Here is a 288,358-nt window from a genome sequence, read left to right as displayed (position 1 = left end):
CAGGCTCACGGTCTAGAAGGGGGAGACAGAGAACAAAACAAAACATATTAACAAAATAAAATAAATAGAATAAACATGTATGTCAAGCGCTTACAGCAAGCAGAGCACTCTACTAAAATAGAGCAGATCACTCTACTAGGGAAACAGCGTGGCTCAGTGGAAAAGAGCACGGGCTTTGGAGTCAGAGGTCATGGGTTCAAATCCTGGCTCGGCCATTTGTCAGCTGTGTGACTTTAGGCAAGTCACTTCACTTCTCTGGGCCTCAGTTCCCTCATCTGTAAAATGGGGATTAAGACTGTGAGCCCCAGCCGTGGAACAACCTGATCACCTTGTAACCTCCCCAGTGCTTAGAACAGTGCTTTGCACATAGTAAGGGCTTAATAAATTTATTTATTTATTTATTTATTTTACTTGTACATAGCTATTCTATTTATTTTATTTTGTTAGTATGTTTGGTTTCGTTCTCTGTCTCCCCCTTTTAGACTGTGAGCCCACTGTTGGGTAGGGACTGTCTCTATATGTTGCAAATTTGTACTTCCCAAGCGCTTAGTACAGTGCTCTGCACATAGTAAGCGCTCAATAAATACGATTGATGATGATGATAATAAATGCCATCATCATTATTATCATTACTAAGCACTTGGGAGAGTACAATATAACAAGGTTGGTGGACACATTCCCTACTAACAGCTTACAGTCTAGAGAGGGAGACAGACATTAAAATAAATAATGATTATGGTATTTGTTAAGCACTTTCTACCTGTCAGGCACTGTTCTAAGCACTGCTTCTCTTCTTTATTATTTTAATAAATAAATTATGGCTATTTGCAGATTTACATCTTTGTCCTAACCAGTCCAAAGCCCCAAATATCCACCTAGCCCGTTTCCTTTTCTCCCACTCCCTTCTGCGTCACCCTGACTTGCTCTCTTTATCCGTTGCCCTCCCCCCCAGCCCCACAGCATTTATAATAATAACGATGGCATTTGTTAAGCGCTTACTATGTGCAAAGCACTGTTCTAAGCGCTGGGGAGGATACAAGGTGATCAGGTTGTCCCACTTGGGGCTCACAGTCTTCATCCCCATTTTCCAGATGAGGTCACTGAAGGCCAGAGAAGTGAAGTGACTTGCCCAAAGTCACACAGCTGACAATTGGCGGAGCAGGGATTCGAACCCATGACCTCTGACTCCAAAGCCGGGGCTCTTTCCAATGAACCACGCTGCTTCTCTTATATCCATATCTGTCATTTATTTACTCATATTAATGTCTTTTAGACTGTGAGCCCACTGTTGGGTAGGGACTGTCTCTATATGTTGCCAATTTGTACTTCCCAAGCGCTTAGTACAGTGCTCTGCACATAGTAAGCGCTCAATAAATATGATTGATGATGATGATGATGATGTCTGTCTCCCTCCTCTAGACTGAAAGCTTGTCGTGGGCAGGGAATGTGTCTGCTTCTTGTACCCTCCCAAGCACTTAGTACAGTGCTTGGCACACAGTAAGTGCTCAATAAATACTAGTCAATGAATGAATAGCAACAGTCTTTCTGGTTCCACAACGTGGGTATCATCAGCCTATTATGTCATTGTTTCCCTTCGGCACTTAGATCGTCAGAAAAATTACAGGGGCAGGAAATTTCTTCAAGTAGATGAAGCGGGACCTTGGTCTGAAAAGGAGATTATTTTGTTTGGGAGTGGGAAAGAGCACAGCTCTCTTTTTTGAGTACACACAAGTTGTCAGATAGTTGTATATATTGAATTCTTAACGTGTGCAGAGCGCTGTACTAAGCGCTTGGGAGAATACAATGCAACAATAAGCAGGCACGTTCGCTGCCCACGGTGACCTTACAGTCTAGACAACTCACACAACTCACTGTAGAAAGCACGTTGGGGGAAGAGCTTGCCGCATCGCCAGTGGAAACAGAGTTAGAGGGATTGTTTCCGATCTCCACTGAGCAGTAGCCCCGCTCTTTCATTGGGTCTCGATTTCCCTCCTCCCCGGTGCGCTAGCCGAAATCTGCCCCGGTTTTTCCTTTCCAAGACATTCAAATTGCACTAATCAGTGCAGAAACATCCACTCAGCTGACATCTATTGGCAGACCTATCCCCTCCAAAGTGCTGTGGCCATGCGGTGAACTTGAAAATCTATGTGCGGTGGACACGGGAGGCTAAAAATACACCCTTATTCCCTTAAAATTCATTCCGGTGCACGAAATGGAAAATAATCGAAACGGGAGCTGGGACTCCGTGGTAGTATTGTGGATTGGAGTGAATCGAAGGTCCAGGAAAGGGTTTCGGGACTTTTAGTCCTTGGAGGGAGCACCTGGAGAAAAAAAAAAATCACAGCGCTGTGTGGAGCCTGCTGGACTCAGGTAGGTCAAACACTTGGCTTTGAGTCTGCCTACAGGAAATGTTTTTCTTAAAGAAAGCCTTGTGACACACTCCTGGTCCTAAAACAGCTTTATGATGGAAAAGAACTGCCCGTGTTTATGATGCCGTGTTTACTCTTTTGGCTACACAGCTGAGACGAACGGATTTCAATCCACTTAAAAGAGCCCTCAGACGGTGTCTGAGGGAGAGGAAGCAGGGACAGAGGCTCCGGGCTGCGTCCCAAAATACAACAGGGTAATAATAATAATAATAATGATGATGGTATTTGTTAAGCGCTTACTCTGTGAAAAGCACTGCTCTAAGCGCTGGGGAGGTTATAAGGTGATCAGGTTGTCCCACGGGGGGTTCACAGTTTGAATCCCCATTTTATAGATGAGGTAGCTGATGGATGAGGGCAGGAAACATGACTATCGGCTCTGTCGTACTGTACTCTCCCAAGCGCATAGGGAAGCAGTGTGGCCTGGTGGAAAGAATACAGGCCTGAGAGTCAGAGGACCTGGGTTTCAAAGCCGGCTATGCCAGTTTAAAAAAAAAATGGCATTTGTTAAGCTCTCACTGTGTGTCAGGCACTGTATCAAGCCCGGATGGGCGCAGTCCGTGTCTCACATGGGGCTCACCGTCTTAATCTCCATTTTGCAGATGAGGTAACTGAGGCCCAGAGAAGTGAAGTGACTTTCCCAAAGTCATACAGCTGACAAGTGGCAGAGCCGGGATTAGAACCCAGGTCCTTCTGATTCCCAGGCCTGTGTTGTTTCCACTAGGCCACACCGCTCTATGATCTTATGATCTTTTTGATCATATGATCAAATGATCTTTATGATCTGTGTGCTCTGCACACAGTAAGCGCTCAATAAATACAATTGAATGAATGAATCTTAGGCAGTCAATCACCTTGCCCCCTCCTACCTCACTTCGCTACTCTCATCATCAATCATATTTGTTGAGCGCTTACTATGTGCAGAGCACTGTACTCTCCTACTACAACCCAGCCCGCACACTTTGCTCCTCCAATACTAATCTCCTCACTGTATCTCAGTCTCATCTATCTCACCGCAGACCTCTCACCCACATCCTTTCATTCATTCATTCATTCAATCGTATTTACTGAGCGCTTGCTGTGTGCAGAGCACTGTACTAAGCGCATGGGAAGTCCAAGTTGGCAACATATAGAGACGGTCCCTACCCAACAGCGGGCTCACAGTCTAGAAGGGGGAGGCAGAGAACAAAACATATTAACAAAATAAAATAAGTAGAATAAATATGTACAAGTAAAATAAATAGAGTAATAAATACGTACAAATATATATACATATATACAGGTGCTGTGGGGAAGGGAAGGAGGTAAGGCAGGGAGATGGAGAGGGGAAGGATGGGGAGAGGAAGGAGGGGGCTCAGTCTGGGAAGGCCTTCTGGAGGAGGTGAGCTTTCAGTAGGGCCTTGAAGGGAGGAAGAGAGCTAGCTTGATGGATGTGGGGAGGGAGGCCATTCCAGGCCAGGGGGAGGACGTGGGCCGGGGGTCGATGGCTGGACAGGCGAGAACAAGGCCCGGTGAGGAGATTAGCGGTGGCAGAGGAGCGGAGGGTGCGGGCTGGGCTGGAGAAGGACAGAAGGGAGGGGAGGGAGGAGGGGGCGAGGGGATGGACAGCCTGGAAGCCCAGGGTGAGGAGTTTCTGCCTGATGCGTAGATTGATTGGTAGCCACTGGAGATTTTTGAGGATTTCTGCCTCTGGCCTGTAACATGCTCCCTCCTCATATCAGTCGGATCATTGCTCTCCTCCACTTCAAAGCCTTATTGAAGGCACATCACCTCCAAGAAGCCTTCCCTGACTAAGCCCCCCATTTCCTCTTCTCCCAGCCCCTTCTGCGTCGCCCTGACTAGCTCCCTTCATTCGTCCTCCCTCCCAGCCCCAAAGCACATATGCTTGTATCTGCAATTTTGTTGGGTAGGGACCGTCTCTATATGTTCATTCTTTCATTCAGTCATATTTATTGAGCGCTTACTGTGTGCAGAGCACTGTACTAAGTGCTTGGGAAGTACAAGTTGGCAACATATAGAGACGGCCCCTACCCAACAATGGGCCCACAGTCTAGTGCTTAGTAATAATAATAATGGCATTTATTAAGCTCTTACTATGTGCAAAGCACTGTTCTAAGCGCTGGGGAGGTTACAAGGTGATCAGGCTGTCCCACGGGTGGCTCACAGTCTTAATCCCCATTTTACAGATGAGGTAACTGAGGCACAGAGAAGTTAAGTGACTTGCCCAAAGTCACACAGCTGACAATTGGCAGAGCCGGGATTTGAACCCATGACCTCCGACTCCAAAGCCTGAGCTCTTCCCACTGTTGGGTAGGGACTGTCTCTATATGTTGCCAACTTGTACTTCCCAAGCGCTTAGTACAGTACTCTGCACACAGTAAGCGCTCAATAAATACGATTGATTGATTTCCACTGAGCCATGCAGAGTGCTCTGCACACAGTAAGCACTCAATAAATACGACTGAATGAATGAATTTATGTATATTAACTTCTGTCTCCCCCCTCTAGACGGTGAGCTCATTGTGGGCAGGGAATGTGTCTGATGTTATATTGTACTCTCCCAAGTGCTTAGTACAGTACTTTGCACACAGTGAGTGCTCAGTAAATATGACTGAATGAATAAATGAATCTTGGGCAAGTCACCTAACTTCTTTGTGCCTCTGTTTCTTCATCTGTAAAATGGGGATTCAATCCTGCTCCCTCTTACTTAGACCGTGAGCCCCTAACAATGCAGGGACTGTGCCCAACCCAATTAGCTTGTATCTCCCATGCGGGGCTTAGTACAGTGCTGGGCACAAAGCAAGTGCTTAACAAATAATGCAATTATTTACTTACGGTTATTTTACCTCTCATATGTGTGTAAATTGTGTCCAGTAGATTGTATACACTCCTTAAGGGCAGGGAAGTTGTATAATCCCAATGCCTAATACAGTAGATAATCACGATGATGATGATGATGATGAGGCGGCATGGCATAGTGACTAGAGCACAGGCCTGAGAGTCAGAAGGTCCTGGGTTCTAATCCCGCGCCGCCACCTGTCCGCTGTTTGACCTTGTACAAGTCACTTTACTTCTCTGTGCCTCAGTGACCTCATCTGGAAAATGGGGATTAAGACTGTGAGCCCCACATGGGACAGGGACTGTGTCCAACCCGATTTTCTGGTTTCCACCCCAGCGCTCTACATCAATCAATCAATCGCATTTATTGAGCGCTTACTGTGTGCAGAGCACTGGACTAAGCGCTTGGGAAGTACAAGCTGGCAACATATAGAGACAGTCCCTGCCCAACAGTGGGCTCACAGTCTAGAAGGGGGAGACAGAGAACAAAACCAAACATACTAACAAAATAAAATAAATAGAATAGATAGGTACAAGTAAAATAAATAGAGTAATAAATATGTACAAACATATATACAGGTGTTGTTTTGTCATCTGTCTCCCCCTTCTAGACTGTGAGCCCATTGTTGGGTCGCTATATGTTGCCGACTTGTACTTCCCAAGTGCTTAGTACAGTGCTTTGCACACAGTAAGCACTCAATAAATACGATTGAAGGAATGAATGAATGAATGAATGGCACATAGTAAGTGCTTAACAAATACCATTATTATGATGATGATGAAGACGAAAGTAAACCACAGAGTGGAAAGCTTGCACTAAAGTTTTGGATATACCTGTTGGGGGTATAAACCAAGCACTTCCGTTTCCATCTGGCATCTTTCACTGGCCCTGAATTCACAGGAAAAAAAAAATAGAGAGAGAAGAAGGAGGATGAAAAACAAATTTGGCTTCACAGCCTTAAATTCTAATGCGGTCTCTCTGAGTCAGAGGAGGGACAGAAGCATTTCCGACAGCTATTTTGACCAAAAAGGAAGTTAGTCCTTGTTAACAATTGGGTTGGGGAGCAGAGTGACCTAGAAGAAAGAATGCAGGGAGTCAAAAGACCTGGGTTCCAATCCTCTAGTCTGTAAGCCTAGACTGAAAGCTCATTGTGGGCAGGGAATATCAATCAATCAATCAATCAATTGTATTTATTGAGCTCTCAGTAGGATATCCAACCAGTCCTCTATTTCCTGTCCCGTCATCAACCCCCGGCCCACGTCCTCCCCCGGGCCTGGAATGCCCTCCCTCTGCCCATCCGCCAAGCTAGTTCTCTTCCTCCCTTCAAGGCCCTACTGAGAGCTCACCTCCTCCAGGAGGCCTTCCCACACTGAGCCCCTTCCTTCCTCTCCCCCTCCTCCCCCTCTCCATCCCCCCCATCTTACCTCCTTCCCTTCCCCACAGCACCTGTATATATGTAGATATGTTTGTACATATTTATTACTCTATTCAATTATTTTACCTGTACATATCTATTCTATTTATTTTATTTTGTTAGTATGTTTGGTTTTGTTCTCTGTCTCCCCCTTTTAGACTGTGAGCCCACTGTTGGGTAGGGACTGTCTCTATATGTTGCCAATCTGTACTTCCCAATCGCTTAGTACAGTGCTCTGCACATAGTAAGCGCTCAATAAATGCGATTGATGATGATGATGGGAGGTTATTTCATTGCAGCCCAGATTTGCTTTGTGAGAAAGCAGACTATTAAAGATCGATTGATGCCTCAAATCCACTTTTTCATTCTTCTGAAGAGCTGTATTCCCCCTAATCGATCAATCAATGCTATTTATTGAGCACTCACTCTGTGCAGATCAATATTAATACAAAACACAATTGTCTATCAACTCTGTGTTTCTACACCCTCCCTAGCACTTAGTACAGTGCTCTGCACAAGCAGCGTGGCTCAGTGGAAAGAGCCTGGACTTTGGAGTCAGAGGTCAGGGGTTCAAATCCCGGCTCCACCAAATGTCAGCTGTGTGACAGCTGTGTGTGGGCAAGTCACTTCACTTCTCTGGGCCTCAGTGACCTCATCTGCAAAATGGGGATTAAGACTGTGGGCCTCCCGTGGGACAACCTGATCGCCTTGTAACCTCCCCAGCGCTTAGGACAGTGCTTTGCACATAGTAAGCGCTTAATAAATGCCATCATCAGCAGCAGCAACACAACTTATAGTTGTATTTATTGTATTGATTGTAGTTTTTGTTAAGCACTTGTTACGTGTCAAACACTGGGGTAGATCGAAGATAATCAGGTCCCACAGGGGGCTCACAGGGAGAGCAGGAGGGAGAAGAGGGACTGAATGCCCATTTTGCAGATAAGGATCCCTGAGGCACCGAAAAGTTAAGTGACTTGTCCAAGGTCACATAGTAGAGTGACATCGTGGACAGAGCACTGGGAGTCAGAAGGACCTGGGTTCTACTCCCCGCTCGGCCACTTCATCATCATTATCAATCATATTTATTGAGCGCTTACTGTGTGCAGAGCACTGGACTAAGCGCTTGGGAAGTCCAAGTTGGCAACATATAGAGACAGTCCCTACCCAACAGTGGGCTCACAGTGCTGTGTGATCTTGGGCAAGTCATTTCACTTCCCTGTGCCTCAGTCACCTCATCTGTCAAATGGGGGTTGAGACTGTGAGCCCTGTGTGGGACAGGGACTGTGTCCAACCTGATTAGCTCGTATCTACCCCACCACTTAGCACAGTTATAGACAGAGGATACATCTATTAATTCTGTTGCCTTGTAGTCAGTCAGTCAATCGCATTCATTGAGCGCTTACTGTGTGCAAAGCACTGTACTAAGCACTTGGGAAGTACAAGTTGGCAACATATAGAGACAGTCCCTACCCAACAACGGGCTCACAGTCTAGTTGTACTCTCCCAAACACTTAGTACAGCATTAGAAGCAGCGTGGCTCAGTGGAAAGAGCACAGGCTTTGAAGTCAGAGGTCATGGGTTCAAATCCCGGCTCCGCCAATTGTCAGCTGTGTGACTTTGGACAAGTCACTTCACTTCTCTGGGCCTCAGTTACCTCGTCTGTAAAATAGGGATCAAGACGGTGAGCCCCCCGTGGGACAACCTGATCACTTTGCAATCTCCCCAGCGCGCTTAGAACAGTGCTTTGCACATAGTAAGCGCTTAATAAATGCCATCATCATCATCATCATCAATAACCACAATTTATAGTTGTATTTATTGTATTAATTGTAGTGTCTGTTAAGCACTTGCTAGGTGTCAAACACTGGGGTAGATCGAAGATAATCAGGTCCCACAGGGGGCTCACAGGGAGAGCAGGAGGGAGAAGAGGGACTGAATGCCCATTTTGCAGATAAGCGTCCCTGAGGCACTGAAAAGTTAAGTGACTTGTCCAAGGTCACACAGTAGAGTGGATTCGTGGACAGAGCACTGGGAGTCAGAAGGACCTGGGTTCTACTCCCCGCTCTGCCACTTCATCATCATCATCAATCGTATTTATTGAGCGCTTACTGTGTGCAGAGCACTGGACTAAGCGCTTGGGAAGTACAAGTTGGCAACATATAGAGACAGTCCCTACCCAACAGTGGGCTCACAGTGCTGTGTGACCTTGGGCAAGTCATTTCACTTCTCTGTGCCTCAGTCACCTCATCTGTCAAGTGGGGGTTGAGACTGTGAGCCCTGTGTGGGACAGGGACTGTGTCCAACCTGATTAGCTCGTATCTACCCCACCTATTAGCACAGTTATAGACAGAGAATACATCTATTAATTCTGTTGCCTTGTAGTCAGTCAGTCAGTCGGTCAATCGTATTTATTGAGCGCTTACTGTGTGCAAAGCACTGTACTAAGTGCTTGGGAAGGACAAGTTGACAACATATAGAGACGGTTCCTACCCAACAACGGGCTCACAGTCTAGTTGTACTCTCCCAAACACTTAGTACAGCGTTAGAAGCAGCGTGGCTCAGTGGAAAGAGCACAGGCTTTGGAGTCAGAGGTCATGGGTTCAAATCCTGGCTCCGCCAATTGTCAACTGTGTGACTTTGGACAAGTCACTTCACTTCTCTGGGCCTCAGTTACCTTGTCTGTAAAATGGGGATCAAGCCTGTGAGCCCCCCGTGGGACAACCTGATCACCTTGCAACCTCCCCAGCACTTAGAACAGTGCTTTGCACATAGTAAGCGCTTAATAAATGTCATCATCATTATTATTATTACAGTAGCACTCAATAAACCTGATCAATATTTGATCAAAATCTGATCTTTTAGACTGTGAGCCCACGGTTGGGTAGGGACTGTCTCTATATGTTGCCAACTTGGACTTCCCAAGCGCTTAGTACAGTACTCTGCACACAGTAAGTGCTCAATAAATACGATTGATTGATTGATTGATCAATATAGCAATAAATATATCAAATATCAATAAATGATTGATGAAAAATATCATGTAAAATACAAAGTATATAAAAGATATTTTAAATATAGTGAGCCCACTGTTGGGTAGGGACTGTCTCTATAAGTTGCCAATTTGTACTTCCCAAGCGCTTAGTACAGTGCTCTGCACATAGTAAGCGCTCAATAAATACGATTGATGATGATGATGATTATTTATAATATTTTATAAAACATAAAATTGTGAGCCTGTTGTTGGGTAGGGATTGTCTCTGTTGCTAAATTTACTTTCCAAGCGCTGAGTACAGTGCTCTGTACATACTAAGCTCTCAATAAATATGATTGAATGAATCGTATTTACTGAGCCCTTACTGTGCGCAAAGCACTGTACTAAGGGCTTACCATCTTAAATGGCATTTAATTGAGGGTGCAGTGAGTGGGGAGACTCGCACTAGGAACTTGGAAAACTATTACAGAAACGAAACACACAATCACCACCCTTCAGGATTTTACAAGCTAACGGATTTGGCAGACTGGCAAAATTATTACAAGTAGCAGGAGTGGAAGGAATAAGCAGGAGGTGACAATAACAATAATAATAATAATAATAATAATAACAATAATAATAATAATAATAATAATAATAACATTTGTTAAGCCCTTTCTATATATTAAACATTGTTCTAAGAGCCGCACAGATACAAGCTTATCAGGTTGGACACAATCCCTGTCCCACATCGGGCTCACAGTTTTAATTTTACAGTCCCCATTTTACAGATGAGATAGTTGTGGCATATAGAAGTGAAATGACTTGGACAAGGTTACACAGCAGACGAGTGGCGGGGTCGGAATTAGAACCCAGGTCCTTCTGACTCCCAAAGCCGTACTTTATCCACTAGGCCACGCTGCTTCCCTACAGATAGATCAGGGTGAAAGAGCTGAATAAACTGCATACACAAATATAAAAACAAAAATACACAAAAGTGCCGAGGATAGAAATGGTATATATAAGTGATAAAGGTGGTAAAAGGTTGTTATAACTGGGGTCTGTTGTGAATTAATCAGGGAAGGCTTTGCCAAGGAGTAAAGGACCCGGATTCTAATCCCGGTTCCACCGCCTGTCTGCTGTGTGGCCTTGGGCAAGTCACCTAACTTCTCTGTGCCTCAGTCACCTCATCTGTAAAATGGGGATTAAGACTGTGAACTCCATGTGGGACAGGGGCGGTGTCCCAACCCGATTATTTTGTATCTACCTCAGCGCTTAGTACAATAATAATAATAATGTTGGCATTTGTTAAGCGCTTACTATGTGCAAAGCACTGTTCTAAGCGCTGGGGGGGATACAAAGTGATCAGGTTGTCCCATGTGGGGTTCACAGTCTTAATCCCCATTTTGCAGATGAGGTAACTGAGGCTCAGAGAAGTTAAGTAACTTGCCCAAGGTCACACAGCAGACATGTGGCGGAGCGGAATTCGAACCCATGACCTCAGACTCCAAAGCCCGTGCTCTTTGCACTGAGCCACGCTGCTTCTCAATGCCTGGCACATAGTAAGTGCGTAGCAAATTCATTCATTCATTCATTCATTCAATCGTATTTATTGAGCGCTTACTGTGTGCAGAGCACTCGACTAAGCGCTTGGGAAGTACAAGTTGGCAACATAATCTCATATAAAAATAAAAAACAAATCTCATATAAAAAGGAGGCAGGGTTTTAGGGGGGCTTTGAGCCTCAGTTCCCTCATCTGTAAAATGGGGATTGACACTGTGAGCCCCATGTGGGACAGAGACTGAGTCCAATCCGATTTGCTTGTATCTACTCCAGCACTTAGTACAGTGTCCGGCACATAGTAAGCGCTTGACAAATACCACGGTTATTATTATTATTTGAGGACGAGTGTTAGGTTTTAGGGTTTCATGCAACTCCTCGGGATATGCTGAAAACTATGTGACTTTGGACAAGTCACTTAATAATAATAATAATAATGGCATTTGTTAAGCACTTACTATGTGCAAAGCACTGTTCTAAGCACTGGGGGGATACAGTGTGATCAAGTTGTCCCACATGGGGCTCACAGTCTTAATCCCCATTTTTACAGATGAGGTAACTGAGGCTCAGAGAAGTTAAGTGACTCGCCCAAGGTCACACAGCAGACTTGTGGTGGAGCCGGGATTCGAACCCATGACCTCTGACTCCAAAGCCCGGGCTCTTTCCACGGAGCCACGCCGCTTCTCTAACTTCTCTGTGCCTCAGTTACCTCATCTGTAAAATGAGGATGAAGACTGTGAGCCCCCCGTGGGACCACCTGATCACCTTGCAACCTCCCCAGTGCTTAGAACAGTGCTCGGCACGTAGTAAGTGCTTAATAAATGGCATCATCATTATTAGTATTACAGTAGCACTCAATAAATATGACAATATAGCAATAAATATATCAAATATCAATAAATGGTTGATGAACAATATCATGTAAAATACAAAGTATATACAAGATATATTTTAAATATATTATATATTTATAATATGTTATAAAATATAAAATTGTGAGCCTGTTGTTGGGTAGGGATTACCTCAGAAGTAGGGCAGGTAGAAAGGAAGGGAGGGAGACAAAACAGTGACTGGAAGAAGGAACGAGCCCCAAAGCTGAGAGGAAATATGACCACGGAGAGTTTAAAAAACTAAGAAAATCTCCAACCTGGAGCTTTCTCCTTAGATGAGCCAACTTTCCTTCGCTTTTCACTCCTGATTCTCTGCAAGAGTATCCCTTTGGTGTCCTTTGACCAGGGCTTTGTTCTATTTTAGGTTTTTTGTTTGTTGTTTTTGTTTTTTAAGGGTATTTAATGGTATTTGTTATTGCGCCCCTCCCCACCCCACAGCACTTGTGTACATATTGTACGTATTTATTATTCTATGATGTGTACATATCTATAATTCTATTTATATTGATTCTATTGATGCCTTTCTACTTGTTTTGTTGTCCATCTCCCCCTTTCTAGACTGTGAGCCGGTTGTTGGGTAGGGATGGTCTCTATTTGTTGCCAAATTGTACTTTCCAAGCGCTTAGTACAGTGCTCTGCACACACTAAGCACTCAATAAATACGACAATGAATGAATGAATAATCTACATCGCTGTTCTGGCCATCCAACCCCTGCCTCCAACATAACGCCCTAATAATAATAATAATTGTGGTAATTGTTAAGCACGTACTATGTGCCAGATAATAATAATAATAATAATAATGGCATTTGTTAAGCACTTACTAAAATACTGTTCTAAGCGCTGGGGTAGATAAAAGATAATCGGACACGGCCCCAAACAATAAATAACAGAACCAGGCCTAATTGGAAGCCTCAGTGGAAACAGAGAGGTGATTGTGCCAGAAATCACCCAGCTCCTCGGAGGCACAGAGAAATGCCCAGGCTTGGGAAATATTTTTAAGGCAGCACGTGAAATCAATAAGGCCGAGGTATTAAAAACCCATTTTGTAAAAGCAGCCTCTAATGTTGGGTGAGTTTAAGACCCATAATAAAGTAGAGAAGTGGTTCAAAGTCAACAATGAGTGGTCCTGAAGGAAATTTCTGCTAGAAAACACCAATTCACACCTTGTTAGCTCCCGTGTCTGGCTTGTAGGAAATCTTGCTTGGATCCAGTTGTGAGAAGGTCATCATCAAGCGTATTTATTGAGCACTTACTGTGTGCAGAGCACTGTACTAAGCGCTCGGGAAGTACAAGGTGGCAACATACAGAGACAGTCCCTACCCAACAGTGGGCTCACAGTCTAAAAGAAGGTATCGGCATGGGGGATCATGATTTTGATGGCGATTATGATTACGCTGTTTGTTGCGGTTATTATGTTGGTTAAGCACTTACAGATAGACCGCAATCTCGTCACAGGCCGGGAATGCGTCTGTTATAGTGTTCGACTGGGCTCTCTCAAGGGCTTAGCACAGTGCTCTGCACAAAGTAAGTGCTCAGTAAATACATCTGACTGACTAAGCGCTGGGGTGGAGATAAGTTAATCAGATCAGATCAGCCCGGGCTTTGGAGTCAGAGGTCATGGGTTCATATCCCAGCTCTGCCAATTGTCAGCCGTGTGACTTTGGGCAAGTCACTTCACTTCTCTGGGCCTCAGTTCCCTCATCTGGAAAATGGGGATTAAGACTGTGAGCCCCCAGCGGGACAACCTGATCACCTTGTAACCTCCCCAGTGCTTAGAACAGTGCTTTGCACATAGTAAGTGCTTAATAAATGCCATTATTATTATTATTATTGTTATTATTATTATCAGATACAGTCCCTGTCCCACATGGGGCTCACGGCCCAAGTAGGGGAGAGACATGAGCCCACCGTCTTCTAGACTGTGAGCCCACTGTTGGGTATATACGTTGCCAACTTGTACTTCCCAAGCGCTTAGTACAGTGCTCTGCATACAGTAAGCGTTCAATAAATACGATTGAATGAATGAATGAATGAATGAATGAATGAATGAGCACAGGACTGGAAGATAGAGGACCTGAGTTCTAATCCCAGCTCTGCCAGTTCCTTGCTGTGTGACTTTGGGTAAGTCACTTAACTTTCCTCAACTGTAAAAGGGGGATTAAATCCTACCCCTCCTAATTAGACTGGGGACCCTATGTTGGACAGGGACTGCATCCAACCTGTCAAGCTTGTATCTACCCCAGGGCTTAGAACAGTACTTGACAATCAATCAATCGTATTTATTGAGCGCTTACTGTGTGCAGAGCACTGTACTAAATGCTTGGGAAGTACAAGTTGGCAACATATAGAGATGGTCCCTACCCAACAGTGGGCTCACAGTCTAGAAGGGGGAGACAGAGAACAAAACCAAACATATTAACAAAATAAAATAAATAAAATAGATATCATTCAATTGTATTTATTGAGCACTTACTGTGTGCAGAGCACTGTACTAAGAGCTTGGGAAGTACAAGGTGGCAACATATAGAGACAGTCCCTATCCAGATATGTACAAGTAAAATAAATAGAGTAAGAAATATGTACAAACATATATACATATATACAGGACATTATTGACACGTAGTAAGTGCTTAACAAATACCATTAAAAAACCAAACAAAATTCCCAACTGCTTTAGGGGACATGCAAAAGACACACTCTCTACCACGCCTTTCCCAGAACCCCTCAGAGTGTGTCTTGTCTTATGCCATCAAGTCTTATGCCATGGGGGGCTATTACTCTATTTATTTATTATTACTCTATTTATTTATTTATTTTACTTGTACATATCTATTCTATTTATTTTATTTTGTTAGTATGTTTGGTTTTGTTCTCTGTCTCCCCCTTTTAGATTGTGAGCCCACGGTTCGGTAGGGAACGTCTCTATATGTTGCCAACTTGTGCTTCCCAAGCGCTTAGTCCAGTGCTCTGCACACAGTAAGCGCTCAATAAATATGACTGATTGATTGATTGATTGATATTAAAAAAAAAACAGAATTCCCAACTGCTTTAGGGGACATGCAAAAGACACACTCTCTACCATGCCTTTCCCAAAACCCCTCAGAGTGCGTCTTGTCTTATGCCATAGAGTCTTATGCCATGGGGGGTTATTACTCTATTTATTTATTATTACTCTCTTTATTTATTTATTTATTTATTTTACTTGTACATATCTATTCTATTTATTTTATTTTGTTAGTATGTTTGGTTTTGTTCTCTGTCTCCCCCTTTTAGACTGTGAGCCCACGGTTGGGTAGGGACCATCTCTATATGTTGCCAGCTTGTACTTCCCAAGCACTTAGTATAGTGCTCTGCACACAGTAAGCGCTCAATAAATACGAATGATTGATTGATTGATAGATATTACAAAAACAAAAAGAATTCCCAACTGCTTTAGGGGACAGGCAAAAGACACACTCTCTACCATGCCTTTCCCAGAACCCCTCAGAGTGCGTCTTGTCTTATGCCATCGAGTCTTATGCCATGGGGGGTTATTACTCTATTTATTTATTATTTCTCTATTTATTCATTTATTTTACTTGTACATATCTATTCTATTTATTTTATTTTGTTAGTATGTTTGATTTTGTTCTCTGTCTCCCCCTTTTAGACTGTGAGCCCACTGTTGGGTAGGGACCGTCTCTATATGTTGCCAGCTTGTACTTCCCAAGCGTTAGTCCAGTGCTCTGCACACAGTAAGCGCTCCATAAATATGACTGATTGATTGATTGATATTAAAAAAAAACAGAATTCCCAACTGCTTTAGGGGCAGGCAAAAGACACACTCTCTACCACGCCTTTCCCAGAACCCCTCAGAGTGTGTCTTGTCTTGTTTTATGCCATGGACACATCTCTCCCAGCGTGACCCACCTCCGTCTGCGGTCGTTCTGGGAGCGGGTCCGGTTTTCTTGGACAAAATCCCGAAGCGGTTGACCATTGCCTCCTTCTGCGCGGTAAACCTGAGTCTCCGTCCTCGACTCTCTCCCACGCCGCCGATGCCCGGCACGGGGGAGTTTTGACATGGAGCAGATTTCCTGCCACTCGCTAATCACCAGCCAAGGTCGGAATGGAACCGGTAGGCCTCTGCTCGACTCCCCCTCCCGTAGCCGAGACCGGTAGAGGACCGGAAAATCTCCAGGTGCCGTCCTGAGAGAGGATCAATCAATCAATCGTATTTATTGAGCGCTTACTGTGTGCAGAGCACTGTACTAAGCGCTTGGGAAGTCCAAGTTGGCAACATATAGAGACGGTCCCTACCCAACTGTGGGCTCACAGTCTAAAAGGGATCAAAATTGAGTACCCACCTATTAAATAACAATAAGCATCTTGGTGTTCAGTAGAGAAGGTGGTTAAGTAGGAATGGACTATGACACCTTAAAGCGCGCGCCTTCTTGGGGAAGCGGCGTGGCTCGGCGGAAAGAGCACGGGCTTTGGAGTCAGAGGTCATGGGTTCGAATCCCGACTCCGCCAACTGTCAGCTGTGTGACTTTGGGCAAGTCACTTCACTTCTCTGGGCCTCTGTTCCCTCATCTGGAAAATGGGGATTAAGACTGTGAGCCCCCCGTGGGACAACCTGATCACCTTGTAACCTCCCCAGCGCTCTGCACACAGTAAGCGCTCAATAAATAAGACTGATTGATTCTCTGGGCCTCAGTGACCTCAGCTGTAAAATGGGGATTAAAACTGTGAGCCCACTGTAGGACAACCTGATCACCTCATAACCTCCCCAGCGCTTAGAACAGTGCTTTGTACATAGTAAGTGCTTAATAAATGACATTATTATTATTATTATTATTATTATTATTATTATTATTTTATTATTCTGGCACATCCATGACACACATTATTATTATTATTATTCTGGCACATCCATGACACAAGTGTTGTTGCCAACTTGTCCTTCCCAAGCACTTAGTCCAGTGCTCTGCACACAGTAAGCACTCAATAAATACGATTGAATGAATAAATGAATCCCAGCAGAATAATTAGACCGTAAAAGCATTTTCCTGATAAGCTTTCAGCCTGACTCCAGTCTGGATTATCTGAAACTGTTGGGGGATGCAAATATTGATAATAATAACAATAATGACAGCAGCAGAAGCAGCATGGCTCAGTGGAAAGAGTCAGAGGTCATGGGTTCGAATCCCGGCTCCGCCACTTGTCTGCTGTGTGACCTTGGGCAAGTCACTTCACTTCTCTGAGCCTCAGTTCCCTCATCTGTAAAATGGGGATTAAGACTGCGAGCCCCACGTGGGACAACCTGATCATCTTGTATCCCCCCCGCAGCGTATACAACAGTGCTTTGCACATAGTAAGTGCTTAACAAATGCCATCATTATTATTATTATTATTGGTTAAGGACTTATTATATGCCAAGCAATGTACTAAGCGCTAGGGTAGGCCAATCAATCAATCAATGATATTTATTGAGCACTTACTGTGTACGGAGCGCTGTTCTAAACTCTTGGGAAAGTACCCAGGTCATTCTTTTTCCACTAGACGATGTTGCTTCTCTAGAGTTCTCCCAAGAAACAGCATGGCCTAATGGATAGAGCACAGGCCTGGGAATCAGAAAGACCTGAGTTCTAATCCCGCCTCTGCCGTTCATCTGCTGTGTGACCTTGGGCAAGTCGCTTCACTGTGCTCCTCTAGAAAGTGGGAGATTGCGAGCCCTATGTGGGGCAGAGATTATATCCAACCTGATTACCTTGTATCTATCTCGGTGCTTAGAACAGTGCTAGACACATAATAAACACTTAATTATTATTATTATTATTATTGCCTGATGTGCCATGAAGACCTACTGCTCTGACTGAAGTCTGTGTGGGATTTTTTTTTTTTTTTTTTTTAGTGAACATATGGCAACCCTAAAGCCACCTGGAGAAAACACCAATTTCCTGGCTCCCTTCAGCTGCAACTCTTTGATTCTTCTGGCGTGCACAATTATCATCTATACGGAAAAGTGGCTCTGTAAACTACAGGTGGGACGCAGATCTAGTTTTCACTCGAAAGCAATAAATCAAAACGGGTAGCCAAGGCCGTGGAGAGGCAGAATTAAAGTCCCTCTGCTCCTAAAAGCCGCCTTCTAAGTGCTTCGGTAAGAGGTGTGGAAGGATTGCAAAATAGGCCCCATTTAATAAATTGTGGCCCATATAAATAAACAAGGCTACTCCACACATGCTATCCTAGGGCTCTTTAATTATAAAAGGCCTTCTGAAACAAGTTTCATTCATTGTCGTATTTATTGAGCGCTTACTGTGTGCAGAGCACTGTACTAAGCGCTTGGGAAGTACATATAGAGATGGTCAGTGCCCCTTCGATGAAAACATATTTTTCAGCTTCCAAAATAATTGCTTTGCAGAGTGTATAATAATAACAGTAGTACTTGTTAAGCACTTACTATGTGCCAGGCACTGTACTAAGTGCTGGGGTTGATATAAACAGATTGGGTTGGACACAGTCCCTGTCCCACGTAGGACCCAACTTGTACTTCCCAAGCGCTTAGTACAGTGCTCTGCACACGGTAAATGCTCAATAAATATGATTGAATGAATGAATGAACGACTCACAGTCTTAATCCCCATTTTACAGATGAGGTAGCCGAGGCACAGAGAAAGTAAAGTGACTTGCCCAAGGCCATGAAGCAGACAAATGGTGGAGCTGGGATTAATAATAATAATGGCATTTGTTAAGCACTTACTATGTGCAAAGCACTGTTCTAAGCGCTGGAGGGGGTTACAAGGTGATCAGGTTGTCCCACTGGGACTCACAGTCTTAATCCATATTTTACAGATGAGGGAACTGAGGTGCAGAGAAGAGAAGTGACTTGCCCAAGGTCACGCAGCTGACAATTGGTAGAGTCGGGATTTGAACCCATGACCTCTGACTCCTAATCCCGTGCTCTTTCCACTGAGCCACACTACCTCTCTAGATTAGAATTCATGAATTTCTTACTCCCAGACCTATGCTCTCCCTACTATTCCATCCTGCTCCAGGCAGGAAAGAGCCCGGGCTTTGGAGCCAGAGGTCATGGATTCAAATCCCGGCTCCGCCAACTGTCAGCTGGGTGACTTTGGGCAAGTCACTTCACTTCTCTGGGCCTCAGTTACCTCATCTGTCAAATGGGGATTAAGACTGTGAGCCCCCCGTGGGACAACCTGATCACCTTGTAATCTCCCCAGTGCTTAGAATAGTGCTTTGCACATAGTAAGTGCTTAATAATGCCATTATTATTATTATTAAAGCCACATCCAAATGGGACAAAAGGAAATTTTGTTGCCAAATTATCCTTTTCAAGGGCTTAGTACAGTGCTCTGCACACAGTAAGCACTCAATAAATACAATTGAATGAATGAATCATCATCATCATCATCAATCGTATTTATTGAGTGCTTACTGTGTGCAGAGCACTGTACTAAGCGCTTGGGAAGTACAAGTTGGCAACATATAGAGACAGTCCCTACCCAACAGTGGGCTCACAGTCTAAAAGGGGGAGACGGAGAACAAAACCAAACATACTAACAAAATAAAATAAATAGAATAGATATGTACAAGTAAAATAAATAAATAAATAGAGTAATAAATCTGTACAAACATATATACATATATACAGGTGCTGTGGGGAAGGGAAGGAGGTAAGATAGGGGGATGGAGAGGGGGACGAGGGGGAGAGGAAGGAAGGGGCTCAGTGTGGGAAGGCCTCCTGGAGGAGGTGAGCTCTCAGTAGGGTCTTGAAGGGAGGAAGAGAGCTAGCTTGGCAGATGGGCAGAGGGAGGGCATTCCAGGCCCGGGGGATGAAGTGGGCTGGGGGTCGATGGTGGGACAGGCGAGAACGAGGCCCGGGGAGGAGATTAGCGGCGGAGGAGCGGAGGGTGCGGGCTGGGCTGCAGAAGGAGAGAAGGGAGGTGAGGGAGGAGGGGGCCAGGGGATGGACAGCCTGGAAGCCCAGGGTGAGGAGTTTCTGCCTGATGCGCAGATTGATTGGTAGCCACTGGAGATTTTTGAGGAGGGGAGTGACATGCCCAGAGCGCTTCTGGACAAAGACAATCCGGGCAGCAGCGTGAAGTATGGATTGAAGTGGAGAGAGACACGAGGATGGGAGATCAGAGAGAAGGCTGATGCAGTAGTCCAGACGGGATAGGATGAGAGCTTGAATGAGCAGGCTAGCAGTATGGATGGAGAGGAAAGGGCGGATCTTGGCAATGTTGCGGAGCTGAGACCGGCAGGTTTTGGTCACGGCTTGGATGTGAGGGGTGAATGAGAGAGCGGAGTCGAGGATGACGCCAAGGTTGCGGGCCTGTGAGACGGGAAGGATGGTAGTGCCGTCAACAGAGATGGGAAAGTCAGGGAGAGGGCCAGGTTTGGGAGGGAAGACAAGGAGTTCAGTCTTGGACATGTTGAGCTTTAGGTGGCGGGCAGACATCCAGATGGAGATGTCCTGAAGGCAGGAGGAGATGCGAGCCTGGAGGGAGGGGGAGAGAGCAGGGGCAGAGATGGAGATCTGGGGGTCATCAGCGTAGAGATGATAGTTGAAGCCGTGGGAGCGAATGAGGTCACCAAGGGAGTGCGTGTAGATCGAGAACAGAAGGGGACCAAGCACTGAACCTTGGGGAACCCCCACAGTGAGAGAATGGGAGGGGGAGGAGGAGCCTGCAAAAGAGACTGAGAATGAACGACCGGAAAGGTAAGAGGAGAACCAGGAGAGAATGGAGTCTGTGAAGCCAAGGTCAGATAGTGTGTTGAGGAGAACGGGGTGGTCCACAGTGTGAAAGGCAGCTGAGAGGTCGAGGAGGATTAGGACAGAGTAGGAGCCGTTGGATCTGGCAAGCAGGAGGTCATTGGTGACCTTTGAGAGGGCAGTTTCCGTGGAATGTAGGGGATGGAAGCCAGACTGGAGGGGGTCGAGGAGAGAGTTGGTGTTGAGGAATTCGAGGCAGCGCGTGTAGACAACTCATTCAATCAATCAATCGTATTTTTTGAGCGCCTACTGTGTGCAGAGCACTGTACTAAGCGCTTGGGAAGTACAAGTTGGCAAAATATAGAGACAGTCCCTACCCAACTGTGGGCTCACAGTCTAAAATGAATGAAATGCATTCACTGAGAGCGACACCAGGCAAACTGGATGTTGTAGCCACAGGATTTACAGTGCTCCTCCCCAGATAACACTTCTCCACTGGCAGAGAGATTTCTAGTCAGTACAAACTCCGGAAGACATCCCACCCTCATTCAGCGCTTAAAACAGTGCTTTGCACATAGTAAGCGCTTAACAAATGCCATTATTATTATTATTATTATTATTATTATTATTATTATCCCTACGGTACTTATGCACATATCCGCACTTTCTTCATTTATATCCATGACCGCCTCTAGAACGGAAGCTCATCGTGGGCAGGAAGTGCGTCTGTTTATTGTTGGATCGTACTCTCCCCAGCGCTTAGTACAGTGCTCTGCTCCAGTTCCTCTAGGAGAAGATCAGTCAGTGACTCAATCGTACCGACTTGTACTTCCCAAGCGCTTAGTAGAGTGCTCCGCACCCAGTAAGCGCTCAATCAATATGATTGAATGAATTGTATTGATCAAGTGCGTGCTGGGTGCAGAGCACTGTACTAAGCACTTGAGAGAATAGAAAACAACGATATATAATAGACACAATCCCTGACCACAGAGTTTACAGTCTGGAGGGGGAGGAAAATATTAATATAAATAAATACATGACAGATCTGTACATAAGGGGCTTGGACGGGGGAGAGAAAAGGGAGCAAGTCACGGCAACGCAGAAGGGAGCGGGAGGAGAGGAAAGGAGTACAGTGCTCAAGCGCTTATTACAGTGCTCTGCACATAGTAAGCGCTCAATAAATACGATTGATGATGAAAGGAGGGCTTAGTCAGGGAAGGCTTCCTGGAGGAGATGGGCCTTCAGTTAGACTTTGAGGTGGGGGAGAGTCATTGTCTGTAGGATAGGAGGAGAGAGGGCTTTCCGGGCAGGACTTGGGCGAGCAGTGGGCGATGAGACAGGTGAGATGGAGGTCCAGTGAGAAGGTTAACATTAGAGGAGCGAAGTATTCATTCAATCGTATTTATTGAGCGCTTACTGTGTGCAGAGCACTGTACTAAGCGCTTGGCAAGTCCAAGTCGGCAACATATAGAGACGGTCCTTACCCAACAGCGGGCTCACAGTCTAGAGGGGGGAGACAGACAAAAAAAAACAACCAAAAGATATGAACAAAATAAAATAAATAGAATAGTAAATATGTAGAAGTAAAATGGAGTAATAAATCTGTACAAACATATATACAGGTGCTGTGGGGAGGGGAAGGAGGGAGGGCGGGGGGGATGGGGAAGGCGAGTACACAGGTTGGGTTGTAATAGCAACTAAGGTTGCCAACTTGTGCTTCCCAAGCACTTAGTACAGTGCTCTGCACACAGTGAGCGCTCAATAAATACGACTGAATGAATGAATGAAAAGCAGAGCAGCGAGGCTAGGTAGGAGGGGGCAAGATGATGGAATGATTTAAAGTCAATGGTGAGGAGTTTTTGTTGGATGCGGAGGTGGGTGGGCAACCCCTGGAGTTTCTTGAGGACTGGGGAAACGCGGCCTGAAAGTTTTTACAGAAAAATGATCCGGGCAGCAGAGTGAAGTAGGAGTGCTTAGAAGAGTGCCTGGCCCTTAAAAAATACCATTAAAAAACCCCTCCATTTGGGAGGAAACTAATCTTGAAGACATGAGGCCTTACAACATTTCTTCAGAATGGAGATTTCTGACCATCACCTATTCCACCATATCATTCAATCAATCAATGGTATTCATTGAGCACTTAATAATATTAATAATAATAATAATAATAATAATGGCATTTATTAAGCGCTTACTATGTGCATAGCACTGTTCTAAGCGCTGGGGAGGTTACAAGGAGATCAGGCTGTCCACGGGGGGGCTCACAGTCTTAATCCCCATTTTACAGATGAGGGAACTGAGGCACAGAGAAGTGACTTGCCCAAAGTCACCCAGCTGGCAATTGGCAGAGCAGGGATTTGAACCCATGACCCCTGACTCCAAAGTCCATGCTCTTTCTGCTGAGCCACGCTGCTTCTGCGGCACTTAGTGTTCATTCATTCATTTAATCGTATTTATTGAGCGCTTACTGTGTGCAAAGCACTGTACTAAACACTTGGGACGGTACAACAGAATTAGCCGACATTTCCTGCCTATAACAAGCTTCCAGTCTAGAGGGGGAGACAGACATTAATACGAATAAATAATTGATGATATATACTTTAAAAATATTTACCTAAGTGCTAGATCTTTCTTTTCCCTGCCTTTTTCTCTCCTGCGTTCCCTATGAGGCGGATTGTGTCACCCAAAATTAACGCTTTAGGTGTTGAAGAGAACAAAAGTGTGAATTTTAAAACAAATCAATTACTTTGTAGTAATGATATACGGAGGCAAGATGTGGGGAATTAAGTTTTTGAAGCAACTGTACGCTTGTTGTGGGCAGAGAATGTGTCTGTTTATTGTTGTAATAATAATAATAATGATTCATTCATACAATCATATTTATTGAGCGCTTACTGTGTGCAGAGCACTGGGAAGTACAACTTGGCAACATATAGAGACGGTCCCTACCTTGGCATTTGTTAAGCGCTTACTATGTACGAAGCGCTGGGGGGGATACGAGAAGCAGCGTGGCTCAGTGGAAAGATCCCGGGCTTTGGAGTCAGAGGTCATGGGTTCGAATCCTGCCTCCACCAATTGCTAGCTGTGTGACTTTGGGCAAGTCACTTAACTTCTCTGTGCCTCAGTTACCTCATCTGGAAAATGGGGATTAAGATTGTGAGCGCCCTGTGGGACAACCTGATCACCTTGTAACCTCCCCAGCGCTTAGAACAGTGCTTTGCACGTAGTAAGTGCTTAATGAATGCCATTATTATTATATTATGTTATATTATGTTATATTATATTATTATGCAAGGTCATCAGGTTGTCCCACGTGGGGCTCACAGTCTTAATCCCCGTTTTACAGATGAGGGAACTGAGGCTCAGAGAAGTCAAGTGACTTGCCTAAGGTCACACAGCAGACAGGTGGCGGAGTCGCGATTAGAACCCATGACCTCTGATTCCCAAGCCCGGGCTCTTTCCACTGAGCCATGCTCCCAAGCACTTAGTACAGGGCTTTACACACAGTAAGTGCTCAGTAAATAGGATTCAACGACTGGTGCAGCTTTTCTGAGTACGGGGTGAATAAAGAGGGAATTGGATAGGGTGGGAGAGGGAAGGACAGGAATTTTGTGAGGTGCCTGATGCATAGTAAGTGCTTAACAAAGAACGCCTCCAGTGAACCACACACAGTGAGCGTTCAACAAATACCATTAATTGATTGATTGATCAGTCCATTTTGTCAGTCGGTCGTATTTATTGAATGCTTACTGTGTGCAGAGCACTGTACTAAGCGCTTGGGAGAGTACAACGGAACAAGAAAACAGGCACATTCCCTGCCAACTACAAGCTTACAGAGGGGGATACAGGCACTAATCAGTCAGTCAATCATATTTATTGAGTGCTTACTGTGTGCAGAGCACTGGGTGCTTAGTACAGTGTAATTTATTTCTTTATATTAATGTCTTTCTCCCCCCTATTCATTGTCACTCATTCAATTGTATTTATGAAGCACTTAGAACAGTGCTTTGCACACAGTAAGCGCTTAATAAATGCCATCATCATTACAGAAGCAGCGTGGCTCAGTGGAAAGAGCCCAGGCTTTGGAGTCGGAGGTCATGGGTTCGAATCCTGCCTCCACCAATTGTCAGCTGTGTGACTTTGAGCAAGTCACTTAACTTCTCTGTGCCTCAGTTACCTCATCTGGAAAATGAGGATTAAGATTGTGAGCGCCCTGTGGGACAACCTGATCACCTTGTAACCTCCCCAGCGCTTAGAACAGTGCTTTGCACATAGTAAGTGCTTAATGAATGCCATCATTATTATTATTATTATTATACAAGGTCATCAGGTTGTCCCACGTGGGGCTCACAGTCTTAATCCCCGTTTTACAGATGAGGGAACTGAGGCTCAGAGAAGTCAAGTGACTTGCCTAAGGTCACACAGCAGACAGGTGGTGGAGTCGCGATTAGAACCCATGACCTCTGACTCCCAAGCCCGGGCTCTTTCCACTGAGCCACGCTCCCAAGCACTTAGTACAGGGCTTTACACACAGTAAGTGCTCAGTAAATAGGATTCAACGACTGGTGCGGCTTTTCTGAGTACGGGGTGAATAAAGAGGGAATTGGATAAGGTGGGAGAGGGAAAGACAGGATTTTTTGAGATGCCTGATGCATAGTAAGTGCTTAACAAAGAACGCCTCCAGTGAACCACACACAGTGAGCGTTCAACAAATACCATTAACTGATTGATTGATCAGCCCATTTTGTCAGTCGGTCGTATTTATTGAATGCTTACTGTGTGCAGAGCACTGTACTAAGCGCTTGGGAGAGTACAATGGAACAAGATAACAGGCACATTCCCTGCCAACTGCAAGCTTACAGAGGGGGAGACAGGCACTAATCAGTCAGTCAATCATATTTATTGAGTGCTTACTGTGTGCAGAGCACTGGGTGCTTAGTACGGTGTAATTTATTTCTTTATATTAATGTCTTTCTCCCCCCTATTCATTGTCATTCATTCAATTGTATTTATGAAGCACTTAGAACAGTGCTTTGCACACAGTGAGCGCTTAATAAATGCCATCATCGTTACAGAAGCAGAGTGTATATATGTATATATGTTTGTACATATTTATTACTCTATTTATTTATTTATTTATTTTACTTGTACATATCTATTCTATTTATTTTATTTTGTTAGTATGTTTGGTTTTGTTCTCTGTCTCCCCCCTTTTAGACTGTGAGCCCACTGTTGGGTAGGGACTGTCTCTATATGTTGCCAATTTGTACTTCCCAAACGCTTAGTACAGTGCTCTGCACATAGTAAGCGCTCAATAAATACGATTGATGATGATGATGATGATGATGATGAGTGGCTCAGTGGAAAGAGCCCCAGTTTTTCTGCACACAGTAAGCGCTCAATAAATACTATTGATTGATTGACTGATTAATAAATGCCAGCATCATTACAGAAGCAGAGGGGCTCAGTGGAAAGAGCCCCAGCTTTGGAGTCAGAGGCCATGGGTTCGAATCCCGACTCCACCAGTTGTCAGCTGTGTGACTTCGGGCAAGTCACTTCACTTCCCTGGGCCTCAGTTCCCTCATCTGGAAAATGGGGATGAAGACTGTGAGCCGCTGCCCGTGGGGCAACCTGATCACCTTGTAACCTCCCCGGCGCTTAGAGCAGTGCTTTGCACGTAGTAAGTGCTCAATAAATGCCATTATTGAGTGCTTACTGTGTGCAGAGCACTGGGTGCTTAGTACGGTGTAATCTATTTCTTTATATTAATGTCTTTCTCCCCCCTATTCATTGTCATTCATTCAATTGCATTTATTAAGCACTTAGAACAGTGCTTTGCACACAGTAAGCGTGTGCTCCCCCTTTTAGACTGCGAGCCCACTGTTGGGTAGGGACTGTCTCTATGTGTTGCCAATGTGTACTTCCCAAGCGCTTAGTACAGTGCTCTGCACATAGTAAGCGCTCAATAAATACGATTGAATATGATGATGATGATTATTATTGTTATTATATCTTGAGAATATCTGGAAACGTGTGCTATTCTTATAGATCCCCCAATTCTTCTTCTTAATCGTATTTATCGTATCCCCCAATTCTCCCTCAAGCCAGTCTGCTATATTTAACTTTCTGCTCGTCCCCCCATGTTTCATGTGTAACATTTAAATGCATTTAAAAGCCGGGCTCATCATCATCTGTATTTCGGTGAAAGGGCCTTTTTCTGCATCCTCCCTCCTCCGGGTAGAATTACCGAACAGGGCTCCAAGGGGACGGGCCCGAAACGATTTGCCAGGAACCAAAGAATCGGGACTAATAAATAATAACGAAAAGGATGGTGTCTTTGTCTCCTCTGCCCTTGGAGAACAGGGTTTTGGATCCCGAAAAATAAGTATTGGGAGCCACCCTTTGGTCATTGCCTTGAATGCTAAAATAAAAAATTGTCCCTCGTTCTTTTTAGTTGGCGTTCTCCATGAATCCTGCCTAGATTCCCGCATAGGGTTGGGGCCTGGAGCCTCTTTTCCCCACCTGAGGTTTGAGGTGAGTGGAAATCAATCAATCAATCGTATTTATTGAGCGCTTACTGTGTGCAGAGCACTGTGCTAAGCGCTTGGGAAGTACAAGTTGGCAACATCATCATCATCAACATCATCAATCGTATTTATTGAGGGCTTACTATGTGCACAGCACTGGACTAAGAGCTTGGGAAGTACAAGTTGGCAACATATAGAGACAGTCCCTACCCAACAATTAATCAATCAATCAATCGTATTTATTGAGCGCTTACTATGTGCAGAGCACTGTACTACGCGCTTGGGAAGTACAAATTGGCAACACATAGAGACAGTCCCTACCCAACAGTGGGCTCACAGTCTAAAAGAGTGGAAAGAGCCCGGGCTTTGGAGTCGGGGGTCATGGGTTCGAATCCCGGCTCCGCCAATTGTCAGCTGGGTGACTTTGGGCAAGTCACTTCACTTCTCTGGTCCTCAGTTCCCTTGTCTGTAAAATGGGGATGAGGACTGTGAGCCCCCCGTGGGACAACCTAATCTCCTTGTAACCTCCCCAGCGCTCAGAACAGTGCTTTGCACATAGTAAGCGTTTAATAAATGCCATCATTATTATTATGAGACTGTGAGCCCACTGTTGGGTAGGGGCCATCTCTGTACGTTGCTGATTTGTACTTCCCAAGCGCTTAGTACAGTGCTCTGCACACAGTAAGCGCTCAAAGCAGCGTGGCTCAGTGGAAAGAGCCCGGGCTTTGGAGTCGGGGGTCGTGGGTTTGAATCTCGGCTCCGCCCATTGTCAGCTGGGTGACTTTGGGCAAGGCACTTCACTTCTCTGGTCCTCAGTTCCCTCGTCTGTAAAATGGGGATGAAGACTGTGAGCCCCCCGTGGGACAACCTGATCTCCTTGTAACCTCCCCAGCGCTTAGAACAGTGCTTTGCACATAGTAAGCGTTTAATAAATGCCATCATTATTATTATGAGACTGTGAGCCCACTGTTGGGTAGGGGCCGTCTCTGTACGTTGCTGATTTGTACTTCCCAAGGGCTTAGTACAGTGCTTTGCACCCAGTAAGCGCTCAATAAATACGATTGAATGAATGAATCTCTGCCTCACTGTCTCGTCTTTGTCTCACAAGACCGCGCACACCATCCCACACACTGTCCTCATCGTGGGCAGGGAATGTGTCTGGTTATTGCTGTGTTACTCTCCAAAGCGCTCAGTACAGTGCTCTGCACACAGTAAGTGCTCAATAAATACGATTGAATGAATGAATCTCTGCCTCACTGTCTCATCCTTGTCTCACAAGACCGCACACACCGTCCTCATCGTGGGCAGGGAATGTGTCTGGTTATTGCTATATTACTCTCCAAAGCGCTCAGTACAGTGCTCTGCACACAGTAAGCACTCCATAAATATGAATGAATGAATTATACAACAGAAAGCCCCCGCTATAGATTGTAAACTCGTTGTGGACAGGGAATCATAATAATAATAAGTGTGGTATTCGTTAAGTGCTTACTATGGGCCGGGCACTGTATTAAGCGCTAGAGTAGATACAAGATAATAGGTTAGACAGAGTCCCTGTCCCCTACAGGGCTCATAGTCCCAATCTGTATTTCATGGATAATAATAATGATAATGATAATAATAATAATAATAATAATAGTGGTATTTGTTAAGTGCTTACTACGTGCCAGGCACTGTACTGAGCACTGGGGTGGATACAGCAAATCGGGTTGGACGCAGTTCCTGTCCCACCTGGATAGGAACTTCTCAGTCAATGAGAGAACGGAGGCCCAGAGAAGTGAAGTGACTGGCCCAAGGTCACACAGCGGTCACACAGTGGCAGGGGCAAGGGGGAGGAGGGCAAGAGGATGGAGCAGCGTGGCTCAGTGGAAAGAGCCCGGGCTTTGGAGTCAGTGGTCGTAGGTTCAAATCCTGGCTCCGCCACTTGTCAGCTGTGTGACCTTGGGCAAGTCACTTCACTTCTCTGGGCCTCAGTTACCTCATCTGTAAAATGGGGGTTGACTGTGAGCCCTCCGTGGGACAACCTGATCACCTTGTACCCCCCCCAACGCTTAGAACAGTGCTTTGCACATAGTAAGCGCTTAATAAATGCCATCATTATTATTATTATGATGATTATTATTATCCAGGATTAGAAACAAGGGCCTTCTGACTGCCAGGGCTCGTGCTCTATACACTAGGCCATGCTGCCAATTCTGTTTTACTGTAATAATAATAATAATGTTGGTATTTGTTAAACGCTTACGATGTGCCAAGCATTGTTCTAAACGCTGGGGGGATACAAGGTAATCAAGGTTGTCCCATGTGGGGCTCACAGTCTTAATCCCCATTTTACAGATGAGGTAACTGAGGCCCAGAGAAGTGAAGTGACTTGCCCAAAGTCACCCAGCTGACAAGTGGTGGGAGTCGGAATTAGAACCCACAACCTCTGATTCCCAAGCCTGGGCTCTGTCCACTGAGCCAAGCTGCTTCTCTGTATTCTCCCAAGCACTTACAGCACTCTGCATATAGTAAGTGCTCAATAAATACCATTGATTGATTGATTGAGCTGGGAATAATAATAATAATAATAATAATAATAATAATAATAGCATTTATTAAGTGCTTACTATGTGCCAAGCACTGTTCTAAGGGCTAGGGAGGTTACAAGGTGATCAGGTTGTCCCACGAGGGGCTCACGTTAATCCCCATTTCACAGATGAGGGAACTGAGGCCCAGAGAAGTTAAGTGACTTGCCCAAAGTCACACAGCTGACAATTGCCAACTTGTACTTCCCAAGCGCTTAGTCCAGTGCTCTGCACACAGTAAGCGCTCAATAAATATGATTGAATGAATTGGTGGAGCTGGGATTGGTGACTGCATCTTGTGGAAGGGCAAAGCCCAGAGAACTGACATTCGGTGGGAGAGTTTGCATCAGGAGCTTCAGGACCTACAGCCGTGACTTTAAAGCACTCAATCAGCCCTCTCCCTCCTAATGATGATAATAATAATAATAATAATAATAATAATAATAATAATAATAATAATAATAATAATAATAATAATAATTGTGGTATTTGTTAAGTGCTTATATGGGCCAGGCACTGTCCTGAACACTGGGGTGGATATCAGAAAATCAGGTGGGACATAGTCCCTGTTAACAATAATAATAATAATAATAATAATAATAATAATAATGGCATTTGTTAAGCACTTACTATGTGCAAAGCACTGTTCTAAGCGCTGGGGGGATACAAGGCGATTAAGTTGTCCCACGTGAGGCTCACAGTCTTCATCCCCATTTTACAGATGAGCTAACTGAGGCTCAGAGAAGTTAAGGTCACACAACAGACATGTGGTGGAGCCGGGATTCAAACCCATGACCTCTGACTCCAAAGCCCATGCTCTTTCCACTGAGCCACACTGCTTCTCAATCCCCGTTTTACAGATGAGGAAATTGAGGCCCAGAGAGGTGAAGTAACCCACCTAAGGTCACCCAGCAGCCAAGTGGGGGAGCAGGGATTAGAACTTGTGATCTTCTGGCTCCCAGGAGAAGCAGCACGGCTCAGTGGAAAGAGCCCGGGCTTGGGAGCCAGAGGTCATGGGTTCAAATCCCGACCCCACCAATTGTCAGCTGTGTGACTTTGGGCAAGTCACAAGCAGCGTGGCTCAGTGGAAAGAGCCCGGGCTTTGGAGTCAGAGGTCATGGGTTCAAATCCCGGCTCCGCCAACTGTCAGCTGTGTGACTTTGGGCAAGTCACTTCACTTCTCTGGGCCTCCGTTCCCTCATCTGTCAAATGGGGATGAAGACTGTGAGCCCCCCGCGGAACAACCTGATCACCTTGTAACCCCCCAGCACTTAGAACAGTGCTTGCACATAGTAAGCGCTTAATAAATGCTATCGTTATTATTATTCTCTGGGCCTCAGTTCCCTCATCTGTAAGGTGGGGATGAAGACTGTGAGCCCCACGTGGGACAACCTGATCACCTTGTAACCTCCCCAGCATTTAGAACAGTGCTTTGCACAAAGTAGGCGCTTAACAAATACTATCGTCGTCTATTCATTGCGCCATGCTGCTTCCCAATTACTTACCCACTCTCTTCTCCCTCCACACCCCAGCTCACACGCTTCATTTCGCTCACGCCAAGCCACTCGCCCTGCCTCACTTCTCGCTCGCGGCCTTCCCCGAGCCTCGAACTCTCTCCCCTTCATATCCGGCAGACCACTGCTCTCCCCACCTTCGAAGCCCTTCTGAAATCCTATCTCCTCCACTCAAACTTTCCCCATTAATTTCTCTACACCCAAACCCTCCACAGGTATTAATAATAATAATAATGACGGCATTTATTAAGCGCTTACTATGTGCAAAGCACTGTTCTAAGCGCTGGGGAGGTTACAAGGTGATCAGCGCTTAGAACAGTGCTTTGCACATAGTAAGCGCTTAATAAACGCCATCATTATTATTATTATTATCAGGGTGTCCCTCGGGATGCTCACAGTCTTATTAGTCCTCCCCTAACACTAATAATAATAATGTTGGTATTTGTTAAGCGCTTACTATGCACCAAGCACTATAAGGTAACTAAGGTTGTCCCACGTGGGGCTCACGGTCTTCATCCCCATTTTCCAGATGAGAGAACTGAGGCCCAGAGAAGTGAGGTGACTTGCCCAAAGTCACACAGCTGACAAGTGGCGGAGCCAGGATTAGAACCCACGACCCCCAAACCCGGGCTCTTTCCACTGAGCCACGCTGCTTCTCTAACGCTACTACTTCAGCACCGCGTATACGTGGCCAACTTGTACTTCCCAAGCGCTCAGTCCAGTGCTCTGCACACAGTAAGCGCTCAATAAATACGATTGATTGATTGACCGATTGATTAATTATGGTATTTGTAAAGTGCTTCTTATGTGCCAAGCACCGTTCTAGGTGCTGGGGTGGATACGAGTTCATCAGGTACTTTCCAAGCACTTAGTCCAGTGCTCTGCACACAGTAAGTGCTCAATAAATACTATTGAATGAATGAATGAATCAGGTTGAGGCAATCGATCAATCAGTCGTATTCATTGAACGCTTGCTGTGTGCAGAGAACTAATAATAATAATGATGATGATGATATTCATCGATTTAAATGCTAACTTATATACCTTATCTACTCCTTCCTCTTATCTGTTCATTATTTCAGTGTCTCTCTTCCCCTCTAGACTGCAAACTCTTTGAGGGGAGAAGATCGTGTCTATGAATTCCGATGGTGCTATGCTGAACACTTAGTATTATCAATCAATCAATCAATCGTATTTATTAGTGCTCCTCAGTGCTCAATCGAAACTATTTGATTCCTCTTTTCAGGCTGGGTGCCTTGGATTATAGGGAGCCTAGAAAATCTGCAGAATGGCACGGTGTGGTGGACGGAGCACGGCCCCGGGGGTCAGAGGGTCATGGGTTCAAATCCCGGCTCCGCCACCTGTCAGCTGTGTGACCCTGGGTAAGTCACTTCACTTCTCTGGGCCTCAGCTCCCTCATCTTTAGAATGGGGATGAAGACCGGGAGCCCCATGGGGGACAGAGACTGTAGAATATTAATATTGGTATTTGTTGTTAAGCGATTACTACGTGCAAAGCACTGCTCTGAGCGCTGGGGAGGATGCAAGGTGATCAGGTTGTCCCACGGGGAGCTCACAATCTTAATCCCCATTTTACAGATGAGGCAACTGAGGCACAGGGAAGTTAAGGGATTTGACCAAAGTCACACAGCTGACAAGCGGCGGAGCCGGGATTTGAACCTATGACCTCTGACTCCAAAGCCCGGGTTCTTTCCACTGAGCCACGCTGCTTCTCGGTCCAAATTTATTTGCTTGTACCCACCCCAGCGCTTAGAACAGTGCCCGGCGCATTTAAGCGCTTAACAAATACCATAATTATTATTATAATGGGGCAGTATTTCTTAAAAAAATAACTGTCAATTGTATTCTTTGAGTGCTTACTATGTGGCAAGCAATAGGCTAAGTAAGGGCCTGGGAATCAGAAGGTCGTGGGTTCTAATCCCACCTCTGCCATTTATCTGCTGCGTGACCCTGGGCAAGTCACGTCACATCTCCGTGACTTAGAGAAGCAGCGTGGCTCAGTGGAAAGAGCCCGGGCTTTGGAGTCAGAGGTCATGGGTTCAAATCCCAGCTCCACCGCTTGTCATCATCAATCGTATTTATTGAGCGCTTACTGTGTGCAGAGCACTGTACTAAGCGCTTGGGAAGTACAAGTTGGCAACATATAGAGACGGTCCCTACCCAATAGTGGGCTCACAGTCTAAAGTCAGCTGTGTGACTTTGGGCAAGTCACTTCACTTCTCTGGGCCTCAGTTCCCTCATCTGGAAAATGGGGATGAAGACTGTGAGCCCCATGTGGGACAATCTGATCACTCTGTAATCTCTCCAGCGCTTGGAACAGTGCTTTGCACATAGTAAGCGCTTAATAAGTGCCATTGTTATTATTATTATATTCCAGCTCTGCCAATTGTCAGCTGTGTGACTTTGGGCAAATCATTTAACTTCTCTGGGCCTCAGTTCCCTCATCTGTAAAATGGGGACTAAGACTGTGAGCCCCCCGTGGGACAACCTGATCACTCTGTAACCTCCCCAGTGCTTAGAACAGTGCTTTGCACATAGTAAGTGTTTAATAAATGTCATCATTATTTATTATTATTATTATTAGTATTATTTCTGGGCCTCAGTTACCTCATCTGGGAAATGGGGATTAAGACTGTGAGCCCCCCGTGGGACAACCTGATCACTCTGCAACCTCCCCAGTGCTTAGAACAGTGCTTTGCACATAGTAAATGCTTAATAAATGCCATCATTATTACTAGTATTATTATTATTATTATTTCTGGGCCTCAGCTACCTCATCTGGGAAATGGGGATTAAGACTGTGAGCACCATGTGAGACATGAACTGTGTCCAACCTGATTAACTTGAATCAACCCCAGTGCTTAGTACAGTGCTGGCACATAGTAAGTGCTTAACAAGTACCATTTAAAATAAAAAAAGAGACGATGCAATCAGATGAGACACAGTCCCTGTCCCACATGGGTTTCACAGTTAAAGGGAGGAGAGAGCCATTATGTTATCCCCATTTAAAAGATGAGGAAACCGAGGCACAGAGAAGTGACTTGCCCAAGGTCTCTCGGAAGGCAAGTGACAGAATTGGAATTAAAACCCGGGCCTCCTGATTCCCAGGCCCATCTTCTTTCCACTAGGACACACTTCAGAAGCAGCGTGGCTCAGTGGAAAAGAGCCCAGGCTTTGGAGTCAGAGGTCAAGGGTTCAAATCCCGACTCCACCAATTGTCAGCTGTGTGACTTTGCACTTCACTTCTCTGGGCCTCAGTTACCTCATCTGTAAAATGGGGATGAAGACTGTGCGCCCCCCCACCGTGGGACAACCTGATCACATTGTAACCTCCTCGGCGCTTAGAACAGTCCCCCTTCTAGACTGTGGGCCCGTTGTTGGGTAGGGGCCGTCTCTATATGTTGCCAACTTGGACTTCCCAAGCGCTTAGTCCAGTGCTCTGCACACAGTAAGCGCTCAATAAATACGATTGATTGATTGATTAGTACAGTGCTCTGCACACAGTAAGCGCTCAATAAATACAATTGAATGAATGAATTGCACGTAGTAAGCGCTTAGTAAATGACATCATCATTATTAGCAGTAGTAAGAGAAGCAGCGTGGCTCAGTGGAAAGAGCCCGGGCTTTGGAGTCAGAGGTCATGGGTTCAAACCCCGGATCTGCCAATTGTCAGCTGTGTGACTTCGGGCAAGTCACCTCACTTCTCTGTGCCTCAGTTACCCTATCTGTAAAATGGGGATTAAGACGGTGAGCCTCACGTGGGACAACCTGATCAACTTGTATCTACCCCAGCGCTTAGAACAGTGCTTTGCACATAGTAAGCGCTTAATAAATACCAACATTATTATTAGTAGTAGTAGTAATAGTATCTTTGGGGGTCTTTATGTGGGTGAGAAGGTGCCCCCTCAAGATGGCATGTGGAGAGTTTCCAGTCCTCTACCAGTCTCGATTATGGGAAGGAGAGTCAAGCAGAGGCCTGTCCATTACATTCCTAGCTTGGCCAGTGGCTAGCGAGTGGCAGGCAATTGACTACAAGTCAAAATTCCCCCGTCATGGCAGCGGCAACACGGGAGAGAGTCAAGGGTGGAAACTCAAGTTTACCGTGCGGAAAAAGGCAACGGTCAACCACTTCCGCATTTGGACCAGGAAAACTCTACGGATACGCTACCAGAACGATTGCAGGAGGAGAGCAGGCCATTCTAGACTGTGAGCCCACTTTGGGGCAGGAACTGTCTCCATATGTTGCCAACTTGTACTTCCCAAGCGCCTAGTACAGTGCTCTGCATGCAGTAAGCGCTCAATAAATATGATCGATTGATTGATTCCGGGAGAGATGTGTCCGTGGAGTCGCTATGGTTCAGGGGCGGCTCGACGGCATAAGGCAAGACAGCGTGGCTCAGTGGAAACAGCCCGGGCTTTGGAGTCAGAGGTCATGGGTTCAAATCCCGGCTCCGCCAACTGCCAGCTGTGTGACTTTGGGCAAGTCTCTGGGCCTCAGTTACCTCATCTGGAAAATGGGGATGAAGACTGTGAGTCCCCCGTGGGATAATCTGATCGCCTCGTAACCTTCCCAGAGCTTAGAACAGTGCTTTGCACATAATAAGTGCTTAATAAATGCCATTATTATTATTATTAAAATGAGAAGATGATCCTATTCAGGGTGCGGGCGGACTCACCCGAAAGTTGGCAGTTATGTGCCTCTCCCCACTCGCCTTGCTTCTTCCTGAACTGTGAGCCGTGAACTTCTTCCTTCTAGACTGCGAGCCCGCTGTTGGGTAGGGACCGTCTCTATACGTTGCCAACTTGGACTTCCCAAGCGCTTAGTCCAGTGCTCTGCACCCAGCAAGCGCTCAATAAATACGATTGATCGATTGATTGAACTGAGCTGGAGTTCACGGAGCATCTGAAAGCTCGGTAGCTCGCCGTGTTACCAGGCGTCCGTGGGGAAATCCCGCCAAGCGGATGATTAAAAAGCAAAACCCAGAGAATGCCAGTGGGGGGAAGAAAGAAAGGACGCAGGAAATACGGTGGAAAACAAAAGCAAGGCAGCATAATCATAAAAGAAAAATTGGAATTTGTTGAAAGAGGTGAATCACATGAGGGTCTGTGGGGACAGAGCCTCAGGAGACTCTGTACTGGCCCATTTTGCTAGAAAAGGAAGGGTGTTTGGGGGTGGGGAAGATGTGGGAAGAATTTGGGGGAACCCCCCTCCCCGAGCTGGCTGGGTGTGTACACTCATTCATTCAATCGTATTTATTGAGCACTTACTGTGTGCAGAGCACTGTACTAAGCGCTTGGGAAGTACAATTTGGCAACATCTAGAGACGGTCCCTACCCAACAGCGGGCTCACAGTCTAGAAGGGGGAGACAGAGAACAAAACCAAACATATTAACAGAATAAAATAAATAGAATAAATATGTACAAGTAAAATAAATAGAGTAATAAATATGTACAACCATATATACATCTATACAGGTGCTGTGGGGAAGGGAAGGAGGTAAGGCAGGGGGGATGGAGGGGGGGGGAGAGGAAGGAGGGGGCTCAGTCTGGGAATCTAATCGGATTAGCTAGATAGATCAATCAATCAATCAATCGTATTTATTGAGCGCTTACTGTGTGCAGAGCACTGTACTAAGCGCTTGGGAAGTCCAAGTTGGCAACATCTAGAGATGGTCCCTACTCCCTCTCAATCAATCAATCAATCAATCGTATTTATTGAGCACTTACTGTGTGCAGAGCACTGTACTAAGCGCTTGGGAAGTCCAAGCTGGCAACATATAGAGCCGGTCCCTACCCAACAGTGGGCTCACAGTCTAGAAGACAGTCTCTCCCCCCAAAACTTTGTGTATAGGTTTCCACTCTCATGGCTTGGCTTCCAGCCCCCATGGCGTATAGTGGATATTGAACGGGCCTGGGACTCAGAAAGGCGTGGGTTCTCATTCCAGCTCCACCACTTCTAAAAATAATAATAATTATTATAATAATTATGGTATTTGTTAAGTGCTGTGTGCCCAGCATTGTTCTAAGCACTGAGGTAGATCCAGGGTAATCAGGTTGTCCCACATGGAGCTCACAGTCTTAATCTCTATTTTCAGAGGAGGTAACTGAGGCACAGAGAAAAATAATAATATGATGGCATTTATTAAGTGCTTACTATGTGGAAAGCACTGTTCTAAGCGCTGGGGAGGATGCAAGGTGATCAGGTTGTCCCACGGGGGGCTCACAGTCTTTCCAGATGAGGTAACTGAGGCACAGAGAAGTGAAGTGGCTTGCCTAAGGTCACACAGCAGACAACAGGCGAAGCTGGGGTTAGAACTCACATCTTCTGACTCCCAAGTCCTTGATCTTTCCACTAAGCCACGCTGCTTCTCAGCTGTGTAAACTTGGGCAGGTCACTTCACTTCCCTGGGCCTCAGTTCCCTCATCTGGAAAATGGGGATTGAGACTGTGAGCCCCTTGTGGGACAAGGACTGTGTCCAACCCGATTTGCTTTTATCTACCCCAGTGCTTAGTACAGTGCCTGGCACATTGTGAGCCCTTAAAAAAATATCGCCATTATTATTACCATTATTGTATCTGTAATTTATTCAGATTAACATCTCTCTCCCACTCTAGACTCTAAGCTCACTGAGGGCAGAGAATGTGTCAATTTATCGTCTCCCATGTGTTACCTGTAATTAATTTATTCATGTTAACATCTCTCTCCCACTCTAGACTGTAAGCTCGTTGTGGGCAGAGAATGTGCCTGTTTATTGTTATATTAGCTCTCCCCAGTGCTTCCCCCTCTCCATCCCCCCCGTCTTACCTCCTTCCCTTCCCCACAGCACCTGTATATATGTATATATGTTTGTACATATTTATTACTCTATTTATTTATTTATTTTACTTGTACAAATCTATTCCATTTAGTTTATTTTGTTAATATGTTTGGTTTTGTTCTCTGTCTCCCCCTTCTAGACTGTGAGCCCACTGTTGGGTAGGGACTGTCTCTATATGTTGCCAACTTGTACTTCCCAAGCGCTTAGTACAGTGCTCTGCACACAGTAAGCGCTCAATAAATATGACTGATTGATTGATTGATGGATTGATTAGTACAGTGCCTGGCACATAGTGAGCCCTTAAAAAAATATCGCCATTATTATTACCATTATTGTATCTGTAATTTATTCATATTAACGTCTCTCTCCCACTCTAGACTCTAAGCTCATTGAGGGCAGAGAACGTGCCCATTTATCATCTCCCATGTGTTACCTGTAATTAGTTTATTCATGTTAACATCTCTCTCCCCCTCTAGACTGTAAGCTCATTGTGGGCAGAGAATGTGCCTGTTTATTGTTATATTAGCTCTCCCAAGTGCTCAGTACAATGCCTGGCACATAGTGAGCCCTTAAAAAAATATCGCCATTGTTATTACCATTATTGTATCTGTAATTTATTCATATTAACATCTCTCACTCTAGACTCTAAGATTGTTGAGGGCAGAGAATGTGCCGATTTATTGTCTCCCATGTGTTACCTGTAATTAATTTATTCATGTTAACATCTCTCTCCCCCTCTAGACTGTAAGCTCGCTGTGGGCAGAGAATGTGCCTGCTTATTGTTATATTAGCTCTCCCAAGTGCTTAGTACAGTGCCTGGCACATAGTGAGCCCTTAAAAAAATATCGCCATTGTTATTACCATTATTGTATCTGTAATTTATTCATATTAACATCTCTCACTCTAGACTCTAAGCTCGTTGAGGGCAGAGAACGTGCCAATTTATCGTCTTCCAAGTGTTACCTGTAATTAATTTATTCATGTTAACATCTCTCTCCCCCTCTAGACTGTAAGCTCGCTGTGGGCAGAGAATGTGCCTGTTTATTGTTATATTAGCTCTCCCAAGTGCTTAGTACAGTGCTTGGCACAAAGTAAGCGCTCAACAAGTACGACTGACTTGCTGAAGCCCTGGAGAGGAGGAATCAATCAATCAATCAATCAATCAATCATCAATCAATCATATTTATTGAGCGCTTACTGTGTGCAGAGCACCGTACTAAGCGCTTGGGAAGTACAAGTTGGTAGGAATGAACCCCACATCATCCAACTGGCCCAGGCCAAGTTGACCGAGGAATTGCCCAAGTCGTCACAGACTTGAGTCCCTCGGGGCCTAACTGAGCAATCATCATCATCATCAATCGTATTTATTGAGCGCTTACTTAGTACAGAGCACTGTACTAAGCGCTTGGGAAGCACAAGTCGGCAACACATAGAGACAGTCCCTACCCAACAGTGGGCTCACAGACTAAAAGGGGGAGACAGAGAACAAAACCAAACATACTAACAAAATAAAATAAGTAGAATAGATATGTACAAGTAAATTTGAGCAATGACTCTCAAACTCAACCTCTGACTGTTTGTCCCGGAGAAGTTCCAAGCCAGGCCTGCAGCCTTCAGAGAAAGGCCCTACAAGGCAGTCGGGCAGTCATACTTATTGAGCGCTTACTGTGTGAAGAGCTCTGTACTAAGCGCTTGGGAGAATACAGCAACCAACAGATACATTCCCTTCCTGAAAAGAGCTTATTCATTCATTCATTCATTCATTCAATCGTATCTATTGAGCGCTTACTGTGTGAAGAGCTCTGTACTAAGCGCTTGGGAGAATACAGCAACCAACAGATCCATTCCCTGCCTGAAAAGAGCTTATTCATTCATTCATTCATTCATTCATTCATTCATTCATTCAATCGTATCTATTGAGCGCTTACTGTGTGCAGAGCTTGGGAAGTACAAATCGGCAACATATGGAGGCGGTCCCTACCCAACAGTGGGCTCGCAGTCTAGACAGACAACAAATCAAGACAAGTAGACAGGCATCAATACCATCAGAATATAGAGAATTATAGCTGCATACACATCATTAATAAAATAGAGTAATAATAATGTACAAATATACACAAGTGCTGTGGGGAGGGGAAGAAGGTAGGGCAGGGGGGTGATGGGGAGGGGAGGAGGAGGAGAAAAAAAGGGGGTTCAGTCTGGGAAGGCTTCCTGGAGGAGGTGAGCTCTCAGTAATAATAATAATAATAATAATAATAATAATAATAATAATAATGGCATTTGTTAAGCACTTACTATGTGCAAAGCACTGTTCTAAGCACTGGGGGGGGATACAAGGTGATCAGTTTGTCCCAAGCGGGGCTCACAGTCTTAATCCCCATTTTACAGATGAGGGAACGGAGGCTAGGGCTTTGAAGGGAGGAAGAGAGCTAGTTTGAAGGGAGGAAGAGAGCTGGTAGAGCTTACAGTCTACAAGGGGAGAAATCCAGTAAGGTAAATAAATAAATGACAAATATGGACATAAGCGTTGTGGGGACGGGAGCGGGGATGAATTGAGGGAGCAAATCAAGGTGACGCAGAAGTAGAAGAGGAAAGGAGGGCTTCAGTCGGGGAAGGACGTGGGCGAGAGGTTGGTGGCGAGATCCGAGATCAAGGTACAGTGAGAAGGTTCATTCATTCATTCAATCGTATTTATTGAGCGCTTACTGTGTGGAGAGCACTGTACTAAGCGCTTGGGAAGTACAAGTTGGCAACATAGAGAGACGGTCCCTACCCAACATTATTAGCATCAGAGGCATAGCATTGTTCTTTAGAAGCATTTTAATGGTCTCACTGATTGAACTAACAGGAAAGAAGTAATGACATTGTTCTCCAGAACCAATTCATGGAATTTATTGAGTTCTGATTGAGTGCAGAGCACTGTACTAAGCGCTTGGGAGAGTAGAAGAGAGTTAGTAGACACGGGCCCTTGCCCTCAAGGAGCATACAGTCTAGGGGAGCATTCAATTGTACTTGTACTTCCCAAGCGCTTAGTACAGTGCTCTGCACACAGTAAGCGCTCAATAAATACGATTGATTGATTGAATCCCAAGCGCTTAGTACAGTGCTCTGCACACAGTAAACACTCAATAAATACGATTGATTGATTGAATCCCAAGCACTTAGTACAATGCTCTGCACACAGTAAGCGCTCAATAAATACGATTGATTGATTGATTGATCACCCATCTTACCTCCTTCCCTTCCCCACAGCACCTGTATATATGTACATATGTTTGTACATATTTATTACTCTATTTACTTTACTTGTGCATATCTATTCTATTTATTTTATTTTGTTAGTATGTTTGGTTTTGTTCTCTGTCTCCCCCTTTTAGACTGTGAGCCCACTGTCGGGTAGGGACCGTCTCTATATGTTGCCAACTTGTACTTCCCAAGTGCTTAGTCCAGTGCTCTGCACACAGTAAGCGCTCAATACGATTGATTGATTGATTCCCAAGCGCTTAGGACAGTGCTCTGCACACAGTAAGCGCTCAATAAATACGATTGATGGATTGATTGATTCAATTGTCTCAGAGATTTAACCAACATGGCCAAAACCAAAATAACTTGGAGAGTTCAAACCCAACACTCAAGGTGGGGATGGAGGGAGGGGAGAGGAAGAAGAAGGGATCATATCATGTGATCCGGGGGGGTGGCCACACAATGTACAGCATAGTAAACTCCACCTCAAACCATTCCCCTCCCTCCCCACCCCACCGATATTCAACAGGCCTCAGCCTCCACCACTTCCCTGAGGAAAATACAGTGGGGTTTCTTCTGGAAAGTGCTCCTGGCTACGATAATAGTGGAGTGGAACTAATCCCAGCTCTGTCACGTGTCTGCTGTGTGACCTTAAGCAAGTCACTTCACTTCTCTGGGCCTCAATCACCTCATCTGGAAAATGGGGATTGAGTCAGTGAGCCCCACACGGGACAGGAGCCGGGTTCACCTCGATTTGTTCGCATCTGCCCCAGATCTCAGTAGTGCCTGGCCCATAGTAAGCGTTTAACAAATACAATTATCAATATATCATCGAGGGGGATTCATTACCGGTCAGGTGGCCCCTAAAAAGAATCGTTAAAATCAGTCAATCGTATTTATTGAGCGCTTACTATGTGCAGAGCACTGTACTAAGCGCTTGGGAAGTACAAATTGGCAACATATAGAGACGGTCCCTACCCAACAGTGGGCTCACAGTCTAAAAGAGACAAGAAAACAACAGAACGGGGAGGGGGACAGGAAAGGCCTATTATTAGAAGTTCATTTTACAGAAAGCGTCGTTGAAAAGTGGATTTCAAGTCACCAGTATAAACGGTGGGGCCCCGCTAATAACTGTGGTATTTGTTAAGTGTTTACTATGTACCAGGCACTGTACTAAGCACTGGGGTGGATCTCTAGACTCTAAGCTGTTGTGGGCACTCCCAAGCGCTCTGCAAATAGTAAGCGCTCAAAGAATACAATTGAATGAATGAACAAGCAAAATGGGCTGGACACGGTCCCTGTCCCACTTGGTGCTCACAGTCTTAAACCCCATTTTCCAGATGAGGTAAAAGAGGCCCAGAGAAGTGAAGTGACCTCCCCAAGGCCACAGAGCAGACAAGTGGTATTTCTATTATATTTACTATTCTATTTATTTTATTTTGTTAATATGTCTTGTTTTGTTGTCCGTCTCCCCCTTCTAGACTGTGAGCCCACTGTTGAGTAGGGACCGTCTCTAGATGTTGCCAACTTGGACTTCCCAAGCGCTTGGTACAGTGCTCTACACACAGTAAGCGCTCAATAAATACGATTGAATAAATGAATAAATGTATGAATAATTTGCACGCCAACCCTAATTTAGCGGGTGGCTTCTAAAGGACACCTCTGGGCATGGAGGATCCATTTTGAAGGTAAAAAACTCAGTCGGTTAGATTTTTAAGAACCTTACACGTTACGGCCATCTAATAATAATAATAATAATGATGGCATTTATTAAGCGCTTACTATGTGCAAAGCACTGTTCTAAGCACTGGGGAGGTGACAAGGTGATCAGGTTGTCCCACGGGAGGCTCGCAGTTTTTAATCCCCATTTTACAGATGAGGGAACTGAGGCACAGGGAAGTTAAGTGACTTGCCCAAAGTCACACAGCTGACAATTGGCAGAGCCGGGATTTGAACCCCTGACCTCCGCTCATCTAATAAATTGGATGCTAAACTAATAGGCCGTTCTCTCTAATCAACTTGACAGAACAAGTAGCAGTTTGATTGCCATCAGCAATGACAACGATCCAACTGCACGTTCAAAGTCATTAAATATTTAAAAAAGGGACGGAATGCTTCAGTCCCAGCTTGGTTTTCACCACGATCAATCCATCCGTGGTATTTCCCGAGCTCTTACTATGTGCTGAGGTCTTTTCGCAAGGGACCACAGCATTCTAACTAATCATCATCATCGATCGTATTTATTGAGCGCTTACTATGTGCAGAGCACTGTACTAAGCGCTTGGGTAGTACAAATTGGCAACATATAGAGACAGTCCCTACGTGGGCTCTAATGAACGGAAGCAATTCTTACAAGCCCAAAAATGTATTTTCTCCTCAGAGTTTCCATTTCCCTCTTGCCCTAACGACTGCAGGCTCCGAGTTGTGTGCTACATTTAGAGACTCATAGTTGCTCACAGAGTAACGTGGCCTAGTGGAAAGGGCAATCAATCAATCAATCGTATTTATTGAGCGCTTACTGTGTGCAGAGCACTGTACTAAGCGCTTGGGAAGTACAAGTTGGCAACACAGAGAGACGGTCCCTACCCAACAGTGGGCTCACAGTCTAAAAGCACTAGGAATGCAGAGGACCTGGGTTCTAAGCCCCTCCCTGTCACTGACGTGCTGTGTGGCCTTGAGCAAGTCACTTACCTACTCTGTGCCTGTTTCCTCATCTTTAAAATGGGGATCCAAGATTTGTTCTCTATTCCTGTCCGAATGTGAGCCCCATGTAGGATAGAGACAGTGTCTGACCTGATTATCGGGGATGAAGACTGTGAGCCCCCCGTGGGACAACCTGATCATCTTGTAACCTCCCCAGCGCTTAGAACAGCGCTTTGTGCATAGTAAGTACTTAATAAATGCCATCATTATTATTATTATTATTACTTCAGAAACAAAAGCACTTTATAAGCACCACAATTAGTTATCTTGTGAATGATATTTTATTTTGTTAGTATGTTTGGTTTGGTTTTCTGTCTCCCCCTTCTAGACTGTGAGCCCGCTGTTGGATAGGGACTGTCTCTATGTGTTGTCGACTTGTACTTCCCAAGCACTTAGTACAGTGCTCTGCACACAGTAAGCGCTCAATAAATGCGATTGATTGATTGATTGATTGATTGGATGAGGCAACTTTTACAGTGGCAACTTTTTGATTATATTGTGAAACAGTGATGAAGTTTTATACAACTTATAAGAAGCAGCATGGTTTAGTAAATAAGAGCATGGGTCTGAAATTCAGAAGAATCTGGGTTCTAATCCTGTCTCCGTCACTTATCTGCTGTGTGACCTTGGGCACGTAACTTCACTTCTCTGTGCCTCAGTTCCCTCATCTGGAAAACGGGGATGAAGACTGCGATTCACAACGATCGTGTCCAATCCGATTAGCTTGATTAGCTGATTAGCGTGTGTCTACCCCAGGGCTTAATCCAGTGCCCGCCACAGAACGAGCGCTTAATAAACGCCATTAAAAAAATAGGTAGCACCTAGCCTCATCATCATCATCATCAATCGTTTTTATTGAGCGCTTATTATGTGCAGAGCACTGTACTAAGCGCTTGGGAAGTACAAATTGGCAACATATAGAGACAGTCCCTACCCAACAGTGGGCTCACAGTCTAAAAGGGGGAGACAGAGAACAAAACCACTCCTACATATAATGGTTTAATTCTCAACTTCAGGGAGAATTACCCTTTATATGCAGTCAGGAAGAAAGTTGGTCTCCACTGATGCAACTCTATTTTTATCCCTCATGTAGGGAAGTGTACGATTTGCAGATTTGGTGGTTCATGGTTTTTCAGTGCTATTTGATCAGCGTGGCTGGCGGCGTTACAAAGCAGAGTCCGCAGAATGCTATTTTCATCGGCTTGGGGCAATAGCTACATAGGAATCCGTGATTAAAAGAAGAACAAAACCAAGTAGCGGCGGCGTGAGAAGCAGCGTGGCCTAGAGGAAAGAGCTCGGGCTTGGTATTCGGTGGAGCTGGATTTTAATCCCAACTCTATCATCATCATCATCATCAATCGTATTTATTGAGCGCTTACTATGTGCAGAGCACTGTACTAAGCGCTTGGGAAGTACAAATTGGCAACATATAGAGACAGTCCCTACCCAACAGTGGGCTCACAGTCTATCACCTGTCTGTAGGTTGCCTTGAGCAAGTCACTTCCCTTTTCTGTGACTCTATTCCCTCATCTGGAAAATGGGGATTAAGTCTGCGAGCCCTGTGTGGGGCAGGGACTTTGTCCAACCCGATCATCTTGTATCCACCCCAGTGCTTAGTACAGCCCCTGGCACATAGTAAGGGCTTCACAAATACCAAAATTATTAGTATTAGTATTATTACTATTATTAAATATCCTGAAGGAAGGAATCTCTTGATCCAAGATATCTCAGTGTCTGCCTTCCCTGCCAGACTGTAAACTTCATAAGGGCGGGGATCTCACACTGAGAAGCAGCGTGGCTCAGTGGAAAGAGCCCGGGCTTTGGAATCAGAGGTCACGGGTTCGAATCCTGGCTCCGCCACATGTCTGCTGTGTGACCTTGGGCAAGTCACCTAACTTCTCTGAGCCTCAGTTACCTCATCTGTAAAATGGGGATTGAGACTGTGAACCCCACATGGGACAACCTGATCACTTTGTATTCCCCCCGGCGCTTAGAACAGTGCTTTGCACATAGTAAGCGCTTAACAAATGCCAACATTATTATTATTATTATTATTATCATGTCTATCAGCCCTACTGTACTTTTCCAAGGGCTTGCTACACTGTTCTGCAGAGAATAAGTGCTCAGTAAATATCTCTGATTGATTGACAAGACAGTTTTTCTCTCTCTCTATTTTTTCCCATTCTTTAGCATCTTTAAAATTGCAGTCAAGTTCAAACACATCAATCCTTCTGTCCCTCTCTCCAAAGGAAATAAAAATGCATTTGAGAACTCTAGACTGTAAGCTCACTGTGGGCAGGGAACGCGCCTACCAATACTGCTATATTGTACTCTCCCAGGCACTTAGTACAGTGCTCTGCACACAGTAAGCACTCAATACAACTGATTGATTGACCTATCATTTTTAGACTGTGAGCCCACTGTTGGGTAAGGACTGTCTCTATATGTTGCCAACTTGGACTTCCCAAGCGCTTAGTACAGTGCTCTGCACACAGTAAGCGCTCAATAAATACGATTGATTGATAACCACCTCCCGACCAGGGCTTTGTTAGCGCATGTTACTATAAGCCACCGCGTTAGAAAAGATGCAAAAGCCAGCAGATTAAAGATGTGGTTTGAAAGGGCTAGACGTTGAGGTAGGGAAAGGCATGAAGGGCATATTTATTTTTGTTTTATTCCGAGACCTTTATTTCCTTTTAAGAACCGCTTTTTTTCTTTAGCTCCTAATAGCCGGACTGGAAAGGATTCAAAGAATAGAATATGTTTTGAGTTTGGGCCTCGGCACCCCAGAAACAGTCCAGCTGAAGCCACTTACTGGTGTTCGTAACGGGTCAGGTTAGGGAATTACAAAGCACAGAAACGGCCCCCAAAATAAACATTTTCAATGGAATGCCAACATGCCTCCTTCATCCTTTTCTTTCGGAATCTCGGTGGGCCGTTCTTAGTTGATATTTGTCTAAGCGCTTACTGTGTGCCGAGCACTGTTCTGAGTGCTGGGGTAGATACAAGTTAATCAGGTTGTCCCACGTGGGGCTCACAATCTTCATCCCCATTTTACAGGTGAGGTAACTGAGGCCCAGAGAAGTGAAGCGACTTGCCCAAAGTCACACAGCTGACAAGTGGCAGAGCTGGGATTAGAACCCACGACCTCTGACTCCCAACCCCGGGCTTAATCAATCAATCAATCAATCAATTTTTCCACTAAGCCACGCTACACTGCTTGGCACTTAGCAAATGCCATAATAATTATTATTATTATTTTGGCACTTAGCAAATGCCATATTAATAATTATTATTATTTTGGCACTTAGCAAATGCCATAATAATTATTATTATTATTTTGGCACTTAGCAAATGCCATAATAATAATTATTATTATTTTGGCACTTAGCAAATGCCATAATAATAATAATTGTTATTAGTTCTCTGCACACAGCAAGCGTTCAATGAATATGATTGATTGATCGATTGCCTCAACCTGATTCATTCATTCATTCAATCATATTTATTGAGCACTTACTGTGTGCAGAGCACTGTACTAAGTGCTTGGAAAGTACCTGATGAACTCGTATCCACCCCAGCACTTAGAACAGTGCTTGGCACATAAGAAGCACTTTACAAATACCATAATTATAATTATTACTATCAGTTCTGTACACACGGCAAGTGTTCAATGAATATGATCAACTGATTGTATCGACCTGATGAACTTGTATCCACCCCAGTGCTTAGAACAGTTCTTGGCACTTAAGAAGCGCTTAACAAATACCATAGACTGTGAGCCCATTGTTGGGTAGGGACCATCTCTATATGTTGCCAACTTGGACTTCCCAAGCGCTCAGTACAGTGCTCTGCACACAGTAAGCGCTCAATAAATATGATTGATTGATTGATTGAATGAATGAATGATCATTATCAGTTCTGGGTACACAGTGAGCGTTCAATGAATACAATTGTGTCCAACCCACTAAACTTACATCTACTCCAGCACTTAGAACGGTGCTCAGCACACAGTAAGCGCTTAACAAGTACCCTTATTATTGTCATTATTTATTTCAGACAGGAACCTGAACATCTTGCAGTACTGCTGTCCATAGACTGCTCATTAAATGCCACAGAGAAGCAGCGTGGCTCAGCGGAAACCCGGGCTTTGGAGTCAGTGGTCATGGGTTCAAATCCCGGCTCCGCCACTTGTCACCTGTGTGACTTTGGGCAAGTCACTTCACTTCTCTGGGCCTCAGTCCCCTCATCTGTAAAATGGGGATGCAGACTGTGAGCCCCCCGTGGGACAACCTGATCACCTTGTATTGCCCCCAGCGCTTAGAACAGGGCTTTGCGCATAGTAAGCTCTTAACAAATGCCACCATTATTATTATTATTATTATTATTATTATTATTATTATTATTATTACTGCCCAGCCTTGGAATGCTGGACCGTTTTTGAAGTGTGCAGGCATCCGCATCTGCAAGTAGCAGATGCTGTCAGCGGAAGAGACCCATCTACCCATCTTTCGGCTTCAAGGCTGTCCATCCCCTGGCCCCCTCCTACCTCCCCTCCCTTCTCTCCTTCTCCAGCCCAGCCCGCACCCTCCGCTCCTCTGCCACCGCTAACCTCCTCACCGTTAGGTCTCGTTCTCGCCTGTCCCGCCATCGACCCCCGGCCCACGTCCTCCCCCTGGCCCGGAATGGCCTCCCTCTGCACATCCGCCAAACTAGCTCTCTTCCTCCCTTCAAGGCCCTGCTGAGAGCTCACCTCCTCCAGGAGGCCTTCCCACACTCAGCCCCCTTCTTCCTCTCATCCTCCCCATCCCCCCCGCCCTACCTCCTTCCCCTTCCCACAGCACCTGTATAGATCAATCAATCCTATTTATTGAGCGCTTACCGTGTGCAGAGCACTGTACTAAGCGCTTGGGAAGAACAAGTTGGCAACATATAGAGACAGTCCCTACCCAACAGTGGGCTCACGGTCTAGAAGACTGTGTGTATATATGTTTGTACATATTTATTACTCTATTTTACTTGTACATATTTACGATTCTATTTACTTTATTTTGTTAATATGTTTTGTTTTGTTGTCTGTCTCCCCCTTCTAGACTGTGAGCCCGCTGTTGGGTAGGGACCGTCTCTAGATGTTGCCAACTTGGACTTCCCAAGCGTTTAGTACTGTGCTCTGCACACAGTAAGCGTTCAATAAATCTGATTGAATGAATGTATATATGTTTGTACATATTTGTTACTCTATTTATTTATTTATTTATTTTACTTGTACATATCTATTCTATTTATTTTATTTTGTTAGTACGTTTGGTTTTGTTCTCTGTCTCCCCCTTTTAGACTGTGAGCCCACTGTTGGGTAGGGACTGTCTCTATATGTTGCCAACTTGTACTTCCCAAGCGCTTAGTCCAGTGCTCTGCACACAGTAAGCGCTCAATAAATACGATTGATGATGATGATGAATGAACGAATGAATAAATACGATTGAATGAATGATTGAATCTATCTGGTTGGAGGGGGCCTCCGGGAACTGGGACCCCAAAGGAGGACAGGCCAAAGCGACCGTCCAGTCGTGGAACACCATGACCCAGAAGTGGCTGTGCTTGAAGAAGAACCCCTCCAAGTCCGGCCTGAATCTGGCCGGCCCGCTCCACAACGACGGCATCTACATCACGAGCAGAGATATCACCCTGATCACCAGCCTGGACCATGGCGCCTTCCTCAAGTACATCTTCACCGAGAGCTGGAAGTCATTCCGACTATTCCCGGCCTTTAGGCAGAACCTGCTGATCTGTTCCCTCTACCCGCCATCCCCGACGGAGCCGTGACCGATTCGGGATGCCGCCATCTTCGATGGGGTGGGATTTGGGCCCGAAGAAATGGCATCCAAGTTCTAGGGGTAATAATAATGATAATAATAATGATAGCATTTATTAAGCACTTACTATGTGCAAAGCAGTGTTCTAAGCGCTGGGGAGGTTAACAAGGTGATCAGGTTGTCCCACGGGGGGCTCACAGTCTTCATCCCCATTTTACAGATGAGGGAACTGAGGCACAGAGAAGTGAAGTGACTTGCCCAAAGTCACACAGCTGATAAGTGGTGGAGCTGGCATTTGAACCCAGGATCTCTGACTCCAAAGCCCGGGCTCTTTCCACTGAGCCACGCTGCCGTAGACAAAGCAACCAGACTGATGATTTGAACTGCAGTGCTTCTAGACTGTGAGTCCACTATTGGGTAGGGACCGTTTCTAGATGTTGCCAACTTGTACTTCCCAAGCGCTTAGTACAGTGCTCTGCACACAGTAAGCACTCAATAAATACGATTGATTGATTGATCTATCCCAGCAAGTAGAGCAGTGCTTGGCACATAGTAAGTGCCTAACAATACCATCATTATTATTCTAAGCCCTGGGACGGATACAAGTTCAGCAGGTTGGATACAATCGATCAGTCAGTTGTATTCTTTGAATTCTTGCTGTGTGCAGAGAACTGATAATACTAATTATTATTATGGTATTGGTTAAATGCTTACTGTGTGCCAAGCACTGTTCTAAGCATTAGGGTGGACACAAGTTCATCTGGTTGGACCTGTTTGCTCGATCAGTCGTATTCATTGAGCACTTACTTTGTGCAGAGAACAAATAATAATAATAATGATGATATTTGCCAGGCAAAACTAAACTTGAGGTGACAGGAGGATATCCAAGTAGAAGTGTCTTAAAGGCAGGAGGAAATGGGAGACTGCAGAGAGGGAGAGAGATCAGGGCTGGAGAGGTAGATTTGGGTATCATAATAATAATAATAATAATGGCATTTGTTAAGCGCTTACTATGTGCAAAGCACTGTTCTAAGCGCTGGATCTGCAGAGAGGAGGCAGTTGAAGCCATGGGAGTGAATGAGTTCTCCAAAGAAGTAGGGGGTAGATGGAGGGCAGAAGGGGACCCTAAACTGAACCCTGAAGGACCCTCACAGTCAGGGGGTGGGAGGCAGAGGAGGAGCCCGTGAAAGAGACTGAGAATGAGCGGCCAGAGAGAAAGGAGAGGACAGTGTCAGTGAAGCCCTAGTTGGATAATGTTTCCAGGAGAAGGGGGTGGTCCACGGTTTTGAAGGCAGCTGAGAGGTCGAGGAGGATTAGGATGGAATAATTCAAAGCTTGAAAGAAATATTCATCCAAATCTTCCAAATCTCCACACCCTCTGGCTACAGAGTCTCGATTCAGGGAGTCCAGAACTTTAGAACAGGGGGCCTGGAAAAGGTGATGTACGGTAGTGGCCGTCTTCGAAGGAAACAAGAAACCCCGGTCTGCGGGCCAGGCCGTAAGCAAGGATGCTCAATCAGCCGTATGATAAACGAGAGACGTTTCTCAGCACAGAGCACTTTGGTTCGGGGGTCTACCAGCTTATCCCTTATTCTGGTAGACGTCAAAATTAAGTCAAGAGGACCAGAGGGTGCTCTGGATAAAGATATAGATCAATCAATCAATCAATCGTATTTATTGAGCGCTTACTGTGTGCAGAGCACTGTACTAAGCGCTTGGGAAGTACAAGTTGGCAACATATAGAGACAGTCCCTACCCAACAGTGGGCTCACAGTCTAAAAGATCAAGGCCTGCATTGCCTCAGCCCGCATTTATTTCACCTCGCGGTCTGTTGTCCAAATGGGGGAAGAGGGCCAGCGTTCCCAGAAATTCCCTAACGTAAATGATTCCGAGTACCCATTTTCTTAGAAAAAGGCAAACAAATTCTCTCAGGCTGTGGACTGTCCTTGGAAGAGAGAGATAAGTACCGGGATCTACAGCTGAAACGGTCAGGTTTCCACGGTCAGCTCAACAGGGAAGCAGCGTGGCTCAGTGGAAAGAGCACGGGCTTTGGAGTCAGAAGTCAGGGGTTCAAATCCCGGCCCTGCCAATTGTCGGCTGAGTGACTTTGGGCAAGTCACTTCACTTCTCCGGGCCTCGGTTACCTCATCTGTAAAATGGGGATGAAGACTGTGAGCCCCCCGTGGGACAACCTGATCACCTTGTAACCTCCCCAGCGCTTAGAACAGTGCTTTGCACATAGTAAGCGCTTAATACATGCTATTATTATTATTATTATTATTATTATTATTATTATTATTATTATTATGTTCACAGGAGACCTGAGGAGGGGAATTTGGTTTCATCGCTGAAACGAAGAGCTCAGCGCCCTCTAGTGGGTCACGCTGAAAAACAGCTCCACTACAAGAGAGGATTATTCATTCATTCATTCACTCAATTCTATTTATTGAGCGCTTACTGTGTGCAGAGCACTGTACTAAGCGCTTGGGAAGGACAAGTTGGCAACACCTAGAGACGGTCCCTACCCACCAACGGGCTCACAGCCTAGAAGGGGGAGACAGGCAACAAAACAAAACAGGTGGGCCGGTGTCAAGGCGTCAGAATAAATAGAATTAAAGCTAAAATGCACATCATCAACAAAATAAATAGAATAGTAAACATGTACAAGTAAAATAGAGTAATAAATCTGTACAAACAGATATACAGGTGCTGTGGGGAGGGGAAGGAGGTAGGGTGGGGGGGATGGGGAGGAGGAGAGGAAAAAAAGGGGGCTGAGTGTTGGAAGGCCTCCTGGAGGAGGTGAGCTCTAAGTAGGGCTTTGAAGAGAGGAAGAGAGTTAGTTTGGCGGATGTGAGGAGGGAGGGCATTCCAGGCCAGGGGGAGGACGTGGACCAGGGGTCAACGGTGGGACAAGCAAGAAAAGAGGGGAAGTTATTTTAGCATTCTTTCCAGTGTACAGTCCCCCTTGAACCACGTGCATTCATGCACACACACAGATACGCACGTACGCATGCAATATTTACATGAAACAATAGTCCTCCCCAATACACATACCCCGACTCCTTCCCTGCCACCCTCACGGCTCCACCCAAACCCTACAAATAATAATAATGGTATTTAGACTGTGTATTTTATGGTATTTTATGGTATTTTAGACTGTGAGCCCACTGTTGGGTCGGGACTGTCTCTATATGTTGCCAACTTGTACTTCCCAAGAGCTTAGTACGGTGCTCTGCACACAGTAAGCACTCAATATATACGATTGATTGATTTAGTAAGCACTTACTATGTGTCAGGCACTGATCTAAGCGCTGGAGTGGTTACAAGCAAACTGGGTTGGAGACCGTTTCTGGCCCACATGGGGCTTAGAGCCTCTGTCCCCATTTTCCAGATGAGGGAACTGAGTCCCAGAGAATGATGCCAACTTGTACTTCCCAAGTGCTTAGTACAGTGCACTGCACACAGTAAGCGCTCAATAAATACGATTGAATGAATGAATGAATGAATGAAAGGCATTTATTAAGCGCTTACTATGTGCAAAGCACTGTTCGAAGCGCTGGGGAGGTTACAAGGTGATCAGGTTGTCCCACGGGGGGCTCACAGTCTTCATCTCCATTTTACAGATGGGGGAACTGAGGCACAGAGAAGTTAAGTGACTTACCCAAAGTCACACAGCTGATATGTGGCGGAGCTGGGATTTGAACCCATGACCTCTGACTCCAAAGCCCGGGCTCTATTCACTACGCCATGCTGAGCCTCAAAAAAGGCACACACGTAATGGAACTTAGGTTATTTTTTCTTAAAACTGACCCTGGAGTCCACAAAAGAAAACACACACACACCCCATAACAGAGGAGCTCAGGCAATATAATAATAATGATGATGGCATTTATTAAGCGCTTACTATGTGCAAAGCACTGTTCTAAGCACTGGGAAGGTTACAAGGTGATCAGGTTGTCCCACGGGGGGCTCACAGTCTTCATCCCCATTTTACAGATGAGGGAACTGAGGCCCAGAGAAGTGAAGTGACTTGCCCAAAGTCACACAGCTGACAATTGGCGGAGCCAGGATTTGAACCCATGACCTCTGACTCCAAAGCCCGGGCTCTTTCCACTGAGCCATGTTGCTTCTTTAATCTAGGGCTGGATTACACCCATCACCAGCACAGTGGCCTAGTGGAAAGATCACAGGCCTGGGAATCAGAGGACCCGGGTTCTAATCCAGTTTCCACCCCTTCCCTGCTATGTGACCTTGGGCAAGTCACTTCGCTTCTCTGTGCTTCAGTTACCTCATCTGTAAAATGGGGATTGAGACTGTGAGTTCCAAAAGTGTGGTTTAGTGGAAAGAGCCCGAGCTTGGGAGTCACAGGATGTGGGTTCTAATCCCAACTCCACCACTTGTCTGCTGTGTGACCTTGGGTAAATTACTTAATTTCTCTGTGCCTCGGTGACCTCATATGTAAAATGGGGATTAAGACTGTGAGCCCCACGTGGGATGACTTGATTACCTTGTATCTACCTCAGCGCTTAGAACAGTGCTTGGCACATAGTAAGTGCTTAAGTACCATCATTATTATTATTATTATTATTATTATTATTATTATTATTATTATATGGAAGAAGGATTGGGTGCAACTCGATTAGCTTGTATCCACCCCAATGCTTAGTATAGTGGCTGGCACATAGTAAGCACTTAAATACTATTATTATTATTTTTATTATTATTATTATTATTATTAGGAAGAGGGATTGGGTGCAAATCGATTAGCTTGTATCCACCCCAATGCTTAGTATAGTGCCTGGCACAGAGTAAGTGCTTAAATACCATTGTTATTATTATTATTATTATTATTATTATTATTACTATTATATGGAAGAGGGATTGGGTGCAATTCGATTAGCTTGTATCCACCCCAATGCTTAGTATAGTGCCTGGCACAGAGTAAGTGCTTAAATACCATCATTATTATTATTATTATATGGAAGAGGGATTGGGTGCAAATCGATTAGCTTGTATCCACCCCAATGCTTAGTATAGTGCCTGGCACAGAGTAAGCGCTTAAATACCAATGATTATTATGATTATGATTATTATTATTATTATTATTTTATTATATGGAAGAGGGATTGGGTGCAACTCGATTAGCTTGTATCCACCCCAATGCTTAGTATAGTGCCTGGCACAGAGTAAGTGCTTAAATACCAATTATTATTATTATTATTATTATTATTATTATCATTATATGGAAGAGGGATTGGGTGCAAATCGATTAGCTTGTATCCACCCCAATGCTTAGTACAGTGCCTGGCACAGAATAAGCGCTTAAATACAATTGTTATTACTATTATTATTATTATTATTATTATTATTATTATTATATGGAAGAGGGATTGGGTGCAATTCGATTAGCTTGTATCCACCCCAATGCTTAGTATAGTGCCTGGCACAGAGTAAGCGCTTAAATACCAATCATTATTATTATTATTATTATCATTATATGGAAGAGGGATTGGGTGCAAATCGATTAGCTTGTATCCACCCCAATGCTTAGTATAGTGCCTGGCACAGAATAAGCGCTTAAATACAATTGTTATTACTATTATTATTATTATTATTATATGGAAGAGGGATTGGGTGCAATTCGATTAGCTTGTATCCACCCCAATGCTTAGTATAGTGCCTGGCACAGAGTAAGCGCTTAAATACCAATCATTATTATTATTATTATTATATGGAAGAGCGATTGGGTACAATTCGATTAGCTTGTATCCACCCCAATGCTTAGTATAGTGCCTGGCACAGAATAAGCGCTTAAATACCAATCATTATTATTATTATTATTATATGGAAGCGGGACTGGGTGCAATTCGATTAGCTTGTATCCACCCCAATGCTTAGTATAGTGCCTGGCACATACTAAACGCTTAACAAATACCATCATTATACTGTTACTGTACTTGCCTGCTGTGACCTTGTGTAACTTCTCAGTGCCTCAGAGTCTTCAACTGTAAAATGGGGTTCAGTAGGTATTACCCCTCTTAGAGAAGCAGCATGGCTCAGTGGAAAGAGCCCGGGCTTTGGAGTCAGAGGTCATGGGTTCAAATCCCGGCTCCGCCAATTGTCAGCTGTGTGACTTTGGGCAAGCACGTAGTACAGTGCTCTGCACACAGTAAGCGCTCAATAAATACGATTGAATGAATGAATGAATGAAGTCACAACGTCTATGGGCCTCAGTTCCCTCATCTGTAAAATGGAGATTAAGACTGTGAGCCCCCCGTGGGACAACCTGATCTCCTTGTAACCTCCCCAGCGCTTAATAAATGCCATCATTATTATTATATTATTATATAATATATATTATTATTATATTATTATTATTACTTAGATTGTGAGCCCCATGTGGGACAGTTACTGTGCCCACCCTGATTACCTTACATCTACGCCAGCTCTGAGAACAGTGTTTGGCACATAGTAAGCGCTTCACAAATACTATAATCATCATCACGGGAAGATTGAAACTGTGGATCAATCAATCAATCAATCATATTTATTGAGCGCTTACTGTGTGCAGAGCACTGTAGTAAGCGCTTGGGAAGCACAAGTTGGCAACATATAGAGACGGTCCCTACCCAACAGTGGGCTCACAGTCTAGAAGGGGGAGAGAGACAACAAAACAAAACATATTAACAAAATAAAATCAATAGAATAGATATGTACAAGTAAAATAAATAAATAGAGTAATAAATACGTACAAACATGGCATTGCATAGTGCATAGAGCATGGGCTTGGGAGTCGTAAATTCATGGTTTCTAATCCCAGCTCTTCCACTTGTCTGCTGTGTGACCTTGGGTAAGTCACTTCACTTCTCTGTGCTTTAGTAACCTCATCTGTAAAATGAGGATTACGATTGTGAGCCCCATGGGGGACAGGGACTGCGTCCGACCTGGTTTGCTTGTATCCACTCTAATAATAATAATGATGGCATTTATTAAGCGCTTACTATGTGCAAAGCACTGTTCTAAGCGCTGGGAAGGTTACAAGGTGATCAGGTTGTCCCACGTGGGGCTCCCAGTCTTCATCCCCATTTTCCAGATGGGGAAAGTGCAGTATTTGCTAAGCACTTATTACTTGCCAAGCACTGGGGCGGCTAAAATATAATCAGATCAGACACAGTCGCTGTCCTATGTGGGCCTCACAGTCTAAGGGGAAGGGGAGAACAGGTATTTAATCCCCGGTTTTACAGATGAGGCACAGAGAAGTGAAGTGACTTGCCCAAAGTCACCCAGCTGACAATTGGCAGAGCCAGGATTTGAACCCATGACCTCTGACTCCAAAGCCCACGCTCTTTCCCTTAAGCCACTCTAGTCTTTAGTACAGTGCCTGGTACATAGTAAGCGCTTAACAAATATCATTATAATTAGAATTAGTAAGTCACTTCACTTCTCTGTGTCTCAGTTACCTTATCTGGAAAATGGGGATTAAGACTGTGAGCCCCACGTGGGACAACCTGATCACCTTGCACCTACCCAGCATTTAGAACGTAGTAAGTGCTTAACAAATACCATTATTTGTATTATTATTATTATTATTAATATATATTAATAATAATAATAATACAATTACTGGTAGCATTACTAATAATTAATATTATTGATTATTAATTAATTATTATATTAATTAATTATTAATTAGACTGTTAATTATTAAATAATTAGTTATACGTGGTTAATTATTGGTGTTATTAATAATAATGCTATTACTGGTAGTATTATTGATAATACTACCTAATGTTAATCTTTGTGTGTCTGTCATCATTTGTCCCCTGCATTGCTCAGTGGAAAGAGCACGGGCTTTGAAGTTAGAGGTCATGGGTTCGAGTCCCCACTCTGCCACATATCTGCTGGGTGACCTTGGGCAAGTCACTTAAATTCTCTGAGCCTCAGTTACCTCATCTGTAAAATGGGGATTCAGACTGTGAGCCCCACGTGGGACTTGATCACCTTGTATCCCCCCCAGTGCTTAGAACAGTGCTTTGCACATAGTAAGCGCTTAACAAATGCCATTATTATTATTATTATTATTATTATTATTATTGCCCACCTCCCCACTACCGACTTAAGGGTCACTTAGAGGTGGCAGGATGATCTAGTGGAAAGAGCTTGTGCTTTGGGAGTCAGGAGACCTGGGTTCCAGTCCCCCCCATGTCGCTTGCCTGCTGTGTGACCCTGGCCAAATCACTTCACCTCTCTGTGCCTCATCTGTAAAACTGGGCATTAAATACCTGTTCAACCCTTCCCCTTAGACTGTGAGGCCCACATACGACAGCGACTGTGTCTGATCTGATTATATTTTAGCCGCCACAGTGCTTGGCACGTAATAAGTGCTTAGCAAATACCGCACTTATTTTTATATCCTTATACCTCTTCCTAACATTTATTACAGGACTTTGAACAAAGTGCTTCAGAATGCCATAATAACGAGTGACTTTGTAAGATAAAAGGCAGTCAATTCACTTTATCATATTGTTAATGGCATTTGTTAATAGTAATAATAATAATGATGGTATTTGTTAAGCGCTTAATATGTGCCAAGCATTCGTTCATTCATTCGATCATATTTCTAGAGCGCTTACTGTGTGCAGAGCACTGTACTAAGCGCTGGGGTAGATAGAAGCAGCGTGGCTCAGTGAATACCTCTTCCTAACATTTATTACAGGACTTTGAACAAAGTGCTTCAGAATGCAATAATAACGAGTGACTTTGTAAGTTAAAAGGCAGTCAATTCACTTTATCGTATTGTTAATGGCATTTTTTAATAGTAGTAATAATAGTGATGGTATTTGTTAAGCACTTAACATGTGCCAATCAATCAATCATATTTAATGAGCGCTTACTGTGTGCAGAGCACTGTACTAAGCGCTTGGGAAGTACAAATTTGCAACATATAGAGACAAGCATTCATTCATTCAATCATATTTCTAGAGCGCTTACTGTGCGCAGAGCACTGTACTAAGCGCTAGGGTAGATAGAAGCAGCGTGGCTCAGTGAATACCTCTTCCTAACATTTATTACAGGACTTTGAACAAAGTGCTTCAGAATGCAATAATAACGAGTGAGTTTGTAAATTAAAAGGCAGTCAATTCACTTTATCATATTGTTAATGGCATTTGTTAATAGTAGTAATAATAATGATGGGATTTGTTAAGCGCTTAATATGTGCCAATCCATCCATCAATCAATCAATCGTATTTATTAAGCACTTACTGTGTGCAGAGCACTGTACTAAGCGCTTGGGAAGTACAAATTGGCAACATATAGAGACAAGCATGCATTCATTCATTCATTCAATCATATTTCTAGAGTGCTTACTGTGTGCAGAGCACTGTACTAAGCACTGGGGTAGATAGAAGCAGCGTGGCTCAGTGAATACCTCTTCCTAACATTTATTACAGGACTTTGAACAAAGTACTTCAGAATGCAATAATAATGAGTGACTTTGTAAGTTAAAAGGCAGTCAATTCCTTTATCATATTGTTAATGGCATTTGTTAATAGTAGTAATAATAATGATGGTATTTAAGCGCTTAATATGTGCCAAGCATTCAGTCATTCATTCAATCATTTTTCTAGAGCGCTTACTGTGTGCAGAGCACTGTACTAAGCGCTGGGGTAGATAGAAGCAGCGTGGCTCAGTGAATACCTCTTCCTAACATTTATCACAGGACTTTGAACAAAGTGCTTCAGAATGCAATAATAACGAGTGACTTTGTAAGTTAAAAGGCAGTCATTTCACTTTATCGTATTGTTAATGGCATTTGTTAATAGTAGTAATAATAACGATGGTATTTGTTAAGTGCTTAATATGTGCCAATCAATCAATCAATCGTATTTATTGAGCACTTACTGTGTGTGGAGCACTGTACTAAGCGCTTGGGAAGTACAAATTGGCAACATATAGAGACAAGCATTCGTTCATTCATTCAATCATATTTCGAGAGCGCTCACTGTGCGCAGAGCACTGTACTAAGCGCTGAGGTAGATAGAAGCAGCGTGGCTCAGTGAATACCTCTTCCTAACATTTATTACAGGACTTTGAACAAAGTGCTTCAGAATGCAATAATAATGAGTGACTTTGTAAGTTAAAAGGCAGTCAATTCCTTTATCATATTGTTAATGGCATTTGTTAATAGTAGTAATAATAATGATGATATTTGTTAAGCACTTAATATGTGCCAAGCATTCATTCATTCATTCAATCATATTTATTGAGCGCTTACTGTGTGCAGAGCACTGTACTAAGCACTGGGGTAGATGGAAGCAGCGTGGCTCAGTGAAAAGATCCCGGGCTTTGGAGTCAGAGGTCATGGGTTCAAATCCCAGCTCCGCCAACTGTCAGCTGTGTGACTCTGGGCAAGTCACTTCACTTCTCTGGGCCTCAGTTACCTCATCTGTAAAAATGGGGATTAAGACTGTGAGCCCCCCATGGGACAACCTGATCACCTTGTAACCTCCCCAGCACTTAGAACAGTGCTTTGCACATACTAAGCACTTAACAAATACCATTATTATTATTATTATTATTATTATTATTACAAGGTCATCAGGTTGTCTCATATGGGACTCACAGTCTTAATCCCCATTTTAAAGATGACATAACTGAGGCCCAGAGAAGTGAAGTGACTTGCCCAGAGTCACACAGCTGATAAGTGGCAGAGCTGGGATTAGAACCCACGACCTCTGACTCCCAAGCCCGGGCTCTTTCCAATCAATCAATCAATCAATCAATCGTATTTATTGAGCGCTTACTGTGTGCAGAGCACTGTACTAAGTGCTTGGGAAGTACAAGTTGTCAACATAACTCATTTCCACTGAGCCAAGCTGCTTCTACTAAGCCATGCTATGTGACAGGCACTTTTCCTTCCTGCATTTGGGTTAAAAACCCAACAGTAATTGTAGGTTTATCACTTCCCGCTTACTACAGTGCTCTGCACACAGTAAGCGCTCAATAAATACGATTGATTCTCTGTGTCACATAGAGACTCAGGAATCTCTGATCATTTTGTGCCTTAATTATCACTGTAAACATTCAGGTCATACAGTGAATTTTTGGATGGCTTGGGGTGTTTTTTTGTTTGTTTTTAACGTATTTCTTAAGTACTTACTGTGCGCCAGGCACTGTACTAATCGCTGGAGTAGATATAAGCTAACCAGGTTGGACACAGTCCTTGTCCCACGTGGGGCTTGCCATCTTAATTCCCATTTTCCAGATGAGGTCACTGAGGCCCAGAGAAGTGAAATGACTTGCCCAAGGTCACATCAATCAATCAATCAATCAATCGAGCAATCATATTTATTGAGCGCTTACTGTGTGCAGAGCACTGCACTAAGCGCTTGGGAAGTACAAGTTAGCAACATATAGAGATGGTCCCTACCCAACAGTGGGCTCACAGTCTAGAAGGGGGAGACAGAGAACAAAACAAAACATGTGAACAAAATAAAATAAATAGAATAGATATGTACAAGTAAAATAAATAAATAGAGTAATAAATACGCACAAACATATATACATATATACAGGTCACGTGGCATTCACTAGGCCATGCTGCTTCCTGCTTTCAAAAATAAGATTTTTCTTAACAGACGCACACACACACAAACACACACTCATTCATTCATTCGTTTGATCATATTTATTGAGCGCTTACTGTGTGCAGAGCAGTGTATTAAGCGCTTGGGAAAGTACAATACGGCAATAAAGAGAGACAATCCCTGTCCACAATGAAGGAAGGGAGAAAGAGAGAAGACGTGGGCCCTTCTCTCCTACGAAGAGCCAGGACGCGATAAAGGGTAGCAGAGGGAATGTGGCTGGATTAATTTCATTTCCATTTCTAGACTGCGAGCCCACAGTTGGGTAGGGACCGTCTCTAGATGTTGCCAACCTCTACTTCCCAAGCGCTTAGTACAGTGCTCTGCACACAGCAAGCGCTCAATAAATACGATTGATTGATTGATTGATTCCATTGCGATTCTCCCCCAGGAGAACTTCTGTTGTGGGAACACAGCAGCACGGACCAGGCTTCATTGTACTCTCCCAAACGTTTAGTACAGTGCTCTGCACACAGTAACCGCTCAATAAATACCACTGATTGATTGATTGACAATATGTAGCCCTCAAAAGCCTGAACAGATATTTTCCTGGAGAAACTGAAAACATAAGCCATTAGAACCTAAAGTACCTAATCAATTTCCTTGTAGGAGTTTCTTTTTGAATCTTAAAGGGTGGGGGTGAAAATTTAGATTTTTTTAAGAAAATAAAATAGACAAATAAATAAAAAGTCGTGTTTGTGAAACAACCCTCCATTAATAATTAATTATTTTATGGTATCTGTTAAGCACTTAATATGCACCAGGCACTGTACTAAGCGCTGGGGTAGATACAAGCAAGTCAGGTTGGACACAGTCCCTGTCCCATGTGGGGCTCACTGTCTTAATCCCCATTTTACAGATGAGGTGACTGAGGCACAGAGAAGTAAAGTCACTTGCCCAAGGTCACACAGCAGGCGAGTGGCAGAGCCAGGATTAGAACCCATGACCTTATCACTCCAAGGCTTCTGTTCTAGCCACTACGCCACGCTGCTTCTATCGGTTGTTTGATAAAATCCTTTTTTTCTTCCAGATTATAGACTATGAGCCCATTGTTGGGTAGGGACCGTCTCTATATGTGTGTGTGTGTATATATATATATACATATATATATATACACACACATATATATATACACAAACACATATATATATATATATATGTATCACCTGTATATGTGTATCACCTGTAGATATGTATATATGTTTGTACGAGCATGGCTCAGTGGAAAAGAGCCCGGGCTTTGGAGTCAGAGGTCATGGGTTCAAATCCCAGCCCCGTCAATTGTCAGCTGTGTGACTTTGGGCAAGTCACTTCACTTCTCTGGGCCTCAGTTCCCTCATCTGTAAAACGGGGATGAAAACTGTGAGCCCCACGTGGGACAAACTGATCACCTTGTAAGCTCCCCAGCGCTTAGAACAGTGCTTTACATGTAGTAAGCACTTAATAAATACCATTATTATTATTATTACTCTATTTTATTTGTACATATTTATTTTATTTTGTTAATATGTTTCATTTTGTTGTCCGTCTCCCCCTTCTAGACTGTGAGCCCGCTGTTGGGTAGGGACCGTCTCTAGATGCTGCCAACCTGGACTTCCCAAGCGCTTAGTCCAGTGCTCTGCACACAGTAAGTGCTCAAGAAATACGATTCAACGAATGAATGAATGTTGCCGATTTGTACTTCCCAAGCGCTCAGTACAGTGCTCTGCACACAGTAAGCGCTCAATAAATACGATTGAACGAATGAATGAAGATGATTTGTACAGAGGCAGGTGTTTTCGCTGCTGACTTCCAATCCATGCCCCATTGAAAAAGGACGTCGGAGCACCTCATTTCTGCAGCTGGTCTCAACGGATTTTCGAAGAACTTGCAAAATTGGCTTCTCACCGAGTGGAAATCAATCCGGAGGTGGGGGCAGACCACAGAGTGGATAGAGAGAAGTGAAGCGACTCGCCCACGGGCAATCAATCAATCAATCAATCGTATTTATTGAGCGCTTACTGTGTGCAGAGCACTGTACTAAGCGCTTGGGAAGTACAAGCTGGCAACATATAGAGACGGTCCCTACCCAACAGTGGGCTCACAGTCTAGAAGGGGGAGACAGAGAACAAAACCAAACATATTAACAAAATAAAGTAAATAGAATAGATAAGTACAAGTAAAATAAATAGAGTAATAAATATGTACAAGCATATATCCATATATACAGGTGCTGTGGGGAAGGGAAGGAGGTAAGATGGGGGGATGGAGAGGGGGACGAGGGGGAGAGGAAGGAGGGGGCTCAGTCTGGGAAGGCCTCCTGGAGGAGGCCCACCCCAGATGATGGATCTGAGGCCCAGAGAAGCCAAGTGACTTGTCCAGGGTCACACAGCTGACAAGTGGTGGAGCCGGGATTAGAACCCATGGCCTCCTCACTCCCAGGCTCGGGCCCTAGCCACTAGGCCATGCTCCTTCTCCGACTCCCGAATGTAAGCCCCGGATGGGGCAGGGACTGTGTCCAACCATAATTTAGACTGTGAGCCCGCTGTTGGGTAGGTACCATCTCTAGATGTTGCCAACTTGGACTTCCCAAGCGCTTAGTACAGTGCTCTGCACACAGTAAGCGCTCAATAAAGACGATTGAAGGCCTCATATTCTACTTCCGTACATATTTATTCTACTTATTTTGTTAATATGTTTGGTTTTGTTGTCTGTCTCCCCCTTCTAGACTGTGAGCCCGCTGTTGGGTAGGGACCGTCTCTATGTGTTGCCAACTTGTACTTCCCAAGCGCTTAGTCCAGTGCTCTGCACACAGTAAGCGCTCAATAAATACGATTGAATGAATGAATCCCTGTAGATCATTTTCCTAAAAGCTCACTTTCAGCGATCAGGCCCCGAATCTGGGACTGAAGGTTTGGGCGATTCTTCTAGCTCTGACAGTAGTTCTTTCTTCACCTTCTCAGAGAAACTTCTCCACAAAAGAATCCCCACAGGGGGACACAAATGAATAGTCTGTGGCCACCCCTCTCCGTAGATTTATTTCTTTTTTGACTCAATTCTCCTGTGACCCGGAAAACCTTCAATTGGGTCGGCTGGGATCCCGGGCGCTCAGTACAGTGCTCTGCACCCAGTGAGCCCTGTCCTTGCTGATTGATCGGGATTTCTAGACTGTGAGCCCACTGTTGGGTAGGGACCGTCTCTAGATGTTGCCAACTTGTACTTCCCAAGCGCTTAGTACAGTGCTCTGCACACAATAAGCGCTCAATAAATATGGTTGATTGATTGATTTTTGTATTTGACGAGAATCATGCTAGGAGGCTACTCAAGACACAGATCTGACCAGCGTGTTTCTTGTTTATTAGGATCGGTCCGAGGGGCAAATTGAATCACTCGATCAGTGATATTTATTGAGCGCCTATTGTGTTCAGTGCACTGTGCTAGGTGCTTTGGAGAGTACAATGTAACCATACAACAGAGTGGGTCGTACTTCCCAAGCGCTTAGTACAGTGCTCTGCACACAGTAAGTGCTCAATAAATACGACTGATTGACCTTGGGCAGGCCACTTCTCTGTGCCTCAGTGACCTCATCTGTAAAATGGGGATGAAGCCTGTGAGCCCCAAGTGGGACAACCTGATCGCCTTGTATCTACCCCAGCGCTTAGAACAGTGTGTGGCACATAGTAAGCGCTCCACCTTCTCCAGGAGGCCTTCCCAGAGTGAGCCCCCTTTATTCTCTCCCCCTCCCCATCCCTCCGCTCCTACCTCCTTCCCCTCCCCACGGCACCTGTATATATGTTGCCAACTTGTACTTCCCAAGCGCTTAGTACAGTGCTCTGCACACAGTCAGCGCTCAATAAATATGATTGAATGAATGAATGAATGAATGAATGATTGAATTAATGGGTACACATTGCCTGTCCCCAGCGCGCTTACAGTCTTTATTTGGTCTTAAGCTTTCCTTTTTGAGGACAGCCCTTGATACAATCACACATCATCCTACCCCAAAGGATAAATGTATGTTTTCTTAAATGAATTATTTTAGCCTCTTCTCAGGAGACAGCAGCGAGGCCTAGCGGGAAACAACCCGGGCCCGAGAGTCCGAGGACGTGAGTTCTAATCCCCATTCCGCCAGTTGCCTGCTGTGTGATTTGGGGCAAGTCGCTTCACTTCTCTGTGCCTCAGCCACCTCATCTGAAAAATGGGGATTCGGTACCCGCTCCTCCTCCTCGTTACTCTGGGAGCCCCTTAATTCATTCATTCAATCGTATTTATTGAGCGCTTACGGTGTGCAGAGCACTGGACTAAGCGCTTGGGAAGTCCAAGTTGGCAACACCTAGAGACGGTCCCTACCCAACAGCGGGCTCACAGTCTAGAAGGGGGAGACAGACGACAAAACAAAGCACATTAACAAAATAAAATAAATAGAATAAATATGTACAATTAAAATAGAGTAATAAATATGTACAAACATATATACAGATATGCAGGTGCTGTGGGGAGGGGAAAGAGGTAAGGTGGTGGGGATGGGGAGGGGGAGGAGGGCTACCTATGCCAGCGCTTATTACAGTGCTTCATATGCAGTAAGCGCTTAACAAATACCACAATTCAATCAATGATATTCATCAACATCATCAATGGCATTTATCAAGCGCTTACGAGAAGCAGCGTGGCTCAGTGGAAAGAGCACAGGCTTTGGAGTCAGAGGTGATGGGTTCAAATCCTGGCTCCGTCAACTGTCAGCTGTGTGACTTTGGGCAAGTCACTTCACTTCTCAGGGCCTCACTTACCTCATCTGTAAAATGGGTATTAAGACTGTGAGCCCTCTGTGGGGCTGATCACCTTGTAATCTCCCCAGAGCTTAGAACAGTGCTTCGAACGTAGTAAGCACTTAATAAATGCCATTATTATTATTATTATTATTATTATTATAAACTCCCCAGACCTTAGAACAGTGTTTCGCACATCAATCAATCAATCGTATTTATTGCACGCTTACTGTGTGCACAACACTGTACTAAGCGCTTGGGAAATACAAGTTGGCAACATATAGAGACTGTCCCTACCCAACAGTGGACTCACAGTCTAGAAGCGCTTAACAAATGCCATCATTATTATCATTATTATTACATCTTCTAGACTGTGAGCCCATTGGTGGGTAGGGACCGTCTCTCTATGTTGCCGACTTTTACTTCCCAAGCGCTTAGTACAGTGCTCTGCACACAGTAAGCGCTCAATAAATACGATTGAATGACTGAATGAATGCACAGCACCATACTCAGTGCTTGGGAGAGTACAATACGACAGAGTTGGTAGATACATTACCCGCTCAAACAGGCTTACAGTCTAGAAGGGGAGACAGACATTAATTTAATCAATCAATCAATCAGTCATATTTATTGAGTGCCTACTGTGTGCAGAGCACTGTACTAAGCGCTTGGGAAGTACAAGTTGGCAATTTAAATAAATAAATCATGGATATAGACATGAGTGCTGTGGATCTGAGGGAGGGGTGAATAAATGGAGCAAATGCAAGCGAAAGGGCGATGCAGAAGGGAGTGGGAGAAAAGGGAAGGAGGGCTTAGTCAGGGAAGGCCTCTTGGAGGAGGCGTACGTTCAAAAAAGGCTTTGAATCAATCAATCGTATTTATTGAGCGCTTACTATGTGCAGAGCACTGTACTAAGCGCTTGGGAAGTACAAATTGGCAACATATAGAGACGGTCCCTACCCAACAGTGAGGGAGAGTAATTGTCCGTGGGTTAGGAAGGGAGAGGGCATTCCGGGCCAGAGGCAGGGTGGGGGTGAGAGGTCGGCGACATGATAGACGAGATGGAAGTACAGTGAGAAGGTTGGCATTAGAGAAGCAGCGTGGCTCAGTGGAAAGAGCACAGGCTTGGGAGCCAGAGGTCATTCATTCATTCAATCGTATTTATTGAGCGCTTACTGTGTGCACAGCACTGTACTAAGCGCTTGGGAAGTACAAGTTGGCAGGTCATGGGTTCTAATCCAGGCCCTGCCACTTGTCAGCTGTGTGATTTGGGGCAAGTCACTTCGCTTCTCTGGGCCTGTTACCTCATCTATAAAATGGGGATCTAGAGTGTGAGCCCCACGTGGGACAACCTGATCACCTTGTATCCTCCCCAGAGCTTAGTACGGTGCTCTGCACACAATAAGCGCTCAATAAATACGATTGAATGAATTAGAGGAGCAAAGTGTGTGGGTTGGGTTGTAGGAGCAGCGTGGCTCAGTGGAAAGAGCCCGGGCTTTGGAGTCAGAGGTCAGGGATTCAAATCCCGACCCCGCCACTTGTCAGCTGTACCTCCTTCCCTTCCCCACAGCACCTGTATATATGTATATATGATTGTACATATTTATTACTCTATTTTACTTGTACATATCTATTTTATTGTGTTAATATGTGTTGCTTTGTTGTCTGTCTCCCCCTTCTAGACTGTGAGCCCGCTGTTGGGTAGGGACCGTCTCTATATGTTGCCAACTTGTACTTCCCAGGCGCTTAGTACAGTGCTCTGCACACAGTAAGCGCTCAATAAATACGATTGATTGATTGATTTGAGCAAGTCACTTAACTTCTCTGTGCCTCAGTTCCGTCATCTGTAAAACAGGGATTAAGACGGTGAGCCCCCCCTCCCCCCCGTGGGACAACCTGATCACCTTGTAACCTCCCCAGTGCTTAGAACAGTGCTTTGCACATAGTAAGCACCTAATAAACACCATCATTATTATTATTATTAGGAAGAGGAGAGTAGCGAGGTGAGGTAGGAGGGGGCAAGGTGATCGACTGCTTTAAAGCCAGTGGTGAGGAGTTTCTGCTTGATGCGGAGGTGGATGGGCAAACGCTGGAGGTTTCTGAGGAGGGAGGGAAGGGACATGGACTGAACATTTTTGAAGAAAAATGTTCTGGGAAGCAGAGTGAAGGACAGACTGGAGTGGGGAGAGACAAGAGGGAGGTCAACAAGGAGCCTGACACAGTAATCAAGCGGGGGAGAGGACAAGTGATTGTATTAATGTGGTAGCAGTTCGGATGGGGAGGAAAGGGCAAATTTTAGCCATGTTGTGAAGGTTGAACTGACGGTATTTAGTAATAATAATAATGGTATTTGTTATGCGCTATTTAGTAATAATAATAATGGTATTTGTTATGTGCTTACTATGTGCAAATATGTTGGTCGTTTGAGAAATAGGTTGGCCGCTCCTCCGCCGCTCACCTCCTCACCAGGCCTCGATCTCGCCTGTCCCGCCGTTGACCCCCGGCCCACGTCCTCCCCCGGGCCTGGAATGGCCTCCCTCTGCCCATCCGATGCCAAGCTAGCTCTCTTCCTCCCTTCAAGGCCCTGCTGAGAGCTCACCTCCCCCAGGAGGCCTTCCCACACTGAGCCCCTTCCTTCCTCTCCCCCTCGTCCCCCTCTCCATCCCCCCGTCTTACCTCCTTCCCTTCCCCACAGCACCTGTATATATGGTTCTACATATTTATTACTCTATTTATTTATTTTACTTGTACATATCTATCCTATTCGTTTAATTTTGTTAGTATGTTTGGTTTTGTCCTCTGTGTCCCCCTTCTAGACTGTGAGCCCACTGTTGGGTAGGGACTGTCTCTATATGTTGCCAATTTGTACTTCCCAAGCGCTTAGTACAGTGCTCTGCACATAGTAAGCGCTCAATAAATACGATTGATGATGATGATGATGATGATGATGATGAGAGAGAAGAGGCAAGGCTAACGCCAAGGTTACAGGCTTGTGCGAAGGAAGGATGGCGGTGCTGTCTACAGTGACAGGAAAATCACAGGGAGGACAGGGTTTGGATAGGAAGATAAGGAGCTCTGTTTTGGACATCAATCAATCCATCAATCATATTTATTGAGCGCTTACTGTGTGCAGAGCACTGTACTAAGCGCTTGGGAAGTCCAAGTTGGCAACTTATAGAGACGGTCAATCAATCAATCAAATCATATTTATTGAGCACTTACTGTGTGCAGAGCACTGTACTAAGCGCTTGGGAAGTCCAAGTTGGCAACATCTAGAGACGGTCCCTACCCAACAGCAGGCTCACAGTCTGGAAGGGGGAGACAGACAACAAAACAAAGCATATTAACAAAATAAAAAAAATAGAACAGTAAGTATGTACAAGTAAAATCCAGGCTTGTGCGAAGGAAGAATGGCGGTGCTGTCTACAGTGACAGGAAAATCACAGGGAGGACAGGGTTTGGATGGGAAGATAAGGAGCTCTGTTTTGGACATCAATCAATCAATCATATTTATTGAGCGCTTACTGTGTGCAGAGCACTGTACTAAGCGCTTGGGAAGTCCAAGTTGGCAACACAGAGAGACGGTCCCTACCCAACAGCGGGCTCACAGTCTAGAAGGGGAAGACAGACAACAAAACAACACATATTAACAAAATAAAATAAATAGAATAGTAAATACGTACAAGTGAAATCCAGGCTTGTGCGAAGGAAGAATGGCGGTGCTGTCTACTGTGACAGGAAAATCATAGGGAGGACAGGGTTTGGATGGGAAGATAAGGAGCTCTGTTTTGGACATCAATCAATTATACTTACTGAGCGCTTACTGTGTGCACAGCACTGTACTAAGTGCTTGGGAAGTCCAAGTTGGCAACATATAGAGACGGTCCCAACCCAACAGCGGGCTCACAGTCTAGAAGGGGGAGACAGACAACAAAACACCACATATTAACAAAATAAAAAAAATAGAATAGTAAATATGTACAAGTAAAATCCAGGCCTGTGCGAAGGAAGGATTGTGGTGCTGTCTACAGTGACAGGAAAATCATAGGGAGGACAGGGTTTGGATGGGAAGATAAGGAGCTCTGTTTTGGACATGTTAAGTCTGAGGTGTCGACAGGACATCCAAGTAGGGGGGGTCTTGAAGGCAGGAGGAAATGAGAGACGGCGGAAAGGGAGAGAGATCAGGGCTGGAGATGGAGAAAGTAGAGGTGCCTTGAAGGCAGGAGGAAATGAGAGACGGCGGAAAGGGAGAGAGATCAGGGCTGGACATGGAGAAAGTAGAGGTGCCTTGAAGGCAGGAGGAAATGAGAGACGGCGGAAAGGGAGAGAGATCAGGGCTGGAGATGGAGATTTTGAAATCATCCACATAGCGGTGGCAGTTGAAGCCATGGGAGCGAATGAGTTTTCCAAGGGAAGAATAGAAGGGGATCCGGAACTGAACCTTGAGGGACTTACCAATTAACTTACCAATGCCCACCATAGAATTAATTGGTAGATACAATCCCTGTCCTCAAGCAGCTTACAGCTTTAGTGTTCTTTAATGATGATGGTATTTGTTAAACACTTACTCTGTGCCAGGAGGCCTTCCCAGACAGAGCCCCTTCCTTCCTCTCCCCCTCATCCCCCTCCCCATCCCCCCCCCCATCTTACCTCCTTCCCTTCCCCACAGCACCTGTATATATGGATATATGTTTGTACAGATTTATTACTCTTTATTTATTTTACTTGTACATATCTATTCTATTTATTTTGTTAGTATGTTTGGTTTTGTTCTCTGCCTCCCCCTTTTAGACTGTGAGCCCACTGTTGGGTAGGGACTGTCTCTATATGTTGCCAATTTGTACTTCCCAAGCGCTTAGTACAGTGCTCTGCACATAGTAAGCGCTCAATAAATACGACTGATGATGATGATGATGACAAGCACTGTTCTAAGCGCTGGGGTGGATACAAGGATAACAGGTTGTCCCACGTGGGGCTCACAGTCTTAATCCCCATTTTAATAATAATAATAATAATGGCATTGATTAAGCACTTACTATGTGAAAAGCACTGTTCTAAGTGCTGTAACTGAGGCACGGAGAAGTGAAGCCATTTGCCCAGAGCACACAGCAGACAAGTGGCAGAGGTGGGATTAGAACTCACAACCTCTGACTCCCAAACCCAAGCCCTTGCCACTAGGGAAGCAGCGTGGCTCAGTGGAAAAGAGCATGGGTTTTGGAGTCGGAGGTCATGGGTTCAAATCCCGGCTCTGCCAATTGTCAGCTGGGTGATTTTGGGCAAGTCACTTCACTTCTCTGGGCCTCAGTTCCCTCATCTGTCAAATGAGGATGAAGACTGTGAGCCCCCCGAGGGACAACCTGATCACCTTGTAACCTCCCCTGTGCTTAGAACAGTGCTTTGCACATAGTAAGCGCTTAATAAATGCCATTATTATTATTATTAGACCCCCTTTAACGCCCACTTAGTGATTCCAAAGTCAATCAATCAATCAATGGTATTTACTGAGCACTTACTGTGGGCAGAGCACTTGGGAGAGACTAGACTCGATGTGGGTGGGGAATGTGTCTGTTTATTGTTGTATCGTAACCTTCTAAGCGCTTAGTAAAGTGCTCTGCACAGAGTAAGAGCTCAGTAAATACAATGGACTGAATATAACAGAGTTGGTCGACGCGTTCCCCGCCCGAAATGAGCTTGCTTCCCTAAGACACAACGCTTTAAAAGTCTTCCCTTTGTGCAGCTTAACTTAGAAGCCCGAGGTGCTTAGTACAGTGCTTTGCATTCATTCATTCATTCAATCGTATTTATTGAGCGCTTACTGTGTGCACAGCACTGGACTAAGCACTTGGGAAGTCCAAGTTGGCAACATATAGAGACGGTCCCTACCCAACAGTGGGTTCACAGTCTAGAAAGGGGAGACAGAGAACAAAACGAAACATACTAACAAAATAAAATAAATAGAATCAATATGCCCAAATAAAATAGAGTAATAAATTCATACAAAGGTCCTTGCCCAGACTTGTGGTGCTTCCACTCGGCCACACAGCTTCTCAAGGTATATTCTGCTCACTGGACAGGTATAAAAGCGAGAGTCACGATTCCCAGGACAAACTCTGGAACTTTTCTTCTTACCGGGAAATCTCCTGGACTCATAAGGCTACTTACTGTCTCTCCAACAGATCCACAACTTCCACTCCAAGTTCTTTCCTACCTTTCCCAAGGGATGCTTTTGGGTCCCAGTGATTTGTCAGTTCATCGGTTTAGTCTAAAACACCCTTTGTGGAAACAACAGTTTGCTCCAAGGGCTTCTTAACTGGCTTCCTGCCTCTGACGCATGTATTCACTCATTCATTCATTCAACTTGTACTTCCCAAGCGCTTAGTCCAGTGCTCTGCACATAGTAAGCGCTCAATAAATACGATTGATGATGATGATGATGCTAGAGCACTGTACTAAGCGCTTGGAAGGTACAATTCGGCAACAGATATGAGACAACCCCTGCCCACCAACGGGCTCACAGTCTAGAAGGGGGAGACAGACAACAAAACTGAACAAGTAGACAGGTGTCAATAGCATCAGCCAGTAAGCGTTCAACGAATCCGGTTGAATGAACAGGCGTCACCTTGCCTCAACAGGTTCGGATCCAGATTAGTTTTCCAACAACCGTCCCCCCCGAGACCCGAAGACCCGGTCTTCGTTTCGGCAGCGGGACGGACAAGTTCCCCTCGGAGCTGCTGCCGAGTCGGACCCTTGCCCGCCCGCCCCGCAAATCCCCAAATCTCTGTCAACAGACTCCTAAAGTGAAACAAAGCGGCATTCCCAAAGTCCTAGAACAGGCGACTTAGAGAAGCAGGATTAGAACCCGGGTCCTCTTGACTCCCAAGACGCTTGCTTTCTCCTCAAGGCTGTTCTGCTAGGACGCTGGTGTCAAAGAGTTGCTCAGGTCATGACAGACGGTGACATCACTCAGGTAATGCCTCCTTCCCCTCCCCACAGCACCTGTATATATGTTTGTACGTATTTATTACTCTATTTATTTTATTTGTACGTACCTATTCTATTTTGTTAATGTTTTGTCTTGTTGTCTGTCTCCCCCTTCTAGACCGTGAGCCCACTGTATATATGTTTGTATGTATTTATAACTCTATTTTATTTGTACGTATTTATTCTATTTATTTTATTTTGTTAATATGTTTTGTCTTGTTCTCTGTCTCCCCCTTCTAGACTGTGAGCCCGCTGTTGGGTAGGGACCGTCTATGTTGCCAACTTGGACTTCCCAAGGGCTTAGTACACTGCTCTGCGTGCAGGAAGCGCTCAATAAATACGATTGAATGAATGAATGAATCTCCCCAAGTTGGACACAGTCCCTGTCCCACATGGGGCTCACACTCTTAATCCCCATTTTACAGATGAGGGAACCGAGGCCCCGAGAAGTGAACTGCCTTGCCCTCTAGACTGCAACCTGATTGTGGGCAGGGAATGCCACTGTTTACCGTTGCACTGTACTTTCCCAAGCGCTTAATACAGTGCTCTGCACGCAGCAAGCGTTCGATAAATACGGCTGACTGCCCGAATTAGCCGCAGATTAAAACCCAGGCCTTTCGGGCTCCGGGGCCCGGGCTCTATCCGCTCTGACGGAAAGAAAGAATAAAAACTTAAGTGCTCAACCGTCACCTACCAACCCGGAGACCAAATGATGGACTTGAGGATGACCCTGTGAAAGAAACGGGTTTGGGGGGCTTTTCATTCCCCTAATTCGTGCCCGTTCGAATTCCGCAAAGGGACGGTGGGGGTGGGTGGTGGGAAAGATTGGGCTCCGGATGAGGCCCTTTTATTTCGGCTTTCACCTGAATTGAACGGCCATCCGCAGACGCGCGTGCCGAGCGACCCGACTAAAATGGGGGGGCTTTGGGCCGCCCTCCCACATCACCCGCTCAAATTTAGCAGCTTCTTTACTGCCTCTTTGTACTGCAAGAGGTTGCGGTCCGACTCCCCGTCGTTTTTAAGAGCCACGACCGCCCGCCTGTAGCCCCCGACTTCTTCGGAGGCGAGCAGCTCTTCCCGAGTGGCGCTGGCCCTTTCCCCGGAGGCTCCGATCCGCAGGAGGGTGTCCAGGATGTTTTTCTCGGAGCGGCTGTCTTCCCAGGCGTACTCTTCCGCGTCGTCTTCGGTCTTCTCCTTCTCCCACGCCTCCGTTTTCTGGAAGAGAGAGCGAGCGTGGCTGAGTTTCTGAGCCAAGAGGGTACAAGAACCAGGTGCATTTTCTAGTAACAGGACGAGGGACGGAGGGTCTGCGATCGTAGGCGGTCGACCAGAAAGGTGGCAATCAATAATAATAATAATGATGGCATTTATTAAGCGCTTACTACGTGCAAAGCACTGTTCTAAGCGCTGGGAAGGTTACAAAGCGATCAGGTTGTCCCACAGGGGGCTCAGTCTTAATCCCCATTTGGCAGATGAGGGAACTGAGGCCCAGAGAAGTGACTTGCCCAAAGTCACACAGCTGGCGGAGCTGGGATTTGAACCCATGACCTCTGACTCCGCGGTGCGGATGGACCCAGAGCCAGAGGACCTGGATTCGAATCCCGGCACCTCCACTCGTCTGCTGGGTGACCTCGGGCCGGTCACTTCACCCCTCTGTACCTCAGTTCCCTCATCCGCAAAATGGGGATTCAGTCCCTGTCCTCCCTCCTAGTTCGGCCGTGAGCCCCAAGCGGGCCCTGATTGTCTTGTATTCATTCATTCATTCGATCGTATTTATTGAGCGCTTACTGTGTGCAGGGCACTGTACTAAACGCTTGGGAAGTCCAAGTAGGCCACATCTAGAGACGGTCCCTACCCAACAGCGGGCTCACAGTCTAGAAGGGGGAGACAGAGAACAAAACAAAACATATTAACAAAATAAAATAAATAGCATAAATATGTAGAAGTAAAATAGAGTAATAAATATGTACAAACATATGTAGGGAGTGAGGTGCTGTGGGGAGGGGAAGGAGGTAAGGCAGAGGGGATTCATTCAGTCATTCATTCAATCGTATTTATTGAGCGCTCCCTGTGTGCAGAGCACTGGACCAAGCGGCGCATAGTATAGTGCCTGTCACATAGTCAGCGCTTAACAAGTATCATCATTATTAAACGACATAGTAAGTGCTTAGGAGAAGCTGCATGGCGTAGCGGATAGAGCCCGGGCCTGGGAATCAAGAGGTCATGGGTTCGAATCCCGGCTCCGCCACTTGTCTGCTGTGTGACCTGGGTCAAGTCACTTCACTTCTCTGGGCCTCAGTGATCTTCATCTGGAAAATGGGGATTATGACTGTGAGACCCACGTGGGACAACTAGACTACCCTGTATCTACCCCAGTGCTTGGCACATAGTAAGCACTTACCATTATTATTATTATTATTATTATTATTATTATTATGATATGTTGCCAACTTGTACTTCCCACGCGCTTAGTACAGTGCTCTGCACACAGTAAGCGCTCAATAAATACGATTGATGATTATTATTATTATTATTATTATCAAACTCCTCTATTATTATTCTTATTAATAATATACCGAGGACAGAATACTGAATATTAATCAATCGGTGGTATTTATTGAGCTCTTACAGTGTGCATCTGTTAGGCGCTTGGGCTATTTCTGAACAAGTAGCACTGTTGCTGACGCTGGACGCCTAAATGACAAAATTAATATTTTCGTGCCTTTCACGTCGCAATGAACTCAAAACAAAAAATGGCGAGAGAAAATATGCCACATCTACATTAGCGAGACGTCATTGACAGATTAAATCTGAAGCAACAGGAGACATAAAAAATCTTCTCCCCAACAATTCACTTCTCCGCAGGCTAATTATGGGGTATAATTTATTTGGGAAAATTCTTTGAGAATCTGTTCACCTTTGGAAAGTAAAAGAGAAATGAGGGCCACGCTCTGGGCCCTATACCGAAAGCAGATCATCATTCCAACTTGTACTTCCCAAGCGCTTAGTACAGTGCTCTGCACACAATAAGCGCTGAATAAATACGATTGATTGATTTCAAGAAGCAGCATTGCATAGTGGGTAGAGCCCGGGCCTGCGAGTCAGGAGGTCATGGGTTCGAATCCCGGCTCCACCACTTGTCTGCTGTGTGACCTCGGGCAAGTCATTTCAATTCTCTGGGCCTCAGTTACTTCATCTGGAAAATGGGGATTGAGGCTGAGAGCCAGGAACTGTGTCCAATCCGATTTGTTTGTATCCACCCCAGCGTTTAGTACAGTGCCTGGTACATAGTAAGCACTTAATAAACATCATAATTATTATTATGATAATTATTTCAGCCCAGGGGCCCGTTACACCTCTCTGTTGGTGTCTGCGGGCCACCAATCAATCGATCAATCTGACCCGATCGAGTCAGAAGGACCTGGGTTCTAATCCGGACCCCCCCAAATGTCTGCTCTGTGACAATAATGATGGCATTTATTAAGTGCTTACTATGTGCAAAGCACTGTTCTAAGCACTGGGGAGGTTACAAAGTGATCAGGTTGTCCCACGGAGGGGCTCACGTCAATCTCCATTTTACAGATGCGGGAACTGAGGCCCAGAGAAGTTAATTATAATAATAATAATAATAATAATAATGGCATTTATTAAGTGCTTACTATGTGCAAAGCACTGTTCTAAGCACTGGGGAGGTTACAAAGTGATCAGGTTGTCCCACGGAGGGGCTCATGTCAATCTCCATTTTACAGATGCGGGAACTGAGGCCCAGAGAAGTTAATTATAATAATAATAATAATAATAATAATAATGGCATTTATTAAGTGCTTACTATGTGCAAAGCACTGTTCTAAGCACTGGGGAGGTTACAAAGTGATCAGGTTGTCCCACGGAGAGGCTCACGTCAATCTCCATTTTACAGATGTGGGAACTGAGGCCCAGAGAAGTTAATAATAATAATAATAATAATGATGGCATTTATTAAGTGCTTACTATGTGCAAAGCACTGTTCTAAGCACTGGGGAGGTTACAAAGTGATCAGGTTGTCCCACGGAGGGGCTCATGTCAATCTCCATTTTACAGATGCAGGAACTGAGGCCCAGAGAAGTTAATTATAATAATAATAATAATGGCATTTATTAAGTGCTTACTATGTGCAAAGCACTGTTCTAAGCGCTGGGGAGATTACAAAATGATCAGGTTGTCCCACGGGGGGGGCTCACGGTCTTAATCCCCATTTTACAGATGAGGTAACTGAGGCCCAGAGAAGTGAAGTGACTTGTCCAAAGTCACACAGCTGACAATTGGCAGAGTCGTCAAGCGAAGTGACTTGCCCAAAGCGGAGCGGGACTTGAACCCATGACCTCCGACTCCAAAGCCCGGGCTCTTTCCACTGAGCCACGCTGTGTGTAAGTCACTTCACTTCGCTGTACCTCAACTACTTCATCCATTCATTCATTCAATCGTACTTATTGAGCGCTTACCGTGTGCAGAGCACTGGACTAAGCGCTTGTACTAAGCGCTACTTCATCTGTAAAATGGAGATTAAGACTGTGAACCCCAGCACTGGGAACACCGCACTTAGGACAGAATATTAAGTCTCCGGCGTCAAGGAAAGTTCAACAGAGCTCTTTATCATCATCATCAATCATATTTATTGAGCGCTTACTATGTGCAGAGCACTGTACTAAGCGCTTGGGAAGTACAAATTGGCAACATATAGAGACAGTCCCTACCCAACAGTGGGCTCACAGTCTAAAAGGATGGAGGTTGATACAGCCCATGGAAAAATGCGGCTAAACTTACACTCAGTATATTAGTAAGGTTATACACTTTCCTTCTATAGAGTTCTCTGTGCTCAGCACACTGTAAGCATTCAATAAATACTATTGATCGACTTGTTTCTTTGAAGCGCTTAGTACAGTGTTCTGCACACAGTAAGCGCTCAATAAATACGATTGATGATTGATGAAGGCTGGATAGAGGGTCCTCCTCGCTCTGGGATCCTTTGAGGGAGATTCCATCTTACAAATGGACTCGTAAAGGGCCAGCTTTAAGACTCTCCGCAAGCAAAGAAAACTTAATTTGCACCAATCCCTACCACCCAATGGCAGCAAATATTCCTTTGGAAGTTTTGTTTAATAAAGAACCGAGCCCATTTCCCCAGAAATTATTGTTTCCCGGGAACGGACGCATTAATACCCACGTCTAAAGATGACAAACTTTGCATTTATGGCCGCCTGCCACTATCAGCGGTGAGGTACAGCTCTTGGCACACTGAAAGAGCTTAACAAATACCACAATTATTACCCCAGGAATCATAAAAGCTGTTAAATTATCAACCACGAGTAACTTACCCAAGATTCGTGGTACAGAACTGTTAGTAGATACACTGCATGGTCGTAATTCTGTCTCCTCAGAGGACATCTTGGGGAAAAAAAAAAAGGAAATACAGAGATTCTTAAATCAATCAATCAATCAATCAATCGTATTTATTGAGCGCTTACTATGTGCAGAGCACTGTACTAAGCGCTTGGGAAGTACAAATTGGCATCACATAGAGACAGTCCCTACCCGATAGTGGGCTCACAGTCTAAAAGGGGGAGACAGAGAACAGAACCAAACATACCAACAAAATAAAATAAGTAGGATAGAAATGTACAAGTAAAATAAATAAATAAATAAATAAACAGAGTAATAAATATGTACAACCATATATACATATATACAGGTGCTGTGGGGAGGGGAAGGCGGTAAGGCGGGGGGATGGAGAGGGGGACGAGGGGGAGAGGAAAGAAGGGGCTCAATCTGGGAAGGCCTCCTGGAGGAGGTGAGCTCTCAGCTTAAATGACCTTACAAATCTACCGTACCCAGAAAAATATTCTTCATAACTTTAAGATTCCCTCAACTTTTATTCTGCACTTCGACTCTCAATCTTCAGACTGGAAACCCCAACGAAAACCTAGAATTGATTTGGTGATTGAAAATGTTTACTGTAGCAGCTTCTATCTTCGAGGTTACTACTCAGGCCTGGTGATTGCTTTAAGTTTGGATTATTAAGCCTGTTTCCGAATTGAAGCCAAGTCATTCATTCATTCAATCGTATTTATTGAGCGCTTACTGTGTGCAGAGCACTGGACTAAGCGCTTGGGAAGTCCAAGTTGGCAACATATAGAGACGGTCCCTACCCAACAGCGGGCTCACAGTCTAGAAGGGGGAGACAGACAACAAGACAAAACATATTAACAAAATAAAATAAATAGAATAAATATGCACAAATAAAATAAATAGAGTGATAAATACGTACAAACATATATACAGGTGCTGTGGGGAGGGGAAGGAGGTATTACCTGAGTGATGTCACTGTCTATCATGACCTGAGAAACTCTTTGACACCAATGTCATCGCAGAATAGCAGAACAGCCTCGAGGAAAAATCAAGTGTCTTGGGAGTCAAGAGGACCTGGGTTCTAATCCTGCTTCTTTAAGTTGCCTGTTCTAGGACTTTGGGAATGTCACTTTATTTCTCTGGGCCTGTTTCCTTCTCTGAAAAATTCACTCAACCGTATTTATTGAGCGCTTACTGTGTGCAGAGCACTGCACTAAGCGCTTAATAATAATGATGGTATTTGTTAAGCGCTCACTATGTGCCAAGCACTGTTCTAAGCGCTGGTAGATGGAAGGTGATCAGGTTGTCCCACGTGGGGCTCACAGTCTTCCTCCCCATTTTACAGATGAGGTAACTGAGGCCCAGAGAAGTGAAGTGACTTGCCCAAAGTCACCCAGCTGACAAGTGGCGGAGCCGAGATTAGAACCCACAACCTCTGACTCCCAAACCTGGGGCTCCTTCCACTACGCCACACTGCTTCTCTATGGGGATTCAACACCTGTTTGCCTTTTTAGGCTGCTAGCCCCATTAGAGACAGGGCCCGTGCCCAACTTGATTAACTTGTATCGACCCCAGCGCTTAGGACAGTGCTTGACACATAAGTAGTGCCCAACAAATACCATAAAAATATAAATAATAGGAATGATAACGCCCTACCTAACAGGTAACTGGAGCCCAGAGAAGTGAAGTGACTTGCCCAAAATCACACAGCTGATAAGCGGCGGAGCTGGGATTCGAACCCACGACCTCAGACTCCCAAGCCCGGGCTCCCTCCACTGAGCCACGCTGCTCCTCTGAAACAGCAGTACAAATAGAAATCCGTAAAAATAAAATTTTTAAATTTAAATTTTTAAATTTAAAGTTTTTAATAAAATTTGTACTGATTTGTACTGACGTCTGTCTCCCCCCTTCTAGACTGCGACCTCGCTGTGGGGAGGGATTGTCGCTCTTTATTGTACTTTCCCAAGCGCTTACTTAGTACAGTGTTCATTCATTCATTCATATTTATTGAGCGCTTACTGTGTGCAGAGCACTGTACTAAGCGCTTGGGAAGTACAAGTTGGCATCATATAGAGACGGTCCCTACCCAACAGCGGGCTCACAGTCTAGAACGGGGAGACAAACAACAAACATGTTAACAAAATGAAATAAATATGTACAAGTAAAATGGCTCAGTGGAAAAGAGCCCGGGCTTTGGAGTCTGAGGTCATGGGTTCAAACCCCGGCTCCGCCAATTGTCAGCTGTGTGACTTTGGGCAAGTCACTTCACTTCTCTGGGCCTCAGTTGCCTCATCTGCAAAACGGGGATTAAGACTGTGAGCCCCCCGTGGGACAACCTGATCGCCTTGTAACCTCCCCAGCACTTAGAACAGTGCACATAGTAAGCACTTAATAAATGCCATTATTATTATTATTATTATTATTAAATAAATAATTTAATAGATTATTGTTAAATAAATAGACTAATATGTACAAGCATATTTCTGTACACAAAGAGTGCTTAATAAATACGATTGAATGAATGAATAATGCTAAGGTTATGGACTTGTGAGACAGGAAAAATGCTCAATAAATACGATTGAATGAATGAATAATGCTAAGGTTATGGACTTGTGAGACAGGAAAAATGGAGGTGCTCTCAAAAGTTGGGGGGAGGACAGGATTTCGACGCAAAGGAAAGGTGAAGAACTCTGTTTTGGACCTATAAAGAGGAGAAGTGTTTGCCTAGTGGGTAGAGCCCGCGCCTGGGAGTAAGAAGGACCTGGGTTCTAATCCCAGTTCAGCCACTTATCTCGCCGTGTGTGACCGTGGGAAAGTCACTTGGCTTCTCTGGGCCTCAGTTACCTCACCTGTAAAACGGGGATTTAACAATGCATTCATTCATTCGTATGTACTGAGCACTTACTGTGTGCAGAGCACTGTACTAAGCGCTTGGGAAGTCCAAGTCGGCAACATATAGAGACGGTCCCTACCCATCACAGTCTAGACGGGGGAGACAGACATCATCAATCGTATTTATTGAGCACTTACTGTGTGCAGAGCACTGTACTAAGCGCTTGACAACAAAACATGTGGACAGGTGTCAAAGTCGTCAGAGCAAATAGAATTGAAGCTAAAAGCACATCATTAACAAAACAAATAGAATGGTAAATATGTACGAGTAAAATGAATAGAGTAATAAAACGTTTATACAGGTGCTGTGGGGAGGGGAAGTAGGGTGGGGGGGTGGGGAGGAGGAGAGGAAAAAGGGGGCTCAGTGTGGGAAGGCCTCCTGGAGGAGGTGAGCTTTCAGTAGGGCTTTGAAGCCCTACTTCAATTTTTCAATTTTTCAATTTTTCAATAAATACGATTGATTGAATGAATGAATGAATGAAGGGAGGAAGGGCATTCGGGGCCAGGGGGAGGACGTGGGCCGGGGGTCGACGGCGGGACGGGCGAGAACGAGGCCTAACGGTGAGGAGATTAGCGGCGGCAGAGGAGCGGAGGGTGCGGGCTGGGCTGGAGAAGGACAGAAGGGAGGGGAGGTAGGAAGGGGCGAGGGGATGGACAGCCTGGAAGCCCAGGGTGACGAGTTTTTGCTTGACAGGCAGCCAACAACGTGAGCCTCGTGTGGGACATGGATTGTGCTCAACCGGATCAGCGGTATCTGCCCCGGCGCTTAGTACAGTGCCTGGCACACAGTAAGAGCTTAGCAAATACCCTAAAAAGGAAGAAGCTTGAGGTGTTGGTAGGACATCCAGGTAGAGCCATCCCGAGACCGTGGAGGAGGAGAGAGGCCGGGGCTGGAGGGGGAGATTTGGGAATCGTTTGTGTCGAGATGGTAGTCGAAGCCAGGGGACAACACGTCTGCTGTGTGACCTTGGGCAAGTCATTTCAATTCTCTGGGCCTCAGTTACCTCATCTGAAAAATGGGGACTGAGGCTGAGAGCCAGTAACTGTGTCGAATTCGATTTGTTTGTGTCCACCCCAGCATTTAGTACAGTGCCTGGTACATAGTAAGCACTTAATAAACATCATAATTATTATTATGATAATTATTTCAGCCCAGGGGCCCCTTACACCTCTCTGTTGGTGTCTGGGGGGCACCAATCAATCAATCAATCCGACCCAATCGAGTCAGAAGGACCTGGGTTCTAATGCGGACTCCCCCACATGTCTGCTCTGTGACAAAAGTGCTTACTATGTGCAAAGTACTGTTCTAAGCACTTGGGGAGGTTACAAAGTGATCAGGCTGTCCCACGGGGGGGCTCACGTCTTAATCCCCATTTTACAGATGCGGGAACTGAGGCCCAGAGAAGTTAATAATAATAATAATAAAAATAATAATAATAGCATTGATTAAGCACTTACTATGTGCAAAGTACTGTTCTAAGTGCTGGGGAGGTTACAAAGTGATCAGGTTGTCCCACGGGGGGCTCGCAGTCTTGATCCCCATTTTACAGGTGAGGTAACTGAGGCCCAGAGAAGTGAAGTGACTTGTCCAAAGTCACACAGCTGACAATTGGCAGAGTCGTGCAGTGAAGTGACTTGCCCAAAGCGGAGCGGGATTTGAACCCATGACCTCCAAATCCAAAGCCCGGGCTCTTTCCGCTGAGCCACGCTGTGTGTAAGTCCCTTCACTTCGCTGTACCTCAACTACTTCATTCATTCATTCATTCAATCGGACTGATTGAGCGCTTACCGTGTGCAGGGCACTGGACTAGGCGCCTGTACTAAGCGCTACTTCATCTGTAAAATGATTTCTCCAGGGGAGGGGGTGTAGATGGAGAATAAATAGATGGGGAAACCAGAACTGAACCTTGGGAGACTCCCAAAGTTAAGGGGTGCGAAGCAGAGGAAAAGGCAGCAAAAGCTACTGAGCGGTCAGAGGGAGCCCTGGGATGAGCCTGCGGTGGGAAGCGGGGTCCCCGCGAGGGGACGGATCCGCCGACGGGACCGGGGTAAACTGATGACAGTGCTCTGCACGTAGTAAGCGCTCAATAAATACCATTAAATGAATGAACAGGGACCGTCTCCATATGTTGCCGGCTTGTCAATCAATCAATCAATCGTATTTACTGAGCGCTTACTATGTGCAGAGCACTGTACTAAGCGCTTGGGAAGTACAAACTGGCAACACATAGGGACAGTCCCTACCCAACAGGGGGCTCACAGTCTAAAAGGGGGAGACAGAGAACAAAACCAAACACACCAACAAAATAAAATAAATAGGATAGAAATGTACAAGTAAAATAAATAAATAAATAAATAGAGTAATAAATATGTGCAACCATATATACATATATACAGGTGCTGTGGGGAAGGGAAGGAGGTAAGATGGGGGGATGGAGAGGGGGATGAAGGGGAGAGGAAGGAAGGGGCTCAGTGTGGGAAGGCCTCCTGGAGGAGGTGAGCTCTCAGCAGGGCCTTGAAGGGAGGAAGAGAGCTAGCTTGGCGGAGGGGCAGAGGGAGGGCATTCCTTCCCAAGCGCTCAGTACAGTGCTCTGCACACAGTAAGCACTCAATAAATACAATTGAATGAATAGGGACCGTCTCTCTATGTTGCCAACTTGTCCTTCCCAAGCGCTTAGTACAGTGCTCTGCATAAAGTAAGCGCCCAATAAATACAATTGAATGAATGAATGAACCGGGAGTGGAGAGTGGCTGTTAGAGAAGCAGCGTGGCTTAGTGGAAAGAGCCCGGGCTTTGGAGGCAGAGGTCATGGGTTCAAATCCCTGCTCTGCCGATTGTCAGCTGTGTGACTTTGGGCAAGTCACTTAACTTCTCTGGGCCTCAGTTCCCTCATCTGTAAAATGGGGATGGAGACTGTGAGCCCCCCGTGGGACAACCTCGTCACCTGGTAACCTCCCCAGAGCTTAGAACAGTGCTTTGCACATAGTAAGTGCTTAATAAATGCTATCATTAATCCCGGCTCTGCCACTTGTCTGCTGTGTGACCCTGGGCAAGTCACTTCACTTCTCTGGGCCTCAGTTCCCTCATCTGTAAAATGGGGATCAAGACTGCGAACCCCACGTAGGACAACCTGATCACCTTGTATCCCCCCACCCCCCCCGGCTCTTAGAACAGTGCTTCGCACATAGTAAACGCTTAACAAATGCCATCATTATTATTAAGCCGAGATTGGATAATGTCTCCAGGAGAAGGCGACGGTCAACAGCAGAGACTGAGGAGAGAAAGGATTGAGGCCATTAAATTTGGCAAGAAAGAGGTCACTGGTAACCTCAGAGAGGGAGCGGAAGCCAGGCGGGAGGGAGAGAACTGAAAGAGAGGAAGTGGCGGCAGCAGTTATCAATCAATCAATCATATTTATTGAGCGCTTACTGTGTGCAGAGCACTGTACTAAGCGCTTGGGAAGTCCAAGTCGGCAACATATAGAGACAGTCCCTACCCAACAGCGGGCTCACAGTCTAGAAGGGGGAGACAGACAACAAAACAAATCCTATTAACAAAATAAAATAAATAGAACAGATATGTACACGTAAAATAAATAAAAAATAGAGTAATATTAACAGTAATAGTAGTAATAATAATAATAGTAATAGTAATTCCTCTGCCCATGTGCCAAGCTAGCTCTCTTCCTCCCTTCAAGACCCTCCTGAGAGCTCACCTCCTCCAGGAGGCCTCCCCAGACTGAGCCCCTTCCTTCCTCTGCCCCTCGTCCCCCTCTCCATCCCCCCCATCTCACCTCCTTCCCTTCCCCACAGCACCTATAAATATGTATATATGTTTGTACATATTTATTACTCCATTTATTTATTTTACTTGTACATATCTATTCTATTGATTTTATTTTGTTAGTACGTTTGGTTTCGTTCTCCGTCTCCCCCTTTTAGACTGTGAGCCCACTGTTGGGTAGGGACCGTCTCGCTATGTTGCCAACTTGTACTTCCCAAGCGCTTAGTGCAGTGCTCTGCACACAGTAAGTCCTCAATAAATACGATTGATTGATTGATTGATTATAGTAATATTATACTATAATTTATAGGAATCGCAATTTATAGTAATTATAAACAACTCGGTCAAGGAGTTTGGAAAGGAAAGGCAGGAGGGAGACGGGGGGTAGCTTGAAGGTGCCGTGGGGCTAAGGGAGGGGAATTTTTTTAAGAATAGGGGATACACGGACACGCGTGAAAGCTGTGGGGAAGGAGCCAGTGGAGTGCGAATGGCAGACGGCCTCCATCAGGGATGGAACAAGAGAGGGAGGTCAAAAGTCCCCTCCAAGATGGGGGCTGGCAAGCTAGGGGGAAAGAAGGAGGGATATTTAATTCCCCTTTTACAGAGGAGGAAACCGAGGAACCCCGAGGTTGACTGACTTACCCGGGGTCAGCAAGCAGGCGAGCGGCCGAGCCAGGATTAGAACCCGACTCTCAGGTCTGCGATCTTTCCACGGGACAAATCACTCAATCAATCAATCATATTTACTGAGCGCTTACTGTGTGCAGAGCACTGTACTAAGCGCTTGGGAAGTACAAGTCGGCAACACATAGAGATGGTCCCTACCCAACAGCGGGCTCACAGTCTAGAAGGGGGAGACAGAGGACAAAACCAAACGTACAAACAAAATAAAATAAATAGAATAGATATGTACAAGATAAACAGAGTAATAAATCTGTACAAACATATATACAGGTGCTGTGGGGAAGGGAAGGAGGTAAGATGGGGGGGATGGATGGGATGGAAGACCGGGGTCGTCCTACAATCAGGTCCCACTTTTATTGATCCATTCTCCGTCTACTACTGGATACTTCTCCAACGCACTCACCCCTCCGCACACTCCCTGATGGCTAGGGGGCAAGGCAAGGTACGAGCCGGTTCTGAAGATCTCCATCCGTAAACATTCTTTAAATAGAGAGAAGCAGTGTGGCATAGTGGGAAAAGCCTCGGCTTTGGAGTCAGAGGTCATGAGTTTGAATCCTGACTCTGCCACTTGTCGGCTGTGTGACTTCGGGCAAGTCACTTGACTTCTCTGGGCCTCAGTTACCTCATCTGCAAAACAGAGATTGACTGTGAGTCCCACGTGGGGCCACCTGATCACCTTGCATCCTCCCCAGCGCTTAGAACAGTGCTTTGCACATAGTAAGCGCTTAACAAATACCATCATTATTATTACTATTATTACCACACTTGCATACAAGTGTTCGGGAGGCTTTATGCCTCGGTTGCATTAGTCGTCTCTCTTCTTATCCTGACTGTGAGCCCGTTGTTGGGTAGGGACCGTCTCTATGTGTTGCCAACTTGGACTTCCCAAGCGCTTAGTACAGTGCTCTGCACACAGTAAGCGCTCAATAAATACGATCGATTGACTGACTGATTGACAAGAGGTTCTTTGGTGACCAGAAACCCACACGGCCACAAAGCCCAAACCCACATACACAAAGAGGGGTACAATTTTTGTTTCTTATTTTACCCGGAGAATTGAAAAGGCACACTGTCAATTGCTCGCATTTAGACATTTAGAGTTTGCTTATCTTAAAATCCCTAAGACTGGGGAGAGTGAGAAATTATAATTATTATTCTATTTATTTTGGTGATGATGTGCATTCCCATCATCGGGACAGGGGGAGGACGTGGAGTTTGCTTATCTTAATCTCCCTAAGACTGGGGAGAGGGAGACATTATAATTATTACTCTATTTATTTTGGTGATGATGTGCACTCACATCATCGGGACAGGGGGAGGACGTGGAGTTTGCTTATCTTAATCTCCCTAAGACTGGGGAGAGGGAGACATTATAATTATTACTCTATTTATTTTGGTGATGATGTGCATTCACATCATTGGGACAGGGGGAGGACGTGGAGTTTGCGTATCTTAATCTCCCTAAGACTGGGGAGAGGGAGACATTATAATTATTATTCTATTTATTTTGTTAATGATGTGCATTCACATCATCAGGACAGGGGGAGGACATTAATGATGTGATGTGGAATTAAAGCTTTAGTTCCATTTGTTCTGACGACTTGATACCTGTCCACATGTTTTGTTTTGTTGTCTGTCTCCCCCTTCTAGACTGTGAGCCCGCTGCTGGGTAGGGACCGTCTCTATATGTTGCCAACTTGTCCTTCCCAAGCGCTTAGTACAGTGCTCTGCACCCAGTAAGCGCTCAATAAATACGATTGAATGAATGAATGAAAGGGACCGTCACTATATGCTGCCAACTTGTCCTTCCCAAGTGCTTAGTACAGTGCTCTGCACACAGTAAGCACTCAATAAATATGATTGAATGAATGAATGAAAGGGACCACCTCTATATGTTGCCAACTTGTCCTTCCCAAGCGCTTAGTACAGTGCTCTGCACACAGTAAGCGCTCAATAAATGCAATTGAATGAATGAATGAGAGGGACCGTCTCTATATGTTGCCAACTTGTCTTTCCCAAGCGCTTAGTACAGTGCTCTGCACCCAGTAAGTGCTCAATAAATACGATTGAATGAATGAATGAGAGGGACCGCCTCTATATGCTGCCAACTTGTCCTTCCCAAGCGCTTAGTACAGTGCTCTGCACACAGTACGCGCTCAATAAATACGATTGAATGAATGAATGAATGAGAGGGACCGTCTCTATATGTTGCCAACTTGTCCTTCCCAAGCGCTTAGGACAGTGCTCTGCACACAGTAAGCACTCATTCATTCATTCAATCGTATTTATTGAGCACTTACTGTGTGCAGAGCACTGTACTAAGCGCTTGGGAAGTACAACTGGCAACATATAGAGATGGTCCCTACCCAACAGCGGGCTCACAGTCTAGAAGGGGGAGACAGACAACAAAACTAAACATATTAACAAAATAAAAGAAATAGAATAAATATGTACAAATAAAATAGAGTAATAAATACATACAAACATATATACATATATGCAGGTGTTGTGGGGAGGGGAAGGAGGTAAGGCGGGGGGGTGGGGAGGGGGAGAGGAAGGAGGGGGATAAAGCGCTCAATAAGTACAGTTGAATGAATGAATGAGTCATCAATAGATGGGGAGTCAACAGATTTGTGATATGAAAAATACACAGTGTCAAATCCATGACATTCTGATAGTCATCCCCAAATATCCCTGCACCCCAGAGCACTGTGGACGTATCCGTAATTTATTTATATTAATGCCTGTCTCCTCCTCTAGACTGTAAGCTCGCTGTGGGCAGGGACTGTGTTTGCCGACTGTTGCTTTTACTTTTTACTGTTGCACCCCCTTCTCCCCCTCTCCCCTCGCCCCCCTCTCCATCCCCTCCATCTTACCTCCTTCCCTTCCCCACAGCACCTGTATACATGGATATATCATCAATCGTATTTATTGAGCGCTATGTGCAGAGCACTGTACTAAGCACTTGGGAAGTACAAATTGGCAACATATAGAGACAGTCCCTACCCAACAGCGGGCTCACAGTCTAAAAGGGGGAGACAGAGAACAAAACCAAACATACTAACAAAATAAAATTAATAGAATAGATATGTTTGTACATATTTACTACTCTATTTATTTATTTATTTTACTTGTACATATCTGTTCTATTTATTTTATTTTGTTAATATGTTTGGTTTTGTTCTCTGTCTCCCCCTTTTAGACTGTGAGCCCACGGTTGGGTAGGGACCGTCTCTAGATGTTGCCAACTTGGACTTCCCAAGCGCCTAGTACAGTGCTCTGCACACAGTAAGCGCTCAATAAATACAATTGATTGATTGATTGATTTTATACTCTCCCAAGCGCTTAGTCCAGTGCTCTGCATACAGTAAGCGCTCAACAAATACACCCGACGGATCCCATCTCACATCTGGGAGAACAACAAGCCTGCTGAGGCCATTTTTCATGACGACCTTGTAACCATTCCCAAAAAGTTAGGTCTCCAACTGATCCAGCCTAATTAGAACAGACAATTAGGACAATACCTGGATCTGACTTCATTTTATGTAAAGGGTACAAAATAAGAATAATAATAATGGTATTTGGTAAGCGCTTATCGTGTGCCACGCACTGTACTACGCGCTGGAGTACACACAAGGTAATCAGATTCTCCCACATGGGGCTCAGTCTTCACCCCCATTTTCCAGATGAGGGAACTGAGGCCCGGAGAACTGAAGTGACTTGCCCAAAGTCACACAGCTGACACGTGGCGGGGCCGGGATTCGAACCCATGACCTCGGGCTCCCAAGCCCTGGCTCTTTCCACTGAGCCACGCTGCTTTCCCCGAAGCGCCTAGAGCCTGGGTTTGGGAGTCAGACTGGGTCCTGGGTTCTGAGCCCGGCTCCGCCACGTGTCAGCTGTGTGACCTTGGGCAGGTCACTTCACTTCTCTGGGCCTCGGTTACCGCATCTGGAAAATGGGGATTGAGACTGTGAGCCCCATGTTGGGTAGGGACTGTCTCTATATGTTGCCAATTTGTACTTCCCAAGCGTTTAGTACAGTGCTCTGCACATAGTAAGCGCTCAATAAATACGCTTATTGATGATGATGATGATGTAGGACAGATAGTGTCCAACCTGACTGCCCTGTATCTACCCCGGTGCTTAGAACAGTACCTGGCACGTAGTAGGTGCTTAACAAATACCATAATTATTATTATTACCGACTCTGTTATATTGTAGTCTCCCAAGCACCTGGAACAACGCTTTGCACACAGTAAGCGCTCAATAAATACCACTGATTGATAAGAAACAGACTTCCTCCTCCACTATTTAAAATGTCAATTTCTGTACTACTGGAATTTTTCTTAAAAAAAACCTGTCATTAGTGGAGGACAGTGTCATTGTCCTTCCCAAGCACTTAGTACAGTGCTCTCCACATGGTAAGCGATCAATAAATACGACTGAATGAATTTAATAATAATAATAACAATAATAATAATAATAATGGAATTTGTTAAGCACTTACCATGTGCCAAGCACTGTTCTAAGCGCTGGGAGGGATACAAGGTGATCAGGTTTTCCCATGTGGGGCTCACAGTCTTAATCCCCATTTTACAGATGAGGTAACTGAGGCACAGAGACGCTAAGTGACTTGCCCAAAGGATTAGATTCGAACCCATGACCTCTGACTCCCAAGCCCGTGCATTTTCCACTGAGCCCCGCTGCTTTTCTATTTGATACTGTTAAATCCTTGGATATTTTAAATTACTTCTATTCAGCCAAGAAAAGCTCAAATGACCGATAAACTCGTCCTTTGGCTATCAATTAAATTACCAATAATCAACGTTCACCGGGGAAATTTAAAATTGCACTATCGGACACTGAACCTGCCAATAAAATCACTATTATTTCATTCATTCATTCACTCACATTTATTGAGCGCTTACTGTGTGCAGAGCACTGTACTAAGCGCTCGGGAATTATCTGAAGACGTCTCATGTAAAAAATACCGTTAAGCCAAATTTTTCAAAGAATGACTTATTCCCTAGAGAAGCAGCGTGGCTCAGCGGAAAGAGCACGAGCTTGGGAGTCAGAGGTCCTGGGTTCAAATCCCGGCTCCGCCACTTGTCAGCTGTGTGACTTTGGGCAAGGCGCTTCACTTCTCTGGGCCTCGGTTACCTCATCTGGAAAATGGGGATGAAGACCGTGAGCCCCATGTGGGACAACCTGATCACCTTGTTACCTCCCTAGCGCTTAGAACAGTGTTTTGCACGTAGTAAGCGTTTAATAAATGTCATCCTTATTATTATTATTATTACCCACTCCTTCTCCCTTTCCCCTATTCCTGCATTTTTAAGCCAAGCCATGCTCATTAAGCCCTTAGTACAGTGCTCTGCACACAGTAGGCGCTCAATAAATACGACTGAATGAATAAATACGATTGACTGAATGAATGAATTTGGAAGTTTGGCTTGGTTTTAAGGTAATTAACCATCATTGCCCTACAATACCTGTCTGTTGTGATGGTAAGTAGATCTGTGTTCTTGCAGTAGCGCTCTCCGACAAGTTTAATAAGTTTCTTCTTTGCATGATCATCCAAGTTCAGTGTGGCCAGTTTTACCTAGAAAGTCCAAGAAGAAGCTTACTTTAGCAAATAAATACTTTCCTTCAAACAGCAACCACCAAACTCCGTTCTACATGGGCTGAATAAAGAATCCTACCCATCGTAAATTGATTAATTAATTGATGACGGTATTTGTTAAGTGCCTATTAAGTGCCAATAATAATAATATATTATATAATACATATAATATAATAATAACAATGGCATCTATTAAGCACTTACTATGCATTTGTTAAGTGCTTATTAAGTGCCAATAATAATATATATATCATCATCATCATCATCAATCGTATTTATTGAGTGCTTACTGTGTGCAGAGCACTGTACTAAGTGCTTGGGAAGTACAAGTTGGCAACATATAGAGACAATCCCTACCCAACAGTGGGCTCACAGTCTAAAAGACTGTGTCTGTATATATATATAGATAGATAGATAGATAGATAGATATAGATATATATAATAATGGCATATATTAAGCACTTACTATGTATTTGTTAAGTGCTTATTAAGTGCCAATAATAACATTATATGTATAATATAATATATACAATAATGATGGCATCTATTAAGCACTTACTATGTATTTGTTAAGTGCTTATTAAGTGCCAATTATAAAATATATCATATATAATATAATAAATATAATATATCATATTATATTATAATAATGGCATCTATTAAGCACTTACTATGTATTTGCTAAGTGCTTATTAAGTGCCAATAATAATATAGTATAGATATAGTATAATATAATATATATATTAATAATGGCATCTATTAAGCACTTACTATGTATTTAAGTGCTTATTAAGTGCCAATAATAATATAATAAATATAATATATTATATTATATTATAATAATGGCATCTATTAAGCACTTACTATGTATTTGTTAAGTGCTTATTAAGTGCCAATAATAATATATTATAGATATGGTATAATATAATATTATATATAATAATAATGGCATCTATTAAGCACTTACTATGTATTTAAGTGCTTATTAAGTGCCAATAATAATATAATATAATAATAATGGCATCTATTAAGCACTTACTATGTATTTGTTAAGGTCTTAAGTGCCAATAATAATAATATAATATACTATATATATAATATAATATATATATAATAATGGCATCTATTAAGCACTTACTATGTATTTGTTAAGTGCTTATTAAATGCCAATAATATATTATATATATGTATAATATAATATAGTAATACAATGTATATAATATATATAATAACGGCATCTATTAAGCACTTACTATGTGCAAAGCACTGTTCTAAGCACTGGGGGGGATACAAGTTTATCAGGTTGTCCCTCGGGGGGGGCTCACAATCTTAATCCCATTTTCCAGATGAGGGAACTGAGGCCCAGAGAAGTGAACTGACTTGCCCAGGGTCACCCAGCCGACAAGTGGCAGAGCCGGAATTAGAACCCACGACCTCCGACTCCCAAGTTGCTTATTCTCTAGAGGTGGACACGACAGTCTAAATCCCATCTGCTCGGACAGCCGGTATTTCAGGTCTTCTTTGCCTCCTGATCCCATCGACAGATTGAAAAAGGAAGGGGGGGAAGAAGAAGGAGGATAAGGGGTAGAAAAATCTTTTTTTTTTTAAATGGCATTTATTAAGCGCTTACTATGTGCAAAGCACTGCTCTAAGCGCTGGGGGGGGGATACAAGGTGATCAGGTGGTCCCACGTGGGGCTCCCAGTTTTAATCCCCATTTTGCAGACGAGGGAACTGAGGTCCGGAGAAGTGACTCGCCCAAAGTCACGCAGCTGACAAGTGGCGGAGCCGGGATTCGAACCCACGACCAAGTCCGTGCTCTTTCCACTGAGCCACGCTGCTTCTCTTGGAATCGGGGATGCCCCTTCTTCCACTGTGACCCAAGTCATAAAGCGGAAATTGGGAAAGCGAAAAAGGGCAGTGGCAAAATACCCCATTTTCCGATTAAAGCTCAGTGAATCACGTGACGCATATACAGCTTATTTGACAGCTGGCAAATTGGCAAATAGAGAAGCGGCGTGGCTCAGTGGCAAGAGCCCGGGCTTTGGAGTCAGAGGTCACGGGTTCAAATCCCGCCTCCGCCACTTGTCAGCCGTGTGACTCTGGGCAAGTCGCTTCACTTCTCTGGGCCTCGGTTCCCTCATCTGGAAGACTGTGAGCCCCCCGTGGGACAACCTGATCGCCTTGTCACCTCCCCAGCGCTTAGAACAGTGCTTTGCACATAGTAAGCGCTTAATAAATGCCGTTATTATTATTATTTAAATACAGGAAAATTGGAGGAGGCAGGCAGACATTTCTAGCAACAACTATGACAAATGCATCAAATTTGCATCCCATATACATAAAAGCATATGCATACATGTATATATATACACACACACACACACATAGATGAGAAGCAGCGTGGCTCAGTGGAAAGAGCCCGGGCTTTGAGTCAGAGGTCATGGGTTCAAATCCCGGCTCCGCCAATTGTCAGCTGGGTGACTTTGGGCAAGTCACTTCACTTCTCTGTGCCTCAGTTCCCTCATCTGTAAAATGGGGATGAAGACTGTGAGCCCCCCGTGGGACAACCTGTTCTCCTTGTAACCTCCCCAGCGCTTAGAACAGTGCTTTGCACATAGTGAGTGCTTAATAAATGCCGTTATTATTATTATTTAAATACAGGAAAATTGGAGGAGGCAGACATTTCTAGCAATAACAATGACATACACATCAAATTTGCATCCCATATCCATATCCCATATCCATATCCCATCCCATATCCCCCTTTTAGACTGTGAGCCCACTGTTGGGTAGGGACTGTCTCTCTATGTTGCCAACTTGTACTTCCCAAGCGCTTAGCACAGTGCTCTGCACACAGTAAGCGCTCAATAAATACGATTGATTGATTGATAAAAGCATATGCATACATGTATATATATACACACACACACACACATAGATGAGAAGCAGCGTGGCTCAGTGGAAAGAGCCCAGGCTTTGAGTCAGAGGTCATGGGTTCAAATCCCGACTCCGCAAATTGTCAGCTGTGTGACTTTGGGCAAGTCACTTCACTTCTCCGGGCCTCAGGTCCCTCATCTGTAAAATGGGGATGAAGACCGTGAGCCCCCCCGTGGGACAACCTGATCACCTTGTAACCTCCCCAGCGCTTAGAACAGTGCTTGGCACATAGTAAGCGCTTAATAAATGCCACCATCATCATAAAAGCAGCTTCGTCTAGCGGAAAGAGTAAAGGTTTAGGAGTCAGAGTACCTGGGTTCTAATCCCAGCTCTGTCGCCTATTATCATCAATCGTATTTATTGAGCGCTTACTATGTGCACAGCACTGTACTGCGTCTGCTGTGCTTAGCACAGTGCTCTGCACACAGTAAGCGCTCAATAAATACGACTGAATGAATGAACGCTGTTTGACCTTGGGCAAGCCGCTTTCACTTCTCTGGGCCTCAGTTACCTCTCATTCATTCATTCAGTCGTATTTAGGAGAAGCAGCGCGGCTCAGTGGAAAAGAGCCCGGGCTTTGGAGTCGGAGGTCATGGGTTCAAATCCCGGCGCCGCCATTTGTCAGCCGGGTGACTCTGGGCAAGTCACTTCACTTCTCTGGGCCTCGGTTCCCTCATCTGTATAATGGGGATGAAAACTGTGAACCCCCAGTGGGACACCCTGATCACTCTGTAACCTCCCCAGCGCACAGAACAGTGCTTTGCACGTAGTAAGCGCTTAATAAATGCCCTCATTATTATTATTATGGAGCACTTACTGTGTGCAGAGCACTGTACTAAGCGCTTGGGAAGTACAATTCGGCAACATCTAGAGACGGTCCCTACCCAACAGCGGGCTCACAGTCGAGAAGGGGGAGAATTAAGACTGTGTGGGAGACACCGTCCCTATGTGTTGCCAACTTGTACTTCCCAAGCGCTTAGTACAGTGCTCTGCACACAGTAAGCGCTCAATAAATACGATTGCATGGACTGTGTCCAACCAACCTGATTAGCTTGGATTTATCCGAATGCGTAGTACAGTGCTCGGCACACAGTAGGCACTTACGGGTACCGTAAAAAAAAGAAAAAGTTTTCAAACCTGGGCCATTATGTCACAGCCCTTCCCTCTGGAAACACCAATGCTTCTCCTGGCTTAGAGAGCTAATCAATCAATCAATCAATCAATCGTATTTATTGAGCGCTTACTGTGTGCAGAGCACTGTACTAAGCGCTTGGGAAGTCCAAGTTGGCAACATATAGAGACGGTCCCTACCCAACAGTGGGCTCACAGTCTAGAATGTACCCTGAGCCCACTGTTGGGTAGGGACTGTCTCTATATGTTGCCAACTTGGACTTTCCAAGCGCTTAGTACAGTGCTCTGCACATAGTAAGCGCTCAATAAATACGATTGATGATGATGATGATGATTTGTTAAGCGCTTACTATGTGCAAAGCACTGTTCTAAGCGCTGGGGGTGGGGGATACAAGGTGATCAGGTTGTCCCACGCGGGGCTCACAGTCTTAATCCCCATTTTACAGATGAGGGAACTGAGGCCCAGAGAAGTGAAGTGACTTTAAGCCCAAGGTCACACAGCAGGCATGTGGCGGAACTGGGATTCGAACCCATGACCTCTGGCTCCAAAGCCCGTGCTCTTTTCCACTGAGCCACGCTGCTTCTCTTCCGATCCCGTATTCCCGCTGTATATTTCTCGGGGCGTTCACAAGAGTACCCCTATTTATCCGTGGCTAGAGCATCCGGGCGAGCCCTGCCTCTCTGGGGCAGGCAGGGGGTAAATCCCAAGCGCTTAGTACAGTGCTCTGCACACCGTAAGCGCTCAATAAATACGACATTGAATGAATGAATGAATACGGATCCAAGCAGCGTGGCTCAGTGGAAAGAGCCCGGGCTTGGGAGTCGGAGGTCTTGGGTTCTAATCCCGGCTCTGCCGCTTGTCAGCTGTGTGACCTTGGGCAAGTCACTTCACTTCTCTGGGCCTCGGTTACCTCATCTGTAAAATGGGGATGAAGACTGTGAGCCCCGCGTGGGACAACCTAACCTAGTATCAACCCCAGCGCTTAGAACAGTGCTTTACACATACTAAGCGCTTAACAAATACCAACATTATTATTGGTAATAATAATAATAATAATAATAATAATAGCATTTGTTAAGCACGTACTATGTGCCACGTACTGTTCTAAGCACTGGGATAGATACAGGGTAATCAGGCGGGCCCAATCCCTGTCCCATATAATAGTATTAATAATAAGTATGGTATTTGTTGAGCACTTACAATGTGCCAGGCACTGTACTAAGCACTGGGGTGGAGCCAAGCAAATCGGGTTGGACATAATAGTAATAATAATAATAATAATAATAATAGTATTTGTTAAGCGCTTACTATGTGCAAAGCACTGTTCTAAGCGCTGGGGAGGTTACAAGGTGATCAGGTTGTCCCATGGGGGGCTCACAGTTTTAATCCCCATTTTCCAGATGAGGTAATTGAGGCCCAGAGAATCAATCAATTGTATTTATTGAGCGCTTACTGTGTGCAGAGCACTGTACTAAGCGCCTGGGAAGTACAAGTTGGCAACATATAGAGACAGTCCCTACCCAACAGTGGGCTCACAGTCTAGACTCGCCCAAACTCACACAGCTGACAGTTGGGGAGTCAGGATTTGAACCCACAACCTCTGACTCCAAAGCCCGGGCTCCTTCCACTGAGCCACGCTGGTCCCTGTCCCACGTGGGGCTCACAGTCTAAATCCCCGCCCATTCTCCAGATGAGGTAACGGAGGCACGGAGAGGCGAAGGGACTTTCCCGAGGTCACGCAGCGGATTCACTCATTCATTCAGTCGCATTTATTGAGCGCTTACTGCGTGCGGAGCACCGTACTTGGCGCTTGGGAAGTCCAAGTTGGCGACCTATGGAGACGGTCCCGACCCGACAGTGGGCTTACAGTCTAGCAGATGGGGGGCGGAGTCGGGATTCGAACTCAGGATTCCCAGGCCAGAACACTCCCGGGTGTTGGATCCATCGGAAGGGGACAAAGGAGCGGCCCGCTGACCCGGGAGACGGCTCCATTGGCAATCCATTGGCGGGGCAGCGGCATTCCCGCCCACCTTGGCTCTCCCCCTCTTCCCCGGAAGCTCGCTGCGGGCAGGGAAATGCGCCTCTTTTATTGTCCTATTTTCCCCTCCCAAGCGCAGGCCTTGCTCTGCTGTGTGACCTTGGGTAAGTCACTTCATCATCATCATCAATCGTATTTATCGAGCGCTTCCTATGTGCAGAGCACTGTACTAAGCACTTGGGAAGTACAAATTGGCACCATAGAGAGACGGTCCCTACCCAACAGTGGGCTCACGGTCTAAAAGGGGGAGACAGAGAACAAAACCAAACATACTAACAAAATAAAATAAATAGAATAGATATGGACAAGTAAAATAGAGTAATAAATATGTACAAACGTATATCCATATATACAGGTGCTGTGGGGAAGGGAAGGAGGTAAGATGGGGGGGATGGAGGGGGGACGAGGGGGAGAGGAAGGAAGGGGCTCAGTCTGGGAAGGCCTCCTGGAGGAGGTGAGGCCTTCTTCACTTCTCCGGGCCTCGGTTACCTCATCTGGAAAAGGGGGACCGAGACTGGGAGTTCCACGTGGGGCAGTGGGCCCGTTGTTGGGTGGGGGTTGTCTCTGTTTGTTGCCCAGTTGTACTTTCCAAGCGTTTAGTACACAGTAGGCGCTCAATAAATACGATTGAATGAATGAATGAATGATAGGGACTGTGTCCAACTAGACTGGGAGCCCACTGTTGGGTAGGGACCGTCTCTAGATGTTGCCAACTTGGACTTCCCAAGCGCTTAGTACAGTGCTCTGCACACAGTAAGCGCTCAATAAATACGATTGAATGAATGAATGAATGAATGATAGGGACTGTGTCCAACTAGACTGTGAGCCCACTGTTGGGTAGGGACCGTCTCTATATGTTGCCAACTTGGACTTCCCAAGCGCTTAGTACAGTGCTCTGCACACAGTAAGCGCTCAATAAATACGATTGAATGAATGAATGAATGAATGATAGGGACTGTGTCCAACTAGACTGTGAGCCCACTGTTGGGTAGGGACCGTCTCTATATGTTGCCAACTTGGACTTCCCAAGCGCTTAGTACAGAGCTCTGCACACAGTAAGCGCTCAATAAATACGATTCAATGAATGAATGAATGAACTCAATTAATTTGTAACCATCCCAGCGCTTACTACAGTGCCTGGCACAATAAATATCACTATTATTATTATTATTATTACTATTACAAAGCAGATTGGACCTGGTCAATCCTCCCAGAGGTGGATGAATGAATGAACAAACTCAATTAACTTGTAACCACCCCAGCGCTTAGTACAGTGCCTGGCACACAGTAAGCACTTAAATATCACTATTATTACTATTATTATTATTATTACTATTACAAAGCAGATTGGACCTGGTCAATCTGGTCAATCCTCCCAGAGGTCGATGAATGAATGAACGAACTCAATTAACTTGTAACCACCCCAGCGCTTACTACAGTGCCTGGCACACTGTAAGCACTTAAATATCACTATTATTACTATTATTATCATTATTATTATTATTATTATTACTATTACAAAGCAGATTGGACCTGGTCAATCCTCCCAGAGGTCACAGTCTGAAGGGGAGCGAGAATGGTTAATACAGTACAGCGTGGCTCAGTGGAAAGAGCCCGGGCTTTGGAGTCAGAGGTCATGGGTTCAAATCCCAGCTCCGCCACTTGTCAGCTGTGTGACTTTGGGCAAGTCACTTCACTTCTCTGGGCCTCAGTAACCTCATCTGGAAAATGGGGATGAAGACTGTGAGCCCCCACCTTGGGACAACCTGATCACCTTGTAACCTCCCCAGTGCTTAGAACAGTGCTTTGTACATATTTATTCTATTTATTTTATTTGGTTTATATGTTTTGTTCTGTTGTCCGTCTCTCCCTTTTAGACTGGGAGCCCGCTGTTGGGTAGGGACCGTCTCTAGATGTTGCCAACTTGGACTTCCCAAGCGTTTAGTACAGTGCCCTCCACAAAGTAAGCATTCAATAAATACAACTGAATGAATGAATGAATAGTAAGCACTTAATAAATGCTATTATTATAATAATAATAATTATTATTATTATTATTACTCTGCACTCAGTAAGCGCTCCCGGAAGGCAGGTACCATGTGAACCAACCCCAGTCCGCTCACCTAAGTGCTTAGTACAGGGCTCTGCACACGGGAAGTGCTCACTAAATGGACTGATTTTCCTTCCCATACTACTACTAGGGGGAAAAAAAAAATTCACTAGCCTATCCTTGGAAGCTGACAAGAAGAAAGGTCTCAAATATTTCTCCCCAACCTATTTTAATTTAGATTTACGCTCCCGTAGCAGAAATGCCATGAGGAAAACTACCAAATGATAGATGGACTGATTTTCCTTTCCATACTACTACTAGGGGGAAAAAAAATTCACTAGCCTATCCTTTGAAACTGACAAGAAGAAAGGCCTCAAATATTTCTCCACACTCTATTTTAATTTAGATTTACGCTCTCGTAGCAGAAATGCCATGAGGAAAACTACCAAATGAAAGATGGACTGATCTTCCTTTCCATACTACTACTAGGGGGAAAAAAAAATTCACTAGCCTATCCTTGGAAGCTGACAAGAAGAAAGGCCTCAAATATTTCTCCATAACCTATTTTAATTTAGATTTACGCTCTCGTGGCAGAAATGCCATGAGGAAAACTACTAAATGATACATGGACTGATTTTCCTTTCCATACTACTACTAGGGGGAAAGAAAAATTCACTAGCCTATCCTTGGAAGCTGACAAGAAAGGCCTCAAATATTTCTCCCCAACCTATTTTAATTTAGATTTATGCTCTCATAGCAGAAATGCCATGAGGAAAACTACCAAATGATAGATGGACTGATTTTCCTTTCCATACTACTACTAGGGAAAAAAAAAATTCACTAGCCTATCCTTGGAAGCTGACAAGAAAAAAGGCCTCAAATATTTCTCCACAATCTATTTTAATTTAGATGTACGCTCTCGTGGCAGAAATGCCATGAGGAAAACGACCAAATGATACATGGACTGATTTTCCTTTCCATACTACTACTAGGGGGAAAGAAAAATTCACTAGCCTATCCTTGGAAGCTGACAAGAAAGGCCTCAAATATTTCTCCCCAACCTATTTTAATTTAGATTTATGCTCTCATAGCAGAAATGCCATGAGGAAAACTACCAAATGATAGATGGACTGATTTTCCTTTCCATACTACTACTAGGGAAAAAAAAAATTCACTAGCCTATCCTTGGAAGCTGACAAGAAAAAAGGCCTCAAATATTTCTCCACAATCTATTTTAATTTAGATTTACGCTCTCGTGGCAGAAATGCCATGAGGAAAACGACCAAATGATACATGGACTGATTTTCCTTTCCATACTACTACTAGGGGGAAAGAAAAATTCACTAGCCTATCCTTGGAAGCTGACAAGAAAGGCCTCAAATATTTCTCCCCAACCTATTTTAATTTAGATTTATGCTCTCATAGCAGAAATGCCATGAGGAAAACTACCAAATGATGCATGGACTGATTTTCCTTTCCATACTACTACTAGGGGGGAAAAAAAATTCACTAGCCTATCCTTGGAAGACTGTGAGCCCACTGTTGGGTAGGGACTGTCTCTATATGTTGCCAATTTGTACTTCCCAAGCGCTAGTACAGTGCTCTGCACATAGTAAGTGCTCAATAAATACGATTGATGATGATGATGACAAGAAGAAAGGCCTCAAATATTTCTCCCCAATCTATTTTAATTTAGATTTACGTTCTCGTGGCAGAAATGCCATGAGGAAAACTACCAAATGATAGATGGACTGATTTTCCTTTCCATACTACTACTAAGGGAAAAACAAAATTCACTAGCCTATCCTTGGAAGCTGACAAGAAGAAAGGCCTCAAATATTTCTCCACAATCTATTTTAATTTAGATTTACGCTCTCATGGCAGAAATGCCATGAGGAAAACTACCAAATGATGGATGGTGATTTTCCTTTCCATACTACTACTAGGGGGAAAAAAATTCACTAGCCTATCCTTGGAAGCTGACAAGGAAGGCCTCAAATATTTCTCCGCAATCTATTTTAATTTAGATTTACGCTCTCGTAGCAGAAATGCCATGAGGAAAACTACCAAATGATAGATGGACTGATTTTCCTTTCCATACTACTACTAGGGGGGGAAAAAAATTCACTAGCCTATCCTTTGAAGCTGACAAGAAGAAAGGCCTCAAATATTTCTCCACAATCTATTTTAATTTAGATTTACGCTCTCATAGCAGAAATGCCATGAGGAAAACTACCAAATGATAGATGGACTGATTTTCCTTTCCATACTACTACTAGGGGGAAAAAAAATTCACTAGCCTATCCTTTGAAACTGACAAGAAGAAAGGCCTCAAATATTTCTCCACACTCTATTTTAATTTAGATTTACGCTCTCGTAGCAGAAATGCCATGAGGAAAACTACCAAATGAAAGATGGACTGATCTTCCTTTCCATACTACTACTAGGGGGAAAAAAAAATTCACTAGCCTATCCTTGGAAGCTGACAAGAAGAAAGGCCTCAAATATTTCTCCATAACCTATTTTAATTTAGATTTACGCTCTTGTGGCAGAAATGCCATGAGGAAAACTACTAAATGATACATGGACTGATTTTCCTTTCCATACTACTACTAGGGGGAAAGAAAAATTCACTAGCCTATCCTTGGAAGCTGACAAGAAAGGCCTCAAATATTTCTCCCCAACCTATTTTAATTTAGATTTATGCTCTCATAGCAGAAATGCCATGAGGAAAACTACCAAATGATAGATGGACTGATTTTCCTTTCCATACTAATACTAGGGAAAAAAAAAATTCACTAGCCTATCCTTGGAAGCTGACAAGGAAGGCCTCAAATATTTCTCCGCAATCTATTTTAATTTAGATTTACGCTCTCGTAGCAGAAATGCCATGAGGAAAACTACCAAATGACAGATGGACTGATTTTCCTTTCCATACTACTACAAAGGGGGAAAAAAAATTCACTAGCCTATCCTTGGAAGCTGACAAGAAGAAAGGCCTCAAATATTTCTCCACAATCCATTTTAATTTAGATTTACGCTCTCGCGGCAGAAATGCCATGAGGAAAACTACCAAATGATGGATGGTGATTTCCCTGTTCTGCGATCTAACGGATTTTAGGGGTTGGAAGTGATCACAACTGTACCCCGAGACCTGGATATTGTCCGCTGTGGCTTCTCCCTACTGTCTAGCCTCCTGTTGAGTCACAAAAGTTGTGTTATGAAAAGGAGAGGGGTTTTGGTTTGCTTGGTTTTTAATGGTATCTGTTAAGTTATTATTAAGTGCTTAAGCGCTTGTTAAGCACTTAGTACAGTGCTCTGCACACAGTAAGCGCTCAATAAATACGATTGATTGATTAAGCACCAGAAACTAAACTAAGCGCTGACTATATGGCAGGAACTATACTAAGCACTGGGATAGGTACGAGGTTCGTTGAATCGTATTTACTGCGCGCCTACTGTTCAATCCCGGCTCCACCGCTTGTCAGCTGTGTGACTTTGGGCAAGGCACTTCACTTCTCTGGGCCTCAGTTCCCTCATCTGTTAAATGGGGATGAAGACTGGGAGCCCCTCGTGGGACAACCTGATCACCTTGTATCCCCCCAGCGCTTAGAACAGTGCTTTGCACATAGTAAGCAGTGGCAGTAAGCATAGAGAAGTAGCATGGCTTAGTGGAAAGAGCCCGGGCTTTGGAGTCAGAGGTCATGGGTTCAAATCCCAGCTCCGCCAACTGTCAGCTGTGTGACTGTGGGCAAGTCACTTCACTTCTCTGGGCCTCAGTTCCCTCATCTGTAAATTGGGGACTACAACTGGGAGCCCCCCGTGGGACAACCTGATCACCTTGTATCCCCCCCAGCGCTTAGAAAAGTGCTTTGCACATAGTAAGCGCTTAACAAGTGCTAACATTATTATTATTACTGTGTGCAAAGAGGTTGTCATTCATTCATTCATTCAACTGGATTTATTGAGTGCTTACTGTGTGCAGAGCACTGTACTAAGCGCTTGGAAAGTACAGTTTGGCAACAGAGACAATTCCTACCCAACAACGGGCTCAATCAATCAACCGTATTTATTGAGCGCTTACTGTGTGCAGAGCACTGTACTAAGCGCTTGGGAAGTGCAAGTTGGCAACATATGGAGACAGTCCGTACCCAACAGTGGGCTCACAGTCTAGAAGGGGGAGACAGAGAACAAAACAAAACATATTAACAAAATAAAAGAAATAGAATAAATATGTACAAATAAAATAGAGTAATAAATACGTACAAACATATATACAGGTGCTGTGGGGAAGGGAAGGAGGTAAGGCGGGGGGATGGAGAGGGGGACGAGGGGGAGAGGAAGGAAGGGGCTCAGTGTGGGAAGGCCTCCTGGCGGAGGTGAGCTCTCAGTAGGGTCTTGAAGGGAGGAAGAGAGCTAGCTTGGCGGAGGGGCAGAGGGAGGCCATTCCAGGCCCAGGGGAGGACGTGGGCCGGGGGTCGACGGCGGGACGGGCAAGAACGAGGCCCGGTGAGGAGATTAGCGGCGGAGGAGAGGAGGGTGCGGGCTGGGCTGGAGAAGGTGAGGGAACTGAGGCAGAGAGGAGTGAAGTGATTTGCCCAAGGTCACACGGCAGACAACGCAGGGGCCAGGATTAGAACCCAAGTCCTTCTGACTCCCTGGGCTCTAGCCACTAGGCCAGATTTTGGGTCGGAGAGAAGTAAAGTGGGAATTCAGTGCCTGTTCTTTCTCCCACGTCAAATGTGAGCCCCCATCATTCATTCATTCAATCGCGTTTATTGAGCGCTTACTGTGTGCAGAGCACTGTACTAAGCGCTTGGAAAGTCCAAGTTGGTAACATAAAGAGACAGTCCCTACCCAACAACGGGCCATCAGTACTTAACAGGAGAAGCAGCGTGGCTCAGCGGAAAAAGCTCGGGCTTTGGAGTCAAAGGTTATGGGTTCGAATCCCGACTCCGCCACACGTCTGCTGTGTGACCTTGGGCACATCATTTAACTTCTCTGAGCCTCAGTTCCCTCATCTGTAAAACGGGGATGAGGACTGTGAGCCCCCCGTGGGACAACCTGATCACCTTGTAATCTTCCCCAGCGCTTAGAACAGTGCTTTGCACATAGTGAGCGCTTAATAAATGCCATCATTATTATTATTTTTAACACTGTTATGGTTCTCCTCGACATCACTTCACAATCTCACTTTGCACTGTCTGCAATGTGGATTCTAGTCAGTCAGTCCTATTTGTCAAGCACCTACTATGTGCCGAGCACTGTCTGAGCGCGTAGGAGAGCACGATATAACAGCACAACAGACACATTCCCGGCCCACAGCGAGGTGATAGCCTAGGTTTCGGATTTATTGACGGCTTTCCGGGTTCCCCCGAGATTTCTCTCTCTCTCACCTTCAGGGTGACAACTCTCGCTTTCGGATTCCGGAGAGACGGCCCAGCGGAGACGTAGTCGGCCGTCTCGATCTCAACCGGAAAATGTTCCTCGCATTTTTCATCGGTGTCCAGGGCGGCTGGCCACTCGGTGCAGAAATCTGGAAATGGGATTGAACGAACAAAAACGTGGAGGCTTTGGAGCCATTTCCCGTCGTTTCTGAGCCCAAAGCCTCCCCCCACGGAAGCGGGTCTGGAATTCGGCATCCAGGGGGTCAGGAGACTCACAGGATTTCAGTCACACTGGGCTACGGAAGGGTGGATCAGCCAGTCGGTCGTATTTATTGAGCACTTACTGTGTGCAGGGTACTGTACTAAGCACTTGGGAGAGTACAATACAACAACAGATACATTCCCTGCACACAACGTCACACTAACAGGAATAAACAATGGGGGTTTCATTACTATAAGACATTGGATTCACACACTCTAGAGAAGCAGAGTGGCTCGGTGGAAAGAGTCCGGGCTTGGGAGTCGGGTCATGAGTTCTAATCCCATCTCCGCCACTTGTCAGCGGCGTGACTCTGGGCAAGTCACTTCACTTCGCTGTGCCTCAGTTACCTCATCTGTAAAACGGGGGTTAAGTGGGTGCTTTTCCTGAGGAAGCGGAGAAGAGTTTGGGAAACGGAAACAGCTGGAGCCTTTTATTAAGATTAAAGGCTTTATTATCATCAATAAGCAAAGCACTAAACAAATTATAATCAATAGCAGAGCAAGAAATACTAATCCATAACAAATTATAAAGAACAAGAACAAGAAAGGGGTTCATGCATCACCGACCCTAATTCATTTGTTACATCCAGGTCAACAACAGTTCACCCGGAGTCTCCAGAATCGGGAAAGTCAAAGGGGTTCATGCATCACCGATCCTAATTCATCTACTACATCCACGTCAACAACAGCTCACCCGGAGTCTCTAGAATCGGGAAGGTCAAAGGGGTTCAGACATCACCGATCCTAATTCATCTGTTACATCCAGGTCAACAACAGTTCACCCGGAGTCTCTAGAATCGGGAATGTCAAAGGGGTTCATACATCACCGATCCTAATTCATCTGTTACATCCAGGTCAACAACAGTTCACCCGGAGTTTCTAGAATCGGGAAGGTCACAGGGGTTCATACATCACCGATCCTAATTCATCTGTTACATCCAGGTCAACAACAGTTCACCCGGAGTCTCTAGAATCGGGAAGGTCAAAGGGGTTCATACATCACCGATTCTAATTCATCTGTTACATCCAGGTTAACAACAGTTCACCCGGAGTCTCTAGAATCGGGAAAGTCAAAGGGGTTCATACATCACCAATCCTAATTCATCTACTACATCCACGTCAACAACAGCTCACCCGGAGTCCCTAGAATCGGGAAAGTCAAAGGGGTTCATACATCACCAATCCTAATTCATCTGTTACATCCAGGTCAACAACAGTTCACCCAGAGTTTCTAGAATCGGGAAAGTCAAAGGGGTTCATACATCACCGATCCTAATTCATCTGTTACATCCAGGTCAACAACAGTTCACCGGGAGTCTCTAGAATCGGGAAAGTCAAAGGGGTTCATACATCACCGATCCTAATTCATCTACTACATCCACGTCAACAACAGTTCACCCGGAGTCTCTAGAATCGGGAAGGTCAAAGGGGTTCATACATCACTGATCTTAATTCATCTGTTACATCCAGGTCAACAACAGCTCACCTGGAGTTTCTAGAATCGGGAAAGTCAAAGGGGTTCATACATCACCGATCCTAATTCATCTACTACATCCACGTCAACAACAGTTCACCCAGAGTCTCTAGAATCGGGAAGGTCAAAGGGGTTCGTACATCACCGATCCTAATTCATCTGCTACATCCAGGTCAACAACAGTTCACCTGGAGTTTCTAGAATCGGGAAGGTCAAAGGGGTTCATACATCACCGATCTTAATTCATCTGTTACATCCAGGTCAACAACAGTTCACCCGGAGTCTCTAGAATCGGGAAAATCAAAGGGGTTCATACATCACCGATCCTAATTCATCTGCTACATCCAGGTCGACACTTCACATGGGAAGCCCCGGGACAGCTCACCTGGAGTCTCTAGAATCGGGAAAATTCAGTGCATCCACTCCCAGGTGAGGCTTCAAGTGAGTTCCAGGACTTTTCCAGTTTTACAGTCCGAGACAGAACAACTTATCTAACTTAGTTTACACAAGGTTTGGTTATTTTTGTATCTGTGTTGACACAAGGGCCGCTGTTCCCAACGGTCCGCCAACCCGGTGCAGGGTGAGCCTCAAGAGCAAGGACATCCTTTTTATACAATAGTTTCACCAACGTGAGTAATCAACCCTCCTTTAACCCCTAACAAGAAATAGGTGTAGAAGTTATAATCATCCTCCGCAGGAGTTGTAAACAACCCCAATCGATCCACTACAGTGGGGATTAAGACTGTGAGTCCCACGTGGGACAACCTGATAACTCTGTATCTCCCCCAGCGCTTAGAACAGTGCTTGGCACATAGTAAGCGCTTAACGTATACCATCATCATCACCATTATTACTATTAGAGGCACAGAAGCAAGGTGGAAAATGAAGGTGAGAAGCAGCGTGGCCTAGTGCATAGAGCACGGACTTGGCAGTCAGGGGATCTGGGTTCTAATTCTGGCTCCGCCACTTGCCTGCTGGGTGACCTTGGGCAAGTCGCTTCGCTTCTCTGGGCCTCAGTTCCCTCGTCGGGAAAATGGGGATGAAAACTGGGAGTCCTACCAGGGACAGGGACTGTGTCCAAACCTGATTCACTCATTCATTCATTCATTCAATTGTATTTATTGAGAGCTTACTGTGTGCAGAGCACTGTACTAAGCGCTTGGGAAGTACAAGTCGACAACATCTAGAGATGGTCCCTACCCAACAGCGGGCTCACAGTCTAGAAGGGGGAGACAGACAACATAACAAAACATATTAACAAAATAAAATAAATAGTACATATGAACAAGTAAAATAGAGTAATAAATATGTACAAACATATATACAGGTGCATATATACAGGTGCTGATAAACTTGTAATAATAATAATGGTGGCATTTGTTAAGCGCTTATTATGTGCCAAGCACTGTTCTAAGCGCTGAGAGCATCAGGTCGTCCCACGGGGGGCTCACAGTCTTAATCCCCATTTTACAGATGAGGGAACTGAGGCCCAGAGAAGTGAAATGACTTGCCCAAAGTCACACAGCTGACAACTGGCGGAGCCGGGATTAGAACCCACGACCTCTGACTCCCAAGCCCTTGCTCTTTCCACTGAGCCACGCCATTTACCTCAGTGCTTAGAACAGTGCTTGGCACGTAGGAAGCACTTAACGAATACTTCAATTATTATTCTCTAATCATAACTCACTTCACAGATTAGGAGTCCCTCAAGGGACAGGAATCCCCTTGGGCAGTGCCTGGCATAAAGTAAGTGCTTAACAAATACCATCATTATTATTATTCTTCAGACCTGAGTTTTCCTTCCCGGGGCTTAGTACAGCGCTTTTTTTACTTAGTACAGAGGAGCCTTAATAAATACTATTATTCCTAATATTGCTATTCTGCTACCCTGGCTGTCGCACACCACCCTCAAGAGGAAGAAAGACCTCAGCACGGTTACCTTCTCCTCATCGGCCTAAAAGAACAAGAAAGTTTATTTCGGCACTTGGAAGAAGATGCCGGAATGACATAAGGTCCATGTCTTAGCATAGGATGCTGTTACCATGGTGAAGTCGCATTTTTCCCCACAGAGAATTTTCCAAGGACATCGCGGTGAATGATAGTCTATCCAAGGGGAATAACTAAATTATACAGCACATGAAGCGCACCAAGAGACGCCTAAACAAACTAAGCTATAAGCTAAATCAAATTCAAAATCTATATACCCATCAGCACTAGTACGGGCAATATAAAGAACATCTTTCACTAGAAAACACTTGAAAAGCATTAGCGAATTAGTGCAACCATCTCACTTGACACAAGTTTCCCCAACTTCAAAGGTGGAGCAAAGCAGTGTGATTAGTCACAGATCTGAGATAAGATCAATCGCTTAGAACAGTGCTTTGCACATAGTAAGTGCTTAATAAATGCCATCATTATTACTATCAGTCATCTGATTCCCAAGATAATCTTCATCATCATCATCCGTGATGCACATAGGAAGCGCTTAATAAATGCCATCATTATTATTATCAGTCTTCTGATTCCCAAGATAATCTTCATCATCATCATCCGTGATGCACATAAGAAGCGCTTAATAAATGCCATCATTATTATTATCAGTCTTCTGACTCCCAAGATAATCTTCATCATCATCATCCGTGATGCTTACTGAGCGCTTCCTATGTGCAGAGCACTGTACTAAGCACTTGAGTAAAATACAACAGCGTTGGTTGACACATTCCCTGCCCACAACGAGCTTACAGTCTAGAAGGGTAAGGCAAATAATTTAGGATACATAGCTTATAGATCTGGAGGATGAGAAAATTAAATTAAATTGGAGTATGGCCCAACGCTACGATTGAGCGCTTAGTACGGTGCTCTGGCTACAGGAAATGCTCAACCATGGATTGATCGGTTAGAGGAATAAGGGCAAAAATCAAGATTCCCATTTCTTCACCTTTTCTTGCCCTTCCAAGTGTATTAACGAAAGTCCCAGGATTTAACAAAAGGATTCATCTGTTAAACAACAAAAGGGTAGAGGGAACTGTATGACAAGGGCTCAATATAAAAACAAGGCCACCACGATCACTGTCAAAGTTAACGGGCTAAGGAAGCAAACACTCACCTTTAAGAACTTCGCAATGCTTTTTAATTGCCACCGGAGTCAAATGCAAAAAATTGGGGACCTGAAACACACATTTGAAGACTTAGGTTGGTGGACTGAAAAGCCGGATAATAACCAGCAACAGAGGAAAAGGCATATGAATTACAAATTAAAACAGGTTCGACTGTTAAGCAGCTGAAGCCACTGCCTTAAATTCCTAACAAATCAAATCAAAATTCATTCATTCAGTCGCATTTATTGAGTGCTTACTCATCATCATCATCAATCGTATTTATTGAGCGCTTACTGTGTGCGGAGCACTGTACTAAGCGCTTGGAAAGTAAAATTCGGCAGCAGGTAGAGACAATCCCTACCCAACAACGGGCTCACAGGCTAGAATGGATTGGGCCATCTCAGTGATGCTGATTCTCTCAACAGTGATGATAATTATGGTATTTATTAAGTGCTTACTATGTGCCAGGGACTGTACTAAGTGCTGGACTATATGTGGGAAAGTCGGGCTTGTTGAAAAACTGCATTACCTCTGCTTGACTATACCATTAGGAAACCTGCAGCTTCCAACATTGTCTACCACAGTAGCAGTTTATCCAAGTTCAACATGCAGTCAGGTGTGTTATAAACAAACAAAAAAAGACACAGTCTCCTATAAAACAAGCTAATTAACAAAGCTAATGAAGCTTGTGGTACTATATTTACTGAATGTCCAAGCATAGGTTATGCTCTTTTATCATTTTATTATTATTATTATTATTATTATCGTATTTGCTAAGCGCTCACTATGCGTCAACCACTGTTTTAGACTGTGAGCCCACTGTTGGGTAGGGACTGTCTCTATATGTTGCCAATTTGTACTTCCCAAGCGCTTAGTACAGTGCTCTGCACATAGTAAGCGCTCAATAAATACGATTGATGATGATGGTTGGAGACGCAGCACGGCTTAGCGGAAAGAGCCTGGGCTTGAGAGTCAGAGGTCGTGGGTTCAAATCCCGGCTCCGCCACTTGCCAGCTGGGTGACTTTGGGCCAGTCACTTCACTTCTCTGGGCCTCAGCTACCTGATCTGTAAAATGGGGATAAAGACTGCGAGCCCCACATGCAACAACCTGATATCCTCGCATCTACCCCTGTGCTTAGAACAGTGCTTGGCACATAGTAAGCACTTAATAAACATAATTATTATTATTACTGTTAGGCACTGGGGTAGATAAAGGTTAATCAGGCCACAAGCAGTCCCTGTCCCATATGGGACTCACATCTAAAAATAATAATAATAATAATAATGATGGTATATGTTAAGCGCTTACTATGAGCAAAGCACTGTTTTAAGCGCTGAGGGGGATACAAGGTGAGCAGGTTGTCCCACGTGGGGCTCACAGTCCTAATCCCCGTTTTACAGATGAGGGAACTGAGGCTCAGAGAAGTTAAGTGACTTGCCCAAGGTCACACAGCAGACATGTGGTGGAGCCAGGATTCGAACCCATGACCTCTGACTCCAAAGCCCATGCTCTTTCCACTGAGTCATGCTGCTTCTCTAAGGAGAGAGAACAGGCACTGAATAACCATTTTACAGATGAGGTAACGAGGCACAGAGGAAATGAAGTGACTTACCCAAGGTCACACAGCAGACATGTGGCACTCATTCATTCATTCAATCGTATTTACTGAGCGCTTACTTTGTGCAGAGCACTGTACTAAGCACTTGGGTTTGTTGTCTGTCTCCCCCTTCTAGACTGTGAGCCCACTGTTGGGCAGGGACTGTCTCTATATGGTGCCAACTTGTACTTCCCAAGCGCTTAGTACAGTGCTCTGCACACAGTAAGCGCTCAATAAATATGATTTAATGAATGAATGAATGGAAGTCCAAGTTGGCAACATATAGAAACTGTCCCTACCCAACAGTGGGTTCACAGTCTAGAAACGGGAGACAGAGAACAAAACAAAACATACTGACAAAATAAAATAAATAGAATCAATATGCCCAAATAAAATAGAGTAATAAACTCATACAAAGGTCCTTGCCCAGACTTGTGGTGTTTCCACTCGGCCACACAGCTTCTCAAGGTATATTCTGCTCACTGGACAGGTATAAAAGTGAGAGTCACGATTCCCAGGACAAACTCTGGAACTTTTCTTCTTACCGGGAAATCTCCTGGACTCATAAGGCTATTGACCGTCTCTCCAACAGATCCACAACTTCCACTCCAAGTTCTTTCCTAACTTTTCCAAGGGATGCTTTTGGTCCCAGTGATTTGTCAGTTCATCGGTTTAGTCTAAAACACCCTTTGTGGAAACAACAGTTTGCTCCAAGGGCTTCTTAACTGGCTTCCTGCCTCTGACATACGTATTCACTCATTTATTCATTCAGCTTGTACTTCCCAAGCGCTTAGTCCAGTGCTCTGCACATAGTAAGTGCTCAATAAATACGATTGATGATGATGATGATGCCAGAGCACTGTACTTAGTGCTTGGAAGGTACAATTTGGCAACAGATACGAGACAACCCCTACCCACCAACGGGCTCACAGTCTAGAAGGGGGAGACAGACAACAAAACTAAACAAGTAGGCAGGTGTCAATACCATCAAAATAGAATTACAGATATATACACATCATTAATAAAAGACAGAGACAGACAACAAAACTAAACAAGTAGACAGGTGTCAATACCATCAAAATAAATAGAAATAAAAGAGAGAGCAAGCAGGTGGCCTAATGGAAGGAGCCCGGGCCTGGGAGTGGGAAGACCCGCATCTGCGGCTTGTCTGCTGTGTGACCTTAGGCAAGTCACTTCACGTCTCTGGGCCCCTCATCTCTAAGATGCGGATAAAATACCTCTTCTCCCTCCCTCCCGAGGTGAAGAATGGGTCCGATTAAATGATCTCGCGTCTACCCCCGGTTATGATTACATAATCAGGTGGTTATAATTTCTTCACCTCAAAACCGTGGAAATCTCCGACCGCTGCGCATCCGAATGAGAGTCACACATGACAGCGATCGAGTTTGGAATTGTTTTGAGGCAGCATTTCGTCCTCTCCGGGTCACCCCTGGAGAGTTTCCCGTCCCCTACCGATCTCGAATACAGGAGGGAGAGTCAAGCTGAGGCTTACTGTGAGCCCACTGTTGGGTAGGGACCGTCTCTGTATGTTGCCAACTTGTACTTCCCAAGCGCTTAGTCCAGTGCTCTGCACACAGTAAGCGCTCAATAAATACGATTGATTGATTGATTACCCATTCCGTTCCTAGCTTGGCCAGTCACTAGCGATTGCCAGGCCACCTGCTACAAGTCAAAACTCCCCTTCGCTGGGCAGCGGCGGCCTGGGACGGAGACGAGGGCTTAATAAATGCCATTATTATTATTATTACTACTTCTCAGGCCTACAATGGTCAATGCCAATATATTCTTACCCGAGCAAATGATCCTTGGTTGAGACAAGATTCCGTAGAATATCTCAATATCTGAACCATCTGTATATATCTATAATTTTATTTATTTATATAGATGCCTGTTTATTTGTGTTGATGTCTGTCTTCTAGACTGTGAGCCCGCTGTTGGGTAGGGACCGTCTCTATATGTTGCCAACTTGTACTTCCCAAGCGCTTAGTACAGTGCTCTGCACACAGTAAGCGCTCAATAAATACGATTGATGATGATGATGACCTCGTGGAAGGAAGTAACAGGCAACAACTCCCGGATTTTTATCAGGAAAACCCTACGGATCCATTCCTGGAATGACTGCAGATGGAGGTGGGGCGTTCATTCATTCATTCAATCGTATTTATTGAGTGCTTACTGTGTGCAGGGCACTGTACTAAGCGCTTGGGAAGTCCAAGTTGGCAACATCTAGTCCCTATCCAACAGCGGGCTCCTAGTCTAGACGGGGGAGACGGACAACAAAACATATTAACAAAGTAAAATAAATAGAATAAATATGTACAAGTAAAATAGAGTAATGAATATGTACAAACATATATACATATATACAGGTGCGGTGGGGAGTGCTGTGTGACCTTGGGGAAGTCACTTCACTACTGTGGTCCTCAGTTCCCTCATCTGAAAAATGGGGATGAAGACTGTGAGCCCCACGTGGGACAACCTGATCACCTTGCATCTACCTCAGTGCTTAGAAAAGTGCTTGGCACATAGTAAGCGCTTAACAAATTACCATCATCACGTAGGGCGAAAGGAGAATGAGTCGAGGGGAGGAGAAAGGGCGGGGGAGCTGAGAATAATTCTGGGAGAGATACGCCCACGGTGTCGCTAATGGGTCGGAGACGACGCGGTGTAAGACAAGACAGCCATTCAATGAATTCGTTTTAAAATCTACTTTTTTTGTTTCTATCCTCTCATGACAATATTTCTACTGCAACTCCTACTTTTTTTTGAACCTATTCATTCATTCAATCGTATATATTGAGCACTTACTGTGCGCAGAGCACTGTGCTAAGCGCTTGGGAAGTACAAGTTGGCAACATCTAGAGACGGTCCCTACCCAACAATCAATTAATCGCATTTATTGAGCGCTTACTGTGTGCAGAGCACTGTGCTAAGCGCTTAGGAAGTACAAGTTGGCAACATGTAGAGATGGTCCCTACCCAACAATCAATCAATCAATCATATTTATTGAGCACTTACTGTGTGCAGAGCACTGTACTAAGCGCTTGGGAAGTCCAAGTTGGCAACATATAGAGACGGTCCCTACCCAACAATCAATCAATCAATCATATTTATTGAGCGCTTACTGTGTGCAGAGCACTGTACTAAGCGCTTGGGAAGTCCAAGTTGGCAACATATAGAGACGGTCCCTACCTGACGGCGGGCTCACAGTCTGGAAGGGCGAGACGGACAACAAAACAAAACATATTACAACGGGCTCACAGTCTAGAAGGGGGAGACGGACAACAAAACAAAACATGTGGACAGGTGTCATCAGAATCAATAGAAATAAAGCTATGTGCACATCATTAACAAAATAAATAGAATAGTAAATATGTGCAAGTAAAATAAATAGAGTAATAAATCTGTACAAACAGATATACGGGTGCTGTGGGGAGGGGAAGGTAGTTGGCCTGACGTAAACACCCAACGGATCCCACAAGGATCATTATCCTAGACTGGGAGCCCACTGTTGGGTCGGGACCGTCTCTCTATGTTGCCAACTTGGACTTCCCAAGCGCTTAGTACAGTGCTCTGCACACGGTAAGCGCTCAATAAATACGATTGAATGAATGAATGATTCTCACCCGTCTGCCACATAAAATAATTTGCTGCAGAATCTCTGTGTCATGGTCCCCGCTACAGCTTTTCTGAAGAATTCACTGGGCCTTTCAGCTTTCTCCGTTTGATTCCTGAACGCACCTTTGAAACCTGAGTTGCCAAGAGGCCCTTCTGATTCCTTAATCAATCAATCAATCGTATTTATTGAACGCTTACTGTGTGCAGAGCACTGTACTAAGCGCTTGGGAAGTACAAGTTGGCAACATATAGAGACAGTCCCTACCCAACAGTGGGCTTGGTTTCCACCTTGGACATACTTGAAGAACCTTAGTGGCCGCTGAGATTCCTTGAAGGTACTCTTCCCATTAAACATGCCTTGACGCTCTTTTATCGTGCCCCTTTCCCGCTCTTACAAAGACAATTCCACCCTGTGTCATTCATTCATTCAATCGTATTTACTGAGTGCTTACTGTGCGCAGAGCACTGTACTAAGCGCTTGGGACCCAGTTGGCAACATATGGAGACGGTCCCTACCCAACAGCGGGCTCACAGTCTAGAAGGGGGAGACAGAGAACAAAACCAAACATATTAACCAAATAAAATAAATAGAATAAATATGTACAAGGAAAATAAATAGAGTAATAAATCTGTACAAACATATATACGTGTGTCCCACCATCCCTCCCCTCCTGATGGCCTCTTCTACTTAGCCGGTTAGCAATGCCAGCTTTCCGTCTGCTCAGTTCTTTCGGCTCTTATTAAATGGCATCGTAATCCTATTAATAATGAGTATGTTACTTCTTAAGTGCGTATTATGTGCCCAGCACCGTCCTAAATTGGGGTTGGACACAGTCCCCGTCCCACATGGGGCTCGCAGTCTTCATCTCCATTTTACCGATGAGGGAACTGAGGCCCGGGGAAGTGAAGTGACTTAGCCCTTATCACAGACTTTTAGACTGTGAGCCCGCTGTTGGGTAGGGACCGTCTCTATATGTTGCCAACTTGGACTTCCCCAGCGCTTAGTACAGTGCTCTGCACACAGTAAGCGCTCAATAAATTAATAAATTAACCCCCCGTGGGACAACCTGATCACCTTGTAACCTCCCCAGCGCTTAGAACAGTGCTTTGCACATCGTACGTGCTTAACAAATACCATCATTATTATTATTATTATTAATAAATGCGACTGATTGATTGATCCCAGGTCACACAGAAGACATGCAGCAGAGCCGGGATTATGTGGTGTGGGGGTTCGAGGGTCCGGCTTTATTTCTATTTATTCTGACGACTTGACACCTGTCTGCATATTTTGTTTTGTTCTCTGTCTCCCCCTTCTAGACTGTGACCCCGTTGTTGGGTAGGGACCGTCCCTATGCATTGCCAACTTGGACTTCCCAAGCGCTTAGTACAGTGCTCTGCACACAGCAAGCGAGAAGCAGCGTGGCTCCACGGAAAGACCACGGGCTTGGGAGTCAGAGGCCATGGGTTCAAATCCCGGCTCCATCAACTGTCAGCTGTGTGACTTTGGGCAGGTCACTTCCCTTCTCTGTGCCTCAGTTCCCTCATCTGTAAAATGGGGATGAAGGCTGTGAGCCTCCCGTGGGACAACCTGATCCCCTTGGAACCTCCCCAGCGCTTAGAACAGTGCCTTGCACATAGTAAGCGCTTAATAAATGCTATTTTAAAAAAAAAAAATGAATACGCTTGAATTGAATGAATGAATGAACTCGGGTCCTTCTGACTCCCGCGGCCCATTTGGATTTGGAATGCTTGTTTTCCAACCGTGTATAAATATATATTTACACAAATATATATATATATATATCTAGATATATCTAGATATATCTAGATATATAGATATCTATATCTAGATATATATATAGATATAGATATATAGATAGATAGATAGATAGATATATCTAGATATATAGATATCTATATCTAGATATAGATATCTATATATCTAGATATAGATAGATAGATAGATAGATAGATAGATAGATAGATATTCAACTTACCTTTAGGAGCTCTAGATTTCCCTCTTTGGCCAAGGGCACACCTTTTTTCTTGGGATAACCCATCCGAATGGGAAGAGGCACAGCAGAGGGTTTGAATGGAGCCGCGGTGGGATAAACACTACTCCAATCCTGATCTGGGGCCATCTTCTCTGTTCTAGGAGCCACAGCCTAAAGCATAAGAAAGGTTTGACGGTTTAAGCACGTGCTTCCTTCCCTTTTCCCGCGAGGCATCGAGGTCGCGGCGCTTACAGCGGCTACGTCGCCAACTTGGACTTCCCAAGCGCTTAGTACGGTGCTCCGCACAGAGTAAGCACTCAATAAATATGACTGAATGAATACAAAGATATCTGGAATAAAGCTATGCAACGTGGACCTGGCTGATCACGGCCCTGATTCAGAAAGAATAAGTATTTATGGATCTTACTACCATATAACTTTCATAGTTTTTATTTGTACATATTTATTCTATTTATTGTATTTTGTTAATATGTTCTGTTTTGTTGTCTGTCTCCCCCTTCTAGACTGTGAGCCCGCTGTGGGGTAGGGACCGTCTCGATATGCTGCCAACTTGCACTTCCCAAGCGCTTAGTACAGTGCTCTGCACACAGTAAGCGCTCAATAAATACAATTGAATGAATAGTTTCATAAACAGGGAATCATCAATCGTATTTACTGAGCGCTTACTATGTGCAGAGCACTGTACTAAGCGCTCAGGGAATCCACTGGGCTTCACTTTTCTATCCCACACGCTTGCTTCCCAGGAAAGTTTTCCACTCCATCCATTAAGGAGCATTAATCGAATCAATTAATGGTATTTATTGAGCACTTACTGTGTGCCGAGCACTGTACTAGGCGCTTTGGAGAGTATAATATAACAGACACATTCCCTGTCACAACAAGCTTATAGTCTTTATTTGGTTTTCAGCTTTCCTTTTTGAGGGCAGCCCTTGATAAAAAGTCATGCAGTCATCCAGCACTTAGAACGGTGCTTTGCACATAGTAAGCGCTTAATAAATGCCATTATTATTATTATTATTATTATTATTATTATTCTGAAGGATAAATGTGTTTTCTTGAATGAATTATTGTCAACTCTTCTCAGGAGACAGCACCAACGTCATTAATCCTTACCTCTCTCCTTGGCTTTTTTTTCATCAGTCTCTCCTTTTCTCTCATTTTTTCAACTACAAGGTAAAAAAGAAAATGTTTTTAAGCATATCACGTTATCGTTGAACTCGATCTTTTTTCGAAGGTATTTGTTAAGTGCTTACTGTGTGCCGGGCACTGTACTAAGCGCTGTGGTAGATACCAGCTAACCTGGTTGGATGCAGCCCATGCCCCACATGGGGCCCACAGTCTTGTCAGCTGTGTGACTTTGGGCAAGTCACTTTTAGCTTCTCTGTGCCTCAGTTCCCTCATCTGTAAAATGGGGATGAAGACTGTGAGCCCCACGTGGGACAACCTGATCATCTTGTATCCCCCCCAGTGCTTAGAACAGTGCTTGGCACATAGTAAGTGCTTAACAAATACCATCATTATTAGTATTAATTTTAATTTAATTTAATTTAATTAATTTAATTTAATGTAATTAATTTAATTTAATTTAATTAATTTAATTTAATTAATAAATTTAATTTTAATTAGTATTAATTCCCCATTTTAAAGATGAGGAAACTGAGGTACAGAGAGGTTATGTGACTTGCCCAAGGTCACACAGCTGGCGGAGCAGAATTAGAATCCAGGCCCAGGTTCCCAGGCCATAAACTCTACCCACTAGACCACGCTGCCTCTTGACCCTGAGCCCGCTGTCGGGTAGGGGCCGTCTCCATACGTTGCCAACTTGGACTTCCCAAGCGCTTAGTACGGTGCTCTGCGCACAGTAAGCGCTCAATAAATACGACTGAATGAATGAGCCTTATTGCTAAAGTGGCATTCCTCCAAGATCAATGCACGGAAGGAAAGGGGAAGAGGGGAAGGGAAAGAAAACGGGAGGGAGGGAAGGAGAAAGGAGGGGGGCCTGATATCATGAGATGAGCTGGCTTGGTGGAAAGAGCCCGGGCCTCGGAGTCAGGGGTCATGGGTTCTAATTCCGGCTCTGCTACTCGTCAGCTTTGGGACTTTGGTCAAGTCATGTAACTTCAGCGGGCTTCAGTTACCTCATCTGTAAAATGGGGATTAAGACTGTGAGCCCCATACGGGGCTCAGAGCCCTACTTCAAAGCCCTACTGAGAGCTCACCTCCTCCAGGAGGCCTTCCCAGACTGAGCCCCCTTCTTCCTCTCCTCCTTCCCCGCCCCACAGCACCTGTATATATGTTTGTACAGATTTATTACCCTATTTTACTTGTACATATTTACTATTCTATTTATTTTGTTAATGATGTGCATCTAGCTTTACTTCTATTTATCCTGATGACTTGACACTTAGCCCCTTCCTTCCTCTCCCCCTCGTCCCCCTCTCCATCCCCCCATCTTACCTCCTTCCCTTCCCCACAGCACCCGTATATATGTATATATGGTTGTACATATTTATTACTCTATTTATTTATTTATTTATTTTACTTGTACATTTCTATCCTATTTATTTTATTTTGTTGGTATGTTTGGTTCTGTTCTCTGTCTCCCCCTTTTAGACTGTGAGCCCACTGTTGGGTAGGGACTGTCTCTATGTGTTGCCAGTTTGTACTTCCCAAGCGCTTAGTACAGTGCTCTGCACATAGTAAGCGCTCAATAAATACGATTGATTGATTGATTGATTGACACCTGTCCACGTGTTTTGTTTTGTCATCTGTCTCCCCCTTCTAGACTGTGAGCCCGTTGTTGGGTAGGGACCGTCCCTATATGTTGCCGACTTGGACTTCCCAAGCTCTTAGTCTAGTGCTCTGCACACAGTGAGTGCTCAATAAAAACGACTGAATGAATGAATGAATATGGGACAACCTGATTACCTTGTATCTACCCCAGCGCTTAGAACAGTGCTTGGCACATAGTCAGCGCTTAACAGATATCATTATCATCATGAGGCCCATCATGGCTGCAGCAAAGATTGAGCCGACGAATCAATCAATCAACATGCGGTGCAGTACAATGTGCAGACCACGGCACCAAGCGCATGGGCGTGTACAACAGAATTAGGAGAAATGTTCCCTGCCCAAAAGGAGCTATCACCCAAGGATTTTCGCCTTTTAGCAAATCATCATCATCAATCGTATTTATTGAGCGCTTACTGTGTGCACAGCACTGTACTAAGCGCTTGGGAAGTACAAATTGGCAACATACAGAGACAGTCCCTACCCAACAGTGGGCTCACAGTCTAAAAGGGGGGCTCACAGTCTAAAAGGGACTCCCAGGAAAAAGTACTACTGAAATTACTATTACTATTAGAGAAGCAGCGTGGCTCAGTGGGAAAGAGGATGGGCTTTGGAGTCGGAGGTCATGGGCTCAAATCCAGACTCCGCCAATTAGCTGTGTGACTTCGGGCAAGTCACTTAACTTCTCTGGGCCTCAGTTACCTCATCTGTAAAATGGGGAGGAAGACTGTGGGCCCCCCCGTGGGACAACCTGATCATCTTGTAACCTCTCCAGCGCTTAGAACAGTGCTTTGCACATAGCGGGGTATAAGTTTGAGATAATCAGTTTGGACACAGTTCCTGACTCATATATGGGGCTCACAGTCCATCAAAGAGCAAGTAGGATTTAGTCCCCATTTTACAGACGAGGGACCAAAGGCACAGAGAAGTTAAGCGTCCTGCCGGAGGTCACACAGCACGCAACTGAGCTGAGATTACAGCCCATGTCCCTCTTACTGCTCTTTCCACTTGGCTATGATGCTTCTGTGTGCTACTGTGTGCAGAGCACTGTACTAAGTGCTTGGGGAGTACATGCTCGGAAAGCAACATGGTCTATTGACACTTGTCTGCTTGTTCTGTTTTGTTGTCCGTCTCCCCCTTCTACATCGTGAGCCCATTGTTGGGTAGGGACTGCCTCTACCTGGTGCCGAATTGTACTTTCCAAGCGCTTAGTACAGTGCTCTGCACACAGCAAGTGCTCAATAAATACAATTGAATGAATGAATAGTAAGCGCTTAATAAATGCCATTATTATTATTATTATTATTACTATTGAAGTACTATTGAAAAGTACTATTGAAATTTCATGTGAACGGAGCCTTAGGGAAGTGAAAAAACCTTCCAGTTTCAGAGACAACTTCCTGAGAGGAAAAGTTCAGGCTGTTTCTTTTTCATTCTTTTCAGCGGACTTAGCAGGCTGCTGTTTGGATTTTCTTTGTCTGCTTTATGAGGAACAGGACGAGACACCCGAACAAAATGCAAGGTGACTAGGAGGCAATCCATCATTCAATCATATTTATTGAGGGCTCTCTGTGTGAACAGCACTGCCCTGAGGGCTCGGGAGACTACACCGCAACAGAACTGGGAGACCCGTTTCCTGCCTGTAACCAATCAATCAATCAATCAATCGTATTTATTGAGCGCTTACTGTGTGCAGAGCACTGTATATGTATATGTGTATGTTGCCAAGTTGGCAACATATAGAGACGGTCCCTGCCCAACAGTGGGCTCACAGTCTAGAAGGGGGAGACAGAGAACAAAACAAAACATATTAACAAAATAAAATAAATAGAATAGATATGTACAAGTAAAATAAATAAATAGAGGGAGACAGACATTCGTATAAATAAAATATGGATACCTACATAAGCACTGTGGGGCTGAGGGAGGGGGGATTAAGGGAATAAATCAGCGGAAAGGAGGCCTCTTGGAAGAGACGTGCCTTCAATAAGGCTTTGAAGGTGGGGAGAGTCACTGTCAGTCGGACAGTAGAAGCAGTGTGGCTCAGTGGAAAGAGCCCGGGCTCTGGAGTCAGAGGTCTTGGGTTCAAAACCCGGCTCCGCCCATTGTCAGCTGTGTGACTTTGGGCAAATAACTTCATCATCATCAATCGTATTTATTGAGCGCTTACTGTGTGCAGAGCACTGTACTAAGCGCTTGGGAAGTCCAAGTTGGCAACACATAGAGACAGTCCCTACCCAACAGTGGGCTCACAGTCTAAAAAATGAATGAATATTTACTATTCTATTTATTTCACTCTGTTAATATTTTGTTTTGTTGTCTGTCCTCCCCCCTTCTAGACGGTGAGCCTGCTGTTGGGTAGGGTCCATCTCTGTATGTCGCTAACTTGTACTTCCCAAGCGCTTAGTACAGTGGTCCGCACACAGTAGGCGCCCAATAAATACGACTGAATGAATGAACAACCTGATCTTGTACGATGATGATGATATTGGCATTTGTTAAGCGCTTACTATGTGCAAAGCACTGTTCTAAGCGCTGGGGGGGGGATACAAAGTGATCAGGTTGTCCCATGTGGAGTTCACAGTCTTAATCCCCACTTTGCAGATGAGGGAACTGAGGCTCAGAGAAGTTAAGTGACTTGCCCAAGGTCACACAGCAGACATGTGGCGGAGTCGGGCTTCGAACCCACGACCTCTGACTCCAAAGCTCGGGCTCTTTCCACCGAGCCACGCTGCGTATCCTCCCCAGTGCTTAGAACAGCGCTTTGCACATAGTAAGCGCCATAGTAAATGCCATCATAATAATAATTATACTCTCCCAAGGGCTTAGTACAGAGCTCTGCATCCAATCGGTCGATTATTGAGCGCTTATTCTGCGCAGAGCCCTGTGCTAAGCACTTGGGTGAGTATAATCCAACAGAATTAGCGGCTAGGTTCCCTGCCCATAACAAGCTTATTTCTCTATACACTGACACGTAATAGCCCATGATAAATAATCATTTATCTCCAGAGGTAAAACAATAATGCATTCATTCAGTCGATCATATTCACTGAGCGCTCGCTGTGTGCAGAGCACTGTACTAAATGCTAAATCAATCAATCAACCATATTTATTGAGTGCTTACTGTGTGCAGAGCACTGTACTAAGCGCTTGGGAAGTAGAAGCTGACAAGTAGACAGGCATCATGGCATCAATATAAATAGTCTAGACAACGGGTTTATAAGCGCCGAGCACTGTTCTAAGCATTGAGATGGTAGAGTCAAACTAATCAATCAATCAATCATTCGTATTTATTGAGCGCTTACTATGTGCAGAGCACTGTACTAAGCGCTAGGGAAGTACAAATTGGCATCACATAGAGACAGTCCCTACCCAACAGTGGGCTCACAGTCTAAAACTAATCGTGCAAGGCTTTGGGGCAACAATGCCACCGACTGACTCTTCGATCGGGTGTGGAGATAAAAACCCTCTCCGACTAACCCATGTTCATGCATTCATTCATTCAATCATATTTATTGAGCGCTTACTGTGCGCAGAGCACTGTACTAAGCGCTTGGGAAGTCCAAGTTGGCAACATAGAGAGACGGTCCCTACCCAACAGCGGGCTCACGGTCTAGAAGGGGGAGACAGACAACAAAACAAAACATGGAGACAGGTGAGACAGATCTCATCTGTCTCGCCACCAACCCTTTGGATCTTCCCAAGCGCTTAGTACAGTGCTCTGCACATAGTAAGCGCTCAATAAACACGATTGAATGAATGAATGAATGAACAATTTGTCCTTGCCAAGCGCTTAGTCCAGTGCTCTGCACACTGTAAGCGCTCAATAAATACGATTGAATGAATGAACTTGTATTTCCCAAGCGCTTAGTACAGTGCTCTGCACACAGTAAGCGCTCAATACGATTGAATGAATGAATGAACAATTTGTACTTCCCAAGCGCTTAGTTCAGTGCTCTGCACACGTAAAGCACTCAATAAATACGACTGAATGAATGAACAACTTGTACTTCCCAAGCGCTTAGTCCAGTGCTCTGCACACAGTAACTGCTCAATAAATACGATTGAATGAATGAATGAACTTGTCCTTCCCAAGGGCTTAGTCCAGTGCTCTGCACACAGTAAGAGCTCAATAAATACGACTGAATGAATGAACTTGGACTTCCCAAGCGCTTAGTCCAGTGCTCTGCACATAGTAAGCGCTCAATTAATACGATTGAATGAATGAATGAACAACTTGTCCTTCCCAAGCGCTTAGTCCAGTGTTCTGCACACAGTAAGCGCTCAATAAACACGATTGAATGAATGAATGAATGAATGAATGAGCAACTTGTCCTTGCCAAGCGCTTAGTCCAGTGCTCTGCACACTGTAAGCGCTCAATAAATACGATTGAATGAATGAACTTGTATTTCCCAAGCGCTTAGTACAGTGCTCTGCCCACAGTAAGCGCTCAATAAACACGATTGAATGAACTTGTACTTCCCAAGCGCTTAGTACAGTGCTCTGCACACAGGAAGCGCTCAATACGATTGAATGAATGAATGAACAATTTGTACTTCCCAAGTACTCAGTTCAGTGCTCTGTACACAGTAAGAGCTCAATAAATACGACTGAATGAATGAACAACTTGTACTTCCCAAGCGCTTAGTCCAGTGCTCTGCACACAGTAAGCGCTCAATACATACGATTGAATGAATGAACAACTTGTCCTTCCCAAGCGCTTAGTCCAGTGCTCTGCACACAGTAAGCACTCAATAAACACGATTGAATGAACTTGTACTTCCCAAGCGCTTAGTCCAATGCTCTGCACACACTAAGCGCTCAATAAATACGATTGAATGAATGAATGAACAACTTGCACTTCCTAAGCGCTTAGTCCAGTGTTCTGCACACAGTAAGAGCTCAATAAATACGACTGAATGAATAAACTTGTACTTCCCAAGCGCTTAGTCCAGTGCTCTGCACACTATAAGCGCTCAATAAATACGATTGAATGAATGAACTTGTATTTCCCAAGCGCTTAGTACAGTGCTCTGCCCACAGTAAGCGCTCAGTAAGTACGATTGAATGAACGAATGAACAACTTGTCCTTCCCAAGGGCTTAGCCCAGTGCTCTGCCCACAGTAAGCGCTCAATAAACACGATTGAATGAGTGAATGAATGAATGAACAATTTGTACTTCCCAAGCGCTTAGTTCAGTGCTCTGCACACAGTAAGAGCTCAATAAATACGACTGAATGAATGAACTTGTACTTCCCAAGCTCTTAGTCCAGTGCTCTGCACACAGTAAGCGCTCAAAAAATACGAATGAATGAATGAACAACTTGTACTTCCCAAGCGCTTAGTCCAGTGCTCTGCACACGTAAGTGCTCAATACGATTGAATGAATGAATGAACTTGCACTTCCCAAGCGCTTAGTCCAGTGCTCTGCCCACAGTAAGCGCTCAATAAACACGATTGAATGAATGAATGAACAACTTGTCCTTCCCAAGCGCTCAGTCCAGTGCTCTGCACACAGTAAGCGCTCAATAAAAATGAATGAATGAATGAATGAACAACTTGTCCTTGCCAAGCGCTTAGTCCAGTGCTCTGCACACTGTAAGCGCTTAATAAATACGATTGAATGAATGAACTTGTATTTCCCAAGCGCTTAGTCCAGTGCTCTGCCCACAGTAAGCGCTCAAAAAATACGAATAAATGAATGAACAACTTGTACTTCCCAAGCGCTTAGTCCAGTGCTCTGCACACGTAAGTGCTCAATACGATTGAATGAATGAATGAACAACTTGCACTTCCCAAGCGCTTAGCCCAGTGCTCTGCCCACAGTAAGAGCTCAATAAACACGATTGAATGAATGAATGAACAACTTGTCCTTCCCAAGCGCTTAGTTCAGTGCTCTGCCCACAGTAAGCGCTCAGTAAGTACGAATGAATGAATGAATGAATGAACAACTTGTCCTTCCCAAGCGCTTAGTCCAGTGTTCTGCACACAGTAAGCGCTCAATAAACACGATTGAATGAATGAATGAATGAATGAACAACTTGTCCTTGCCAAGCGCTTAGTCCAGTGCTCTGCACACTGTAAGCGCTCAATAAATACGACTGAGTGAATGAACTTGTCCTTCCCAAGCGCTTAGTACAGTGCTCTGCACACACAGTAAGCGCTCAATAAATACGACTGAATGAATGAATGAACAACTTGCACTTCCTAAGCGCTTAGTCCAGTGCTCTGCACACAGTAGGCGCTCAATACGATTGAATGAATGAATGAACAACTTGTCCTTCCCAAGCGCTTAGTCCAGTGCTCTGCACACACAGTAAGCGCTCAATAAACACGACTGAATGAATGAATGAATGAATGAACAACTTGTCCTTCCCCAAAGGAAGCGCTCAATAAATACGACTGAATGAATGACTGAGAGTGTGAGGCCGCTGAGGAGGAGGAGGAGGATGGGTGGTTTCGTGCACTGACCGTGGGCCATGGCGCTGTAGGAGGCCCGGGGGGCGCTGAGGCGCAGCGGGGCGCGCACTGCCAACGGCTGGCATAACGCGATCCGCGCGGCCGCCATTGCTGCTGCTACGCCGGGCCGGGCGCGGGGGATGCCGGGACGGGGCGCGGAGGATGCCGGGACGGGCCGCGGGGGACGCCGGGACGGGCCGCCGAGAGATGCTCCTCCTACTCCCCCTCCTCGGCCGCCGCCGGCTACGGAGGCCTGCGAGGGACAAACCAGGCCGCACCGCGAAGCGGCAGGGAGGGGCGGGGCCTTGAAGGGGCGGGGCCTAAAAGGGGCGGGGCTTTGGGAGAAGAATCAATCAATCAATCAATCAATCGTATTTATTGAGCGCTTACTATGTGCAGAGCACTGTACTAAGCGCTTGGGAAGTACAAATTGGCATCACATAGAGACAGTCCCTACCCGACAGTGGGCTCACAGTCTAAAAGGGGGAGACAGAGAACAGAACCAAACATACCAACAAAATAAAATAAGTGGGATAGAAATGTACAAGTAAAATAAATAAATAAATAAATAAAGAGTAATAAATATGTACAACCATATATCCATATATACAGGTGCTGTGGGGAAGGGAAGGAGGTAAGACGGGGGGATGGAGAGGGGGACGAGGGGGAGAGGAAAGAAGGGGCTCAGTCTGGGAAGGCCTCCTGGAGGAGGTGAGCTCTCAGCAGGGCCTTGAAGGGAGAAGAAGAAAAATAATCATAATAATGATGGCATTTATTAAGCGCTTACTGTATTCGCCAACTCTACTCTTTCAAGTGCTTAGTAATGATAATCATAAGGATAATAATAACAATAATGGTATTTATTAAGCGCTTACTATGTGCAAAGCACCGTTTTAAGCGCCGGGGAGGTTACAAAGTGATCATGATTGTCCCACGTCTTCATCCCCATTTTACAGATGAGGGAACTGAGGCTCAGAGAAGTTAAATGACTTATAATAATGATGGCATTTGTTAAGAGCTTACTCTGTGCCAAGCACTGTTCTAAGCGCTGGGGAGGTTACAAGGTGATCAGGTTGCCCCACGGGGGGCTCCCAGTCTTCATCCCCATTTTACAGATGAGGGAACTGAGGCTCAGAGAAGTTAAATGACTTATAATAATGATGGCATTTGTTAAGAGCTTACTCTGTGCCAAGCACTGTTCTAAGCGCTGGGGAGGTTACAAGGTGATCAGGTTGCCCCACGGGGGGCTCCCAGTCTTCATCCCCATTTTACAGATGAGGGAACTGAGGCCCAGAGAAGTTAAATGACTTATAATAATAATGGCATTTGTTAAGAGCTTACTCTGTGCCAAGCACTGTTCTAAGCGCTGGGGAGGTTACAAGGTGATCAGGTTGCCCCACGGGGGGCTCCCAGTCTTCATCCCCATTTTACAGATGAGGAAACTGAGGCCCAGAGAAGTGAAGTGACTCGCCCAACGTCACCCAGCTGACAATTGGCGGAGTCGGGATTTGAACCCACGACCTCTGACTCCAAAGCCTGGGCTCTTTCCACTGAGCCACGCTGCTTCTCAATGATGATGAAAATGATAATGATGGCATTTATTAAGCGCTTACCATGTGCGGTGGCTACCAATCCACCTCCTCCACATAGGTTTTGGCCTATGCCTAGGTTCATTCATTCGTTCAGTCGTATTTATTGAGCGCTCACTGCATGCAGGGCATTCATTCGTTCAGTCCTATTTATTGAGCACTCAGTGTGTGCAGAGCATTCATTCGTTCAGTCGTATTTATTGAGCGCTCACTGTGTGCAGAGCATTCAATGGTATTTATTGAGCGTTCACTGTGTGCGGAACATTCATTCATTCAGTCGTATTTATTGAGCGTTCACTTTGTGCTGAGCATTCATTCGTTCAGTCGTATTTATGGAGAGTTCACTGTGTGCAGGGCATTCATTCATTCAGTCGTATTTATTGAGCGCTCACTGTGTGCGGAGCATTCATTCGTTCAGTCGAATTTATTGAGCATTCACTGTTCAGAGCATTCATTCATTCAGTCGAATTCATTGAGCATTCACTGTGTTCAGAGCATTCATTCATTCAGTCGTATTTATTGAGCGTTCACTGTGTGCAGGGCATTCACTCATTCATCTTTATTGAGCATTCACTGTGTGCAGGGCATTCATTCATTCATTCAGTCGTATTTATGGAGCGCTCACTGTGTGCAGAGCATTCATTCATTCAGTAGAATTTATTGAGTATTCATTCATTCAGCCGTATTTATTGAGCGTTCACTGTGTGCAGGGCATTCATTCATTCAGTCGTATTTATGGAGCGCTCACTGTGTGCAGAGCATTCATTCATTCAGTAGAATTTATTGAGTATTCATTCATTCAGCCGTATTTATTGAGCGTTCAATGTGTGCAGAGCATTCATTCATTCAGTCGTATTTATGGAGCACTCACCGTGTGCAGAGCATTCATTCGTTCAGTCGTATTTACTGAGCGTTCACTGTGTGCAGGGCATTCATTCATTCATATTTATTGAGCGTTCACTGTGTGCAGGGCATTCATTCATTCAGTCGTATTTACTGAGCATTCACTGTGTGCAGGGCATTCATTCACTCATTCAGTCGTATTTATGGAGCGCTCACTGTGTGCAGAGCATTCATTCATTCAGTCGTATTTATGGAGCGCTCACTGTGTGCAGAGCATTCATTCATTCATTCAGTCGTATTTATGGAGCGCTCACTGTGTGCAGGGCATTCATTCATTCAGTCGTATTTATGGAGCGCTCACTGTGTGCAGAGCATTCATTCATTCAGTAGAATTTATTGACTATTCATTCATTCAGTCGTATTTATTGAGCGTTCACTGTGTGCAGAGCATTCATTCAGTCAGTCGTATTTATGGAGTGTTCACTGGGCAGAGCATTCATTCATTCAGTCGTATTTCTGGAGCGTTCACTGGGCAGAGCATTCATTCATTCAGTCGTATTTATGGAGCGCTCACTGTGTGCAGAGCATTCTTTCATTGTCGTATTTACTGAGCGTTCACTGTGTGCAGAGCATTCATTCATTCAGTCGTATTTATGGCGCGTTCACTGTGTGCAGAGCATTCATTCATTCAGTCGTATTTATGGAGCGCTCACTGTATGCAGAGCATTCATTCATTCAGTCGTATTTATGGACCGTTCACTGCGTTCAGAGCATTCATTCGTTCAGTCGTATTTATTGAGCGTTCACTGTGTGCAGAGCATTCCTTCATTCAATCGTATTTACGGAGCGCTCACTGTGTGCAGAGCATTCATTCATTCATGCAATCGCATTTAGTGAGCGTTCACTGTGTGCAGGGCATTCATTCATTCATATTTATTGAGCGTTCACTGTGTGCAGGGCATTCATTCGTTCAGTCATATTTACTGAGCGTTCACTGCATGCAGAGCATTCATTCATTCAGTCGTATTTATGGAGCGCTCACTGTGTGCGGAGCATTCATTCATTCAGTCGTATTTATGGAGCGCTCACTGTGTGCAGGGCATTCATTCATTCATTTTTATTGAGCGTTCACTGTGTGCAGGGCATTCATTCGTTCAGTCGTATTTACTGAGCGTTCACTGCGTGCAGAGCATTCATTCATTCAGTCGTATTTATGGAGCGCTCACTGTGTGCAGAGCATTCATTCATTGTCGTACTTATTGAGCACTCACTGTGTGCAGGGCATTCATTCATTCAGTCGTATTTATGGAGCGCTGTGTGTGCAGAGCATTCATTCGTTCAGTCGTATTTACTGAGTGTTCACTATGTGCAGAGCATTCATTCATTCAGTCGTATTTATTGAGCGCTCACTGTGTGCAAGGCACTCATTCATTCAATCGTATTTATTGAGCATTCACTGTGTGCAGAGCATTCATTCGTTCAGTCGTATTTATTGAGCGCTCACTGTGTGCAGAGCATTCACTCATTCAATGGTATTTATTGAGCGTTCACTGTGTGCAGAGCATTCATTCATTCAGTCGTATTTATGGAATGCTCACTGTGTGCAGAGCATTCATTCATTCATCATCATCATCAATCGTATTTATTGAGCGCTTACCGTGTGCACAGCACTGTACTTAGCGCTTGGGAAGTACAAGTTGGCAACATATAGATGTATTTATTGAGCGCTCACTGTGTGCAGGGCATTCATTCGTTCAGTCGTATTTATGGAGCGCTCACTGTGTGCAGAGCATTCATTCATTCATTCAGTCGTATTTATTGAGCACTCACTGTGTGCAGAGCATTCATTCATTCAATCGTATTTATGGAGCGCTCACTGTGTGCAGAGCATTTTATTATTTATTTTACTTGTACATATCTAGTCTATTTTATTTTGTTAATCTGTTTTGTTTTGTTCTCTGTCTCCCCCGTCTCGACTGTGAGCCCACTGTTGGGTAGGGACCGTCTCTATACGTTGCCAACTTGTACTTCCCAAGCGCTTAGTACACTGCTCTGCACACAGTAAGCGCTCAGTAAATACGATTGATTGATTGATTGATTCAGTCGTATTTATTGAGCATTCACTGTGTGCAGGGCATTCATTCGTTCAGTCGTATTTACTGAGCGTTCACTGTGTGCAAGGCATTCATTCATTCAATCGTATTTATTGAGCGTTCACTGTGTGAAGGGCATTCATTCATTCAATCAATCAATCAATCGTATTTATTGAGCGCTTACTGTGTGCAGAGCACTGTACTAAGCGCTTGGGAAGTACAAGTTGGCAACATATAGAGACAATCCCTACCCAACAGTGGGCTCACAGTCTAAAAGTATAATTTTGGTATTTGTTAAGCACTTACTATGTGCAAAGCACTGTTCTAAACTCTGGGGCGGGTACAAGGTGATCAGGTTGTCCCATGTGGGGCTCAATATATTAATCCCCATTTTACAGATGAGGTAACTGAGGCCCAGAGAAGTGAAGTGACTTGCCCAAAGTCACACAGCTGACAAGAGGTGGAGCTCGGATTTGAACCTGTGACCTCTGACTCCCAAGCCGGGGCTCTTTCCAGTATTTATTGAGCGTTCACTGTGTGCAGGGCATTCATTCATTCAATCGTATTTATTGAGCGTTCACTGTGGTGTGCAGGGCATTCATTCATTCAGTCGTATTTATTGAGCGTTCACTGTGTGCAGGGCATTCATTCATTCAGTCGAGTCGTATTTATGGAGCGTTCACTGTGTGCAGGGCATTCATTCATTTAATCGTATTTATTGAGCGCTTACTGTGTGCAGAGCACTGTACTAAGCGCTTGGGAAGTCCAAGTTGGCAACATCTAGAGACGGTCCCTACCCAACAGCGGGCTCACAGTCTAGAAGGGGGAGACAGACAACAAAACCAAACATATTAACAAAATACAATAAATAGAATAAATATGTACAAATAAATAAATGTAGAGCATTCATTCATTCAGTCGTATTTATTGAGCGCTTACTGTCTGCAGAGCACTGTACTAAGCGCTTGGGAAGTCCAAGTTGGCAACATATAGAGACGGTCCCTACCCAACAGCGGGCTCAGCGGGCTTATTATTATCATTATTATTATTATTACTAAGTGCTTGGAAGAGTACAAAACAGTAGGCGAATACATTCTCTCATAATAATAATGATGGCATTTGTTAAGCGCTTACTATGTGCCAAGCACTGTTCTAAGCGCTGGGGAGGATACAAGGTGATCAGGTTGTCCCACATGGGGCTCACGGTCCTGAGCCCGTTGTTGGGTAGGGCCCGTCTCTCTATGTTGCCGACTTGTACTTCCCAAGCGCTTAGTACAGTGCTCTGCTCATAGTAAGCGCTCAATAAATACGATTGAATGAATGAATGAATGATTCCCCATTTTCCAGATGAGGGAACTGAGGCCCAGAGAAGTGAAGTGACTTGCCCAGAGTCACACAGCTGACAATTGGCAGAGTCGGGATTTGAACCCATGACCTCTGACTCCAAAGCCCGGGCTCTCTCCGCTGAGCCACGCTGCTTGTCTGAAGGGGCGGACATAAAGTGGGCGAGATCTAAAGGGGTGGGGCCTTGAGATGGGAGGGGCCCTAGGGAATCAATCAATCAATCAATCAATCGTATTTATTGAGCGCTTACTGTGTGCAGAGCACTGGACTAAGCGCTTGGGAAGTACAAGTTGGCAACATATAGAGACGGTCCCTACACAACAGTGGGCTCACAGTCTAGAAGGGGGAGACAGAGAACAAAACAAAACATATTAACAAAATAAAATAAATAGAATAGATATGTACGAGTAAAATAAATAGAGTAATAAATACGTACAACCATATATCCATATATACAGGTGCTGTGGGGAAGGGAAGGAGGTAAGATGGGGGGATGGAGAGAGGGGCGAGGGGGAGAGGAAGGAAGGGGCTCAGTCTGGGAAGGCCTCCTGGAGGAGGTGAGCTCTCAGTAGGGCCTTGAAGAGAAGCAGCATGGCTCAGTGGAAAGAGCCCGGGCTTTGGAGTCAGAGGTCATGGGTTCAAATCCCGACTCCGCCAATTGTCAGCTGTGTGACTTTGAGCAACTCATTTCACTTCTCTGGGCCTCAGTTCCCTCACCTGTCAAATGGGGATGAAGACTGTGAGCCCCCCGGGGGACAACCTGATCACTTCGTTCCCCCCCCCCCCCCCAGTGCTTAGAACAGTGCTTTACACATAGTACGCACTTAACAAATACCCATCATCATCCCCATTTTCCAGATGAGGTCACTGAGGCACAGAGAAGTGAAGTGACGTGCCTGAAGTCACACAGCAGACACGTGCCTTAGAACAGTGCTTCGCACATAGTAAGCGCTTAACAAATACCGCCATCATCCCCATTTTCCAGATGAGGTCGCTGAGGCACAGAGAAGTGAAGTGACGTGCCTGAAGTCACACAGCGGACACGTGGCTTAGAACAGTGCTTCGCACATAGTAAGCGCTTAACAAATACCACCATCATCCCCATTTTCCAGATGAGGTCGCTGAGGCACAGAGAAGTGAAGTGACGTGCCTTAGAACAGTGCTTCACACATAGTAAGCGCTTAACAAATACCCATCATCATCCCCATTTTCCAGATGAGGTCACTGAGGCACAGAGAAGTGAAGTGACGTGCCTGAAGTCACACAGCAGACACATGGCTTGGAACAGTGCTTCACACATAGTAAGCGCTTAACAAATACCATCATCATCCCCATTTTCCAGATGAGGTCACTGAGGCACAGAGAAGTGAAGTGACGTGCCTTAGAACAGTGCTTCACACATAGTAAGCGCTTAACAAATACCCATCATCATCCCCATTTTCCAGATGAGGTCACTGAGGCACAGAGAAGTGAAGTGACGTGCCTGAAGTCACACAGCAGACACATGGCTTGGAACAGTGCTTCACACATAGTAAGCGCTTAACGAATACCCATCATCATCCCCATTTTCCAGATGAGGTCGCTGAGGCACAGAGAAGTGAAGTGACGTGCCTGAAGTCACACAGCAGACACGTGCCTTAGAACAGTGCTGCACACATAGTAAGCGCTTAACAAATACCCACCATCACCCCCATTTTCCAGATGAGGTCGCTGAGGCACAGAGAAGTGAAGTGATGTGCCTGAAGTCACACAGCAGACACGTGGCTTAGAACAGCGCTTCGCACATAGTAAGCGCTTAACAAATACCCACCATCATCCCCATTTTCCAGATGAGGTCACTGAGGCACAGAGAAGTGAAGTGACGTGCCTGAAGTCACACAGCAGACACGTGCCTTAGAACAGTGCTGCACACATAGTAAGCGCTTAACAAATACCCACCATCACCCCCATTTTCCAGATGAGGTCGCTGAGGCACAGAGAAGTGAAGTGATGTGCCTGAAGTCACACAGCAGACACGTGGCTTAGAACAGCGCTTCGCACATAGTAAGCGCTTAACAAATACCCACCATCATCCCCATTTTCCAGATGAGGTCACTGAGGCACAGAGAAGTGAAGTGACGTGCCTGAAGTCACACAGCAGACACGTGGCTTAGAACAGTGCTTCACACATAGTAAGCGCTTAACAAATGCCGTCATCATCCCCATTTTCCAGATGAGGTCACTGAGGCACAGAGAAGTGAAGTGACGTGCCTGAAGTCACACAGCAGACACATGGCTTGGAACAGTGCTTCACACATAGTAAGCGCTTAACAAATACCATCATCATCCCCATTTTCCAGATGAGGTCACTGAGGCACAGAGAAGTGAAGTGACGTGCCTTAGAACAGTGCTTCACACATAGTAAGCGCTTAACAAATACCCATCATCATCCCCATTTTCCAGATGAGGTCACTGAGGCACAGAGAAGTGAAGTGACGTGCCTGAAGTCACACAGCAGACACATGGCTTGGAACAGTGCTTCACACATAGTAAGCGCTTAACGAATACCACCATCATCCCCATTTTCCAGATGAGGTCACTGAGGCACAGAGAAGTGAAGTGACGTGCCTGAAGTCGCACAGCAGACACGTGCCTTAGAACAGCGCTTCGCACATAGTAAGCGCTTAACAAATACCCATCATCATCCCCATTTTCCAGATGAGGTCGCTGAGGCACAGAGAAGTGAAGTGATGTGCCTGAAGTCACACAGCAGACACGTGGCTTAGAACATCGCTTCGCACATAGTAAGCGCTTAACAAATACCCATCATCATACCCATTTTCCAGATGAGGTCACTGAGGCACAGAGAAGTGAAGTGACTTGCTCAAAGTCACACAGCTGACAAGTGGCGGAGCCGGGATTAGAACCCACAACCTCTGACTCCCAAGCCCGGGCTCTTTCTACTGAGCCACGCTGCCTCTCATTATCCCCCCGCCTTCCCCTCCCCACAGTATTTTTGTCTATTTGTAGGCATTTATTACTCTATTTTATGATGTGCATATAGCTATAATTTTATTTGTTCCGATGGTTTTAATAATAATAATAATAATAATGGCATTTATTAAGCACTTACTATGTGCAAAGCACTGTTCTAAGTGCTGGGGGAATACAAGGTGATCAGGTTGTCCCACGTGGGGCTCACAGTCAACCCCCATTTTACAGATGAGGTAACTGAGGCCCAGAGAAGTGAAGTGACTTGCCCAAGGTCACACAGCTGACAATTGGCAGAGCCGGGATTTGAACCCACGACCACTGACTCCAAAGCCCGGGCTCCTTCCACTGAGCCACGCCGTGTTTTGTTTTGTTGTCTGTCTCCCCCTTTTAGACTGTAAGCCCACTGTTGGGTAGGGACCGTCTCTATCTGTTGCCGACTTGTCCTTCCCAAGCGCTTAGTACAGTGGTCTGCACGCAGTAAGCGCTCAATAAATACGATTGAATGAATGAGGATGAAACCCAAGCCCTCAGGGTCCAGTTGGGGTGATGCATCATCATCATCATCATCAATCGTATTTATTGAGCGCTTACTATGCGCAGAGCACTGTACTAAGCGCTTGGGAAGTACAAATTGGCAACATATAGAGACAGCCCCTACCCAACAGTGGGCTCACAGTCGAAAAGGGGGAGACAGAGAACAAAACCAAACATACTAACAAGATAAAATAAATAGAATAGATATGTACAAATAAAATAAATAGAGTAAAAAATATGCAACCAGGGTGCGGTGAATTAATTAGAGAAGGATTGGTCCAAAAGGCGGGAGAAGCAGTGTGGCCTGGTGGATAGAGCAGAGGCCTGGGCGCCAGAGGGTCATGGGTTCTAATTCAGCATCCACCGCTTGCCTGCTGGGTGACCTTGGGCCAGTCATTTCACTTCTCCGTACCCGTTACCTCCTCCGTAAGACGGGGATTGACTGTGAGCCCCATGTGGGATGTAGATTGTGTCCAGCCTGACTGGCTTGTATCTACCCCTTAATAATAATAATAACGATGGCATTTATTAATTTGTATTAATTTGTACTTCCCAAGCGCTTAGTACAGTGCTCTGCACATAGTAAGCACTCAATAAATACGATTGATGATGATGATGATGATTAAGCGCTTACTATGTGCAAAGCACTGTTCTAAGCGCTGGGGAGGATACGAGGCGAGCAGGTTGTCCCACGGGGGGCTCACACTCTTAATCCCCATTTTAAAGATGAGGGAACTGAGGCCCAGAGATGTGAAGTGACTTGCCCAAAGCTGACAATTAGCAGAGCTGGGATTTGAACCCATGACCTCTGACTCCAAAGCCCGGGCTCTCTCCACTGAGCCACGCTGCTTCTCTAATAATAATGATGGCATTTATTAAGCGCTTACTATGTGCAAAGCACTGTTCTAAGCGCTGGGGAGGATACAAGGCGAGCAGGTTGTCCCACGGGGGGCTCACACTCTTCATCCCCATTTGACAGATGAGGGAACTGAGGCCCAGAGAAGTGAAGTGACTTGCCCAAAGTCACCCAGCTGACAATCGGCAGAGCCGGGATTTGAACCCATGACCTCTGACTCCCAAACCCGAGCCCTTTCCACTGAGCCAAGACTGTGAGCCCATTGTTGGGTAGGGATTGTCTCTGTTGCCGACTTTTACTTCCCAAGCGCTTAGTACAGTGCTCTGCACACAGAAAGCGCTCAATAAATCCGATTGAATGAATGACTGAATGAATGGGGAATGTTGCGTTCCCTTCTTCCCTTGAGTTCATGCTTGGCACATAGTAAGCACTTAATTACCATAATTATTATTATTATTATTATTATTATTATTATTCCACCTAGGAGTGGAGGACTCAAATTGGGAGATTACCTTGTTTTCTCCCCCCACAGCACTTAGAGCGGTGCTTGGTACATAGTAAGCGCTTAACAAACCTACATTATTATTATTATTATTATGTGATTGATTGATGGATGGTTTGAGAGCCTTGAAGCCAACCATCAGCCATATCAGCTAGCCATGGAGAGTGATGGGTAGCCCAGCGCTTAGAACAGTGCTTTGCACATAGTAAGCGCTTAATAAATGCCATTCCCTGCTCACAAGTTTACATATTAATTGACCAACACCACTATTTTATTTATTACTCTATTCATTTTACCTGTACATATCTATTCTATTTATTTTATTTTGTTAGTATGTTTGGTTTTGTTCTCTGTCTCCCCCTTTTAGACCGTGAGCCCACTGTTGGGTAGGGACTGTCTCTAGATGTTGCCAACTTGTACTTCCCAAGCGCTTAGTACAGTGCTCTGCACACAGTAAGCACTCAATAAATACGATTGATTGATTGATTATTATTATTATTATTAGTCACTGGTGTGAGTTGAGTAGAGGAGAGATATGGACCAGTGACATTTGTACTTCCCAAGCACTTAGTACAGTGCTCTGCACACAGTAAGCGCTCAATAAATACGATGGATTGATTGATTAGTCGTTGGTGTGAGTTGAGTAGAAGAGAATACGGACCAGTGACATTTGTACTTCCCAAGCGCTTAGTACAGTGCTCTGCACACAGTAAGTGCTCAATAAATATGATTGAATGAATGAATAAATTGTGCTGCTGCGAACGTATAGACTGAAGTGTTGGGAAAGGCTGTACGGAGGGAGATCATGAAGAGGTGGATACAGTAATCTGTAATATGATTATGGTATTGTGCTTTCCCAAGCGCTTAGTACAGTGCTCTGCACACAGTAAGCGCTCAATAAATACGATGGAATGAATGAATGAATGAATTTGTGCAGCTGTGAATGTGTAGACCGAAGCATTGGGAAAGGCTGTACGGAGGGAGATCATGAAGAGGTGGATACAGTAGTCTGTAATACGATTATTGTATTGTGCTTTCCCAAGCGCTTAGTCCAGTGCTCTGCACACAGTAAGCGCTCAATAAATACGAATGAATGAAAGAGAAGATGCGGGTGGGAGAATGAAAAAGTAGGTAGATGAATGTGGAATCATTATTTATTGTGTTTTCTGTGTGCAGAGCACTGTATTAAGCACAATAGAACAGAGCTGGTAGACATATTCCCTGCCCAAGGAGCTTACGGTCTAAAGGAAGGAGCAAAGGGAGATGTGAGATAATAATAATGATAATAATGATGGTATTTGTTATGCGCTTACTATGTGCAAAGCACTGTTCTAAGCGCTGGGGGATACAAGGTGATCAGGTTGTCCCACGGGGGGCTCACAGTCTTCATCCCCATATATCATATCATATCATGGGGAAGCCGTGTGGCCTAGTGGGTTCTAATCCCCATTCGGCCACTTGTCTGCTGTGTGACTTTGGTCGAGTCACTTCACTTCTCTGGTTCTCAGGTAAAATGGGGATTAAGACTATGAGCGCTTAGAACAGTGCTCAGCGCTTAGAACAGTGCTTTGCACATAGTAAGCGCTTAACAAATGCCAACATTATTATTTATTTATTTATGAGCCCAATGTGGGACAGGGACTGTGTCCAATCCGCCGATCGTCTACCTACCAAAGCACTTAGTCCAGTGCCTGGCCCATAGTAAGTGCTTCCCACTTCTTGAATGTGGGCCCGTTGTTGGGTAGGGACCGTCTCTATATGTTGCCGAATTGAATTTTCCAAGCGCTTAGTACAGTGCTCTGCACACAGTAAACGCTCGATAAATACGATTGATTGATGGATCGATCCTTAAACTCTCCTGTTTCCCCTACCTGTAATTTGTGTTACTGTCTGTCTCCCCCTCCACAGATTTTAAGATCCCCATCAGGGAGCCCATCTGGTGGGATCAAATATTTCTTTCTGCATCAGATCTTTAAGAGACACCTATAAGACTGTGTGGAAAATACAACTGAGACCTTTTCCTCTTGGCTGGGTCATCACAACACTACGTTAGGAAATATTTGGACAGGGTTAACAGCCATTGGAAAACGTTTAGTACATATTTACCATTTTTTAAATTCTGTTAATGACGTGCATCTCGCTTTAATTCTATTTGTTCTGACGATTTTGACACCCGTCTACATGTTTTGCTTTGTCGTCTGTCTCCCCCTTCTAGACTGTGAACCCGTTGGTGGGTCGGGACCGTCTCTATATGTTGCCGACTTGTACTTCCCAAGCGCTTAGTACAGTGCTCTGCACACAGTAAGTGCTCAATAAATACGAATGATTGAATGAATGAATGAATGAATGCTTAGGTAACAAAAAAAAAATTTTAACCAAACTATCACCCTGGTTAAGACTTTTTTTTTAATCAGGGGAGTGGGTGTATTTGAGAAGCAGAGAAGCTCAGTGGAAAGAGCCCGGGCTTTGGAGTCAGAGGTCATGGGTTCAAATCCCAGCTCTGCCAATTGTCAGCTGTGTGACTATGGGCAAGTCACTTCACTTCTCTGGGCCTCAGTGACCTCATCTGTAAAATGGGGATGAAGACTGTGAGCCCCCTGTGGGACAACCTCATCACCTTGCATCTCCCCCAGCGCTTAGAACAGTGCTTTGCACATAGTAAGTGCTTAATAAATGCCATCATTATTATTATTTGTTAATCTCTATTTAACTGATGAACTGACAGCCATTTGGGTCGTCCATTCCTAGGTGGAAATAATAATAATAATAATAATAATAATAATAATAATAATAATAATAATAATTACGGTATTTGTTAAGTGCTTACTATATGCCAAGCATGAACTCAAGGAAAGAAGGAAACGCAACTTTCCCCATTCATTCATTCAATCGGATTTATTGAGCGCTTTCTGTGTGCAGAGCACTGTACTAAGCGCTTGGAAAATACAATTCGGCAACATATAGAGACGGTCCCTACCCAACAACGAGCTCACGGTTTCCAGTTTGGTGATGTTCCCATGGTATCACTGCCTAGGGGAAAAAAAAAAAGAGAAATCCCCAAATATAACTTTATATTTCACTGGACTTTTACTAAGAATTTATGACCCCATCCAACCTTTCCTTCCGTTTCGTTGTTTGCCACTACCTTAAAAAAAAGTCAAGATAATTCCCAGGGCACGTGCGTAAATACATGTGCTTCCGTGTTCAACGTGACTCATGTTGTGCATTACAGTTACCCGGCATTAAAAACAAAGGCGAACGTTTTAGGTAACAAAAGTGCATCCATGGAAACTGACTTCTGTATTATGAAGTGAAGATTTTATTACTTACAACACTTTTAGCTAAAACCACAAAATTTCCATATACAACAAACACTTAAGAAAAGTGCAGATTCTCACAGGTAGTATTTATAAACCCAAGTGGCACACGGGGAAGAGGCTGTATAAAAAAAGATAACGTCCTGAAACTGAGAAGGTGCCCCAAATTTCCAACACAGGTGTTTCCTTGCTAGGTGTGTGATATATCCGGAGATTCTGATAAATTAGGTTAAGGACTCCAACTTTGGGCTGTAGTAAGCTGTAGATTGTAAGCTCCTTGTGGGCAGGGAAAGAGTCTACCAGCTGTCGCACTCAGGGGTTTAGTACAGTGCTCGGCACATGGTAAACGCTTAATAAATGCCATCGACTGATTAAACTTTCAGACACCAACGGTATCGTATATAGTCCAAGCGCTTAGTACAGTGCTCTGCACATAGTAAGCGCTCAATAAATACAATTTTCCTACAGAAGGAAATAGTTGCGTGAAATACCTTACGATTCCCACCCCCCAAATGGAGGTGAACAGTCCTTTCAATTTCAAACTATTCTCGCGCACATCTTACTTTGATCCCTTGTAAATCCAGATAATGTTAGCAAGCCGAGTCCCGATGTGTTTGAAAAAGCCCGTTGTTGGGAAGGGACCGTATCTGTCACCAAATTGTACTTTCCAAGCGTTTAGGACAGTGCTCTGCACACGGTAAGCGCTCAATAAATACGACTGAATGAATGAAAAAACACTTTCGAGGGAAAAAGTAGGTGTATAGATCAGACTTGGAGGAGAGGTTGAGGGCGGGAAGGGAGCGAGAAAGAGTCTTAAATTCTCCTCTCCTAGTCCAACTAGCTCTCCAGGTGTTGGTGATTTTAACTGGTTCTTAACTCCTGGCTTTCCGCAGTTGCGTTCTTCTCAACTCAGAAACATGAAGAACAATCTCCATTTAACAGACGACTTCACAGTCCCTGCTAGTTTGCCTTATCCTCATGTTTAAGATCACATATACAGCCACGGCTAAATTTATCTCTGAGTCCCATGGCTCTAAATCAAGACCAGACTAGAGGTTTGTGTAACAGGTGTTTGAAATTTTCCCGTTTAACCCCCAACCGTTGTCCAAAGAGGAATCATCTTCCCTCTCAATTTTTCAAGGACACGGGAGCCATTTAATACATTCCCCTCCATGATAAATTCGGTAGGTGACTGGATTTTGAAAATTGGATTGCTTAATCACCTAACTTTCAGTGAAGAACTAAAAGGTACATTCACAGCATGAATCAAAGGGCTACGAATGGGAATGCTCTAACTTTTTAAAGACGCACTCAGACAAAACTTCGAAGTATAATTATTAGATTTACAAACCCATTTTAGGCCATTTTGATTTCCCCTCTAATGCCCTAGAACTGAAGCCCTTTGCGGGAAGGGGTATGTGTGTTTTGAATAGAGTTTAAAATACTTTTAACTAGTACTGCCCCACATTTCTAGTGGTATTTGGTTGTAGTCAATATTTTTCCTCTTGGTTCCCAAATTGAATTCACACTTCAATATCAGAGCAAACAGAAAATAGTCACAAATACATCTTTAATAACTCCAAAGACAAAAGATAGTCACTTTCCAATGGGTAGTAGTGACCTTCACAAAGAGGCACACACATTTTTCAAATCTTCAGCTTTTATAGCTCTGAAGCAAGACACAGATTCTCAAATTCAGGTCACTCAGCCCTACCTGCACAGCAGTGCAAAGGGGAGGAATAAAAAAAAAAACCAAACCAAATCATCCCTGGGCCTTTTTCAGGGTTTCTAGTCAAGCGACTGTCTTCAAATCAACTTAACAACAAAACGAATTCGGAAGAGTCATAATAAATTAACACAGCATCCGGACCAACTAGAATAGATTCAATCTGATTTAAATTATCTGCCATGACAACTGTTAAATAGCCTGAAAATAACAAAATAACCAATAATCCACGGTTGAAATTAGGTAACGCACAGGTCCAAAATATTCCGAAGCACACTCAAGTTTCTCATCAGTGAAGAAATACAAAAATAAATCTTTCACAATAACAAAGTGGTGGAGGAAACAAAGAAAGGCAGGGAGAGGAAGGAAGGCAAAAAAATTAGATTTGCAAAACAGAGTCATTCTGATATTTCAAGCATGGTAATTACCAAGATAAAATATATGCAACCCCCCCCCCCCAAAAAAAAAAAAACAACTAGCAGCTTGTGGAACAATTACTAAATTATAATGCTTTGGGGACAGAATAAGTGCAGTAGATGGCATATATGCTTAGGAACAAAGATTCTTAATTAAAGATATCCCCCAAAATGCCCAATTCCATCCAATGCCAAGTTCTTCCTAGTATTTAATTAAACATTTGGATCTTTTTTTCCCCTTCTGGGATCAGGTGCTTTTTCCACTGCATTAGCTACCTCAGGTTTGAAAAGTATTTCAAATACTGACGGGTAGGTACCCAAATCGATACCAAATTGGTACCCTGCGCGAAGCCCGCACCATTTTGGCAGTATTTGAACTGACGTAAAGCGGTAGGCTGAAGCCAAAGCTGGAAGACAGCCCGAGAAGCGAATCGGAAGCCACTTTGGCAGAGGGAGACGGTGGATTTCCACAGTCCCCTCGTTTAACTGTTCCAAATTTTAAAACCCTGACTGTTAAGACCCTCTTCAGAACTGACTCCAACTCTTCGTGCCGCAGCCCTCTAGTTATCCCGTCCTTGTTAACGGCCAAAATCCGACCAACTCCGACCCCGAGGAGGGTAACCAGAGGTACGAAGCCCGTTCCCCATCACTCTTTGGCCTTCTCTTCTCCAGATGAAACGATCCCATTTCTCTTTTTCAAAGATTATCTTCCAACCCTTAAATTATCTTTCTAAATCACAAAAGGTCACTATTTTTTCTAGACTCTCCCCAAGGTTCCCATAACCTTCTTCAAGAGAAAATGTTCTAGGAAGACTCTAAATCAGCGCTGACTACAGCGGGACGGTTTCTCCGTCCTAACACACCAAGCTTCTGTTTATCACTGTTACAGTCGCTCTCGTTTCTTTTAATTATAGCACCGCGTTCCTAACTCGTGGCTAGTAGGTGATGACTTAATACCCTGGGTTTCTCTGTTTGTTTTCCCCTCGGAACTAGTGTTCTACACCGTTTTAATCCTTACCGAACCTGATCTGCTGATTTCTCACATCTCTCCAAAGTTACCATTTTCCCCGAAACCTTCCCAAATTTTATTTCTGGTGCAAAGTGTAGACTATCCTCTCTGCCACTTCCTCCCTCGGTGACATCTGTGTATTTTAAAAGCACCATTTTAAATGGTGCTTAAATAAATAGTAAATTTTAAAAAGCACCATATTTCGGCACCATTCCCTTTGAAGAAATGTTGTCTTGGATACGGTCTCGCTTACCGCTTCCCAGTTCGCCGATCACTCCAAGATGGGCAACAAATGCCTCACCGATGTCAAATCGCCTTTGATCTATATCCTGTCACAGTGGAAGATAGTTCTCAATTTTAACTTGGCACTGATTTTAGAAATAAGAGCCCAAGCAGCAAAGTATTTGTCCACCCTAATTTTTCATTAGGAGACCTTCAGAGTGGCACATCAATAAAGCACTCCAACTGAAACTACTCATCTTGTCTTTATGAACCGCCCCCGCCATGGCCAAAATGGCTTTCCTACAGGGAGGAAGGAGAAGGGGGGAAAAGGTCAACTCAACCTTTTCAACGTTACCCCTTTCCGAAGATCGTCGATTCAAAGTTTAATTAGAAACAAAAATAAATAGTCCACAGATTACTCTGTGGCACAGAAACTGGTTGCAATACATGTACATTCATGAAGCCCGAGTTTTTAAAGAAATGCATTTCCCCCTCTTTTAGTGCAAAGTTTTTCTCAACAAAATAAAATGCTGAGAAAGTGACGATACCCTTTCCAACAGTCCAGCTGGCTAACGCCCTGCCTTCGTCAACAACCCAGATTCAAGGGTGTTGAGTTGGAAACAAACGTAAAGATTAAATAATAGCGGAAAACCTACAAAAAAAAATACGCCACACCCCAGGCTTTACTTGGATTTCACGAGCTCAATTTAAAGCAACTACTTCAGAGGAGCCACAATTTTCTTAACATTGTTTGATTTGTGCGTTAAACACGATTTCGTAACCCACACTGTTGGCTGTTTAACAATACTGTCTCGGGGCCATATCATTATCATTCAAGACCCTTGTGATTTTTTTTTTTTTTTTTTACTACTTAGGTTATTTAAGCTACCTGCGTACACTTACCAAGGCTAGGAACACTAGCACCGAGAGGGCATGGAACTGATTAAGCCGTCTACATCGAAAGTTTATAATATTCTTCTCAACAGGACAATAAAAGTGCTGTCATCTTCCAAAGATGCTTCCTAAACCTCGCCCCCCCCCAACAAAAAAAAAAGAAATGTTAACTGTCTTTGCGATGAGGACATCACTGCAGCAGCAGACGTCAAAATACATTGAACTGATTTTAACGGAATCAAATCGACAATTGATTCAGATTAATGTTATTGTAAGAACACCAGTAAGATTATGCTTCGCTGCGGCATTCATAAGAGAATTCCAAAATATGTATTTACGGACTTGAAAAATGCGAAGGAGATATATACCGTCCTAAATTCGAGTTCAAGCGTTTGCACTAACATCTCATTTTCTTAGAATGAAATCGGTTTCTCTTAGTCATTGCTTTAGACTGTGAGCCCAATGTTGGGTAGGGACTGTCTCTATATGTTGCCAATTTGTACTTCCCAAGCGCTTAGTACAGTGCTCTGCACATAGTAAGCGCTCAATAAATATGATTGATTGATTTAAACATACCTAACTGGTATGTCATTTAAGTCCTGTATTCAGCAACGATCTTTATTCTAACTTGGGTGATATAAAAGAAAAAAAAAAAGAAAAAAGAAATCACGCACTTTACCGACTTGGCAAAGTAGTTGTTGAAGCACCTTAGTGGTTTGGAAGGATATTAAAGCAGAAGGCTAATTAATGTTCCACGGTCTCTGAGTGAGCAATTGAAATACATACGAAAGTTATTTCGTTCACATCCAAGCCCTGGTAAGGCACCGATAAACTGATCAAAACTAAGCTGCAAACAGTCACCACTATTGTTTGACTTCGGTAAACGTAAATCTTACGAGCCACACAGAAAAGCACAATGCGTCCAGAGCAGTTTTCAGAAAGGAACTGTATTTAAATAGCTGGAAGTCACGTGCTACATCACCTTGGACGACGCTTGAAATTGGAAATACTCTACGCATCAACATACTTGAAAATTAAGACCTGCAACAATGATACTTCTACACCACAGCTCTAAAGAAGCAGTGCCAGTTTCTCCGCCAAAATGGGGCCATTCCCTTGAATGACCTCCAATTAGAAAGTAAGATTTTGAACTTTTTGCCAGTCCTTTGTTCAAACCACCCTACCCGGCACAAAGGACGTCAAGGACAAGGACGTCCGTCCGCTCGTGTGGCGGAAGAAAAGGTCTCTAGAGGGGTAAACTCCAGAGGGGTGGCTCTCCAGGTTTTTCCATGGAGAAAGCCGGAGTGAGCAAATTTTCTGCTAATAAACCAACCCGACTTATGTGAGATTGTGCGGCATCGGATACAAGATACTGCCTCTTTAGAGGTTTAAAGGACACGGTCACTTCAGAGAGCTACAGATGTACGTGAATCAATGCTAAATGCAGCGGTGTTTTCATTCCACGCGATCGGGCCAAAGAGTCACTGGAGTGTTTCTAAACGGACCGCCAGATCAGTCCATTCTTACTGGGCTCGAGAAAATTCTCAATCAAAGCTTCAATCAGTCTCTTTAGCTCTCTTTCCAGGGAGGCAGCGTCGCTAGGAAGACAAACGGGAGTTTCAAAGGTCATTTGATTTCGCAGTTTTAAAATCGCGGTTTTAACTACAGCGGGGGTTAAGACTAAAAGAAACGTTAAGCCCGGTTTTAAGAGACCCCTCTCAGAAATCATGAGACGCGGGGAATTTCTGCGGCAGCAACGGGAGATTCCCCGTTGGGGCCGGGGGTGGGTGTGGGAAGCTGGCTGACAGGGACTTTAATGCTAAGTTTCCAAGAACGGGAAATTCAATATTTCTATACCTCAAGAACAGAACTTAAAGACTCCTTAGAGAGAGTATTACGGGACACATGGGGGATGATCTGAAATCTTAAATTCACCACCGAATCCACCCGGCCAGTTAAGAGAAAAACACATCAAAAATCCACTGATGGTAAAATACTCGCCACACTGAAGTGACATTATTTATTATTATTAATAATAATAATAATAATTATTATGGTAAAATACTTGCCACGTTGAAGCGACATTATTTCATAATAATAATAATAATAATTACGGTATTTATGTTCCAAGCACTGTTCTAAGTGCCCGGGGGGAGATACAAGGTAATCAGGTTGTCCCACATGGGGCTCACAGTCTTAATCCCCATTTTCCAGATGAGGTAACTGAGGCCCAGAGAAGTGACTCGCCCAAAGCCACACAGCTGATGCGGCAGAGCCGGAATTAGAACCCGTGACCTCTGACTCCCAATCCTGTGCTCTTTCCACTGAGCCACCCCGCCTCTTTTAGGCACCTCTACGTGGTTAGCAAAGCGGCGTATAAACCCCCAAATTGGAAAAACAAGGTAAGGCTAGCGAAGCCGAAAACGAAGGCCCACCTCCAGTTGGGTGACGCGCACATCTCCGCGTAATACTTGATCTTGGGTTCCGTTCCACTTGTTCGGAGGGTAGCAACACAACCGTTTTGGAAGGTAAAGGTGATCATCTGGCTGTTTTTACTCACGGGCAGCACCTGGATACAACGGGGTCGACGGGTGAATTCTCCAAAAAGTACGCTTAATGGGACGACACAACCACAAGGACACGGACAAACCGCGGTACCCGGATACACGCACCGTCGGAACGGTTCACGTGTGTGTGAACAGATGCCCTGAAGAGACCGTTTGGTTCCCCGAGTTACAAACCTGCCACCTCTAAAATCAATCAATCAATCAATCAATCGTATTTCTTGAGCGCTTACTGTGTGCAAAGCACTGTACTAAGCGCTTGGGAAGTACAAGTTGGCAACACATAGAGACAGTCCCTACCCAACAGTGGGCTCACAGTCTAAAAGGGGGAGACAGAGAACAAAACCAAACATACTAACAAAATAAAATCAATAGAATAGATATGTACAAGTAAAATAAATAAATGAATAAATAAACCGCATCACCGTCATCAAAAATTGACTTAGCCTCTGCCTTCCCCAAGAAAACTGACGATACACACTCCTGACCCACAAATAATATAATAATATAATGGTACAATATATAATAATACATACAATATAAATAATATAACAATAATGTCATTTGTTAAGTGCTCAATATTAATTATAATATTCATAATAATATTATAATATAATATAAAGAATAATATTGTAATATAATATAAATAATGTAATAATAATGGCATTCGTTAAGTGCTCACTATGTGCCAAGCGCTGTTCTAAGCGCTGGGGGGATACAAGGTTGTCACATTGGACACAATGTCTGTCCCACATGGGGCTCACAGTCTTGATCCCCATTTTCCAAAAGCGGTAGCTGAGGCACAGAGAAGTGAAGTGACTTGTCCAAGGTCACACAGCAGATATGTGGCAGAGCCGGGATTAGAACCCATGTCCTCTGGCTCCCAGGCCTGTGATCTTTATCCTACGCCTAGAATGCAATTAGATTGGCCCCATTTCCCCAATATTTGTCTAATTCCAAACACACGGGTAATGTAACGTACCTAAAGAACAAATTCCTATTAAAAAAGATCATCAAAATGAAGGTCAGGTGGCATGGGTCTGAGAATCAGAAAAGGTAACTGGAACGAGCACAGGCCTGGGATTCGGAAGGTCATGGGTTCTAATCCCAAGCTCTGCCGCTTTTCTGCTGTGTGACCTTGGAGAGGTCACTTCACTTCCCCAGGCCTCGGTTACCTCATCTGGAAAATGGGGATTGAGACTGTGAGCCCCTCATGGGACAGGGACTGTGTCCAACTTGATTGGCTTGTATCCACCCAGCGCTTAGTACAGTTCCTGGTACATAGTAAGCCTTAACGAATACCACAATTATTATTATTATTATTATTAAGTGGATCTCAAATAGAAATGAAATAGAAATGATCTATGTGTTGCCAACTTGTACTTCCCAAGCACTTAGTACAGTGCTCTGCACACAGTAAGCGCTCAATAAATACTATTGATTGATTGATTGATGAAGGATGATGTTGGTGGGAAAAGGGCTGGTGGTTACAGGAGAGAGATAAAGTTCAATCCATAGTATTTGCTGAGCGCTTACAAAGTGAACTAAGTGCTTGGGAGAGTATGATAAAAATTAAGTAGGTTGATTCCCTGCCCTCGAGAAGCTAGAGGAAGAGACAAACTTTAAAATAACTTATGGAGGAATATGTAGAGAAGTGCTGTGGTGGTGGATGATAAAAGAAATCAAAAAACTTAAAGGTTAGAGGCCCAAGTGCATAGATGACGCAGAAAGGAGGGCAAACTGGGGAAATGAGGGCAGACAGCGAATGATAATAATAATGATGGTATTTATTAAGCGCTTACTACGTGCAAAGCACTGTTCTAAGCACTGGGGAGGTTACAAGGTGATCAGCTTGTCCCACGGGGGGCTCACAGTCTTAATCCTCATTTTACAGATGAGGGAACTGAGGCCCAGAGAAGTGAAGTGACATTCCCAAAGTCACCCAGCTGACAATTGGCGGAGCCGGGATTTGAACCCATGACCTCTGACTCCAAAGCCCAGGCTCTTTCCACTGGGCCACGCTGCTTCTCCTAAGAGGGAAGGCCTCGAAGAGGAGACGTGATTTTAGTAAGGCTTTGAAGGAGGGAAAGTTGTGGTCCGTGAGATATGAAGGCAGACGAAGCACGGCGTAGTGGATAGAGCACAGGCTTGGGAGACAGGAGGTCACGGGTTCTAATCCTGGCTCTGCCACTTGTCTGCTGTGTGAGACCTTGGGCAAGTCACTTCACGTCTCTGGTCCTCAGTTACCTCATCTGTGAAATGGGGATTGGGACTCTGAGCCCCACATGGGGCGGGAACTGTGTCCAATCCAATTTGCTTGTATCCACCCCAGCGCTTGGTACAGTGCCTGGCATGTAGTAAGTACTTAACAAATACCATTATTACTATTATTATTATTATTACTATTATTATTGTTGTTGTTATTATTATTATTATTATTATTAAGGTAGAGGAAGTCCCTGGCGAGAGGCAGGACCTGGGCAAGGGGTTGGCAGCAAGAAAGACGTGACTGAGGTACAGGGAGTAGGATGGCATTCGAGGAGTGAAATGTATGGGCTGGGCTGGTCTAGATAGGCAGCGTGGCTCAGTGGAGAGCCTGGGCTTTGGAGTCAGAGGTCATGGGTTCAAATCCCGGCTCCGCCAATTGTCAGCTGCGTGACTTTGGGCCAATCACTTAACTTCTCTGTGCCTCAGTTACCTCACCTGTAAGATGGGGATTAAGAGACTGTGAGCCCCCCGTGGGACAACCTGATCACCTTGTAACTTCGCCGGTGCTTAGAACAGTGCTTTGCACATAGTAAGCACTTAATAAATGCCATCATTATTATTATTATTAATAAAGGTAGGGCAGAGAGAGCTGATGAAGTGCTTTAAAGCTGACGCTCGGGAGTCTGATGCAGTGATGGATGGGTAACCATTGGAGGCTTTTGAGGAGAGAGGAGACACGGACTGAGTTGGGTTTTGTTGTTGTTTTTAGAAAAAATGATCGGGACTTCAGAGTGAAGTGTGGACTGGAGTGGGGAGAGACAGGAGGCAGGGAGGTCGGCGAGGAGGCTGACACAAGAGTCAAGGTGGAATGCGACAGTGGTTGGAGCAGTGTGGATGGAGAGGAAAGGGTGGATTTTAGAGAAGCCGTGAGGGTAGAAACAAGAGGATCCGGTAACAGATTGAATGCGTGGGCTGAATGTGAGATGAATCATGGGTGAGGTGAGTCACAGATAATGCCAAGGCCACAGGCTTGTGAGAGAGGGAGGATAAGTGGTGATGTCTACAGTGATGGGAAAGTCAGGGGGAGGACAGGGATTGGGTGGGATGATGCGTTATTCTGTTCTGGTCACGTTGGAGCCTGTTGGAAAGAGCTCCAGCCTGGCAGCCAGAGGTCCTGAGCTCTAATCCCAGCTCTACCGGTTGTCTGCTGTGTGTCCCTGGGCAAGTCACCTCACTTCTCTGTGCCTCAGTGACCTCATCTGTCAAATGGGGATTAAGACTGAGTCCCGTAGGAGACATGGACTGTGTCCAACTTGATTAGCATCAATCTACCCTAGTGCTTAGTGCGGTGCCTGGCACAAAGTAAGCACTTAAATACCATTATAAAAAAGGCTTCAGGAGGAAGCAGGACGTCCAAGAAGCGATTTCCTGTAGGCAGGAGGAAACGTGAGCCTGCAGAGAAGGAGAGAGGTTGGGGCTGGAGGGGTAGATTTGGGAATTATCTGTGCACAGATGGCGGAGCGAAGAAATTCTTAAGGGACTGAGTGTAGATGGAGAATAGAAGGGGTCCCAGAACGGAGCCAGGAGAGCCTCCAATAGTCAGACTGTGGAAGGCAGAGGACCAGGATAATAATAATAATAATAATGGGATTTACTAAGCTCTTACTATGTGCAAAGCACTGTTCTAAGTGCTGGGGAGGTTACAAGGAGATCAGGTTGTCCCACCTGGGGCTCACAGTCTTAATCCCCATTTTACAGATGAGGGAGCTGAGGCACAGAGAAGTGAAGTGACTTGCCCAAAGTCACACAGCTGGCAACTGGCAGAGCCACGATTCGAACCCATGACCCCCGACTCCAAAGCCCGGGCTCTTTCCACTGAGCCACGCTGTTTCTCTGACGCAAAGGAGACTAGGTCTCGTCCCCCTCTCCATCCCCCCACGTCTTACCTCCTTCCCTTCCCCACAGCACCTGTATATATGTATATATGTTTGTACATATTTTTTACTCTGTTTATTTATTTATTTATTTTATTTGTACATATCTATTCTATTTATCTTATTTTGTTAGTATGTTTGGTTTTGTTCCCTGTCTCCCCCTTTTAGACTGTGAGCCCACTGTTGGGTAGGGACTGTCTCTATATGTTGCCAATTTGTACTTCCCAAGCGCTTAGTACAGTGCTCTGCACATAGTAAGCGCTCAATAAATACGATTGATGATGATGATAGGAAGGAGAGGCCAGAGAGGCAGAAGGAGAACCAGAAGGGGATAGCATCAGTGAAGCTGAAGTTAGATAAAGGGAGTGCTGAAGGCAGCAAGGAGGTTGAAGGGGATTAGAACGGAGTAGAGGCCATTGCAACTGGAAAGAAGGAAATCAGGGATGATTTCAGAGAGGGCGGTTTCTGCGGAGTGGAGGGCCAGAAGCCAGGCTGGAAGGAAACAAGGAGAGAGCTGGAGGAGAGGAAGCAGAGCCACTTGTCTGCGGTGTGGCCTTGGGGAAGTCACTTAACTTCTCTGTGCCTTAGCTACATTTTCCGTAAAAAAGGGAATAAGATCGTGAGCCCCACGTGCATATTTGTACTTGTACATATTAACTATACTATGCTATTCTATTTATTTTGTTAATGATCTGCATTTAGCTTTTTAATTCTATTTGTTCTGACGACTTGACACCTGTCCACATGTTTTGTTTTGTTGTCCGTCTCCCCCTTCTAGACTGTGAGCCCGTTGTCGGGTAGGGACCGTCTCTATATGCTGGCGACTTGGACTTCCCAAGCGCTTAGTCCAGTGCTCTGCACACAGTAAGCGCTCGATAAATACGACTGAATGAATGAATGAATGTAGAACAAGGACTGTGTCCAACCTGATAAGCTTGTGTCTGCCCCGGCGCTTACTACAGTGCCTAGCATGTAATAATAATAATAATAATAATAATAATAATGGCATTTATTAAGTGCTTACTATGTGCAAAGCACTGTTCGGAGCACTGGGGGAGGATACAAGGTGATCAGGTTGTCCTACGTGGGGCTCACAGTCTTAATCCCCCTTTTACTGATGAGGTAACTGAGGCCCAGAGAAGTGAAGTGACTTGCCCAAAGTCACACAGCAGGGATTTTAACTCACGACCTCTGACTCCAAAGCCCGGGCTCTTTCCGCTGAGCCACGCTGCTTCTCTGATGCAAAAAAGAGACTAGGAAGGAGAGGCCAAAGAGGCAGAAGGAAAACCAGAAGAGGATAGCATCAGTGAAGCTGAAATTAGAGAGAAGAAGTGCTCAAGGTAGCTAGGAGGTTGAAGAGGATTAGAAGCACTTAAACACCAATGAAATAAAAAATGGGTGGAGACATGTTGTAGCCTAATGGAAAGAGCCTGGGCTTGGAAGTCGAGGAATTTGGAAAGGGGAGGTAGGGGAGAGATGGGACAATAACTGGAAGGTGACTTGGGATTCTTTTTTTTTTTTAGGCTAAGGGGACACATGGGCATGTTGGAAAGCAGCGGAGAAGGAGGGAACTTGGGCATGTTTGAAACCAGTGGAGAAGGAGCCAGAGGAAAGGGAGTGGTTGAAAATGACTGTCACGGAGGGCAGAAGAGATGGGGGCAAGGGTTTTTAATAAGATGTGAAGAGATAGGGCCAGGAGTGCAGGTGGTGGTTGGCAGGGGCGGGGGGGGGGGGGGTCAGATTTTAAGAGTAGGAAGGAGATCTCCTCCAGGAGGCCTTCCCAGACTGAGCCCCTTCCTTCCTCTCCCCCTCGTCCCCCTCTCCATCCCCCCATCTTACCTCCTTCCCTTCCCCACAGCACCTGTATATATGTATATATGGTTGTACATATTTACTACTCTATTTATTTATTTTATTTGTACATATCTATTCTATTTATTTTATTTTGTTAGTGTGTTTGGTTTTGTTCTCCGTCTCCCCCTTTTAGACCGTGAGCCCACTGTTGGGTAGGGACTGCCTCTATATGTTGCCAATTTGTACTTCCCAAGCGCTTAGTCCAGTGCTCTGCACATAGCAAGCGCTCAATAAATACGATTGATTGGTTGACTGATTGTGATACTGCTAGGACAGATGAGGAAGGCAAAGAGGGTGGAGTAGAGGGGGACTGGAGAGATATGGGGGGAGGTTTTAGGGACATTAAATAACCGACAAAAATCAGAGAACGTTTCTACGCTGAACACTGGCACTGACTTGGATAACAACAAACAGACACATTCACGTGTGGGCAGCACTGCCCTGCCAGTAAGAACCCCCAGATCCCCGGTGAATCACAATCGCACCCGGGCACCAAGAAAAATAATCAGAACCGCGGGATCTGTTAAGAGCTTACTCTGGGCCAAGCACTGTACTAAGCGCCGAGGCAGGCACGAGTCCATCAGGTTGGACACAGTCCCTGTTCCACCTTAGGCTCCCAGTTGAAATAGGAGGGAGAATAGGTGTTGACCCCCATTTTACAGATGAGGCAATTAAGGCTCGGAAGAGTCGAGTGACCCGCCCACGGTCACGCACGGCAGACGAGCTGCAGAGCCGGAATTAGAACCCAGATCCTCCGACTCTCCAGCCCATGCTCTCTCCACCAGGCCTCTCTGCTTCCCGACCAGAGAGAAGCAGCGTGGCTCAGGGGCAAGAGCCCGGGCTTTGGAGTCAGAGGTCATGGGTTCAAATCCTGGCTCCGCCAACTGTCAGCTGTGTGACTTTGGGCCAGTCACTTCACTTCTCTGGGCCTCGGTTATCTCATCTGGAAAATGGGGATTAAGATTGTGAGCCCCACATGGGACAACCTGATCACCTTGTATCCTCTCCAGCGCTTTGAACAGTGCTTTGCACATAGTAAGCGCTCAATAAATACGATTGATTGATTGATTGATTCTCTGGGCCTCAGTTACCTCATCTGTAAAATGGGGATTAAAACTGTGAGCCCCCTGTGGGACAACCTGATCACCTTATAACCTCCCCAGCGCTTAGAACAGTGCTTTGCACATAGTAAGCACTTAACAAATACCATTATTATTATTATTATTATTATTAAGCAGCGTGGCTCAATGGAAAGAGCCCGGGCTTTGGAGTCAGAGGTCATGGGTTCAAATCCCGGCTCCGCCAACTGCCAGCTGTGTGACTTTGGGCAAGCCGCTTCACATCTCTGGGCCTCAGTTACCTCATCTGTCAAACGGGGATTAAGACTGTGAGCCCCACATGGGAAAGCCTGATCACCTGGTAACCTCCCCAGCGCTTAGAACAGTGCTTTGCACATAGTAAGCGCTTGATAATTGCCATTAGTATTATTATAATCAAAACTCTGTGGCTCAGCTAAATCAAGTGGAGGGCAAATCAATTTGTCTAGCTGGAGAGGAGAGAATATGGTGTGGTAAAAGTTCATTAGGGTGGACAGGACAACATAATAGTGACGGTATTTTTTTAAGCCCTTACTTTGTGCCGGCACTGTACTAGACGCTGGGGTGGATCCAAGCAAATCATCATCATCATCATCAATCGTATTTATTGAGCGCTTACTATGTGCAGAGCACTGTACTAAGCGCTTGGGAAGTACAAATTGGCAACATATAGAGACAGTCCCTACCCAACAGTGGGCTCACAGTCTAAAATCGGGTTGGACACAGTCCCTGTCCCATGTGGGGCTCACAGTCTCAATCCCCATTTTACAGATGAGGGAACTAAGGCCCGGAGAAGGGAACTGACTGGCCCACGGTCACCCGGCAGACAAGCGGCGGAGCCGGGATTAGAACCCATGACCTTCTGACTCCCGGGCTGGGGCTCTATTCACTGCACCATGCTGGTTTGGAAGCCTCTAGCCCGAGAGAGCCCCAAAAGAGTTCAGAAGGCACGTGCTACGATTTGACCGGCAAACTCGGTGGATTATTCCGGTTACAGAACGGGGCTTGTTTGCTTTTGTTTGTTTTTGAAACCCGTGCAACTCGCCAGCGTCAAACACTGTTCTAAACACCGGGGCGGGTACAAGACAATTAGACAATTACAAGACTCACAATTTTAAGAGGGAGAACAGCTAGTGAATCCCCATTTTGCAGTTGAGGAAACGGAGGCACAGAGGAATGTCGCGACTTGCCCGAGGCCACAGAGCAAACGGCACAGCAATTGGTAGAGCCAGGATTAGAACCCAGGACCTCTGACTCTCAGGCCCGAGCTCTTTCCACTAGGCCAGACTGCTTGTTGACCGTTATTATCTAAGATCTATAGTGCCTAAAACAATAAAGAGCTGACAAATTTTGTTGCTGTAAAGGACGTTTGATCAATCAGTCAATCGTATTTATTGAGCGCTTACTGTGTGCAGAGCACTGTACTAAGCGCTTGGGAAGTACAAGTTGGCAACATACAGAGACAGTAACTACCCAACAGTGGGCTCACAGTCTATGCCTGTCTCCCTCCTCTAGACTGGGAGCTCGTTGTGGGCAAGGAATGTCACTGTTTACTGTTGTATTGTACTTCGCCAAGGGTTTAATACAATGCTCTGCACACAGCAAGCGTGGCTCAGTGGAAAGAGCCCGGGCTTTGGAGTCAGAGGTCATGGGTTCAAATCCTGGCTCCGCCAATTGTCAGCTGGGTGACTTTGGGCAAGTCACTTCATTTCTCTGGGCCTCAGTTACCTCATCTGTAAAATGGGGATTAAGACTGTGAGCCCCCCCGTGGGACAACCTGATCACCTTGTAACCTCCCCAGGGCTTCGAACAGTGCTTTGCACATAGTAAGCGCTTAATAAATACCATTATTATTATTATTATTATGGGTTCAAATCCCGGCTCCGCCAACTGTCAGCTGTGTGACTTTGGGCAAGTCACTTCACTTCTCTGGGCCTCAGTTACCTCATCTGTAAGAAATGGGGATTAAAACTGTGAGCCCCACTTGGGACAACCTGATCACCTTGTAACCTCCCCAGTGCTTGGAACAGTGCTTTGCACATAGTAAGCACTTAATAAATGCCATTATTATTATTATTATTAATATAATATAATAATATATAATATAATGATAATTATGGTTATTATAATTATTATTAATAATAATAAATATGATTGAATGAATGAATGACGTAGAGATAAGCCATCACTCACCGATTTTTTATTCAGCTGGCTGCTGTCATACCCAGTTGTGACATCCCGGACATGCAATATACCAAATGGACCACAAAACTCCGGGTACTCTTTTGGGGAACCAAAATTGCGAAGCTTTTCAAATATGCTCTTGATAGTAGGAGGGTCATGACACAAAAAATAGGAAGTCTTTGAAATGTGATGTCCATACCTACGGAGAATGTGAAAAGGAAAAAAAAAATCAGATTTTCTCTGCCACTAAAATATCCAAGAGTATGAACTGACTTACAGAGTTTGAGAAAACCTATCATCCCTAGGTTCCGTCAAATGAATCAAATTGAACGCTACAATCCGGTAGAGAAGCAGAGTACCCTAGAAGATAGAGCCCGGGCGTCACAAGGATCTGGGTTCTAATCCTGGCTCCACCACTAGTCCGGTCACTAACTTCTTTGTGCCTCAGTTTCCTCATCTGTAAAATGGGGATTAAGACTGTGAGCCCCATGTACGACAGGGACTGTGTCCAACCTGATCACCTTATTTCTACTGCAGCGCTTAGTACAGTGCCTGCATGGTAACATGTAAATACCATGTTCGTACAGATTGATTACTCTATTTTGCTCATACATATTGACTATTCTATTTTATTTTGTTAATATGTTTTGTTGTCCGTCTCCCCCTTCTAGACTGTGAGCCCGCTGCTGGGTAGGGACCGTCTCTCTATGTTGCCAACTTGTACTTCCCAAGCGCTTAGTACAGTGTGCTTTGCACACAGGAAGCGCTCAATAAATACGATTGAATGAATGAATAAGAAAAATAATCCATTCTTCCAGGATCATTTTCTGGGTTCACACAACGTCTCCATTCATTCATTCATTCAATTGCATTTATTGAGCGCTTACTGTGTGCAGAGCACTGTACTAAGCTCTTGGGAAGTACAAGTTGGTGACATATAGAGACGGTCCCTACTCAACAGCGGGCTCACAGTCTAAAAGGGGGATACAGACAACAAAACAAAACATGTGGACAGGTGTCGCCAGAACAAATAGAATTAAAGCTAAATGCACAACATTAACAAAATAAATAGAATAGTAAATATGTACAAGTAAAATAGAGTAATAAATCTGTACCAACATATATACAGGTGCTGTGGGGAGGGGAAGGAGGTAGGGCGGCGGAGATGGGGAGGAGGAGAGGAAAAAGGGGGCTCAGTCTGGAAAGGCCTCCATCTTTCCTGACTCTGCTCTCCTGCCGATGTTGTCTGCATGTGCCCAGGGTTAAAGAATCTGGACTAAGGAGCCCTGAGGAGGCTGGGTCGTGGGGTCTCAGAGCTAACCTGGCTTGGCTAGGATATCAATCAATCAATCAACCGTATTTATTGAGCGCTTACTGCGTGCAGAGCACTGTACTAAGCGCTTGGGAAGTCCAAGTTGGCAACATATAGAGACGGTCCCTACCCAACAGCGGGCTCACAGTCTAGAAGGGGGAGACAGAGAACAGAACCAAACATATGAACAAAATAAAATAAACAGAATAGATATGTACAAGTAAAATAAATAAAGAAATAAATAGAGTAATAAATATGTAAGCGCTTGGGAAGTACAAGTTGGCAACATATAGAGACAGTCCCTACCCAACAGCGGGCTCACAGTCTAGAAAGGGGAGACAGAGAACAAAACCAAACATATTAACAAAATAAAATAAATGGAATAGATATGTACAAGTAAAATAAATAAATAAATAGAGTAATAAATATGTAAGCGCTTGGGAAGTACAAGTTGGCAACGTATAGAGACAGTCCCTACCCAACAGCGGGCTCACAGTCTAGAAGGGGGAGACAGAGAACAAAACCAAACATATTAACAAAATAAAATAAATAGAATAGATATGTACAGGTAAAATAAATAAATAAATAAATAAATAGAGTAATAAATATGTAAGTGCTTGGGAAGTACAAGTTGGCAACATATAGAGACAGTCCCTACCCAACAGTGGGCTCACAGTCTAGAAGGGGAAGACAGAGAACAAAACCAAACATATTAACAAAATAAAATAAATAGAATAGATATGTACAAGTAAAATAAGTAAATAGAGTAATAAATAAGTACAAACATATATACATATATACAGGTGCTGTGGGGAAGGGAAGGAGGTAAGACGGGGGGATGGAGACGGGGAGGGGGGGAGAGGAAGAAAGGGGCTCAGTCTGGGAAGGCCTCCTGGAGGAGGTGAGCTCTCAGTAGGATATCCAACCAGTCCTCTATTTCAGACACAAAGTCTCCTTGAGCCTGAGAAATGCCCTTATTGGATATAACCAGCGCTTAGAACAGTGCTTTGCATAGAGTAAGCGCTTAATAAATGCCATCATTAATTAATTAAGGTGGACGCACTTCTCCCGAAAAATCTTATCGATCCAGAACAGGATTCCTGCTTAATGCAACTGGTCTGCATTTGGAAGTGGGAGTCTTTTAGACTGTGAGCCCACTGTTGGGTAGGGACTGTATATGTTGCCAACTTGTACTTCCCAAGCGCTTAGTACAGTGCTCTGCACACAGTAAGCGCTCAATAAATACGATTGATGATACTAAGATCACTTAGGGCAGGGAATGTGCCCATTATACTGCTTTATCGTATTCTCCCGTGCGCTTAGTACAGCGCTCTGCACACCACAAGCGCTCAATAAATACGATTGATTGATTAATGATGGAATTTAAGGATAGCGCCTTTAGGAGGTCAGAGAACTACAACGGCGTCTGCATCTGGTGAAGCTCACCAGTACGGGACTTACGTCTCATAAATGTTCACAAGTTGTTGTGCCAATGTGAGGTTCTTGGTGTCCAGGTAAGACGCCATTTCAGCAACAACCACAGCGGCACTCACCCCATCCTTGTCCAAGACCGATGTTCCGCAGAGAAAACCTGTGAATCGAAAAAGACTTTGGGAAATACGGGCGGCAGAGGAAATTCTCTCCTTACAATTGCCACGAGTTTTACTTTCCTGCAGAAAGGATAAACTGCATTTAAAATCTCAGAGAGGACATCATACATAAAAATCCAAAATCAAGATATCTGAAATTGGGACAATAATTACAATTTTCTGAAAACGTTTCATCATGTCTACAGGATAAACAGAGGCGAAGCCCATCTTTGCGACGAATCGAGAAGGCTCACAAGGTTAAAAAAAAAAGTCGTGAATGTTGTTCCTAAGCCACAAAGCATGTTTAATATATAATAATACTTTAACATACCAATAGACTCTTCGAATGCAAAAAGAACTTCTTTCCCAATTCCCAGGAGTTCTTTTATTCTGCTTCCGATCCATTTAAACCCCGGTAACGTTTCCTGAATTTCAAAGAAGAACAATTCCAGTTACCTTACTTTTTCAGCTTTTAAGACTACAACTCAGTTCAGTCACTTAGTGTATAGGCCTGGGTATAATGAATGCTTCCCAACTTTCAATTCCCCGGAGTTTCCCGGAGAACAAGTAGTCTTAATTTCACCTCCGATACCACATCGTCTGCTAAAGTCACATCCTTTTTTTTTCTTTTGATCCTTCCTCTTAAAGACCCCCACCCTGCCAAACACAAAAGCCAATCAAACAAACAAAAAAACACTCTTTGCTTGGAGATGGTGCTATAATTTTTACTGCCCACCCCAGGAAAGGTAGCAGAGAAGAGCTGTTGATCTTCCTCCTCAGACGCTTAACATGTACTTATTACATGCTATTTACCACAAATAACTATCACTATTACCAAGCTCTGTTATAACTTAACTCTGTTATACTGTGTTTTCCCAAGTGTTTAGTACAGGGCACTGCTCACAGTAAATGCTCAACAAATATGATTGACTGGCTAGTAACCACTGCGCAAAACACTGGAGTAGATGCAAGACAACTCAATAATAATAATAATAATATTTATTAAGCGCTTCCTATGTGCAAAGCACTGTTCTGAGCGCTGGGGAGGTTACAAGGTGATCAGGTTGTCCCACTGGGGGCTCACAGTCTTAATCCCCATTTTACAGATGAGGGAACTGCGGCCCAGAGGAGTGGAGTGACTTGCCCAAAGTCACACAGCTGACAATTGGCGGAGCCGGGATTTGAACCCATGACCCGACTCCCAAGCCCAGGCTCTTTCCATGGAGGCACGCTGCCCAGACTCACAGTCTAAGAAGTTGGGAGAACAGAAAATTACCAGCACCCCAAAAGGTAGTAATGATGGTGACTGTGGTATTTGTTAAGAGCTTCCTACGAGCCAGGCACTGCACTAATAATAATAATAATGACGGCATTTGTTAAGCGTTTACTATGTGCAAAGCACTGTTCCAAGCGCTGGGCCCTGGGGTGGATACAAGCAAATCGGGTTGGGCACAGAGGAGGGAACTGAGGCCCAGAGAAGTCAAGTGACTTGCCCAAGGTCACACAGCAGACAAGTGGCAGAGCTGGGATTAGAACCCATGACCTTCTGACTCTCGGACCCGCGATTCTGTAATAAGCTGATAAGCTATCTCTAATATTTTTATACTTATCACAATCCTCAACATGTATTTATCTAAGTTCTCATTAACCCAATCTTCCCTCCCCTCACTGTCGACTGTACACTTAGCTGTTAACCCCTTAAGCACTTTGATATTCACCCCAGCCTCACAGCATTTCTGTACACATTCTTATACTCTACTACTTCCCCTAACCATAATTTATTTTAATGTCCGTCTTCCCATGGAGACTGTACGCTCCTTGTGGGCAAGGATCACCTCTGTCAGCTACTATATTGTTCTTTCCCAAGTGCTCAGTAAAGTACTCCGCATGCAGTCATTTTTTTCACGGTATTCATTAAGTGCTTACTATGTGACAGGCACTGTACTAAGCTCTGGGGTAGGTTCGAGCTAATCCCTTGTCCCACATGGGGCTCACAGTCTTCATCCCTATTTTACATTGTAATTATTTTGATGATGATGATGATGGTATTTGTTAAGCGCTTACTTTGTGCCAGGCACTGTACTAAGCTCTGGGGTAGATTCAAGCTAATCCCTTGTCCCACATGGGGCTCACAGTCTTCATTCCTATTTTACATTATATTTATTTTGATGATGATGATGATGACGATGATATTTGTTAAGCGCTTACTATATGCCAGGCACTGTACTAAGCTCTGGGGCAGATTCAAGCTAATCTCTTGTCCCACATGGGGCTCACAGTCTTCATCCCCATTTTACATTGTAATTATTTTGATGACGATGATGGTATTTGTTAAGCGCTTACTTTGTGCCAGGCACTGTACTAAGCTCTGGGGTAGATTCAAGCTAATCCCTTGTCCCACATGGGGCTCACAGTCTTCATTCCTATTTTACATTGTATTTATTTTGATGATGATGACGATGGTATTTGTTAAGCGCTTACTATGTGCCGAGCACTGTTCTAAGCACTGGGTAGATCTAGGTTGTCTCACGTGGGGCTCACAGTTTTCATCCCCATTTTACAAATGAGGGAACTGAGGCACAGAGGAGTTCCACTGAGGCAGCGTGGCTCAGTGGAAAGAGCATGGGCTTTGGAGTCAGAGGTCACGGGTTCAAATCCTGGCTCCACCACTTGTCAGCTGTGTGACTTTGGACATGTCACAATTTCTCTGGGCCTCAGTTACCTCATCTGTAAAATGGGGATTAAGACTGCGAGCCCCCCGTGGGACAACCTGATCACCTTGTAACCTCCCCAGCACTTAGAACGGTGCTTTGCACACAGTTATAATAATAATGCCATCATTATTATTATTACTATTATAAGTTAAGTCACTTGCCCAAGGTCACACAGCTGACAAGTAGCAGAGCCGGGGTCTCACTCAGAGCGGAAGCTTCTCTGGGGCAGGAAAAGTGTCACTTCTGTTTCCTACTCCCCTCTAGACTGTAAGCTCCTTTTGGGCAGGGAAGAGTCATTGTTTATTATTGTAGTGTACACTCCCAAGTGCTTAGTGCCCTGCTCTGCACACAGCAAGACTTGGTAAATACCATCGATTGATTATTGACCTTGCAATGTACCCAAAGGACACTTGATAAACGCTTTTACTACTACTACTACTAACAGGTATCTTATTTCCACGTTAAATATGAGGAAAAGGAGGTGAAGTGATTTGCCCGACATCCTACCTCCATCCCACGCTCTTTCCACAAGCCCACTCCCACCTCCTTCCTAGGTGGCAAATCCGTAGTAGGAGAGGGAGCAGGGGGGAAGAGGATGGGAAGGGAGGGTCTCACTTCCAGGAAGTTTGCACTTCCCAGCTTAGGTCAAACGGGCCTGAAGAGTCGTTGCCTGTTTCTGGAGAGAGGGAGTTAAAAAACTAATAATAATAATAATGATGATGATGATGGCATTTGTTAAGTGCTTACTATGTGTGAAGCACTGTTCTAAGCACTGGGGGAGGATACAAGGTTCTAGGAAGTTTGCACTTCCCAGCTTAGGTCAAACTGGCCTGAAGAGTCGTTGCCTGTTTCTGGAGAGAGGGGGTTAAAAAACTAATAATAATAATAATAATAATAATAATGGCATTTGTTAGGTGCTTACTATGTGTGAAGCACCGTTCTAAGCACTGGGGGAGGATACAAGGTGATCAGGTTGTCCCACATGGGGCTCACAGTCTTAATCCCCTTTTTACAGATGAGGTAATAGGCACAGAGAAGTGAAGTGACTTGCCCAAGGTCACCCAGCTGACAAGTGGCGGAGCCGGGATTTGAACCCATGACCTCTGACTCCCCAGCCTGTGCTCTTTCCACTGAGCCACGCTGCTCCTCTACTCCCTCCCATCTTACCTCCTTCCCTTCCCCACAGCACCTGTATATATGTATGTACATATTTATTACTCTATTTATTTTACTTGTACATACCTATTCTATTTATTTTATTTTGTTAGTATGTTTGGTTTTGTTCTACGTCTCCCCCTTTTAGACTGTGAGCCCACTGCTGGGTAGGGATTGTCTCTATATGTTGCCAACTTGTACTTCCCAAGTGCTTAGTACAGTGCTCTGCACACAGTAAGTGCTCAATAAATACGACTGATGATGATGATGTTGGGTGGGGATTGTCTGTATATGTTCCCAACTTGTACTTCCCAAGCGCTTAGTACAGTGCTCTGCACACAGTAAGCGCTTAATAAATACGATTGATTGATTGATTGATTTCGAGGATTAACGGGGTCTCCGCAACTCTTCCGACTGGCAGGATAGAAAGGGAGCCAAAGGGAGCCAAAGGCCCCAGCAAACAGAGAGGACGGGGGCAAACGTCGAGGAATGAATGCAAAGTGGTTTCCTCAGGGTTTCGCTCTGCGTATGAAGGGAGACGCATCAGTCCTGCGTGTTCCTGGGGTGGGGTGTCCACTACGGATGATGATGAAATGTAGCCACGAGAGCCCGGGCGGCTGTGAAGGGCGACGTGGGACTGCCAGCCCCGGCCCAGCCTTGACAAAGAGACCGTCCATGTGGCCTCGGGCGGCCACAACTGCTGCCGTCTCGTCTCACGATCCTCTGAAATCTTCCTCTTGGAAAGAGTGGCTCCTTTTCTGATCTCCCCACCCCAGCCCAGCGGAAACGCGCTACCGCCTGAGGCAGCCCTTGACCACATCCATACGTCGTTTTCTCTGTCCACCTCGCTCTCTCGGAGGTGAGGGATCACCGACTCTCTTTGGAAGCTCTAAGCTCAGCCTTGAGGCTCGCCGATTGATTTTGGTCCAGTTCCCCGATATGCCGTCTGGCCACTCGATACGGGACACGGTGGCCACCGGGAAGGGACGGGGCTGCTCGAAAAACCCGAATCTGGTATCTGTGGCGGGGGCCGGGCCAGGAAAATTGGAGAGGACCGGGTCAGAAGATCTTCCGTCCAGTCCGCGGCTCGGTGCCAAGTTGGCGCCCGCAGAATGTGCCCTTCTTGCTTCTGTTTCCCTCGCCCGTCGGTGTATCGTCGGCCGGGGGCGACGCCAAGATAATAATAATGATGGCATTTATTAAGCGCTTACTATGTGCAAAGCACTGTTCTAAGCGCTGAATAAAAACATTTGGCTCCCGCACTCGGGTCCCCGTGGCCAACAGAGCTCTTTCTTTGCATGGCGGTTTTTTTCTGGTTCAGGCTGGTCTTTTCGATCGTTCGGTCAGTGGTATTTATTGAGCTCTTCTGGTGAGCAGAACACTGTCCTGAGCGCTTGGAGAAGTCTGATATAACGGAGTTGGTAGATACGTTCTTTTGCCTCAGAACGCTTCAGATTTATAGTCGGTCCACGGTACCAGGCCGCCACAGACAGGTCGGATGGCTTCTGGCCAACTGGGAAGAATTCTAGCCCTCAAAGACACTACAATTGGAGGAGCAGTGTGGCCCTGTGGCTAGAGCCCAAGCCTGAGAGTCCGAAGGTCATGGGTTCTAATCCCCGGCTCTGCCACTTGTCTGCTGTGTGACCTGGGGCGAGTCGCTTCACTTCTCTGGGCCTCAGTTCCCTCATCTGAAAATGGGGATGCTCTGATGACTGGACACCCATCTACATATTTTGTTTTGTTGTCTGTCTCCCCGTTCTAGGCTGTGATCCCGCTGGTGGGTAGGGACCGTCTCTGTTGCCAACTTGTACTTCCCAAGCGCTTAGTACAGTGACCTGCACACAGTAAGCGCTCAATAAATACGATTGAATGAATGAATGAAAGACTGTGGGGCAGACACTGCGTGCAACCCAATTTGCTTGTATCCACCCCAGCGCTTAGTACAATGCCTAGCACATAGTAAGCACTTAACAAATACCATCGTAATAATAATAATACTACAATTACCCCACTCTGCAACAGATCGATACCATTAGGTTCAAGGGCTTTACCGTTTCCCAAGATTCCCGTGACTTAAAAATCAGAACAAGGGCCATATTTTCAGATGCTTCTTGGGGCTCCTATTGCCAAGGCAGCTACGATGTCACCTCTTGGGTCTCTTGAAAGAAACTGGCAATTTTGAAGAGCGGTGGGAATGCTGACAGCCAGGAGCAAGAGGATGAGACACGGATGCATCTGTGCCAAGTATGATCAGGAAGAAAGTGGGAAGCCACAATCATCGGCTCCCAGCTTTGCGTGAAACTCGGCTGAAGAAATCGCCTTCTTGATTACTGGACTTGGGTTCTAGTGGGAAACCACCCGCTGGCACATCTCTTTTCTTTTCCATTCAGATGTTCACACTCCGACGTTCATACGATCCGCAGGTGGTTATCCATCATACTGCAAGATGACTACTTATTAATCCTAGTGATAGGGTTTCAGCTGTCAACAGAATGCGTGCTTGAGTTTTCTCCCCAAATTCGGGGGCCTAAGTGATTGGAAAAGATTTCTTTTGAAGGAGTTTTATAAAGAGCGCATCATTTAACTGCAGGGCTGAGTGAGAGGACACTACCATTTTAGTGATTAAGAAAACAGTTGACCAGAATTTAACAAATTCGATTTTAAAATAAATGAAATATGTTGGGGTGTGTTCCAACTCAAGATATAAAGAGCATTCAGAATAAGAAAAATATAGAGAAGGAAGCATTATCCACAAATAGATGCTGTCAGCATAGGCCTGGGGAGTGGAGGACCTGTATTCGAATCCTGATTCCATCACTTTCCTGCTGCGTGTCCTTGGGCAAGTCACTTCACTTCTCTGATTGCTTCCTCTTCTGTAAAATGGGGATTCAATCCTTGATCCCCCTCCCCAGAAGCTCGTGAGCCTCGTGTGGACCAGAAACTGTGTCTGACCTCGTTATTTTGTATCTACCCTAGCACTAAGAAAGGGGTTTGGCTACTAAGTGTTTGATAACCACAATGATTAAGTGTCAGTTAAAAAAAAAATCATGTTTCTCCACATCAATCCAATGGGATTCAAGCTACTTTAGTGTCACACCTTGAAAGGCATAAAAATTGTCTCATTGTTCCACTACCGTTAGTACCAGTTTGGTCTTTATTAAAGAAATGTCCCCGACCCGTTGTGGGGGAATGGGTCTGTTTACCACTGTACTGCACTCTCCCGAGTGCTTAGTATAGTACTCTGCACATGGTACATGCATAATAATAATAATAATAATAATGACTATTATTACTACTATTATTATCATTATCGTTATTATTACTACTACTATTACTACTATTATTACTACTATGGTAGTTATTAAGTGCTAACTATAGGATTGAATGAAGGAATGGAGCCCAGAAATTCAAATGGAAATGAAAAGAGTTTGGAGAGGACCCAGGAGGGAATAAAAGGCACTCCTACAAAACTGGGTTAGAGAACAGGAACTGGGACGACTTAGTAAGCAGAATAATAATGAGGGTATTTGTTAAGTGCTTACTATGTGCCAAGCACTGTTCCAAGTGCTGAGAAATGAAGACAGGGCATTGACAACCTTTCAGGATACTGTGGTGTGGGGCACCAGTGATCAGCCCTTCTCCATTTCTAATGAGGACTGCGGGAGAAAGCCGAGGATTAAAACTGCAACAAGGAATCCGGCCGACAAGTCCCTTCAGGCAGTGAAGAGGAAACAGCTATTAATTAGGTCCTCTAGACTGTAAGCTCATTGTAGGCAGGGATTGTGCCTGTTTATTGTTATACTGTACTCTCCCAAGCACTTAGTACAGTGCTCTACACTCAGTAAGCACTCAATAAATACGATTGAATGAATCACCAATAGTTTAATCCTCATCCCGAGCACTAAACATGGCTACTCCCACTCACGCAAAACTCGGCTGTCTTTTATTTTGGTTCCAGGGAAGCTGTCTAGACAAAAATGCCATTTTTATAGAAGATTTCTCTAGACTGAGGGCAGGGGACGTGCCTACCAACCCTGATGTATCGCACTCTCCAAAGAGCTTTAAGTACAGTGCTCTGTACACTGTAAGGGCTCGATAAATACCGTTAATTGAATTGGGATACAGAGGAAGGAAATCCCTGCAAGGGGTTTTATGAAACTTGGTTCTTGGGCTATTTTTCAAGTAAGCTAGGAAAGGAAGGAGAGCACGAGTGGATCCCCATAAGTAACTGCTGTAAAAAACATTATTTAGAATTAAAAATTTGTCAGCTGCACCATTTATTGTGCCCCTGCGGAGGGGCAAACTACCGCATTAGGTGCTTGGGAACATATTTTAAAAGTCCAGCGCTTGGTTCCCTTCCCTCAAGCAGTTTGCAATTTAATGGGGAAGACAAGTGGGCCTAAATGGTCAAACAATTACGGAAGTCAAGAGACGCAGCACGGGGCTGGGTGTCAGAGGATCCGGGTTCTAATCCCGGCTCGGCCACTTGTCTGCTGTGTGACCTTGGAAGAGTCACTTCACTTGTTTGTACCTCAATTCCCATCATGTAAAATGGCAACTAGGACTGTGAGCCCCACGGACTGGACCCAACCTGATTAACTTGTATCTACCCCAGCGCTTACTACTGTGCCTGGCACATAGTAGCATAAATACCATTTTTTAAAAAAGGGGGCGGAGGGGCAGATTACATTAGGGGGAAAGCAGCTTCTAAGTATAGTCACAGCAACCTAACCAAATAAACTTAAGCACCCTGAGCAAAAACCAAGCATCCCTCTCTCACCGTCAGGGACACACAATAGCATAACGAAAGAGCCTGGCTCGATGTGCTTGGAAAAAAGCGAAGAGAATTACACAAGTAACAAAATCTGTACACGAAACACGTCAACGCTGAGGTACCACACACTTATAAATGCAACATGGAGAGATTTTTTTAAAAAAAGATGCTGTGTTGCTCTTACTTCAAACTGAAATCCTTCTTTAAGAGCAATTGCCTTCAAAATTTTGGAGGAGACTGTGGTAGCTAACATGTAAACATTCCTCACATCAGCATTCTGGGGGTGGTTCTCCTTCCAGCATACAAACATCCACCACCCAAGCAAAGCCGCCAACTCATTTCCTGTGAAAACTTTCCAACGGCCACTGAACGGAGAATGGAAAAGTTCATCAAAACAAATTTAAATTTGTCCCTTCAAGTTTCTCATTTATATGCTTCTGAAATTGTCAAGTCTACAGTCACTTGTTCCGTTGAAAAAAAACCCAACAGTTGACAATAGAGGATACTGAAACAAACGTTGGGACTATTTTCTTTTTAAACTGGCCCATACGTAAACAGATTATTTCAGACTATAAGCCGTCGTTATTCTTTTTCCCCCCCATTTAATCAAGAAAAGCAAAAGTTGGGCTTTTTTTTTTTTTTTTCACCACTTACTTCCCTTGAAGCTCCGCCACTGCCAGTCTGTCTGCGTCCGGATCCGTGGCTAGCACTACCCTGGCCTCTTCCTTTTCCGCGAGTCTGAGCGACAACTCCTGAGACAACCACCCGAAGAGCCAGGTTACACACAAGTGACTTCATTTTCAGGCTGTAGACTCAGCCCCGCTAGACGGTAAGCTCGTCGTGGGCAGGGAACAGATCTACCTAACTCCACTAACCGCTTAGTTCAGTGCTCTGCACATAGGAAGCACTCACTAAATACCACTGATTGATAGATTAATTTACGTGACGCTCGCTTTTCTGCTCCACGACATTCCCTCATTCCCAACAGGAGGTGACCATCAAACACTTTAACGAGGCACTAATCCTAAACAATTCACCTATCCTGAATTGGTGCATTTTATTAAGCGATACATACAAAATACTCAGTAAAGGTTTGTGCTCTGAGGCCCAGAGAAGTTAAGTGACTTGCCCAAGGTCACAGCAGCAGCTGTGCTGACATTAGAACTCAGATCCTCTGATTCCTGGACCTGTGGATTCTTTCCATTAGGCCCCGCTGCTTCTCATTCAACCCACATATTCAATCGGTCACTCAATCCTGGCTTTTCAACCTTCACAACATCGCTAACCCTCTTCAAAACTGAAAAATCGCTCTCCCCACCTTCAAAGCCTTATTGAAGGCCCATCTCCTCCAAGAGGTCTTCCCTGCCTAAGCCCTCCTTTCCTCTTCTCCCACTCCGTTTTCCGCCACCTTGATTTGCTCCCTTTATTTACCCGCCGTCCCCCAGCCCCACAGCACTTATGTCCATATCTGTACTTTATTTATGTCAATGTCCGTTTCCCTCTCTAGACCATAAGCTCACTTTGGGCTGGGGATGTGTCTGTTCTATTGTACTCTCCGCAGCGCTTAGAACAGTGCTCTGCACACACTAAGCACTCAATAAATGTGATTGACTGATTGATCGAAGCCCTGTACTGTTCTCTGTTGTAGCTGCCTCCTGCCACCTCCGATAAGGTTAAACAAACTTTATCCAAGATGATAGGTGCATTAAAAATATATTTATATACGAATACCAGCACAGATTCTCCTTCTTCGGGATTGGGGCATTTGACGGTAGAAAAGTCTGGATCTGGATCCTTTTGTTCTGGAACTGGAATTGGAGGCTTAAATCCAAATGCTCTAAAAGCCAACTGCACATAATCATGTCCAACCCCGTGGAACGATGTATGGACAAACTTCAAGCTCGTCTTGGTGTTTAGGTCCCTGAAAAAGAAAAACGCACATTCCATCAGCACGGCAGAAATTTCTCCTTCTCTGACATCACGGAAAATGGTGGCGATCCAAGGAAATGTGGTTAAAGTTTACCGAGCAAGAGATCTGGGGAGGCTTAAAAATAAACTATGGGAATATCCAATTAAGATCACAGAGATTTCCAGTCCAGTCTCTTTCCCCTCTGGTCCAAGAACTCTTTGCTTGATAGTCACTAAGGACATGAAGCATTATTTTGGCTTCTTATTATACAGGAGGAAAATATGTGTTAAATTCCGGGAAGCGGACTGGTAGCCGGTAAAGGCTTTTTCATTTAAAGATAAACTTAAATTGAAGAATTGCTATTTCACCACTATTTCAAGGGGCAAGTCCCGGAGGAAACACCAGAGAGTTCTATCTGCTTTTGAAAGTGTTAAGAGATGGTTTCAGAAAAGAGTTTTATCCTTGAGAAAAGTCTGGTTGCTAACAATAACAGTGAAAGACAGCTCTTGGAAATATCACCCCAATTTAGGGAGGTTTACAGGGCTCTCCTCTCCTCTGAGACTTCTAATCCATGGTCTTTATTGAGTGATTACTGTGTGCAGAGCACAGTACTAAGCGCTTGGGAGAGTAGAATACAGCACAGTTACAGTCCAGAGGGGGAATACAGATATTCAATCAAATAAATTTAAAGACATAAAATAAATTCTTAGATTGTGAACCCCAGGAGGGACACGGACCGTGCCTAATTTCCAGTTGGGTTTTCCCCCCAGCACTTAGTACAGCGCTCTGCACACAGTAAGCAATTAAGTGTGAGCCCGTTGTTGGGTAGGGACCGCCTCTCTATGTTGCCAACTTCTACTTCCCAAACGCTTAGTACAGAGCTCTGCACACAGTAAGCGCTCAATAAATACGACTGAGTGAATGAATGAAAAGTGCTACTACTAGTACAAAGGATGGATTTGTTCATAAGTGCTGTGGGGAGAATATCAAGTTCTTAAAGGATATAGATCCAAATGCAGTGGCGACACGAAAGGGAGAGGGAGTAGGGGAAACAGTGTGGCTCAGTGGAAAGAACCCGGGCTTTGGAGTCAGAGGTCATGGGTTCAAATCCCGGCTCCGCCACTTGTCAGCTGTGTGACTTTGGGCAAGTCACTTCACTTCTCGGGGCCTCAGTTACCTCATCTGGAAAATGGGGATGAAGACTGTGAGCCCTCCGTGGGACAACCTGATCATCATGTAACCTCTCCAGCGTTTAGAACAGTGCTTGGCACATAGTAAGCCCTTAATAAATATAATTATTATTATTATTATTATTATGGGTTCAAATCCCGGCTCCGCCAACTGTCAGCTGTGTGACTTTGGGCAAGTCACTTCACTTCTCTGGGCCTCAGTTACCTCATCTGTAAGAAATGGGGATTAAAACTGTGAGCCCCACGTGGGACAACCTGATCAACTTGTAACCTCCCCAGCGCTCAGAACAGTGCTTTGTACATAGTAAGCGCTTAACAAATACCATTATTATCATTATTATTATTATTAAACAAGGGCTTAGTTGGGGAAGGCCTCTTGGAGATAATAATATTGATATTATTTGTTAAGCGCTTACTATGTGCCAGGAACTGTATGGAGCGCTGGGATGGATACCAGCAAATCAGGTTGGACCCAATCCCTGTCCCACATGGGGCTCACAGTCTCAACCCCCGTTTTCCAGACGAGGTCACTGAGGCATAGAGAAGTTAAGTGACTTGCCCACGGTCACCCAGCAGAGAAGTGGCGGAGCCGGGATTAGAACCCACGACCTTCTGACTCCTGGGCCCGGGCTCTGTCCACTACGCCAGGCTGCTTTTTGGAGATGTGAAGGTGGGGAGAGAGACGGAGGGCCTTAAAGGCCAGAGGGAGGATGTGGGCAAGGGGCCGGCAGCGAGGGAGATGAGACCGAAGTACGTTGGTGTGGGAGGAGCAAAGCGTGCAGGCTGGTTTGTAGAAGGATATCGGCGAGGTAAGGTAGGAGAGTGCATTTAAAGCCGATTATAAAGTGCGTTTATTTAATAATAATAATAATAATAATAATAATAATGATAGCATTTATTAAGCGCTTACTACGTGCAAAGCACTGTTCTAAGCGCTGGGGAGGTTACAAGGTGATCTTTCAGACTGTGAACCCACTGTTGGGTAGGGACTGTCCCTATATGTTGCCAATTTGTACTTCCCAAGCGCTTAGTACAGTACTCTGCACACAGGAAGCGCTCAATAAATACGACTGATGATCAGGATGTCCCACCAGGGGCTCACCGTCTTAATCCCCATTTGACCGATGAGGTAACTGAGGCACAGGGAAGTTAAGTGACTTGCCCAAAGTCACACAGTTGACAATTGGCGGAGCCGGGATTGGAACCCATGCCCTCTGACTCCAAAGCCCGGGCTCTTTCCACCGAGCTCTTTCTCTAGTCAATCAAGCAATCATTGGTGCCTCAAAGATTTTGGGAAAAGGCAGATAAGTGTTGACAATGACCACCATGGAGTCGGCAGAATGTGGGTAGAACTGCACCGACTGCTTAACTTTGCCATTTGCACATCAGGGCATATCTACATCAAGAAAATGGAGCACTCGTGGCTACTGTTTATTTTAAAAATAGGTTGCGACTCTCAGGGCTAAAATGGTCCACCCGATTGGTGAGAAGTACTCTCCCAAGCGCTTCGCTCAGTGTGGTGCATACAGTAACCACTCAGTAAATACGACTGATAGACTGAAGTAGGGGGAACCATTCATTCAAGCGGATTTACTGAGTGCAAAGCGCTGCACTAAGCGCTTGGGAGGATACCAGTATCCAGTCTATTTGATGCGCACGTGGATGGGAAACGATTACAGGTTCCTGAGGAGTGGGGAGACGTGGACTGAACTTTTGGTTAGAAGGATGATCCGGGCGGCAGAGTGAAGTACGGACTGGAGAGGCAGAAGGAAGGTCAGGGAGGAGAGCGATGCAGGAACCAAGGCAGGAGAGAATAAGTGTGTGGATGAGCACGGAAGCAGTCTGGTTGGAAAGGGAAGGGCGGATCCTCCACACGTCGCTGTCCCAAGGTGAACCTGGGGTACCGGCCATCTCAAGGTCAAATGCTATGTACAGTGCTCTGCACACAGTAAGCGCTCAATAAATACAATTGAATGAAGGAATGAATAAATGCCATCATCATCATTATTATTATTACCCCAGTGTTCAGTAAAGTGCGTGGCACCTAGTAAGCATTTAATGCCACTATTATCATTAAGCTAGGAGTCCAACTGGAGCTGCCATTTTCGGCTCACTGATTCCACATCCTCCCCCCTTCCTGCCATCTCTCCTCTAAGGAGAGAAAGAGCTCTCAGGATATCCCTAGCCACATCCCGATAAACAGCCTCAATCTATCAGTGCTATTTATTGAACACTTACTGTGTACAGACCACTGTATAAGCATTCAGAGAGTACAATACCATTGCTTCTCCTCTCTTCCCTCCTTCTCCAGCCCAGCCCGCACCCTCCGCTCCTCTGCCGCCGCTAACCTCCTCACTGGGCCTCGTTCTCGCCTGTCCCGCCGTCGACCCCCGGCCCACGTCCTCCCCCGGGCCTGGAATTCCCTCCCTCTGCACATCCGCCAAGCTAGCTCTCTTCCTCCCTTCAAAGCCCTACTGAGAGCTCACCTCCTCCAGGAGGCCTTCCCACACTGAGCCCCCCTTTTCCTCTGCTCCTCCTCCCCTTCCCATCACCCCAACACCCTCCCTCTGCTCTACCCCCTCCCCACCCAATGGCACTTGTGTATATATGTACATATTTAAGCGCTTAGTACAGTGCTCTGCACACAGTAAGTGCTCAATAAATACGATTTAATGAATCTCATCACCATCTCCTCCTCCCCATCCCCCCGCCCTACCTCTGTCCCCTCCCCACAGCACCTGTATATGCTTGTACTTATTTTTTACTCTATTTATTTTACTTGTACATATTTACTATTCTATTTATTTTGTTAACGATGTGTATCCAGCTTTATTTTTATTTATTCTGGTGACTTGACACCTGTCCACATGTTTTGCTTTGCTGTCCGTCTCCCCCTTCTAGACTGTGAGCCCGTTGTTGGGTAGGGACCGTCTCTCTATGTTGCCAACTTGTACTTCCCAAGCGCTTAGTACAGTGCTCTGCACACAGTAAGCGCTCAATAAAGCTTGGAGAAGCAGCGTGGCTCAGTGGAAAGAGCCCGGGCTTTGGAGTCAGAGGTGATGGGTTCAAAGCCCGGCTCCACCACTTGTCAGCTGTGTGACTTTGGGCAAGTCACTTCACTTCCCTGGGCCTCAGTTCCCCCATCTGTAAAATGGGGATGAAGACTGCGAGCCCCCCGTGGGACAACCTGATCACCTTGTTAAAATCCCCAGCGCCTAGAGCAGTGCTTTGCACATAGTAAGCGCCTAATCAATGCTATCATTATTATAATAAATACGATTGAATGAATGACTGAATGACCACCTGAGCCAGCAGGCGGAACTCGGAAATGACCAAATCTGCTAGATTGACAGCCCGAGCTGGGAATACAGAAGGGGTCAATCAAATTAGATACGGAGGAAGGGGGAGGGCAGAGATTGGATAAACTGAGGCCAGAAGCCAGAATGGCCTAGGAGCACAGGTGATAAATACCTGTCGCCTCTGACTTTCGTGGGCAGACACACGCAGCAGCAGGAGGACCAGCATAAATTTGGAGAAAGGAGAGTGTCTTTCTCCGCCCAGAAGGCCAGATGCCCGCTCGGCAACCAGAACCAACACACTGAGGCAGGAGCCGGGGGATGGCTGAGTGTCTTGTGGTTGGGACCCAGGTGCCCTGATGCAGATGGAGATCATGAGTGGATTCCTCCCATGTAGGGAGAGCACATGGAGAGAGCTAGCCGCCCACCACGTGCGCGGGGAATGGAATGGATTCGTCCCGTGTGGGAAAGTAAGTGGAGTCATCCCGAGTGAAAAGTGCACATGGGTGAGAGCTAGCCGCCTCACCCACGTGCGATTAACGTATGATTCTTCTCCTCCCATTCGGGAGGCTCGAATATTGCCGATTGATTACATTCCTCCTGAAAGGGAAGCTCAATCCATTGCGCCTAAACAACTAAATAATTCAATTCGCCTCGCAGAATAAATTTTATATAAAACTCAGGCTTTCCGTCCCCGGCCTCTCTCTCTCTCTCGCCTCGCCGATTACCAAACGAACCCATCCCTGGACAACGGGGGACAGTCGCAAAGGCAGAACCGACAGGATCTGGTGACAGATTGAATATGTGGGTTGAATGAGAGACGGGTCGCGGATAGATGCCGAATCACGCTTTCCTAGCACGGTACCTGTGAAAACAAATCTTTTTTAAATCCTCCATGTAACTCGCGCAAATATCTTGGAGGGGGTCTCTCTTCAGGGGACTGGTGTCAACTAGATTCTCGTTCCACGAATCGTTCCACGGCTCGACGCTTTCTTCTATACATTTCAGAATTTCTTTATCGTGCGGAGATGTGATCTGGGCGCCGTTTTCCCAATAAACCTAGATTGTGAAAAGGAGACAACTACAGAATTGATTATACATTACAGACGTTCTTTGCTCGGCGAATCCTTTCGTCCATCAGAATGAAATCCTTAGATTTTGTACGTAAGAATTATCAAGGGAATCAAATATCAGGCATCCACACAATAGTACACTGCAAAGATACTGTTTGGTGATAGACAATCATCTGCCTTGCATTGGATGTTCACTTTTCTGGACATGGCAGGCTAGACAACCTGATATTCCTAGGTACTCTCTAGCATTAATATTCTATTCTAGTAGGAAAAGAACAGATTTGAATGCTTTCTCCTTATTAATTCACACAGTGAGTTGAATATATGCTCTCTGCCTTTATGTCAATAGGGACCACATAAATTTGGCAATTTAAAAAATTTAGTGTTTTTGGCTTTCATGCGTTCTGAAAACTGGCTTAATTCTGGAAAAATGGATCTTTCAGATGATAATAATAATAATAATGAATAATTGTGGTATTTGTTAAGCGCTTACTATTTGCCAGGCACTGTACTAAGTGCTGATTACGGTACCTGTTAAGGGCTTACTATGTGCCAAGCACTGGGGTAGATACAAGTTACTCAGGTTGGATACAGTTCCTGTCCCACACTGGCACTCTTAATTCCCATTTGTTACAGATGAGGGAACTGAGGCCCAGAGAAGTGACTTGCCCATGGTAACACATCAGACAAGTGGCAGAGGCAGGATTAGAACCCACAATCTTCTAAATCCCAGGCCCTTGCTCTATCTGCTACGCGATGCTGCTTCTCCCCCTTCTAGACTGTGAGCTCGTTGCTGGGTAGGGACCACCTCTATATGTTGCCGACTCATACTTCCCAAGCGCTTAGTACAGTGCTCTGCACACATCAATAAATACAATTGAATGAATGAAATGCAAAAGCACAGTTACTTGAGGTGCACCAAAAATGTGATTTATTGAACCCTCAGAGATCCAACCCAGACCCCCGTGTATGCATAAACACACACTCACACACCCTAGGAAGCGTGTGCCATTGATCACAATCATCTCTGCAGAAAATTGCAGAAATACACCATCGCCTTTCCAAATTAAACCCGCCAACAATGTGGACAATAAGAACCACAACGACGAATAAACTAGGCCACGTCTTACCAGATCAGTAGGCCTCAGTTATTCACCCTGAACTCTCCGGGTCTGCGGAGGGGAGTAGTAAGACTCCGAGGAAATGGAAGGAGAGAGTGATTTTCACCGTGGAAGTCTCTCTAAAGCACAGTACCCTCAAGCCTGCAGGGGCTATAAAACCTCATTTGAAAAGTATAAGGTCTTCTTTCCTCATTGCAAAAATGCAAAAACCACAGGAGCCCAAGTATTACCTTGTATCCGTTGTCTTCCTTGCGGTTATGGGATGCGGTAATCATGACTCCCGCGACAGCTTTGAGCTCCTGGACAGCGTACGGCTGAAATACACAGAAAGATCATACCAGAGAATACGAGAAATTACAGTATAAAATTATCAAAGCTCAAGCAATTGGTCCTTTCCACAAATAATAATCATGGGGTCAATTAAGCACTTACTATGTGCCAAGCACTGCTCTAAACCCTGGGTAGATACAAGGCAATCAGGATGGACACAGTCCCTGTCCCACATGGGGCTCACGGTCTCAATCCCCGTTTTCCAGATGGGGTAACTGAGGCACAGAGAAGTTAAGTAGCCTGGATCCGTGGAAAGAGCCCGGGCTTTGGAGTCAGAGGTCATGGGTTCAAATCTCGGCTCCGCCAATTGTCAGCTGTGTGACTCTGGGCAAGTCACTTCACTTCTCTGGGCCTCAGTTACCTCATCTGTAAAATGGGGATTAAGACTGTGAGCCCCACGTGGGACAACCTGATCACCTTGTATCCCCCCAGCGCTTAGAACAGCGCTTGGCACATAGTAAGTGCTTAATACTATTATTATTATTATTATTATTATTATTATTATTATTAAGTGACTCGCCTAAGGTCATGCAGCACACAAGTGGCGGAGCCGGGATTAGGACCTCTGACTCCCACAGTAGGCCTGTTTTCTTTTCTAGCCCCCGACTGACCTTGAGATAAAAATAATGAAACGCTCTGGAACATTGTCTCTACTTCAGTTAAATGTCTCCAACCTAGTGACATTCTAAAATAACTGCTAACACAAAAAGCCTTTCACTTCTGCAGAGAAATTATGAATAAAATAGGGAATGAAACCCTGGTTAGATAGGTGGTAGATAGAGCTCTCATCTTTGCCACCAAAGCAGTTTTCAACATCGCACAGTAATAGTAAAATAATAATAATAATGGCATTTGTTAAGCGCTTACTATGTGCAAAGCACTGTTCTAAGCACTGGGGGATACAAGGTAATCAGGTTGTCCCACATGGGGCTCACAGTCTTAATCCCCATTTTACAGATGAGGGAACTGAGGCCCAGAGAAGTGAAGTGACTTGCCCAAAGTCACACAGCTGAAAATTGGTGGAGCCGGGATTTGAACCCATGACCTCTGACTCCAAAGCCCGGGCTCTTTCCACTGAGCCATGCTGCTTCTGAACCCCACGTGAGACAGGGATTGTGTCCATTCTGATTCCCTTGTACCTACCCCAGTGGCTAGAAAAGTGCTTGTCACATAGGAAGCATTTTAATACAATGAGAGTTATCGGCAATAATAATGTTATTATTTTTATTAATAAAAAGCCAACTACAAGTATCCATCTAAGTGCCAGGGGAGCCCCACATCTGAGATCAATCGTATTTATTGAGCGCTTACTGTGTGCAGAGCACTGTACTAAGCGCTTGGGAAGTACAAGTTGGCAACATATAGAGACGGTCCCTACCCAACAGTGGGCTCACAGTCTAGAAGATGTCTAGAAGTCTAGATGTGTTGGAAACACTGTAATAATAATAACGGTATTTGTTAAGCGCTTACTATGTACCCAGCTTTGTACTAAGCACTGCACAGACTCACTCAGCCCAAATGCTGAATAAGAAGCAGCGTGGCCTAGTGGATAGAGCCCGGGGCTGAGAGTCAGAGGACCCGGGTTCTAATCCCTTTTCCACCACACGTCTGCTGCGACTTTGACCAAGTCACTTCACTGAGCCTCACTTACCTCATCTGTAAAATGGGGATTACTGTACTGTGAGCCCCACGTGAGACATGGACTGTGCCCGACCTGACGACCGTGAATCAACCCCGGTGCTTAGAACGGTGCCTGGCACATAGTAAGTGCATAGCAAATACCATTAAAAAAAATAAATAAAGAGGTGGGATTCAGGTATAGAGGAACTGGAGTTTTCTGAAACAGAATCATATGAGGGGGAAAGGTTCCACCTGAAACAAAATATCCCTAGGATATCGGCACTGAATATTAACAAGGTAGGGAAGCGGTTTAGCTGAAAACTGGAGGACAGCAGAGGACTGTGAGATCTTAAGAGCCAAATGGATCATGTCTGGAAGGAGGTGGCTCTAGAATCATGGATGTTCTGCAGAAATGGTCCAGGGGCAACCCAGTGAGACACTTGAGGGAAGAGAGGAAGGCAAATTACAGTTCCCATCAAATGAGAAGCAGCACGGCGTAGTGGATAGAGCGTGGGCCGGGAGTCAGGCCTGGTTCTAATCCCTATTCTGTCACTTGCCCGCTCTGTGACCCTAGGCAAGTCACTTGGCTTCTCTGGGCCTCAGTTACCTCATCTGCAAAATGGGGATTGAGACTGTGAGCCTGATGTGAGACAGGGACCGTGTTCAGCCCGATTTTCTTGTATCCTTCCCAGCGCTAAGTACTGTGCCTGCCACAAAGTAACCGCTTAACATTATTTACTAGTATTATTAATAATAACCTGGTGGAGAGCACAAGGAATTCATTATAATAATAATAATAATAATGATGGCATTTATTAAGCGCTTACTATGTGCAAAGCACTGTTCTAAGTGTTGGGGAAGTTACAAGGTGATCAGGTTGTCCCACGGGGGGCTCACAGTCTTAATCCCCATTTTACAGATGAGGTCACTGAGGCCCAGAGAAGTTAAGTGACTTGCCCAAAGTCACACGGCTGACAATTGGCAGAGCCGGGATTTGAACCCACGACCTCTGACTCCAAAGCCTGTGCTCTTTCCCAGTGAGCCACGCTGCTTCTCTATTTATTATTTATAATAATAAATAATAGTAATGGTAACATTTCCTAAGCACTTACTACATGACAAACACTGTACTGAGCGCTGGAGTAGATACAGGCTCAACAGGTCCCGCTTGGGGCTTGCAGCCTAAGTAGGAGAGAGAATGGGATCGAATCCCCATTTTACAGATGAGGGAACTGAGGCACAGAGAAGTCAATTGAGTGGCCCGAGGTCACACAGCAGACTGTAAACCCGTTGTGGGCAGGGAACGTGTCAACCAACTCTGTTATAAAGTACTCTCCCAAATGCCCTAGTACCGGTGCTCATCACATAGTAACCGCTCAATAAACCCCACCGACGGATTGACTGAAGGGGCAAAGCCAGGAATTAGAACCCAGGTCCTCAGACTCCCAAGGCCGAGCTCTTTCAATTAGGCCACATCGCTTGTGCTATAGAACTAAGGAGAAAATATCAATATAGGTTCGAGATGGGTTGGGATCAATTCCGGAACAAGACACTAGGAAGAAAATTAGGTCTGTAGAGGGAAGTTGAGGATGTTAGATGGCGTGTCCTTAATGACTGGGCTCTGCATATAGTAAGTGCTTAATAAATATGATTGAATGAAAGAATGAATGACTGGGACCCATAGAAAGAAGAGCAAGCAGCCTTCTGCTTCTAGAAGCATCTGGTTGCCATTGTTAGAGACAGGAGGGGCTAAATGGGACGTTAGTGTGTGTGTGTAGTAGCCTCTGGCAGTGAAATTCACCTCTATGTATCCGCACGACAGAAAAAAAAAAAAATCAATGCCGGATTGAGTGAGTACAGGACCCACTCTGACTAATAATTCATAATCAATCAATCAATCGTATTTATTGAGCGCTTACTATGTGCAGAGCACTGTACTAAGCGCTTGGGAAGTACAAATTGGCAACACATAGAGACAGTCCCTACCCAGCAGTGGGCTCACAGTCTAAAAGGGGGAGACAGAGAACAGAACCAAACATACCAACAAAATAAAATAAATAGGATAGAAATGTACAAGTAAAATAAATAAATAAATAAATAAATAGAGTAATAAATATGTACAACCATATATACATATAATCATGATTATGATATTTCTTAAGCGCTTCCTACGTTCCAGGCGCTGTTCGAAGTGCTGGGGAAGATACATCCAATCAGGTTGGACACCGTCCCTGTCCCACATGAGGCTCACGGGCTTAATCCCCGTTTGACGGATGAGGGAACAGTGGAGTTAAGTGGCTTGTCTGAGATTGCACGGCAGACAAGCGGAAGAGCCAGAATTAGAACCCAAGTCTTTCCGACTCTAAAGCCCTTGCTCTAGCCACTAGGCCGTGCTGCTTTTCCTATTTCTTCTTCTGACAGATTCGTCACTCCCTTTTGCTTGGTACCATTTTCACTCCTGGTACCTTGAGGCACAGAAAAGTCAATTGAGTGGCCCGAGGTCACACAGCAGACTGTAAACCCACTGTGGGCAGGGAACGTGCCAACCAACTCTGTTATAAAGTACTCTCCCAAATGCCCTAGTACCGGTGCTCATCACATAGTAACCGCTCAATAAATCCCACCGACAGATTGACTGAAGCCCAAGGTGTACCTTGTCTCATGATCCATACAAAGTTTTCTGAGCAAAGAAAGCTGCTCTCTTCTATTGTTCTAATAATCAATAATTACAGTACTTGTTAAGCACTTACTACGTGCCAAGGACTGTTCTAAGCGCTGGGGTATATACATGGGACAACCTGATTACCTTGTAACTACCCCAGTGCTTAGAACAGTGCTTGGCACATAGTAAGCACTTAACAAATATCATCATTATCATTAGAGAAGCAGTGTGGCTCAGTGGAAAGGGTACGGGCTTGGGAGCCTGAGGTTATGGGTTTGAATCCTGGCTCCTCCCCTTGTCTGCTGTGTGACTTCGGGCAAGTCACTTAACTTCTCTGTGCCTCAGTTACCTCATCTGGAAAATGGGGATTAAGACTGTGAGCCCCACGTGGGACAACCTAATCACCTTGTATCACCCCACCAGCGCTTAGAACAGTGCTTTGCACATAGTAAGCTCTTAACAATACCATCATTTTTATTATTTATTATTATTATACAAGTTAATCAGGTTGGACACAGTCCCTGTCCCACATGGAGCTCACAGTCTCCACCCCCATTTTACAGATGAGGTCACTGAGACACAGAGAAGTGAAGTGACCTGCCCAAGATCACACAGCAGGCATGTGGCAGAGCCAGGATTAGAACCCAGGTCCTAAGCAGTGTGGCTTAGAGGCAAGACTTCTCTGGGCCTCAGTGACCTCATCTGTAAAATGGGGATGAGGACTGTGAGCCCCACGTGGGACAACCTGATACCCTAGTGCTTAGAACAGTGCTTGGCACATAGTAAGCACTTAAATACCATCATTATTATTATTATTCTGACACCCAGGCCCGAGCTCTATCCACTAAGCCATGGAAATGGCAGTTCTTCCAAATTCCTCTCTAATCTGGTACAGGTGTACACCAGATCCATATAGAATACCAATCAATTGTATTTATTGAGTGCTTACTATATGCAGAGTGCTGTAGTAAGTCCTTGGGGGAGTACAATATAGCAGGTTTCTCAAAAATGTGGATAAGTGTCTTGCGGGATACGTTTTCCTGTGGCTGACATGACGACTAAGTTCTTACAAGTAATAAAAAATTGCCCTGTTGCTCACTCATTCATTCATTCAATCATATTTATTGCGCGCTTACTGTGTGCAGAGCACTGTACTAGGCGCTTGGGAAGTCCAAGTCGGAAGCATATAGAGACGGTCCCTACCCAACAACGGGCTCACAGTCTAGAAAGGGGGAGGCAGACAAGAAACAGAACACGTAGAAAGATGTCAAAACCGTCAGAATAAATAGAATTCCAACTACCACCCCCGCCATTCCTAGACTTCCTTAATCCCCATGTACCTCACATAATAATAATAATAATAACGGCATTTATTAAGCGCTTACTATGTGCAAAGCACTGTTCTAAGCGCTGGGGAGGTTACAAGGTGATCAGGTTGTCCCACGGGGGGCTCACGATCTTAATCCCCATTTCACAGATGAGATAACCGAGGCCCAGAGAAGTGAAGTGACTTGCCCCAAGTCACCCAGCTGACGATTGGCGGAGCCGGGATTCGAACCCATGACCTCTGACTCCAAAGCCCGGGCTCTTTCCACTGAGCGGTGACTCCCTCCACAGCCTGGACGAGTGGAAAGAGCACGGGCCTCGAAGTCAGAAGGTTGTGGGTTCTAATCCCAACTCTGCTATCTGTCTGCGGTGTAACCTTGGTTAAGTCACTTCACTTTTCTGGGCCTCAGTTCCCTCATCTGTCAAATGGGGGACTAAGACTGTGAGCCCCATGTGGAGAAGGGACTGCGTCCGGCCGATTAGCTTGGATCTGTCCCAGTGCTTAGTACGGTGCCTCAGTGGAAAGAGCCCGGGCTTTGGAGTCAGAGGACATGGGTTCAAATCCCGGCTCTGCCAATTGTCACCTCTGTAACTTTGGGCAAGTCACTTCACTTCTCTGTGCCTCAGTTACCTCATCTGTAAAATGGGGATTAAGACTGTGAGCCCCACTTGGGACAACCTTGAAACTACCCCAGTGCTTAGAACTGTGCTTTGCACACAGTAAGCGCTTAATAAATGCCAGCATCATCATCATTTGGAGTCAGAGGACACGGGTTCAAATCCCGGCTCCGCCACTTGTCAGCTGTGTGACTTTGGGCAAGTCACTTCTCTGCGCCTCAGCTACCTCATCTGTAAAATGGGGATTAAGAACTGTGAGCCCCCCGTGGGACAACCTGATCACCTTGTAATCTCCGCAGCGTTTAAAACAGTGCATAGTAAGCGTTTAATAAATGCTATCATTATTATTATTATTATTAAGTGCTTAACAAATACCATTTAAATTTTAAAAAAGGCAGCCACACCCTCCTTTCCTGTCCCCGCAGGGCAGAATTGGGGCAGGAGAGAAAGCACACCTTGACACAATTTAAGTAGAGGAAGCAGAAGAGGGAGGGTAGCTGGGTGGGTTTCTCTCACTTTGGCCAAAAGCAGCATGGAATCAGGCCAGGAATTAATTCAATCGTATTAAGTGCTTACTGTGTGCAAAGCACCGTACCAAGCGCTTGGGACAGTACAAAATAACAAGAAACAGACCCACTCCTGCCCACAACGAGCTCACAGTCTAGAGGGGGAGACAGGCGGTAATATAAATAAATTACAGATAATAAATAACTTACAGGAAAGCAAACGTCTCCATCCTTCAATTCCTGCCAGATAATGTGTGCTTGCAAGTTATTAATTGGAAAGTGCCCAGCGGAGAAGGGGAGAGGGGAGGGAAAGCTCTGCCCTGCAGCGATCGGGCGTAACACCGGGCGAGGCTAATGGAACCGGGGCTACATCGGCAATTAGGACATGACGAATCTCCAGACCTTCTGCACTGGGAACTGGGGACACGCCTGTGTTCTCCAATCTAGTTAACGTCTAAAATAACGCTCTTCTTCTTTAAATTCTGACATAAAAAGTAAGTATTGGACACGCCTGTGTTCTCCGATCTAGTTAACGTCTAAAATAACGCTCTTCTTCTTTAAATTCTGACATAAAAAGTAAGTATTCATGGACAACATGTCAATTAGGCCGAACTGCATACTTACCACGAAAGGAGTGGGGACGTATCTTGAGAACAGATAGACAGGTACACCTTTGGCCAGCAAGACGGCAGCGGTCAGCTTTGCCAGGCTGCAAAGAAAATTAAACCTCTTAGAATCGTGCCTTCAGCAGTTTTAAATGCTTAATTTTCCACAGATGAATGGCATAAATACTATGAAGACTAAAGACCATTGCGAGATTCGCTTTTTGGTGGGAAGAGAGGAAAAAACAAAAAATCTTAAGAGAGCCTTTCCTATTAGGCATTTCAAAACTCACCACCCCCTAAGACACCTCCCTCTATGGTGACTCCTCCTCCAAGAAGCCCTCCTCGATTAAATCCTCTTTTTCCTGGCTCTCTCTTCCTTCTGGGTCATCTACGCACTTGGATCTGTGACCTTTGGGCATTTGCTATCCTCCCCACCCTCAACCCCATATGTACCTATCCATAATTGATTGATCTTAAAGCCTTCCCCTCTTTACCATAACTTGTTTGTGAGGAAGGAATGTCTGACAAGTCTGTTGTACTCTCTCAAGTGTGTAGTACAGTGCTCTGCACAGAGTGAACGCTCAATAGATATCACTGATAATAATAATGGCATTTGTTAAGTGCTTACTATATGCCAGGAACTGTACTAAGCGCCGGGGCAGATACAAGCAAATCGGGTTGGACACAGTCCCTGTCCCACATAGGGCTCACAGTCTCGATCCCCATTTTGACTGTGAGCCCGCTGCTGGGTAGGGACCGTCTCTATATGTTGCCAACTTGTACTTCCCAAGCGCTTAGTACAGTGCTCTGCACACAGTAAGCGCTCAATGAATGCGATTGAATGAATGAATGAAAGATGAGGTAACAGGCACAGAGAAGTGAAGTGCCTTGCCCAAGGTGTCACACAGCAGACAAGCGGTAGAGCCGGGATTAGAACCCACGTCCTCCGACTCCCAAGCCCGGGCTCTTTTCACTCACGGCACTTGTATATAGTTGTACATATTTATTACTCTATTTTATTAATGATGTGTATATAGCTATAATTTCATCTATAATGATGGTATTGACACCTGTCTACTTGTTTTGTTCTGTTGTCCGTCCCTGCCTTCTAGACTGTGAGCCCGTTGTTGGGCAGGGACCGTCTCTATATGTTGATGATTTGTACTTCCCAAGCGCTTAGTATAGTGCTCTGCACACAGTAAGCGCTCAATAAATACGATTGAATGAACTAAGCAACGCTGCTTCTTCATTGATGATAATGAAGAAATTATAACCTGAAATTTCAACAGAAATATTGTCTTCCCTATAGCCATCTTAGATGGTTTGAATATTCAATTAGGGTGAACTCAATGGACATGGCTGATGGTTTAGTAGGAACTTTCCTGTAGACTGTAAAGCTCCTTGTAGGCAGGGATCGTATCTCCCAACTCTGTTGTATTGTAATAATAATAATAATGGCATTTATTAAGTGCTTACCATGTGCAAAGCACTGTTCTAAGCACGGGGGAGGTTATAGGTGAACAGGTTGTCCCACGGGGGGCCCACAGTCTTAATCCCCATTTTACAGACGAGGGAACTGAGGCCCAGAGAAATTAAGTGACTTGCCCAAAGTCACACAGCTGACAAGTGGCAGGGCCGGGATTTGAACCCATGACCTCTGACTCCAAAGCCCGGGCTCTTTCCACTGAGCCACGCTGCTTCTCTAAGCAGCGCTGTACTTGGTACGTTGTAATTGTACTTTCCCAAGCGCTTAGTACAGTGCTCTGCACACAGTAAGCGCTCAATAAATACGATTGAATGAATGACAGTGCTCTGCACACAGTAGGGACTCAAACACTCTGATGTGACTGAACTTTCTGACCATCTCCAAATCACACAAGTCAATAGTCAAACTTTTTACCAGAACCAAACACACGGTAAAAATCGACTGGCTTGAGGGTTATCTCTGTTTTTTCTCCCTCTTCAACTCACTTTTCTGAAGGATGTTCTGATCAACAGTGAGACTAGCAAGAGAGAGGAAGCAAAAGGGAGAGAGGAACCCAGCTGGCCCACTGCCTGGACAATCAACTTGCAAATAATCCAGAGTTCACTGTACATTGTAAGGAATGGTGAATCTACAGTAGCACAGCAAAAGCTGATCACTGTCAAAACAAAATAGGACTCCCGGAATTACTTCCCCAACTTTCCTTACTTACTACAAGCTTACACTAGCTCTTGTGCTCATCTTGGGTGGAAGGACACCAAATAATTTTACATTTAGGCATCATTTAAACAAGTTATACAACTTAAAGCAGCCAACAGCACGTCACTTGAATTTACTTTGGAATTTGGGTAAGCGGCTGAACGCTTAAGCCAGAGCCCGCCAAGGCAATCCTGGGGGCGGTCAGAGCCCGGAGCTGAGAATCAATCAATCAATCGTATTTATTGAGTGCTTACTGTGTGCAGAGCACTGTTCTAAGCGCTTGGGAAGTACAAGTCGGCAACACACAGAGACAGTCGCTACCCAACAGCAGGCTCACAGTCTAGAAGGGGGAGACAGAGAACAAAACCAAACATACTAACAAAATAAAATAAATAGAATAGATATGTACAAGATAAATAAAGTAATAAATATGTACAAACATATATACATATATACAGGTGCTGTGGGGAAGGGAAGGAGGTAAGATATGGGGGATGGAGAGGGGGACGAGGGGGAGAGGAAGGAAGGGGCTCAGTGTGGGAAGGCCTCCTGGAGGAGGTGAGCTCTCAGTAGGGCCTTGAAGGGAGGAAGAGAGCTAGCTTGGCGGATGGGCAGAGGGAAGGCATTCCAGGCCCGGGGGATGATGTGGGCCGGGGGTCGATGGCAGGACAGGCAAGAATGAGGTACGGTGAGGAGATTAGCGGCAGAGGAGCAGAGGGTGCGGGCTGGGCTGGAGAAGGACAGAAGGGAGGTGAGGTAGGAGGGGGCAAGGGGATGGAGAGGGGCGAGGTGATGGAGAGGGCGAGGTGATGGAGAAGACTGTGAGCTCATTATAGGGTAGGGACCGTCTCTATATATTGCCCACTTATACTTCCCAAGCGCTTAGTACAGTATTTTGCACACATTAAGCCCTCAATAAATACGACTGAGTGAATGAATGAGGAAAAATAAGGGAAACGCCATGGTCCTATCAAGAAGCAGCAACAGTATAGGAGCAACCCAGCCCGCACACTCTGTTCCTGTAATGCCAACCTCCTCATGGTTCCTCACTCCCGTCTATCTCGCCGCCGACCCCTCGCCCACATCCTGCTTCTGGCCTGGGAACGCCCTCCCTCCCCGTATCCGACAGACAATGCCTCTCCCCATCTCCTCCTTCAACCCCTTCAAACCGGCTTCTGCCCTCTTCGCTCAAACAATCGTCTCCTTCCCTGACTACATCCTCATTTCCTCTTTTCCCACTCCCTTCTCCGTTACCCTGATTTGTTCTCTTTATTCACCCCTCCATCAGCCTCACGGCACTTTTAGATATACCCGCAATTCATTTATTTATATTAATAACTGCCTCCCCCTCTAGACTGTGGGCAGGAAATGTGTCCACCAACTCCACTGTACTTTTCCAAGTGCATAGTACAGCATCTTGCACACAGTAAGCACTCAATAAATATGGTTGATTGAATTATGAAGAGGTGGTATGAGAAAGAAGAAGGGGCCTAGTTAGGAAATGCCTCTTGGAGAAAAGTGAGTAGCCTTATCACTCAGGAGCTTTAATGATGTGCATATAGCTATAATTCTATTTGTTCACGATTTTAATAATGATGACATTTATTAAGCGCTTACTATGTGCAAAGCACTGTTCTAAGCGCTGGAGAGGTTACAAGGACACCTGTCTCCCCCTTCTAGACTGTGAGCCCATTGTTGGGTAGGGACCGTCTCTATATGTTGCCAACTTGTACTTCCCAAGCGTTTAGTACAGTGCTCTGCACACAGTAAGTGCTCAATAAATACAATTGACAGTGAATGGATTTTTATAAATTTATATATTTTATCTAGATATTATTCTGTACATTATTTAGTCACCTGTTTCATCTCAGTAGACTCCAAGCTCCTTGTGGGCAGGGATCGCTTCACAACTTTATTATATTGTACTTTCCCAAGCATTTCGCAGAGTACTCTTAGTAAGTAAGCGCTCAATAAATATAGTAAGCACTATAGTAATTACTATAGTAATTACTATACTATATTACTATACGATAGTAATTACTATAGTAATATAGTAAGTGCTCAATAAATAGCACTGATTGACATGTGTGTAGGGTTTCCTGCTTTATCCTTATTCTGCCTCTAGCTTTCGCCACCTGAAAACCATTTTTGCTCTCTGCCATGAACTGTCAGCTCCTTGAACTATGTCACTGTGGCACTATCCCAGGTGTCTAGTACACTGGCTCCCACTCGGGAGGAGCTGAATAGTCGACTGATTGCTTGACTGATCGGAAGGAAAGGCTTTAAAGGTTAGGAAGAGTGAGGGAGGAGATGCATGGTGGGGGGAAATAGCACGGTTGAAGGTAGGAGAAGTGTGAATGAGGCTCAGTTCAGTTATTCGTTCATTCATTCGGATTTACTGAGCGCTTACTGTGTGCAGGGCACTGTACTAAGCGCTTGGAAATTACAAATCGGAAACATATCTTGGGAAAAGTGAGGAATGTTAAGGGTGACATTCAGAAGACAAGAAATAGGCCTGAGAGAAAGCCTTGACGGTAATGTTAGGAACTGCTGTTTTATGTGAGAAGCAATTAGAAGTTTTTGTGGGCAGGGAATGTCTACCAACTGCTATATTCCACTCTCCCAAATGCTTCAAACAGTGCTCTGCACACAATAAGCATTCAATAATAACAATTATAATGCTTATAATGCTTTCCTCATCTGCAAAATGGGCTTTAATACCTGTTCTTCCCCTCTCTTAGACTGTGACATCCTTGTGGGACGGAGACCCTGTTCAACCTGATTCTACTGTAGCACCTGAAATAGTTGCCCCTTCCCTTCTTCCCTCCCTGACCATCATCTTCAGCTATTCACCTTCTAAAGGCTTCTTTTCTGCTGTTTTTCAAGGTGCTCACCTATCCTCTCTACCCTAAAACAACCCCTCCCTTGACCCCATGGCTCCCTCCAGTTATCACCCCCTCTTTTCCGTCTACTGTTCTTCACCAAACTCCTTGTTAATACGCACCAGGGACTGTACTAGCAAATCAGGTTGGACACAGTCCCTATTCTGCTTGGGGCTCACAGTCTTAATATCCATTTTACAGATGAGGGAACTGAGGCCCAGAGAAGTGAAGTGACCTAGGCAAGGCCACACAGCAGACAAGTGGCGGAGCTGGGATTAGAACCCATGTCCTCTGATTTCCAGGTCCGTGCTCTATCCACTACGCCCTGCTACTTCCCAATAAATACCACTGATGGATGGATGGATGGTTTGGGGAGAGGATTTACATTTCAAACAAACAATATTTTAAGACGCTCTATGGAGCTGTGTAGGAAAGACAGGAGAATGGGAGTGGCTATAAAAATAATAATAATAATTTTGGTATTTGTTAAGCACTTACTATGTGCCAAACACTGTTTTAAGCGCTGGGGAAGACATGATGTGTTCAGGTTGTCCCCCATGGGGATCATAGTTTTAATCCCCATTTAACTGATGAGGTAACTGAGGCACAGAGAAGTTAAGCGGCTAGCCCAAGGTCACACAGCAGACAAGTGCCAAAGCCAGGATTAGAATTTAAGATCTTCTGACACCCGGGGCCCATGCTCTTTCCACCAGGCCACGCTGCTTCCCCTGAACTAAGGCAGCTACAGTAACGGAGCCAGGAAGCAAGGATAGTGATGGAGGGTAAAGAGATCAGAGAAGGAGCCGGGCCTGGTGGGAGGAGCACAGGAGTCGGGGAATCATGAGACCAGGGGGTCTAGTCCCGGTTCTGCCCTTTGCCTGCTGTGTGACTTTGGGCCGATCGTGACTTCTCCGCCTCAGTTCCCTCATCTGCAAAATGGGCTTTCATACCTGTTCTTCCTCTCCCTTAGACTGTGACTTCCATGTGGGACGAAGACCCTGTTCCACCTGATTCTATTGTAGCACCTGAAACAGTTGCCCCTTCCCTTCTTCCCTCCCTGACCATCATCTTCATCTATTCACCTCCTAAAGGCTTCTTTTCCGCTGTTTTTCAAGGTGCTCACCTATCCTCTCTACCCTAAAAAACACCCTCCCTTGACCCCATGGCTCCCTCCAGTTATCACCCCATCTTTTCCATCTACTGTTCTTCACCAAACTCCTTGAGCGGGTTGCCTATACCCTCGGCTTCCAAGTCCCTCCGTCAAACCGGCTTCTGCCCTCTTCACACAATCAACTAATCGATGATATTTACTGAACATTTATTGAATGCAGAACGCTGTATTAAGAACTTGGGAGAGTACGATCCAACAGAGTTGATAGTCACTTTCCCTGACCATAACCAACTTCCAGTCTAGAAGGGGAGACTGACATTAAGAAACATTACAAACATGAAGTGGGGAGAGGGTGGGATGAGTATCCAGCACTTAGAACAGTGCTTTGCACATAGTAAGCGCTTAACAAATGCCATTATTAATATTATCAAGTGCTTAAAGGGTGCAGATACAGTCCACAGATATATGACCGATGAACTTCCTTCTTGCCAAATCAAATGGTCTCTACCCAATCCTAATCCTCCTCGACCCCTCTGCTGCCTGTGACACTGTGGATCACCCCCTTCCCAAGCGCTTAGTCCAGTGCTCTGCACACAGTAAGCGCTCAATAAATACGACTGAATGAATGAATGAAAAACATTATCCAACCTTGGTGTCACTGACACCGTCCTCTGCCGATTCTCCTCGTATCTCTCTGTCCACTCCCTCTCCGTCTTTCACAGGCTCCTTCTCTGACTCCCCCCCAAAACTGTGTCCCCGTCTATTCTCCATCTACGCCCACTTCCCTGGAGAACTCATTCGCTCTGAAGGCTTCAGCCACCACCTCTATGCAGATGGTTCCCAAATCTACCTCTCCAGCCCTGACCTCTCCTTCTCTGCAGTCTCACATTTCCTCCTGCCTTCAAGACACCTCTACACGGATGTCCCACTGACACCTCAAAATTAACACGTCCAAAACAGAACTTCTCACCTTCCCACTCCAGCCCTCCTCCCCATCTTTTCCATCACTGTATACAACACCGCTATCCTCTCACAAGCCCATAACCTTGGCATTATTCTCCACTCATCTCTCTCACTCAACCCATATATTCAAGCTGTCACCAAATCCTGTTGGTTTTCTGTCTCTCTCTCTCTCACAACTAAAATCCACCTTTTCCTCTCCATCCTGCAACTATGCTGATCCAAGTACTTATCCTATCCGACTTTGTCCTCCTTGCCTACTGAATCGGCCTCCTCCCTGTCCTCCCTGCTTCTCCCCATTCCAGTCCACACGCCATCTGCTTTTAAAGCCGATCGTAAGGCCTTTCAGTTTGACGCGCGGGTGGATGGGCAACTACAGGAGGTTCTTGAGGACAGGGAAAAACATGGACTGAATGTTCTTTTAGAAAAATGATCCAGGAAGCACTCAATCAACTCTCCCCCTCCTTCCTCACCTCACTGATTTCCTACTATAAACAAGCCCGCACACTTTGTTCCTCCAATTCCAACTTAACTCACTGTCCCTCAGTCTCGTCTATCTCGCTGCCAACGACTCGCCCACGGCCTTCTTCTATCCCGGAACTCCCTCCTCCTTCATATCTGACGGACTACTACTCTCCTCACCTTCAAGGCCTTAGCGCTTTGAACAGTGCTTTTCACCTAGGAAGCGCCTAACCAATACCATAATTATTATTCTTCTTAAAAATCACATCTTGTCCAAGAAGCCTTCACCAACTAAGCACTTTTCTCCCCTACTCCCTTTCTCTTCCATGTTACCTCTGAAGCTCTAAAGTGTATCTGTACACCTTATTCATTCAATCGTATTGAGTGCTTACTGTGTGCAGAGCACTGTACTAAGCGCTTGGGAAGTACAAGTCGGCAACATATAGAGACGGTCCCTACCCAACAACGGGCCCACAGAAGGGGGAGACAGACAACAAAACAAAATATGTGGACAGGTGTCAAGTCACCAGAATAAATAAAAATAAAGCTAGATACACATCATTAACAAAATAAATAGAATAGTAAATATGTACAAGTAAAATAAATAGAGCAATAAATCTGTACAAACATATATACAGGTGCTGTGGGGAGGGGAAGGAGGTATGGCGGGGGAGATGGGGAGGAGGAGAGGAAAAAGGGGGCTCAGTCTGGGGCTATTTATGCTAATAATGAAAATAATCAATCATTTGTCGAGCACTTACTGTGTGTACTAAGTGCTTGGGAGAGCATGATACAACAACATGACAGACACATTCGGAGAAGCACAGCTTTAGTTGGGGAAAGGAAAGGCCGGATTAGCAGGTTGGTGGATAGGTATTTCAGTAGATTGGACACTTGGACTGGTTTGAGAGCTAGAGGAGGGCTATCTGCTGAAGGTAATGGTAATAGAGGGGAGGAGGAAAATAGGAGCACATTTCCTTCAAAAAGTGACAAAGGATAGATCAATCAATGGTATTTGTGTGCCTAATGTGTGCAAAACACTTTATTAGGCGTTTGGGAAAGTATAATCTGAGAAGCCGCATGGCTTAGTGGAAAGAGCACCGCCTTGGGAGTCGGAGGTTGTGGGTTCTAATCCCAGCTCTGCCACTTGTCGGCTGGGTGACTTTGGGCAAATCACTTCACTTCTCTGTGCCTCAGTTCCCTCATCTGTAAAATGGGGATTAAGACGGTGAGCCCCACATGGGACAACCTGATAATAATAATAATGATAATGGCATTTGTTAAGCGCTTACTATGTGCAAAGCACTGTTCTAAGCACTGGGGAGGTTACAAGGCGATCAGGTTGTCCCACAGGGGGCTCACGGTCTTCATCCCCATTTTACAGATGAGGGAACTGAGGCCCAGAGAAGTGAAGTGACGTGCCCAAAGTCACACAGCTGACAATCTGACTCCAGAGCCCGGGCTCTTTCCAATGGGCCACGCTGATAACCTTGTATTTACCCCAGCACTTAGAACGGTGCTTGGCACTTAGTAAGCGCTTAACAAATACCATCATCATTATTATTATTATTATAATCTGATAGAGTTGGTAGACAGGATCCTTGCCCTCTAGGAGCTCACAGTCTTCGAGGGACAGACCTCCTCTCCCACTCCCTTCTGCATCGCCCTGACTTCTTCATTCGCCCTTTCCCCCACACCCCAGCCCCACAGCACTTATCTATCTATCTGTCATTTCATTTATTGTATTCATGCCTGTCATTTGTATTGATGTCTGTCTCCCCAACTCTAGACTGTGAGCTCACTGGATTAGAATCCATGCCCTCTGGCTCCCAAGCCCGGGCTCTTTCCCCCGAGCTGGAGACCGAGGTAGAGAGGGCAAGTTGGCGTTAGAGGAGACACGGGAAGACATAAAAAGCAGGAGACGGGTATCCCTTCGGGAAAGAAACACACTCATCGAGGGTTAGCGTCCGTCTTTGCAACTTTCAGCACCGGTACCTTTGACTGCTGCAGCGGCTGGTCACCTGACCCCGGGTGTCGTAGCCCACCACGAAGCCTCTTTGCTTGAAGTCTGAAAAACATCTTTCTAGGTATTTGTACATTCCCTGCAACAGATAGAGCAGAAACGGTTATCGCCGCTGGTCGAAATCCCCTTCTGTGCCCAAGTGAAGACTGGCATTCAAGTAAGATGAAGATTCTCCATCCTCCCATTAAACACCGCTTTTTTCGCTCTGCAGAGGCTTAGGCTGGCCCATCTTCCGCCGCAGGGCCGATCGGGCCTCGTGTTCTGAGCAGCGTTCTCAGCGGTCTGTAGACTGGAAGCTCCTTGGGGGCAGGGATGGTGTCTACCAACTCTGTTATAATGGACTCTTCCAAGTGCTTAGTACAGTGCTCCGCACACACTAAGGAGAAGCAGTGTGGTTTAGCGGGATCTGTTGCTGAATTGTATTTTCCAAGCGCTTAGCTCAGTGCTCTGCACACAGTAAGCGCTCCATAAATATGACTGAATGAAAGAGCATGGGCTTGAGAGTCAGAGGATGTGGGTTCTAATAATAATAATAATAATAATAATGATGGCATTTATTAAGCGCTTACTATGTGCAAAGCACTGTTCTAAGCACTGGGGAGGTTACAATGTGATCAAGTTGTCCCATGAGGGGCTCACAGCCTTAATCCCCCATTTTACAGATGAAGTAACTGAGGCTCAGAGAAGCCTTGCCCAAAGTCACATAGCTGACAATTGGAGGAGCCAGGATTTGAACCCATGACCTCTGTCTCCAAAGCCCGGGCTCTTTCCACTGAGCCACGCTGCTTCTTATCCACCACTTGTCTGCTGTGTGACCTTGGGCAAGCCACTCAACTTTTCTGTGCCTCTGTTACCTCATCTGTGAAATGGGGACAAAGACCAAGAGCCCCATGTGGGACAATCTGATTGCCCTGTATTTACCCCAGCACTCAGAATAGTGTTTGGCACATAGTAAGCACCTAGCAAATACTATAATAACCCATTCTTACCTCCTTCCCCTCCCCACAGCACCTGTATATATGTTTGTACGTATTTATTACTCTATTTACTTATTTTATTTGTACATATTTATTCTATTTATTTTATTTTGTTAATATGTTTTGTTTTGTTCTCTGTCTCCCCCTTCTAGACTGGGAGCCCACTGTTGGGTAGGGACCGTCTCTCTATGTTGCCAACTTGGACTTCCCAAGCGATTAGTACAGTGCTCTGCATACAGTAAGCGCTCAATAAATACGATTGAATGAATGAATGCCTAGCAAATACTATATTAAGTGCTCAATAAATACCATTGGTGAACTGAAATATCAGTGACTCACTACTCCATATGTCATAAAAACAACATCACATATCCCCTTTCCTCCCTAGAAGGAACAAATCCTTGCCAAGCTCTGCCTGGGCATCTGGAACCTGGAGCGATCAGCTCACTAGTGGTATTTACTGAGCGGTTACTATGTGCAGAGCACTGCGCAAAGCACTTAGGAGAGTTCAGTATAACAAAGTTGGTAGACACTTTCCCTGCCCGCAGTGAAAAGAGGAGATGACATTAAAATATATAAGGAATATGGGCAGAAATAATAATAATAATAATAATGATGATGGCATTTGTTAAGAGCTTACTATGTGCAAAGCACTGTTCAAAGCGCTGGGGTAGAAACAAGGTAATTAGGTTGTCCCATGTGGGGCTCACAGATCTCATCCTCATTTTACAGATAAGGTAACTGAGGCACAGAGAAGTTAAGTGACTTGCCCAAGGTCACACAGGTGACACTTGGCGGAGCCGGGATTTGAACCCATGACCTCTGACTCCCAAGCACGTGCTCTTTCCCTTGAGCCACGCTGCTTCTCTAATAATGATGGGATTTGTTAAGCGCTTAGTATGTGCAAAGCACTGTTCTAAGCGCTGGGGAGGTTAGAAGGTGATCAGGTTGTCCCACAGGGGGCTCACAGTCTTCATCCCCATTTTGCAGATGAGGGAACTGAGGCACAGAGAAGTGAAGTGACTTGCCCAAAGTCACCCAGCTGACAACTGGCAGAGCTGGGATTCGAACCCATGACCTCTGACTCCAAAGCCTGGGCTCTTTCCACTGAGCCACGCTGCTTCTCTAAAGGTTGCGGGGCCCAGGGTGGGGTGAACAGCAGATGCTTAAAGGGTATAGAGCCAAATTCATTCAATCGTATTTATTCAATCGTATTTATTGAGCGCTTACCGTGTGCAGAGCACTGTACTAAGAGTTTGGGAAGTACAAGTGCATTGGAGACGCAGAAGGGAGAGGGATACGAAGAAATGAGGGCGTAATAGGAGAAGGGGCCTTTTTTGTGGTATGTGTTAAGCGCTTACTATGTGCCAGCACTGTACTACGGGCTGGGGTAGATACAAGCTAATCAGGTTGGACACAGTCCCTGTCCCACAGTCTGAACCCCCATTTTACGGATGAGGTAACTGAGGCCCAGAGAAGTGACTTGCCCAAGATCACACAGCGGACGAGGGGCTTGTACCCACTCCGGCGCGTAGCACGTGCCTGGCCCATCATCATCATCATCATCATCAATCGTATTTATTGAGCGCTTACTATGTGCAGAGCACTGTACTAAGCGATTGGGAAGTACAAATTGGCCCATAATAAGCGCTCAACAAATACCACAATTATTATCAGTATATGTCTTCACAGGCAAATAACTTGGAGAGTGGCAAAACTTTAGCCTCTTCTCCAGTGTACGGACTGCTCCCTCGTGGCTCACCCTGCTCTACTGGGCGGCCATCGGATGAGGAGGAGGCTGAGTTGGCAGGACAGCAGAACTACCTGGCTGTCTAGGTAGGTCACCAGGAGAGCGGCGTGGCCGAATGGAAACGGCGGGGGTCTGGGTTCTAATCCTGCCCCGCCACAGGTCCACTGAGCGACCCCGGGCACGTTACGTCACTTCTCCGCACCTCAGTTACCTCATCTGTAAAAGGGGGATTAAATCCTATTCCCACCTAGGCAGACCGTGAGCCTTCACTGGGAAGGGGCAGTGTCCAATCTGATTTACTTGTATCTACCTCAGCGTTTGGAACAGTGCTTGGTGCATAGCAAGCACCCCCGGGCCTGGAATGCCCCCAGTCCCTCTGCCCCTCCGCCAAGCTAGCTCTCTTCCTCCCTTCAAGGCCCTGCTGAGAGCTCACCTCCTCCAGGAGGCCTTCCCAGACTGAGCCCCTTCCTTCCTCTCCCCCTCGTCCCCCTCTCCATCCCCCCATCTTACCTCCTTCCCTTCCCCACAACACCTGTATAGATGTATATATGTTTGTACAGATTTATTACTCTATTTATTTATTTATTTATTTTACTTGTACATATCTATTCTATTTATTTTATTTTGTTAGTATGCTTGGTTTTGTTCTCTGTCCCCCCTTTTAGACTGTGAGCCCACTGCTGGGTAGGGACCATCTCTATATGTTGCCAATTTGTAATTCCCAAGCACTTAGTACAGTGCTGTGCACATAGTAAGCGCTCAATAAATACGATTGATGATGATGATGATGAAGCACTTAAGTCCATTATTATTTTTCTCTCTCATGCTCTTAGAACAAGCACTCTGCCAATAAGCGCTCAATACATCCCACTGATGGATTATTATTGTTATTATCATACGCCGATAACCTGGGGCTCTCAGTCGGCTTTGTAATTGGACCCAAAAAAAAATCCAATGAGAGTAAGAATTCAGCCAAATCTTCACGGGGGAGGAGGGAAGGAAGCTCAATTCTAGCAGACAGAGCAGCCATGGAGCCTGGCAGTTCCTAACACTGCTCGATAAAACAGCTATCCTATCAAGCAGTCACCATCCAACAGTTAGTCAATCACATTTAGTGAGCAATACCATGTGCAGAGCACTGTACTAAGTGCTTAGGAGAGTACAATACGACAACGAACAGACATACAAGGATAATAATAATAATAATTGTGGTAATTGTTAAGCGCTTGCTATGTGCCAGGCACTATATTAAGCACTGGGGTGGATACAAGCAAACCGGGTTGGACACGGCCCCTGTCCCATTTGGGGCTCACAGTCTCAATCCCCATTTTACAGATGAGGCAAGTGAGGCACGGAAAAGTCAAGTGACTTGCCCAAGGTCACACAGCAGACAAGTGGCAGCGCCGGGACCAGAACCCATGACCCAAGATCAGTGTCTATCATGGCCATGCCATCTTTGAGCCCTTGTCTGCCGCCGTTACAGTTCCAAATGATGATGATGGCATTTGTTAAGCGCTATGTGCAAAGCACTGTTCTAAGCGCTGGGTGCGGGGGGATACAAGGTGATCAGGTTGTCCCACGTGGGGCTCCCAGTCTTCATCCCCATTTTGCAGATGAGGTAACTGAGGCCCAGAGAAGTGAAGTGACTTGCCCAAAAATCACACAGCTCACAAGCGGCGGCGCTGGGATTAGAACCCATGACCTCTGGCTCCCAAGCCTGGGCTCTTTCCACTGAGCCGCACTGCTTCTCTAGCCACGCTGCCAAATCATTTAGGGGCTATCACCGAGAATGCCCATCTGATGTTTCGGGCACACCCTTTTCCTCTTCTTACCTGGCACCATCCTCTGTGTCCTCCAGAGAATTGAAAGACGCTAGACTGATTATTTATTTTATTTGTACATATCTATTCCATTTATTTTATCTTGTTAGTATGTTTGGTTTTGTTCTCTGTCTCCCCCTTTTAGACTGTGAGCCCACTGTTGGGTAGGGACTGTCTATATGTTGCCAATTTGTACTTCCCAAGCGCTTAGTACAGTGCTCTGCACATAGTAAGCGCTCAATAAATACGATTGATGATGATGATGATGATGATGACCTCTTTTCTAGGGACGCATGAATAGTTCTTGCCTTCAGCCAGGCTTCAGTGTGCAACTGCCTGGTGGGGCTTTGAACAGACAGTATTAAGAAATCTTGTCTCTGAAATCTACTATCAACCATACAAAAGGATAGCCATAAAGGCCCACAAAATGCTATGCTGATTTGTTAGGGGCCTCGAATTCAAAATTGCACTGGTTAGTTTCTGTGGACAGGAAAAGTTAAAGAGCAGTGAACTTCAAGTATGACAGAAATTAGGTTTTAATAATAATGGTGGCAATTGTTAAGCGCTTGCTAGGTGCCAGGCACTGTTTTAAGCACTGGGGCGGATACAAGCACACCGGGTTGGACACAGTCCCTGTCCCACTTGGGGCTCACAGTCTCAATCCCCATTTTACAGATGAGGCAGCTGAGGCCCAAAGAAGTGAGGTGACTTGCCCAAGGAGACATGCGGCGGAGCTGGGATTAGAACCCAGGCAAGGGCCTGGGAGTTAGGCCACAGTTTTCCCGCTATAAAGTCCTTCTGGAATTCTTTAACCACACTGTGTGACATATCTGAATAATCTGTGGGTGACTGATGCTAAATGGACATAATAAAGTCAAGAGACAAAAAAAAAAAATCAATAGAAGATCATTTGAAAATTTAGCTACTGTTGTTTTAGCTAGTTCTCTTATGACGTGGTTGGATGACCGAGCTCTCCTGAAAAGAAATCATGCTTTGGAAGAGTCAATTACACTTCGTCATGTGCTTCCTAACCCATGCACACACCCAGAGAGGTGATTAAAATGATCTAAATTCACTCATTCAATTGTATTTATTGAGCGTTTACTGTGTGCAGAGCACTGTAAGCTTGGGAAGTACAAATCGGCAACACAACAATGGGCTCACATTCTAGAAATAATAATAATGATGGCATTTGTTAAGCGCTTACTATGTGCAAAGCACTGTTCTATGCACTGGGGAGGTTAGAAGGTGATCAGTTTGTCCCACATGAGGCTCACAGTCTTAATCCCCATTTTACGGATGAGGGAACTGAGTCACAGGGAAGTGAATTGACTTGCCTAAAGTCACACAGCTGGCGAGTGGCGGGGCCGGGATTTGAACCCTCGACCTCTGACTCCCAAGCCTGGGCTCTTTCCACTGAGCCACGCTGCTTGTCTTTGGCCAAAAACATCACTCTCTCGGCTACTTGCAAATCACAGTGAGCCCAGGAACTGTCCCCAAAATGCCACTGCCGACTGAAAAATTATATTCCTGAATAAGGGTGTCTGTAAGGATGCCTTCTCTGAGCACTTTCCATTCAGGGTGAGCCAAGGAACGGAATTCTGCTCCGGGTGGGAAGAAGTATTGAGGCTTTGGGTTTCTGCCCGAATCCAGTCCAAACCTTACACAGCACCCAGGCATAGAAACTTGCCAGTTGGCTTAAGACCGTCCATATTGTGCTTTAGATGGCAGCATGGAAGAGTCAATTACACTTCATCATGTGCTTCCTAACCCATGCCAGAGAGGTGATTAAAATGATCTAAATTCATTCACTGAATTGTATTTATTGAGCGTTTACTGTGTGCAGAGCACTGTAAGCTTGCGAAGTACAAATCGGCCACACAACAATGGGCTCACATTCTAGAAATAATAATAATGACGGCATTTGTTAAGCGCCAAACAATGTTACGGAGCTTGGAATTATCATGCAAGATAAAAAAAAAAAAAATCAAAAGTGGTGTGTGCACAGCGAGGGAACCCTGCCTGCAAATTGAATCGCGCGGAAGGACAACGAGAAGCAGCGTGGCCTAGTGGAAAAAGCAGGCCTGGGTTCTAATCCCGGCTCTGCCACCTGTATTCTGTATTTATTTTTATTTATTACTTATTATTTATTACATATTTATTACTCTATTTATTTATTTATTTATTTATTTATTTTACTTGTACATTTCTATCCTATTTATTTTATTTTGTTGGTATGTTTGGTTCCGTTCTCTGTCTCCCCCTTTTAGACTGTGAGCCCACTGTTGGGTAGGGACTGTCTCTATGTGTTGCCAATTTGTACTTCCCAAGCGCTTAGTACACTGCTCTGCACATAGTAAGCGCTCAATAAATACGATTGATTGATTGATTGATTGATTCTGTGTGACCTTGGGCAAGCCGCTTCACTTCTCTGTGCTTCAGTCACCTCATCTGTAAAATGGGGCTTAAGGCTGCGAGGGACATGGAACGTGTCCAACCTGATTACCTTTAATCTACCCCAGAACTTAGGACAGTGCCTGGCACATCATAAGCATTCAATCATACTTACTGAGCGCTTAACTGTGTGCAGAGCATTGTATTGAGCACTTGGGAGAGTACAATACAAAAATAAATGGACACATTCCTGCCCACAATGAGCTTAAAGTCTAGATGGGAGGAAACACATGAATACCAATAAAGGAAGAAGGAAACAAAGAAAGAAAGAAGGAAAAAAAAAAAAAGAAAGGAGAAGGCTTTAAATTGTCCTCTAAATATACAAGTATATTTCATCAAGCTTTAGGGTAAGCGTACCACACCATTGCAAGGAACCCGTTCTCCCGAACTGTATATACTTTATTGCAGCTAATATTGTTCTTGTTTTCAGACATGCATTAATTAACGGTCCGCTTCAGCTGCGCATTAACTCACGGTCCCAAGCTTCGACTCCTGGCCGGTTGCCAACTCAGTAACCTCCTTCTTCCCATTAATGCTCTTGTCATTTATTAGAAAAGCCAATAAGCAGTTCCTGCTCTCAGCGGCTACGGGCCACGGCTGAGCAGCTGACAGTTGCTGCCATTCCAGCGTTAAGTGACGGGATTCCTGGACGCAGCGCTCCTTGGAGGTGTGAAAATATCTTTCCTTCACGGCTCAGGCCGGCCCTACCTAAAGGTCAGACTTTGGCTTATGATATGAACGGTTGCAGATGACTTTTGTGGGTGGAGAATTAAAAGTGCTTCCCCCGTCTCGCTCCCTCCCCTTCCCCGCGGTCCCCTCGCCCGGCTCACCTGTGTTGATTGTATCACCGTAAGATCATTAATGTAGCAAAAACCCGCTCCCATGGCAGAACGAAGCCCAGCCGTTCCAAAGGTCATCCTGCAGCACAGGCGGTCCCGCAATTCCTTATTCATCCCATTCCGTAAGAGGTTTTCGATTTGCTCTTTCGTCTTTGGGTTCTGACGGGATAAAAGATGCACGCTGAAATTCGGCCCCGCACAGAACAAAGGGAATCGGACGTCACTGGCACGTGCCCCTGAAGCACTTTATATCCAAAACGCGGGGTAGGCCAAGAGCCTAGGACCACCCTCCCCCTCAAAGTAAGGTCATATCTGTGAAAGGAAGAATTGATTGTGTGTTGACGCATTAACTTTGCTCACATTTCAGAGGCTAACAAAAGATTAGACCAATAATCCAAAAATGTCTCTGCCTGTTGGCCTCCATTTTAATGATGTAGGATTTTGTACCACCAACCTATTAATAATTCATCAGTGTGCGCTATTTACTGAACGTTTACTGTCCTCAGAGCACTGTACCAAGTGTTTGGGTGAGTGCAACATTATCCCAGACTGAGCACCCTCCTTCCCCTCGCCTTACCTCCTTCCCCTCCCCAAAACACCTGTATATATGTATATATGTTTGTACATATTTATTACTCTATTTTACTTGTACATACTACTTCTATTTATTTTATTACTATGTTTTGTTTTGTTGCCTGTCTCCCCCTTCTAGACTGTGAGCCCGCTGTTGGGTAGGGACCGTCACTATCTTGTACTTCCCAAGTGCTTAGTACAGTGCTCTGCACACAGTAAGCGCTCAATAAATACGATTGAATGAATGAATGAACTGTAATTACTGAGCACTTACTATGCGCAGAACACTGCAATAAGTGCTTGGGAGAGTGCAATACAACCATAAGAACGTTCCCTGCCCCCAACGGCCTCACGGTCTAGAGGGGGAGATGGACATTGATATGATTAAATACATAATTTTATAATATATAATCTAAGGATATGTACAGAAGTGCTGTGGGGTTGAAGGTGGGGTGAATATTCAGACGCCCGAGGGTCACAGATCCAAGTGCATATACATGGTAGAAGGGAGAGCGAGCTGAGGAAAAAAGAGGGCTTAATTGGGAAATGCCTTTTCCCCAATTCATAGAGACAATAATAATAATAATGATGGCATTTACTAAGCGCTTACTATGTGCAAAGCACTGTTCTAAGCGCTGAAGAGATGATAGACATATGGTGAAACTCTTCACAATCTTTAAAAAAAAAACCCAAAAAACAAAACAATAAGAGTTTCACAGCATTATCTAGGTTGAAAGCTTGTTGTGGGCAGAGAATGCATCTATTGACTCTTTCGTGCTGTACTCCTAAGGGCTCTATACACTGTAATTGCTCAATAAACATCACTGGATGATTTAATAAAGGGAAAATGAGATATGAAAACCCCAGATTACGTTACCTTTGCAAAGAGATGCCCCGGGTTTCTACCCACTCTACACAATCGTTTGGTAATACCGGAGTTCTGCTACTGGAGGTTTTGTACATGCAAAGCAAATGCTCAGAAGGAGATTTCCAAGTATTCCACTACTATTGTTCAATGTTAAAGCGCAAGGGGAACCAGATATTATAATACATTTAGATTTCAAAAGGCCTTTGATGAGGACCCACACTAAGGACTTTCAAAAAAAAATAATAAAATAAGGCAATCATGGGATTAGAGGGGCTGAGAAAACTGGCCAAAAAAGAGGAAACAAAAAGGTAAGTATCCGTGACCGCTTTTCAGAATGGAGAAGTGCAAATACTGGCGTTCAACATGAGGGGATTAGGATTCGTTTTGCTCAATGTCTTCACAGACCACCTGTCTCCATGTTTTGTCGTCTGTCTCCCCCTTCTAGACTGTGAGCCCACTGTTGGGTAGGGACCGTCTCTATATGTTGCCAACTTGTACTTCCCAAGTGCTTAGTACAGTGCTCTGCACACAGTAGGTGCTCAATAAATACGATTGAATGAATGAATTTTGCTGGGGGGAGGGAGAATGTGGAGAGTACGGGGGAGGAAGAAAGCTAAAGAAGGGGGAGATCCTGGCCTGGCTGTGGTTTGGGACGGGGAGGGAAAGTGAGGAGGATTGAATGAGAAACCGAGTCAAGAGTGGAAGTCTGGGGCGATCCGATACGAAGTACAGGGTGTTCCAAGAATAACGGGCTGTGGAAGGGGGAGGTAGCCAATGGGATAAGGATGGAGGACTGGCAAATTGATCGATGGTACTTACTGGGTGCAGAGCCTCCTGCTAAACCCTTGGGAGAGAGTTGGTAGCCACTGTCCCATCTGTAGCGATCCGGAAATTATTTTAACGTCTGTCTCCCGCAATAGACAGCAGGCTCCCTGTGGGCAGGGAATGTGTCTACCAACTCTTCTGAATTGTAATAATAATTATGGTACTCGTTAAGTACTTACTACATGCCAAGCATTGTACTCTCCCAAGCCCCTAAAACAGTGCTCGGCACACATTAAGTGCTCTCTAAATACGACTGACAGATCGACTGAGAGCTATAATCCCTGTCCACAAGGAGCTTACAGGCTACAGGGGCAGACAGACAGGAAAATAAGTTACAGGCAAGGCAGGCAAATAGGCTCAAAGCAGCAGAAGGGTCCGGAGAAAGAGCACAGCCAGGTAAGAAGGCAGGGACGGTAGGAAGGCTGAGATCGGCCCCCCCAAAACAACAACAACAACAACAACAACAACAAAAAACCCTGCAGGGTCCACCAGAAATTAATGGAATTCAGCAAAGCCCCCTGTGTCCCGTTGACCCAAGGGAGGAAAGCGGCAAGGTCTACAGAAGGTGGACAGGACAACGGCAGAACGGGTGATCAATGGGCACAAAGCATCTCCAGGAAGCCAGAAGAGAGGGGTTGAGGGGGGTGACTCGGAGAAAGGGAATTGAGGGGAGGAAAGAAAAGAGGAAAAAAACAGCTGGGCAGAGGCAGATGGAAGAAGAGAACAGCAATTACAGTGGAAGTGAGGAAAAGATGAAGGATCTGAGAAAATAAGGGGTGGGGGGAGAAGGGGACAATGCAGAGAAGAGGTTTAGTAGAGAGCAGAAAGTGGGAGAAAGGGGACACCACACAGACAAGAATGTAATAGAGAGGGTGGGAAACATAAACGTTCCCATGGATATCAACTGGTTTGATATGTTTGTGCTCTAGCTGGTCTAACAAAGGCCTTGGATCCAAAACTGTGAATATTACAGGCCATGATAAAGGTCCTGAACAACAACCAGTTGATAAGAGTCAAAAGTCAGCATGGTGTAGCGACTAGAGCCCGAAACTCAATCGTATTTATTGAGCGCTTACTGTGTGCAGAGCACCGTACTAAGCGCTTGGGAAGTACAAGTTGGCAACATAGAGAGACAGTCCCTACCCGATAGTGGGCTCACAGTCTAAAACGGGGAGACAGAAAACAAAACCAAACATATTAACAAAATAAAATAGAGTAGATATGTACAAGTAAAATAAATAAATAGAGTAATAAATATGTACAAACATATATACATATATACAGGTGCTGTGGGGAAGGGAAGGAGGTAAGATGTGGGGGATGGAGAGGGGGACGAGGGGGAGAGGAAGGAAGGGGCTCAAAAAGGAACCTGGGAGTCAAAAGGTCATGGGTTCTAATCCCGGCGCCGCCACTTGTCTGTTGTGTGACCTTGGGCAAGTCACTTCACTTCTCCATGCCTCGTCTGTAAAACGGGGATTGAGACTGTGAGCCCCACTTGGGACAGGGACTGTGTCCAACTTGATTTGCTCGTATCCACCCCAGTGCTTAGTACAGTGCCTGGCGCAAAGTAAACGTTTAACAAATACCACCATCATCATCATCATTAGATTTATTATTAAGTCCACAAGCAGAGTGGCTTTGCCAACTCATCTCCGGGCTCTAGAGTGCAATCAAGCAGCTCCATCTTGTGAATGAGCCTCCACATCCTAGATCCGTGTGCCCACCGGGAAGCCAACTTAAGTTTGGTCCAAACCCATATTCATTCATTCGATCGTACTTATTGAGCGCTAACTGTGTGTAGATCACTGTACTAAGCGCTTGGAAAGTGCTAAGCGCTGAGTACACTGCTCTGCACACAGTAAGCGTTCAATAAATACGACTGAATGAATGAATGAAAGTACAATTTGGCAACAGGTAGAGAGACAATCCCTACCCAACAACCTGTATGTGAATTACGTGTATGTGTATTACACATACCTCCTTGTGTATGTATATTACCTCCTTGTGTTATGTGTACGTGTATTACCTCCTTCCCTTCCCCACAGCACCTGTATATATGTTTGCACATATTTATTACTCTATTTATTTATTTATTTATTTTATTCGTGCATATCTATTCTATTTATTTTATTTTGTTAGCATGTTTGGTTTTGTTCTCTGTCTCCCCCTTTTAGACTGTGAGCCCACTGATGGGTAGGGACCGTCTCTATATGTTGCCAATTTGTACTTCCCAAGCGCTTAGTACAATGCACATACTCTGCACATAGTAAGCGCTCAATAAATACGACTGATGATGATGATGATGATGATGAAAGTGAAAAGGATTCCAGCCCTCCCAGCCACCCAGGCCCATCCCAGCCGGACAAGGAGGAGAACGTGAGGATGTCCCGGGCCGGACCAGAGGTATCCCAGCCCTTTGGGGGGGGGTCACACCCCCTCCCCAAAAGAGGGGCTCCGTTCCTCTATTTCCCCACTCAGGCCCCAGGTAACCTAGGCCAGGCCCACCGCTGGTCTGAAGATCCCCTCCTGGGAATCTCCCCGTTATCTCCCATCCCGATTACCGGCGTTGGTCGGGATTAAGTGAGCAGGGCCACCACCGTCGCTCCCTCGGCTCGGGAAGCTGAGTAAGGATGGGCTCGTGAGGGGCGGGGGGCTGGGGGGGACGCTCTGCCCTGTGACCTCGGACAAGTCACTTCACTTCTCCCTGCCTCAGTTCCCTCGTCTGGAAAGCGGGGACGAAAAGAACTTGTACTTCCCAAGCGCTCAGTACAGTGCCCTGCACACAGTAAGCGCTCAATAAATACGATTGAATGAATGACTCCCCACAGCACCTATGTATCTATGTGTAATTTATTGTTTTATCTATTTGTATTAATGTCTGCCTCCCCCTCTAGACCGTAAGCTCGTTGTTGGGGAGGGACCGTCTCTATATGCTTCCAACTTGTACTTCCCAAGCGCTTAGTACAGTGCCCTGCACACAGTAAGCGTTCAATAAATACGATTGAATGAATGACTCCCCACAGCACCTATGTGTAATTTGTTTTATCTATTTGCATTAATGTCTGTCTCCCCCTCTAGACCGTGAGCTCGTTGTTGGGGAGGGACCGTCTCTATATGCTTCCAACTTGTACTTCCCAAGCGCTTAGTACAGTGCTCTGCACACAGTAAGCGCTCAATAAATATGACTGAATGAATGAATGAATGGGCTGAGGAGCTGGGCTAAAATACACCCAGGTGGAGAGCCCCCAGACAGCACCCACCTGCACGACTAACAGCCTTGCCTCTAATAATAATAATAATAAAGATGGCATTTGTTAAGCGCTTACTATGTGCAAAGCGCTGTTCTAAGCGCTGGGGAGGTTACAAGCTGATCAGGCTGTCCCACGGGGGGCTCAGTTTTAATCCCCATTTGACAGATGAGGGAACTGAGGCCCAGAGAAGTGAAGTGACTTGCTCAAAGTCACCCAGCTGACAGTTGGCGGAGCCGGGATTTGAACCCATGACCTCTGACTCCAAAGCCCGGGCTCTTTCCACTGAGCCACGCTGCTTCTCTAACAATAATAACAATAATTAGGATATTTGTTAAGTGCTTACTATATGCCAGGCACTGTACCCTCATGTGGGACGGGGACTGTGTCCAACCTGATTAGCTTCTATCTACCCCAGTGCTTAGAACGGTGCTTGACACATTCATTCATTCAATCGCATTTATTGAGCGCTTACTGTGTGCAGAGCACTGTACTAAGCGCTTGGGAAGTACAAGTTGGCAACATATATAGTCCCTACCCAACAGTGGGCTCACAGTCTAGAAGACACATAGTAAGCACAGCACGGCTTAGTGGCAACAGCGTGGACTTTGGAGTCATAAGTCCTGGGTTCTAATTCTGCCTCCGCCACTTGTCTGCTGTGGGACTTTGGGCAGCATGGCCTACTGGCCTGAGCCCGGGCTTGGGAGTCAGAGGACGTGGGTTCTAATCCCGGCTCCGCCACTTAGCTGCTGTGTGACCTTGGGCAAGTCACTTAACTTCCTTGTACCTCAGTTACTCCATCTGTAAAATGGGGATTAAGACTGTGGGCCCCACTGGGACAACCTGATTACTTTCATTTTCATTCATTCATTCATTCAATCGTATTTATTGAGCGCTTACTGTGTGCAGAGCACTGTACTAAGTGCTTGGGAAGTACAAGTTGGCAACATAGAGAGACGGTCCCTACTCAACAGCGGGCTCACAGTCTAGGAGTGGGAGACAGAGAACAAAACGAATTAACAAAATAAAATAAATAGAATAAATATGTACAAATAAAATAGAGTAATAAATCCGTACAAACATATCTACATATATACAGGTGCTGTGGGGAGGGGAAGGAAGTAAGGCGGGGGGGATGGGGAGGAGGAGGAGAGGAAGGAGGGGGCTCAGTCTGGGAAGGCCTCCTGGAGGAGGTGAGCTCTCAGTATCTCCCCGAGTGCTTAGAACAGTGCTTGGCACATAGTAACAAATAGCATGATTATTACAGTGCTCCGCACACAGTAAGTGCTCGATAAATACGATTGAATGAATGAATGAATGCAGTATTATTATTGTTGTTCTCTGGACCTCAGTGACCTCATATCATCATCATCATCAATCGTATTTATTGAGCGCTTACTATGTGCAGAGCACTGTACTAAGCGCTTGAATTGGCAACATATAGAGACAGTCCCTACCCAACAGTGGGCTCACAGTCTAAAAGGGGGAGACAGAGAACAAAACCAAACATACTAACAAAATAAAATAAATAGAATAGATATGTACAAATAAAATAGAGTAAAAAAAATATGTACAATGTATGTATGTAAAATGGGGATTGTGACTGTGAGCCCCAAAAGGGACAGGGACTGTCCAGCCTGATTTTCTTGCATCCACCCCAGCACTTAGTACAGTGCCTGACACATAGGAAGCACTTAAATACCATAATCATTATTAATTATTATTTTACTCAAAGGAGTGACTTTGGGGAGCTCAGACCTGCTGGAGTTAATTTTACTAATGAAGTAGGAGGCCAGATCGTTGGGGGTGAGGGATGGAGGAGGGGGAGGAACAGGGGGCCTGAGAAGGGAGTTAAATGTATGAAAGAGCTGACGGGGATGATGGGCAGGGGTGTCAGTAAGGGAGGAGAAATAGTTTTTCTGGCAGAGGAGAGGGCAGAGTTAAGGCAGGAAAGGATGACCTTGAAGTGAACAAGGTTGACTTGGTGTTTAGACTTTCGCCAGCAGCGTTCAGCAGCTCGAGCATAAGAGCGAAGGAGGTGGACAGTGGCAGTGATCATCAATCGTCATCATCAATCGTATTTGTTGAGCGCTTACTGTGTGCAAAGCACTGTATAAAGCGTTTGGGAAGTACAAGTTGGCAACATATAGAGACGGTCCCTACCCAACAGTGGGCTCACGGTCTAAAAGGGGGAGACAGAGAACAAAACCAAACATACTAACAAAATAAGATAAATAGAATAGCTATGTACAAGTAAAATAAATAAAGAGTAATAAATATGTACAAACATATATACATATATGCAGGTGCTGTGGGGAAGGGAAGGAGGTAAGATGGGGGGGGGATGGAGAGGAGCACGAGGGGGAGAGGAAGGAAGGGACTCAGTGTGGGATGGCCTCCTGGAGGAGGTGAGCTCTCAGTAGGGCCCTGAAGGGAGGAAGAGAGCTAGCTTGGCGGATGGGCGGAGGGAGGGCATTCCGGGCCCGGGGGAGGACGTGATCCAAGGCTGTGGGTTAGTGGCACGAGAGCGGCGAAGAAAAAGGGGAGAGAGTGAGCGAGTTTAGTAGAACGGGTGGAGTTGACAGCAGTAACCTGGTCGTCAAGATTGGGTAGAGAGGAAAGGGAGGCGAGGTGGGGTTGTGATGTGCTGAGAATGGAGTTGGTAGACACGTTCCCTACCCACAGATGAGTAGTTCTGTGTTAGCGCCTTGAGTGGAGACAGTAATGCCACTCAGCAGCCCCTTGGTTGCCTTCTGCCACCCTTTCTGCCACCCACCCACCAGAGGAGGATCGGGACATCAGGCCTTCCCAGACTGAGCCCCTTCCTTCCTCTCCCCCTCGTCCCCCTCTCCATCCCCCCGATCTTACCTCCTTCCCTTCCCCACAGCACCTGTATATATGTTGGTACATATTTAGTACTCCATTTATTTTACTTGCACATATCTATTCTATTTATTTCATTTTGTTAGTATGTTTGGTTTTGTTCTCTGTCTCCCCCCTTTTAGACTGTGAGCCCACTGTTGGGTAGGGACTGTCTCTATACGTTGCCAATTTGTACTTCCCATGCGCTTAGTACAGTGCTCTGCACATAGTAAGAGCTCAATAAATACGATTGATGATGATGATGATAAAATGGGCTCTATTACATTTGTGCGCAGAAAGCAGAAGAGACTGACTGTCTTTCTGCAGCCCTTGTCAGGGTGGATAGCTTCTCGCCACCCAAAGCATCGTCTTCAAAAATCAAGGAGACCTCTGTGTCCAGTTCTTACGGCCTACGGTGGGGTTTGCAGAATGCCTCTCAGGATTCATTCATTCAATTGTCTTTATTGAGCACTTACTGTGTGCAGATCACTGTACTATGCACTTGGAAAGTGCTGTCTACATGTTTTGTTTTGTTGTCTGTCTCCCCTTTCTAGACTGTGAGCCCGCTGTTGGGAAGGGACCGTCTCTATATGTTGCCAACTTGTACTTCCCAAGCACTTAGTACAGTGCTCTGCACACCGTAAGCGCTCAATAAAGGAATGAATGCATGAAAAGTACATTTTGGCAACAGATAGAGACAATCCCTACCCAACAACGGGCTCGCAGTCTAGAAGGGGGAGACAGACAACAAAACAAAACAAGTAGACAAGCATCCACAGCATCAAATACGATGACAACTGCCACTATTTCCTTAAAACCACTGACCTCAAATGGAGGGATTAAAGAAACGGTGTAGAAATAAAATCTTAATAGCTTTTAATTGCAAGTACTTCTGTGATTACTATGAAGAATAATAATGGTACTGGTTAGGCCCTTACCATGTGCCATTCATTCATTCAATCGTATTTATTGAGCGCTTACTGTGTGCACAGCACTGTACTAAGCGCTTGGGAAGTACAAGTCGTGCCAAGCACTGCTGCAAGCACTAGGGTAGATCAATCAATCGTATTTATTGTGCTTACTGTGTGCAGAGCACTGTACTAAGCGCTTGGGAAGTACAAGTTGGCAACATATAGAGACAGTCCCTACCCAACAGCGGGCTCGCAGTCTAGAAGGGGGAGACGGAGAACAAAACATATGAACAAAATAAAATACATAGAATAGATATGTACAAGTAAAATAAATAAATAAATACCAGTCAATGAGGTTGGAGGCAGTCCCTGTCCCACATGGGGCTCACAGTCTGAGTAGGCAGAAGTAGGATCGACTCCACAGTGCCTTCAATAAGGCTTTGAATATGGGGGGAGAGGAACCGTCTGTCGAATTTGAGGAGGGTGGGCGTTCCAGGCCAGAGGCAGGATGTGGGCGAGAGGTCGGCGGTGAGATAGACGAGATGGAGGTATGGCTGCGGGCTGGGTTAGAGTAGGAGAGTAGCAAGTTGAGATGGGGTGAGAGGCCAAGTAGAGTTAAGCATCAACTCATAATAATAATAATGATGATGGCATTTATTAAGCACTTATGTGCAAAGCACTGTTCTAAGCGCTGGGGAGGTTACAAGGTGATCAGGTTGTCCCACGGGGGCCTCACAGGCTTAATCCCCATTTTACAGATGAGGGAACTGAGGCACAGAGAAGTTAAATGACTTGCCCAAAGCCACACAGCTGACAATTGGCGGAGCCGGCATTTGAACCCATGACCTCTGACTCCAAAGCCGATGCTCTTTCCACTGAGCCACAATGCTTCACACTCCCTTTTTCTTCTTCCTCCTCTCTCATGTATTTTACTGTCACTTCCCCACTAGACTGCCTGCTCCCTGAAGGCAGGGATTTCTAACCCAGCTCCACCACCATCTACGTTCTCTATCTCATTCATTCAATCCAATTTATTGAGCACTTACTGTGTGCAAAGCACTGTACTAAGCGCTTGGGAGAGTATAATACAACAACAGATACAGTCCCTCGCTGTAATGAGCCCCTAGTTACAATCTGTGTCTACCTACTTCCTTCTACTTTCGCTGTTTATATCCAAATGTGGCCTGCCTATGCTTCATCAAATCAATCAATGGTATTTATTGGGCACTTATTGTGTGCAGAGCACTGTAATAAGCACTTGGGAAGAGTATAATAGAATTGGTAGATGCAATCCCCGCCTCAAGGAATTTACAACTTAGTGAAGGGGGAGACAGACATTAAAATAAATTACAGAGAAGGGCAGCAGCAGAGCAAGAGGATATGTGCTCAGCAATGATGAATTGTTCAGTCAGGAATTTAAAGCTTTCATTTGCACACTGGAGGCAAAGTTGAATTTCTTCAGCCACTATTATCCTCATCAATGATGATGCACTGTACTAAACGCTTGGGAGAGTACAAAACAGTTGGTGAACATATTCCCTTATAATAATAATGATGGCATTTGTTAAGTGCTTACTATGTGCAAAGCACTGTTCTAAGCGCTGGGGAGGATACAAGGCGATCAGGTTGTCCCACGTGGGGCTCACAGTCTTAATCCCCATTTTACAGATGAGGTAACTGAGGCACAGAGAAGTGAAGTGACTTGCCCGAAGTCACACAGCTGACAAGTGGCGGAGTCGGAATTTGAACCCATGACCTCTGACTCCCAAGTGCGTGCACTTTGGCCTCAGGTGAGAGAAATGGCTTCCAAAACATTGAAATCATCCCACATTCCTACCACACTACGGATCTGGGTTGAAGTGCTTGCATATCTTTATTAGGAGAGTTTTGATGATGGACTCTCACTGGGGCATTTTTTTCCATATATCTCAGCAAAGATCTCCCCCATCTTTTTTTGGATAACTGCTTCTGAAGCAGCACACCATTCCATAGAGCCATATATTAAAGTTTCAACAAAGGACCGATTATTTGGCCTATAAAACGCCTTTATGCGGTGGCAATAAGTAACATCCTCACTCGGCAGATCAAAAAACCTTCCGCTGAGCAATTAAGTCCACTTTTCAGAGTACAGTGCTCTGCACACAGTAAGCGCTCAATAAATATGATTGATTGATTCAGAAGCCACACTGTGGGAGACTATGCCTTGTAGAAGACAGTACGATATTTCAGGTTAGTCTTCCGAATTCACTCCGCAGAAAACAAATCCACCGAAATAAAAGTTGCTAGAGGGGGAACAAACTGTTTCTGCCTCTTTTGTTTCATGAATTTCAGATAAGATCTTAAACAGATCTACTGTGACCTCAGAAAGGCCCGGGACTTGAATTTCTTCCTTATCTTCGGAATGCATCAGTTAGAACGGAAGACATTGGAGAACAAACTATTTTCCTTGGTTATCTGGCTGCCTTTCAGAAGTTATTTAAGTCAATCGTATACATTTACCAGATCTTATTAAACTGTTATAAGTAAAAACTATATCATCTTTGAGGCCTAATACTATTTACATGACATTTCTATTGTATTTTGTTATAGGGGAACAGCATGGCCTAGTGGAAACAGCACAGGTCTGGGAGTTGGAGAAGCTCAGTTTTAATCAATCAATCGTATTTATTGAGCGCTTACTGTGTGCAGAGCACTGTACTAAGCGCTTTGGGAAGACCAAGTTGGCAACATATAGAGACAGTCCCTACCCAACAGTGGGCTCACAGTCTAAAAGGGGGAGACAGAGAACAAAACCAAACATACTAACAAAATAAAATAAATAGATAATAATAATAAATTAATCCTGGCTCTCCCCCTAGCTTGCTGCATGACCCTGGGCAAGTCACTGCCCTGTGCCTCAGTTTCCTCATCTGTAAAATGGGGAAGTACAAGTTGGCAACATATAGAGACAGTCCCTACCCAACAGTGGGCTCACAGTCTAAAAGGGGGAGAGAGAGAACAAAACCAAACATACTAACAAAATAAAATAAATAGATAATAATAATAAATTAATCCAGGCTCTCCCCCTAGCTTGCTGCATGACCCTGGGCAAGTCACTTCCCTGTACCTCAGTTTCCTCATCTGTAAAATGGGGATTCAATGCCTCTTCTGGGACTGTGAGCCCCTATGGGACGGAGACTGTGTTGGACCTGCCCTTCTTTAAAACTTACTCCAGCACTTATTACAGTGCTTGGTACACAGTAAGTGCTTAGATATCATTATTATTTGCCTCTTTTAAGTCAGGTAATCAAGATCTTAGGAGGTATACTAACCCTGCATGTACAGTGCAGTGACAGAATAGCAAAGTATCTTCAAAAAGCCATCACCCCTCCAAAAAAAAGGAACTTCTTATGGCTCAGGCATTTATCCACCTCCCCTTTGCTCCACAGAAGGAGTGAGGAATGAGGAGTGGAAGTAAAGGTGGCAGAGATAAATGAGAGGCATTATTTTCAGATGTGGATTTTTTTTAGTTAGGGGAAGGGTCTTTGGATTGGTGACCTTGAATTTACAGAAACTCCCCCTCCCCCACCAAAGGGGGCCATTTCGTGGTTCAGTGGAAGGAGTGCGGACTTGGGAGTCGCGGGTCATGGGTTCGAATTCCGGCTCACCCTTTTGTCAGCTGTGTGCCCTTGGGCAAGCCACTTAACTTCTCTGGGCCTCAGTTCCCTCATCTGTAAAATGGGGATTAGGACTGTGAGCCCCCCGTGGGACAACCTGATCACCTTGCATCCCCCCAGCGCTTAGAACAGTGCTTCTCACATAGTAAGAGCTTAACAAATACCGTAATTATTATTATTATCTACCCCAAACCCAAGGGTTTCAGGCACAACCACCCTTCAGAATAATGTCATAATATAATAATATATCTAATAAGAAGTTCTATTTCTAGACTGCGAGCCCGTTGTTGGGTAGGGACCGTCTCTATATGTTGCCAACTTGTACTTCCCAAGCGCTTAGTACAGTGCTCTGCACACAGTAAGCGCTCAATAAATACGATTGAATGAATGAATGAATAATGGTATCTGTTGTGCCGGGCTCTGTACTAAGCGCTGAAGTACATACAAGATAATCGGGTTGGACGCAATCCATGCCCTACATGGGGCTCCCAGTCTTAATCCCCATTTGACAGATGAGGGAACTGAGGCCCAGAGAAGTGAAGTAACTTGCCCAAGGTCACACAGCAGACAAGTGGAAGAGCCGGGATAAGAAAGCAGGTCCTCTGACTCCCAAGCCCGTGCTCTGGCCACTAAGCCACGTTGCTTCCCCTAGACTGTAAGCCCGTTATGGGCAGGGACCGTGGCTACTAATTCTGTTAATAATAATAGTAATGACGGCATTTATTAAGCACTTACTATGTGCAAGGCACTGTTTTAAGCGCTGGGGTGGTTGCAAGGTGATCAGGTTGTCCCACAGGGGGCTCACAGTCTCAATCCCCATTCTACAGATGAGGGAACTGAGGCCTAGAAAAGTGAAGTGACTTGCCCAAAGTCACACAGCTGACAAATGGCCGAGCCGGGATTTGAACCCATGACCTCCGACTCCAAAGCGCGTGCTCTTTCCACTGAGCCACGCTGTTCTCCTGCTACAACCCAGCCCATGCATTTTGCTCATGAATGCCAACCACTCACTGTACCCCGAGCTCGTCTATCTCAGCACCGACCTCTCACCCACAAAATAATAATAATAATGGCATTTGTTAAGCACTTACTATGTGCAAAACACTGTTCTAAGCACTGGGGGGATACACACGTTGTCCCACGTGGGGCTCACAGTCTTAATCCCCATTTTCCAGATGAGGGAACTGAGGCCCAGAGAAGTGAGGTGACTTATCTAAAGTCACACAGCTGACAAGTGGCGGAGCCAGGATTAGAACCCATGACCTCTGGCTCCCAAGCCCGGGCTCTTTCCACTGAGCCACGCTGCTTCCTGCCTCTGGCCTGAAGCACCTTCCCTCTTCATATCCAAAGGATCATTCCTCTTCTCCACTTCAAAGCTTTATTCAAGGCCCATCTCCTCCAAGAAGCCTTCCCTGACTAAGCCCTCCTTTCCACATCACCCTGATTTTCTCCCTTTATAATGATAATAATAACACACATAGTAATAACAGTGCTTTGCACATAGTAAGCGCTTAATAAATGCCATTATTATTATTATTATTATTATTATGGGTTCTAATCCCGGCTCTGCCACTTGTCTGCTGCGTGACTCTGGGCAAGTCACTTCACTTCTCTGTGCCTCAGTTACCTCATCTGCAAAATGGGGATTAAGACTGTGAGCCCCCGTGGGTAACATAATCACCTTGTATTCTCCCCCCCACCACTTAGAACAGTGCTTTGCACATAGTAAGCGCTTAAATACTGTCATCATTATTATTATTATAAGGTTAGTTAGAGTGTAGATATTGGAATTAATGTCCATCTCCCCCTCTAGACTGCAAGCTCATTGAGGGCAGGGACTGTGTCTACCAACTCTACTGCACTGAACTCTCCCAAGCGCTCAGTACAGTCCTCAGCACACAGTAGGCGCTCAATACACAGATGGTATTTGCCCTACCCTCAGCCCCATGACACTCATGTACCTATCCATAATTTCATCACATCTCTCCCCGTCTAGACTGCAAATTTCTAGTGGAGTAGGAATATATTTCTATTCGTTCAATGGTATTTGTTGAGCCCTTCCTGTGTGCAGAGCACTGTAGTAAGCGCTTGGGAGAGAACAATATAACAATAAGCAGTCACATTTCCTGCCCACAAGGAGCTTACAGTCTAGAGTCACCTGTCTACTTACAGTTACCTGTCTCCTTGTTCTGTTTTGTTGTCTGTCTCCCCCTTCTAGACTGTGAGCCCCTTGTTGGGGAGGGACCGTCTCTATATGTTCCCAAGCGCTTAGTACAGTGCTCTGCACACAGTAAGCACTCAATAAATATGATTGAATGAATGAAACAAGCTTACGGCTTAGTGCAACGTTCTGCACAAGGTAGGTGCCCCATCGATACCGCTGACTGACTGATTGATGGCTGGGTAGCTCAGTGGAAGGGTGCGATAAGAGGCCTGGTCTTAGGCGACAGAAAACGGTTCCATTTTTCCAAGGAACTCTTCCGACAAAATGGAGTGTCAATCAATCAATCGTATTTATTGAGCGCTTACTGTGTGCAGAGCACTGTACTAAGCGCTTGGGAAGTACAAGTTGGCAACATAGAGAGACGGTCCCGTGTCATCCACAGTTCTACGGACGGTCACGCCATGACCATGGCTTAGAGGTGCAGACCCAAGAAATCATTCAACCGATGGTATTTAATAATAATAATGATAACAATAATAATAATGGCATTTATTAAGTGCTTACTATGTGCAAAGCACTGTTCTAAGCGCTGGGGGGATACAAGGTGATCAGGTTGTCCCACGTGGGGCTCACAGTCTTAATCCCCATTTTACAGATGAGGGAACTGAGGCCCAGAGAAGTGAAGTGACTTGCCCAAAGTCGCACAGCTGATAAGTGGTGGAGCCGGGATTTGAACCCATGACCTCTGACTCCAAAGCCCGGGCTCTTCCCACTGAGCCATGCTGCTTCTCAGTGTATGCCGAGCACTGTACTAAGCGCTTAGGAGAGTACAAGTAGAGAAATAGCATGGTGTAGTGGATAGAAATGGGCCTGGGATTCAAAAGGTCATGGGTTCTAATCCCGGCTCCACCACTTGTCTTCTGGGTGATTTGGGGCAACTCACTTCACTTCTCTGAGAAGCAGCGTGGCTCAGTGGAAAGAGCCCGGGCTTTGGAGTCAGAGGTCATGGGTTCTAATTCCGGCTCCACCAATTGTCAGCTGTGTGACTTTGGGCAAGTCACTTAACTTCTCTGTGCCTCAATGACCTCATCTGTAAAATAGAGATTAAGACTGTGAGCCCTCCGTGGGACAATCTGATCACCTTGAAACCTCCCCAGTGCTTAAAACAGTGCTTTGCATATAGTAAGCACTTAATAAATGCCATCATTATTATTATTGTTCTCTGGGCCTCAGTTACCTCATCTGTAAAATTATTATTAATTATGGTATTTGTTAAGGCTCTCTATGTGCCAAGCACTGCTCTAAGTGCTGGGGTAGATACAAGGTATTCAGGCTGTTCTACTTGGGGCTCACAGTCTTAATCCCCATTTTACAGATGAGGTAATTGAGGCAGAGAAAAGTTAAGTGGTTTGCCCAAGGTCACACAGCAGACAAGTGGCAGAGCTGGGATTAGAACCCACATCCTTTGTGAGCCCCGCGTGGACAGGGACTGTGTCCAACCCAGTTTGCTTCTATGCAACCCAGCGCTTAGTACAGTGCCCGGCACATAGTAAGTGCTTTAACAAGTACCATAATAATAATAATACAAAAAAAGAGCTGGTAGACACGATTCCTCTCTTCAAGGACCTTACAAGTCAAGTAGGGGGTGACAGACATTTAAATAAATGAATAATAATAATAATAATAATAGCATTTATTAAGCACTTACTATGTGCAAAGCACTGTTCTAAGCGCTGGGGAGGTTACAAGGTGATCAGGTTGTCCCACGGGGGGCTCACTGTCTTAATCCCCATTTCACAGATGAGGCAACTGAGGCCCAGAGAAGTGAAGTGACTTGCCCTAAGTCACACAGCCGGCAACTGGCGGAGCCAGGATTTGAACCCATGACCTCTGACTCCAAAGCCCGGGCTCTTTCCACCGAGCCACGCTGCTTCTCTGCTATGGGGCTGGGGTAGGGAGAGAATTCTAGATTTATAGACTATTCACTCATTCATTCAGTGGTATCTGTTGAGCACTTACTGTGTGCAGAGCACTGTGCTAAGCGCTTGGAAAGTACAATTCAACAACCAATTTTGCCTGGCAGTCCTGTACACCATTTCTCTGTGACCTCCACAAGTCTCCGACGCCAATTCTCCCAAGAGCCTCAATCGCCGCCTTTCTCCAACTGACCTATTTGAAATCTTTCGATTTCGGTGGAATGCGCCTGCCAGCTCTTTCGTACCGAATAGTGAGCGCTCAGTAAATACCATTGAGATGATGATGGTGTAGAAACATCTGTTTGTTATGGTTTTGTTTTTAGCCTGTTTCCTCCTTGGCCAGCTTCCCCGTTTCATGAGCAGGCTGACTTGTTCTGCCCTGCCGGATTCCCCGCTGACCTGCTTCCCCCTCCCCACCCCAGCAAGAACAAGGGCCCGCGATTCCAAAGATCCAGATTCGAATCCCGAGTCGGAGAAGTCCCCGAAGGGCTGGTGAAAAAGAGCTCAATCCTGGGATTCGGAGTTCTAATCCTTCTAGACTGGGAGCCCACTGTTGGGTAGGGACCGTCTCTCTATGTAAGTAAGCGCTTAATAAATGCCATCATTATTATTATTATTATTATTATTCTCTGGGCCTCAGTTCCCTCATCTGTCAAATGGGGATGAAGACTGTGAGCCCCCCGTGGGACAACCTGATCGCCTTGTAACCTCCCCAGCGCTTAGAACAGTGTTTTGCACATCGTAAGCGCTTAATAAATGTCATCATTATCATTATTATCGGAACTCAGTAGTGGATGCACTTGGAAACAAAGACTCTGAAAATCTGCCTTCCTCCGGGAAGCAGCATGGCCTACTGGAAATAATAATAATAATAATAATAATGGCATTTATTAAGCGCTTACTATGTGCAAAGCACTGCTCTAAGCGCTGGGGAAGTTACAAGGTGATCAGGCTGTCCCCCGGGGGGCTCACAGTCTTCATCCCCATTTTACAGACGAGGGAACTGAGGCCCAGAGAAGTGAAATGACTTGCCCAAGCTGACAATTGGTGGAGCCAGGATTTGAACCCATGACCTCTGACTCCAAAGCCCGGGCTCTTTCCACTGAGCCACGCTGTTTCTCAGAAAGAGTGCCAGGCTCGGAAGTCAAAGGACCAGGGTTCTAATCCTGGCTCTGCCACTAACCAGCTGTGTGACCTTGGGCAAGCCACTTCATTTCCTCTCTGCCTCAGGTCTTATCTCGTATGACGCCGTCGTCTCAGACCCGTAGGACACATCTCTCTCAGGCCGCCCCACCTCCACCTGCAATTGTTCTGGTAGTGTAGCCATACAATTTGCTGGACCAAAGTAATAATAATGATAATAATAATAATGGTATTAAGTGCTTACTATGTGCAAAGCACTGTTTTAAGCGCTGGGGAGGTGACAAGGTGATCAGGTTGTCCCACTGGGGGCTCACAGTTTTAATCCCCATTTTACAGATGAGGGAACTGGCACAGTGAAGTGACTTGACCAAAGTCACCCAGCTGACAGTTGGCGGAGCCTGGATTTGAACCCAAGACCTCTGACTCCAAATCCCATGCTCTTTCCACTGAGCCACGCTGCATGGACTGTGTCCAACCTGATTAGCTTGTGTCTACCCTAGCGCTTAACACAATGCCTGGCATCTCCAGTAAGCCCTTGAACACCACTTTTTCGAAAAGCAGGTCTAATAACGAGTGTGATTTAAGAACATATTTCTTTTTAAAGAAATTGAACCTTTGCCCAAAATCTGCTCGAGCGCAGAAATGAGGAAAGTATTTCAGTTTCATGGCGGAGTCGGTTGTAGCCAGTTTAGACAGCCACTGTTGACCCTGAAAAATAATCTGCTCTAGCCATGTGCCAGTTTTGGGTCCATCGAAACAACACGTCTTCAGGGAAGCTACAGTATTAAAGGGAATCAATCAATCAATCGTATTTATTGAGCGCTTACTATGTGCAGAGCACTGTACTAAGCGCTGGGGAAGTACAAATTGGCATCACATAGAGACAGTCCCTACCCAACAGTGGGCTCACAGTCTAAAAGGGGGAGACAGAGAACAGAACCAAACATACCAACAAAATAAAATAAATAGGATAGAAATGTACAAGTAAAATAAATAAATAAATAAATAAATAAATAAATAGAGTAATAAATATGTACAACCATATACACATATATACAGGTGCTGTGCAGGGAAGCACTTTTTGCTTAGTAGCTACTTGCAGGCTTTTCATTCATTCAATGAATCGTATTTATTGAGCACTTACTATGTGCAGAGCACTGTACTAAGCGCTTGGAAAGTACAATTCAGCAACAGAGACAATTCCAGCCCACAATGGGATCACAGACTAGACCGGGGGCAGGAGACAGACATTGTACTTCCCAAGCGCTTAGTCCAGTGCTCTGCACCCAGTAAGCGCTCAATAAATACGATCGAATGAATGAATGAATCAAAACAAGTAAACAGGCATCAATAGCATCGATTTAAATAGAATTATAGATGATAATAATGATGATGATGGTATTTGTTAAGCGCTTACTATATGCCAAGCACTGTTCTGAGCGCTGGGGTAGACTGTGAGCCCGTTGTTGGGTAGGGACTGTCTCTATGTGTTGCCGACTTGTACTTCCCAAGCGTTCAGTACAGTGCTCTGCACCCAGTAAGCGCTCAATAAATACGATCGAATGAATGAATCAAAACAAGTAAACAGGCATCAACAGCATCGATATAAATAGAATTATAGATAATAATAATGATGATGATGGTATTTGTTAAGCGCTTACTATATGCCAAGCACTGTTCTAAGCGCTGGAGTAGACTGTGAGCCCGTTGTCGGGTAGGGACCGTCTCTATGTGTTGCCGACTTGTACTTCCCAAGCATTCAGTACAGTGCTCTGCACAAAGTAAGCGCTCAATAAATACGATTGAATGAATGAATGAATACAAGGCAATCAGGTTGTCCCACGTGGCGCTTACAGTCTTCATCCCCATTTGAAAGATGAGGTCACTGAGGCACAGAGAAAGTAAGTGACTTACCCAAGGTCACATGGCTGACAAGTGGCGGAGCCGAGATTAGAACCCACGACCTCCGACTCCCAAGCCCGGGCTCTTTCCACTGAGCCACATCATTAATAAAATAGAGTAATAAATATGTACAAATATACACAAGTGCTGTGGGGCGGGGAGGAAGAGGGGAAAAAAGGGGGGGCTCAGTGTGGGAAGGCCTCCTGGAGGAGGTGAGCTCTCAGGAGGGCTTTGCAGGGAGGAAGAGAGCTGGCTTGGCGGATGTGCGGAGGGAGGGCATTCTGGGCCTGGGGGAGGACGTGGGCCGGGGGTCGATAATAATAATAATAATAATGACGGCATTTATTAAGCGCTTACTACGTGCAAAGCACTGTTCTAAGCGCTGGGGAGGTTACAAGGTGATCAGGTTGTCCCACGGGGGGCTCACAGTCTTCATCCCCATTTTACAGACGAGGGAACTGACAAAGTCACCCAGCTGACAACTGGCAGAGCCGGGATTTGAACCCACGACCTCGGACTCCAAAGCCTGCGCTCTTTCCACTGAGCCACGCTGCTTCTCTGGGGAAACGCCGATCAGACACTCTAATCGTTTGAGAAAGGGTAGGGGGGCAAATGAGGTCCAAGATAGAAAGCCCAGTGGACAATGGTTCAATCAATCAATCAATCAATCGTATTTATTGAGCGCTTACTATGTGCAGAGCACTGTCCTAAGCGCTTGGGAAGTACAAATTGGCAACATACAGAGACAGTCCCTACCCAACAGTGGGCTCACAGTCTAAAAGGGGGAGACAGAGAACAGAACCAAACATACCAACAGAATAAAATAAATAGGATAGAAATGTACAAGTAAAATAAATAAATAAATAGAGTATTAAATATGTACAACCATATATACATATATACAGGTGCTGTGGGGAAGGGAAGGAGGTAAGATGGGGGGGATGGAGAGGGGGACGAGGGGGAGAGGAAGGAAGGGGCTCAGTCTGGGAAGGCCTCCTAATTGAGTGAACAATGGTTCACTCGGCATCCCCTACCTCCAACTCCGGGATGCTTGGGGAGCATCTCAGCCGCCCTCAGGCTTCCCTACCCGCTTCTGGACTGGAAGAGGAGAGACGGGTAATAATAGCAATAATTATGGTATTTGTTGAGCGCTTACACGACAAAATTGACCCAATTTTTGTGCAAAGCAAGACCGACTCCATTTTGGGCAAGGCCACACATCCGCCTCCTACACAGGCCCTGGCCTCTCGCGCTAGGTCCCTCGAGCGGAAGGCGGCTGTCTACCCCATGACAGAAAACAGGGGTTCAACCGACGGAAAACGGCCGTCTACTCGATGACAAAACACAGGAGCTGGCGATTAGGCGCGCACCCACACCCACCCACACACACACACACACACACACACACACACACACCCGTGTTGCTAATTGGCTGTGTGTGTAAGAAGCAGCGTGGCTCGGGGGGAAAGAGCCCGGGCTTCGGAGTCAGAGGTCATGGGTTCCGATCCCGACTCTGCCACATGGCTGCTGCGTGACCTTGGGCCAGTCACTTCACTTCTCTGAGCCTCAGTTCCCTCATCTGTAAAATGGGGATGAAGACTGTGAGCCCCACGTGGGACAACGTGATCACCCTGTATCCCCCCGGCGCTTAGAACAGTGCTCTGCACATAGTAAGCGCTTAACAAATGCCATCATTATTAACCCAATAAAAACCAGGCAGTGGAGGGGGGCCGGGGCTGTTTGTCACTCATACCCCACTGGGGCCGACGGGCAGATGGCCACTTTCCTTCCTTTTCCGCTCTTCGGCTCCACCAGGGTAACGCGACAGCTGAGCCGCCCCTCTCGGACCAACGGGTGAAGGTGGCGGGACAAGACATCCACAACGCTATGTGCCAAGCACTGCTCTAAACCCTGGGCTAGCGCTTAGTACAGTGCTCTGCATATAGTAAGCGCTCAATAAATACGATTGATGATGATACAAGGTGATCGGGTTGTCCCACGTGGGGCTCACAGTCTTAATCCCCATTTTACAGATGAGGGAACTGAGGCCCAGAGAAGTGAAGTCACTTGCCCAAAGTCACACAGCTGACAAGTGGCGGAGCCGGGATCGGAACCCACGACCCCTGACTCCCAAGCCCGGTCTCTTTCCACTGAGCACGAGTCTGGGAGACGGAAGGTCATGAGTTCTAATCCCGGTTCCGTCACTCGTCTGCTGTGTGGCCTTGGGCAAGTCATTTCACTTCTCTGTGCCTCATCTGTGAGATGGGCATCCAGACTGTGAGCCCTCTGCAAGACGGGGACTGCGTCCAACCCGATTTGCTTGTAGCCACCCTGGCGCTTACTACAGTGCCTGACACATAGTAATCGCTTAACAAAGACCACTGTTACCACTGTTATATGTTGCCAACTTGTACTTCCCAAGCGCTTAGTACAGTGCTCTGCACACAGTAAGCGCTCAATAAATACGACTGAATGAATGAATGAATGTTATCATTATTATTATTATTGTCATTATTATTATTATTATTAAGTGCTTGATAGAGTACAATAGAACAGCATTGGTAGACACTTTCCCTACCCACCAGGAGCTTACAATCTAAGAGAGTTTTGAAGCAAGAGGCTTCAGAGAAGCAATCTAATCAAATCCTCTAAACTTTAGGCTCCTCTAGACTGTAAGCTCGTTGTGGGCAGGGAATGTGTCGTTTATTGTTCTATTGTACTTTCCCAGCGCTTAGAACAGTGCTTTTAACATAGTAAGTGCTTAATAAATGCCATTAAAAAAAAGGTGCTTCGTACAGTGCTCTGCACATAATAACCACTCAATAAATATAATTGAATGAAGTCAATCACTCATATTTGAGTGCTTTGTGAAGAGCACTGTACCAAAAGCTTGGCAGGATACGATACAACGGAATAGGTAGAAGTGTGGTTTAGTAGAAAGAGCCCAGGCTTCGGAGTCAGAGGACGTGGGTTCGAATCCCCACCCTCCCACTTGTCAGCTGGGTGACTCTGGGTAAGTCACTTCACTTCTCTGTGCCTCAGTTCCCTCATCTGTAAAATGGGGATTAAGACGGTGAGCCCCACGTGGGACAAACTGATTACCCTGTATCTCCCCCGGCGCTTAGAACAGTGCTTGGCACATACTAAGTGCTTAACAAATGCCATCATCATCATCATATTCAGGACCACCAGGGCCTTACAGTCTACAGAGACCTTGAAGAGTGTGACTTCAGAGAAACAATCAAATCAATCGTATTTATTGAGCATTTACTATGGGCAGAGCACTGTACTAAGCACTTGGGAGAGGATGCTATAACAGATTTGGAAGACATGGTCCCTGCCCAGAAATTTAGAGTCTAGAAGGGAGATGCTTAGAAAGGATCAATCAATCCTCAATCAATCAATAAATTGATCGTGTTTGAGCGCTTACTGTGGCTCCTACTGAAGGCATGTTGCTGCATCACCAGACATCCTGGAGGAGAGAAAGGAAAGAATGGAATACGGAAAGGCAGGATTCCCCTTTTTTTAATCATCCTAATCGAGCACCGAAAAAGAGTTTTCCAGAAAAGCCAAAAAAATCCAATACTCACAGATCCCCACAGGATGCTCTGCACTTTTTTTTTTTCCTAAATAGTGCCTGCCTGCTTGGTGACTAAATCTTCCCGCACTCGGGGAGGGGCAGATGGGGAAACCACTGGGGACTCTGTGCCTTTTGGGGGAAAAAAACAAAAAACCAACCTTCACTGGCATATCCTATGTAGCGCTTCGCATTCCAATCCGCTGGAAACGCCCTGGTCCCTCTTCCTGAAGAATGGGTGGGGACATGATGTGTTAGGACCAAAATGACTGTATAACAGGGAGGGAGATGGGGAAAAAAGGGCCAAAAAAAGGAGAAACGGGTACAAATTTCTCTTCCCCTTCCTCCGGGCCAAATCCCTTCATTAGGTCAAGGGGGTGGGCATGCCCTCAGTCAATCCCCTTTCTTTCCCCAGCTCTTATACTGGAGCTTTGCCATTACCCTTCCTCCTTCCCCTCACCGCGGCCACCTTGATTCCGCAACTACTGCAGACAAAGAAGGAGTTTCCAGCCTGATTCGGAAGACAAATCGGACACAATCAACATAAAAGGAGTTCAAGGAGCCTGAGAGGTGTCAGGACACAAAAGGACCAAGAAATCGGAAAAAAAAAAAAATCAATAAATAGGCCGGAGCAGAGAGGAGGTTTCTAGAAAACCGCGGTCACGCATTCCAGAGCCGATGAGCGGTCAATTCACGGGTTACGCTCTTGCCGCTAATATATCTGTCGAGGATATTGAATCCTACTCTGGTTTCGACCCCGAAGCCCTCTCCGTTGGTCGGATGGGGTTCCCGTCCAACTGAGTTTTTAATTACAACGAGCGCCCGTTTAACAAAGACTCTTCAAAAGACTTTAGCAAAAGGGATTTGGGCACAGACGTTCAGTGCGTGATTTTTGGTGACTAATTGCCAGGGCCAGGTGAAGCATCTAAAAAGGTTTAAATCATCGTAATCGAACTGCTGCTCAAGCCGGACGACGCGACACTGAATGTTTGCTGGCTGTGTCAATTTTGCCTTTTTAAAATTCCTCTATTTTGCTTCTGGTCTAGGCTAGAAAGCCTCCCTTTACGATGAATGAAATGCAAAACACTGAGTTTTCAGTATCTAAACTGAATCGCATCTCCAATCCCTCACTTTTCTTACTTGTAAAGGTTGTGAGAAATCAAAGACAAGGAAACCATTAACACTGGATAATAACTTGGTCTCGAATTAAATTTCCATTTGCCGATACCAGATAAATGTCTCTCTTAACCAGATTATAACCCAGATTTAAAGACAGGAACCTCCATAAAGATATGATCCCCACAAACCTAGAATGACCAATTTCACCCAAAGGATTACCGAGATACGTAAAAAAAAAAAAAACCACATTCTTCGATATTAATCGAATCTAGAAGGCTTTAGAGAAGGGAAGACTATTTCCGAGATTCATCCGGATCTAACCCCTAAACAGAAACATTTTTCCAGAGCCTTCTCGAGCTAAAATACTCTTACGTAAGTTTAAAAATTCCTCTTTCTTTGTTCCGAAGCCTGATTCCTTTCAGTCAATTGTTATCTTAAGCTAGTGACTCCTTATTCACACGGTATAGAAAGGGGTTCTCTTTCCCTCCTTTAAATCTGCTTCTTTTTTGTTTCCAATACCTTCTCAAAACGGAGAGCTTTAAATAATCGATGCACATATTGCTTTAAGGCCATTCCCAGCCTCTTTTAATACAGGATGAGGAATTTCTCCACATTAAAACGATGATGATGCTCCTCCCGGACCAACCTCTTCTGCTACTGTGATAGAGAATTCTAGAATGGCCAATCCTGCCTAAAAAGGCACATTCGATTAAAATCATCTGGAAATAGAGTCAGAGGAGCAGGATGCTCTGATAAAATGCCAGCGGACGAGCAAAACACGACGCTAAACAACAAGGGCGGTACCAGGTTCTCCGGTTCACCCGATGCTTGGAAGAGGAAATACCGACGGATAGCCAAGCCGAGCAGCCTAGCTCATTAAAACGTTCAATAAATACAAACACTCAATAAATACGATTATTTATTCAAAAAATGATTTATTATTTATTTGTTCAAACGCTCAATAAATACGATTGATGATGATTAAAACATGCAAAATTTTAAAAGCGAGCGCTGGGTAGTACTGGACACTCCCCAGTGCTCTGCACAAGGTGAGCGCTCAATAAATACAGCTGATGGGCTGTAAAAGCTCCCTGTGGGCAGGGGATGTGTCTGCTGCCTCTGCTGTCCTCTCCCAGGCGCTTAGTACAGTGCTCTGCACATGGTAAGTGCTCACTAAATAAGAATACAATTGAATGAATGAATGAATGAATATATGTATTATTTTATTCTGCCCCTTCTAGACTGTGAGCCCGCTGTTGGGTAGGGACCATCTCTATATGTTGCCAACTTGGACTTCCCAAGCGCTTAGTACAGTGCTCTGCACATAGTAAGCGCTCAATAAATACAATTGAATGAATAAATATGATTGAATGAATGAATCTTTTACCCTTTAAACACTTGATAGTCACCCCTGCCTCAGCCCCACAGCCCTTATGAACGTGTTTTGTTTCGTTGCCCGTCTCCCCCTTCTAGACTGTGAGCCCGCTGTTGGGTAGCGACCGTCTGTGTTGTCAACTTGGACTTCCCAAGCGCTTAGTACAGTGCTCTGCACACAGTAAGTGCTCAATAAATACGACTGAATGAACGAATGAAAGATGGAGTGATTGTAAATGTTCACTGTGGGCAAGGAGTAGGTCTGCTATGTTCGTTCATTCATTCAATCGTATTTATTGAGCGCTTACTTTGTGCAGAGCACTGGACTAAGCACTTGGGAAGTATAAGTCGGCAACATAGAGAGACTGTCCCTACCCGACAACGGGCTCACAGTCTAGAAGGAGGGGGACAAACAAAACAAAACGACGATACTATAAGAATAAATAGAATTATATCTATACACACATCATTAATAAAATAAATAGAATAGTAAATATGTACAAGTAAAAGAGAGTAATAAATCTGTACAAACATATATACAGGTGCTGTGGGGAGGGGAAGGGGGTAGGGCAGGGGGGATGGGGAGGAGGAGACGATAAAGGGGGCTCAGTCTGGGAAGGCCTCTTGGAGGAGGTGAGCTCTAAGTAGTATGTTGTGCCCTCTAAGTGCTTAGTACAGTGTTCTGCGCGGAGTAAGCGCTCATTAAATACTCTTTTAGACTGTGAGCCCACTGTTGGGTAGGGACCGTCTCTATATGTTGCCAATTTGTACTTCCCAAGCGCTTAGTACAGTGCTCTGCACATAGTAAGCGCTCAATAAATACGATTGATGATGATGATCGAGTGCTTGTAAGCTGTCTGTGGGTGGGGGAAACTCCCCCTGTCCATTCTGCGGTCTTGGGGGGTCTCCCGAGCGCTAGCCCAATGTTCCGCACCCTACGGGCGCTCCAGACACAGCTCGGTTTCATTCAATCGTATTTACTGAGTGCCTACTGTGTGCAGAGCACTGTACTAAGTGCTTGGGAAGTACAAGTTGGCAACATATAAAGACGGTCCCGACCCAATAACGGGCTCACAGATGCAGCGGCGGCAGCAGCAGGGAGGCTGCAGAGAAGCAGCGTGGTCCGGAGTCAGAGGATGTGGGTTCTAATTCTGGCTCGGCCACTTGTCTGCTGGGTGACCCTGGGCAAGCCACTTCACTTCTCTGGGCCTCAGTTCCCTCATCTGTCAAATGGGGATGAAGACCGTGAGCCCCGTGGGGGACCTGGACCGTGCCCGACCAGATAAGCTTAGCGCTTAGTACGGTGCCCGGCACCCAGTAAGCGCTTGGCGAGTACAGCTCCTTGTCAGCTGCGTGATCTTGGGCAAGTCACTTCTCCGTGCCTCGGTTCCCTCATCTGGAAAATGGGGATTGAGACTGTGAGCCCCACGTGGGGCGACCTGATTACCCTGCATCTACCCCAGCGCTTAAAACAGTGTGTGGCACATAGTGAGCGCTTAATACCATCATCATCATCATTAATTATGATTATTATTGTTATGCTGTGGGGGCTGTGGAGGCTGCAGAGAAGGAGCGTGACCTAGTGACGGCCAGAGGACCTGGGTTCTAATCCCGCTCCGCCGCTTGTCTGCTGTGTGACCTTGGGCAAGCCACTTCACTTCTCGATGCCTCGTTTCCCTCATCTGTCAAATGGGGATAAAGACTGTGAGCCCCACGGGGGACAATCTGATCACCTTGTATCTCCCCTATCGCTTAGAACAGTGCTTGGCACATAGTAAGCACTTAACAAATGCCATTATTATTATTATTCTCTAGGCCTCAGTGACCACATCTGTCAAATGGGGATGAAGACTGTAAGCCCCACGGGGGACAATCTGATCACCTTGTATCCTCCCCAGTGCTTAGAACAGTGCTGGGCACATGGTAAGTGCTTAACAAATGCCATTATTATTATTATTATTATTATTCTCTGGGACTCAGTTCCCTCATCTGTCAAATGGGGATGAAGACGGTGAGCCCCACGGGGGACAACCTGATTACCCTGTGTCTCCCCCAGCGCTTAGAACAGTGCTGGGCACATAGTAAGCGCTTAACAAGTACCATCATCCTCATTATTCTTCTTCTTCTCAGGGTCTCAGTTCCCCCACCTGTCAAATGGGGATGAAGACTGTGGAGATTTTCCCACGGGGGAAAATCTGATCACCTTGTATCTCCCCCAGCTCTGCACACAGTAAGCGCTCGATAAATACGATTGAATGAATGAATACTGGGCACATACCAAGCGTTTAACACATGCCATCATCATTATTATTAAAATCTGATGACCTTGTATCTCCCCCAGCACTTAGAACAGTGCTCTGCACACAGTAGGCACTCGATAAATACGATTGAATGAATGATGAATGAATGAATACTGGGCACATACCAGGCGTTTAACAAATGCCATCATCATTATTATTATTCTCTGGGCCTCAGTTGCCCCATCTGTCAAATGGGGATGAAGACGGTGAGCCCCATGGGGGCCAGCCCAATTACACTGTGTCTCCCCCAGCGCTTAGAACAGTGCTGGGCACATAGTAAGCGCTTAACAAATACCATCATCATTATTCTTCTTTCCTCTGGGCCTCACTCAGTTCCCTCATCCGTCAATGGGGATGAAGACTGTGAGCCCCACGGGGGACAATCTGATGACCTTGAATCTCCCCCAGTGCTTAGAACGGTGCTCTGCGCACAGTAAGCGCTCAATAAATACGACTGAATGAATGAATGAATACTGGGCATGTACCAAGTGTTTAACAAAAGCCATCATCACTGTTATTATTATTATTCTCTGGGCCTCAGTTCTCCCATCTGTCAAATGGGGATGAAGACTGTGAGCCCCACGGGGGACAATCTGATCACCTTGTATCTCCCAGCGCTTAGAACAGTGCTCTGCTCACAGTAAGCGCTCAATAAATATGATTAAATGAATGAATGAATACTGGGCACGTACCAAGCGTTTACCAAATGCCATCATCATTGTTATTATTACTATTTTCTGGGCCTCAGTTCCCCCATCTGTCAAACGGGGATGAAGACGGTGGCCAACCCGATTGCACTGTGTCTCCCCCGGCGCTTAGATCAGCGCTGGGCACATAGTAAGCGCTTAACAAGTCCCATCATCATTATTCTTCTTTTCTCTGGGCCTCAGTTCCCTCATCCGTCAAATGGGGATGAAGACTGTGAGCCCTACGGGGGACAATCTGATCGCCTTGGGTCTCCCCCAGCGCTTAGAACGGTGCTCTGTGCAACAGTAAGTGCTCAATAAATACGACTGAATGAATGAATGAATACTGGGCACGTAGCAAGCGTTTAACAAATGCCATCATCATTGTTATTATTATTATTATTCTCTGGGCCTCAGTTCCCCCATCTGTCAAATGGGGATGAAGACTGTGAGCCCCACGGGGGACAATCTGATCGCCTTGGGTCTCCCCCAGCGCTTAGAACGGTGCTCTGCACGCAGTAAGCGCTCAATAAATACAATTAAATGCATGAATGAATACTGGGCACGTACCAAGCGTTTAACAAATGCCATTATTATTATCATTATTATTGTTCTCTGGGCCTCAGTTCCCCCATCTGTCAAATGGGGATGAAGACTGTGGGCCCCACGGGGGACAATCAGATCACCTTGGGTCTGCCCCAGCGCTTAGAACGGTGCTCTGCGCCCAGTAAGCACTCAATAAATACGATTAAATGCATGAATGAATACTGGGCACGTACCAAGCGTTTAACAAATGCCATTATTATTATTATTGTTCTCTGGGCCTCAGTTCCCCCATCTGTCAAACGGGGATGAAGACCGTGAGCCCCACGGGGGACAATCTGATCGCCTTGGGTCTCCCCCAGCGCTTAGAACAGTGCTCCGCGCCCAGTAAGCGCTCAATAAATACGATTAAATGCATGAATGAATTCTGGGCACGTACCAAGTGTTTAACAAATGCCATTATTATTATTATTATTGTTGTTCTCTGGGCCTCAGTTCCCCCATCTGTCAAACGGGGATGAAGACTGTGAGCCCCACGGGGGACAATCTGATCACCCTGTATCTCCCAGCGCTTAGAACAGTGCTCTGCTCACAGTAAGCGCTCAATAAATACGATTGATGATGATGATGATGATGATGAATAAATATGATTAAATGAATGAATGAATACTGGGCACGTACCAAGCGTTTACCAAATGCCATCATCATTGTTATTATTATTATTTTCTGGGCCTCAGTTCCCCCATCTGTCAAACGGGGATGACGACGGTGGGCAACCTGATTACACTGTGTCTCCCCCGGCGCTTAGAACAGCGCTGGGCACATAGTAAGCGCTTAACAAGTCCCATCATCATCATTATTATTATTCTCTGGGCCTCAGTTCCCCCATCTGTCAAACGGGGATGACGACGGTGGGCAACCCGATTACACTGTGTCGCCCCCGGCGCTTACAACAGCGCTGGGCACATAGTAAGCGCTTAACAAGTCCCATCATCATCATTATTATTATTATTCTCTGGGCCTCAGTTCCCCCATCTGTCAAATGGGGATGGAGACGGTGGGAAACCCGATTACACTGTGTCTCCCCCGGCGCTTAGAACAGCGCTGGGCACATAGTAAGCGCTTAACAAGTCCCATCATCATCATTATTATTCTCTGGGCCTCAGTTCTCCCATCTGTCAAATGGGGACGGAGACGGTGGGCAACCCGATTACACTGTGTCGCCCCCGGCGCTTACAACAGCGCTGGGCACATAGTAAGCGCTTAACAAGTCCCATCATCATCATTATTATTATTATTCTCTGGGCCTCAGTTCTCCCATCTGTCAAATGGGGATGGAGACGGTGGGCAACCCGATTACACTGTGTCTCCCCCGGCGCTTACAACAGCGCTGGGCACGTAGTAAGCGCTTAACAGATGCCGTTATCATTAATTATGCTGATTACTGCTGGGGAGGAGAGGAAAGGAGGGGAGAAGGGGAGGGGAGGGGGACAGGCCACCGACCTTGTCCCAGCGGAGCCACTGGTCCACGGCGGCGTCGAGCTGCGGGTCCCCGGTGCGGCGGTTGGAGTTGAGGTCCCCGGCGGGCGGGTCCCCCATGGCCCCGGGAGGGAAGGGGGCTGCGGCGCTGCGACGCCGACGGGCGCCCAGCACCAACTGCCGCGGCCCGCCGCGGACCAGCCTATAAATACCCCGGGCCCCGCCCACCGGCCCAAGCCCCGCCCACACGCTGCATCCTCCGCCAATCGCCATCCAGGCCCCGCCCACCGCGCCCGCCTCCGCCAATCGCGCCCCGGGACGCGCCCGCCGCGCGCCGGGACACGCCCACCGCTCTTGGCCCCGCCCACCACACTCCCGCCTCCGCCAATCGCGACCCAGGCCCCGCCCACCGCGCCCGCCTCCGCCAATCGCGCCCCAAGACAGGCCCGCCGCGCGCCGGGACACGCCCATCGCCCTTGGCACCGCCCACCGCGACCGCCTCCGCCAATCGCGACCTGGGACACGCCCACCACACGCCCGCCTCCGCCAATCGCGCCCCAAGACAGGCCCGCCGCTCGCCAGGGCACGCCCATCGCCCTTGGCACCGCCCACCGCGACCGCCTCCGCCAATCGCGACCCGGGACACGCCCACCACACTCCCGCCTCCGCCAATCGCGACCCAGGCCCCGCCCACCGCGCCCGCCTCCGCCAATCGCGCCCCAAGGCACGCCCGCCGCGCGCCGGGACACGCCCATCGCGCTTGGCACCGCCCACCGCGACCGCCTCCGCCAATCGCGACCCGGGACACGCCCACCACACTCCCGCCTCCGCCAATCGCGACCCAGGCCCCGCCCACCGCGACCGCCTCCGCCAATCGCGCCCCAAGACACGCCCGCCGCGGGCAAGGACACGCCCACCGCTCTTGGCCTCCCCCATCGAGCCCACCTCAGCCAATCGCGACCCATGACACGCCCGTCGCGCCCCTGGCCCCGCCCACCACTCTCCCGGCTCAGCCAATCGCGACCCGGGACACGCCCAACGCGCCCGCCTCAGCCAATCGCGACCCAGGACACGCCCGCCGCGCGCAAGGACACGCCCACCTCTCCTGGCCCCTCCCACCAACCCACCCAATCGCGCCCCAGGACACGCCCACCGTGCGCAAGGACACGCCCACCGCTCTTGGCCCCTCCCATGGAGCCCTCCTCAGGGCACGCCCATCGCCCTTGGCCCCGCCCACCACGACCGCCTCCGCCAATCGCGACCCGGGACACGCCCACCGCTCCCGCCTCCGCCAATCGCGATCCAGGCCCCGCCCACCACGCCCGTCTCCGCCAATCGCGGCCCAGGACACGCCCGCCGCGGGCAAGGACACGCCCACCGCTCTTGGCCCCCCCCATCGAGCCCGCCTCAGCCAATCGCGACCCAGGCCCCGCCCGTAGCGCCCCAGGCCCCGCCCACCACGCTCCAGTCTCAGCCAATCGCGACCCGGGACACGCCCAACGCGCCCGCCTCAGCCAATCGCGACCCAGGACACGCCCGCCTCGCGCAAGAACAAGCCCACCGCTCCTGGTACCTCCCACCGAGCCTGCCTCCGCCAATCGCGCCCCAGGACACGCCCACTGCCCTTAGCCCCGCTCACCGAGCCCGCCTAAGCCAATCGCGACCCAGGACACGCCCGCCGTGCGCAAGGACACGCCCACCGCTGCTGGCCCCTCCCATCGACCCCGCCTCAGGGCACGCCCACCGCACCCCAGGCCCCGCCCACCGCGCCCGCCTCCGCCAATCGCGCCCCAGGACACGCCCACCGTGCGGAAGGACGCGCCCACCGCTCCTGGCCCCGCCCACCGAGCCCTCCTCCGCCAATCGCGCCCGAGGACACGTCCACCGTGTGCAAGGACACGCCTACCCCCTTTGGCCCCTCCCACCGAGCCCGCCTCTACCAATCGCGACTCAGGACACGCCCGTCGCGCGCAAGGACACGCCCACCGATCTTGGCCCCCTCCCACCAAGCCCGCCTCGGGACACGCCCACCTCGCCCCAGGCCCCACCCATCGAGACCGCCTCAGCCAATCGCGCCCCAGGACACTCCCAGCTTGCGCAAAGACACGCCCAGCGCGCTTGGCCCCACCCACCCAGTCCGCCTCCGCCAATCGCGCCCCAGGACACGCCCACCGTGCGCCTGGACACGCCCACCTCTCTTGGCCCCTCCCACTCGCCTCAGCCAATCGCGCCCAAGGCCCCGCCCCCTGCGCCCGCCTCCGCCAATCGCGACCCGGGATACGTCCACCGGGCCCCGCCCACCTAGCCGGCCTCCACCAATCGCGCTCCTGGCCGCGCCCACCTTATCCCGGCCCCGCCGCCAGCACGGCTCCCTCCCGTTTCCTCCCTGCTTTTTTTCCCTACACTGTCTGCAGAGAACCGGGAACGGGCCATCCCGGCCGGCGCGCGGCCCCGGGAGCCGTGCACTTTGGGGAGAGGAGGGGAGGACTAGGAGGGTAGTCGCAAGGCCTGCCGGGAGTTGTAGTTCATCCCCCCCCTTTAGACTGTGAGCCCGTTGTTGGGTAGGGACCGTCTCTAGATGTTGCCGACTTGGGCTTCCCAAGCGCTTAGTACAGTACCCTGCGCACAGGAAGCGCTCAATAAACACGATTGAATGAATGAATGAATCTCGGCGCGCGGCCCCGGGAACGGTGCAGGTGGGGGAGGGACTAGGCGGGCGCTCGCAAGGCCTGCCGGGAGTTGTAGTCCACTTAGGCTCGCGGGTTCGGGACGGTGCTGATGGGGGGGGCGAGGAGCGCGCTCGCAAGGCCTGTCGGGAGTTGTAGTCCACTCAGCCTGGCGGCCCCGGCGACGGAGCTGATTGGGAGGGCGCCCGCACGGCCCGCCGGGAGATGTAGTTCATCTCGGCCTCGGGAACGGTGTGGGGGGGGGGGGGAATTAGGCGGGCGCTCGCAAGGCCTGCCGGGAGTTATAGTCCGCTTAGGCTCGCGGCCCAGGCGACGGTGCTGATGGGGGGGGGGGGGGCGAAGAGGGCGCTCGCAAGGCCTGCCGGGAGTTGTAGTCCACTTAGCCCGGCGGCCCCGGGGACTGTGCTGATTAGGGGGGGCGAGGAGGGCGCTCGCAAGGCCTGCCGGGAGGTGTAGTTCATTCATTCATCATCATCATCAATCGTATTTATTGAGCGCTTACTGTGTGCAGAGCACTGTACTAAGCGCTTGGGAAGTACAAGTCGGCAACATGTAGAGACGGTCCCTACCCACCAGTGGGCTCACAGTCTAAAAGGGGGAGACAGAGAACAAAACCAAACCTACTAACAAAATAAAATGAATAGAATAGATAGGTACAAGTAAAATAAATAAATAAATAAATAGAGTAACGAATATACAAACATATATACATATATCCAGGTGCTGTGGGGAAGGGAAGGAGGTAAGATGGGGGGATAGAGAGGGGGACGAGGGGGAGAGGAAGGAAGGGGCTCAGTCTGGGAAGGCCTCCTGGAGGAGGTGAGCTCTCAGCAGGGCCTTGAAGGGAGGAAGAGAGCTAGCTTGGTGGAGGGCCAGAGGGAGGGCATTCCAGGCCTGGGGGAGGACGCTGGGCTGGAGAAGGAGAGAAGGGAGGGGAGGTAGGAGGGGGCGAGGGGATGGACAGCCTTGAAGCCCAGGGGGAGGAGTTTCTGCTTGATGTGCAGATTGATTGGTAGCCACTGGAGATTTTTGAGGAGGGGAGTAACATGCCCAGGGCGTTTCTGGACAAAGATAATCCAGGCAGCAGCATGAAGTATGGATTGAAGTGGGGAGAGACACGAGGATTCATTCATTCAATCGTATTTATTGAGCGCTTCCTGTGTGCAGAGGACTGGACTAAGCGCTTGGTAAGGGCAAGTTGGCAACATAGAGAGACGGTCCCTACCCAACGGCGGGCTCACAGTCTAGAAGGGGGAGATGGACAACAAAACAACACACATTAACAAAATAAAATAAATAGTATAGTAAATATGTACAAGTAAAATAAATAATCTGTACAAACATATATACAGGTGCTGTGGGGAGGGGAAGGAGGTAAGACGGAGGGGATGGGGAGAGGAAGGAGGTGTGAGGGATGGAACCCAGTGAAGTTCCCTCATGAGACCCCAGGAGGGAAGGCAGAAGCCATCTCCCCGGGCCAGGCTGGGTTACACCAGATACAACAAACTGGAAGGAGATAAAGGGAAATAAAACAGCCACATTGCAGAACCTGTTTACCGAAAAACAGGATGCAGGTTAAATCGCAAGGCCGCTGTCAGCCTTGTACATGAGCGCGTGTTGGGGGCTAGCTGCCGCGATTAAATTGTACGCCCTAAGTATCCGGCCAATGGAGAAAGGGGCTAGTCGGTGGGAGGAAGAGGATGCGTTGGGGCTATAAAGATCGGCTTCGTACAATCAACAAGCGCACTCCCCGGCTGCCGCTGTTTGAGCCACGGGGGTGGTGCCCTTCCTCACGAGAAAGAATAAAGACTGTTTCTGATCCTGACTCGGACTCTGATTTGGTGGGTAAAGGGAGCCGCTATCCCACACAGAGGGGGCTAGTTCTGCTCTCCATCCCCTCAGCCCCTCCTCCCTCACCTCCCTTCTGTTCTTCTCCAGCCCAGCCCTACCTCCTTCCCCTCCCCACGGCACCTGTATATATGTTTGTACGGATTTATTACTCTATTTATTTTACTTGTACACATTTACTATTTGTTGTCCACCAGCGGACTTGGCATGACTGACTCCATCTTGTGCATACGGAACCCTCCATTTTGTGCAGGCCGAGAACAACTCCTTTTCGCGTTGTGTGCCGTTGTCCGCCCTAGCCGCACGCTCCAGTAGGCAGAAGAGGCATCGACTGCATTTCCCTCAAGGCTTAGCGTAATTGTCAGCTGTGTGACATTGGGCAGGTCAATTCACTTCGCTGTGCCTCAGTTCCCTCATCTGTAAAACGGGGATGAAGACTGGGAGCCCCAAGTAGGGCAACCTGATTACCTTGTATCCTCCCCAGCCCTTAGAACAGTGCTTTGCACATAGTAAGCGCTTAATAAATGCCATCATCATTATTATTATAACCGACTCCATTGCTTAACAACAGGTTATGTGAGGAATAGGCGCCGGCCTCGCGGAAGATCCTGTACTCGAGGAGGACCAAGCCTTGTCTGAGATGACCCCATCGGTGTGGGCGACGTGTCCTGCCAACATTCATTCATTCAATCGTATTTATTGAGCGCTTACTGTGTGCAGAGCACTGTACTAAGCGCTTGGGAAGTACAAGTTGGCAAACTACAGAGACAGTCCCTACCAAACAGCGGGCTCACAGTCTAGAAGGGGGAGGCAGACAACAAAACATATTAACAAAATAAAATAAATAGAATAATTATGTACAAATAAAATGAATAGAGTAATAAATACGTACAAACACATATAATAATAATAATGGCATTTATTAAGCGCTTACTATGTGCAATGCACTGTTCTAAGCGCTGGGGCGGTTACAAGGTGATCAGGTTGTCCCACGTGGGGCTCACAGTCTTAATCCCCATTTTTACAGATGAGGGAACTGAGGCACAGAGAAGTGAAGTGACTTGCCCAAAGTCACACAGCTGACAATTGGCGGAGCCGGGATTTGAAGCCATGTCCTCTGACTCCAAAGCCCGGGCTCTTTTCCACTGAGCCACGCTGCTTGTATATGTACATATACATATATACAGGTGATATACACCTTTTAGACTGTGAGCCCACTGTTGGGTAGGGACTGTCTCTATGTGTTGCCAATTTGTACTTCCCAAGCGCTTAGTACAGTGCTCTGCACACAGTAAGTGCTCAATAAATACAATTGATGATGATGATGATATACATACATACAGGTGTTCTAAGCACTGGGGGAGATACAAGATACTCAGATTATGGAAAATGGAGATTAAAACTGTGGGACCACCTGATCACCTTGTAACCTCCCCAGCGCTTAGAACAGTGCTTTGCACATAGTAAGCGCTTAATAAATGCCAGCATTATTATTTATATCTCCTGATAACAGGGTGCCAACGTTTCGGGAGCGCAGGAATCCTTTGTGTAGCTCCGATGGGGAAGCCAAACAAAAGGGAACCCAGACTGAGCCCCTTCCTTCCTCTCCCCCTCGTCCCCCTCTCCATCCCCCCATCTTACCTCCTTCCCTTCCCCACTGCACCTGTATATATGGATATATGTTTGTACAGATTTATTACTCTATTTATTTATTTTACTTGTACATATCTATCCTATTTATTTTATTTTGTTAGTATGTTTGGTCTTGTTCTCTGTCTCCCCCTTTTAGACTGCGAGCCCACTGTTGGGTAGGGACCGTCTCTCTATGTTGCCAATTTGTACTTCCCAAGCGCTTAGTACAGCGCTCTGCACATAGTAAGCGCTCAATAAATACGATTGATGAAGGGAAGAAGCGGCTGGGATCGGGGCTGTTCGTCACTCGCACCTCTCGGGAGGTGGACGGGCGAGCAGTCAAGCTTTCCTACCTCTACTGCTCTATCCGAACTCACATCTCGGGGTCATTTTTCCTATCTGCGTCACCCCTTTGGGTTCTCAAAACCACCGGTTAACTTATTTTGCCCCCTACTAGTCGATAACAACGCAAGGCTCGACCGCAGAATGTCTTCAAGGCCAGTAACAACTTGTGCTTCCCAAGCGCTTAGTACAGTGCTCTGCACACAGTAAGCGCTCAATAAATACGATTGATGATGATGATGAAGTACCATCCGTCTATGCAAGGTCCAAGGGCCGATAACCACTAGCTCCCGTCCGCACGGCAAAGTTGTAAGGCCCGTAACGAGTAACTCTTGTCTGTACAAGGCTGTGATAACAGAGACCTGTGAAAAGTCACAACCATCCTGTCGGTCCTCGTTGCTTCCCCGAAGTTCCCATTGCTTCCTTCCGTGTTGCTGTAATTCAATTTATTCATTCAATCGTATTTATTGAGCGCTTCCTGCGTTCAGAGCACTGGACTAAGCGCTTGGGAAGTACAAGTTGGTGACATAGAGAGACGGTCCCTACCCGACAAGAGGCTCACGGTCTAGAAGGGGGAGACAGACAACAAAACATGAGGACAGGTGTCAAGTCTTCAGAAACAAAACCAAACGTATTAACAAAATAAAATCAATAAATATGTACAAATAAATTAAATAAATAAAAGACACAGTAGGAATGGGATCGGGGCTGCTCATCACTCGTCCCTCTCTCAGGAGGTGAACGGGCAGGTAGCCGCCTTCCTCCTTTACTGCTTTATCCGAACTCACATCTCCGAGTCATTTTTCCTATCCGCGTCACCGCCTTGGGTTCTCGAATCCCGTGGCCGATTTACACCGGTTAACCTATTTTGCGATAACGCTATTCTATTTATTTTGTTAATGATGTGCATATAGCTGTCATTCTGTTTATTCTGATGGTTTTGACACCTGTCTATATGTTTTGTTTTGCTATCTCCCCCACCCGAGACTGTGAGCCCGCTGTTGGGTAGGGACCGTCTCTAGATGTTGCCAACTTGTCCTTCCCAAGCGCTTAGTACAGCACTCTGCACACAGTAAGCGCTCAGTGACTACGATTGAATGAATGAATGAATGAATATAGCTATAATTCTATTTATTCTGATTGTGTTGACACCTGTCTACTTGTTTTGTTTTGTTGTCTCTCTCCCCCTTCTAGACTATGAGCCCGTTGTTGGGTAGGGACCGTCTCTATCTGTTGCCGACCTGTACTTCCCAAGCGCTTAGTACAGCACTCTGAACACAGTAAGCACTCAGTGAATACGATTGAATGAATGAATGAATGAATATAGCTATAATTCTATTTATTCTGATGGTATTGACACCTGTCTACTTGTTTTGTTTTGTTGTCTGTCTCCCCCTTCTAGACTATGAGCCCGTTGTTGGGTAGGGACCGTCTCTGTATGTTGCCAACCTGTACTTCCCAAGCGCTTAGTACAGCGCTCTGCACACAGTAAGCGCTCAGTGAATACGATTGAATGAATGAATGAATATAGCTATAACTCTATTTATTCTGATGGTATTGACACCTGTCTACTTGTCTTGTTTCGTTGTCTCCCCCGTCTAGACTGTGAGCCCGTTGTTGGGTAGGGATTGTCTCTATCTGTTGCCGATTTGCACTCTCCCAAGCGCTCAGTACAGTGCTCTGCACACAGTAAGTGCTCAATAAATACGAGTGAATGAATGATCCTCCTTCTAGACTGTGAGCCCGTTGTTGGGTAGGGATTAATAATAATAATAATGGCATTTATTAAGCGCTTACCATGTGCAAACCACTGTTCTAACGGCTGGGGAGGTTACAAGGTGATCAGGTTGTCCCACGGGGGGCTCACAGTCTTCATCCCCATTTTACAGATGAGGGAACTGAGGCGCAGAGAAGTGAAGTGACTTGCCCAAAGTCACACAGCGGACAAGGGGCAGAGCTGGGATTTGAACCCGTGACCTCTGACTCCAAAGCCCGGGCTCTATCCACTGAACCACGCTGCTTCTCTAAGATTGTCTCTATCTGTTGCCGATTTGTACTCTCCCAAGCGCTCAGTACAGTACTCTGCACACAGTATAGTGCTCAATAAATGCGATTGAATGAATGATCCCCCTTCTAGACTGTGAGCCCGTTGTTGGGTAGGGATTGTCTCTATCTGTTGCCGATCTGTACCCTCCCAAGCGCTCAGTACAGCGCTCTGCACACAGTAAGTGCTCAATAAATACGATTGAATGAGTGAATGAATGAAAGGAGGGCGGTCATAGCCAACTTGGGCCCGCGGCCCCGAGAATGGTGTAAATTGGGGGGACCAGGAGGGTGCTAGATTGATTGATTGGTATTGATTGAGTGCTTATTGGAGAAATAGCGTGGCTCAGTGGAAAGAGCCCGGGCTTGGGAGTCAGAGGTCATGGGTTCAAATCCCGACTCCGCCAACTGTCAGCTGTGTGACTTTGGACAAGTCACTTCACTTCTCTGGGCCTCATCTGTCAAATGGGGATGAAGACCGTGAGCGCCCCGTGGGACAACCTGATCACCTTGTATCCTCCCCAGCGCTTAGAACAGTGTTTTGCACATAGTAAGCGCTTAATAAATGCCATCATTGTTATTATTGTGGGTAGAGCACTGTACTTTTCACTTGGGCTAGTACAGCGCAATGGAGTTGGTCGACAGCATGGCACGCAGAGCCCGAGGCTGGGAGTCAGAAGGTCATGGGCTCTAATCCCGGCTCCTCCCGTTGTCTGCTGACAAGGAATACGTTGCCAACTTGGACTTCCCAAGCGCTTAGCACAGTGATCTGCACACAGTAAGCGCTCAATAAATACGATTGAATGAATGAATGAATACGCATAATTTATTTTAATGGGTCTACCCCGCGAGGCCGTAATCTTCTGGGGGCGAGGGGTTGTCACTGTTTCTTGTTGTATTGCACTTTCCCAAGCACTTAGTACAGTGCTCTGCACATTCATTCAATCGTATTTATTGAGCGCTCACTGTGTGCAGAGCACTGGACTAAGCGCTTGGCAAATGCTTAATAAATACGATTGGTTAGATGAATGAATGTATCTACCAAGCGCTTAGTACAGTGCTCTGCACACAGCAAGCACAATAAATACGATTGATTAAGCGAATGAACGAGGGAGTGAATCTACCAAGCGCTTAGTACAGTGCTCTGCACACAGCAAATACTTAATAAATACGATTGATTAAGCGAATGAACGATTGAGTGAATCTACCAAGCACTTAGTACAGTGCTCTGCACACAGAAAACACTTAATAAATACAATTGATTAAATGAATGAATGAGTGAATCTACCAAGCGCTTAGTACAGTGCTCTGCACACAGCAAGCACTTAATAAATATGATTGATTAAGCGAATGAACGAGGGAGTGAATCTACCAAGCGCTTAGTACAGTGCTCTGCACACAGCAAGCACTTATTAAATACGATTGATTAAACGAATGAACGAGTGAATCTACTAAGCGCTTAGTGCAGTGCTCTGCACACAGTAAGCGCTTAATAAATACGATTGATTAAACGAATGAATGAATAAGAAGCAGCGTGGCTCAGTGGAAAGAGCACGGGCTTGGAAGTCAGAGGTCATGGGTTCAAATCCCAGCTTCGCCAGTTGTCAGCTGTGTGACTTTGGGCAAGTCACATCACTTCTCTGTGCCTCAGTTACAGTATCTGTAAAATGGGGATGAAGACTGTGAGCCCCCCGTGGGACAACCTGATCACCTTGTAACCTCCCCAGTGCTTAGAACAGTGCTTTGCACATAGTAAGCGCTGAACAAATGCCATCATTATTATTACCAAGCACTTAGTACAGTGCTCTGCACACAGCAAACACTTAAATATGATTGATTAGATGAATGAATGAGTGTATCTGCCAAGCGCTTAGTACAGTGCTCTGCACACAGCAAATGCTTAATACATAGGATTGATTAGATGAATGAATGTATCTACCAAGCGCTTAGTACAGTGCTCTGCACACAGCAAACACTTATTAAATACGATTGATTAAACAAGTGAACGAGTGAATCTACTAAGCGCTTACTGCAGTGCTCTGCACACAGTAAGCGCTTAATAAATACGATTGATTAAACGAATGAATGAATAAGAAGCAGCGTGGCTCAGTGGAAAGAGCACGGGCTTGGAAGTCAGAGGTCATGGGTTCAAATCCCGACTTCGCCAGTTGTCAGCTGTGTGACTTTGGGCAAGTCACTTCACTTCTCTGGGCCTCAGTTATGGTATCTGTAAAATGGGGATGAAGACTGTGAGCCCCCCGTGGGACAACCTGATCACCTTGTAACCTCCCCAGTGCTTAGAACAGTGCTTTGCACATAGTAAGCGCTGAACAAATGCCATCATTATTATTACCAAGCACTTGGTACAGTGCTCTGCACACAGCAAATGCTTAAATATGATTGATTAGATGAATGAATGAGTGTATCTGCCAAGCGCTTAGTACAGTGCTCTGCACACAGCAGACGCTTAATAAATAGGATTGATTAGATGAATGAATGTATCTACCAAGCGCTTAGTACAATGCTCTGCACACAGCAAACACTTAATAAATACGATTGATTAAACAAATGAATGAATGAATCTACCAAGCACTTAGTACAGTGCTCTGCACCCAGTAAGCGCTTAATAAATACGATTGATTAAATGAATGAATAAGAAGCAGCGTGGCTCAGTGGAAAGAGCTTGGGCTTGGAATTCAGAGGTCATGGGTTCAAATCCCAGCTTCGCCAATTGTCAGCTGTGTGACTTTGGGCAAGTCACTTGACTTCTCTGTGCCTCAGTTATGGCACCTGTCAAATGGGGATGAAGACTGAGAGCCCCCCGTGGGACAACCTGATCACCTTGTAACCTCCCCAGCGCTTAGAACAGTGCTTTGCTCATAGTAAGCGCTTAATAAATGCCATCATTATTATTATATGTTGCCAACTTGTACTTCCCAAGCGCTTAGTACAGTGCTCTGCACACAGTAAGCCCTCAATAAATACGACTGAATGAATGCTTTGCACATAGTAAGCGCTTAACAAATGCCATTATTATTATTACCAAGCACTTAGTACAGTGCTCTGCACATAGCAAACACTTAAATATGATTGATTAGATGAATGAATGAGTGTATCTGCCAAGCGCTTAGTACAGTGCTCTGCACGCAGCAAACGCTTAATAAATAGGATTGATTAAATGAATGAATGAATGAGTGTATCTACCAATTCTGTCAAATTCTCCCAAGCCCTTAGTACAGGGCTTTGCGCCCAGGAAGGGCTTAGTCATTCCAGTGCTTAGAACAGTGCTTTGCACAAAGTAAGCGCTTAACAAATAGGATTGATTAAATGAATGAATGAATGAGTGTATCTACCACTTCTATTATATCAGAGGAGCAGCGTGGCTCAGTGGAAAGAGCCCGGGCTTTGGAGTCAGAGATCAAGGGTTCGAATCCCGACTCCGCCACATGTCTGCTGTGTGACCTTGGGTAAGTCACTTAACTTCTCTGAGCCTCAGTTCCCTCATCTGTAAAATGGGGATTAAGACTGTGAGCCCCCCCGTGGGACAACTTGATCACCTTGTATCCCCCCCAGTGCTTAGAACAGTGGTCTGCTCATAGTAAGCACTTAACAAATGCCATTATTATTATTATTATTATTATTATCCCAAGCACTTAGTACAGGGCTCTGCACCCAGGAAGGGCTCAGTCACTCCAGCGCTTAGAACAGTGCTTTGCACATAGTAAGCGCTTAGCAAATAGGATTGATTAAATGAATGAATGAATGAGTGTATCTACCAATTCTGTTATATTCTCCCAAGCCCTTAGTACAGGGCTTTGCACCCAGGAAGGGCTCAGTCACTCCAGCGCTTAGAACAGTGCTTTGCACATAGTAAGAGCTTAACAAATGCCATCATCATTATTATTACTGCTGATTGATTGATCATTAATTAGTCAATTGATTTCCAACCTGGAAGCTTGAAACCTGGTGGCTGTCAGTGACAGAACAGTGGAGTCGCACAGTTGGGGAGATCCTATCAGCCTTGGAATTGTTGCCAACTTGTACTTCCCAAGCGCTTAGTACAGTGCTCTGCACACAGTAAGCGCTCAATAAATGCGATTGATTGATTGATTGATTGAGTTCACCTGTGCTAGCTAGGCTACTTAAGGAAAATCCAACTCTTAGGTGGGCTATGTTCTGTCGTTTAGTGGACCACATTTGGAACACGGGCCATATGCTATTTTTTTTTAATGACATTTATTAAGCGCTTACTATGTGCAAAGCACCGTTCTAAGCGCTGGGGAGGTTACAAGGTGATCAGGTTGTCCCTCGGGGGCTCACAGTCTTCATACCCATTTTCCAGATGAGGTAACTGAGGCCCAGAGAAGTGAAGTGACTCGCCCAAAGTCACACAGCTGGCAATTGGCAGAGCCGGTATTCGAACCCATGATCTCTGACTCCAAAGCCCGGGCTCTTTCCACTGAGCCACGCTGCTTCAATTTTTTTCTATTTCAATGTTTTCAGTTCAATTCAATTCAATCCAATTCAATTTGGGGAAGTTCAATTTTTTTCTATTTCAATTTTTTCAGTTCAATTCAATTCAATCCAATTCAATTTGGGGAAGTTCAATTTTTTTCTATTTCTGTCAATATTTTTCTATTGACACTTGTCTACTTGTTTTGTTTTGTTGTCCGTCTCCCCCTTCTAGACCACGACCCCATTGTTGGGTAGGGATTGTGTCTATCTCTATCCCTTTTCCCCCTCCTCCTTCCCCTCCCCACATCACTTGTATATATTTGTACAGATTTATTAATCTATTTTACTTGTACATATTTACTACTCTGTTTCATTAATGATGTGCATAGAGCTATAATTCTATTTATTCTGACGGTTTTGACACCCGTCTCCATGTTCTGTTTTGTTGCCTGTCTCCCCCTTCTAGACTGTGAGCCCGCTGTCGGGTAGGGACCGTCTCTATATGTTGCCAACTTGGACTTCCCAAGCGCTTAGTCCAGTGCTCTGCACACAGTAAGTGCGCAATAAATACGATTGATTGAATGAATGAATGAATGTTGCCGAATTGTACTTTCCAAGCGCTTAGTATGGTGCTCTAATAATAATAATGATGGCATTTATTAAGCACTTACTATGTGCAAAGCACTGTTCTAAGCACTGGGGGAGATACAAGGTCATCAGATTGTCCCACGGGGGGCTCACAGTCTTCATCCCCATTTTACAGACGAGGGAACTGAGGCCCAGAGAAGTGAAGTGACTTGCCCAAAGTCACACAGCTGACAAGGGGCGGAGCTGGGATTTGAACCCATGACCCCTGACTCCTAAAGCCCGGGCTCTTTCAGCTGAGCCACGCTGCTTCTCTACTCATCATCATCATCAATCGTATTTATTGAGTGCTAACTATGTGCAGAGCACTGTACTAAGCGCTTGGAAAGTACAAATTGGCAACATATAGATATATATGATATATATGATCTATATATATAGATATATATGATATATATAGATAAATATATACACATAGTAAGAGCACAATAAATACGATCAACTTGTACTTCCCAAGCGCTTAGTACGGTGCTCTGCACACAGTAAGCACGCGATAAATATGATTGATTGAATGAATGAATTAATGTTGCCGAATTGGACTTTCCAAGCGCCTAGTACAGTGCTCTGCACACAGTAAGCGCTCAATCAATCAATCAATCAATCAATCGTATTTATTGAGCGCTTACTATGTGCAGAGCACTGTACTAAGCTCAATAAATATGATTGAATGAATAAATGTCCACCCCAGCACTGAGTAGTGTGTAGCAATCAATCAATCAATCAATTGTAGTGCACATACTAAGCAATCAATCAATCAATCAATCATATTTATTGAGCGCTTACTGTGTGCAGAGCACTGTACTAAGCGCTTGGGAAGTACAAGTTGGCAACATATACAGTCCCTACCCAACAGTGGGCTCACAATTTGGAAGGGGGTGACAGAACTTAACATTTAACAAATGCTGTAATTATCCTGTTCTTTGCCCACAAGGAACTAACGGTCTAAGGGGGAAGACAAATATTAAAATAAATCACAGATATGGACATAATTGCCGGTGGGATTGAGGGTGGGGGGATCATCAAGTGTTTAAAGGCTACAGATCCAATTCATTGGTGACCCAGGAAGGAGGAGGGGAAATGAGGGAAAGATTAGAAAAGAACACTGCAAAATATCCCAATTTTAAACTCATACTTCAGGTTGAAATAGACAAAAAAAAAGAACATTATGAAAAATCCAAATTTTAAGCCTAGCAGAGAGAATTAAAAACCATTTACTCGAAGGGGGGAGACAGACAACAAAGCAGAACGTGGAGACGGGTGTCAAAACCGTCAGAATAAATCATCATCAATCGTATTTATTGGGCGCTTACTGTGCACAGAGCACTGTACTAAGCGCTTGGGAAGTCCAAGTTGGCAACATATAGAGACGGTCCCTACCCAGTAGTGGGCTCACAGTCTAAAAGAATAGAATTGTAAATAAATAGAATTATAAATAGAAAAATAAATAGAATTGTAAATAGAATTATAGCTCTATGCACATCATTAATAAAATAGAGTAGTAAATATGTACAAGTAAAATAGAGTAACCAGTAATTAAAAATTAAATACTGATCAATCAATCAATCGTATTTATTGAGCGCTTACTATGTGCAGAGCACTGTACTAAGCGCTTGGGAAGTACAAATTGGCAACATCTAGAGACAGTCCCTACCCAACAGTGGGCTCACAGTCTAAAAGGGGGAGACAGAGAACACAACCAAACATACTAACAAAATAAAATAAATAGAATAGATAGGTACAAGTAAAATAAATAAATAAATAGAGTCATAAATATGTACAATGATAATTATAAACTTCAGTTTAGTGAAGCTTCAACCTGCTTCCCACCAAACCTTCTAGTAGCGTTATAATTATAATAATAATAATGGCATTTATTAAGCGCTTACTATGTGCAAAGCACTGTTCTAAGCGCTGGGGAGGTTACAAGGTGATCGGGTTGTCCCCACGCGGGGCTCCCAGTCTTCATCCCCATTTTGCAGATGAGGGAACTGAGGCCCAGAGAAGTGAAGTGACTGGCCCAGAGCCACACAGCTGACAAGTGGCGGAGCCGGGATTTGAACCCGTGACCTCTGACTCCAAAGCAAGGGCTCTTTCCACTGAGCCACGCTGCAAAATGAAATTCAATCTGCATGTTGCCTTGCTCCTTTTATTTCATCTGCTGTATACAGGAGGAAGAAAGAAGAGAAGTTAAGGCCCTTAATAATCTAGAGTTACATTGTCTACAGTTTTCAAAAAGCCTCGAGTTTCTCCAGGCGGTGCCAGCCTCTTCTGGCACTGGAGATTACGGAATAGACTCGATTCATTCAATCGTACTTATTGAGCGCTTACTATGTGCAGAGCACTGTACTAAGCGCTTGGAAAGTACAATAAATAAATAATAAATAATACAATACAATACAATAGAATACAATACAGTACAATAAAAAAATAATAAATAATGCAATTCAATACAATACAATATTTATTGTATTGTACAATACAATACAGTACAATAAAGAAATAATAAATAATGCAATTCAATACAATATTTATTGTATTGTACAATACAATACAGTACAATAAAGAAATAATAAATAATACAATTCAATACAATACAATATTTATTGTATTGTACAATACAATACAGTACAATAAAGAAATAATAACTAATACAATTCAACACAATACAATATTTATTGTATTGTACAATACAATACAGTACAATGAAGAAATAATAAATAATACAATTCAATTCAATACAATATTTATTGTATTGTACAATACAATACAATACAGTACAATGAAGAAATAATAAATAATACAATTCAATACAATACAATATTTATTGTACTGTACAATACAATACAGTACAATAAAGAAATAATAAATAATACAATTCAATACAATATAATATTTATTGTATTGTACAATACAATACAGTACAATAAAGAAATAATAAATAATACAATTCAATACAACACAATATTTATTGTATTGTACAATACAATACAATACAGTACAATAAAGAAATAATAAATGATACAATTCAATACAATACAATATTTATTGTACTGTACAATACAATACAATACAGTACAATAAAGAAATAATAAATGATACAATTCAATACAATACAATATTTATTGTATTGTACAATACAATACAATACAGTACAATAAAGAAATAATAAATAATACAATTCAATACAATACAATATTTATTGTATTGTACAATACAATACAGTACAATAAAAAAATAATAAATAATACAATTCAATACAATACAATACAATTCAGTACAATAAAGAAATAATAAATAATACAATTCAATACAATACAATATTTATTGCATTGTACAATACAATACAATACAGTACAATAAAGAAATAATAAATAATACAATTCAATACAATACAATATTTGTTGTATTGTACAATACAATACAGTACAATAAAGAAATAATAAATGATACAATTCAATACAATACAATATTTATTGTATTGTACAACACAATACAATACAGTACAATAACGAAATAATAAATAATACAATTCAATACAATACAATATTTATTGTATTGTACAATACAATACAGTACAATAAAGAAATAATAAATAATACAATTCAATACAATACAATATTTATTGTATTGTACAATACAATACAATACTGTACAATAAAGAAATAATAAATAATACAATTCAATACAATACGATATTTATTGTATTGTACAATACAATACAGCACAATAAAGAAATAATAAATAATGCAATTCAATACAATGCAATATTTATTGTATTGTACAATACAATACAGTACAATAAAGAAATAATAAATAATACAATTCAATACAATACAATATTTATTGTATTGTACAATACAATACAATACAGTACAATAGATAAATAATAAATAATGCAATTCAATACAATACAATATTTATTGCATTGTACAATACAATACAATACAGTACAATGAAGAAATAATAAATAATACAATTCAATACAATACAATATTTATTGCATTGTACAATACGATATAATACAGTACAATGAAGAAATAATAAATAATACAATTCAATACAATACAATATTTATTGCATTGTACAATACAATACAGTACAATAAAGAAATAATAAATAATACAATTCAATACAATACGATATTTATTGTACTGTACAATACAATACAGTACAATAAAGAAATAATAAATAATACAATTCAATACAATACAATATTTATTGTATTGTACAATACAATACAGTACAATAAGGAAATAATAAATAATACAATTCAATACAATACAATATTTATTGTATTGTACAATACAATACAATACAGTACAATAAAGAAATAATAAATAATACAATTCAATACAATATTTATTGTATTGTACAATACAATACAATACAGTACAATAAAGAAATAATAAATAATACAATTCAATACAATACAATATTTATAGTATTGTACAATACAATACAATACAGTACAATAAATAAATAATAAATAATACAATACAATACAATAACAATACAACAATGGAGAAAGACAATTCCTGTCACAATGGGCTTACAAGCACTGCGGCCTAATGGCTAGAGCAGGGGCTTGGGAGTCAGGAGGACCTGAGTTCCAATCCCAGCAACCGGCCTGCTGTGTGACTTTGGGCAAGTCACTTCACTCCCCTGGGCCTCAGTCACTTCATCTGTAAAACGGGGATTAAGACGGTGAGCCCCACTTGCGACGGGAGCCCGTCGTTGGGTAGGGATTGTCTCTCTTCACTGTGGCATTGCGCTTTCCGAGCGCTTAGTACGCTGCTCTGCACACAGTAAGCGTTCAATAAATACGATCGGATGAATGAACGAATGTTCATCTGTTAATCTCTATATGTTGCCAACTTGTACTTCCCAAGTGCTTAGTACAGTGCTCTGCACAAAGTTAATCATCATCATCATCAATCGTATTTATTGAGCGCTTACTATGTGCGGAGCACTGTACTGAGCGTTTGGGAAGTACAAATTGGCAACATATAGAGACAGTCCCTACCCAACAGTGGGCTCACAGTCTAAAAGGGGGAGACAGAGAACAAAACCAAACATACTAACAAAATAAAATAAATAGGATAGATATGGACAAGTAAAGTTAATCTGACCTGATTAACCTGTGAGCCCATTGTTGGGTAGGGACTGTCTCTGTATGTTGCCAACTTGTACTTCCCAAGCGCTTAGTACAGTGCTCTGCACACAGTAAGCGCTCAATAAATACGATTGATTGATTGATTGATTGATTGTATCTACCCCAGAGCTTAGTACAGTGCCTGGCACATAGTAAGCGCTTAACAAATACCAGTAAAAAAATAATAAAGTATCCCTAAGGATTGAATTTATCCCATCCTATGAGAAACGGCATTGTCCAGGGGCGAGAGCATTCGTTCATTTAATCGTATTTATTGAGCGCTTACTGTGTGCAGAGCACTGTACTAAGCACATGCACCTGGGATTCAGAGGACCTGGGTTCAAAGCCCAGTTCCGCCACTTAATAATAATTGAGGTATCTTTTAGGTGTTTACTATGTGTCAAGCACTGTTTGTAGCTCTGGGGAAGATGCAAGATAATCAGGTCAGACACAGTCCCTGTCCCACACAGGGCTCACCATCTAATTAGGAAGGCGAACCAGCAATGAATGATGATGATGGCATTTATTAGGCACTTACTGCAAATCAATCAATCAATCGTATTTATTGAGCACTTACTGTGTGCAGAGCACTGTACTAAGCACTTGGGAAGTACAAGTTGGCAGCATATAGAGACGGTCCCTGCCCAACAGTGGTCTCACAGTCTAAAAGCACTGTTCTAAGTGCTGGGGAGGCTACAAGGTGATCAGGTTGTCCCACGGGGGGCTCACAGCCTTCATCCCCATTTTACAGATGAGGGAACTGAGGCCCAGAGAAGTGAAGTGACTTGCCCGAAGTCACACAGCTGACAGTTGGCGGAGCTGGGATTTGAACCCATGACCTCTGACTCCAAAGCCCGTGCCCTTTCCACTGAGCCATGCTGCTTCTCTGACGCATGCTGCAGCATGCCATACTGAATCCCCACTTGATGTTGGGCAAGTCACATCACTTCTCTGTGCCTCAGTTTCCTCAGCTGTAAAATGGGGACTTGATACCAGTTCTCCCTCCCACTCAGACTGTGAACCCCATATGGGACAGGGACTAAGTCCCACCTGATTATTCATTCATTCATTCGTTCAATCATATTTATTGAGTGCTTACTGTTTGCAGAGAACTGTACTAAGCGCTTCATCATCATCATCATCAATCATATTTATTGAGCGCTTACTGTGTGCAGAGCACTGTACTAAGCGCTTGGGAAGTCCAGGTTGGCAACATATAGAGACAGTCCCTACCCAACAGTGGGCTCACAGTCTAAAAGGGGGAGACAGAGAACAAAACCAAACATACTAACAAAATAAAATAAATAGAATATATATGGACAAGTAAAATAAATAAATAAATAGAGTAACAAATATGTACAAACATATATACTTATATACAGGTGCTGTGGGGAAGGGAAGGAGGTAAGATGGGGAGATGGAGAGGGGGACGAGGGGGAGAGGAAGGAAGGGGCTCAGTCTGGGAAGGCCTCCTGGAGGAAGTGAGCTCTCAGCAGGGCCTTGAAGGGAGGAAGAGAGCTAGCTTGGCGGATGGGCAGAGGGACTGGGGGCATTCCAGGCCTGGGGGAGGACGTGGGCCGGGGGTCGATGGCGGGACAGGCGAGAGCGAGGTACAGTGAGGAGATTAGCGGTGGAGGAGCGGAGGGTGCGGGCTGGGCTGGAGAAGGAGAGAAGGGAGGGGAGGTAGGAGGGGGCGAGGGGATGGACAGCCTGGAAGCCCAGGGGGAGGAGTTTCTGCCTGATGCGCAGATTGATTGGTAGCCACTGGAGTTTTTTGAGGAGGGGAGTGACATGCCCAGAGCGCTTCTGGACAAAGACAATCCGGGCAGCAGCGTGAAGTATGGACTGAAGTGGAGAGAGACACGAGGATGGGAGATCAGAGAGAAGGCTGGTGCAGTAGTCCAGACGGGATAGGATGAGAGCTTGAACGAGCAGGGTAGCGGTTTGGATGGAGAGGAAAGGGCGGAGCTTGGCAATGTTGCGGAGCTGAGACCAGCAGGTTTTGGTGACGGCTTGGATGTGAGCACTGTACTAAGCGTTTTATTCATTCAATTGTATTTATTGAGCGCTCACTGTGTGCAGGACACTACTAAGCGCTTGATTATCTTGTATCTACCCCAGTGCTTAGTGCACACATGGCCTAGCAGATAGAGCACAGTCCTCAAAAATCTCCAGTGGCTGCCAGTCAACCTAGGCATCGAGCAAAAACTCCTCACTCTCGGCTTCAAGGCTGACCATCCCCTCACCCCCTCCTACCTCCCCTCCCTTCTCTCTTTCTCCATCCCAGCCCGCACCCTCCGCTCCTCTGCCGCCGCTAACCTCCTCACCGTTAGGCCTCGTTCTTGCCTGTCCCGTCGTCGCCCCCGGCCCACGTCCTTCCCCTAGCCTGGAATTCCCTCCCTCTGCCCAGCCGCCAAGCTAGCTCTCTTCCTCCCTTCAAAGCCCTACTGAGAGTTCACCTCCTCCAGGAGGCCTTCCCACACTCAGCCCCCTTCTTCCTGTCCTCCTCCCCATCACCCCCCTGCCCTACCCTCTTCCCCTCCCCACAGCACCTGTATATATGTTTGTACAGATTTATCACTCCTCAATTGACTTGTACATATTTGCTATTCTATTTATTTATTTATTTTACTTGTCCATATCTATTCTATTTATTTTATTTTGTTAATATGTTTGGTTTTGTTCTCTGTCTCCCCCTTCTAGACTGTGAGCCCACTGTTGGGTATGGACTGTCTCTATATGTTGCCAACTTGTACTTCCCAAGCACTTAGTACAGTGCTCTGCACACAGTAAGCGCTCAATACAATTGATTGATTGATTGATTGATTTTGTTAATGATGTGCATCTAGCTTTATTTCTGTTTGTTCTGACGACTTGACACCTGTCCACATGCTTTTTTTGTTGTCCATCTTCTAGACTGTGAGCCCGTTGTTGGGTAGGGACCGTCTCTATATGTTGCCAACTTGTACTTCCCAAGTGCTTAGTCCAGTGCTCTGCACACAGTAAGCGCTCAATAAATACGATTGAATGAATGAATGAATGAATCATAGCCTCTCATGTACTGTGCCGTTTACCTGCTGTGTGATCTCAGGCAAGTCACTTCACTTCTCTGGGCCTCCCTCTCTGCAATGGGGATTGAGACCATGAGCCCCATGCGGAACTGTTTCCCACCCGATTTACTTGTATCCACCCCAGCACTGGCATTCATTCATTCATTCTATCGTAATTATTGAGCACTTACTGTGTGCAGAGCACTGTATTAAGCGCTTGGGAAGGACAATTCAGCAACAAAGAGAGACCCTCCCTGCCCACAACGGGCTCACAGTCTAGAAGGGGGGAGACATTCATTCATTCAATCGTATTTATTGAAGTCTAGAAGGGGGGAGACAGACAGCAAAACATGTGACAGGCATCATTCATTCATTCTATCGTAATTATTGAGCGCTTACTGTGTGCAGAGCACTGTACTAAGTGCTTGGGAAGGACAATTCAGCAACAAAGAGAGACCCTCCCTGCCCACAACGGGCTCACAGTCTAGAAGGGGGGAGACAGACAGCAAAACATGTAACAGGCATCATTCATTCATTCTATCGTAATTATTGAGCGCTTACTGTGTGCAGAGCACTGTACTAAGCGCTTGGGAAGGACAATTCAGCAACAAAGAGAGACCTTCCCTGCCCACAACGGGCTCACAGTCTACAACGGGGGAGACAGATGGCAAAACATGTAACAGGCATCATTCATTCATTCTATCATATTTATTGAGCGCTTACTGTGTGCAGAGCACTGTACTAAGCTCTTGGGAAGGACAATTCAGCAACAAAGAGAGACCCTCCCGGCTTAACAAACACAACAATTATTACCTAGCAAGTGCTTAACAAATACCATGGAAGAAAAATGCTTCTCTCCAGAAATAAGGTGCAAAAATCATAGCCCGTTGCCCTCATAGAGTTCCTTTTGGGAAAATGAGGACAAAGAGCAGTCTGCATTCCCCTGCTGTAAAGTTGACCCGATGCAACTCATCACGGTGCAGAGAAAGGAAGAAAAATGCTCTGCTCACAGAAAGCTCAGCAGCATCGCTCCATTTCCGCCCTTACTTTCAACAATGCGACCGTTGTGGAAATAGAACCTGCGCTATTCATCATCATCATCATCATCAATCGTATTTATTGAGCGCTTACTATGTGCAGAGCACCGTACTAAGCGCATGGGAAGTACAAATTGGCATCATATAGAGACAGTCCCTACCCAGCAGCGGGCTCACAGTCTAAAAGGGGGAGACAGAGAACAAAACCAAACATACTAACAAAATAAAATAAATAGAATAGATATGTACAAGTAAAATAAATAAGTGACTGGAATTTTGTAAAATTCCTACATAGGTCGCTTCTATTAAAAAGAAAAAAGCGTGAGGCAGTAAAGACATCTGGCGCTGGGCCTCTCTAAGACTGGTCAAGCCAGTTTATTCTTTTTAACTTTCCATTTCTGATGGGGCCAAACAAGCCCGATCAGATTACTAATGGAGACCTCTGTAGTCGGTTCATTACACTCAATCAATCAATCAATCAATCAATCGTATTTATTGAGCACCTACTGTGTGCAGAGCACTGTACTAAGCGCTTGGGAAGTACAAGTCGGCAACACTCGTGGCGAATGAAACGGAATCCGGTAGCCACGGCAAGTTTCCCGTGGCCCGCTTCAACTCCGCAGCCTCTCTGCCCACTCGGCTCTCTTGGCCACTGCCATGGCAATCGGAGGTGCCAAGGACAGAGATTCATTCATTCATTCACTCAGTCGTATTTATTGGGCGCTTACTGTGTGCAGAGCACTGTACTAAGCGAGAGATCATCATCATCATCATCAATCGTATTTATTGAGCGCTTACTATGTGCAGAGCACCGTACTAAGCGCTTGGGAAGTACAAATTGGCAACACATAGAGACAGTCCCTACCCAACAGTGGGCTCACAGTCTAAAAGGGGGAGACAGAGAACAAAACCAAACATACTAACAAAATAAAATAAATAGGATAGATATGTACAAGTAAAATAAATAAATAAATAAATAGAGTAAAAAATAAAAAATAGAGAGATGCATTTGCTTGGGTGGATCTTCAGGGCTGGAAACAGCAGAGCCTCCAGGGATGGAGCACAAATACAAAGTTCGGGTGCTATTTATTGAGCGCTTACTATGTGCAAAGCATACTAAGCGCCTGGGGGAGTCCACAAAAACCATAGACACATTCCCCGCCCACAGTGAGCTTATTAATAGTAATAATGATTGTCGTATTTGTTAAAGTGTTACTAGGGAAGCAGCGTGGCTCAGTGGAAAGAGCCCGGGCTTTGGAGTCAGAGGTCGTAGGTTCAAGTCCCGGCTCCGCCAATTGTCAGCTGTGTGACTTTGGGCAAGTCACTTCACTTCTCTGGGCCTCAGGTACCTCATCTGGAAAATGGGGGTGAAGACTGTGAGCCCCCTGTGGGACAACCTGATTACCTTGTATCCCCCCCAGCGCTTAGAACAGTGCTTTGCACATAGTAAGCGCTTAACAAATACCAACATTATTATTATTATTATTATTATTATTATTATTATTATCATTATGTGCCAGGCACTCTGGGGTTGATCCAAGCAAATCGGGCTGGACACAGTCCCTGTCCCACGTGGGGCTCACAGTCTCAATCCCCATTTGACAGATGAGGAAAGGAGGCTCAGAGAAGTGAAGTGACTTGCCTAAGGTCACGCAGCAGACGAGGGGCAGACCCGGGATTAGAACCCAGAGCCTTATGACACCCAGGCCTGGGCTCTGACCGTTAGGCCATGCTGCTTCCCTCTATTTTACAGTCTAGAGAGGGGGGCAGACATTAATAATAGAATCAATCAATCAATCAATCGCATTTATTGAGCGCTTACTGTGTGCAGAGCACTGTACTAAGCGCTTGGGAAGTACAAGTTGGCAATATATAGAGACAGTCCCTACCCAACAGTGGGCTCCCAGTCTAAAGAAATAAATAAAATTACAGATATGGACATAAGTGGTGTGGGGCTGGAAAGGGGGTACTTCCCAAGCGCTTAGTACAGTGCTCTGCACACAGTAAGCGCTCAATAAATACGATTGATTGATTGATTGATGAATAAGGTAGCAAGTCAGGGGATGTGCTTTAAGGAAGAAGAGATCATGGAAGGTCCCTGAGTGACCACTGGAGAAAAGATAATTGAAAAGGAGAAGGAAAGAAATACAAGCAGCAAATTGTAGGTGTGTCCCTTGGTTTATTCATTCATTCATTCAATCGCATTTATTGAGCGCTTACTATGTGCAGAGCACTGTACTAATGGCTCAGGAGAGTACAATTTAACAAGAAACAGACACATTCCCTGCCCACAACGAGCTTAATAATAATTAAAATAATGATGGCATTTATTAAGCGCTTACTATGTGCAAAGCACTGTTCTAAGCGCTGGGGAGGTTACAAGGGGATCAGGTTGTCCCACAGGGGGCTCACAGTCTTCATCCCCATTTTACAGATGTGGTAACTGAGGCTCAGAGAAGTGAAGTGACTTGCCCAAAGTCACCCAGCCGACAATTGGCGGAGCCGGGATTTGAACCCACGACCTCTGACTCCAAAGCCCGGGCTCTTTCCGTTAAGCCGCGCTGCTTTGCTTACAGCCTAGAGGGTTTCGAAGAGCACTCTGGCTTATAATAATAATAATAATAATAATAATAATAATAATAATAATAATAATAATAATGGTATTTGTTAAGCGCTTACTATGTGCAAAGCACTGCTCTAAGGCTTATAAAGCCACATGACAGGAGAGGGTGGAATCAAAAGGAAGAGATAGCTCCCGTTCATCCAGCTGTTTCCCGATCAAATCCGTCTCAGATCGCTAGTTCAATCAATCAATCAATCAATCAATCGTATTTATTGAGCGCTTACTGTGTGCTGAGCACTGTACTAAGCGCTTAGTTCAAAGATTTCGATCGCCGCTAACCCTCAATGGCTGCACACCAAAGGATATTTCTAGGCCTCCTTCAAGGAGGAGGGTGCATAGAGACGGTTTCAAGGAACTCTGCTACACTGTATTCACCCAAGCGTTTAGTACAGTGCCCTGCACACAGTAAGCACTCAAATGCCATTGCTTTAATCCCGGCTCCAGCACTTTCATTCATACAGTCGTATTTATTGAGCGCTTACTGTGTGCAGAGCACTGTACTAAGTGCTTGGGAAGTACAAGTCGGCAACATAATAATAATAATAATGGCATTTATTGAGCGCTTACTGTGTCCAGAGCACTGTACTAAGTGCTTGGGAAGTACAAGTTGGCAACATAATAATAATAATAATAATAATGGCATTTATTAAGCGCTTACTATGTGCAAAGCACAGTTTTAAGCGCTGGGGGGGGGGTTACAAGGTGATCAAGTTGTCCCACAGGGGCTCACAGTCTTAATCCCCATTTTTTACAGATGAGGTAACTGAGGCCCAGAGAAGTGAAGTGACTTGCCCAAAGTCACACAGCTGACAATTGGCGGAGCCGGGATTTGAACCCATGACCTCTGACTCCAAAGCCCGGGCTCTTTCCACCGAGCCACGCTGACATATAGAGACGGTCCCTACCCAACAACGGGCTCACAGTCTAGAAAGGGGGAGACAGACAACAAAACAAGTAGACAACCTTGTCTGCTATGTGACCTCAGGCAAGTCACTTCAATCAATCAATCAATCGTACTTATTGAGCGCTTACTGTGTGCAGAGCACTGTACTTCACTTCTCTGTGCCTCAGTTGCCTCATCTGTAAAATGAGGATTGAGACCGTGAGCTCCACGTGGGATAGACTGTGACCAACCCGATTTTGCTTGTATCTACCCCAGCGCTTAGTACAGCGCCTGGTCCATAATAAGCACTTAAATATCGCAGTTTTTGCTTGTATCTACCCCAGCGCTTAGTAATAATAATAATAATAATAATAATGGCATTTGTTAAGCGCTTACTATGTGCAAAGCACTGTTCTAAGCGCTGGGAGGGGGGATACAAGGTGATCACAGTCTTCACCGCCATTTTACAGATGAGGGAACTGAGGCCTGGAGAAGCTAAGTGACTTGCCCAAGGTCACACAGCAGACAAGTGGGGGAAGCCGGGATTTGAACCCGTGACCTCTGACTCCAAAGCCCGGGCTCTTTCCACTGAGCCACGCTGCTGGGCCATACTCAAAGCACTTAAATACCGCAGTTATTGGTATTATTCTGAACTCGGTCCATCCGCAACTCGGTCCATCTGCTCAGGTCATCGGTGGATCACCCTGCAGTGGGTGAGATCTGGAACAGAATTTGCCGTTTGGCTCTTGTCTGGTCATTATTTATTAAACGTGTTTGCCCCAGAGCCGTCCCTGTGACGCTCGGCCTTCATCACTGCGATCTTTTGGTGCAATCCAAAACCTGAGAGGTAACCCCATCTCCCTCCCATTATGAACACGTCGAAGGGAAGGTTGCGAATGCTTCCATCTTAAATGATTTCTAAGCCTGTCTCGAGGCGGAGCACAGGCGCTTTATCGTGCTGTGCGCAAATATGAATAGATCGATCAATCAATCATATTTATGGAGCACTTACTGTGTGCAGAGCACTGTACTAAGCACTTGGGAAGTCCAAGTTGGCAACATATAGAGACAGTCCCTACCCAACAGTGGGCTCACAGTCTAAAAGGGGGGAGGCAGAGAACAAAACCAAACATACTAACAAAATAAAATAAATAGAATAGATATGTACAAGTAAAATAAATAGAGTAATAAATATGTACAAACATATATCCATATATCCAGGTGCTGTGGGGAAGGGAAGGAGGTAAGATGGGGGGGATGGAGAGGGGGACGAGGGGGAGAGGAGGGAAGGGGCTCAGTGTGGGAAGGCCTCCTGGAGGAGGTGAGCTCTCATTAGGGCCTTGAAGGGAGGAAGGTCATGGGTTCAAATCCCAGCTCTGCCAATTGTCAGCTGTGTGACTTTGGGCAAGTCACTTCACTTCTCTGGGCCTCAGTTACCTCATCTGTAAAATGGGGATGAAGACTGTGACCCCCCTGTGGGACAACCTGATCAACCTTGTAACCGCCCCAGCGTTTAGCACAGTCCTTTGTACATAGAGTAAGAGCTTAATAAATGCCATCATTATTATTCCCTCTTATTAAAACATTTGCCCCATCTTCTTCTGATGAAATGAAAGAGACTCCTAGGTGAAAGAGACTCCTCTCCAAAATGGCCAGTTTTCAGTGGAGACCCCGGAACTTCATCCCAACTGGCTCCTTAAAACTGTTCACCTGAAATTAGTTCCACTCCTTCAAATTCTCAAGGCCAGTCCTCCCTTCAAGGCCCTACTGAGAGCTCACCTCCTCCAGGAGGCCTTCCCAGACTGAGCCCCTTCCTTCCTCTCCCTCTCGTCCCCCTCTCCATCCCCCCCATCTTACCTCCTTCCCTTCCCCAAAGCACCTGTATATATGTATATATGTTTGTACAGATTTATTACTCTATTTATTTTACTTGTACATATCTATTCTATTTATTTTATTTTGTTAGTATGTTTAGTTTCGTTCTCTGTCTCCCCCTTTTAGACTGTGAGCCCACTGTTGGGTAGGGACTATTTCTATATTTTGCCAACTTGTAATTCCCAAGCGCTTAGTACAGTGCTCTGCACACAGTAAGCGCTCAATAAATACGATTGATTGATTGATTCTTCTTCAATCGGATTAATTGAGAGCTTATTGTGTGCAAGGCTCTGTGCTGAGCACTTAGCACGGTTCTTACGCTTATGTCTCCGACCTTAAACCTCTTTGCTCTGGGTATCTTGGGGTGTACCTTAAGAGAAGCGGCGCGGCTCAGTGGAAAAGAGCCTGGGCTTTGGAGTCAGAGGTCGTGGGTTCAAATCCCGGCTCCGCCACTTGTCAGCTGTGTGACTTTGGGCAAGTCGCTTTGCTTCTCTGGGCCTCAGCTCCCTCATCTGTAAAATGGGGATGAAGACTGGGAGCCTCACGTGGGACAACCTGATCACCCTGTATCCCCCCAGTGCATAGAACAGTGCTTTACACATAGTAAGCACTTAAAAAATGCCATTATTATTATTATTACCTTTACCCCAGAGAGATTAGATTGCTAGAAATGATTATCCTCATCCTCTAGACTGAAAGCTCACTGTGGGCAAGGAATGTGTTTGTTTATTGTTGTATTTGGCTCTCCCAAGCACTATGCATACAGTAAGTGCTCAATAAATGTCACTGACCGACTACTGAATACCCACCATGTGCCAAGTACTGTACTGGGCACTTAAAATGATCAGATCGGACACATTTCCTGTCCCACACAGGTTTTACGGTCTAAGACGTAGGGAGAAGTGGTATTTTAGACTCATTTTACAGATTAGAAAACTGAGGGCCAGGGAAGGGAAATGACTGGCCCGAGGTCACACAGAAGGCAAGTGGTGGAGTAAGGACTAGAGATTCATTCAATCATATTTATTGAGCGCTTACTGTGTGCAGATCACGGCAATTATTGGTAACAGTAATAATAGTGGTAGGTTTTCATGAAGTGCTACTAGGTGCCAAGCACTCTACTAAACGCTGGGGTAAATACAAAATCATCAGGTCCCATATGGGGCTCAAAGCCTAAATAGGAGGAGTATTCATTAATAATAATAATAATAATAATTTTGGTATTTAAGTGCTTACTATGTGCAAAGCACTGTTCTAAGTGCTGGGGGGGATACAAGGTGATCAGGTTGTCCCACGGGGGGCTCACAATCTTAATCCCCATTTTACAGATGAGGGAACGGAGGCACAGAGACGTTAAGTGACTTGCCCAAAGTCACACAGCTGACAAGTGGTGGAGCCAGGATTTGAACCCATGACCTCTGACTCCCAAGCCCGTGCTCTTTCCACTGAGCCACGCTGTCTCTCTAGCATTTGTTAAGCACTTACAACGTGCAAAGCGCTGTTCTAAGCGCGGGTGAGGTTACAAGGTGATCAGGTTGTCCCACGGAGGGCTCACAGTCTTAATCCCCATTTTACAGATGAGGTAATTGAGGCCCAGAGAAGTGAAGTGACTTGCCCAAAGTCACACAGCTGACAAGTGGTGGAGCCAGGATTTGAACCCATGACCTCTGACTCCCAAGCCCGGGCTCTTTCCACTGAGCCACGCTGCCTCTCTAGTATTTGTTATGCACTTACTATGTGCAAAACACTGTTCTAAGTGCTGGGGAGGTTACAAGGTGATGAGGTTGTCCCACGGGGGGCTCACAGTCTTAATCCCCATTTTACAGATGAGGGAACTGAGGCCCAGAGAAGTGAAGTGACTTGCCCAAAGTCACACAGTTGACAAGTGGTGGAGCCGGGATTAGAACCCATGACCTTTGAGTCCCAAGCCCATGCTTTTCTCACTGAGCCACAATCGTATTTATTGAGCGCCTTCTGTGTGCAGAGCACTGTAGCGTGGCTCAATGGAAAGAGCCCGGGCTTTGGAGTCAGAGGTCATGGGTTCGAATCCTGGCTCTGCCACATGTCTGCTGTGTGACCTTGGGCAAGTCACTTAACTTCTCTGAGCCTCAGTTACCTCATCTGTAAATGGGGATTGACTGTGAGCCCCACGTGGGACAACCTGATCATGTTATATCCCCCCAGTGCTTAGAACAGTGCTTCGCACATAGTAAGCACTTAAATGCCATCATTATCATTATTATTATTATTATTACTAAGTGCTTTAAAAATACAATTCAGCAACAAATAGAGACAGTCCCTACCCAACAACGGCCGCAGGCCCAGAGAGGTGCAGTGACTTGCCCAAGGTCACACAGGAGACAAGTGGAAGAGGCAGAATTCGAACCCAGGTCCTCTTGTCACCCAGGCCCCTGCTCTATCCACCAGGTCCATTTCCCAGTCCTCTGCTGCACGGTCTCGGCGCAGTCTGAGAGAAGTGTGGAAAAGAAGGTCATTGCCATGCAACCCCTGACAACATTTATTAAATAATAATAATAATAATAATAATAATAATAATTGTTAGGTGCTTATTATGTGCCAGGCACTGTGCTAGAACAGTGCCCAGTGCTTAGAACAGTGCTCAGTGCTTAGAACAGTGCTCAGCACTTAGAACAGTGCTTGGCACATAGTAAGCGCTTAACAAATGCCATCATCATTATTATTAAGAATAAATGCTATTATTATTATTATTATTATTATTATTATTATTATTATTATTATTACTAAGTGCTGGGATGGATGCAAGCAAATCAGGCTGAACACAGTCCCTGTCTCATATCAGGCTCGCAGTCTCAATCCCCATTTTCCAGATGAGGGAACTGAGGCCCAGAGAAGCCAAGTGACCCGCTCAAGGTCACACAGCAGACAAGTGGTGGAACCGGGCGGGATTAGAACCCACATCCTTCCGACTCCCAGAGCAGGGCTCTAGCCACTGGAGAGAGCCGCTTCTGGAGATCTGAGAATTGAACTTCACCTTATTCAATCCATCCATCCAGGCTACGTACTTACTGAGCGCTTACTGTGTGGAGGAGAGCACTGTACTAAGCGTTTGGAAGAAAGAGACAGAGAGAGAGAGAGAGAGAGAGAGAAAGAGTGTGTTTATGTATGTTCCTTCATTCATTCAATCAATCATATTTATTGAGCGCTTACTGTGTGCAGAGCACTGTACTAAGCGCTTGGGAAGTACAAGTTGGCAACATATAGAGACGGTCCCTACCCATGTATGTTGTCGTGGTGGGCGTTCAAGAATGTTTTCTGCTCTCCAGTGGAGTGGCTAGAGCCCCGGCCTGGGAATCAGAAGGTCACGGGTTCTAATCCCGGCTCTGCCACTTGTCTGCCGTGTGACCTCGAGCAAGTCACTTCACTTCTCTGGGCCTCAGTTCCCTCATCCGTAAAATGGGGATTGAGACTGTGAACTCCTCGTGGGACAGAGACTACCTCCAACCCGGTTTTCTGGTATTCGCTCATTCATTCAATCGTATTTATTGAGCCCTTACTGGGTGCAGAGCACTGTACTAAGCGCTTGGGAAGTACAAGTTGGCAACATAGAGAGACGGTCAATCAATCAATCGTATTTATTGAGCGCTTACTGTGTGCAGAGCACTGTACTAAGCGCTCGGGAAGTACAAGTTGGCAACATATGGAGACGGTCAATCAATCAATCAATCGTATTTATTGAGCGCTTACTGTGTGCAGAGCACTGTACTAAGCGCTTGGGAAGTACAAATTGGCAACATATAGAGACGGTCAATCAATCAATCAATCAATCAATCGTATTTATTGAGCGCTTACTGTGTGCAGAGCACTATACTAAGCGCTTGGGAAGTCCAAGTTGGCAACATATAGAGATGGTCCCTACCCAACGGTGGGCTCACAGTCTAGAAGGGGGAATCCACCTCAGCGCTTAGTACAGTGCCCGGCAAACAGTAAGTGCTTAACAAACACCACAGTTATTAGCCTTATTATTACTATTAGTGTGAGTTTGTTGTGGGCCGGGACCGTGTCGTGGCTCAGTGGAAAGAGCCCAGGCTTTGGATTCGGAGGTCATGGGTTTGAATCCCGGCTCCGCCACGTGTCTTCTGTGTGACCTTGGGCAAGTCACTTCACTTCTCTGAGCCTCAGTTCCCTCATCTGGAAAATGGGGATTAAGACTGTGAGCCCCAGGTGGGACAACCTGATTCATTCATTCAATCGTATTGATGGAGCGCTTACTGTGTGCACAGCACTGGACTAAGCGCTTGGGAAGTCCAAGTTGGCAACATATAGAGACGGTCCCTCCCCAACAGCGGGCTCACAGTCTAGAAGATCACCTTGTGTCCCCCCAGCACTTAGAACAGTGCTTTGCACATAGCAAGCGCTTAACAAATACCATCATTATTATTATTATCCAACTCTGTGTACTCTCCCAAGCACTTAGTCCAGTGCTTTGCAATCAATCGTATTTATTGAGCGCTTACTGTGTGCAGAGCACTGTACTAAGTGCTTGGGAAGTATAAGTTTGCAACATACAGAGACGGTCCCTACCCAACAGTGGGCTCACAGTCAATCAGTGGTATTTATTGAGCACTTACTTTTCATTCAATCGTATTTATTGAGCACTTAGTGTGTGCAGAGCACTGTACTAAGCACTCAGGAGAGGACAATACTAGACTGTGAGCCCACTGTTGGGTAGGGACCGTCTCTGTATGTTGCCAACTTGTACTTCCCGGGTGTTAGTCCAGTGCTCTGCACACAGTAAGCGCTCAATAAAGACGATTGAATGAATGAATGACAATACAAAAGAGTTGGTAAACATGTTCCCTGCCCACAATGAGCTTCCAGTCTAGAGACTTATTATTTACCTAGAGTGTTCCATCATTTCCTCTCTCAGGACGGCACCTGGAGAGTTTCCGGGACTCTCCCAGCCTCGGCTACGGGAGGGAGAGTCAAGCGGAGGCCTACCCATTCCATGAATGAATGAATGAATGAATTCTATTTATTTTGTTTTGTTAATCTGTTTTGTTTTGTTGTCTGTCTCCCCCTTCTAGACTGCGAGCCCACTGTTGGGTCGGGACCGTTTCTATATGTTGCCGACTTGGACTTCCCAAGCGCTTAGTACGGTGCTCTGCACACAGTAAGCGCTCAATAAATATGATTGATTGATTGACCATCTCTTTATGTTGCCAACTTGTACTTCCCAATCGCTTAGTACAGTGCTTTGCACACAGTAAGCGCTCAATAAATACGATTGAATGAATGAATGAATGAATTCCTAGCTTGGCCACTGGCTAGCCAGTGGCAGGCAATCTGCTACAAGTGCAAACCTCCCCGTGCTGGGCAGCAGCAGCACAGGAGAGAGTATATAATAATAATAATAATAATAATAATTATAGCATTTATTAATACTCTCTTCCTCCCTTCAAAGGCCTACTGAGAGCTCCCCTCCTCCAGGAGGCCTTCCCACACTGAGCCCTCTCCTTCCTCTCCCCCTCATCCCCCTCTCCATCCCCCCCATCTTACCTCCTTCCCTTCCCCACAGCACCTGGATATATGTATATATGTTTGTACGTATTTATTACTCTATTTATTTATTTATTTATTTTACTTGTACATATCTATTCTATTTATTTTATTTTGTTAATATGTTTTGTTCTCTGTCTCCCCCTTCTAGACTGTGATCCCACTGTTGGGTAGGGACCGTCTCTAGATGTTGCCAACTTGGACTTCCCAAGCGCTTAGTACAGTGCTCTGCACACAGTAAGCGCTCAATAAATACGATTGAATGAATGAATTAAGCGGTTACTATGTGCAAAGCACTGTTCTAAGCGGTGGGGAGGTTACAAGGTTATCAGGTTGTCCCACGGGGGGCTCACAGTCTTAATCCTCATTTTACAGATGAGGGAACTGAGGCCCAGAGATGTTAAGCGACTTGCCCAATGTCACACAGCTGACAAGTGGCGGAGCTGGGATTTGAACCCATGACCTCTGACTCCAAAGCCCGGGCTCTTTCCACTGAGCCACGGAAGAGTAGAGGGCGGAGACTTGAGTTGACTGCGTGGAAGGAGGCAATGGTCAACCACTTCTGGATTTTGACCAAGAAAACTCTCTGGATCCACTACCAGAGTGATGGCAGGGGGAGAGCGGCGCCTTCTGGGAGAGATAATAATAATAATGGCATTTATTAAGCGCTTACTATGTGCAAAGCACTGTTCTAAGCGCCGGGGGGGGGGGGGGGTTACAAGGTGATCAGGTTGTCCCACGTGGGGCTCACAGTCTTCATCCCCATTTTACAGATGAGGGAACTGAGGCCCAGAGAAGTGAAGTGACTTGCCCCAAGTCACCAGTGGCAGAGCCGGGATTAGAACCCATGACCTCTGGCTCCTAAGCCTGTGTTCTTTCCACTGAGCCACGCTGAGATGTGTCCATGGTGTCACTATGAGTCGGAGATGATTCAACAGCATCAGACAAGTTCTATCAGAGGAGCAGCATGGCTTAGTGGAAAGAGCACAGGCTTTGGAATCAAAGGTCATGGGTTCAAATCCCGACTCTGCCAATTGTCAACAGCTGTGTGACTTTGGGCAAGTCACTTCACTTCTCTGTGCCTCAGTTCCCTCATCTGTAAAATGGGGATGAAGACTGTGAGCCCCCGTGGGACAACCTGATCACCTTGTAACCTCCCCAGCGCTTAGAACAGAGCCCAGCACATAGTAAGCGCTTAATAAATGCCATCATCATCATCATCATTCCCAACGATAGAACGGTTAGAACAATGGGAAGGTGAAACCAAGGTCCACGGGCTGGCATGGTCCTGCTCCACTCTCCTCGAAATTCCTTCCCACATAATAATAATAATAATAATGATAGCATTTGTTAAGCCCTTACTATGCGCCAAGCACTGTTCAAAGCGCTGGGGTAGATACAACATAATCAGGTCGTCCTACACGGGGCTCACAGTCTTAATCTCCATTTTACAGATGAGGGGACTGAGGCACAGAGAAGTGAAATGACTTGCCCAAAGTCACACAGCTGATATATGTTGCCAACTTGTGCTTCCCAAACGCTTAGTACAGTGCTCTGCACATAGTAAGCGCTCAATAAATACGACTGAATGAATGATAAGTGGCGGAGCCAGGATTAGAACCCACGACCTCCGACTCCCAAACTCGGGCTCTTTCCACTAAGCCATGGTGGAGGGAGCACCTGAGGACTCCATCCAGGCTACATATCACTGGCGTGTGTGTGTGTATTTGCACATGCACATGAAGCAGTGTGGCTCAGTGGAAAGAGCCCGGGCTTTGGAGTCAGAGGTCATGGGTTCAAATCCTGGCTCCGCAACTTGTCAGCTGGGTGACCTTGGGCAAGTCACTTCACTTCTCTGGGCCTCAGTTACCTCATCTGTAAAATGGGGATGAAGTCTGTGAGCCCCCCGTGGGACAACTTGATCACCTTGTAACCTCCCTAGAGCTTAGAACAGTGCTTTGCACATAGTAAGCGCTTAATAAATGCCATTATTATTATTATTATTATTATGTGTATTCAAGCAGAACAAGCCAACCCTGGTACTACACGCTAGGGTGGATCACAACTCCAGTGGAAGGGGAGAATGCCAGATTATGGGGGCAATAATGACAATCCATGTTTTCCCTTCTTGCCTCCAGCACGTGAATATTCCCAGAGCAATGACAGGAGGAAAGGAAATGGGGGTGAGGAGGGGGATTAGGGGAAGAGGTCTTTTGGGATATAATAATAATAATAATAATAATAATGGCATTTATTAAACGCTCTCGATGTGCAAAGCACTGTTCTAAGCGCTGGGGAGGATACAAGCTGATCACGTTGTCCCACGTAGGGCTCCCAGTGTTAATCCCCATTTTACAGATGAGGTAACTGAGGCACAGAGGAATGAATTGACCTGCCCAATGTCACACAGCTGACAATTACACTAAGCCTTTACAGAAAATGCAGTCAATGCCTCTTCTGCCTACAGGAGCGTGCGGCAAGGGTGGACAACGGCACACAACACAAGAAGGAGTTGTTCTCGGCCTGCACAAAATGGAGGGTTCCTGTCGTATGCACAAGATGGAGTCAGTCATGTCGAGTCCGCCGGCGGACAGCAAATAGTAGATATGTACAAGTAAAATAAATAGAGGAATAAATCTGTACAAACACAGATACAGGGATGGCCAAGAAGATCCCGAGCGGAGCCCCACATTTCCCAAAATGGGGTGTCCCACTTGGAGCGGGATTTCAGACCAAAGTCTCCACCCCCTCCTTTGGTCCCAAGCCACAGATAGAAGACGGAAGGTACCTGGTTTCGCCCACTCAGGCTTTGCGGCCTCCATCCCCTCAGCAGGTGTCATTTTGGGGTCTGGTCAGCGAAGAAAATAATAATAATAATGGTATTTGTTAAGCGCTTACTATGTGCAAAGCACTGTTCTAAGCGCTGGGGAGGTTACAAAGTGATCAGGTTGTCCCACCGGGGGCTCACAGTTTTTTAATCCCCATTTTCCAGATGAGGGAACTGAGGTACAGAGAATAATAATAATAATAATAATGGTATTTGTTAAGCGCTTACTATGTGCAAAGCACTGTTCTAAGCGCTGGGGAAGATACAAGGTTATCAGATTGTCCCACGTGGGGCTCACAGTCTTAGTCCCCATTTTATAGATGAGGGAACTGAGGCCCAGAGAAGTGAAGTGACTTGCCCAAAGTCACACAGCTGACAGCTGGCAGAGTCGGGATTTGAACCCATGACCTCTGACTCCAAAGCCTGGGCTCTTTCCACCGAGCCACGCTGTGTGGAGCACTGTACTAAATGCCTGGGAGAGTACAAGCCCCCTAGACCCGCTTCAGCATGGGCTCTCCGCTCCTACGAAGCTCTCAGGACGCCAATTATTAGTCGAGTCCGGGCAGGTTTGCCTGCAGCGATGCCAGCTGCTTCATCATCATCATCATCAATCGTATTTATTGAGTGCTTACTATGTGCAGAGCACTGTACTAAGTGCTTGGGAAGTACAAATTGGCAACATAGAGAGACAGTCCCTACCCAACAGTGGGCTCACAGTCTAAAAGGGGGAGACAGAGAACAAAAGCAAACACACTAACAGAATAAAATTAATAGAATAGATATGTACAAGTAAAATAAATAAATAGAGTAATAAATATGTACAAACATATTTACAGGTGCTGTGGGGAAGGGAAGGAGGTAAGATGGGGGGATGGAGAGGGGGACGAGGGATGTGACTAACAAGTCAGGCCTTGTGCAAAGCGCTGAGATCGATTCCACCTAATCAGGGTGGACGCAGCCCAAGCCCCCCAACAAGGGGCTCCTAGTTTCAATCCCCATTTTACAGAATCAATCGATCGTATTTATTGAGCGCTTCCTGTGTGCAGAGCACTGCACTAAGCGCTTGGGAAGTCCAAGTTGGCAACACCTAGAGACGGTCCCTACCCAACAGTGGGCTCACAGTCTAGAAGGGGGAACTGAGGCCCAGAGAAGTGAAGTGACTTTCCCAAGGTCATGTGGTGAGCCGGGATTCGAACCCAGGTCCTTCTGACTCCTAGGTCCACGGTCCTTCTCAGGTTGCTGAATGGCAGATCATTCGTTCATTCAATCCTATTTATTGAGCACTTACTGTGTGCAGAGCACTGTACTAAGTGCTTAGAGAGTTGGTTCACCCAGTTGGCAGATAATAATAATAATAATGATGGCACTTATTAAGCGCTTACAATGTGCAAAGCACTGTTCTAAGTGCTGGGGGGGTTATAAGGTGATCAGGTTGTCCCACGGGGGGCTCACAGTTTTAATTCCCATTTTACAGATGGGGGAACTGAGGCCCAGAGAAGTGAAGTGAATTGCCCAAAGTCACGCAGCTGACAGTTGGCGGAGCCGGGATTTGAACCCATGACCTCTGACTCCAAAGCCCGGGCTCTTTCCACTGAGCCACGCTGCTTTTCTTTTGTTAATATGTTTGGTTTTGTTCTCTGTCTCCCCCTTCTAGACTGCGAGCCCACTGTTGGGTAGGGACCGTCTCTATATGTTGCCGACTTGGACTTCCCAAGCGCTTAGTACAGTGCTCTGCACACAGTAAGCGCTCAATAAATATGATTGATTGATTGATTGATTGATTGATTCTCTGAAACCAAGCTGCCAGAGGAGGGAAGAGAGAAGGTGAAGGAGGAAAGAGGGGCGGTTGGAAAAAGCAGCACATTGGAGGAGGCTGAGAATTTGATTTGACCTTAATGAGTTGGAGAAATATCACAAACACATTGAGATTTTTTTTTTTAATGGTACTTGTTAAACACTGTACTATGGGATGAGATGCAGCGAGGCCCAGTGGAAAAAGCCCGGGCTTGGGAGTCACAAGTCATGGGTTCAAATCCCTGCTCTGCCAATTGTCAGCTGGGTGACTTTGGGCAAGTCACTTCACTTCTCTGGGCCTCAGTTACCTCATCTGTAAAATGGGGATTAATAATAATAATGATGATGGCATTTGTTAAGCACTTAGTATGTGCAAAGCAAGACTGTGAGCTCCCTGTTGTTTTTTTTTGATGGCATTTATTAAGCGCTTACTATGTGCAAAGCACTGTTCTAAGTGCTGGGGAGGTTAGAAGGTGATCGGGTTGTCCCACGGGGGGCTCACAGTCTTCATCCCCGTTTTACAGATGAGGGAACTGAGGCCCAGAGAAGTGAAGTGACTTGCCCGAAGTCACATAGCTGACAAGTGGTGGAGCCGGGATTTGAACCCATGACCTCTGACTCCAAAGCTCGGGGTCTTTCCACTGAGCCACGCTGCTTCCCAGGCTGTGGGACAGCCTGATCACCTTGTAACCTCCCCAGCGCTTAGAACAGTGCTTTGCACATAGAAAGTGCTTAATAAATGCTATTATTATTATGTGCCAGACTGGGTAGATACAAAATAATCAGTCTGGACACAATTTAGGCTCGCAGTCTAAATTGGAGGGAGGATGATTTAATCCCCATTGTACAGATGAGGTAACTGAGGCACAGAGCAGTGAAATGACCTGCCCAAGGTCACCCGGCAGACAAGTGGCAGGAACAGGATTAGAAACCAGGTCCCTCGGACTCCAGGCCCACGCTCTTTCCACTAGGCCATGCTGCTTCCCCTCAGAGCCGACGGAATCAGGGGCGTTAGTTTGAGGAGGAAAGAACAATTTCGCAAATTGAAGATTCATTCATTCATTCAATCGTATTTATTGAGCGCTTACTGTGTGCAGAGCACTGTACTAAGCGCTTGGGAAGTCCAAGTTGGCAACACATAGAGACGGTCCCTACCCAATAGGGGGATCACAGTCAAGAAGGGGGAGACGGAGAACAAAACAAAACATATTAACAAAATAAAATAAATAGAATAAATATATACAAATGGGGGAGGAAGGGTGATGTGCAACTTCAGGAGGTAAAGACTAAATAATAATAATAATAATGGTACTTGTTCAGTGCTTACTATGTTCCAAGCACTGTTGTAAGAGATACAAGGTAGTCAGGTTGTCCCACATGGGGCTCACAGTCTTCATCCCCATTTTGTAGATGAGGGAACTGAGGCCCAGAGAAGTGAAGTGACTTTCCCAAAGTCACACAGCTGACAGGTGGCAGAGCCAGGATTCGAACCCATGACCTCTGACTCCCAAGCCCGGGCTCTTTCCACTAAACCACACTGCTTCTCAAGGATGTAGTGGATCGCAGGCAACCCTGCGTACAGGCAACTTGTACTTCGCAAGCACTTAGTACAGTGCTCTGCACACAGAAAGCGCTCAATAAATATGATTGAATGAATGAATACCCTTGTAATAATAATAATAATAATGATGTTGGCATTTGTTAAGCGCTTACTATGTGCAAAGCACTGTTCTAAGCACTGAGGGGGATACAAGGTGATCAGGTTGTCCCAGGTGGGGCTCACAATCTTAATCCCCATTTTACAGATGTGGTAACTGAGGCTCAAAGAAGTTAAGTGACTTGTCCAAGGTCACACAGCAGGCATGTGGCGGAGCCGGAATTCGAACCCATGACCTCTGACTCCCGAGCCCGGGCTCTTTCCACTGAGCCACGCTGCTTCTCCCCAGCGCTTAGAACGGTGCTTTGCACATAGCGCTTAATAAATGCCACTATTATTACCTCCTTCCCCTCCCCACCGCACCTGTATATATGTATACATGTTTGTACATATTTATTACTCTATTTATTTTACTTGTACATATTTATTCTATTTATTTTATTTTGTTAATTTGTTTTGTCGTCTGTCTCCCCCATCTAGACTGTGAGCCCGCTGTTGGGTAGGGACCGTCTCTATATGTTGCCAACTTGGACTTCCCAAGCGCTTAGTCCAGTGCTCTGCACACAGTAAGTGCTCAATAAATACGATTGAATAAATGAATGAACCCCAATTCTGGACAGAGGATCCTCTCAGTCCCTTTTTTTTGTAGTGGTATTTGTTAGGGACTTACTATGTGCCAGGCACTGTACTCAGCGCTGGGGGAAGATACGAGGTAATCGGGTTAGACACAGTCTCTGCTCCACACGGGGTTCACAGTCTTAATCTCCATTTTACAGATGAGGGAACTGAGGTACAGAGACGTTGAGCGACTTGCCTGAGGTCACATAGCAGACAAGTGGCTTTGGAGTCAGAGGTCATGGGTTCAAATCCCAGCTCCGCCCATTGTCAGCTGTGTGACTTTGGGCAAGTCACTTCACTTCTCTGGGCCTCAGTTACCTTATCTGTAAAATGGGGATTAAGACTGTGAGGCTCCCACCATGGGACAACTTGATCACCTAGTAACCTCTCCAGTGCTTAGAACAGTGCTTTGCACATAGTAAGCGCTTAATAAATGCCATTATTATTATTATTATTATTATTATTATTATTATTATTCTAGACTGTGAGCCCACTGTTGGGCAGGGACCATCTCTATATGTTGCCAACTTGTACTTCCCAAGCGCTTAGTACAGTGCTCTGCACACAGTAAGCACTCAATAAATACGATTGGTTGATTGATTGATTATTATTAAGTGGCAGAGCCGGGATTAGAAGCCAGGTCCCACGGGAGTCTACCCTCTAGGCCTTAATAAATAATAATGATGGCATTTGTTAAGCGCTTACTATGTGCAGAGCACTGTTCTAAGCGCTGAAGCACTGTTCTAAGGCCTTGCTACTTCCTCTTTCTGATGACCGTTAGGATTATAGATATAGGACAGCGTGGCTCAGTGGAAAAGAGCCCGGGCTTTGGAGCCAGAGGTCATGGGTTCAAATCCCGACTCTGCCAATTGTCAGCTGGGTGACTTTGGGAAAGCCACTTCACTTCTCTGGGCCTCAGTTACCTCATCTGTAAAATGGGGATGAAGACTGTGAGCACCCCGTGGGACAACCTGATCACCTTGTAACCTCCCCAGCGCTTAGAACAGTGCTTTGCATATAGTAAGCGCCTAATAAATGCCATTATTATTATTATTATAGGACGCAGGACTGATCCTGGCTAAAACAATAGTCCGGCCGGTTGTTTTGTGACATTTGGGGTGGGTGTTCTTAAAGAACTTCATGTCGGGAAGAGACCATCCTGCAGTTCCCGTGCCACGGCTGACTCACGAGCACAGGTGGAAAACCATTTCTTCCAACACCGCATTGCGCTTATAGCCAGACAGACGGATATCACAGGAAGAACAGTCTACCGAAAAATCTGCAATGAACACGGGCTTTGTAGAAGAATCGAGTTAGCCTGGGAAGAAGCAGAGTGGTATAATAATAATAATAATAATAATAATAATGGCATTTATTAAGCGCTTACTATGTGCAAATCACTGTTCTAAGCACTGGGGAGGTTACAAGGGGATCAGGTTGTCCCATGGGGGGGCTCACAGTCTTCATCCCCATTTTCCAGATGAGGGAACTGAGGCCCGGAGAACTGAAGTGACTTGCCCAAAGTCACCCAGCTGACAAGTGGCGGAGCCGGAATTAGAACCCACGACTTGTACTTCCCAAGCGCTTAGTACAGTGCTCTGCACACGGTAAGCGCTCAATAAATACGATTGATGATGATGATGACCTTCTGACTCTCAAGCCCAGGCTCCTTCCACTGAGTCACGCTGCTTCTCCAGCACAGCAGAGGACTGGTGTCCCAAGCCTGGAATTAATATTATTATTAGTAGTAATAATAATATGTTTGTGTTAATATATAATTATATATATATATAACACATAATTATATATTACCATACATAATACATATTAATATATTTTAACATAAATAAATAAATTATAGAGTGCAGTGCCCGACACATAGTAAGCATTTACCAAATATCATTAACAAAAAGAAAAACAAAAAAAAAAAACCAAAACTAAAATCATGATCTGAGGAACGGCTAGAAGTGTCAGGAAGTTTAACCTGATGATCTTGTATCCACCCCAACGCATAGAAAAGGGCTTGGCACATAGTAAGCGCTTAACAAATACCACCATTATGATTTTTATTATAATAGGGCATGGGCCTCGGAGTCAGAAGGTCATAATAATAATAGCATTTATTAAGCACTTACTATGTTCAAATCACTGTTCTAAGCACTGGGGAGGTTACACGGGGATCAGGTTGTCCCACGGAGGGCTCACAGTCTTCATCCCCATTTTACAGATGAGGGAACTGAGGCCCGGAGAAGTGAAGTGACTTGCCCGAAGTCACCCAGCCGGAATTAGAACCCACGACCTTCTGACTGCCAAGCCCGGGCTCCTTCCACTGAGTCACGCTGCTTCTCCAGCACAGCAGAGCACTGGTGTTCCAAGCCTGGAATTAATATTATTATTAGTAGTAATAGTAATAATGGTATTCGTTAACGTTTACTGAGTGTCGGGCACCGTACTAAGTACTGGGGTGGATACAAGCCAATCAGGTTGGACACAGTCCCTGTCCCACATGAGATTCACAGTCTCAATCCCCGTTTTACGGATGAGGTCATCGATGCCTACAGAAGTGAAGTGACTTATCCAAGGTCACACAGCAGATGAGTGGTGGAGCTGGGCTTAGAAGAGTAATGATGTCATTTGTTAAGCGCTTACTATGTGCAGAGCACTGTTCTAAGCGCTGGGGGGATACAAGGTGATCAAGTTGCCCCACGTGGGGCTCACAATCAGTCCCCATTTTACAGATGAGGTAACTGAGGCTCAGAGAAGTTAAGTGACTTGCCCAAGATCACACAGCCATCATGTGGTGGAGTCAGGATTCGAACCCATGACCTCTGACTCCAAAGCCCGGGCTCTTTTCACTGAGCCACGCCGCTTCGCTTCTCATTAGAACACATGATGCAGCGTGGCTCACTGGAAAGAGCCCGGGCTTTGGAGTCAGAGGTCATGGGTTCAAATCCCGGCTCCGCCAACTGTCAGCTGGGTGACTTTGGGCAAGTCACTTCACTTCTACGGGCCTCAGTTCCCTCATCTGTCAAATGGGGATGAAGACTGTAAGCCCCACTGTGGGACAGCCTGATCCCCTTGTAACCTCCCCAGTGCTTAGAGCAGTGCTTTGCACATAGTAAGCGCTTAATAAATACCATTATTATTATGACCTTCTGACTCCGAGGCCCGTGCCCTATTATAATAAAAATCATAATGATGGTATTTGTTAAGCGCTTACTATGTGCCAAGCCCTTTTCTATGCGTTGGGGTAGATACAAGGTCATCAGGTTAAACTTCCTGACACTTCTAGCTGTTCCCTCGGATCATGATTTTAGTTTTGGGGGATTTTTGGTTTTTCATTTTGGTAATGATATTTGGTAAATCCTTACTATGTGTTGGGCACTGCACTCTATAATTTATTCATTTATGTTAAAATATATTAACATATATTATGGTATATATACATATATACCATAATATATGTTAATATATGATATATGTTCACATATAAATATATATTATATGCATATATAATATACATGTATATATACATATATTAGGTATGTTGATATATAATTATATATTAACATGTATTATGTATGTTTATACAATATACGTTTATAGATTATATATTAACATATTTTATATGTTAATGTACAATGTATGTTAATATATAATTATATATTAAGATATATTATATATGTTAATATATAATGTTAATAATAGAAAGGCAGCGTGCCTCAATGGAAAGAGCAAGAGCTTGGGAGTCAAAGGTCATGAGTTCAAATCCAGGCTCTGCCAATTGTCAGCTGTGTGACTTTGGGCAAGTCACTTCACTTCTCTGGGCCTCAGTTACCTCGTCTGGAAAATGGGGATGAAGACGGTGAGCCCCACGTGGGACAATCTGATTCATTCAGTCAGTCGTATTTATTGAGCGCTTACTGTGTGCAGAGCACTGGACTAAGCGCTTGGGAAGTACAAGTTGGCAACATAGAGAGATGGTCCCTACCCAACAGCGGGCTCACAGTCTAGAAGGTGATCTGATCACCTTGTATCCTCCCCAGCGCTTAGCACAGTGCTTTGCACATAGTAAGCACTTAACAAATGCCATCATGATTTATTTATTATTAATATCTGTCTCCTCCTCTAGGCTATGAACTCGTTGTGGGCAGGGGATGTGTTTGATGGTATAGTGTACTCTCCCAAGTGCTTAGTAAAGTGCTTTGCACACAGTAAGCACGCAATAAATATGATTAAATGAATGAATGAATGAACGAATGAATGAATGCTAAGCGGTGGGATGGATACAAGCAAATCAGGTCAGCCACAGTCCCTGTCCCACACGGGGCTCACAGTCTTCCGCACATCCGCCAAACTAGCTCCCTTCCTCCCTTCAAAGCCCTACTGAGAGCTCACCTCCTCCAGGAGGCCTTCCCACACTCAGCCCCCTTTTTCCTCTCCTCCTTCCCCTCCCCACAGCACCTGTATATATGTTTGTACAGATTTATTACTCTGTTTATTTTACTTGTACACATTTACTATTCTATTTATTTTGTTAATGATGTGCATCTACTTATTCTATTTATTCTGAAGACTTGACACCTGTCCACATGTTTTTTATCGTTGTCTGTCTCCCCCTTCTAGACTGTGAGCCCGTTGTTGGGTAGGGACCGTCTCTATATGTTGCCAACTTGTATTTTCCAAGCGCTTAGTACAGTGCTCTGCACACTGTAGACACTCAATAAATACGATTGAATGAATGAATTAATTAATTAACCCCCATTATGCAGATGTGATTTCTGAGGCCCAGGGAAGTGAAGTGACTAGCCAACAGCAGAGAAGGGACGGAGCTAGAATTAGAACCCAGGTCCTTCCGACTCCCACGTCTGTGCTCTATCCGGTAGGCCACACTGCTTCTCACTTTTTATGGGAGCCTCCCGAGTCCTCGTAATAATAATAATGATAACCATCATCATCATCATCATCAATCGTATTTATTGAGCGCTTACTGTGTGCAGAGCACTGTACTAAGCGCTTGGGAAGTACAAATTGGCATCATATAGAGACGGTCCCTACCCAACAGTGGGCTCACAGTCTAAAAGGGGGAGACAGAGAACAAAACCAAACATACTAACAAAATAAAATAAATAGAATAGATATGTACAAGTAAAATAAATAGAGTAATAAATATGTACAAACATATATACATCTATACAGGTGCTGTGGGGAAGGGAAGGAGGTAAGATGGGGGGGATGGAGAGGGGGACGAGGGGGAGAGGAAGGAAGGGGCTCAGTCTGGGAAGGCCTCCTGGAGGAGGTGAGCTCTCAGCAGGGCCTTGAATGGAGGAAGAGAGCTAGCTTGGTGGATGGGCAGAGGGATTGGGGGCATTCCAGGCCCGGGGGCTGACGTGGGCCGGGGGTCGATGGCGGGACAGGCGAGAACGAGGCCTAACGGTGAGGAGATCAGCGGCGGAGGAGTGGAGGGTGTGGGCTGGGCTGGAGAAGGACAGAAGGGAGGTGAGGTAGGAAGGGGCGAGGGGATGGACAGCCTGGAAGCCCAGGGTGAGGAGTTTCTGCCTGATGCGCAGATTGATTGGTAGCCACTGGAGATTTTTGAGGAGTGGAGTAACATGCCCAGAGCATTTCTGGACAAAGACAATCCAGGCAGCAGCGTGAAGTATGGATTGAAGTGGGGAGAGACACGAGGATGGGAGATCGGAGAGGAGGCTGATACAGTAATCCAGACGGGATAGGATGAGAGCTTGAATGAGAAGGGTAGCGGTGTGGATGGAGAGGAAAGGGCGGAGCTTGGCAATGTTGGGGAGCTGAGACCGGTAGGTTTTGGAGACGGCTTGGATGTGAGGGGTGAATGAGAGAGCGGAGTCGAGGATGACACCAAGGTTGCGGGCTTGTGAGACGGGAAGGATGGTAGTGCCGTCTACAGTGATGGGAGAGTCAGGGAGAGGGCAGGGTTTGGGAGGGAAGACAAGGAGTTCAGTCAATCAATCAATCAATCAATCAATTGTATTTATTGAGCGCTTACTATGTGCAGAGCACTGTACTAAGCGCTTGGGAAGTACAAATTGGCATCACATAGAGACAGTCCCTACCTGATAGTGGGCTCACAGTCTAAAAGGGGGAGACAGAGAACAGAACCAAACATACCAACAAAATAAAATAAATAGGATAGAAATGTACAAGTAAGACAAATAAATAAATAAATAAATAGAGTGATAAATATGTACAACCATATATACATATATACAGGTGCTGTGGGGAAGGGAATGAGGTAAGATGGGGGGATGGAGGGGGGACGAGGGGGAGAGGAAGGAAGGGGCTCAGTCTGGGAAGGCCTCCTGGAGGAGGTGAGCTCTCAGCAGGGCCTTGAAGGGAGGAAGAGAGCTAGCTTGGCGGATGGGCAGAGGGAGGGCATTCCAGGCCCGGGGGATGACGTGGGCCGGGGGTCGATGGCGGGACAGGCGAGAGCGAGGTACGGTGAGGAAATCAGGGGAGGAGGAGCGGAGGGTGCGGGCTGGGCAGTAGAAGGAGAGAAGGGAGGTGAGGTAGGAGGGGGCGAGGTGATGGACAGCCTTGAAGCCCAGGGTGAGGAGTTTCTGCCTGATGCGCAGATTGATCGGTAGCCATTGGAGGTTTTTGAGGAGGGGAGTAATATGTCCAGAACGTTTCTGGACAAAGATAATCCGGGCAGCAGCATGAAGTATGGATTGAAGTGGAGAGAGACACGAGGATGGGAGATCAGAGAGAAGGCTAGTGCAGTAGTCCAGACGGGATAGGATGAGAGCTTGAATTAGCAGGGTAGCGGTTTGGATGGAGAGGAAAGGGTGGATCTTGGCAATGTTGCGGAGCTGAGACCGGCAGGTTTTGGTGACGGCTTGGATGTGAGGGGTGAATGAGAGAGCGGAGTCGAGGATGACACCAAGGTTGCGGGCTTGTGAGACGGGAAGGATGGTAGTGCCGTCAACAGAGATGGGAAAGTCAGGGAGAGGACAAGGTTTGGGAGGGAAGACAAGGAGCTCAGTCTTCGACATGTTGAGCTTTAGGTGGCGGGCGGACATCCAGATGGAGATGTCCTGAAGGCAGGAGGAGATGCGAGCCTGGAGAGAGGGGGAGAGAGCAGGGGCAGAGATGTAGATCTGGGTGTCATCAGCGTAGAGATGATAGTTGAAGCCGTGGGAGCGAATGAGGTCACCAAGGGAGTGCGTGTAGATCGAGAACAGAAGGGGACCAAGCACTGAACCTTGGGGAACCCCCACAGTGAGAGAATGGGAGGGGGAGGAGGAGCCTGCAAAAGAGACTGAGGAAGAACGACCGGAGAGATAAGAGGAGAACCAGGAGAGGACGGAGTCTGTGAAGCCAAGGTCAGATAGCGTGTTGAGAAGAAGGGGGTGGTCCACAGTGTCAAAGGCAGCTGAGAGGTCGAGGAGGATTAGGACAGAGTAGGAGCCGTTGGATTTGGCAAGCAGGAGGTCATTGGTGACCTTTGAGAGCGCAGTTTCCGTGGAATGAAGGGGACGGAAGCCAGACTGGAGGGGGTCGAGGAGAGAGTTGTTGTTGAGGAATTCTAGGCAGCGCGTGTAGACAACTCGTTCAAGGAGTTTGGAAAGGAATGGTAGGAGGGATATGGGACGATAACTAGAAGGTGAGGTGGGGTCAAGAGAGGGTTTTTTTAGGATGGGAGAGACATGGGCATGTTTGAAGGCAGAGGGGAAGGAACCAGTGGAGAGTGAGCGGTTGAAGATGGAAGTTAAGGAGGGGAGAAGGGATGGAGCGAGAGATTTCATAAGATGAGAGGGAATGGGGTCAGAAGCACAGGTGGCCGGAGTAGCACTTGAGTAAGGCCCAGTCCTTACACTGGGCCAGCCACTGTACTAAACTCTGGGGTTAATACAGTAAGCAGATCAGACACGGACCCTGGCCCACACAGAGTTCCTAGTGTAAGAGCGAGAGATCCTGGGTATGTGATCCCCAGTTTACTGTTGAGGAAACCGAGGCACAGAGAAGTTAAGTGACTTGCCCAAGGTCACACAGCAGACTGTAAAATCACTGTGGGCAGGGAATGTGTCTACCCACTCTGCTGTATTTATTCATTCAATCGTATTTATTGAGCGCTTACTGTGTGCAGAGCACTGTATTAAGCACTTGGGAAGTACAAGTTGGCAACATATAGAGACGGTCCCTACACAACAATGGGCTCACAGTCTAGAAGGAGTGTTGTACCCTCCCAACTGCTAAGTGCGGTGGCCTGCATTCAATAAATATACCATTGATTGATTGATTGATTGAAACAGCAGAGAGGGGATTAGAACCCGGGTCCTCTGACTCTCAGGTCCCCGGGCTCTTTAAGCTGGGTCAGGTTGCTTCCATATTGTTAAATTAAGTCGCCTTAGCGCTGATTTTCGGGGGACTTACCCCACATTTCTCCATCCTGAAAAGTGGTCATTTATCCTGGCTCTAAGTTCTCTATCTTTTAGCCAGTGTTCTGTAATAATAAATAATAATAATAATAATAATAATAATAATGGAATTTGTTAAGTACTTAGTATGTGCCAAGAACTGTTCTAAGCACTGGGGGGATACAAAGTAATCAGGTTGTGCCACGTGGGGCTCACAGTCTTCATCCCCATTTTACAGACGAGGTAACTGAGGCCCAAAGAAGTAAAAAGTGACTTGCCCAAAGTCACACAGCAGACAAGTGGTGGAGCCGGGATTAGAACCCACAACCTGTGCATAACAGAGGATGCCTTTTGATGTAGAACATTATCAGAAGCCTTTTTAAGCATGTTCTGTGCACTGCCAATTCTATTTGTTTATATTGATGCTACTGATGCCTGTCGGCTTGTTTTTTTTGTTGTCTGTCTCCCCACCTCTAGACTGTGAGCCCGTTGTTGGGTAGGGATTGTCTCTGTTGCCCAATTGTACTTTCCAAGCGCTTAGTACAGTGCTCTGCACACAGTAAGCTCTTGATAAATACAATTGAATGAATGAATAAACTAGGGCTTCATTCTTCTCTATCCACATGCTTATCGAGCCCTTTAAAGAACTCTAAAGAAATGGATTAGGTACTAAATCCCCTTACTAATCCATGGTATTTAGTGAGCGCTTACTGTGGGCAGAGCACTATACTAAGCACCAGGGAGAGTACGATACAATCAATCAATCAATCAATCGTATTTATTGAGCACTTACTGTGTGCAGAGCACTGTACTAAGCACTTGGAAAGTCCAAGTTGGCAACATATAGAGACAGTCCCTACCCAACAGTGGGCTCACACTCTAGAAAATTGGTAGACACGTTCTCTGCCCACAAGGAGCTGACAATTTAGAAAGACGGTTAACTCCCACATAGAAGCCCTTCTACTCTTCATTAAATCAAAGGTGCTGCCTTTTCCTGTGCGCTAATAGTTTTTCCACAAAATCTTTACTTATCCTATTTAGCAGCCTCTCTTTCTCCATTTTACCCTTTGTTTTGGCAGCAGCCCTGGCCTTGTCCAATATTTTCTCCTCAGTTTCCTCATCCTGGCCATTAATTAATCAGTCGATCAAACAGTTGCATTTATTGAGCACTTACTGTGTGCAGAAACCCGTACTAAGCACTTGGGGGAGTCCAATATAACAGAGTTGTTAGACACATTCCCTGCCCATAACAAGCTCGCAGTCTAGAGGAATACTATTTTAAACAGGTTGCTTGAAGGCAGGGATCATATCTGCCAACTCTATTGTATTGTTCATTCATTCATTCAATCGTATTTATTGAGCGCTTACTGTGTGCAGAGCACTGTACTAAGCGCTTGGGAAGTACAAGTTGGCAACATATAGAGGCGATCCCTACCCCACAGCAGGCTCACAGTCTAGAAGATGAATTATGCCTCTCCCAAGCGCTTAATACAGTATTCTGCAAACAGTAAGGGCCCAATAAATAGCATTGACTGATTGAATGATCGACTGTGGAGCTTGGAATTCCTGCCCCCTGGGATTCCTTGAAGAGCGGTAACCTAGATTTCAAAACTTTCCATTTTTCCTCAGGATCTCTAGAACTTTTCCCAGTGACTTTCCCCTGGCCAGCAATTCTAGTTGGGAAGTCTCCTAGGAATAATTTGAGCATCACAAAGTAATCCCCGAGATAAACGCCCCACCTTTTCCTCAACTCCACTACCTCTTGGCTATGGCTTGTTGTGGGCAGGAAATGTGTCTACTGAATCTGTTGTACTCTCCCAGGCGCTTAGTACAGGGCTCTGCACATGGTAAGCACTCAATAAATACTACTGATGGATTGATACCTCAAAGGATAATGAAGCATAGCTCTGTTCAACCATCCCTTACCCAACCTGTCAACCCATCTATGCCTTTCGTTTAAAGTTTTAGGTTGGCAACTCCGAATTGGGATTCTGGAGCCCACAATTAATGCTGGGCGGAGAGACGGGACGAAGGAAGGACGTGGGGGTGATTTAAAGGGGTGGGAAGTAGGACTCAGAAGGGAAGGGAAATGGGATTATTCAGCATCAAGAAGAAGACACTGATTAGTGTCCTCTTCAATTAGGTGAAGATTTCATATGCACCGTAGGGGAACCAGCTATTTTCCTCCTGGACGGAGAAGTTTTTCTTCTTTGGTGGATTCCCCTCAGCAACTGTATACTCTTGGTACTTAGTACTTGGAAAAAAACAACTTTCTGATAATGATAATGAAGACAGTGCCATAAATATTCAATTAAAATCACTGATTGATTGATTGGCAGGGAGTGAAACCAACAATTTTCCTCCTGGATGGAGAAGTTTTTCTTCTTTTGTGGATTCCCCTCAGCAACTATATACCCTTGGTACTTAGTACTTGGAAAAAAAACACCTTTCTGATATTGATAATGAAGACAATGCCATAAATATTCAATTAAAATCACTGATTGATTGATTGGCAGGGAGTGAAACCAACTATTTTCCTCCTGGATGGAGAAGTTTTCCTTCTTTTGTGGATTCCCCTCAGCAACTATATACTCTTGGTACTTAGTACTTGGAAAAAAACACCTTTCTGATAATGATAATGAAGACAATGCCACAAATATTCAATTAAAATCACTGATTGATTGATTGGCAGGGAGTGAAACCAACTATTTTCCTCCTGGATGGAGAAGTTTTTCTTCTTCCTCTCCATCCCCCCATCTTACCTCCTTCCCTTCCCCATAGCACCTGTATATATGTATATATGTTTGTACAGATTTATTACTCTATTTATTTATTTATTTTACTTGTACATATCTATTCTATTTATTTTATTTTGTTAGTATGTTTGGTTTTGTTCTCCGTCTCTCCCTTTCAGACTGTGAGCCCACTGTTGGGTAGGGACCGTCTCTATATGTTGCCAACTTGTACTTCCCAAGCGCTTAGTACAGTGCACTGCACACAGTAAGCGCTATATAAATACGATTGATAGATTGATTCTTTTGTGGATTCCCCTCAGCAACTATATACCCTTGGTACTTAGTACTTGGAAAAAAAAACACCTTTCTGATAATGATAATGAAGATAATGCCATAAATATTCAATTAAAATACTGATTGATTGATTGGCAGGGAGTGAAACCAACTATTTTCCTCCTGGACGGAGAAGTTTTTCTTCTTTTGCGGATTCCCCTCAGCAACTATATACTCTTGGTACTTAGTACTTGGAAAAAAACACCTTTCTGATAATGATAATGAAGACAGTGCCATAAATATTCAATTAAAATCACTGATTGATTGATTGGCAGGGAGTGAAACCAACTATTTTCCTCCTGGACGGAGAAGTTCTTCCTCTTTTGTGGATTCCCCTCAGCAACTATATAGTCTTGGTACTTAGTACCTGGAAAAAAACACCTTTCTGATAATGATAATGAAGACAATGCCATAAATATTCAATAAAAATCACTGATTGATTGATTGGCAGGGAGTGAAACCAACTATTTTCCTCCTGGATGGAGAAATTTTTCTTCTTTTGTGGATTCCCCTCAGCAACTATGTACCCTTGGTACTTAGTATTTGGTAAAAAAAACACCTTTCTGATAACGATAATGAAGACAATGCCATAAATATTCAATTAAAATCACTGATTGATAGATTGGCAGTGAGTGAAACCAACTATTTTCCTCCTGGATGGAGAACTTTTTCTTCTTCCTCTCCATCCCCCCCACCTTACCTCCTTCCCTTCCCCACAGCACCTGTATATATGTATATATGTTTGTACATATTTATTACTCTATTTATTTATTTATTTATTTTACTTGTACATATCTATTCAATTTATTTTATTTTGTTAGTATGTTTGGTTTTGTTCTCTGTCTCTCCCTTTTAGACTGTGAGCCCACTGTTGGGTAGGGACCGTCTCTATATGTTGCCAACTTGTACTTCCCAAGCACTTAGTACAGTGCACTGCACACAGTAAGCGCTCAATAAATACGATTGATTGATTGATTCTTTTGTGGATTTCCCTCAGCAACTATATACTCTTGGTACTTAGTACTTGGAAAAAAACAACTTTCTGGTAATGATAATGAAGACAATGCCATAAATATTCAATTAAAATCACTGATTGATTGATTGGCAGGGAGTGAAACCAACTATTTTCCTCTTGGATGGAGAAGTTTTTCTTCTTTTGTGGATTCCCCTCAGCAACTATATACTCTTGGTACTTAGTACTTGGAAAAAAAAACACCTTTCTGATAATGATAATGAAGGCAATGCTATAAATATTTAATTAAAATCACTGATTGATTGATTGGCAGTGAGTGAAACCAACTATTTTCCTCCTGGATGGAGAAGTTTTTCTTCTTTTGTGGATTCCCCTCAGCAACTATATATCTTTGGTACTTAGTACTTGGAAAAAAACACCTTTCTGATAATGATAATGAAGACAATGCCATAAATATTCAATTAAAATCATTGATTGATTGATTGGCAGTGAGTGAAACGAAAGGAGATGGAAGCTTGTCATGGCGGTGATTGTGCCCTACCAACTCTAGAGATGCAGTGGGAATCAGAGGACCTGGGTTCTAATCCTGGCTTCCCCATTTCACCTCTTTGGGCCTCAGTTCCCTCATCTCTAAAATGGGGATCAAGATTGTGAGCCCCAGGTAGGACATATTCTGTGTTGAACCTGGTTAACTTGCGTCTACCTCAGCACTTAGCACAGTGCCTGGCACATAGTAAGTGCTTAACAAATGTCATTAAAAAACTCTATTATATTGTATTTTCCCAAGCGCTTAGTACAGTGCTGTGCACACATCGCTCAATAAATCCCATTGATGGATGTGAGCCCGTTGTTGGGTAGGGACCGTCTTATATAATAATAATAATAATTATGACATTTATTAAGCGCTTACTATGTGCAAAGCACTGTTCTAAGCGCTGGGGAGGTTACAAGGTGATCAGGTTGTCCCACAGGGGGCTCACAGTCTTCATCCCCATTTGACAGATGAGGGAACTGAGGCCCAGAGAAGCGAAGTGACTTGCCCAAAGTCACACAGCTGACAATTGGTAGAGCTGGGATTTGAATCCACTACCTCTGACTCCAAAGCCTGGGCTCTTTTCCACTGAGCCACGCTGCTTCTCTATGTTGCCGACTTGTACTTCCCAAGCGCTTAGTACAGTGCTCTGCACACAGTAAGCGCTCAATAAATACGATTGAGTGAGTGACAGTGAGTGAAATGAGAGGCGATGGAAGATCCTTGTGGGCGGGGTTTGTGTCTACCAACTCAACGGCTTTCTATTTTCCCACGCGCTTAGAACAGTGCTCTGCTCAAGGTAAGTGCTCAGCAAATACCACTGATTGATTGAGATGGAATCAAACGGCACCCCGAGGAATCTAGGTTTGAAAGGGAGGAAAGATATATACCGGAATGTTATATACCACGGGCAGCTATGGCAACTGCTTCCCTGGATTCATTCATTCATTCTATCATATGTATTGAGCGCTTACTGTGTGCACTGTACTAAGCGCTTGGAAAAGTGCAATACAGCAATAAAGAGAGACAATCCCTGGATGTCTGTTCACCATCCGCATTTAATAAGGGGAAGGGAAACCGAGGCCCAGGGAATGATGAAGGGTTTGAGGCCAGGGAAACAATCCCCAGATTCATTCATTCGTTCAATTAGTGAGCGCTTACTGTGTGCAGAGCACTGTACTAAACGCTTGGGAAGTCCAAGTTGGCAACATATAGAGACGGTCCCTACCCAACAGTGGGCTCACAGTCTAAAATGGGGAGACAGAGAACAAAATCAATCAATCAATCAATCGTATTTATTGAGCGCTTACTGTGTGCAGAGCACTGGACTAAGCGCTTGGGAAGTACAAGTTGGCAACATATAGAGACGGTCCCTACCCATCAGTGGGCTCACAGTCTAGAAATCACCCAG

General features: G+C 45.3%; 3 protein-coding genes across 3 annotated transcripts; 1 reads left to right on the top strand and 2 right to left on the bottom strand.

Annotated features, from left to right (window-relative positions):
• Window positions 1–74,212: 74,212 nt before the first annotated feature.
• Window positions 74,213–141,727, bottom strand: MRPS35 (mitochondrial ribosomal protein S35). Its single transcript, XM_038765183.1, has 9 exons — window positions 141,668–141,727; window positions 126,660–126,900; window positions 118,511–118,563; window positions 117,380–117,547; window positions 110,150–110,210; window positions 105,318–105,457; window positions 91,632–91,741; window positions 78,751–78,820; window positions 74,213–74,611 (listed from the first exon to the last, which is right to left on the bottom strand). Exons 1-9 carry the CDS (start codon window positions 141,725–141,727, stop codon window positions 74,339–74,341), a joined length of 1,176 nt encoding a protein of 391 aa, XP_038621111.1. The 3' UTR covers window positions 74,213–74,338.
• PGM2L1 (phosphoglucomutase 2 like 1) lies at window positions 140,678–233,426 on the bottom strand. The gene is made up of 14 exons (XM_038742625.1): window positions 233,297–233,426; window positions 202,058–202,225; window positions 194,199–194,305; window positions 184,626–184,710; window positions 177,170–177,253; window positions 175,611–175,804; window positions 170,082–170,271; window positions 169,005–169,102; window positions 168,535–168,715; window positions 160,039–160,132; window positions 159,580–159,709; window positions 156,816–157,005; window positions 147,401–147,534; window positions 140,678–146,563 (listed from the first exon to the last, which is right to left on the bottom strand). Exons 1-14 carry the CDS (start codon window positions 233,390–233,392, stop codon window positions 146,461–146,463), a joined length of 1,854 nt encoding a protein of 617 aa, XP_038598553.1. The 5' UTR covers window positions 233,393–233,426; the 3' UTR covers window positions 140,678–146,460.
• Window positions 233,391–235,577, top strand: LOC119943952 (proline-rich extensin-like protein EPR1). Its single transcript, XM_038765173.1, has 3 exons — window positions 233,391–233,464; window positions 233,550–234,426; window positions 234,480–235,577. Exons 1-3 carry the CDS (start codon window positions 233,391–233,393, stop codon window positions 235,575–235,577), a joined length of 2,049 nt encoding a protein of 682 aa, XP_038621101.1.
• Window positions 235,578–288,358: the final 52,781 nt, after the last annotated feature.

Source organism: Tachyglossus aculeatus, chromosome 2 (genome assembly GCF_015852505.1).
Source record: "Tachyglossus aculeatus isolate mTacAcu1 chromosome 2, mTacAcu1.pri, whole genome shotgun sequence".
NCBI classification, from domain to species: domain Eukaryota; kingdom Metazoa; phylum Chordata; class Mammalia; order Monotremata; family Tachyglossidae; genus Tachyglossus; species Tachyglossus aculeatus.
The sequence above is the reverse complement of the archived record's forward strand: the minus strand, read 5'-3'. Positions and strand labels throughout refer to the sequence as shown.

Excerpts from the sequence above, each read along its gene's own strand:
- PGM2L1 (XM_038742625.1), bottom strand. The coding sequence starts at position 233,392 with ATGGGGGACCCGCCCGCCGGGGACCTCAACTCCAACCGCCGCACCGGG. Across the intron at positions 175,805-177,169 it reads AGGAAGACAACGGATACAAG|GTTTATTGGGAAAACGGCGC; the intron begins GTAATACTTGGG and ends TTCACAATCTAG. Across the intron at positions 159,710-160,038 it reads TGCATTCGAAGAGTCTATTG|GTTTTCTCTGCGGAACATCG; the intron begins GTATGTTAAAGT and ends TTCGATTCACAG.
- LOC119943952 (XM_038765173.1), top strand. The coding sequence starts at position 233,391 with ATGGCCCCGGGAGGGAAGGGGGCTGCGGCGCTGCGACGCCGACGGGCG. Across the intron at positions 233,465-233,549 it reads ACCAACTGCCGCGGCCCGCC|GCCCCGCCCACCGCGCCCGC; the intron begins GCGGACCAGCCT and ends ATCGCCATCCAG. Across the intron at positions 234,427-234,479 it reads CGCCCCAGGACACGCCCACC|GGCACGCCCATCGCCCTTGG; the intron begins GTGCGCAAGGAC and ends AGCCCTCCTCAG.
- MRPS35 (XM_038765183.1), bottom strand. The coding sequence starts at position 141,727 with ATGGGACTCAGAGATAAATTTAGCCGTGGCTGTATATGTGATCTTAAA. Across the intron at positions 110,211-117,379 it reads GAAATCTAGAGCTCCTAAAG|GTCCCCAATTTTTTGCATTT; the intron begins GTAAGTTGAATA and ends TGTGTGTTTCAG. Across the intron at positions 74,612-78,750 it reads TTCTGTACCACGAATCTTGG|AAAACGGAGGCGTGGGAGAA; the intron begins GTAAGTTACTCG and ends TCTCTCTTCCAG.